Source organism: Trachypithecus francoisi, unplaced genomic scaffold (assembly GCF_009764315.1).
Source record: "Trachypithecus francoisi isolate TF-2019V2 unplaced genomic scaffold, Tfra_2.0 Lachesis_group4, whole genome shotgun sequence".
Taxonomy (NCBI): domain Eukaryota; kingdom Metazoa; phylum Chordata; class Mammalia; order Primates; family Cercopithecidae; genus Trachypithecus; species Trachypithecus francoisi.
Window position 1 is genome coordinate 99,333,794 of NW_022681469.1, and position 288,358 is coordinate 99,622,151.

The 288,358-nt window shown below is 40.0% G+C and overlaps 2 protein-coding genes, 1 long non-coding RNA gene and 2 pseudogenes across 3 annotated transcripts in view; 1 reads left to right on the forward strand and 4 right to left on the reverse strand.

Annotated features, from left to right (window-relative positions):
* Positions 1-25,068: 25,068 nt before the first annotated feature.
* LOC117073015 (2-iminobutanoate/2-iminopropanoate deaminase-like) lies at positions 25,069-42,181 on the reverse strand. The gene is made up of 3 exons (XM_033193503.1): positions 42,168-42,181; positions 38,937-38,942; positions 25,069-26,033 (listed from the first exon to the last, which is right to left on the reverse strand). The coding sequence occupies exon 3, from the start codon at positions 25,989-25,991 to the stop codon at positions 25,578-25,580; it is 414 nt and encodes a 137-aa protein (XP_033049394.1). The 5' UTR covers positions 25,992-26,033; positions 38,937-38,942; positions 42,168-42,181; the 3' UTR covers positions 25,069-25,577.
* Positions 37,095-38,367, forward strand: LOC117073014 (annotated as a pseudogene).
* Positions 42,182-67,006: 24,825 nt separating the features above from the next.
* Positions 67,007-87,200, reverse strand: LOC117072178 (annotated as a pseudogene).
* A 7,834-nt stretch (positions 87,201-95,034) lies between these two features.
* HIBADH (3-hydroxyisobutyrate dehydrogenase) lies at positions 95,035-237,951 on the reverse strand. The gene is made up of 8 exons (XM_033192743.1): positions 237,648-237,951; positions 224,196-224,356; positions 205,230-205,339; positions 202,305-202,426; positions 113,179-113,312; positions 107,931-108,007; positions 101,008-101,164; positions 95,035-95,974 (listed from the first exon to the last, which is right to left on the reverse strand). Exons 1-8 carry the CDS (start codon positions 237,736-237,738, stop codon positions 95,816-95,818), a joined length of 1,011 nt encoding a protein of 336 aa, XP_033048634.1. The 5' UTR covers positions 237,739-237,951; the 3' UTR covers positions 95,035-95,815.
* A 47,467-nt stretch (positions 237,952-285,418) lies between these two features.
* Positions 285,419-288,358, reverse strand: part of LOC117072625 — an 8,104-nt gene continuing 5,164 nt past the window's right edge. Inside the window, exon 2 of the long non-coding RNA XR_004432886.1 lies at positions 285,419-285,503. This is a non-coding gene — a long non-coding RNA (uncharacterized LOC117072625). The remainder of the gene's footprint in view (positions 285,504-288,358) is intronic.

Genomic DNA, 288,358 nt, shown 5'->3' on the forward strand with positions numbered 1-288,358 from the left:
TCTTCCACATCAGAGCCTCGTGGGGGAGCCTCCTACAGTGAGGGACACAGGCTCGGAGCTCCTAGAAAAGCAAGAGACTAGAAAAGTAAGTTCTGATGGCATCTCGGAGAGATGAATTTCACACATTGTGAAATTCCCCAAACATAGGAAGGCTGTGCCAAAGATTGCTGGGCAGCCAGAAATGTCCACTAGAGTAATTATTAATAGTCCTGTTTTTTTTCAGGGCAAAACCAAGGTTGAGGTGAGAGCCGTAAGGGAAGGAAGAAGCCATCATTTAAACTCAATTATTGATGCTGGATCCACTTCTGAACCAATGCGTGGAGCCCAGAAATTCTTTAAGCTCCAAGACAGCTTCACTGCAGTTCATCCCGCAGGGGTCTCAGAGATTCCAGGGCTCAGGGAGAAGGACGATGTATTTTTTTAGACATATTTTTTATTTTCCTTATGATAACAAAAGTGAACATGTAATCCTGATAAATAACCCTCATTACCCCATCATGCAGTGATAAACACTCATAACATTTTGATGTATTTCCCTCCAGATATTTTACATTTGTTATTTTAAACAAAAATGAGTTCATGCTGTACATGTTATTTTTAACCCCTGAGGCTTATATATCAGGATTATCTTTGTATGTTATTAAATATTAATATTTAATATTCTTAATTTAGTGACTATATAGTAGTCTACTGAATGGAGGAACACAGTTTATTAAATGGTGATATATTGCTCTAAAATATATCCCATAATACTTCTATTGCAGTGGCTTTCCGCTTTTTTTGTTTTGTTTTGTCTTTTGAGGCAGAGTCTCGCTTTGTCACCGAGGCTGTTGTGCGATGGTGTGATCTTGGCTCACTGCAACCTCCGCTTCCCGGGTTCAAGCAATTCAGTTATCCTGCCTCAGCCTCCCAAATAGCTGGGATTACAGGTGCCCACAACCACGCCAAGCTAATTTTTGTATTTTTAGTAGAAACGGGGTTTCACCATGTTGGCCAGGCTGGTCTCAAACTTCTGACCTCGGGTGATCCACCCGCCTCGGCCTCCCAAAGTGCTGGGATTACAGGCCTGAGCCACTGTGCCCGGCCGGCTCTCTGCTTCTAAGACTAAAGACATCAAAGTCAATTTTTACTGCATTCCTAATTTATAAAGCTAATCCTTTTCTTATATCCACAGTGCCTAGCATATAGTAGACAATCCAAAAATACTTGATAAGTGATGAAAAGAGTGACACACATTCAACATGAAAAATATAGTGGATCAATTCAAGCCTCATGTTTCAGAGTTTCAAGATTTGTAATTTAATGTGGAAAAAAGGAAAGGACATTTGGAAGTAAATTTTTCCTGTCTTGTGGTTGTCAGACACCCAACTGTTACAGAAGGAATACCCTGAGATAGCACAACTGAGAGTGGTCTATATTCTGTAGGAAACACAACTGTCACAGGCAGTGAGTCTTAAAGCCATGAAGCTGGGAAGCATTAAAAGCACGAAAGAGCCATTCTAATCTCCTGACTTAGACTTTTAATACAACTGAGATGTGGCATTGCTGCCAATAAGAATAATGACTGAAAATCATGCCTCTGTCCATTCTTACAGGTAGAGAGTGAGAGAGAGAGAGAAACAACTGAGGAAGAATGGATGAACAGAAAAATAATGGAGATATCTTAATTTTTAGCCAAAAGCAGTTAAGTTTCCAGCAACCAATAACCAAAAGATCCTATTCACCTTTGGTTCGAAGAGCAGTTCTTAGGCTAGTTTATTGCATACCCAGGCAGATAAGTTGCATGAGGACAGACACTGGGGCGCCTTGGTTGTCACTGTGCCCCTAGTGCCTACAACAATACTAGGCATGCCCACAAAAATTAAAAATTAAAAAAAAAATTTTAAAGAAATAAAAATACACACAAAAATTACTGGGCACATCACAGGCACTCAGGAAACACCAGTCAAAGGATTGAATGAAAGAGACTTCCTTGCTTTCTTGTATACTCCAGCCACTCTACATTCTTCCATAGCCCCAACACTTTCATAGGTGTGTGCCTTTGCATATAAACCACTCATTTTAATACAACAAATAACAACTGAGCTCCCACTAACTGTTCTGAGCGTGGGAGATACATGGACAAATGGACACAGAACCTGCTCTTGAGGAACTCTTGACTGATCAGTGTGTTTGCCAGTGCTTCCTAGACTTTAATGTGCATAGGCGTGCCCTGGGGATCTTGTTAAAATGTGTATTCTGCTTCAGTAGGCCTGGGGCAGGGCTTGAGACCCTGCATTTTGAAGAAGCTTCCAGGTGAGGCTGATGTGCTAGGAGGCACATTGAGGACAAAGTATTCCAGCACTTCTGATTGTAGTATGACAACTGGGAGGATGGTTCTATCAACAGATACTCATAGCCTGATTCCCTTACCACATATAGACTTAACTCTGGTCTTTTTAACCCAAGAGTTGTTTGAGGCCCAGAGTATGTATACCTCCCAGCACAGCTGGCCAGAGGGCAGGCAGGATTATCTTACAGTTCTTCCGAGGTGTGAAAGAGACATGGTGGATATGGCCTGGATGCTGACAGCAGGTGAGGAACTCACATGTCTTGCATCAGTCATAGAATCAGGGTTTCTTTCTTTTTACCACTGGAGACAGTTGAGCACATTCTCATTGTCACATCTCGTTGAAATATTTCATAAATCTGCAGGGTAGTCATTTAAAATTTAAGTTATTTCCTTCTAAAAAGTGTTCAGAGAGGATGTGAAACTTAGCAAAATGCAAAGACTTTTTTTTCCACATCATAAATGTGCTTCCTCAGCAACTAATAACTTTCAAATGATCTGTCACACTTTGCATAATTAAATCACAGTCTCAGTAGCAGCAAATCACTGCAGGGACAGTAAGAAAACACTAAGGGAAGATAGAATATGAAGGGGAGAAACTTTCTTGGTTAGTACATTTTTCTTACATCAGGCTAAATACTCTACACCAGTCAGTGAAGGTGGAGGAAAATTAACTCAATTATTTATTTATTTGTTTATTTGTTGAGACAGGGTCTTGCTCTGTCACTCAGCTGGAGGGCGGTGGTGTGATCATGGCTCACTGCAGCCGCCACCTGTCAGGTGCAAGCAGTCCTCCCACTGAGCCCACGCCTGGCTAATTTTTGTGTGTTTTGTAGAGATGAGGTTTCACCATGTTACCCAGGCTAGTCTTGAACTCCTGGCCTCAAGCAACTGCCCACCTCGGCCTTCCAAAGTGCTGGGATTGCAGGCGTGAGCTACCATGCCTGGCCTAAACTCTCCACTTAGATCCACCCACAGAACATTTATAGGGCACCAACTGGGGTGGTTCCTGCCCGCAGGAGCTTGTAGTCTTACGAACACCAAAAAGTCAAACAGCAAAACAGAGTTAATCAATAGTGTTTCAGCAGAACTGTTCAGATAGTGATATAATTGCAGGTCAGTTATAAAAAGGATCATTTCATGGAGTCATGTGGATTCAAACTTCTCATGTCCTCTTTCTTACTACCTCAGCCACCCAACAGCACAGGTCTTCATCCCTTAGACCTGCTCTCGCTCCAAGACTTTGAATTCAGAGATAGTTCCCACCATATCCCCGTTACTCCCTGATTTTCCTGTACCCCACCCTCTAAGCTTCACCAGGACTTTGTATATTTTGAGACAAGTATAGTGATTCAGAAGACAGGAACACAGATGCTGGAGCTTGACTGGGTTTGTGTGACCTTGGGCAAGTCACTTAACAACTCAGTTTCCTCATCTGAAGAATGGGGATCATAATACTAGTTCATAAGGTTGTGGGGGTGATACATGTAAGCACTGTGTAGGGGTTTGCTGTCCTTACAAGTACTCTCCTTATTCTCAGTCATCTCTGACCGTGCGACTTCCCTCCCCTCCTGACTGATGATGGTCAGTTGGCCATGCCTGCCTTCACAATGTACAGTCCTGGAGATCCAGAAGTTGGTTTTGTCCATTCCCACAACTAGGATCCCAAGTGTTATTAGTGGGCAATGAACCCTTCTTGGTGTGTTGGTCAGACTCACTGTGATCCCTGTTCTTTGAAACTGTCACCAGTACACAGAGATGGGCTGCCAGTGAGCCCTTGTGCCCTTGCTGTAGCTGATTGTCTAGGAGTGAACACGTAGCCTAGGCTGGGCCCATCATTCCATCTCCCAGGAACTTGACATCTGGAATGGAGGCCTTGACTCGGTCCTGATCAATGGCAGAACTTGGGAGAAAGAATCTCTGACTTCTTGATGCCAAGTCCTCAAGCACTGCCCTGCCTCCCTCGCTTCTCCTGGCTTCTGCTGAAATACCCCCATGTCTTTCCAATAAATTCCTCTCTCCTCATATGCTGGCCAGAGTGCACCTCTACCTTTCACAAACCACAGGAACCTCAGCTGAGGCTGCCAAGAAACAGTGACAGTGAGGTGTTGCGCAGAGCCACACTGTGTGATCTCAGATGACTTGTCCGTCACTACAGCCCAGCACTTACTGAGCATCTCTTTTTGACTCCCTGGGACTTTCGCCACAGCAGCAGTGGTTTAACATTTTCTCCACTCAGGTCTCACCCGACCCTCCTCTACCTCTTCACCTACTCTTTAGGGCAGTGGTTCTCAACCCTGGCTGCACATTGGAATCACCCCCAGGGTGCCTGAAAAATCCAGGTGCCTGGGTCTCAGTGGGTCCTAATGGGGTGGAGATTGGCCTGGGTTATTCTCATGTGTACCCTGGATACAGTCCTCTCCCAGTCAGACCAAGACTATTCTACACAAGCCCCTTCAGCCTTCCCTGCTCCCTCCAACAGTTTTTACTTTGTAAACCCGTTTTTCCTTCCATCCAGGGTTAGAGGATGGCATGCACCTGCACTTTGCCAAGACAAGGCCTAAACTGATGAAGGTGGCCAATCCTATCTCTGTCTTCAATCCCCACCACCACATTCCCTGGGAATCACTGGCCTCTCCTCCGTCCATTTCTTTCCTCAGGCTCCTCAGAGGAGCATTCTGCAGCCTGAAGATTCTATTATGTGCTAAACCAGGTTGGGAAGCACTAAAGAATATATTTATACTCCTGGGCATCACTTGATTTAATCACTGTAATTAAGAGTTTTTAATGAGCAGAAAATGTAAATAATAAGAATAAGAATAGAAAACAGGTAATAGAGCACTTACTATCTGTCAGGCACTGTCCTATGCACTTTTCATATATATCTTACCTAATTCTCGAAGCACCCTGTGAGACAGGAGCTGTTATTGCCACCTTACAGGTAAAGAAACTGAGTTATTGCAAGGCTAAGGAGCTTGCCCAAGGACATACAGCTGGAACGTGATGAAGCTGGGATGCAAGAAGATTATAATAAACATTTAGAAATAGGGCATTGCATTTTATTTAAGAAACATATACATAAATGTTTTGTTTTCAACTTAAATGGTTTTTACATATGGTTAACTCCAAGTTTGATTTTTTAAATGGCAGTATGGCCAGGATTTTAAAATTAGAGCAGAAATTAAACAGCTGCTGTCCCTTAGACTACAATCACTTATTTCTGTAGTAATAGCCTTTTTCTGAAAAACAAAATGAGAGAGAATGTAGGAGGGTAATTGACAGCATTTTATAGTCAGTGTGGAGGCCAAAAATTATCCAACCTAGCCATGTCATATGCTAATGTTGATTAAATTTAATACTGAGATTTTTCAGTAAGTGAAAAAAATTTCAAGCTATTTGTTTCAACCTAAGAGAGATCATTTATGGAATTCTTGCTGTTTGTAATTGACCACTGTTAGAGCAGGTACTGTGTCACGCAGCTGCCCTCTGTGATGATTTTCTGCTTTCCTTAATAAATTACAAGTTACAGTAGCACTCACTAGGAGCACTGTTTGCCACCCCAGTCTGCATGGGCAGACGGCAGAATCACCAAATGAGCACCAGCAAGGTTGAGATGAGGCCACCTCGTGCCCACCATCATAACCAAGTGACAACAAGCCGAAGCTACCACCTTGGCTACAAAAAGAAATTGGCTGCTGCTCAATTAAGCAGAAATGAGACTGTCACTCACGGGGGTGGAGACTGAGAATTGCCTTATCTTGTGCTCAATAGCAATTTGGGTTTTTGGAAGTTATTTTACAGTTGTAATTACAAAGGGAAATGAAGTCCGCTTTTGCAGTGTTACCAGGTGCTCTTCCTTCCATTATAACCTTGATGAATAGCCCCCCAGAGCAAACACACTGGCTGCTCTGCTAACTGGTTTTATTATGCAAGTACGGGATTAAAAGGAATGCCATTCAGCTGAGGCAGCATCTTAAGACCTGGGGTTGTCTGTCCCCATGTAAACCTTTTGGTGAATGATATAAACTATCTCTAATAGGCCAACAACATCCTTTTAAGCTAAGAAAACCACATTCTAATCCAGACATTTTATATAAAAATTAGATTTCATGAAATAGAATAAATGTATTGTCATTAGCTCTTCTCTGCCTTGGAATCACTGGAGACAAGTGTGATCATGTGACAAGTTCCAGGTCCTGAGCTGGTGCAAGAGTGGTACAGGCTCCACTTCTAACTTTCTATAGTCAGACCTCAGGGCACACCCTTTGCTTTTCTGTGCTCCACTTTTCCCTCCTATTAAATGGGGCTTTCTAAACAGAGTACTTGTAAGGAGGGCTTTTGAGAGAGATGCTGTGGAAGCGACCACAGCAGAGTCACAGACTCCTAGAATGTTGGCGGGGACTTGAGCAGCCATCCTGTCCAGTCCCCTCTTTGACGGTGGAGGGAACTGAGGCCGGAAGGAGGAGTGATTGCCCAAGGCCACACAACCGCTTTCGTGTAGGGCCAGAGAGGGAAGCAGATCTCGGACTCACAGGCCAAGAGCCTCTCCAGGAAAACTTGGATGCTGAGTGGAATCCAATGCAAAAGTCCCACCTTCCACCTTAAATCTGACACACAGTGGGTTGCACAGTAATCACAGCCTCAATCTCAGCAAGAACACTAGCTGATGGCCAAATGATCAGGATATTCCCTCTTGAAATGGGCGTGATTGCTGTGCCTATGTTAAAGAGGGAACCAATGACAGGTCGTAATTATTAAGCATGTGCCATCTGTCAAGTGCTGCCCTGATCAGTAAGCTTGCAGATGGGATTCCCATCTCCCCCAAACAAATGAGGAGAATGAGATCCTGCCATTCCCTTCTGCCTAAAAAGTTTCCTCTAAAGCTCAGACACAACAATGGAACTAACCAATGAATCTGTGTCTTCCAAGTATTTCAGAAACTCTACACCTCTGGTGGCCTGAGTGGAAACCACTTGCAAGAGTTGGGTTGGTGAGCTAAGAGCTAACCTTCTGACCCTGGCAATAAACAAATAGTAAAGTTGTCTTTTGCTAGTCAGTACAAAACTCCCTCTCACTGCTCTAAAAACCATTTGGAATTGGTCCAACTTGCATATCTGTTGGATGTTTAAGAAATAGATTAAGAGGTCAACAGAGAAAACAAGACATCTCCAGATGGTTGCTAAATGGACAATGGTAAGAAGAAAGAAGTGGAGGGGCTAGGGAGTTCATTGTGGTGGAACAGAAAGGGGCTAATTAAGACCACAGAAGCAGAGAGAAGCCTAGAGTCACCAGTGGAGGGAGCCTGCGATTTTTAGGATTTGTTAAATCGAGAGTCATGGAAAATTCAAGTCAACAGGATTAAACTGTATTGGGGCAGTGCTGCTTGAACTTTAAAGTGCACATTAATTAACTGGGGATCTTGTTAAAATGCAAATTCTGACTCAGGAAGTCTAGGATGGGACCTGAGATTCTGCATTTCCACAAAACTCCCAGGTAATGCTGATGCTACTGGTCCTCAGACCACACTTATTGGAGTATTTAAGTCCATGTGACTGACAAGACAGCTGTAGGGGTGGGCTCCAGGTTACTGAGTCCAGAGGCTCGCCTCATCCTCGAGGACTCCGTTTCTTTCCATTTCTCTGCACTACTGGCTACAGCTTTGGCTACAGCCAAACAATGTTTCATCTAGTGCTCATGTAACAGCTTCCAATTGTAATCTGAGCTACTGGCCTCTTCATTCTCATCCGGTGAGGGAATGCCAAGCAGAGCTCTGGGAATTCACCCTAACTGGACCAGCTTAGGTCATATGCCCACCCATGAGCCAGTCACTGTCAGAGGAATGGGCTATGCGAAGTTTGCTTATGCTCATCAGGCCCCATTCCTTGAGTTGGGCAAGGGAGGAGATTACCCCCAAGCACAAGGGCTTCGTGGGCAAGAGGTGGCTGCCAGATGAAAACATTAGGTGCTGTAGGAAGTAGTATGGAAGAATGAACACTGGGTATTTTCCGTTCATGATCCTTTGGTTATAGTGGTTGGTAAAAAATGTGAGCATTAGCGACATCCTTTGCCAGTCTTGGGTCTTTGGATGCCCCGAAGCTTCACTTTGTGTCTGCAAGATCATATTAAGGACTTAATACCCACGAAGGTGTCTGCTAGTGTCACCCGCCTACATCCACCCACACATACACACTTGTAGACCCCTGGTTAAAATGGATGAAAAGAGCTAAGGTCATCTGTGTTTCATGAATGAAGTCTGTTTGCCAGCATCCTCTGTACTGTGGATCTCCTTCCATGCCTCTACCATTTCCATTGTCCTGGTACAAGATCCAAATGTGTTCTTGGGACCCCAGTAAAATGTACTTACCCTGTGTTTCATTTTCCAGGGTGACAACTAGCTGATCTGATAACCTGCTTGATATCATGTGTGCCCAATGGTAAAATGTGTTACTTCTCCCAAAGAGACCATGCTTAGGTTTTTTAACTGGTGTCCTCTGCAGCCTCAGCATCTTGAATCAAAGGATTGAGCCCAATAATGGGAATTCAGGCATCATGACAGACTCTAGATGGGAAGACATTTGGGAGCAAAGGAGCTTTTGGAGCCCCTTAGGCCACAGCATGTTGGCAGCCGTTTGTCCTTACCCAGAGAGAAGGGTAGCCCAAGACTGGAGATTAAAGCACTTCCAGTTTAAAGGCTGTTTTTCACAGGGGCGTGTTCTCTAATAGAAACACACACACACTGTGACATAAAAAAGCATGTTGCTCACGCCTCTATTTATTACTCTCTGTTACTTTCAGTGGCAAAAACTGTAAATGCTTTTGCACCAACCCAGTAGTATTTATTTTGTTCCATCTTGCTGATGTTTTTGTTTCTATTCACCATATTGCAAGTTCCTTGCAGGTAGAACCTTCATGATGTCAAGCGTGGCACAATGCAAAATTAAATAAATGTATAAGCAAGAGGAACTGACGTAGTCAGGACAGTCACAAGCCCCTACCAAGATTCCTGCAAAAAATCTTAGTAGGGATATCCTGCAGCCCTACAATTACCCTACTCTAATAATAATTCACCAACAATTCACTTAAATTGTTTTTGAAACTGTAAGATAGCTTTAGAAAGAGTGACCATGTCCAGCCATCAGAACATATTAATATACTCTAAAAAGGGAGAATAATAGTAGAATCATGGGTTGAGCACTTGGTATATACTACATGGCCATCAAATAATCTTATGTTTAGATTTAATTAGTTTTCAATCTATGATTCTATTATTATAAATCATTAATATGATTCATATTATTGTCAATCTAAGCATAGATTTAATTAGTTTTCCCCAAATTTATAACATCTTTCTCAAAAAAGGAAGGAAGGGAGAGAACAGGGAGGAAGGAGGGAGGAAAGGGGGAAGAAATTGCTGGGCAGGGTGAACACTTTGGTTACTGAGCAATGGGGCTGAGTATTATTTTCTATTTCTGATAGAACCTCATAAGATAAAATCAAAATTGGCCAGGCATGGTGGCTCATGCCTATAATCCCAGCACTTTGGGAGGCTGAGGCGGGTGGATCACCTGAGGTCGGGAGTTTGAGACCAACCTGACCAACATGGAGAAACCCCATCACTACTAAAAATACAAAAATTAGCCAGGGGTGGTGGTGCGTGCCTGCAATCCCAGCTACTCAGAAGGCGGAGACAGAAGAATTGCTTGAACCCAGGAGGCAGAGGTTACAGTGAACCGAGATCACGCCATTGCATTCCAGCCTGGGCAACAAAAGCGAAACTCTGTATCAAAAAAAAAAAAAAGATAAAGTCAAAATTAAAAATTCAAAGAGTCCTTTGAGATGACACCATTTTGTTTGTACATTCTGTCAGGTATCCATTGAAGTAGGCAAGGTAACCAGCTGCATTAGGGCTGGGACCCTGCCAGGTCTCCCTAGAGAGGCCAGGAACAAGGATACTGAGGGTCTCCTGTGGAGTTACCTCATCAGCTCTGACATGGGATCCAGAAGGACCCCGTGCCAAGCAGGAGTTAGAATGATCTTTGTACCCCAAGTCATCTTGCATGTTTCATTGTCTCCCTAAGCTGGTGAGAAAACTATTTAGATTTCTGTTTTAAAATGTGCTAAGTTTTGCTTCACACTGGTTTGAATTATTGCATGTTAGACCAATAAGAGAAGAGTTTCAGATATAAGCTGAGATCCTAAAACGTTCCCAGAATCTGCTTCCATAGTAAGCTGTCAAAGGTGTTATTTTGTTCAGAAAACTACTGGAGGTAATTTTCAGTTCTTAGATCTGGCTGAGGGCGTATTATAAAAAGTTAAGAGTGGAAGGGGGAGACAGTTTTTGTTTTCTTTTCTCAAAACGGACAGTATTCTATTGAGAAGACACAGGAGCTCATGTGATTCCCAAAACTCCAGTGAGTGTTAGTTTGGGGTCTTTCGGCCTCTGCCCTGGAGAACAGAAGGGAGGCCTGGAGCAGTGGGCCATAGGGAAGTTTCCTTTCTCATTCTAAGAAGTGCAGTCAGCTGCGCCTGCCAGGAAGCTGTAAGGATGGGGACTTTATCTTCAGGGAGTGCTTATACCTTCTAGCTGTGGATACAACTGTACGTAACTCCCTATGAAAGAAAAAAATTTAAACATAAGAACTAAGAGATGGATACTGAATTGTTCCTAGATACATATTTTAAACTCTTGCTTTCATAAAACCAGATTCTAAAATGACATTTAATAAGGGAAGAGAGCTGCCTTAGAGGGCCAGAGGCTTGGGCTTTGGTGCCATTTCTGCGATTTACTGCTGTGTGCCTTTAGAAAGGCCACTTGACCCAGTAGAGTGACCAGCTCATCCTGATTTTTGTGTTGAAAGTCCCATGTGCCTGGAAACCCCTCAGTCCCGGGCAAATCAAGGTGGGCCTTGCTGGATCTCCCTTTACTCATTGATAAAATATGCAAGTTGGATTAAATTGTTTCTTTTTTTTTTTTTCTTTTGAGACCAAGTCTTGCTCTGTCACCCAGGCTGGAGTGTAATGACGTGATCTCGGCTCACTCTGTAATCTCTACCTCCCAGGCTCAAGCGATTCTACTGCCTCAGCCTCCCGAGTGGCTGGGATTGCAGGCACCTGCCACTAAAACCGGGCTAATTTTTGTAGTTTTAGTAGAGACAGGGTTTCACCATGTTGGCCTGGCTGGTCTTGAACTCCTGACCTCAAATGATCCACCCGCCTCAGCCTCCCAAAGTGCTGGGATTACAAGTGTGAGCCACCACAGCCAGCCAGATTAGATTGTTTCTTAAGTCTCTGTTAGCTGCAGAAAAAACTGATTACCTTAAATTGTTCTATTATTTTGTTTATTTACATATAATGGATTATTTTTACTAAAGGATTTGAGGCAGCTTATAAAGAATGGGCAGTATAAAATAGAAAATAGATTTAAAAAACAGGGCCAGTAAAAAATTTAGAATAGAAGAACAAGGCCAAGGTTCAAGTAGAAGCAGAGAGATGCTGGACATTTGATCCAATAGCTATTACAATTGAGTGGCAAATCTGGCTGTGAGTTTCCTGGCAGTCAAAGCAAAAAAAAAGAAAGCCTAATCTATAATATGATTCATTGTCCATGAGGAAAAGTATTAATTTTTCAGGGGAATAAAGGATTTCCCTGGGATTTGGTCTGAAAGAAATTTTACACATGCATCTTTACATAGGGGACATTGAATATTTGTTCAGAAACACTGACTTAACAACATCTTAACAGTAAATGCAATAATGACCTCACATGGCTGTTTATTGGGAGTCCTTCAATATAAACAGAGGAGAGTACACCAGAACAAACTCAGTGGAAATAATCCTAGAGTCTGCCAAAATAATATTGTACAGGATGATATTTTTAAAATCTACGTAACTTAGAACACTTGGTATGCTGCGTGGCCATCAAATAATCCTCTACAGATTAATATCTTTCAACCAGACATTTGCTTGGGATTATAAAAGGGTTACAAAGCAGGGAAGAAAAGGGTAAAACTGTACCTCAGGTAGAACCACACTAGGAGTTCACTGGCAGTGGCCCTTGCTGGAGGTGGCCCCTGGATCTCTTTCCTCACACCCCGGCCCCTCCCACTCCAGCCTCCATGTGGCAGGTCCTTTCTTCTCCCAGATGGAGTCCCTTCCACTTTCCCACAGATCAAATAAAATATCAATGCATAAGGTGTAGATACTTCTTCATATTACTGTCCAAAACTATTTAACATGAAACCTCCAATTTAGAATTTGATTTGGGTTTTATCTTTAAATAACAAATGTCTGTTGAAGTGTTTCATCCTAATTAAGAGCTCAAACTTTCAAGAAGGAACTCAAATCTCCACCTTGAACTACAAAGGAATTTTAAGGCCTTGGTTAGTGCTGCAGAGTCCAGGTCAAAGCCTTTGAAAATGAAAACATTTTCCCCCAAGTGCTTATGGCACCCACCATTCCCTGGGGAATGTGGCTGGGGTTTTTGGAAGAGATCTTTATTTTCCATGGCAAATGCCAACAACTCTGAACTTTTCTTTGTTATACTCATAACACAGATGTAAAGACAGAGGGAAATTAAGAAATTAGATCCAGGTGAAGGTAAATGAACATCTTGCAGAAGCAGGGTCCTTTTTACAAATTAATTTTTGGAGGGGTTTATTTTGTTTTTATTGTTATAAAGTCAATACGTGCTTACAATAAAAACTCAAATAAAAAAGAGTAAAAAGGAATACTTCTTTCCCTCCAGACCTACTACTCAGAGGACATAGGCAAGATGCACAGCTTGTGTATTTTTCTAGATATGTTCTTTTGAGCCGTCTTTCCTGATCAAAGATGATCTGTCAAGGATCTGGAAGCTGACTTAACAAATAACTGGCTATTTTCTTTTTTAAAAGTACAAGATACTGATTGACTATAAAAGTCGTGGTTCTTAATTGAATCTCAAATCAGAGCAAGTACCTTATCATTTGTTCAGTGTTTTTCATAACCGAGATCCTTAATCACCTAACATAGGCTACCTACCATAGGTAGCCTAGTATGACAACAGGCAGAAGGTTGCAGAAGAAACACATGTGTCTGGAACAGTTAGCGAACACAAAGTTTCATTAAGGATCCTGTGAAACTCAAAAGCATATTTTATCATCTATAGAAATTTAGATATCCTAAGATGTAACTTGAGACACTGTGGCATGAGATGGTAGATCTGTTAGATTCAGGTTTTTTAAGATGGTGGGATTCTGCAGGTGGTCATATAGTTCTTTTTTTTTTTTTTTTTTGAGACGGAGTCTCGCTCTGCCGCCCAGGCTGGAGTGCAGTGGCCGGATCTCAGCTCACTGCAAGCTCCGCCTCCCGGGTTCACGCCATTCTCCTGCCTCAGCCTCCCGAGTAGCTGGGACTACAGGCGCCCGCCACGTCGCCCGGCTAGTTTTTTTTTTTTTTTGTATTTTTAGTAGAGACGGGGTTTCACCATGTTAGCCAGGATGGTCTTGATCTTCTGACCTCGTGATCCGCCCGTCTCGGCCTCCCAAAGTGCTGGGATTACAGGCTTGAGCCACCGCGCCCGGCCGGTCATATAGTTCTAAAACTGATTCACCATTAAGGTTATTGAGTATTGGACACTAGAGCATAAGTGGTACCAAATTCAGGAAGAAGAAGGAACAATTTAAAAAAAAAATTTTTTTTTATTATACTTTAAGTTCTAGGGTACATGTGCATAACGTGCAGGTTTGTTACATATGTATACTTGTGCCATGTTGGTGTGCTGTACCCATCAACTCGTCAGCACCCATCAATTCGTCATTTATATCAGGTATAACTCCCAATGCAATCCCTCCCCCCTCCCCCCTCCCCATGATAGGCCCCGATGTGTGATGTTCCCCTTCCCGAGTCCAAGTGATCTCATTGTTCAGTTCCCACCTATGAGTGAGAACATGTGGTGTTTGGTTTTCTGTTCTTGTGATAGTTTGCTAAGAATGATGGTTTCCAGCTGCATCCATGTCCCTACAAAGGATGCAAACTCATCCTTTTTTATGGCTGCATAATATTCCATGGTGTATATGTGCCACATTTTCTTAATCCAGTCTGTCACAGATGGACATTTGGGTTGGTTCCAAGTCTTTGCTATTGTGAATAGTGCCGCAATAAACGTACATGTGCATGTGTCTTTATAGCAGCATGATTTATAATCCTTTGGGTATATACCCAGTAGTGGGATGGCTGGGTCATATGGTACATCTAGTTCTAGATCCTTGAGGAATCGCCATACTGTTTTCCATAATGGTTGAACTAGTTTACAATCCCACCAACAGTGTAAAAGTGTTCCTATTTCTCCACATCCTCTCCAGCACCTGTTGTTTCCTGACTTTTTAATGATTGCCATTCTAACTGGTGTGAGATGGTATCTCATTGTGGTTTTGATTTGCATTTCTCTGATGGCCAGTGATGATGAGCATTTTTTCATGTGTCTGTTGGCTGTATGAATGTCTTCTTTTGAGAAATGTCTGTTCATATCCTTTGCCCACTTTTTGATGGGGTTGTTTGTTTTTTTCTTGTAAATTTGTTTGAGTTCTTTGTAGATTCTGGATATTAGCCCTTTGTCAGATGAGTAGACTGCAAAAATTTTCTCCCATTCTGTAGGTTGCCTGTTCACTCTGATGGTAGTTTCTTTTGCTATGCAGAAGCTCTTTAGTTTAATGAGATCCCATTTGTCAATTTTGGCTTTTACTGCTGTTGCTTTTGGTGTTTTAGACATGAAGTCCTTGCCCATGCCTATGTCTTGAATGGTACTACCTAGGTTTTCTTCTAGGGTTTTTATGGTATTAGGTCTAACATTTAAGTCTCTAATCCATCTTGAATTAATTTTCGTATAAGGAGTAAGGAAAGGATCCAGTTTCAGCTTTCTACTTATGGCTAGCCAATTTTCCCAGCACCATTTATTAAATAGGGAATCCTTTCCCCATTTCTTGTTCCTCTCAGGTTTGTCAAAGATCAGATGGCTGTAGATGTGTGGTATTATTTCTGAGGACTCTGTTCTGTTCCATTGGTCTATATCTCTGTTGTGGTACCAGTACCATGCTGTTTTGGTTACTGTAGCCTTGTAGTATAGTTTGAAGTCAGGTAGCATGATGCCTCCAGCTTTGTTCTTTTGACTTAGGATTGTCTTGGCAATGCGGGCTCTTTTTTGGTTCCATATGAACTTTAAAGCCGTTTTTTCCAGTTCTGTGAAGAAAGTCATTGGTAGCTTGATGGGGATGGCATTGAATCTATAAATAACCTTGGGCAGTATGGCCATTTTCACGATATTGATTCTTCCTATCCATGAGCATGGTATGTTCTTCCATTTGTTAGTGTCCTCTTCGATTTCACTGAGCAGTGGTTTGTAGTTCTCCTTGAAGAGGTCCTTGACATCCCTTGTAAGTTGGATTCCTAGGTATTTTATTCTCTTTGAAGCAATTGTGAATGGAAGTTCTGAATTCATGATTTGGCTCTCTGTTTGTCTGTTACTGGTATATAAGAATGCTTGTGATTTTTGCACATTGATTTTGTATCCTGAGACTTTGCTGAAGTTGCTTATCAGCTTAAGGAGATTTTGGGCTGAGACAATGGGGTTTTCTAAATATACAATCATATCATCTGCAAACAGGGACAATTTGACTTCTTCTTTTCCTAACTGGATACCCTTGATTTCTTTCTCTTGCCTGATTGCCCTAGCCAGAACTTCCAACACTATGTTGAATAGGAGTGGTGAGAGAGGGCATCCCTGTCTTGTGCCGGTTTTCAAAGGGAATTTTTCCAGTTTTTGCCCATTCAGTATGATATTGGCTGTGGATTTGTCATAAATAGCTCTTATTATTTTGAGGTACGTTCCATCAATACCAAATTTATTGAGCGTTTTTAGCATGAAGGGCTGTTGAATTTTGTCAAAAGCCTTTTCTGCATCTATTGAGATAATCATGTGGTTCTTGTCTTTAGTTCTGTTTATATGCTGGATTATGTTTATTGATTTGCGAATGTTGAACCAGCCTTGCATCCCAGGGATGAAACCCACTTGATCATGGTGGATAAGCTTTTTGATGTGCTGCTAAATCTGGTTTGCCAGTATTTTATTGAGGATTTTTGCATCGATGTTCATCAGGGATATTAGTCTAAAATTTTCTTTTTTTGTTGTGTCTCTGCCAGGCTTTGGTATCAGGATGATGTTGGCCTCATAAAATGAGTTAGGGAGGATTCCCTCTTTTTCAATTGATTGGAATAGTTTCAGAAGGAATGGTACCAGCTCCTCTTTGTACCTCTGGTAGAATTCAGCTGTGAATCCATCTGGTCCTGGACTTTTTTTGGTTGGTAGGCTATTAATTATTGCCTCAATTTCAGAGCCTGCTATTGGTCTGTTCAGGGAGTCAACTTCTTCCTGGTTTAGTCTTGGAAGAGTGTAAGTGTCCAGGAAATTATCCATTTCTTCTAGATTTTCTAGTTGATTTGCGTAGAGGTGTTTATAGTATTCTCTGATGGTAGTTTGTATTTCTGTGGGGTCCGTGGTGATATCCCCTTTATCATTTTTTATTGCGTCTATTTGATTCTTCTCTCTTTTCTTCTTTATTAGTCTTGCTAGCGGTCTGTCAATGTTGTTGATCTTTTCAAAAAACCAACTCCTGGATTCATTGATTTTTTGGAGGGTTTTTTGTGTCTCTATCTCCTTCAGTTCTGCTCTGATCTTAGTTATTTCTTGCCTTCTGCTAGCTTTTGAATGTGTTTGCTCTTGCTTCTCCAGTTCTTTTAATTGTGATGTTAGAGTGTCAATTTTAGATCTTTCCAGCTTTCTCTTGTGGGCATTTAGTGCTATAAATTTCCCTCTACACACTGCTTTAAATGTGTCCCAGAGATTCTGGTATGTTGTATCTTTGTTCTCATTGGTTTCAAAGAACATCTTTATTTCTGCCTTCATTTCGTTATGTACCCAGTAGTCATTCAGGAGCAGGTCGTTCAGTTTCCATGTAGTTGAGCGGTTTGGATTCAGTTTCTTAGTCCTGAGTTCTAGTTTGATTGCACTGTGGTCTGAGAGACAGTTTGTTATAATTTCTGTTCTTTTACATTTGCTGAGGAGTGCTTTACTTCCAATTATGTGGTCAATTTTGGAATGAGTGCGATGTGGTGCTGAGAAGAATGTATATTCTGTTGATTTGGGGTGGAGAGTTCTATAGATGTCTATTAGGTCCGCTTGGTGCAGAGATGAGTTCAATTCCTGGATATCCTTGTTAACTTTCTGTCTCGTTGATCTGTCTAATGTTGACAGTGGAGTGTTGAAGTCTCCCATTATTATTGTATGGGAGTCTAAGTCTCTTTGTAAGTCTCTAAGGACTTGCTTTATGAATCTGGGTGCTCCTGTATTGGGTGCATATATATTTAGGATAGTTAGCTCTTCCTGTTGAATTGATGATGCCTTTACCATTATGTAATGGCCTTCTTTGTCTCTTTTGATCTTTGATGGTTTAAAGTCTATTTTATCAGAGACTAGGATTGCAACCCCTGCTTTTTTTCGTTCTCCATTTGCTTGGTAGATCTTCCTCCATCCCTTTATTTTGAGCCTATGTATGTCTCTGCATGTGAGATGGGTCTCCTGAATACAGCAGACTGATGGGTCTTGACTCTTTATCCAGTTTGCCAGTCTGTGTCTTTTAATTGGAGCATTTAGTCCATTAACATTTAAGGTTAATATTGTTATGTGTGAACTTGATCCTGCCATTATGATATTAACTGGTTATTTTGCTCGTTAGTTGATGCAGTTTCTTCCTAGCCTCGATGGTCTTTACATTTTGGCATGTTTTTGCAATGGCTGGTACCGGTTGTTCCTTTCCATGTTTAGGGCTTCAGAAGGAACAATTTATCTGACTTCCTTGACTCTTGCCTTATTTTTTATCTTTATGAATCCTTTCAAGGGAATCAAAATTTCCCTTTCTAATAAAATATAATTATGATAAGTAATCTCAAGTTAACAGTAATGAGAAAAATAAATAATGTAGTTTAAAACTTTTAGCATATGTACACATGCAATAAAAAACACCAGAGACATGTCTCTGCCTTTCAATTTCTTTATCTATAAAATGGAAAGAACTTTCCTGATTGTGCTTGCATGAACTAACATATTACTGTGAAAAACTTTTGAAACTGTCAACACTATTTGTATTAGTTATCTATTGCTGTGTAACAAAATTACCATATATGTGGTGACTTAAACTAGACAATTGTTTATTATTTTCTGCAGCTTTTGTGGGTCAAGAATTCGGACAGGCCCAGCAGGGATGTCTTGTCTCTGCTTCTCACTGTGGATGGTTTTGACTGGAAAACTCAAAGCTTCAGAACGGAAGTGTGTGAAGGCTCTTCACTCACATGTCTGGCAGTTGATGCTGACTGTTGACTGAAGGTCTAACTGGGACTGTGGGTCAGAACACCCATATGTGGCTTCTCCATGTGGCCTGGGCTTCCCTAAAACTTGGTATCTGGGTTCCAAAGGCAAGTGTCCTGAAAGAGAGAGCCAGGTGGAAGCTATATCCTTTTTAATGATCTAGCCTGAGAGGTCACATAGCATTGCTTCCACCATATTCCATTGGTTAGGGTAGTCCCACCAAGATTTGAGGAGAGGGGACATAGACTCCCATCTCTTGGTGAAGAAGTGTCAGGCATCTTGCAAAAAGAGCGCATGGGATAGAAGAACCTTATAGATACTGCGATTTCTGGAAAATACAATGTGGTACACTATTCAGTGGAGAAAGGGTTATTGTTAGTGGTAATACTAATGCTAGGAAGGTTTTTTAGACATGATTATTAACACTCCTCTTTTGTCAGATCTTGGATTATCCCTATGCGCAAAACAGTGAAATAGGTAAGGCTTGTTTTCAAAGATGTGCCCCTGCCCCTAGACTTCTACTTCACTCTTATATTTATTCTTCCTCTCTCCCAGGGGTTCATCTTTCCGTAACACTTCCCAGATGCCCAGGTTCCAGATATTCTATTTTCTACCTCCCATGCAAACTCAACTTTTGCTGTCCCCATCCACCAAGGCCTCAAGAGATCTCACTTGCTAAAGTAAAAATGGTTTATGAGCCATCTCAGAGACAGAACCAATTTCTACAGTATCAGGGCTTTGTGAAAGCAATGTCATATGCCAACACATATCTTGGGGGACTAGTAAAGCCAGTAACATTCTTGATGATTTGCACTGTAAAGGAATTTGCTCCTTGCTTCAGAAGAGCCAAAGCATGTCCTTGATAGACACCAGAATGTTCCCTCTTGTTATCTGTGGAATTATGGGTGACTTTTACTTTATCCATTTGTATTTTCAATCTTTTATAAGTTTTCCACAAAGAATGTGTATTGATTTTGTCATTTGGAAACAAAGCTATTTTTTAACAGCTTTATTGAGATATAATTCACAGACCATACAATTCACACACTTAAAGTGTACAATTCAATGGCTTTTAGTGTATTTACAGAGGCGTGCATCCATCACCACAGTCAACTTTAGAAACATGTTTATTACCTCCCAAAGAAACCTCACACCCCTTAGCTGTCCCCCTCAACTCCTCATCCCCCATTTTTTGTCTCTATGAATTTGCCTGTTCTGCACCTTTCATGTAAATGAAATCATATAATATGTGGTCTTTTGTGACTGGTTTCTTTCATGTAGCATAAGGCTTTTTCAAGATTTATATGGATTATAGAATGTATCAGTATTTCTTTTCCTTTTGTTGCTGAATAGCATCTCATCATATGGATATATCACATTTCATTTATCCATTCACCAGTTGAGAGATGTGCCAAATCTTTACCCCTGGAAGTGAGTCATAAGAACCAGAATTTCTCTTCCCCAAAGTGAGTCATAGAACCTAGAACTCCTCTCCCCAAAGCAAGCCATAAAACCTAGGAAGATCACTCTCGCTCTTCCCTTCTGCCTTGAAGACTCTCATTCCAGAGGGATCTTGCCCAATCCTCAAGGAAGGAATGCTACACAGAGAGGCCAAGAAGAATTTGAACAGGCAGGTCTTGCTGGGTTCCTCCTCTCCATCTATTACTATTAGATCATACCCTTTTAATCCAATCACATTTCTGCATGGCTGTCCATTCTTCATTAAACCTAAGCATAAAAATAAACAATTTCCCTGGTTTTTGGATCTTTATTTCTGAAGGCTCCTATATCACATAAAACTTTGATTAAACAAACTATTATGCTTTGTCTTGTTAACTCATCTTTTGCTATAAGAATGTTGGTTGTGATTCTTATGATCGACGAGGAAAGGTACCACACCTTCCCACCCCTACAGGGACATCTGAGTTGTTTCTATTTTTTGCGTATTATACATACTACTGCTGCTGTGGACATTCATTTATAATTATGTGAGTGGACACACATTTTCATTTCTCTTATATGTACACATGTGAGTGGAATTGTTAGGTGATGTGGTAGCTCTGTTTAACCATCTGAGGAACTATGAGGCTGTTCTTCAAAGTTGGTGTACCATTTTACATTCCTACCAGCAGTGTCTGAGTGTTCTAATTTCTCTACATCCTCCCCAACACTAATCATTATCTGTCTTTGAGTCTAGCCATCCTACTGGGGTGTATCGCATTGTGGTTTTGATTCATATTTCTCTAACGGCTAGTGATGTTGAGCATCTTTTCATGGGCTTATTTGGCCATTTGTATATCTTCTTAGAAGAAATGTCGATTCAAATTCATTGCCAATCTTTCAGTTGGATTGTCTTTTTATTACAGTAGTCCCGTCTTATCCACAGGGGATATGTTCCAAGACCCCCAGTGGATGCCTGAAACTGAAAAGAGTACCAAACCCTATATATACTATGCTTTTTCCTATGCATACATACCTGTGTTGAAGTTTAATTTATAAATTAGGCACGGTAAGAGATTCACAATAACTAATAATAAATGGAACAATTATAAAAATATGCCAGCATCACTACAATTGCACTTTGGAGCCACTATTTAGTAAAACAAAGGTTAGTTGAACACAAGCACTGCAATATTTTGACAGTTGATCTGATAATTAGGAAGGTTCCTAAGTGACTAATGGGTGGGTAGAGGACACAGCATGGATATGCTGGACAAAGGGATGCTTCACTTACCTGGTGAGGTGAAGCGGGGTGGCATGAGATTTCATCACACTGCTCAGAATGGCTTGCAATTTAAAACTTATTAATTGCCTATTTCTGGAATTTTCTATTTAATATTTTCAGCCCATGGTTGACTGTGGGTAACTAAAACTGCAGAAAGCAAAACCATGGACAAGGAGGAACTACTGTATAGAATTGTAATTGATCTTTATATATTCTAGATACAAATCCCTTACCAGATGTGGGATTTAGGAAATTTTCTGTAGGTTGTCTTTTTGCTTTTTTGATGGTGTCTTTTGGAGCATAAAAGTTGTAATTCTGATGAAGTCCAGTTCATCTGTTTTTTCTTGTCCTTGTGCTTCAATGTCATATATATGTAAAAACCCATTGCTTAATCCAAGGTCACAAAGATTTAACCTTATATTTCTTCTCAGATTTTTATACTTTCAGCTCTTACATTTACGTTTTTGATCAATTTTGAGTTAATTTTTGTATATGCTGTGAGGTAGGGGTTCAACTTCATTCTTTTGCATGTCAATATCAAGTTTTCCAACATTATTTGTTGAAAAGACTATTTTTTCCCCATGGAATTGTTTTGATACCTTTGTCAAGAAAATCAATTGACTGGAAATTCAGGGGATTATTTCTGGTCTCTCAATTTTTTTTTAAAACTGATCTATATATCTATCCTTGGAGAATAACTCACTGTCTTGATTATTGTAGCTTTGTGTAGTGAGTTTTGAATTTGGGATATGTGATACTCCAAGTTTTTCTTTATTTTCAAGGCTGTTTTTACAGAAGACATACAAATGGCCAACAGACATATGAAAAAATGCTCAACATCACTAATCATCAGAGAAATGCAGATCAAAACCACAATGGATATCACCTCACCCCAGTTGGAATGGTTGTTATCAAAAAAGACAAAAAATAATAATGAGCTACTGTAGAGAAAATGGAATTGCTAGACACCGTTGGTGGGAATGTATTATGGAAAGTCATTATGGAAAAATAGTACGGAAGTTACTCAAAATATTAAAAATAGAACTACTATATGATCCAGCAATCCCATTACTGGGTATATATCCAAAGGAAAGGAAGTCAGTATATCAAAGAGATAGCACTCCAATATTTCTACAGCACTATTCACAATATCTAAGATATGAAATAACCTAAGTGTCCATCTACAGATGAATGGATAAAGAAAATTTTATACACACACACACTCTGAAATACTATTCAGCCATAAAACAGAATGAAATACTGTCATTGGCTAGGTGCAGTGGCTCGTACCTACAATCCCAGCACTTTGGGAGGCTGAGGCAGGAGGATCACTTAAGCCTGGGAGCTGGAGAACAGCCTGGGCAATATAGTGAAACCTCGTCTCTACTAAAATTAAAAATTAAAAAAAAATTAGCCAAGTGTTGTGGCATGTACCTGTAGTCTCCAGCTACTTGGAAAGCTGAGGTAGGAGGATCGCTTGAGCCCAGGAGTTTCAGGCTGCAGTGAGCCATGATTGCACCACTGCATTCCAGCCTGGGCAACAGAGTGAGACGCTGTCTCAAAATACAAAAATAAAAGGAAGAAGGGAGGGAGGGAGGATCGGAGGGAAGGAGGGAGGGAGGAAAAGAAAGACATTCTGTCATTTGCAGCAACATGAGTGAACCTGGAAGACATTAGGTTAAGTGAAATAAGCCTGGCACAGAAGGATAAAGATAAACACATGCTCATTCTTATGTGGAATCTAAAAACATTGGTCTCATAGAAATAGAGAGTAAAACAGCGGTTACCAGAGAGTGAGGAAGGGGAGAAGAGGGATGGGCAGATGTTAGCTAACATCTAGCCAGTTACAGTTAGACAGAAAGAATTAAGTTCTGGTGTTCTGTTACACAGTAGAGTGATTGTAGCTAATAACAATATATTGTATATTTCAAGATAGCTAGAAGAGAGGGCTTTGAGTGCTATCACCACAAAGAAATAATAAATGTTTAAAATGATGGATGTATGCTAATTATCCTGATTTTATCATTATGCAATGTCCACATGCATTGAAACATCACATTGTACCCCATTAATATGCACAATTTTATGTCAATTATAAATTTTAAAAGATAAAATAGAGATCATTTTGTCTATTCTGTGTCCCTTACATTTTTTATGAATTTCAGGATCAGCTTATCAATTTCTACAAAGATGTCAGCAGGGATTTTGAAAAGGATGATGTTGAATCTGCAGATCAATTTGGGGAATATTGCCTTTCGATAGTAGCACATCTTCTAATCCATGAACATGTGATGCTTTCTGTTTATTTAGGTCTTCCTTAATTCCTTTCAGCATTATTTTGTAGTTTTCAGAGTATGAGTTTTGTGCTTCTTTTATTAATTTACTGCTGTTTTATTCTTTTTTTTTTTTTTTTTTTTGAGACAGAGTCTTGCTCTGTAACCAGGCTGGAGTGCAATGGCGTGATCTCGGCTCACTGCAACCTCTGCCTCCCAGGTTCAGCTGATTCTCCTGCCTCAGCCTTCTGAGTAGCTGGGACTATAGGCATGTGCCACCACACCCGGCTAATTTTTGTATTTTTAGTATAGACGGGGTTTCACCATGTTGGCCAGGCTGGTCTTGAACTTCTGACCTCGTGATCTGCCCACCTTGGCCTCCCAAAGTGCTGAGATTACAGGCATGAGCCACCATGCCTGGCCATTTTGTTCTTTTAGGTACTATTATAAATGGAATTGTTTTCCTTTTTGTTTTTTTTTATTTTTAGTTTTGGGGGATGGAGTCTTACTCTGTCACCCAGGCTGGAGTGCAGTTTTTTAAATATAATTTTTGCTTGCTCAGTGCTACTGCACAGAAATACAATTGATTTTACTGAACTCATTTATTATTTCCAGTAGTTTTTAAATGGATTTCCTGGGATTTTCTATATATGAGATCATGTCACTTGCAAATAGAGATAGTTTTACTTCTTCATCTCCAATCTGCATATACTTTATTTCATTTTCTTGCCAAATTACCTTGGCTAGACCCTTCAGTACAATGGTGAATAGAAGAGGCAAGAATGGACATCCTTGTTTTGTTCCTAATCTTTGGGAGAAAACATTGTCTTCCATCGTTAAGTATGACACTCACTATGGGTTTTTCATAGTTATCTTTTATCAGGTTGAAGAAGTTCCCTTCTAACCTAGTTTGTTGAGTGTTTTCATCATTAAAGGGTATTAGATTTTGTCAAATACTTTTTCTGTATTTATTGAGCTGATGATGTGGTTTTTGTCCTTATTCTATTGATGTAGTATCAATAGAATCAACCCCAGTTTATTTTTGGATGTTAAACCAACTTTGCTTTATGAATCTGGGTGCTCCTGTATTGGGTGCATGTATATTTAGGATAGTTAGCTCTTCTTGTTGAATTGATTCCTTGATTCCTTTACCATTATGCCTTCTTTGTCTCTTTTGATCTTTGTTGATTTAAAGTCTGTTTTATCAGAGACTAGGATTCAACCCCTGCTTTTTTTTGCTTTCAATTTGCTTGGTAGATGTTCCTCCATCCCTTTATTTTGAGCCTATGTGGGTCTCTGCACGTGAGATGGGTCTCCTGAATGCAGCACACTGATGGGTTTTGACTTTTTTTTTTTTTTGAAATCTGCATGTCTATTGTATTTCCATTAGAAAAATATTATCTGTGTTAAATTTTGGTCCACTTTCTTCTCCTTGACCTCAAATTTAAACACTTAAATTTTACTCAAGTAAGAGCAGAATCACATACCTGACATGAAAACTAAATCGTTCACATCATTAGTTTCAATTAGATATGTTCTTGATTATTTCTCAGGAATAATTACTCTTCTTTCCTACCTGTTATTTCTCTTTTATTTATTGAGTAACTATGTAATGGGTATCTCTTTCCTATATTCAGTAATACAGTTGTAATTTAAAACAGTAACTGGATACCTTCTCTAATCTTCAGTTCATGTTCAATTCTCCCTATTATATGGTATTTCCATAATAACTTCAGATATTTTCATCAAGCTCACACTGTCATCAATTGTGAAAATTAAAAGGTTAATTAAGATGTTACATCAATTGTAAAAATTAAAATGTTAACAATTCCAGACTACAAAGCACTGGCCCACTTATAGTGATGCTGTTGTCAGCGGTCCTTGTACAGCTACTGCTTCAATTTCAATTCGGCTACCTTTGGGCAAAGCAGCAACCTGGTAAGCAGCTCTAGCAGGAAAATTACTCTTGAAATACTGTTTGTAGATTTCACTGACAGTATTGAAGTCATTTATGTCAGCCAGAAGAACAGTTGTTTTCACCGCATTAGTGAAGTCACAGCCTGCAGCTTTCAGAATTTCACCCATGTTTTTAAGAGCTTGTTTAGCTTCTTCTGCTACCCCTCCTGACACAAGCTGTCCACTTGAAGGGTCCATGCCTATCTTTCCTGAAATGTAAATGGTCCTGTCGACTAACACAGCTTGACTGTAGGGTCCAATGGCCCCTGGGGCTTTTGTGGTGCTGATCACCCTTTTGATCAAGGACGACATGGCTAAGTCTTCCCTCTTGCAGCCCCTTCAGGAGAAGAAGCCCTGGGTCTTCTTTTATCCAATTTGCCAGTCCATGTCTTTTAATTGGGGCATTTAACCCATTTACATTTAAGGTTAATATTGTTATGTGTGAATTTGATCCCGTCATTATGATGTTGGCTGGTTATTTTACCCGTTAATTGATGCAGTTTCTTCATAGCATCGATGGTCTTTACAATTTGGCATGTTTTTGCAGTGGCTGGTACCAGTTGTTCCTTCCCATGTTTAGTGCTTCCTTCAGGAGCTCTTGTAAGGCAGGCCTGGTGCTGACAAACTCTCTCAGCATTTGCTTGTTTGTAAAAGATTTTATTTCCCCTTCACTTATGAAGCTTAGTTTGGCTGGATATGAAATTCTGGGTTGAAAATTCTTTTCTTTAAGAATGTTGAATATTGGCCCCCACTCTCTTCTGGCTTGTAGGGTTTCTTCCAAGGGATCTGCTGTTAGTCTGATGGGCTTCTTTTTGTGGGTAACCCAACCTTTCTCTCTGGGTGCCCTTAACATTTTTCCCTTCATTTCAACCTTGGTGAATTGGACAATTATGTGTCTTGGGGTTGCTCTTCTCAAGGAGTATCTTCATGGTGGTCTCTGTATTTCCTGTATTTGAATGTTGGCCTGCCTTGCTAGGCTGGGGAAGTTCTCCTGGATAATATCCTGAAGAGTGTTTTCCAACTTGATTCCATTCTCCCCATCACTTTCAGGTACACCAATCAAACCAATTTGGTCTTTTCACGTAGTCCCATATTTATTGGAGGCTTTGTTCATTTCTTTTTACTCTTTTTTCTTTAATCTTGTCTTCTCACTTTATTTCATTAATTTGATCTTCAATCACTGATATCCTTTCTTCCACTTGATTGGATCAGCTACTGAAGCTTGTGCATGCATCACAAAGTTCTTGTGCCATGGTTTTCAGCTCCATCAGTTATTTGAGGTCTTCTCTACACTGTTTATTCTAATCAGCCATTTGTCTAACCTTTTTTCAAGGTTTTCAGCTTCCTCACAGTGGATTAGAACATGCTCCTTTAGCTTGGAGAAGTTTGTTATTAACGACCTTCTGAAGCCTACTTTTGTCTACTTGTCAAAGTCATTCTCTATCCAGCTTTGTTTCGTTGCTGGCAAGGAGCTGTGATCCTTTGGAGGAGAAGAGGTGCTCTGGTTTTTAGAATTTTCAGCTTTTCTGCTCTAGTTTCTCCCCATCTTTGTGGTTTTATCTACCTTTGGTCTTTGATGTTGGTGACCTACAGATGGGATTTTGGTGTGGTTGTCCTTTTTGTTGATGTTGCTGCTATTCATTTCTGTTTGTTAGTTTTCTTTCTAACAGTCAGGTCCCTCAGCTGCAGGTCTGTTGGAGTTTGCTGGAGGTCCACTCCAGACGTGGTTTGCCAGTGGAAGCTGCAGAACAGCAAATATTGCTGATTGATCCTTCCTCTGGAAGCTTTGTCCCAGAGGGACACCCGCCTGTATGAGGTGTCAGTTGGCCCCTACTGGGAGGTGTCTCCCAGTTAGGCTATATTGGGGGTCAGGGACCCACCCAAGGAGGCAGTCTGTCCATTCTCAGAACTCTAACCCCATTCTCAGAACCCTAACGCCATTCTCAGAACCCTAACGCCATTCTCAGAACCATTGCTGTCTTCAGAGCTGTCAGACAGGGACGTTTAAGTCTGCAGAAGTTTCTGCTGCCTTTTTTTGAGGTGGAGTTTATAGAGGCAGTAGGCCTTGCTGAGCTGCGGTGGGCTCCGCCCAGTTCGAGCTTCCAGGCCATTTTGTTTGCCTACTCAAGCCTCAGCAATGGTGGATGCCCCTCCACCCACCAGGCTGCAGCCTTGGAGGTTGATCTCAGATTGCTGTGCTAGCCGTGAGCAAGGCTCCATGGGCATGGGACCCACCGAGCCAGGCACGGGAGAGAATCTCCTGGTCTGCTGGTTGCTAAGACTGTGGGAAAAGCACAGTATTTGGGCAGGAGTGTCCCGTTTTTCCAGGTACAGTCTGTCATGGCTTCCCTTGGCTAGGAAACGGAAATGCCCCAACCCCTTGTGCTTCCCAGGTGAGGCGATGCCCCACCCTGCTTCAGCTTGCCCTCCGTGGGCTGCACTCACTGTCCAACCAGTCCCAATGCGATGAACCAGGTACCTCAGTTGGAAATGCAGAAATCACCGTCTTCTGCGTCAGTCATGCTGGGAGCTGCAGACCAAAGCTATTCCTATTCAGCCATCTTGGACCATCCAATGTTAAACCAACTTTGCATCCCTGGGACAGTCCCACTTGAGTGTAGTGTATAATTATTTTTCTATATTACCTATCCCAATATTTTGTCAAAGACTTTTGTGCCTGTATTCCAAGTGATACTGATACGTAATTTTTCTTTTCTTGCCATGTCTTTGTCTGATTTTGCCTTCAGAGTAATACTGGCCTCACGAGCGAGTTGGGAAGTCTCCCCTTCTCTTCTATTTTTTGGAAAAATGTGTGAAGAATTGGTGTCAATTCTTTTTAAAATGTTTGGTAGAATTCATCAATGAAGTCAACTGATCCTGGGCTTTTCTTTGTAGGAAGTTTTTTGATTACTAATTTAATTTCTACTTATTTTAGGTTTGTTCACGTTTTCTATTTCTTCTCAGGTAAGTTTGGTTGTGTCTGTCTTTCCAGGAATATGTCCATTTGATACAGGAATTTGTCCATTTGATCTCAGTTATCTAGTTTGTTGGCATCCAATTTTTTATAGTATTCCCTTATAATTTTTATTTCTGGAACATCAGCAGTAATGTCCCTCTTTCGTTTTTGAGATTTATCTCTTTTTTTTCCTGTTTAGTCTGGCTAAAAGTTTGTCAATTTTGTTGATCTTTTCAAAGAACTAACCTTCAGTTTTATTGATTTTTCTCTATTGTTTTTCTGTTCTCTATTTTACTAACTTCTGCACTAATCTTTGTTGCTGCCTTTTTTTTGCTTGCTAACAAAGCTTTTTTGTCATATTAAAAAGAAGAAAAAATTACTTATCCAATATACTTTTGATGGTCATTCTGGTTATTTCCTGATTGAAGCTAGAGGCTATATGTATAAAGTTGTATGAACATTCGTGCACATATATTTATACGAATATGTTTTTTTATTTCTCTTAAGTACCTAGGAGTGGAACAGGAATAGGGTAGATGTTTCAGTTTGTAGAAAACTCAGTTTTCCAAAGTAGTTGTGCTATGTTATATTTCAACTAGCACTCTGTGAAAAATCACCACATCCTCCCAACATCTGGTATTGTCAGTCTTTTTCCTTTTAGCATTATGGTGGGAGTATAATGGTATCTGGTGTTTTAGTTTGCATTTCCCTGATAACTAATGAGACTGATCATCTTTTCACTTCTCTCAAAGTAACTAATCAAACTTTTGTCCCTTTTTCTGTTGACTTGTCTCCTTTTGTCTTACTGATTTGAGTTCTTAATATATTTTATATATATGTCCTTTGTTGAATAAATTACAGGACCTTCATACAATGAATTACTCTAGAGTAATCAAAGTCAATTAACTATTGCTAAATACACTTATGTGTATAAACTCACAGACATAATATTGAGAAAAAGAAGCTTTCAAAAAAGAGTACATACTGTGCAGCTCCTTTTGCATAAAGCTCAAAACTGGGCAAAACCAGTCTACTATATTGAAAGTCTAGTGAGTGGTCCCTATAATTGGGTAATAACTAGGAAGAGGGCATATGGGGATCCCTGGGTATCCTGGTAACATTGTGTTTCTTCAACTGTACACAGGTTACACAGGTGAGTTCACTTGTGAAAATCTATTGCTATGCCACATTGCAATTTGTGCACTTTTCTGAATGTTACATCTGAGCAAAATATTTTAAAAAAAGGAAAATTGAATGAGTTCTTGAAAAAAATCTGTTAATTATCACATGATATTTGTTACCAGATTCTCTGTATATGATGTATTTCTAACACTGTATTAAGGTGGGGGTTTTTGTATTAAATGCTTTCCTTGTTCATTCTTTATATTGTAAGCCTAAAAATTTCATTCATAGGTCAATAACAACTTAACTTTTCCTTTGCTCTGGACTGCAGACATCTTGGCAAATAACACAATCTGAGTTCCCAAGGGCTATACCAATTTTAAAATCTGCTCCTTCCCCATCAATCCCATAATGCTGAATACAGTGCTCATACAATGAAATGCCACAGCTAACACTGCTCTAGCTGTCCCCTTAGGAATTCATTGTAAAAGGGTTTCACTGTACTTTGTAAAGCAATTTGGAATCCTTCATGATGAAAGGTTCTATATAAAGAAGGTAATATAATGGACTTGGCTTTCAACTTATTTCATTTAAGCCTTAACAGAAACATGAATCTACTATATTAGTATCATAAACCAATAGGTGCTATATAAATGCTGAATAGAAATATTCTAGGTGAATTAAATTGCGAATATAACCATGTATTAGCTAAGTGCTTTACCAAGTATTATGCAAATACTGATTAATAAGGCAATTATACTCAATTAAAATAATAATAATGCTACATTCTTCTATATTCTCCCAATTCTCTGAGCACCCACTGACTTAGTTATTTTGCGTGTGTCTGCCACCCAAATCTCAAGCCTAAATGCAAACTCACATGAGATGTCCCTTTGGAAGGAAACGGCCTTCCCCATGGGTTGGCACCAAACACAAACTTCGGCGAGTGTATGTCAAGGGGGTGGGTAAAGGAAGTCTCTAATACATGTGATTGACATGCTTTTAAAAAGTCCATAATATTAAAAAAAAAATACTGCCAGGTATTTTATACAGGTATTCTGTGTAATATTGCCCAGAGTTACTTTTTTGCTTCTTAGCATTTCTTTGGAGACCAGATTCTCCAATGCTTCCAACATTATAATCACCAGGCATTAGCCATGTCATGGAACAGTTGCTATGCTTCACCCCAAAGACAGTGATGACCAGAAATACCTGATGCAACCCCTACATGAAGTTTAAAATGTTACTGGAATGCTTTTGATGAAAGGTGTGTTAACATGAATCATTATCATCATCATCATTGTTCTTTTAAAAATTTCATCTTTCAGGACTGAGAGATGATTCTTACATCTATAGGAGCTGCACTTTAATTTTTTTTTTGTATTTGTGAGTCTAGATTGACAGAGAAATGTATTTATGGAAAAATGTGTTAAATCTGCAGCCATTGGTTTTGCAGGTATGTCAGATGAAGTACTCAACTTGATGGGTAAAAAATGGCATTTCTATCTCAACCTCTCATTTACTGTGCCTTACTGTGATGGGACAGGGCACAGCAGGGTCTGGTTAGAAATCAATTTTCTTGCAGTTCTAGCCTTCTGTACAAAATAATATAAATCCAATCCTATTGCAGAAATTTTCCAATTTCACTTTGAATGGTCACAAATTTGTAAACGAAGAGAAGAGGGACCGCTAGACTGGAGAGGCTGCTAAAGAGAGGATAGTGACCAACTGTTGACAGTGTCACTGAAGATGGGGCCTGGCTTAACTGAATCAGGAGGTTGTGACGGTTTATATCCCTGAAAGGAGTTGCAATGAAACATGCAAGTCCCTCATCTCAAAAAAAGCATAGAATGAACCCTATTCTTGTCTCTATTCCTTTGGGTTGCAACATCTCAGATGTTCTGTGCACAAAGATTCTTAAGAGTAGTCTAGCCGGGTGCAGTGGCTCACACCTGTAATCCCAGCACTTTGGGAGGCCGAGGTGGGTGGATCACCCGAGGTCAGGAGTTCAAGACCAGCCTGGCCAATGTGGTGAAACTCCGTCTCTACTAAAAATACAAAAATTAGCCAGGTGTGGTGGCACATGCCTGTAATCCCAGCTACTCGGGGGGGTTGAGGCAGGAGAATCACTTGAACCCAGGAGGCTGAGGTTGCGGTGAGCTGAGATCATGTCATTGCACTCCAGCCTGGGCGACAGAGTGAGACTGTATGTCAAAAAAAGAAGAGGGTTTCAAAGCTCCTGTAGCTGCGGAACACTTTGTTCAAGGAACCTTTAACATGAAACCTCAGAGAGAAAACAAAAGCCCTGGGATCCTCTCAGGCCTCCTTTCCTTTTCCTCCAGCCCTGCACAGGGGCCCTCCCAGCTTGTTGTCACTGCTCTATTCTTGTGGAATCAAGATCCACAAGGTGAGGCCATTATTAGACTCCCAAAATCTTCAGTGAGCTTCATGAATCAGATGGGATCTGAAGCAGGGCTCTATCCTGGGGGATGAGATGGGACAACTTCAGGCACATCAAAAAGAAAGGAATGAAACACAGGGAATGAGGTTCCTACAAGTCACTGGAGGGGCTGGAGGAATGAGTCATGGTGTCGCTAGGCTAGATGATTGGCTTCAAGGTCACATCACAGCAGCTATGATGAAGAGGTCAGGAAACTGCCAGAAACTGAACTGCCTCTGCTCTGGCTGCTGCCACAGTCATCCTACACCCAAGAAACTGTTAGAGACCAGCTGCTGCCAACAGTGCTTACTTGTCAGGCAGCACTGCTGCAGGAAGATGGCCTCTGCTTCTCTCTTTCTAATCTTTATGCAAGGGCATCTCACTGCAGAATCTAAATCACATCCAGAACCATAGTCTAGGAGTCTGAGAGTGTAGCTATCAGCCTTCCAGCTCCATGAGAGGAGACAGAACTAGGCGGATCTCAGTGGATCTGGCACAGAACAGTTGGGGAAGAGGCAATGCTTGTAAAGAGCCTGAGCGAAAGTGGTGCCAAAGCAAACTGGAGGTGAATTCTGGAAGTGGAGAGCTTTAGTCCTGCTGTGAAAACAACAAGAAACCCCAGCGGCCTTCAGTGAATAAATGGAAGGCATAGAATCTCCTTCCATAGCAAGTAAAAATGAGGCCAGGCACGGTGGCTCACACCTGTAATCCTAGCACTTTGGGAGGCCAAGATGGGAGGATCACTTGAGGCCATGAGTTCGAGACCAGCCTGGGAAACATAGCAAAACCTTCTGAAAAAAAATATTAGCCAGGCATAGTGGCAGGCACCTGTAATCTCAGCTATTTGAGAGGTTGAGGCAGGAAGATCCCTTGATCCCAGGAGTTTGAGGCTGCAGTGAGCTATGATCATGCCACTGCACTCCAGCCTGGGCAATTGAGCAAGACCGTGTCCAAAAAAAAAAAAAAAAAAAAAAAAAGAAAAGAAAAAGTAAAGAATAGCTCAGGCCATCATTTTAGAATCATTTGAGATGAAGTCTTTGATTTCTTTCCTATTTTTGTAACATAAGAAACTTATATTCATTGTAAAAAAAATCCTAGAAAATGCATTCACTCGAAAAGAAATATAAAAACCACCCGTAATCCCACCATTCATGGATAATCACCATATTGGTGACTCTCCTTCCTTCCAGATATTCCAGGGTTAATTTATTATCATATCATTGTTTTAAAATTTTTAAAAATTATGAACAATGCCATCCAGTGGCATTGTCAATGTTAACAGCCACACTGTTGACAGCATTCTGTTATAGAGATATCTCATACTTTAATAAAACATTTGAAGTCCCCATTTTGTTGGGTATGCCACTATGTTAGATTAACAGTGATGGGATGGATAGAAAAGGCAATATTGCAGAGGAGATTTGAATTGGGAGGTGCTTAAAGCTAAAGTATTAATGAGATGGGAGGATGCAGGAAAACTCACAATCTTTGAAGCTAGAAGGAACTTAGAGGTCATTCTCGCCCACCTTCCTCATTTAAGGGATGAGGGCAACTGCAGCCACATCACACTCTTTATCCCACACTCTCCATCCCACACTCTCCAGTCCTCATTCTTCATATTTCTTTATTCTGTCCTCAGCCATGTGTATGATTCTTGTTAAAACTCCAATCTAAACAGCAACTCACAGAAAATATGACTTAAAGAATAAGAACAACAAAAAGTCTAAGTCATAATAATTCCATTCCATTCATTCCTTTCACCTAGCATTTATTGAGAGACTGCTCTGTGGCTGATATAGCGCTATGAGGGAGAGGTTTAAAAATCCAACACAGACCCAACTCTCCACACACTCACTATTTTAAAAAGAAGATGAGAAGAAATCTTTCAGTCACATGGAGGCGCCTGCTTTTCCTGTATGTGGGAATGGCCCTGGGACCCAGATAATTTCTTCCACGATTTTTTCCTTCTTGGGCTTTGGTTGTAAAGAAGCAGGAAAGTGAGAAAAGAGGGTGTATGGTTTCATATCTTCCAGTACAAGAACATTTAAGACATGATCTCTAATATATTTCTTGTCTAGACATCCCCATCTTTTTATTTTTTAATAAAGCAAAAGGCAGTTGTCCCTTGTAGTTTGTAGCAAGAGTTCATTATCAGAGGGATGCTTGCTTTTAAATGGTGTTAACACTGAAATCCCCTTCTCTTGTCTTTTCCTAGTTAGGATTTCCTCATCTTGATCCTCTCTTCTCACATATTGATCACACATTGCATGCTTCAAAGTGTTCACTGAATCATTCCACTTTTTCCAAGAGAATAGCTAACTCTTAACATGCTGCAGGTTTCCTGTTACACTTCCTTTGCCTTAAAACATGTCTTGCAAGAGTAAATCTGCCCATAAAGAAACCACTCGGACCAAAAAGCCTTTGTACACATTCTCCCAAATGGAGCTGGACTGTAGGCAGGGACGATGTAGCAATAGCATCCACACACTGTCTGGGGTTCCTGGACCTATCTATCGTCCCATTTGAATGGAAACAAAGCCTCTGCCCGTCACTCCCTCACACTTGACTTGCACCTTCTAAGGTCTCAGCCACACGCATCCGAAGCTGTCTGGGGATTATTCATTCTACAAATGGTTTAAGATGTAGTCGTTTTAGTCTGTTCTTGTATTCCTTCTGTTTGGCAATTTGTAGCTTTTAATTTGGGGGACACAGTAATAACTCTTAAGCAGATGGTTGTAATTGGTCCCCAGGGGTGTACTTGGGGAGGGAAGTTGGATGGGACTCTCACCAAGGTCCAGGACTCTGTGACTCACTCGGCTTAATTCCAGGCCAGGAGTGAGGTTGCTGATTGCTTCTAACCTGTTCTTCGGCAAGTAGTAAATGTCAATTGATCTTTCTTCATATGGTAGGGATGATATCCATATAAGAGAACATGAAAAACAGTATGTGTTAAAATGCATTCTCAGCAGCCAAACCCATGCGTGCTTAGAATTAAGTTGTTGCATCCAGTCCATTTGTCATTCCTTTTATGTCCAAGTTTTGGTAACAGAATGTTTTCAAATAGTTTACATTTCTCTTGGGACATCTTCCCTAACCAAATGTCATACTAGTGTTAAGCTGGAATTATTTAGATTGCTCAATTCTTATTGTTTCCAACAAGATTAGGCCATTTCTGTGAGCAGAATTCTGCATTGAAGATAATGGGCTTTTCATGCCTGTCCATAAGGAGAAAAATTTTTAGATCAGTGGGAATTTTACAGAGTACATTATTGAATTCTTGGACATTAAAAACTTCAGCTACTTGGAACACACACATGGCAGAAACAAACTGCAACTGACATTCAAAAACACACCTGATGGAAATGTTAAGGTTGATGTTTTTCTTAATATTATCCTATGTAACGTCTAGTGTTCTCTAAGGAAATTATATTTATTAGGCCTTTCTTTTTTCTTCTAAACTCTTTTATTATACTGTAAGATATCTTTATTTTCTGGTTATCAAGTAGTAGATCTTCACTGTAGAAAATTTGAAACATACGGAAAATATAAAGAAAATTTTTAAAGTATCTATGATTCTTCAATCTTGGGGTCTTATTTATTTATTTAGAGACATAGTCTTGCCCTGTTGCCCAGGCTGGAGTGCAATGGCGCGATCTCAGCTCACTGCAACCTCTGCCTCCCAGGTTCAAGCAATTCTCCTCGCTCAGCCTCCCACATAGCTGGGATTACAGACGTGTGCCACAACGCCCAGCTAATTTTTGTGTTTTTAGTAGAGACGGGGTTTCACCATGTTGGCCAGGCTGGTCTTGAACTCCTGAGCTCATGATCCGCCCACCTCGGCCTCCCAAAGTGCTGGGATTACAGGTGTGAGCCACTGGGCCTGGCCGGGGTGTTTATTTTTAAAAAGCCAACAGTGAACATTATTTGAAATCTTATTATATGTTAAACACTTTTTTCTGAATTAAAGATGTCCTCATTTAAACCCTGATTCATTCTTCTGCTAAGGATCTTGCTCTAGTGTCAAAGCTCCCTAATGCTACACTTCAAATGAGGCTTAGTTCTAGAATGACTCCTTTTCAGATAAGTGGACAATAAGTTGTGGGCAAAGGTGTAGCCTGGGTCATCTCACTGGGGTCTTGGTGAAATCACTATTTCCTTTTTAATGGAATATTCTGTGAATAAAATCAAGATTAGAACAATGCTTGCAATTAAAGGGATTACTCAGTAGTAATAAGATAATTAGAAAATGAAGTATCAGCCCCAGCTGCAAGGAAGTGTGGGGATGTGAGTATTTTGAGTAGGACACATTGCTGCTCTAGATAAAATGTTTCTGAAATGGAAGGTGAAAAGAGAGTAATAACTAGTAGGCTGCTAGCTGTGCCTGCCACAGAGATTCTCACAGAGCCACTTAGAACAATTCGGGACACTAACCTAAGACTTCTAGCCACACATCCCATGAGTTGTGAGCTACAGAGGAGTTTTTATGCCCACTTTTCCATATAAACCTGAAACCAAGTAAACAAAATAGTTATGTTTTAGAATTGTTCAACACAGGTAGTGAGAGATAAAGTAATAGCTTCACAGAGCACATGGAATTTTACTGAACCAAATCATGTAGATGTATTTATGGCTGAATTCACCTTCTATCTTCAGTAGGCTTTTAAAAGCCAAGTCTCTGGAAGCAAATTCTTTCCAGATACAACTATCTTAGGATAGTTGTATCCATGTCAAGAAATGTTTGTTCTATAACGGGTGCGATGGCTCACATCTGTGATCCCAGCACTTTGGCAAAAGGATCGCTTCAGCCCAGGAGTTCAAAACTAGCCCAGGCAACATAGCAAGACCTCATCTGTACAAAAAATTTTAAAAACTAGGCAGCTTGAGTGGCCAGGGCAAGATGGGTCAAAGTCAGAGTAGTAGTCATGGTCTTGGAGCTGGCAAGAAGGATGACAAGGACAAGAAAAAGAAATGTGAACCTCCTATACCAGCTAGAGTGAGGAAGAAGAAGAAAATCAAGGGACCAGATGCTGCCAGCAAACTGCCACTGATGACACCTCACACTCAGTGCAGGTTAAAATGATTGAAAGTTGGAATTAAAGACTGTCTTCTCATGAAGGAAGAATTCATTAGAAATCAGGAACAAATGAAACTATTAGAAGGAAAGCAAGAGGAGGAAAGATCAAAAGTGGATGATCTGAGGGGAGCCTGATGTCAGTAGCAACCTTGGAAGAGAGTATTGAAGACAATCACGCCATCATGTCTACATCTGTGGGCTCAGAGCACTACGTCAGCATTCTTTGATTTGTAGACAAGGATCTGCTGGAACCTGGCTGCTCGGTTCCTGCTCAACCACAAGGTGCATGCCGTGATATGGGTTGCTGATGGATGACACGGATCCCCTAGTCACAATGATGAAGGTGGAAAAGACCCCCCAGGAGACCTATGCTGATATTGGGGGGTTGGACAGCCAAATTCAGGAAATTAAGGAATCCATTCTGAATATTATGAAGAGATGGGTATAAAGCCCCCTAAGGGGGTCATTCACTATGGTCCACCTGACACAGGTGAAACCTTGTTAACCAAAGCAGCAGCAAACCACACCTTAGTCACTCTCTTGCAAGTGATCAGCTCTGAATTTATTAAGAAATACCTATGTAATGGGCCCAAACTCACATGGGAATTCTTTCTAGTTGCTGAAAAACATGCACCTTCCATCATGTTTATTGATGAAATCGATGCTATTGGGACAAAAGATATGACTCAAATTCTGGTAATGAGAAAGAAATTCAGCAAATAATGTTGGAAATGTTGAACCAGTTGGATGGATTTGATTCAAGGGGAGATGTGAAAGTTATCATATCCACAAGCCGAATAGAAACTTTGGATCTAGCACTTGTCAGACCAGGCTACATTGACAGGAAGCTCGAGTTCCCCCTGCCTGATGAAAAGACTAAGAAGTACATCTTTCAGATGCGCACAAGCAGCATGACACTGGCCAATGATGTAACCCTGGAACAACTTGACACTTGACATGAAGGCAATTTGCACAGAGCTAGTCTGATGGCCTTAAGAGAACATGGAATGAAAGTAATAATGAAACCTTCAAAAAATCTCAAGAAAATGTTCTTTATAAAGAACAGGAAGACACCCCCAAGGGGCTCTGTCTCTAGTGAACCACAGTTGCCATCAGGAAAATGGCTGGGAGATTTCCCAAGCCCTCAAAGGGATGAGGTTGGGGGACTTGCCCAGAGGAATTCGTGTTCCAGTTTATTTTTATGAACAACACATCCTGTGAGTCTTTTGGAGCATGATGTGTAAGACATCCACTGGGCTGCCTTTGTCTGTGGGTCACTCTGCAACACTCTGCTTCCCAATAAACTGTGCTTTTTCTTTCTCTCTCTCTACACACAGACACGAACTAAAAACCAGAAATGTTTGTTCTAGAACCAGTAGTTTTTCATGTAAGCAATTGCTAAGCAGAAAAATATGCCCTGGCTAACAAACATCAGGTGAACCTATTATTTAACAGATTTTTGTTTTGGTGTGACTTAGTTCCATAGGTTTGTGTATAGCAATGACTTTAATCTTCTAAGACATCATTGATGTAATGCACTTCAAATATATGTTGATACCAAAATTATCTATAAATCTAAATTTCTATGACTTTTTCTTAGGCTTTTATCTTCCCATTCCAATTTGAAAGTAAAGGCATTCTGCAGCTTATGTTCACAACCTTAACCCAACTCTAGGTTGAAGAACTTGTAATTCTTCATAACTTTCCCATTCTTCACCTTCTGTCTCCATTTATCACATGCATCCACTCACACTAGCCTATGGATTGGGTGAAGTTTAGAAGCATAAAGGAGATATTTGGAACAAGGTGTTGTTTTTATTGCAGTCTTACCCTTTCCTACTCGTCAAGTGAGTGACTAATTCCTCGGAATTTCTAAGATTTGGGTTTAAAACTGCACTGTCTCTAGGCTGTACCTATTATTGAATGAGATAACTACCCTTGCAGAGGTGCATAGAGTTGTTTTGATGGTAAAGCACATTCATTTGCAACCACTGCTGCACACAATGAAGGAAATGCAACTGCTGTCCTCCTGGGAGAAGCCACTTAGGCAAGAAAATAAATAAGAGGATTTTGATTATATTTGGAACTCTTAAGCTTGTGCTCAGGGAGGCTCCATCTTTAAACTCTTGTCATTTCATGTTTACACAAAAATTATAATGGAAAAAATAGGCTCATCATTCTCTGTACAAGCATTGCACGTTTTAAAAATGTATCCATGTTTTATTGGGGTAATGCCAGCCACAATTCGCACGTGTTTGTTATTGCATCTCATTGTATGAGACAACAAATGAAAAGGGCTCAGCACGGTCTCTGCACAGTGTGGACCAGGAGAAATGTCCTTTTTCTTCCATTCTCTCTCTTTTGTATGTATCTTATTGCCCCTACTTCTTGTTAGAAGTTATTCTGAAGAGAATGCAGAATTCCAGGTATCTGAGCCAGATACAGCTGTCAGAGCCAACAAACATAGCGCTCTGCTATTGAACAAATTCTTCTAGTTCCCACTATTTTCTGTGTACATCATGTCTCTTCATTGGTGAGTGCAAAGAATCCATGTTCAAACTGCCTGTTCTTCCCCTACCTGCCAAAATTAATTCAGCAAACGGAGTACCAGTCTAGCTGGGGGAGAGATGTGTACCTGGATAATAACAATATTATTATTACTAAATAACACTATTTAATAATAATACTGTGTGCCAGGCACCAGGTGCAAATACTACAATAACTGTTTCTACTATATTTATTGAGTACTTATCATATGCTAAATATTGTGCTAAATGTTTTTACATGTAGCAGAGAATTATTCACTAAACGGACTCAAAGAAGTAGGCTTTAATCTGGAAGCTTCCTAATTTATCTCCTTCAAACACAGTCTATCAGAAATTGGACAATATTAGATGCCTGCCTCTCCCGGTCACTTTCAGCTATTAAAACAGTCCTGGCCAGGCTTTGTGGCTCATGCCTGTAATCCCAGCACTTTGGGAGGCTGAGGCATGAGGATTACTTGAGCCCAGGAGTTTGAGGCTGCAGCGAGCTAAGATCATGCCACTGCACTCTAGCCTGGATGACAGAATGATACCCAGCCTCTACAAATAGAAATAAAACAGTCCTAATTGCAGACATGATAAGGTCCAAGTCATCCTAAAACAAAACTTCAGACTCGTATCCAGTTTAGATCTGCCTGAGTCCCTGACAGCTTCCCAGTTGCCGTCTGTAATCCCCATGAAGACCAGCTGCTCCTGACTTCCATGAGCCACTCCTATACCTTTTTAATAGTCTGCTGTCTTTATTTGAGCAAGCTGGCAACCTTACAACCAACTAGTCAATCTCTGACTAGAAGAAGATGGACAGTACATTCTCAGCAGAGATTTTGAAAAAAAAGACACTTTGGCTACTGCCACCTCAACCCTGGCCACTGCCCTGTCATTCTGTCAGGAATCAGCTGCCTTTGTCTGCCTTTCCACCTTGAAACTTTCATGTGTTGTGGTTTCATGATTTTTAACTAACATCTTTATTTGTGTAAAGACACCAGGCACAGTGGTGCATGACTGGCGTACCAGCTACTCACAAGGCTGAGGCAGGAGGATCGCTTGAGCCCGGGAGTTTGAGGCTGCAGTGAGCTATGATCTCACCACTGCAATCCAGCCTAAGTGACAGAGCAAGAGCTTGTCTCTAATAAATTAAATAAATAAATAAATAAATATATTTATAAATAAATAAATATATGGGGGGCGGGTTGCAGGAAGGTATTTTAGAAAAGGCTTTGCCATATATCATGAGGGAGGTTTCTGCCTTCTCCCCTCCAGTGAAGTAGGGCCTCCATGGGGCTACCTGGTAAACTTAATATGTAAGCCGTATGAAGTGCAGTGAAGCTCTAGCCTCCTCTTGCAAAGTCTACTAGGGTCATGCTTGCTGAATCCCTTTGTGAATCCAGAGGGAAGTTTCTTGTTCCACTCTTTCAAATACAGAGTTCCTTTCCCCCTATGTCTCCATTTGGAAATTCAGTCAAAACCTAAGACAACAGGATATGTCCCCCTGTACATTGTGTTATGTAAACATCGGATATAATCCTCACAACAGCCTTCTGAGGGAGAGAATAAGATCCTTGCTTTACAAATGAGGAAGTGTAGGGAGATGAAATACCTTGTTTTAGATCACATGTTTAGTGATGCTAATACAGGATTAAAACCCAGGCCGGTCTGATTCTGAAGCCTATCCTTTCCACCACATCCTGGCAGAGAAGAAGGCAAAAAAAAAAAAAGATTGGAAAAGGTTGGTGCAAAAGTGATTTGGTTTCTGCAATTACTTTTTTAAAAAAATGACCAAAACTGTCATGACTTTTGCACCAACTTAATAGCTAAGTGTGAGCAGTGTCCTCGGAGGGAACCGGCAATGTCTGTCCTCTGTGGACAGGGTGCTCCTGGCCAGCTGGCATGGGGGGAGTCCAAGGGGGATGGTAGGTGACGGGTCTGCAGAGGTAAGATCTGGCCAGACCATGAAGGACCTTAGATGTAGGAGGTGCATGTAAAAAATGGTAGGGAAGTCGGACTCTGCCACAGGTAACTGGGGGTCATTCAAGTTTGGAGCCAGTAAAGGACTCCTTCATCTCTGCTTCAGAGATCACCCAGGTGGCCAGGTGCAAGCAAGTAGGAGGGGAGCAAGGTTGCAAGTGGAAGCGGATTGCAGATCTTGATTGGATGAAGTAAGAGTCCAAGTAGGCAGTGAGTGCCACAGGGATAGGGAAGGAGGGACTGGGCTAGGAAAAAACCCAGTGGCCTGCAGTGCCCACTAGTTCTTCCTAGACACTGACAAAATTGAGGCAGGAACAGGAAACGAGTGTGGGTGCTAATAGTGTGGGTGTCCCCAGATAAAACAGCCCTAAGGGCGTCTCCAGCGAACCCAGCCCAGCTGGCACACAAGACACAGAGAGGTGCTGAGTTCTGCAAAGGCGAGTTAAGTGCTCAGCCAAATGCATTCCTGCAGCATTAGATGACCACAGCCCCCGACATGTGTTTTTAATGGATTCCCAGGCTGCTAACAGTTAACATTGTTAATGACCTGCGGAGAGTTCAGATCCCTGGATAAGGGCTACCTGCAAATCTTGGTTATTACTTTTAAAGTATGCAAAGTGAACCTGAGCTGGTTCTTTTCTTCTTTTTTTTCCCTTAAATATAGATTCCAGAGTCTTAAGGGTGTGGGGTGGTGTGTGTGTACATATGTGTGTGTGTGTGTGTGTGTGTGTGTAGTCATGTCTATATCATCTCTTGCATTGACAGACCACTTTCTCTGCCTGAGTCAGGTCACCTTGCTTAGGCTGAGAAACTTCATGTCAAGCATGAAGCTTTTCACTCTAAATCAGTTTTTACTTCTAAATTAGTTCCACAAAACAATATCCATTAATCAATACCCTGTTCAGTCATGAAGCCTTTTAAGCTGGAAGAGGTTGAGTGCAAGTGTCTGGCGTGGGCTTCCAGATCGGCATCCCTAATCCCTCGGGGCCCTTCATCCTCTGCCCTTTCTTGCCCTTCTAGCCTCATCTCTTCCCTCTCAAGGGCTCCCTGTTTCTCAGCCTTTCACCCAGCATGCTTCTTCACACTCTAGGGCTTCTTCACACTCATGGCACGTTTTGTTCTTTCTGCCTGTGCCCTTCAAGTGCAGCACCATGTACACCATCCTTTCCTCACCCAGCCCCAGCTCACCTTGAATGCTTGGTGCAGGTGACACCTCGTCCAGGAAGCTCTCCCTCACCTGCTGCTCTGCGTTTTCATCTTCTGTGTTCACACAGTTTTGTCACAACACTTTCACCCTATATTAAAAAGTATATTTCGCTTGATTATAAAAGTCACTCATACTTGTAGAAAATATGGGAAATAAAAAAAAAACTTAAAGGGAAAAAATACATGTAAATTGACAACTTGGGGGTTATAAGCACTGTTAACATTCTGATGAATTTCTTTCCAGTAATTTTTCCATGTATATATTTGTAAAACTTTCATACTCAGAAAAGAAAAAAATGCTGTAAGAAGACCGGGGGAAGGCACTTTGATAAAAAGTTCAGTGCATTTATTGTTTCTAGGTGACTGGCAACTTAAAAAATTGCTTACTTTAAAAATCAAATTACAAGGGATTTTTTGGCACCAGTATAACAAAAGTGTGTGCTGGAAAATGAGTGCTTACACAGTCAGTGTCCTCTTTTTTTTTATTTAGCATTTTGTCATGTCCTAAGACTTCTTTGAAAATGTGTTTTTACTCCATAACCCTCTGTTTTCTGATTCTCATTATGTTGTCCTGTTTGCTTACCTTTTGGTAGCCCCTGTCGGACTATAAGCTTCTTTCTTTCAGGCAGGGCCTGTGATCGTACCATTTTTTAATTCAATCCCTAACCCATTCTGATGGAGTGGGAATAGGTATGTAATAAACAGAATGCATTACCTGAGATTACCAAAAGATTACCTGAGTCTTCCTGAATTGCTTACTTACTCAACCCTTATTTGTTCTCTATGCTGAGGTGTCAAGACTATACCAGCATCCACAGGTCTGGTGGGTGCCACAGGCCTGCATCACCCACATGCCCCTTAAGGGATGAAGGGCCACTCTACAGCTGCAGGGACTGCTGCTGGCAAGAAGCCCTCAGAGATTGCCTCGCCCAATGGGGAGGTCACCGCCTTTCCCGGGGTGGCCTGCTGCATCCAATGACTGGTCCTTGGAGGTATAACATCCTGGCCCCTATTCCCCAACTGGGACAACTCTGAAAAGTTCTGCTTTAGAACTCTCCTTAGCATCTACCAAGGTTGCCATTGAGACCACACCGCAGCTAGACTCCTCCGCCTGACCGGTCGACCTTGCTTCCCTCCCCTCCCTTACCTCAGGTGTCATCCCAAGAGCACCCCCTACAAAACTCCTGCAAATTCATCTATGCCTCAGAGCCTGCTTCCTGGGTAGCCCAACCTGCAACAATAGGCATCTAAACAATGCCCAGACACACCCCTAACTTGAGGTGACTTACAAGCTAGCCGTGTCCTGTGCTTCCAGGTTGTAGATCGTGAGTTCCTTGAACAGTGACCATGTCTTATACCTTTCACAGTGCTGGGCCTCAATACAGTCCCTGGAGCACAGAACATGACCAAGCATGTCCCACGTCGAGAGGGTAACAGCGAATGGGGAGGGAATAGGAGAACAGTTCCCAGGGAGCATCAGCTGGGTGCTAATGGCTGGATTGGGACAAGGTGAGAATGTGAACATGTGGTTTCTGAGTCTCAACCTGAGAGACTGCGAGAAGAGTGACTGCTGGAGCGAGAAGTTCATATTGTGGGAAATTGGTTTGATATTAGATTGGTGTGAAAGTGTTACATTTGAAGCACCAAAATCTTCAAGGGGAACTGTCCTGTAGGTGGTAGTTGAGGCAGAACCAGGTCTTGTGTACAGAACGATTTAGAAATCACGTTGAGGCACTATGGATTCCCACAGGGGTGATATTAGAAGCTGTGAGAATAAGGACAGTTTCAGAGAGTTCCTGTTTGTTTTTCTTTTCTTTTTAAGTTCAGACCTAGAAGAGAAGAAAATCCACCAAATGATAGCTGGACTTAAAGTGCGACATCAGCTTTTCTCTGGGTCTCTAGCGTGCTGGTTTACTCTGCAGGTTTGGGACTTGCCAGCCTTCATTAGCCAGTTCCTTATAATCTCTCTCACTCTCTCCATGTGCGTATACATAACAAGAATGACAAATAGGTGGTTTCCAAGTTTCATATATACATGGAGAGAGAGAACCAATAGTGTGTGTGTGTGTGTGTGTGTTTCTCCGCAGAGTCCTGACCAATACCAATTTTGATTAAAATCTGATTAAGACACTTGATTAAGGAAAAAGCAACAGCACTGAAAGGAAGGAGAAGTCAAATGTTTTAGAAAGAGATTCACTATGGAGCAATGTCTTCAGGGGCAAAAAGAAGCAGGTTTCAATCGTGATTTCCTTCTGTTTCTTTGGCTCAAGCTGCACATTGAGTTAGCTATCCCATGATGCAGGCTTTGTAGAGGACACAGAAACAATGCAAGGAGCAGGGGGAAGCTTCCAGAATAGTGATTGATATCCTCAGAGAGTAAGCAAAATCAGATACTAGAAAGAAGGAAGATCCAGCAAACAAGACAAAGCTCTTGGAAATTAAACCCATGATGACAGAAATTTTAAATGTAATAAATGAATTAGAAGGTAATTGAGTAACTCTCACAGTAAATAGAATAAATAGTCAAAGAAATTGAGAAGAGAAAATTGGAGAATCAATTCAGAAGGTCTAATTTCTGAAAGACAGGACAGATAAAATGGACGAAGGAATTATCAAAAAATTACACAAAAAATTTCCCTGAAGGATGTAGTATTTCAGATTGAATGGGCTGAAAAGCCCAGCATACTTAATGAAAATGACTCATAACAAAGCATTTCATAATGATATTTCAGAGTTCTGAGGATAAAGAAAAGATCCTGAGAGCTCTGACAGGGAGAGAGAGAACAGGTCACAGGTAAAATAAATATGGGATCAGACTTCTCAATAGCAATACCAGAAATTAGAAGACAGACTAGGCATGGTGGCTCATGCCTGCAATCCAAACACTTTTGCAGGCCAAGGCGGGAAGATCACTTCAGCCCAGGAGTTTCAGACCAACCTAGACAGCATAATAGGACCCCATCTCTACAAAAGTAAAAATAAAAAAAATTAGCTGGGTGTAGTAGCACATGCCTGTCATCCCAGCTACTTGGGAGCCTGAGGTGGGAAGATTGCTTGAGCCCAGGAGATATAGGCTGCAATGAGCTGTGATCATGCCACTGCACTCTAGCCTGAATGACAGGGTGAGACCCTGCCTCAAAATAATAATAATAATAATAATAATGTTAGCAGATAATGGAAAAATGCCTTTGAGATCCTAAGGGAAAATAATTTCCACACCAGGATCTTATACTCAGCTAAGCTTTCAATCGAGGATGAGGGGGTTAAGACAAAGTCTCAAAATGTACCTTCCATATATCACTTTTTGAGAAGTCACTAGAAGACGCACTCCACCAAACCAAGACTGTTGTCAAGAAAGAGAAAGACATGAGATTAACAACAACCACAATAAAAATAAACAAAAGCCAGAGGATTTTCCACAGAAGAGCGGGAAAAATGTTTCAAGGATGACGGGGCAGAGGAATATAAGAAAGCTCAATTCTGATCTTTCATAGCAGGATGTCAGTGGGTGATATCTGTAAGTGAAAAAGAGAAAACAGTATAATATTGTTATTTAGAAATATGAAGGTACATAGCAGGAGGAACGGCTAAAGAGATGAAAGGAATTTCCTTTGGGAAACAGGAATTGGAGGAGGGGGTTGAGTCGGGAAAGGATTGCTGTTTTTCTTCATAAGTCCTGTAGTATTATTTGACTTTTAAACTAAGCACATTTATTGCCTTCATACAAATTAAATTTAAATAGGCAAAAGTCTATTAATGTGCCAAAAATAATTTGTAAATTGTGAGTAAAAATAGCCCCCTTGCCCACACTACTAGAAGTGGTCTTTCAGGAGAGAAAGCACGACCCTCTGATTTGTCTCTCTTCCTCTGCAAATGGTTTTTAAGCAAATTCTTGGGAACCCATCAATCTGCCAATTAGAAGAAAATGCTAGAGTAACAGCAGGAATCATGACTGCAAGGAAACAGTTACCATCCCATAAAATTATTGCCTTTACCAAATTAGAATAAACCTGTCAAGACAATGTTTAACTATCTTTATGTAAAAATCAAAACGGTCTGACTTCAACTGTCAAACAGAGTCTTCGAACTTGTCTGTAACAAAGTGCTCCCTTAGTAAGTCGTATAGTTCAAGTTGCATTTGCAGTTTGGGGAAGTGGAGCTGCCTGGCCCATGAATCCAGCAAGCTCGACTTTTCCATGGCTGACGTTCCTGTAGAATGACTGGCTCATTTAGTTGGCCAGGCAGTTGCAGCAGGCTGGGTGGGTGTTGCTACTGCAGGAAAACTATGAAATAAAATATCATTGCACCTACCTCACTGATCAATAACAAAAGAAAAAAATCTAGCTCCTGTATTTGGACAAAAGGCAATTTTCTGTGGCTTCTCACATTTGCTAGAACTTTACAAATATGTATCACAGACTACCAGATGAGACAAATCGGCACAATACTAGTTATTTTTATGTGCTGCCTCATCCTTTATACAAAATATCTCAGATCACTTTAAAATGAGAGGTCAGAATGGAAAGTGTGATTTATAGAGCCTAAGGGACCAAGGCGAAGGCTGCAGAATAGGCAAACGGCCCACTAAGGATTCTGGGAACGGAAGGCAGGCTTAGAGTCAGATGCAAACCTCACTTGCAGCCCCTTCCAGAGTCCAGGGAGACAAGTGTAGTGGGTGTCACAGCTTCAGTTTTGCAGTTGTGGAGCTCATTATGAAAGGATGATCAAACTAGAAGATAAATGAACATTAACAAAAGTTGAGCTGCTTCTAAAATTATCTGCTTGATCATCTTTTTAAAAAACAACTGCTTTTTAAAAACCTCCTGGATTCAAGCAATCCTCTTACCTTACCCGCCCCCCACCATCCCCCAGGGAGTAGCTGGGACCACAGACACACACCCCAACACCTGGCTAAATGTTTTATTTTTAGTAAAGACGAAGTCTTGCTATGTTGCCCAGGCTGGTCTTGAACTCCTGAACTCAAGGGCTCTCCCACCTTGGCCTCTGAAAATGCTGGGATTACAGGTGTGAGCCACTGCACCTGGCTTGATATTTTTTAGTGTATTTACAGAGTTGTGCAATCACCGCAATTTTAGAACATTTTTGTCCTCCAACCCCATACCCCTTAGTAGTCACCCTCCTTTCTCTTTCTATATGCCCATTCCCCCTACACACACACACACACACACACAAGCACGCACGCACACACACGTACATGCCCTTGCAGTTCCAGGAAACCACTATTTCTGTCTCTGAACATTTAATATCAACAAAATCATACCATATATATTCTTCTGTGACTTGTTTCTTTCACACCACGCTGTGTTTTCAAGGTCCATCATGCTGCAGCATTATCAGCATCTACTCTTCTTTCTGATGGAATAACCTTCCATTGTATGTACGTACCACATTTTATTTACCCATTTCTCCATCCATGGACATTTGGGTTGTTCCCACCTTTGAGCTGTATCAATAATGATGCCACAAACATTTATGTACAAGTTTCTGTACACTTGCTTTCAATTCTCTCTGTTATAGATCTAGAAGAGGAATTGCTGGGTCATATGATAAATCTATTCTTAACATTTTGAGGAACTGCCAAACTATTTTCCAAAGTGACTGCACTGCTTTACATTTTCATCACTAGTGTATGTGGGTTCTGATTTTTCCACATCTCCATGTGGAAATTGTTATTATCCATCTTTTTATTATAGCCACCCTGACTGGTGTCAGGTATCTCATTGTTCCAATAATTTCTCATCTTTAATGATGCTCCTATGCTCTCATGTTATGTGGATTTTAATATACAACAACCGTTTTGTTAAAATCCCAAAATGGAAAGAAAAGATCAATAAAGAACTCTGGAACTTTGGTGCACCATTCAAAGTTGTCCATGGGTCCCAATGCTTGGGAAAAAATGTTTATTTGAAGGTATAAGCGTGGATATTGCATAAACCACATATTATTACTATTCAGCTGCAGCTATTGAGAACATATTGGCCACCAAATGGCTATTCTAAGTGTCTTAGAGGAAATTAAAAACACACAGGCTCCTTACCGCCAAGCACTTGCAGAATTCTGGTACTCATAATGATGGCAATAATACTGTTTACATGCACCTTTACAGATTATATAGGGCTTTGAAATTTTAATTCTGATTTCTGTTTCTGGGGCCGAGAGTTTCAGCAGCCATGTCATTCAGGCCCTAACATTGTATCGTAGGGGACTGGGAGGGTTTGGCAGGCTGAAAAACGGTGACCCACCCAGGTCCTTGGCTCTGACTGCCCTGGTCTGCCCACAGAATCTGGTCTTCAGCTTTGTTAGTTTTCAAAGAGGTGCCAGGATTCAGGGGGCCCCCATCCTTGTTAAACTCCCCAGAGACTGACTAGTAAGCCAGGCTGGCTATATACGAACACACTCTGCCCAGAGAATCAGGAGAGTCGGCTGACATTCTGTGCATTCTATCTTCAGAGGGAAAGTCTCCTGGGAGGCCCCAGGAATTAAAGAAAAGTAGGTTGGATGGTTGGCAGGGCCAAGTGACTGAGCTAAGAGCCCCTGATAGACACAGGTCCACTCCAAGGCTATAACCACCAAACAGACATGAGGATGAATGTTAACAGCTGGGAACCCCCCTCCCCACATAACAGTGCTGAAATTCTCTCACAAACTTGTCTTTACACTCTTCCAAAATGCTGAATCAGTCACCAGAGCTTCCACTATTACTGCACCTAATGACCAGCATAGAAGCCCAACACCTGGTAGGTACTCAACAAGTAAATGGATGAGTTGGTGAATTAAGTTTCAAAATTATCTTCATTTGCTACACATTTAGATAAGATTCTGGAGCCGTTCTCCTCTTAGGAGTCAGTCGCACATTATTTCTCGGGATGAGTTATCTCCTGGGAAGATTTCCAAAGAATCATTCAGTAGATCACTTTTCACTCATTTACTCACTATTCATCTAACAAACATTTCCTGGGGGCCTACTACATACAAGGCTCAACAGCACATGTAATGGGGCTTTTAAAAATGACATATATAAATATATAAAGAAAAAAAGGCATATCAAAATAAAGGACAAAAGACATACCAAAATGTTAACAGTGGTAGCATCATTGATCATTTTTCTTTCCTTCTTTTTGCTTATTTGCATTCACTACAGTGCCCATGTCCTGTTTATTTGAAGTGTTTTAAAAGCATTCAAGATGCATCTTGCCCTCAAAAAACATGGATAGAGTGAGTGGGCAGGAAATGGGACAAGACAAGCTGAAAAATGACAACTCTGACACAAGTGCAGACCGTGATCGTTTCCTTAAAAGGCTTAAATGCTGTCAGGGTTAAGAGGAAATTGCAACGACCCCGACAGATCAGGGACCAGGTCACAGAGGTGCCATCCTTGAAGGACTGGAGGGTTTCTCCAGGGAGCAGGACCTCAGAGAGTGGGAAGCATAAAGGTGGGGCGATAACAAGAAGTCTTCACATTTTCTGTTTTCTTTGAGACCATTTCAGTGACCTTGCTTGCGCAGGCTCTGGCTCTCTAACCTCCTACCCCAACAAGGCAAAGGATCAGGGCTTACCAGGAGATGGGGATGCTGGGGGAGGGCAGAGTGGCAGAGGGAGCATCTCTGATGGGACACGCTGGGGGAGCCCCACGACGCAGGAGCACAATGATGAGAGCCAAGAGGGATGGGAAGCCTGAGAAGGAAGTCCAATCACATCATGATTCCATGGGCAGGAGAAGCAGCTGGGTACAAAGAGGTAAACTGGAGGGCCTAGTGTCCAGATAGGCCCTAACAGAGTGGGACCAACCTGGAAGCATTTATTAAAAGTCTTTGCCAGCTGGGTGCAGTGGCTCATGCCTGTAAACCCGTACTTTGGGAGGTCAAGGCGGGACAATCCCGTGAGAGCAGGAGTTTGAGACCAGTCTAGACAACATAGTGAGACCCCCATCTCTATTAAAAAAATTGAAAAAACTTGCCAGGCATGGTGGCACATACCTGTGGTCCCAGCTACTTGGGAAGCTGAGGTGGGAGGATCACTTGAGTCCAGCAGTTTGAGGCTGCAGTGAACTGTGATGACACCACTGCACTACATACAGCCTGGGTGACAGAACGAGACCTTGTCTCAAAAAACAAAAACAAAAACAAAACCCACCAAAAGCCTTTGCCCTCTCATCACCACTTATAAGAAGTTGGCCAAAGTGTGGCAATCAATGCTTTTCTCAATGTAGCCTCACCCTGTGCTGCCCAGTCCTCTGCTGCCCTTCTGCTGGCATGGGTCACTCTCCCATATGCTCTGCAAAGCCTTCCCTGATGCTCCTGGGCAGAATTGACTCCCTTTTTCCTGTGTTTCCTCACCCCTTGCTTTATACCGTCATTGCCCTCATCATTATCTAGCATGCTGTATATAAAGTTGTACACATTTTAGTTCCTCAGATTGTGAGGTCATTGAAGGCACGGTCTCTGTTTCATTCATCTTTCTATCAACAGTGCCAAAGTGGGCGATGCAAGTCAAAGCATTCAAAAGGAAGGGAGGGAGGGAGGGAGGACAGGAAGGAAAGGAAGGAAAGGAAAAGGAAGGAAGGAAGGAAGGAAGGAAGGAGTAAATGAATTTAAAGGAAATACCAGGTTTGTTTAGAAAAATATTGTCTTGGATAAATGTCATGACTAAGAGTTCATCTCAACATGAGATCAGAATAATTAGCAAATTGTGCTTATGTTTACACTTTTGTTCTCAAGAGAGACTATTTACACATGCTCTCCTGCGTTGATTAGAGCTCTTTTTGATTAGTTCATACAGGATATAGAGGTATTATTTCAACCAAGAATGCAATAAAGACAAAAGAGAAATTAAAAAATGAAATGCTTTTATTTACTAATGGTCATCAATAGCAGTGAGCTAGAAGTGCAAAGAAATGCACAGTTCCTGAACCTAATTACTTTCCATAATAGTAAGATACATTAAAAGTGGGAGAAGGGCCGGGCCTTTAGGTGATTTTCTAAGAAATGTAATGCACTAGTACATTTGCAGAACAATCGGGCAATGTCAAGAGATACCCTTTGTGGTACATTATGTCCTCAGAAGGGAATTGATCTGCCTGTAATGAATTAAAGATGGCTGCAAATTCTCTGCCACTACTCTCATGGAGAGGCAGAGTCTGTACTCTTTCACTTTGAATCTGGGCTGGCCCTGTGACTTGTTTCATCCAATGAAAAGTAGCAGAAGTCACACTGCATAACTTCTGAGGCTAAGCCTTGAGAGATCTGCAGTCTCTGCTTTTATGTGCTGGAAGTGTTCCCTCTTAGAATCCAGACACCGTGCTATGAGAGGCTGCATGGAGGGGTCCTCCTAAGGTGGTCTGGTCAACAGCACCGAGCTTACAGCCGATAGCCAGTGACCACTGCCAGCCATGTCAGTGATCCGGCTTCGACATTCCAGCCCAGTGAAGCCTCCAAAACTATAGACCCAGCCAACACCAACATGAAGCAGAAGAAGCACCTAGTTGAGCACAGTCAACCCACAGAATTGTGAAATACAGCAAATGCCTGCTGTTATTTTAGACTACTGTGTTTTCAGGTTGTTTGTTATGCAGCAATAGATAACTGAAACAACCCCTGATTTGTATTTACTGGAAAGTAAGAGCAATTTGAAATTCTACTCATCTATAGGAATAGCAAAGTAGGACAGAAATAAGACTTTCTGTCTCCCAGGCAATTCCCAGGAGAAATAGCTTAGTTGGCTGTAGAAGAATTAATAAGAACAATGCAGTAAAGTAAGTGAGACAAACTGTTAAGTCAGCAGTGTCACTAGCAAAGTGTGCAAAAACTTACCACGCCATTAAGGCACGCAATCCAATTACTACAATATGTACAAAGTGAAATGATAAACTTAAAGTTGATGGGAAGAGTATATAAAATCAGTGGCTGTAAAGAGCATGGTAGAATCAATAAAGTTTATGAAAACGGAATTAGTTGTGCATGAATGTGGGTAACAAATGCACAACATGTTCTATATTTAGGAAATAAGGAGAGAGCCCTCTGTGGTCTGAGGCTACATTCAGAATAAAGGGTTAACAAACACTCATCTACTCCCTGATTTATTTTGGTCACGTCTAAGACTATTGGGTTTATTCTAATTTTTTAGGCTTTCTTTTTGCCTGTGTAGCTTCTGCCTCCAACCCAGTGAACTCCTACTTTTCAAGGTCCAGTGAATACTACCTCTGTGAAGCCTTCTTTACTTCTCCTGCCAGTAATTAGTCATGTCCCTCACTGTGTTCCAATGATACTTTTTACGAGTTGTTGTAATAGCACTTACCAGCTCTGTTTCAATTTCTGCTTACATGAGCTCACTGGGGATGGAACCAAGGCTTATTGAGTTTGGTGTCCCCTCTCGTGGGTAAGACATGGTTCCAGGCACGTTGAAAAGGCTACACTGTGAGTGCTCAGCATTCAAATAGATAGATGAATGGATACATGGATAGATGAATACAAAAAAGATTAAATGGATGAGTGTGTGAATCCCCACTAAACTGTGACTTATGAAGTATCCTAAGAGCTGGAAAGACAGGAAAGGAAGAGTTACATGGTATCTTGAGTATTCTCTATAGGATTAGAACCATTCATTGTTCTAATAGCTTAAATTCCAATCCAGATACAATGGCAAGGACCACACTGTGTACAGGACACTCTGGCAACAGAAAAAAAACATTGTCTGCAGATGAAGAGAGCCACATTATATATACATTAATTCAGATTACATTTATTGAGTGTCTACGATGTGCCAGGTCTGTCCCAGGGGCTGGAATACAGGGATATGCAGCTCTTGTAAAGTTTATGTAAGTCTAGTTAAGAGTATTAGACATTAAATAATAAACACACTCATAATTAAGTTCTGTGGAAGAAAGGACAAGATGATATGATATAGAAAAATCCAGCGTAGATGGGGTGGAGACAGAAGCGGAAGGCAGGAAGCAAGTACCAGTTAGATTGAGAGCTAAGAGTATAATTCAATGAGATTTATATAATTTGTATATGTATATATATGTGTGTGTATATATATGTGTATGTGTATGTGTGTGTGTGTATATATATATGGAGTTGGAAGTTACTATTAGGTTGAACCACATACAATTACTGATACTTAACCATTTATGACCTACAAAATGGCAATTTCATGTGGTTCAAGCTAACGTGTGTATTCCAAGCAGGGTCAAGGACAAAAGGGTATTCTATAATACTTTCATCAGGCCAGGGACAGATGGCTGCAAGATTAGAGGGAACTGTAGCAATGGAAAGAAAACTTGCAACCCCACATTATAAAAGTAGCACCAGAATTTTAGCATTATGAATTGAGGTTTATATTATTCTTTTGATTTTAAATACTCATGCTTGTTCTCAAAACACTGAATGGATGATTGGAGAAAAATCTGAACTTCTTTGATCTCACCTCCTTCCGAAATAAAGGTGGAGAGGAGGATGTTGTTTAAGTTTGGGCCTTGGACAGCAAAATAAACTATCATCAGAGTGAACAGGCAGCCTATAGAATGGGAGAAAAATTTTGCAATCTACCCATCTGACAGAGGTCTAATATCCAGAATCTACAAGGAACTTAAACAAATTTACAAGAAAAAATAAGTCATTCAAAAGTGGGCAAAGGATATGAACAGATACTTCTCAAAAGAAGACATTTCTGCAGCCAACAAACATATGAGAAAAGCTCAACATCACTGATCATTAGAGAAATGCAAATCAAAACCACAATGAGATACCATCTCACACCAGTCAGACTGGTGATTATTAAAAAGTCAGGAAACAATAGATGCTGGTGAGGCTATGGAGAAATAGGAACACTTTTACACTGTTGGAGGGAATGTAAATAGTTCAACCACTGTGGAAGACAGTGTGGCGATTCCTCAAGGATCTAGAACCAGAAATACCATTTGACCCAGCCATCCCATTACTCTGTATAATACCCAAAGGAATATAAATCATTTTACTCTAAAGACACATTCACACGTATGTTTACTGCAGCACTATTTACAATAGCAAAGACTTGGAACCAACCCAAATGTCCATCAATGATAGACTGGATAAAGAAAATGTGTCACATATACACCGTGGAATACTATGCAGCCATAAAAGGAATGAGATCTGTTTTTGCAGGACATGGATGAAGCTGGAAGCCATCATCCACAGCAAACTAACACAGGAATGGAAAACCAAACACTGCATGTTCTCACTTATAAGAGGGAGTTGAGCAATGAGAACACATGGACACAGGAAGGGGAACAACACACACCAGGGCCTGCTAGGCGGTGGGGAGCGAGGGGAGAGAGCATTAGGACAAATAGCCAATGCATGTGGGACTTAAAACCTAGATGATGGGTTGATAGGTGCAGCAGACCACCATGGCACATGTATACCTATGTAACAAACCTATACGTTCTGCACTTGTATCCTGGAACTTAAAATAAAAATAAAAATAAAAACAGTTTGGGCCTTGGGAATTATGTGTTTCTAAATGAATCAGCCAGCTGCTGATTAGAATCAGTTTCTAAATGAATCAGTCACCATGTACTGTTATACAGTCACAGTGACAGGAACATGAGCACCCAGCATTAGGTATAAAGTGTGCTCATGTCCCTATTACTGTGACCACATAACAAGCTACCCCAAACTTAGTGGTATAAAACTACAGCCATGTATTATGCTCACATGTTCCAAGGGCCAAGTACTAGGAATGGCACAGTAAGGATGGTTCTTCTCTGTTCTGTGATGCCTAGGGCCTCAGCTGGGAAGATATGAACCGTGAGAGGCTGGAATACAGACACTTGTTGACTTACAATGGAATTTCATCCCCAGAAACCTATCATAAGTTTAAAATATTGCTAAGTAGAAAATGCACTTAATTCTCCTAACCTGCCAAACACCATAGCTTAGCCTAGCCTGCGTTAAGCATGTTCAGAACACTTACGTTAGCCTAGACACAGATGGGTGTTCCGCAGACATGATGGGATGTGAAAAAACAAAACACAGTATCTAAGAAATACTGGCAACGCAGTACATGGTCGGGTATGGGTTGTTTACCCTTGTGATTGCGTGGCTGGCTGGGAGCATGAGAGAGGATCACAGGGCATGTCGCTAGGCTGGGAAAAGATCAAAATTCAAAGTACAGTTTCTGTTGAATGCATATGGCTTTCATACCATCTTAAAGTTGAAAACTCCTAAGTTGAGCCATCATAAGCTGGGGGCCGTATGTAGTATGGTATGTAGTGGAACTGGAGGATCCACTTCCCGCATGGGTTCTTCACTCATTTTCTGGTGCCTGAGCTGATATGTAGGCAGCTGGCTCCACTGGAACTGTGGTACACAGCATCCCACACAGTGTGGGCATCTGGCAGCCTGGAGGCTCAGTTTTGAAAGGAAGGGTCCTGATAGGGGGCCTTTGGAAAGGCAGAATTTTGAAAGACTAGGCCAAAGCTCCATGGCCCTTTCTTCACAGTCCATTCCTTCTAGTGTACTTTACTGGTAGAAACAATCACAAGCTCACTCAGACCCAAGGTGGCGGGGGTAGGGGCAGGGAGAGCCTGCAAAAAACCCACCTCTCAGTGGGAGGAGCGTCAAGGTCACAGTGTAGAAGAGCACCTGGGATAGGAGATATTGCTGCATCTATCGTTGAAAATGTAATCTGCGGGACAGGTGCCATGGCTCATGCCTATAATCCCAGCACTTTGGGAGGCCAAGGCAGTCAGATTGCTTGAGTTCGTGACCGGCTTGGGCAACATGATGAGACTCTGTCTCTACAAAAAATGCAAAAATTAGCCTGGTATGGTGGTGCATGCCTGTGGTCCCAGCTACTTGGGAGGCTGAGGTGGGAGGATTGCTTGAGCCTAGCAGGAGTCAAGGCTGCAGCGAGCCTTCATCACACCACTGCACTCCAGCCTTGGCAACAGAGTGAGACCCTGTCTCAAGAAAAAAGAAAAGAAAAGAAATATAATCTGTGATTAAAGTGATTAAAGAGAGTAACACCCAAAAAAACTTTTATTAGAGGGCCAGGTAATAGCTTTGCACAGGATCATTGCGTATCTGCACAAAGTGAAGGCAAAGGTGGGAGTATCCCCTATCTCAAGAAGGGAGTGGCCCCACCAAAAACAGTCCTTCTCTTGTCATAGCATGCAGAAAACTATTGGCTGTTTCTGAGAATATGGAAGCACACACACTCCGTCTGGAGAGATAGGTGACTTCTGCCGGCAGAGTTAGAATTTTGGAGAGTGTAGTAGGGGAAACAGAGTCCCCCAAAGCAATCAGAGGTTCAGGTTGGAAAGGCTGCTCTTTGAGCAAATCACATAAGCAGTATCTGAGAGTTAGTGGTCTGAAGCAAGAATCAGATGTAAAGACTTAGCTATTGTAGACTTCAGCCCAGAAGAGGGGGAAACAGTAAAATAAATACCCTGACCTTTCTCAACTCCTGCCATTCCATCTCCTTCCACTTCCTACCATTGGCCAAACCAAACCAGAGCCAGTGACACTGTCCTTAGATGCCAGCCCCCAGAGACACAGGGCAGGGTGCAGATGGGTGGAGGATGAACCTGGAGCACAGCCCTAAATGAAAGAACCCAAAATCTAGAAAAGATAGGCTCAACCTATTTATTACATTCAAGATCCAGTGGCACAGAATAAGCAGCGATAATTTTGTGTTATTGAGGCTTATTTCTGGCTTTATGCTAATGGTACAGTAGTTTTCTGAAAAAAAAAAAAAAAAACTTAATGTGAATACATCTAGAAATCAGGATTTCTGTGTTCCTCCTGAATTACTGTAAGGCAGGCAGCATGGTGGTTGAGCTTGAGGCTCTGGAATCACATAGTCTGGGTTCAAGTCTTGGCCCTGCCGCATATTAGCTATGTGGCCTTAGGTGAGTTACTTAACATCTCTGTGCTTTTATTTCCCTCACTCAGAAGTTAGGGATGATGACTGCACCTCATGGAGTGTTCTAACAATAAGATGAGATTGTATGTATCAAGCAGAGTGCTACTCTGGGTAGTAGGGGATTGATAAATGCTACTATTGTTTTTGTGCACTAGAAGTTTTCAGAGAATAGTTTATATGTGAACAGCTCTGTACTTTTTCAATACAGCATAAAGTTGCTTAAAACATACTTTTTAGTGCAATTTTAATAACATGCCTCTTAGTTATTCTTTAACCTTCATCCGCCTGACACTTTTCAGGTAGACAAAAACATTACCAGTCAAAATTTAAAATCCACATGCCCTTCGACCCAGCAATGCTAATACTAGGATTTATTTAAAACAGACTATTGCCAGGCGCAGTGGCTCACGCCTGTAATCCCAGCACTTTGGGAGGCCGAGGCAGCTGGATCACGAGGTCAGGAGATCAAGACCATCCTGGCCAACATGGTGAAACCCCATCTCTACTAAAACTACAAAAATTAGCTGGGCATGGCGGCATGTGCCTGTAGTCCCAGCTACTTAGGAGGCTGAGGCAGGAGAATTGCTGAACCCGGGAGGCGGAGGCTGCAGTGAGCCGAGATGCACCACTGCATTCCAGCCTGGGTGACAGAGCGAGACTCCATCTCAAAAATAAATAAGTAAATAAACTTTATTTACTTATTTATGTCTTTATTTTTATTTTTTTATTTTTTTTCAGACGGAGTCTCGCCCAGCCGCCCAGGCTGGAGTGCAGTGGCGCAATCTCGGCTCACTGCAAGCTCTGCCTCCCGGGTTCACGCCATTCTCCTGCCTCAGCCTCTGGAGTAGCTGGGACTACAGGTGCCCGCCACTACGCCTGGCTAATTTTTTTGTATTTTTAGCAGAGACGGGGTTTCACTGTGTTAGCCAGAATGGTCTCGATCTCCTGACCTCGTGATCCTCCCGCCTTGGCCTCCCAAAGTGCTGGGATTACAGGAGTGAGCCACCGCGCCCAGCCTAAACTTTATTTTTTAGAGTTGTTTTAGATTTATAGTAAAATTGAGCAGAGTCATGAAGAGTTCCCATATAGCCTCTGCCCCCACACAGGCATGGTTTCGCCCATTATCAACCACCTCTACCACAGTGCTACATTTATTACAATTGATGAGCCTTCTCTGACACATTGTTTTCACCCAAAGTCTGTAGTTTACATTAGGGATCACTCTTGGTGGTGTATATTCTATGGGTTTTAACAAATATATAATGACCTGTCTCTAGCATTATAGCCCCATACAGCATCATTTCATTGACCTTAAAATCCTCTGTGCTCTGCCATTTTACCCTTCCCTTTCTTACCCACCCCCAATCCCTGGCAACCACTGATCTTTTACTTTCTGCACAGTTTTGCCTTTTCTAGCATGTCATATGCTTGGGATTCTACACTAGGTAGCCTTTTCAGATTGGTTTCTTTCACTTAGTAATATACATTTAAGGTTCCTCCATTCTCCCATGTCTTTTCATGGCTTGATAACTCATTTCTTTTTAGTGTGGAGTCATATTCCATTGTCTGGATGTACTATGGTTTATTTATCAAGTCACCTTCTGAAGGACACCTTAGCTGCTTCCAAGTTTTGGCCATTATGAATGAAGCTGCTGTAAACATCCATGTGCTGTCTTTTTTTTGAGATGGAGTCTCGCTCTGTCACCAGGTTGGAGTGCAGTGGTGCGATCTTGGCTCACTGCAACCTCCGCCTCCCAGGTTCAAGTGATTCTCCTGCGTCAGCCTCCCATGTAGCTGGGACTACAGGCGCGCACCACCACACCCAGCTAATTTTTGTATTTTTATATTTAAAGCCCAGGCTGGAGTGTAGTGGTCTGATGTTGGCTCACTGCAGCCTCCGCCTGCCAGGTTCAAGCAATTCTCCTGCCTCAGCCTCCCAAGTAGCTGGGACTATAGGCACATGTTGCCATGCCCGGCTAATTTTTGTATTTTTAGTAGAGACAGGGTTTCACCATGTTGGCCAGAATGGTCTTGATCTCCTGACCTCATTATCTGTCTACCTTGGCCTCCCAAAGTGCTGGGATTACAGGCGTGAGCCACTGTGCCTGGCCCCATGTGCTGTTTTTTGTGTGAACCTAAGTTTTCAACTCCACTGGGTAAAAACAAGGAGCACAATTGCTAGATTGTATAGTAAAATTATGTTTAGTTTTGTAAGAAGCTGACAAACTGTCTTCCAAAGTACTATCCTTTTGCATTCCCGCCAATAATGAATGAGAGTTCCCCTTGCTCCACATCCCCACCAGCCTTTGGTGTTATGAGTGTTCTGGATTTTGGCTACTCTCATGGGTACATAGTGGTATTTCATTGTTTTAATTTGCATTTCCCTAATGACATATGATGTGGAGCATCTTTTCATGTGCTTATTTGCCATTTGTATATCTTCTTTTGTGAAGTATCTGTTAAGGTCTTCGGTCCATTTTAAAATTAGATTGTTTCCTTATGTTGAATTTTAAGAATTCTTTGTGTATTTTGGATAAAAGTGCTTTATAAGGTATGCCTTTTGTAAATGTAATATTTCCTCCAGATCAGTAGCTTGTTATTTCATTCTTTTGATAATGTCTTGGCCAGGCACAGTGGCTCACACCTGTAATCCCAGCACTTTGAGAGGCCAAGGCGGACAGATCACGAGGTCAGGAATTCGAGACCAGCCTGACCAACGTAGTGAAATCTCATCTCTACTAAAGATACAAAAAATTAGGCAAGTGTGGTAGCATGTGCCTGTAATCCCAGTTACGCAGGAGGCTGAGGCAAGAAAATTGCTTGAACCCTGATAGTGGAGGTTGCAGTGAGCTGAGATCGCACCATTGCACTCCAGCCTGGGCGACAGGGTGATACTCCATCAAAAAAAAAAAAAAGACAGACAGACAGACAGAAAGAAAGGAGGGAGGGAGGGAGGGAGGAAGGAAGGAAAGAAAGAAAATGTCTTTTGCAGAGTTGAAATTTTTAATTTAATTTAATTTAATTTAATTTAATTTAATTTAATTTTTGAGATAGAGTCTCTCTCTGTTGCCCAGGCTAGAGTGCAGTGGCGCCATCTCGGCTCACTGCAACCTCTGCCTCCCAGGTTCAAGCGATTCAAGTGCCTCCGTCTCCTGAGTGGCAAGGATTACAGGTGTGTACCACAATGCCGCCTAACTCTTGTATTTTCAGTAGAGATGGGGTTTTGCCATGTTAGCCAGGTTGGTTTCAAACTCCTTATATCAGGTGATCCACCCACCTCAGCCTCACAAAGTGCTGGGATTACAGGCACGAGCCACCGCTCCCAGCCTAGTTTTTTAATTTTAATGAAGTGCATTAAAATTTTTTTGCATTGATTGTGCCTTTGGTATTGTACCTAAAAAGTCATTGTCATACCAAAGGTCATCTAGGTCTTGTCCTCTGTTACCTTCTAGGAGTTTTATAGTTTTGCATTTTATAATACTAGAATTTAACCCACAGATATGTGTGTTGCATACAAATAAGTATGCTTGAGGATGTTCTCTGCGGTTTGTTTATAGTTTCAAAAAATTAGGAACAACACAATTGTCCATCAGTAGGGGACTGGTTCAATTATGGCACAATCTATATGTGGTGATGTTGAACAAGCTTCAAGATATACTGTTGAATGGAAAAAAAATCAATATGCAAAGCAGTGTTAACAATGTGCCACCTCTTGTACTTTGAAAAGGATACAGTGTCTACACACACATACAAACATACAGACACACATACATACATGCTGGTGTACATGTAGACTATCTCTGGAACAACAGAAAAAACTAAAAACAATGGTTGCTTCATGTGCAGGGGAAGCAAAGGCCTGGGGAGTGGGGCAGGGATGGGAGGAAAGGGACCTCATCTTCATTGTATACTCTTTTGGACATTTTTAGCTTTTGACGATGTGCACATATTATTCAGTAAAATTAATGAACTAAAAATCCAAATACAATAAATGCATAGTAATGGACACCTGTTCTGTACAATTCAAGGACACATTTTAGGGTTGAAGAAATAATGCTAATACATTATTAGAATTTAATATTTAGGTATCATACTTTTGATGATTGTAAAGCTAAGATTTCTGGGGATGTGGAGGAAATGGAGAGGGATAATCCACATACAGATGGGCTTGCAGCATGGACATTACCTCGGGCTTTCCTCTGCTGGGAGATGCAGCTCCATGGGGAGGTCTCTGAGGGCGAGGAGGGGTCTCTCACTGGGTGTCTCTGCCAACCATCCACATCAAAGGTCATTCTCACTCCTGCCATCTAGCAAAAAGGGTGTGAATTTTAGGAGACAAATTATTAGACTATGGCATTCTCCATTTCTTCTTTACCAGGGTGTCATTTACTAGCATATTTTAGCAAAATAGGATGGCATTAAGAGTGCAGAGGTGAGGAGGCCTGGGAAATGCTTGGGAAGCGAAGGCCTTGACTGGAGAGCAGCAGAAGTCTTTGAGGTATCCTCAGAAAGCATGTCTTGCCCTTTCCCCGGTTCTAAACGGAAAGGCTACACAGCAGGGAGCTCTGTGTGCCCCACCACCTGATTGCCACCCAGTGCCATTGAAGCTTAGCCTGTGCCCCAGGAGCTAAGCAGAGATGGCCAGCCTCCAGCCTTCCAGGAGCCTCCATGGCCTCCAAGACCATGCTTCATCTTTGTTGGTGGCCCATGTGCAAATGGGCCAGGGATCTTAGAGATCCCCTTGAAGTCATAGCCCTGGACCTCCTCCCACAACCACCTGCTGTGATGAACTGAGTCTGGCCTCCTTGGCACAGTGACCGTTCTCTTGTTGGAGGCTGGCCACCTAGAGTACAGTGATTAGACCCTGAACCAGGCCAAGTTAAAGCACAGGTCTCTAAGTCCTGTTGTGTAGAGTGTGGTGGAGTGCAGGGTTTCCCTGACTGAAACTGCAGATAAATAAAGAAATTCCATCTCATTGCCTATCATTTGTTCTTGGTCTTCCCCCACAAGCCAAAATACCAGAAAAGTACACACAGGTGAGCCAGAGAAAACCAGGGAAGTAAAGACCTGGGCCAGAGCAGCAGGGCACTAAATCTAAACAGGTGCTAGGATCCAGCTCCCTAGATTTCTTTGGGGCCTGGTTTCATCTGGTAGACACTCACCTGGCTCGAGAGTCCTACAGATGACTGCATGGGCTATCCTGTCTCTGAATCTCACTTAATACTTGGATTCAGAGATGGCTTGTCTGGAAGGAACACTCTGCCTCACGTGAAGACTTTTTCTAAAGCAAGACTTTTGTCTTTTAATGAGAAGTATCTTATCATTTTTACTTGACCCCTGGACTGCAGTGGAAGCCGTGTCCCAGCTTGAACGTCCTCTCACTCTGGAGTGCAAATGAGCTCCCACTTGCACCACGTGTTCCCTGTGTGCTGGGCCCCGCTGGGCGGTCAAGGGCATTGTCTCACTTACTTCTCACAGCATCCTCTGAGGTGTGCACTATTTCTAGCCTTGTTTTACAGAGAGGAGATGGGTTTGGAAAGGAAAAGCAAGTTACCCAAACTCAACTGGGCAGCCTGACTCCATCCCTCTACCCCTCATTGCTCTTTTAGTAGTTTAAACAACACATCCAAAAGTTAAAGATCTAAAATCCCATTTATTGACCCCCTAAAGTCTGATGCTTGATTTCAGTGATGTGGTCCTGTAGTTCAAGCAATGCAGGGTAAAGGAGATGGAGTCAAAATCTTCTGACAGCACCCAGTGCCTTTGCATGCAGGAGAGGGTACGGCTGCCCACTGCTGTCCCATGGATGGTACCTTCTCCTTGTCCTTCCTCCAGAGAAGAGTTGTGGTCACAGCTGACCTGCCACAGTGAGAAGCAGCTTGTCTCGGCAGACTGGCAGTGTGTGTGGATCATCTCAGGGTTCATTGGACCTGCTCTTGGAGGTGAGGGTCTGCCCCACCAACCATCACTTTATGTCCACTCTGGCTCAGGACATCTGCTTCTGGGCACACATGCAAAACATCTCCTCTCCAGGCAGGGCCTTTGAGGGGATATCCTTGAGCACAGCCTGGCTCGTTCAGGCTTCTCCCAACTGGGAGATCACCTGCTTTCATCGATCTCTAATTTAGAGTTCCCTACCTGATTTAACAAGACACTAGTGCTGTCCTCAGGATTCCTGGAGTCTACAAGTCTTTGCTTGGAAATCCCTGGGGAGAAAGAAAGGCGCCCTAAACTTCTTTCTTCCTCACCTTTAAAGGGGTTCCCATTCAAAATCCTCCCTGGTCCCCTCCTTTCCTAAACAAAAGGCATTCTTTACAGTCCCAACTCACAGTTTGTTCTGTTTTTCAATATTTGGTGGTTGCTTTAGGGTAAGGTCCTTGGGGTATTTAAACCACATGGATTAAAGAAGAGCAGCTGGAAGGTGGAGAACGTTTCAGCAGAGTATCTTTTCTCTCTCTAATTGGTAGCAGCACAATCTGTAACAAGGTGAGTCTAATTCCATTCTGCTGAGAGAGGAAGAGTTTTGTTTTTATTATCCTTCCAAGACTGGCAAATTGGCAAGGTTTTTTTTTTTTTCTAATATAATAAAAAGTAGAAAAGCCCCAGTTTCTTCCCGTTTCTGAGGAATCATCAAATGTCGGGGTCAAATGAGGACACAGACATGTCCCTTTCATCACACCATTGCCTTGCTCCAGAGCCCCCTTGTCTGCCAGGACCCATCTTATCTAGTCCAGCCTGGTTCAGCATTACTTGGAGACATGTGCCACCTTCTCCCGTCCCACCACTCTGTGCCCACACCTGCCAGGGCTGGTCTGGAGGGCACCTGCTTCATATCAGCGGCTTTCTCCACCTCTGGACCAGTCCATTACCCACCTTCAAGACCTTCCTCAAGCCTCATCTCTCCACAAAACTTCTCCAGACTCAACCAGACCCATAAGACTGCTCCCTTTCTGTGAATTCCTTTAGCCCTTATGCTCACTACTGCAACCATGCACTGCATGGCATAGTTCTCTAGGTGTGACCACAGCAGCATGGAGGGAACCTTCAACTGTCATAGACATAGACCCTGTGCACACTTTCAAAACAATTACTATAACCCCCTTCAAACTTTCATATTGGCCAATTAAAAAGCACCTAAATACAGCCCTAACAGAGGGTAATTTGGTAATATGAATTTAAAAACTTAATATTTTGTAGACCCTTTGACCCAGCAATTACACTTCTAGAAGTATCTCCTCAGGAAAAAATCATGTATGCAGGAATGTCCATTAGGAATATTTATTCTAAAAATTAGAAATAATTCAAATGTCCAACAATAGGAAAATGGCTAAATTATAGAGGAGCTGTGCAAAGGGCTATTCTACAGTCATTCAGATATTATAGAATAGTATTTAATGACAGGCAAAGATATTAAGGTTATATTATTTAGTAAAACAAAATAAAACCAAACCAGACTTCAAATTAATGACAAATTTTACTTTAAATCATCTATCTACAGCTCAGAAGAGCTAAAAAAGAAGTAGACAAGTCATAGAATTAGAAGGTAGAACTCTTTCGATGGGGTAATGATTCATTTTCTATATGCTAGGAAAAAATTAAAAATACAAATAAAGGAAGAGAAAAATTGACCAGCTGCCGCCACCCACATACAACCACAGTTAACATTTTGGTGGAGGCTTTCCATGATTTTTCTATGTGTGCATGCAGATGCATGTGTGCTTGGGTATGAGTGCATGTATCATGAGTGGTACTCTTTTAGTAGTCCTTGGGTCATTAACACAGAGATGCAGTATACATCCTGATGTATAAAAGCCTGATGTTATTTTGTACTTCTACCCTCTTCTGATAATGCCTTAAAATACTAATTTATTAATTTACCCTTTCCATCCCACTCTGACCTTACATATTATTGTTGCCATGCATTTTAATTCCATAGATATTATAAATTCCATGAAGCATTGATAATCAATATGTATTTATATTTCTTACATACACTTTCCGTTGTTCTTCATTCCTTTCTACACCTCCAATTTCTGTCTTTAATCATTTTCCTTCTGTGTGAAGAATAACCGTTAGTATTCCTTTAGAATAGGTCTTGTGCTGACAGATTTATCCATTTTTGGTTGAAAATGTTTTTATTTCATCTTCATTCTTGAAGGATATTTTTACTGAGTGTAGGATCCTCAGTTGGTTGATTTTCTGTCAAGTCTTTGAAGATGTTTTGAACAGTTTTGCTGTGATGTGCCTAGGTCTGCTTTTGCATTTATTTGTCCTGCTAGGAGTTGGTAGTACTTCCTGAACCTGTGGCTCAATGTCTTTCATCATTTTTCGAAAATTCTCAGCTACTGTCTCTTCAAATATTGCATCCACCCAATCTCTCTGCTCTAGTTTTGGGGCGCCAATTACACATTATGTTAGATTCTTCACAGTATTTCCATGTCTCTTATTCTTTCCTCTGTCATCATTCATCATTCCAAATATTTTTTCATAGCCTATCTTGCAGATCATTAATTTTCTATTCAGCTGCATCTATTCTTCTATTAAATGCACTCAATTAATTAGTTTCAGTTACTGAATTTTTCAGTTCTACAGATTCCATTTGATTTTTCTCTGTGAAAAATCACAATGTTATTTACTTATTTATTTTTGCATTTTGCTTATTATGTTTTCTCTCCATCAGAATGAAAGCTCGTCGAGGGCAGGGACTTTGGTCTACTGTCCGTATTGGCTGGTGCCTAGGGTTGTGCCTGTATGCAACAGGCACACAGTGAATATAATAAATATTTTTGCTGTACACTGGACGGATGTGAGTGATTCTCTGGGGCTTCTGCAGAGTCTGGTTTGGGAAAGGGGGTGCTAGGGAAAAACCCTGCTCCGTGCAGCCTCCCGTTTTAATCTTTCAGTGTTGAAAAGTGGGGAGGAGCCAGATTCAGTTTGCTGGGGAGAGAGCCAGTGGGGCGCCAAGGTGCCCAGAGCAGCCTTTGGGAAGGTGTGGGGGAGGCTGGATTCCCAACTGCCAGCCTCCAGGCCTTGGATGGACCTAGGACGCTGAGACAGAACATACAACACTAGGTGAGTCACCCGCCAGTCACCAGCTTACTGAGGAACCAGAATAATGTACTGTTCTTGGTTTGAAGGCACTTGGAGAAGGAGAAGAAGGAGAGATGGGGGGCTGAATCTCTTCCCACCCCATCTCTGCCAGGTCCCAGCTGCCTCTCTGGGCCTCTGTCCCACAGATACCTGCCTGCAAGCCTTCAAAGGCCTAGGAACCCCAGTCGGGGCTCCCTGTTCTGGAGCCATGGGGTTGGAGTGCCAGCTCCAGCAGAGTTGTCTGAGCCGCGGCCTGAGGTGCTGGGTCTGACATGATTGTTGGCCATGGAAGGCCTCGGGCCATCCTGAGCTCACATCTTGGCTGCCGGCTGGCTGCTTCTGCAGCAGGGCCAGGGTGTCCCGCTTCTTAATGCAGCGCAGCTGCTCCTCCTTTGCCCGCTTGAGCTTGGTGGGGTTTCAGATCACTTGGACGATTTCCACCTTTGGCTCATTCCAGGCATTTTAGGTTCTCGGCCCGGTGCTGTTTCTTCTCCTGGCGGCGCCTCTCCTACTCCTCCTCCAGGTGAGGGGCAAAGTCCTTGGCCAGCTTCCTCTCCTGCTTCATCTTCCGCTGCCACGATGGGCACAGGGGCTTGTCCTGAAGCATCACAGAGAATCTTTTCTTGGAGTGGTTCTTCCACATTCAACCCGGTTTGGGCTTCCCCTTCGGGATTACAGGAAGCTGCTCTTCCTTCAGCTTCTTGGACGCTGGGGCCTGGGGTGAAGAACCCTTTCGCTTCTTTGCTGTGAAGCCGTCTGTCACTGTCTCCCCAGCTGGAGGTGGTTTGCTCTGCTCCTGCTGACCCTGACCCCGGGGGAAGCCAGGTGCCTCGAGTGTCGGCTCCGGACCCGGAGCTTGCTGAATGGGGTTAAGGCTCTGGTGATCCTGGGCCTGGCAGCAGCTGATGCTGGGGGTCCCTGGGGTCAGCTCCTCCTTACTTTGGGCCAACACCGAGGCCAGTACTCCCTGGCCCTGAGAACACTTGGGTGCCTCCTCACTTGGCTTCGGCTGACATCGTGGAGATTCAGGACTGACTCCAGCTGTCTTTGAGGCGACTCCAGGTGTAGGTCTTGCTGACGCTGTGGGGACCCTGGGCCCGATTCTGGCCGCCCTTGGAGGGCACTCCAAGCCTGCACCCTGCTGCAAAGACTGGGTGATCCTGGGTTGTCTCCAGCGACCTTTTGGTGGGGGGCCCCAGGCCAGCTTCTTGCACACTCGGAGCAGACCCGGGCTCCCTCGTTTCTTCTGGGTTTGACTCGAACTCCACAAGGACCCGTCTCGCCCGCAAAACTGAGATGACGTTCTCGGGGGATTCAGGCCTCGGCCTTCCAGCCCTTGGCTGTGCCTTAGTGGTGTATCCGTGGTTCAGCCGGTAAGTTTCCAAACCCCTACACACATCCACAATGTTATCTTTAAACATCAGGCATGGTTATTTTAAAGTCTATGTGAATACCTTCCTTGTCTGGATCCCCGTGGGTCTGTTCTTTCTCTCGATTTTCATCTGTACTTTTCTTATATGCCTGGTTATTTTTGCATAAATGCCTGAAATTGGTTATGAAAAAATAGTAGAAAAAGTTAAAAGTTAGAAGAATGGTACCATGTCTTCAGAAAGGATTTATCTGTGCATCTGGATGACAGCTGGGCATTAGCAACCTAGGATCCCATTAATCCACATTCAGGAATGAGAGGATTGGAAGCTGAGTTTCAGTCTCTTTGAAAGTTAGTGTACTTCTGGTTCATCTTTTCTTCCAGAGTATACAGAATTACGAGTATCACCTCAAATTATTCAATTCAATTTCGGTTCCCCTGCATTCTGCAAAGCAATCAAAGCCCTGTTTATGTTTTTAACCTCTCAACCATAAATCTCTTCTGAGACTGGCAGAGATAGTCCTAAATGCCACTGGGTTTCCATTGCTCTGTGTTTCTGCCTTTCCCCAAATCTTAACCTGGTAACTCTTTTCTGCCTTGTTTGTTCTCTAATGACTTCAAGCAGATTTTTACTACTTTGTTCAGCTTTTCTAATGGTCTTCCACTGATAGGTAGGTTGGTCCAAATATCCTATTCTGCCACTGCTGAAAGCAGAAATCTGATATCTATTATGAAATTCATTTTAAAGGGCTTCTATAACTATTTTTGTACCCCTATTACTGAATAATTTGCCACTTTGTTTCTTATTACTGTTGAATTGGTTGTCCTTTGTTGCTTTGAATCTGAAAAGAATTGCCAACCAAAAGTGTAGAAAATTACTGCTGCCTGGGACTGCTCAAGGATTCTTTCTCCTGTGGTTCATCTACTTATATCCCACTTTACTGCTCAGAAACTCACCCATGATACTGCCTGGCCAATTGGGACCCAAGACAAGAGTGCCTCTTGATGTCTCCCTGAGTGTAGACTACCCTGCCTCTTCCTCTCTGGGGTCTAATTCTTGCCAATGGATAAAAGCCTGTCGTGGCCCAGATCTACTGTCCTAATTCTAATGCTTTGGGGCTCTGTAGAAGAAGAAAAATGCAGTCTACAATTCCACAGACCAAAGGCCTGGGAAGCAAAGCCAAAGCATCAACAAGATCATATTTTAATCTGCCTTTTGCCTGCCTCTCATTTGTATTGGTGAGAGCTACAGCTACTGGCCGCTTTTCTGTCAGTGATTCACACAATTTTGTTGCTAGTGCTGAATTTCCCAGCTACCAGAAAGAGGATCTAATGTTTCTTTTTCAAAGGTCAAGTCTATCACAGTTATTTTTTTGTTTGAGTTGATTTTAAGAGCAGTCTTTGGAAGGATAGTGGGTGGGGTGGCATTCTATAACACTGCTTCCCTCTCCAGGGCTCCTAATGAACAGAGGTAGGACCCGGGAGGAGGTAATTGCAGCAGTATCCAAGACTTCAGTGTTGGGTTCCTTTTGTAACTCATCCATCCACCCACTCACTCCCCCACTCTTTGGCTTGGTTTGGAGTGCTATAACAACGTGTCACAGACTGGGTGGCTTTGAAACAACAGGAATTTATTTCTCATGGTTGTGGAGACTGGAAGTCCGAGACAGAGTGGTAGGGTTCTGGTGAGGACCTTCTTCTGGGTTGCAGATTGTCATCTTTTCGTTGTATCTTCACATGGATAAAAGAGTATGAGAGAGCTCTCTGGGGTCCCTTTTATAAGGACACCAATCCCATTCATAATGCTTCCACGTTCATGACCTAATTACCCTTCAAAGACCCTCACCTCCTAACACCATCACATTAGAAATTAGTTAACGTACAAATCTGAGAGGGACACAAGCATTTAGTCCATAAAACTCATTCACCTCCTCATTGAATATATACTCATTAGACCTTACCACTTGCAGGACCTTATGCTAAGTATAGTACTTCAGGGGATTAAAAAGGTTAGGCAAGGCACAGTGGCTTGCGCCTGTAATCCCTGCACTTTGAGAGGCTGAAAGAGATGGATCACTTGAGCCCAGGAGTTCGAGACCAGCCTGGCCAACATGGCAAAGCTCTTGTCTCTACAAAAAAAAAAAAAAAAAGAATTAGCTGGGTGTGGTGGTGCAGGCCTGTAGTCCCAGCTATATGTGCAGCTGAGGTGGGAGGATCACTTGAGGCCGGGAGATGGAGGTTGCAGTGAGCTGAGATTGTACCACTGCACTCCAGCCTGGGCGACAGAGTAAGACCCTGTCTCAAAAAAAGAGAGAGATTAGAAAAATCATTATAGAAGGATGATGATCTAACAGAGGCCACTATCGTGGCCCTAAAATGTTTGCACCATGTGATGAACGCTGAGATGCTCCTCTGAGATTTTCCCTTCAATGAAAGACCAGTTGTCCCAGCTACTGAGAGGGGTGGGCAGACAGCCTTTAGTTGTCAGACCCTTTAGGGATTGCCTCAGCTCCCGAGAGCCGCCTGGCCTGGTCTTCACAGGTGGTCTCCATCCAATGAGTGTCTGAGGCATAAGTATAAAGGCCTGGGCATCTCAGCCCAACTTGGGAACAGTCTGAGAGGCTATTCCAGGTTCAGAGCTCCCTGTGTGACTGGCTGATCACAGGGAGCAACACAGACTCCCTGTGTTGCTGGGGCTGCATCACAGCCCAGCTTCTCTGTCCAGTCCAACTTCCTTGCCCTATGTTCCACAGGTGTCAATACCAGAGGTGCTCCTTCATAAATATCTGCACATTAAACTCCATCTCAGAGTCTGCCTGCTAAGAAATTCAATCTGCCATACACCTGTCCCAGAGTATCTAATGATTACAGAAACTGCTAGAATAAGTCAGGTTCATTTAGACTCTTGGCATAAGTCTAGCCAGGGCTACAGAAGCAGTACTGCGTGGGGCAAGGGTTGGCAATTTTTTTTTTCCTTAAAGGGCCAGTAGTAAATATTTTAGGCTTTGCAGGCCACGTAAGATTCTTGTTGTATATTCTCTCTCTCTCTCTCTCTCTCTCTCTCTCTCTCTCTGTGTGTGTGTGGTGTGTGTGTGTGTGTGTGATAGTCTATTAATGTAAAAAACATTCTTAGCTCATTGGCAGTAGGAAACCAGGCTGAAGGCTGGTGGGCTGTAGTTACTAACTCCAGTGTAAGGTATTAAGAGCCTAGACTTGTTGGGAGGCAATTATCCATGGGTCTTTCATGTTTCTACACATCTAGCAATGCAAAGATACCAAATAACATTGTTCTAAATTATCTTTTTGTGTTAGACCACTCTTTCACATTGCTATAAAGAAATACCTGAGGCTGGGTAATTTATAAAGAAAGGAAGCTTAAGTGGCTCAGGTTCTGCAGAGGCCTCAGCGAGCTTTTACTCATGGCAGAAGGCAAAACAAGAATAGGAGCATCACAAGGCCTACTCCCACTTTGGGAGCAAGAGAGAGAGTTGGGGAGAGATGCCACACACTTTTAAACAACCAGACATCACAAGAACTCAGTCACTACCCTGAGGACAGCACCAAACCATGAGCGATCCATGACTCAAACACCTCCCACCAGGCCCCACCTCTAACACTGGGGACTGCATCTCAACATGAGATTTGGAGGGGACATCCAAAGTATTTCACTTTTGAAAAATGTTGTAGAGTGGTCAGCCTTCAAAGATACAGTGTCTCTTACCAGAGAAGAGATGAGGCATACTCTGTCCATTATAAAAGACTCAGGTTCCCTCATCTTAGTGTTCCTGTCCTATAACTCAGCCTACCACATGGAAAGGAATCAACTGGCCCTCTTTGTGTTGCCCTGTGGCAATAAGGCTCATGAAACCAGCACAAGAAAATGCTGATGCTCTGCCCTGTGGCAATAAGGCTCATGAAACCAGCACAAGAAAATGCTGATGCTATGAGCAATAAACTGCTCTTTGTCTCTGATCCAGGAGTTTTGTGTCTGTGGCCAATCCATGAAACTGTAGCAGGCTAATTTGTTAGATTACAAGTAGAGTAAAACCTCAGACCCTTCATAGCTCTTAATTTCCTAGCTTCAAATTCCTTCACCATTGATAGGTTGGTTAGATGGCCTAATTCCCAGGAACGCCCAGAGACAGGGACAGGTAGGACCCATACCCAGGGACTGCCCACAGACCTCACCAGCTGACTGCATGTTGGGCTTGCTCCATCCCTGGAGTACAGGGCCCTGCAACTGCTCCCAGCTGACCTTGCCCAGGCTCTGTATTTCCTTCCCTCTTTAGGTTAGAGCAGCGGTTCTCAACGTGTGGCCACCAGGTCTGTAGTACGAGTGCCCCGTGAGAATTAGGTAGACATGCCCATTTTCAGACGACCAAGCTCTCAACTCAGATGCACTGAATTGGAAATTCTAGGGGCAGAACCCAGCATTCTGTTTTATCAAGCCCTCCAGTGATTCCCATGAACGTCTTGCTCTGGCTTTTCATCTCAAGAAGCAAAATGCTCTGTTTCACAGCCCGAATTCATTCTCACCTGTCAGAACCCCAAAGGTGCCAGGGTTTCCGGTGAGCAACTACACCTTTTAAGTAAATTAAATTATTTCTATGGAACTTTGACCCCCATCCAAGCATGTGTTCTAAGCACAAAATTAAAGGATCAAGAAACATGCCTCAAAGTCAAGGCTCCTGTGAGAAGACAACAAATTCAAGCTTGAGAGTTTTGCAAACCTCTCTAGGTACACATTTTTTCCCCACCTGAAAGCCCACTGCAGAACTTTCCCTACTTGTTGTCATGAGAAATAGCCCATGCCCCTTTGGTAAATATTAAAATCTCAAAATTCTTCTTTAAACATTTGAATTATCAATATCCTGACTTAAATCAATCTAATAGTACTTTTACAAGAAAAAGTATTTTGGTATTAAAAAACATTTTGGGCCGGGAGTGCTGGCTCACGCCTGTAATCCCAGTATTTTGGGAGGCTGAGGCAGGCAGATCACTTGAGATCAGGAGTTGGAGACCAGCCCAGCCAACATGGCAAAACCTACTAAAAATACAAAATCTAGAATACATAAATTAACCAGGTGTGGTGGTGGGCACCTGTAATCTCAGCTACTCGGGAGGCTGAGGCAAGAGAATCACTTGAACCTGGGAGGCAGAGGTTGCAGTGAGCCAAGATTGTGCTATTGCCTGGATGTCAGAGCAAGACTCCAGCTCAAAAAAATACACAAAAAATGTTTTGATCATGGGCTATCAGTGTGTCACACACTTTCTATCCTAGGTAAAACATAGAGGCTGGATCCAATCTAAATCTGTTAGCATCAAGCCCAGTTCATGATGTGTGCAAAGTGTACTGTGCCCGCTTCTTCTACCCCCTTTCTTTGTTAAGAATGCTTCCTTTCCTCTCAATTGAGAATCTCTGATTTAATATCAGTAGAATGACAACAGGGTGAAAAAGTATAGACCAAGCACCCTAGAGTGTCACCTCAAATTGTGTCTGGTTTTTATTAGACTGTATTCATTTTATATACTGTTATTTGTAAGATATAGAGCCACAAATACAGAAAAAAGGAATGAAGTAAGTCCTCACTTAATGTTGCCAATAGGTTCTTGGAAACTGCAACTTTAGGTGAAATGCCATAAAACAAAATCTATTTTCCCACAAGCTAATTGCTATAAACAGGAGCTAAGTTCCTGGAATATTTCTAATCAGAAAAACATCACCAAACTTCTAAATAAAGACCAAAATGCTCCTAACGGTAAACACTGAAATAAATATGAGCAGTACATACACTTAAGACAAATTCATAAGAACAAGATAATTATTTTCCTACTTATTCTAGTTCAGGGTGCAGGACGGAACCTGCCCCAGCCTGGACACCATCAGATCTCAGGGCACACTCACACGCACCCATGCTCACTCTGGGGCCAGATAGACATGCCGTGTGCACACCTTTGGGATATGGGAGGAAACCAGAGGACTTAGAGAAAACCCATGCAGATGTGAGGAGCATGGACCAACTCCACGTAGACAGTGGCCCCAGCTGGAATTCATTTTTCTTTTCTCGTCAACGTTGTAAGAAAATAACGTTGAACTAAATGTTATTTGGCCAGGCATGGTGGCTCATGCCTGTAATCCCAGCATTTGAGAGGCCAAGGCGGGTAGATCACCTGAAGTCGGGAGTTTGAGACCAGCCTGGCCAACATGGTGAAACCCTGTCTCTACTAAAAATACAAAAATTAGCTGGGCATGGTGGTGTGCGCTTGTAGTTCCAGATATGTGGGAGGCTGAGGCAGGAGAAACACTTGAACCCAGGAGATGGAGGTTGCAGTGAGCTGAGATGATGCTACTACAATCCAGCCTGGGTGACAAGAGCGATACTCCGTCTCAAAAAAAAGAAGAAAAACGTTATTTGAGGACCTGCAGTATTTACTAAGTGCCAAGTATTGAATACGCATTACCTCAATTCAGTACACAGCAGCCTTCCAAGGTCAACAGCAGCATCGCCGCCCCAGGTGGTTCTCATGTGCAGCCAGACTTGAGAGCCACTGATGGGTGAAGTTTGTTAGCAAATGTCATGGTTAGTGAATGCTGGGGCTCACCAACCTGCTTCTTCACGGCCTTAGGTTCACCCTGGAACCCTGAAGTTGACACCACAGATGGTAAGGGAAGACTCACAGGAGGCCACGTCTATTCATGGATGTCTGGGAAGCTGCCAGTCCCATGCCTGCCCCTCCTGGACCTGCCTGCTCTGGCCGTGGGTCTGGAATGGAATACTTGAGACCTTCCAGTGCTGATGGCACTCTTAGGTTGCCACTCGCCAGGAACATTCTGTGGCTCAATATTTGTCAAGAAGGTGGTCAGTTAAAATGGAACCTGCTTAAGAGAAAGAGCAATTATTAAAGCACCAGTGTGCCGATTGTGGAGGCTGGAGACTGCAAGTTTATATGGCCAGAGAGAGAGGGGCCTGATTTGGGTTTTTTCCCAAAGCTTCACCGGAACCAAAGCCACATCTTTGGCTCTTGCATGGTTATTCTCCCCTTGGTGCCAAGAGGGGCCTTGTGCTGGGCTCTGGGATGCCTGTTAGGCCTAGCTTCAAGCGCTGGGAGCTAGCAGAGGGCTGTCCAAGCTCCTAGGCTGTTTCCTTCTCTGCCTCCCTTACTGCCCACATTTTGGTCATTTTGCTGCTCATTAGCACCTCCTCCAGAAGGTGACCTGGTTAAGGGGAGGAGGTGAAACTCAAATCCAGCAATTTTCCTGCCTGTTAGCAGCTCTTATAAAAGTCTTGATGGACAAGCAGGTTAATGCTGTTGGCTAACCCTGGAGCCTCCAGCATCCCCGTCCAGGGGCTGCACAGGGGCTTGCATTTACTGAGCACCTACTGGCATCACTAGAGCAGCAAGTGATGTTCTGTGAGGTACTGATGAGTTCACGGAGCACTTTGGAACATATGGTTCAGGTGATCCTCACAGCAAGCCTGTGGGGTCAGTATAACTCTTATCTTATTTTACAGATATGGAAGCTGAGACTGGGAGAGGCAAGTGACTTGTTCAACATCCCACAAACCACAGCAAATAAGTCCACCAGGAATGTGAATTCTGATAGGAAGTTGGAGTCCAGATCCTACTCACATTACTATACCACTCTGTTTTTCTACCATGTTACATTCGGTGTGAGGATTTCAAGTTCCCATTCTTGATATACTTCTGACCTGATGGGGGAGAAATGGCACCTTTGAGGTGAAAACCTAAAAAACAAAAGGGAAAGGGGCATGTGAGATCACAGCTGCTATGAGGAAGAGGAGACATCAACAAACCAGTGATAAGGAGGAGGGGGATCTCGGAAGCGGTATCAGAAATGCACTTGAGGCTGAGCGCAGTGGCTCACGCCTGTAATCCCAGCACTTTGGGAGGCTGAGGCAGATGGATCACCATAGGTCAGGAGTTCGAGGCCAGCCTGGTCAACATGGTGAAACCGCATCTCAAGTCTGGCTGCACATGAGAACCACCTGGGGCGGCGATGCTGCTGTCGACCTTGGAAGGCTGCTGTGAACTGAATTGAGGTAATGCCTGTAATCCCAGCACTTTGGGAGGCCGAGGTGGGTGGATCACGAGGTCAGGAATTCAAGACCAGCCTGGCCAAGGTGGTGAAACGCTGTCTCTACTGAAAATACAAAAATTAGCCAGTGTGGTGGCAGGCATCTGTTATCCCAGCTACTTGGGAGGCTGAGGCAGGAGAATTGCTTGAACCCAGGAGGTGGAGGTTGTAGGGAAAGGAGATCATGCCACTGTACTCCAGCCTGGGTGACAAGAGTGAAACTCTGTCTCAAAAAAAAAAAAAAAAAAAGCACTTGGAAAGTGGGGGACATTGTGAAAGACAGAGCCCAGAGGAGGTTCTAGGCAGGGATAGGAAAGCTGGGGGCAGTGAGCAGGGGCAGGGGGCTGGGTCAGCACTCCTAAGGAAGGAGACCTTGCAGGATGACAGAGTGTATGGTGCAGATGAGAGTGTCGTGGGAGGCGTGGCCACTGTGTAGTGTTAAGGCAAGTGCCAGGCTGGGGAGGCTGCTTCCTTCACAACTTCTACAGGTGTCTGAGCAGATCAGGTCTGGTTGGAGCTGTGCTCCAGGAAAGCCAAGTGGCAACTGTGCGTGGATTAGGCCAGAGGGGACAGAGTGGAGGCAGGGGAATGAGTCTCACTGGCCAAGAGGGAGAAACAAAGAAAAGGAGGGGCCTGACCAGCAGAAAGACATTGTGCAAACCAAATTCTCTCTATGACTGCAATGAGCTCTCTCGGCAGTGCCTGTTAAACTAGGCTGCAGGGCTTCCATAATGTTACCTTGTAGCATCAAAGGGCTTAGTTTCTGATCCCCAGGTGGCTGACATATCTGTCCTGGGATTGATAATTTTTGTAGAAAAACTAAGATTCCTGATAAAAGATTCAAATCTTTCAGTAATAGTTTTAAAACTCTCAAACTTTCTCTAACAACTTCTTCCAGGCTTCATAAATGCAGCTGTTATTAGGGTCTTTGAAGAGAGGTAAGTGGGGGTACCTGTCTTCTACATAATACTCCAGAAAATTTCAATTTGTTACACTTCCTCTCACTGGCCTCTCAGGTATGTAGTTTTATATCTTAGTATGAGTCCCTAAAATAAAATAAAGATAAGTCCCTAAAATAAAATAAAACTGGCCCACAAAATATCTTTAAAACCAATGTTCAGTTCCTCATACTCACCTTTCCTTCTTTCTCTCCCTAGAATAGGTCTGGCAATAAATAAATTTAGAAACTTTTTTTATTTCCTGACTTAAACTGACATTTGCATTGGGGAGCAGGTAAGAGTTTTGTTTTGGGGGGGTATGTGTGTGTGTGTTTGTTTTTTTGTTTTGTTTTGTTTTTGATGGAGTCTCGCTCTGTCGCCAAGCTGGAGTGCAGTGGTGTGATCTCAGCTCACTGCAACCTCCGCCTCTGGGGTTCAAGTGATTCTCCTGCCTCAGCCTCCCGAGTAGCTGGGACTACAGGCGCATGCCATCACGCCCAGCTAATTTTTGTATTTTTAGTAGAGACGGGGTTTTACCATGTTGGCCAGGATGGTCTCGATCTCCTGACTTTGTAATCGGCCCACCTTGGCCTCCCAAAGTGCTGGGATTACAGGCGTGAGCCACCGCACCCAGCTAAGAGTTTTTTCCCATGTTGCACTGAGATTTTTTATTCTGTAGTTCCTACAGGCTGTGATAAATTTAAGAGTGGCCAGCGGCCCACCTCTCAGGCCTCTCAAACTGCCTGCTGGTCCTCAGAGGGTCAGCCTTCTGAGGTTGGCCTCCCCTGCTGAGGGTCAGCCTTCATGCAGATCATTTGTACCCCCAGCCCCTCGAGCTGATCCAGAGTCCAATTCTAGGCCAGCCAGTGACCTGTGGAAGGTTGGGAGCAAAACATTTTATTGGACTGATCAGATTCTAGCTCTTGAGAATTGAGATGGAGGAAGTCAGGCATCAGTATGAGCTGAAGCTAAAAGGAGATGCTGATGCAGAAAGGGGTTGGAGGGGCCATGATGGACCACGTCAAAGCCTAAGTTGTGCAGCAGCAGAAGCCATGAGGAAGCGCTGAAATGTGGTCCGTGAAGTGGGGAGAGTGGAGCAGACACAGGAGCTAGGGGCAGAGAGCAGCCTGTCCTGGAGCTGCCTCCAGATCTTGCTTTCAGACTCCAGTTCAGGTCCATGTGTATCCCATGAGTAAGCCCTCTGCTTCTTGGAGTGCTCTGGGTTTAGGATTCTTTCCTCGCAAAGGACATCCCTTCAAGCTAAAAACCTGCCAACAACCCTAAACACCAGCATCTCCTGACACAGTGCGAGCTAGGGATACTCAGCAGCTCTTCTCAGACAGGTCTGGCAACCCAGGCTCTGCATGTCTATCATGGCCCCAGGTGCTGCCACTCTCACGGGCTCCCAGTTCACAAGAGCAAGAGAAAGGGTGGCTTGTATGAGCAACCCTGTTACTCAACTAGAAAGAAAGAAATCCTGATCTAAAACAAATAAAACCAACAAAAACTTGATTTCCCATTGATCTAAAAGGCAGTAAAGAGGCGGAATAAGTGATATTTCCTCACTTTTTTTCCCTCTCTGTGGCATTTGGGAAAAGAGTAGAGGAAGATGCTCAAATCTGGCACATGACCAAGCGCCTCTGAGGCCTCAGGGTCCTTAGTATCTTGAGGAAAGCTTTTTTCTTTAATTTTTTTTTTAGAGAAGAATTCTTGGGTTTTTAAAAAAAATCTGTTCTCTGGTATCAGTAAATTCACCCAGAGAGGATTTTTTTTTTTTTTTTTTTTTTTTTTGGCTAAATGGATTGGTCTTGAATAGTTTCTAAGACTCTAACAAGAAAGTGTTAGATTTCACTAGAAGGTAGTATGATGGGATATGGTAATCATTCTGAACTCAGCAGTAGGCCTCCTGATGTGCGGTTTCCAAACATGCTGCTTTCCATTGCCGCTGAAGTCTGTTGAAGTTTTTGATGCATATTTTGCTTTTAAAATGAGAGAGCTGACTCTTGACCGAGTGACTGAGTGCAGATGGTAACATCAATTTCCTCACACATATTTTCGCATTCTAACTTCAGGCTAGATCAATGTTTGCCCTCTTCAAACACTGGAAAGGCTCCACTGGGATAGAGGTAACAGTGAGATGGGAAATAAAGGGAAAACAAAGAGTACATTACAGCAAATACCAAAGTCAAACTTGGATCTGGTTCAAAAAAACCAAAAGGTATAATATAAAAATGTAAGCTTGAAAAATATCCAGTAGACTAAACATTCACTCATCCTGATAAAAAAATAAAAATAAAGGCCTTGCCTTGGTGTCTTCTGGGCTAAACTCTTGGGCAATGGCTTTTAGTACAGTATAATTTGTTAGCATTTACTGCCGGTGATAAATTACGAGGCCCCACCATGAGATTTTACTGCTTCAGGTAGGGTGATCACAGCTTTCCAAATTGTAAATTACTTTAGCAACTACTTGGGACAGAAGGAAGTGAAACAGAACACTTTAGCTTAGAAGACCATTTCTTCTTCTTCCTCTACCCTGGTGCTTATCTGCATGGAATGCCTGGGTAAAAGCAGGCTTTAAAACATCCCGCCATCCCTTGCCTGATCAGCCTCTTTAATTGTCTTTTGAGTAAACTTCAAAGCCATCTGTTAGTTATGCAAAAGATACCAATACAACTCACCTGATGTTAAACACAGTGCTTACTGGAAGCACCACATTTTAGGTAATCATATTTTTCAAATGCTGCTCTTGGACTTACTAATCCATACTTCGTTATTTAACCAACTTCTTAACAGAGTCTTTAATCAAAAAGGTCACTACAAGGGTAAATTCCTTAAAACCCCACTAAGATAGTGGAAGCTACGTATATGATATAAATCAGACTATTCATATCTGGGACATAACAGAGTTTTAGATATGTCACACTGATTGTGTCTTTTGAATCTGAAATCTACACACCTTATATAATAAACATTTCTTAAGGAGACAACAAGACAAAGTATTTGAAAATGAAACTCACTTTTACTGAGTACCTTCCCTGGGTCAGATGCTTTGTATATGCTCTTTCATCTCACTTAATTCTGCCAATAGCTCCACAAATTGCTTTTCCTATTTTGTTTTAATTATTATTATTTTTTTTAGAGACAGGGTCTTGCTCTGTTGCCCAGGCTGGAGTACAGTGGTGTGATCATAGCTCACTATAGCCTCAAACACCTGGGTTCAAGTGATCCTCCTGCCTCAGCCTCTGAGTAACTGGGACTACAGGCATGTGCCACCACACCCAGCTAGTTTTTATTTTTATTTAGTAGAGGTAGGGTCTCTCTATGTTGCCCAGGCTGATCTCCAACTCCTGGGCTCAAGTGATCCTCCTGCTTCAGATTCCCAAAGTGCCTGCCTGCTTCTCCATTTTATAGATGAGGAAACCAAGCTTCAGAAGTGTTAAGTAGTTTGCTATTTATTGGGAATTCAGGTACTCAAATATAAGTCTGCTATATTCCAAAGCCCCTATTCTATTCTCTATGTCCTAAGATAACTATCCTAAACAATGGCAGCTCTCTCTCTAATCCTCTTTCCTTCCCAACACCATCTTCCTGTCTTCCCCTGGCTGCACACAGTAGCTCTATTTTACTATGATTTCTGTTTACATTCTATGGCTCTATTATGCTGGAAGCATGTTTGGCTGGCTATATGCAGTTATTTGTATTCCCTGCCTAGGGCATTTATTAAGCATCTACTACAGGTCAGTAACCAGGAGAGCTGTGGATGGCTGCAAGTGAGGATGGATAGATAATTTTCACCAGCCATTTCATTTCTTATTGACAATTTGACAGTGATAGGGAACATTCCAGGGTTCCTATGGTTCTTTTTTTCCTCCCCTGAGACGGAGTCTTGCTCTGTCACCCAGGCTGGAGTGCTGTGGTGTAATCTCGGCTCACTCAACCTCTGCCTCCTGGGTGCAAGGAACTCTCCTGCCTCAGCCTCCTGAGTAGCTGGGATTACAGGTGCCCACCACCACACCTGGCTAATCTTTGTATTTTTAGTAGAGACAGGGTTTCAACATGTTGGCCAGGCTGGTCTTGAACTCCTGACCTCGTGATCTGCCAGCCTTGGCCTCCCAAAGTGCTGGGATTACAGGCGTGAGCCACCGTGCCTGGTGGTTCCTATAGTTTTGTGGTGGCTCTTCCCACTTCACTGCCACCTCCAAAGCCAAATCTCTTCACCAGCCGCACTGGGCCTGGCAAAGCGTAGCTAGAAAGAGCCCAATAAGGAGACCAGGGCATGGAAAAGGATCTGAATCACTTGTCAATACTATTATATAGAAGAAGCTAAGATGAATGAATACATTTGTAAATATTTCTGTGTTTAATTATAAATGAGTGTTTTTAAAATCTGTTGGCAAATGATCCTCCAGCAAGACTTTTATCAGTCTACATTCCCATCAGCTATGCACCAGCTGAGTCCCTGGGTTTGCAGACATTTAGCTAGCAATCTCCAGTTTGGTTTAGAGTGATGTCTGCTTGTCTGGCAGCTTCAGAATTTCTAAATGGGAAAGTCTCAGGGACAGGGATCTCATTGGGTGGAGGTGGGAAAGTGCTTTGAAACCGCATCTGCATAGCACTTTACATGAGATTGACAAAGTGTCCATTTTCCACATCAAAGAATGGGGTAGGGGGGGATTGCACAAAAGACAAGACTTAAAGCCACCATTTGCCCCACTGGGCTGAGCACTCACAGCCTTGGGCTGCGCCAAAGCCCCAGCTCTGAGTGGAATTCATTCAGCAAGATTTGTCTCCCAGAATATGACCTTGCAGACCACTGCTTTTGTCTTAGCAGATATAGCCCATGAGTCCAGCACATTTCTGACTTATCTTCTGCCAAGTTTGAGAGAGCCAGGCTTTTCGTATTCACTATCTCTACTGGGTCCTATGACATTAGAGAAAAAAAATCTCCCACAAGCAGATTCAAATACCCTCTTGCTAACTAACCAGAAACCATTTGAAGTAGAAGATGGCTGATAGCAGTCTTGTATTTATCAAGTTTGCTCTTCACCAACTGGCTTCTTGGTTACCAGTAGCTCATAATAAGAGCTTGTAAGTTTTAGTGAGCATTTAGTATGTGGCAGACACCATGCCATGCCCTGTACCTACACTGTGTTATTTAAGCCTTTCAATTATCCCCTGGGACAGTTACTATTATCCCTATGTCATGATGAGAAAACTGGCACTGAGAGGCTGGGCACAGTGGCTCACGCCTATAATCCTAGCACTTTGGGAGGCCGAGGCAGGTGGATCATGAGGTCAGGAGATTGAGACCAGCCTGGCCAACATGGTGAAAGCCCGTCTCTACTAAAAACACTAAAAATTAGCCGGGTGTGGTGACACGTGCCTGCAGTCCCAGCTACTCAGGAGGCTGAGGCAGAAGAATTGCTTAAACCCAGGAGGTGGAGGTTGCAGTGAGCCGAGATTGCACCACTGCATTCCAGCCTGGGCAACAGAGCAAGACTCTGTCTCAAAAAGAAAAAGAAAAAAGAAAAAAAGAAAACTGACACTGAGAGAGGCTAAGTCACCTGCTCAAGTCCACACTAGAAAAGGGTATTGCCGGGTTTAGAACTCAGGCCTGACCTCTCCGGGGCCCACCTTTTAATACATACAGTGTTGAAGGATGTGGGAGGTGAGTAGGGCAGCAAAGGATGGCTTTCATCATTGTTTTCAAAAGTTGATTATAAGTTTGTAAAATAAAGCAGAATGTTTAGATATATCTCACTTAGATATATTAAGTGAAATGAGATTAAGCCGTTTCTGGTGGTGGGCTTCTGTGTTCTCTAAGCTTGATTAGCATAGCATTTCAGTGTTAACAGGCTCATGACTCCAATCAAAGATCCTACCTGCTAGTAGTATTCAGATGCAGTCACTCTGAGAGCAAGGGCATTTATTAAGCATCTACTACAGGTTAGAAACTGCTAGTGCTTTATGTGTGTAAAGGGATGTTTAGAGGGCCTCTTCCTGATGCCTTGGAATTGGTCCCGGGCCCATAATAACAGAGGCTATGTGTTCATGTTTCTAACTCAGGGAAAGCTTCCAAATATTGGCGCCAGGCTTCCTAAGACTTGGCAAACCCGCCTCACTACAGTCAGTCCCTCATTTCCTCCAATCCTTCCTGCTTTAGAGCCCAAGGAATCAGGACCCTGGGAGCTTTGGCTTTGCCTGTGTTCCTGGACAGCTAAAGGAAAGGGAATTACTAGTTCCTTAGTAATTTTATTAGTAATTCAAGAGAATTACTAATAAAAACTGGGGTCATCTCATTCATTTGTTCCTTCACTCATGCACCAAACAAACGCCGTGTGTGGAATGCATCCAGTGTGCCAGGTGCTTGTGATACCTCAGTCACAAAACCATGCTCCGTGCCCTCATGGAGCTCATGTTTGAACATCTTCTCAGGCAGTGGACGTGCTCATTTGCCTCATGCCAGCCTGTGGTAGAAATGCAGGTGCTGCCACACATCAAGAGGCCTCCTCAGTAGGTAGGTGGGTTAGAGCCTTCTTGTCAGTGCCCATCTAAAGGGCTCCTTCCAAGCAGGAGGTCCCTGCCTGTAAAAAGCAAGTCTGTGCCCATATGGAAGTTGAGAGAGATGTAGACAAAGGCAAGCTGGAAGAAATTTCTCCATCAGAAAATAGTGGGGTTGAGGAAAGGTGCCAGCAAGAGGGACTGCAAGGCTCTCTGAGGCCTCACACATGGTCCCTTGTGAGATATAGAATACCCCCCATTTTCCTAGGGAGGGATGCAGGTGTCTTACCTGGTCTCAAGTAGATTTTACTAGAATGCTCTCCCTAGCCATATTCACGAGCAGACAAACTAACAAGGCCTCCTCTTCCTCCTTAGCCTAATTAAATCCACCTGGAGAGACAGAGGGCATGGCCTCCCTTTACACCCGCTATCCATCTGAATTACCTGGACAGGACCTGGAGTCTTGATCACGCCGGTATGAAATTGTCCCCAGGCTCTCTTCTAACACTTCCCAGAGCTGCACTGTGTCTTCCTGAGTGCAGTGGATCCAAGGTGACATTTACAGGAGAGTGCTGATTTGATCTCGCTTCTAGGAAGCAGGGGTAAGGCTGAGGTCCTTGGCCTTGACAAGGCAGGACCCAAAGGCCAAAGGTTGCTATTTAAACCCAAGTTTCCAGCTGAGAAAGTTAATGTTGCAACGTTGACAATATTTAAAAAACATTTCCCATAAGCAGGATGCTGCTGCAAGCCAGACAAAGAAGCAGCCACTGTCCCCCGGCGGTTCACGGCATGCTTGGAAGCCAGGGTCGAAAACTTCAGAGATCACTTTGTTTTACTTAGAAACCGCTTATTTTTCAAAGTTAAAAATAAGCGGTTTCTAATTTTTTGTTTCTACTGAGCTGCTCTGTTTGTTATCTATTAAGTGATCAAAATAGGCAAAGGCTTGCTTTCGACATTTTTTCTTTTTTTTTCTTTTTTTTTAAAGATGGATTCTCGCTTTGTCGCCCAGAATGGAGTGCAGTGGCGCAATCCCAGCTCACTGCAACCTCTGCCAGTAGGGTTCAAGTGATTCCCACGCCTCAGCCTCCTTAGTAGCTGGGATTACAGGTACGCACCACCATGCCTGGCTAATTTTTGTATTTTTAGTAGAGATGGGGTTTTGCCATGCTGGCTAGGCTGGTCTCGAACTCCTGACCTCAAGTGATCTGCCCACCTCAGTCTCCCAAAGTGCTGGGATTACAGGCATGAGCCACCACGCCCCTCCTCTTTGAACATTTTTCTCCAACATTTAAGGAAAAGAGAGGTTCTTAATTACTGACAGGAGGGTGATTGCCCATTATTCTGAAACTCAAAAATAAAAGTGCAGTAAGATTGATCAGAGGATTTGCTCTCTCTGGAAATACTGTTCTTGCCATCTTTCAAGCAAATGGCGGCTCACTGGTAGAAATTTCAAAACCTGTGCTTAAACTGCCAAATTCCTTTCCTCTGCTGTTCCCATTTCTCTGTAATGATGGCCCCAGAAGGGAGGCTCGGTGCAGGCAGAGGCTCACTCTGCCTTGGGCAGCATGGAGTGTCTCACCCTTGACACACACACACAGCCAGGTTCCAAGGAGGTCCTCCATAAACATTTGTGGATACATATTTGTGGTCTGTGTCTGCAGTGCATTTTCCTTCTCTATTATAATTCACATTAGTCCTCCTTTGTCTCTCTAACAATAGAGAAGGGTAGGGAAACCTTTTTTGTAACCTAATTTCAAACTCATCACCTATTTCTTTCATTACAACCTTCACCATTTAGAGCAAGCAAAGCCAGTCTTAGGTCATCATTTTCCCATTAGTGGAGGACAGCAAGGGTTCACTTTATATGAATATTCTTTCCCTTTCCCACAAAGTAATGATCTAAGACTTATAGCTAGGGGGGAAAAATGGTGTTCTTCCCAACCTGGAAATGGCATTGCTCATTAAGTGACTGAGGCTTGCTAAATCCTATGCAAATCAGTCCTGATGAGCCTTTAACTAATCTGTTTACAAACCAGACCTGCTAGACAGGCCTCAGTGATTTTCTATCAAAGCAAAAAGCACTGCTCTTTATGGGGATCTGGCTGTCCCTGAATGGGTAGTTTAAACATAGACTCTTTCCTTCAAAGTAAGATCAAAGGCTTTATGACTCCTAAATGAGTGCATTATTTCCACTTACTACCTTCTTGTTTGCAATTTGTGTTTATTAACAGCACTGTCTCAGGTTTACTTGGTGACTTACTAGTTTCTGAAAACAGTATGGCAGTTTTATGGACCCCAGTATACATTTGTGGAGATTATGTAGCATATAATACATAGAATGGCCCATCAGACAGGACATTAGGCAGAGACAGTTCTCTGCAGAGATGACAATGCCTGACCATGCAGAATACGTTCATGGTTTTGTTTTTTTTTTTTAAAGAAACCATCTGGCATAACAGGGCTAACACAAGAAAAGATTCCCCAACTCTCCAGATTTGATAACTCTTTGACCACCTTAGAAGAATTTTCTTTGAAATTTTATTTCTTTTGAAGAGAGTAAGTTCCTAAAGCTGTATTGTTGGTGAGGGAATGCCACTGGTACTTTTCAAGGAGAAGCACAAACAGGTTCTTTTAGAGAACAAGCAGATTGTTTTAAAAACAACAAAGATTCCAGCATGTAACTAACCACTTAAGAAAGCCTTCTTTTAGTCCTTCAGCCAGCAGCTTCCCAGTGCGAAGACAGAGGTCTCTATCGTCCCTGGTCCTAACACAGAGATTAGAACCCTGTCCTTGACTCCCACCCTCCAATTCATCTTAGGAGGATAAAGCTGCCAAGAAAATTGCATCTTTTAAGATTTGTGGTGACTCAGGTATACAGGCTTCAAGGTGTCACTGACCTATAAAAGGGACTAGACTAAACTGCAATGGGTACAGTGCAATGCAGGGAACATCCAGCTTTGGAAGGGGCAGCTTTTAATGTCACTAGATGGTCCAGCCAGAAATTAACTGGGATGGCCAGGAAAGGCCATAATCAGGGACCAAGCCACTGTTCAAAGTCATATCAGTTTTTAATAGATTTTTTTTTTTTTTTGGACACTGAAGTGAGCATAAATTCACAAGGATAAAAACACATTTGTCAGAACGCCATGGACAGACCCCTACCAATCCAAAATGAATTGGGCTGAAAGTGGCAAGCTGGACAACAGGGAAACTAAACCCATCGTAAATCTTCTCCGTAAAAGTCTCTTCCAGCTTATCACCTTCTAAGCGTCCTTGATGGCCCACTTCTGCCATCGCAACTTTGAAAAAAAAAAAAAAACAGACACTATGTATTAAACTCAAGTCAGAAAAGCACGCCTGCACACACAAGCAGAATCAGAAATTATGTTATAGAGGCTGGAGAAATAAGACATTCGAATCACAAAGTGACAAACACAAAAATTTTTAACTTGGAGATACGATGACTCCTAGAACTCACAAGAGGAAAGTAGTCTGAACCAGAGCGCATTAGGCTGTAACTGTATAATAAAACATGTTAATGAACATTTATACTGGACTATAATATGGCAGTTGAGGTACAGGATATAAAGATACTCTCCCTCTCCAGCAGTTTGTTTTATGTTTCACTCTAGGGTAGTAGTCTGTATCCTGACTCTTGTTTATGTTAACTGTTTGCATCTCTTTGTCTAAGACATAGATGTTGCATCTCTGAGACAGAGGGTCAATTCTAGGCAAAGTAAAAGCCAAATAAATGAGTTAGGAGTTAACTAGTAGAGCATACTTACATTAGTGCAAATAAGCTATCGGGTCTCCCTGGTCATCTTGGCTCATTAAAGGAACAAAACTAAACCAAGCAAAGAGAATGAATCATGTTTGGCACTTGTAGAGAGTGGTCCTCAGGTCAGGGTTAAGGTCATTAAGAGGAGGGATGGAGAGACGAGATGAAAGCTGCATTTGCTCTGGAGTCTCTGGGATTGGAACTCTAAGGTGAAATTTCTGGAAAAGGTCTCAAATAGTCTAAAATTACCACAGACTACTTCAATTCTATCCATAAATGGTATACAAACGAAGTTCAAGAGGCACAAAACAAATGTAAAAGACTGGTGAACTCGATATCATCTGAACTCCTCACAGGGGCTGAAAAGCTCCATCTGGAAGTGAATTAACTCTTTCAGGGCACGAGGCTATCTCTTAATGGTGCTGGGAGGAGTCATTCACTTCCAAAAGGCCCAGACCATCATTTTTACAAGGAGAACTGGCAACAATTATGCTCAATTCATATGATTAAAGGGAAAATAGTGAAAAGATTTTGAATTTTGATTTGACAATGTCCATGAGAAGTTTTCCACTCTAAAATCCTGTTTAGTATTGACACAGTATTTATTCGAACCTACAGTAATCCAAACTCTAAAGTATTTTAGGCATTTATCATTTTTAATGACTACAGCAAATGCCAGATTTTGTCCTTTTGAAGATAAAATGCTACACTCAAAAAGTCATGGGATTTGCATCTACAGCCAGGGCTGAGAAGCATACCCCAAACCTGCTTTTGATTTTATGAGTCTGGCTGTGAAGAAGGTTTCCATAGTTTCTTCCTCTGCCAATGTCATTATTTCACAGAGAGGCCTGCCAAAATGCAGCTTGAAGCTAAGCTTATGTGTCAGGTTTATTCAAGTGGCTCATTCTAGATGAGCTTTCTTGCTATCTCTTTACCAGGCATGACAGACCATCATTAATAAAAATGTATTGATCTTTGAATCTATTCCTGGCTATAAAAAAAACCTTAATAAATGAGATGGCTATATGAGCAATAAATAATACCTAACCAGAGAGAGTCCAAAAACTGTCAGAAGCACATGCCTCATGTTTTCTTAAATCCTTAACTACGGGGAATCAGAATTTTAGGGCTAAAACAAACCTTAAAGATCAATGGAATGCCCTCATTTTAAAGAGAAGGAAACAGATCTACAACACACATAGCTTAGTGCTGACCTAGGACTAGAACTCAGGTCTTCTGTCTCCCAGCCCAGGAACCATTCTTGTAACCAAGCCATTCGAAAGCACTCCCTGTAGGCTGGTTGCAAAGGGCTTCTGATTTACTGTGTTTTCCTATTAATGCTCTAATCTGAATAAGGAAGTCTTCATCCCCTTTAGATATTCTTGAATTATTAAGTGATGAATACAATTACATAGCAAAAGGTCATCTTCAGTCTGTCTGCCACCAATGAGAGACGATTTCACTTGCGCATTGGTATGATGGACACGCTAGTTTATGGGTCTGACACCTTGCATGGAATGTTACAAATCCCTATGATGTCCTTAAGCTCCCTCTTCAATTGAACTGAAAGATGGCTAAAAACCCCACTCAGGCAGACGCCTCCCCATTGGCTGGCCACTTGAGAATGCTCAAGGGTGCAGTTACCGCAGCTGAGGCTGGTAGTAACTCGTGCTGTTTTCCTGAGCAGCAGCAGGCTTCTGACAGTAGCCTGGGTAGAATTTATGCACATGGATAATTTTGCCCCATTCTCTGCTCGGATTTGCCTTTCTCCCCCCTACAATGTGGACATATTATACACATTTCTGATTACTTAGAAAACAAGATTGAACTTTGTGTAATGTGAAGAAGGGCTAAGGAGTGGGCCCAGTTCATTTGGTGTTCGCTTTCATGTGGACTCGGCTGTGGCTGAGCAGTGTGCTCCATTATAATGGTGTCAGATTAGCAGGATGGCAGTCTCTCAAACACCTATTTACAGATTCCCTTGAATAAATCAAACCTAGATTCTTCTGAGATTCACCTCATGTCTCAAGGTCTACATAGCATGTTATGTAAGATGACATTTGCAACGGCTGTGTTCCATAAGGGGAAATAGGTGCATGCTTTACTGTAGGCAAGTACATAAAAGTTTAGACTAAGCTTGCTGCCAAAAATGCATACTTTCTCTTTTCCAGAATTTCTCCAGTTTTAACAGCATAAGCTAAACTTTTGACTAATAAACTTGGTCTGCTAAGCAAGAATCTTAAACGTTTATGCAGTCAGTAATTCCCCTAACATAAATGTAATGCCCGAGCTTTCTTTTTTTTTTGAGACGGAGTCTTGCTTTGTCTCCCAGGCTGGAGTGCAGTGGCACGATCTCGGCTCACTGCAAGCTCCATCCCCCGGGTTCACACCATTCTCCTGCCTCAGCCTCCCGAGTAGCTGGGACTATAGGCGCCCGCTACCACGCCCGGCTAATGTTTTGTATTTTTAGTAGAGACAGCGTTTCACCGTGTTAGCCAGGATAGTCTCGATCTCCTGACCTTGTGATCCGCCCGCCTCGGCCTCCCAAAGAGCTGGGATTACAAGCGTGAGCCACTGTGCCCGGCCCCAAGCTTGCACTCATTCATTTATTCAAATGCTTATTGAGCTCTTACTTAATGCTAGGTGCTGAACCCAACGCAAACCTCAAAGCTGACAGGACACATTCTGTGCCGTCCAGGAGCTCACAGTCTGGTGAGGAAGACAAATGAGCAAACCTGCAAATATAATGTAACAGGGCAAGTCCTGTGATGAGAAAGATATCAACAAGGAGCTATGAAAACAGAGTGGCCACAACTGAGTCTGAAGTAGCCGAGGAAGGCTTTTTAGAAGATAACTGTGCTGAACCGGTCACAGGGCCAGAAGGGGCAGCAAAGGGCATTCCAGATGGAGGAAATGACATGTGCAAATGTAGTGAGGTGTGCAAAGCATGGCAGGTTTGGGAAAAGACAAGTACTGTGGGCAGTGGTGCCAGTGAAATAGAAGCCCCGACAGGAGGGTCTTGGAGACCAGACTGTATCCTAGACTCAAACATTCTAAACGGGGTTGGCTGGATTGGGTTTCAGTCTTAGAAAGACCTCTTCTGCAGCAGTGCTCAGCAACTGGGAAATAAAACCAGGCTGGTGGCCAAGAAGCAGCTTTAAATCTAGAGTCAGAAAGCTTAGTAGCCGCCAATGGCTGGGGGCAGGGAGAATGAGGAGTGACTACAAATGGATCCAAGAGATTTTGCAGGGGTGATGGAAATGTTCTAAAATTGAATTGTGGTGATGGTTGTAAAACTCTAAATTTACTAAAAGTCATTCATTGTATAAAAGGAGCAAATTTCATTGTATGTACACTGTACCTTTAAAAAGCTGTTAGGAAAAATAAAAGGTGTCACTGAAGATACTGAAGTACCCTAGATCAGGGGTCTCCAACCCCCCGGCCAAGGACTAGTACTGATCTGGTCTGTGGCCTGTTAGGAACTGGGTTGAAGGGCAGGTGAGCGGCCAGCCAGTGAACAAGCAATACTGCCTAACCTCTGCCTCCTGTCAGATCAGCGGCTGCATTAGATTCTCACAGGACCCTAAACCCTATTGCGAACTGCACATGTGACGGATCTAGGTTGTGCGCTCCTTACAAGAATCTAATACCTGATAATCTGAGGTGGAACAGCTTCATCCCAAAACCATTCCCCCAACCACTGCCCATGGAAAAACTGTCTTCCACAAAACCAGTCCCTGGTGCCAAAAAAGTTGGGGACTGCTGCCCTAAATAAGAACGGTGAGGGCCTATAATAGGCACTAGAGATTTAGGATTAGCTATGGAGATTGGGTGGAGGAGTGGAGGAGTCAGGGATGGGTCCTGAAAGCCTGGGAGAAGTCATGGGGTAGGACCAGAAGGAGAAGCAGGGCTTTGGGGGAAAATGAGGAGCTCAGGTTTTGATATGCTGAGTTCAGGTCCTGTGGAACGTACACCTAGAGCAGCATTTCTTAAACTTTGCCTGACTCGCATTTTGGGCAGGATAACTATTGTTGTGGGTGCTGTCCCATGCATTGTAAGAGGTTTAGCAACGTTCTTGGCCTCTACCCACTAAATACCAGTAAAATGGACAACCAAAAATGTCTCCAGCCATTGCCATGTGTCCCCCTGGCAAGCAAAACTGCCCCAGTTGAGAACCACTTATCAAAAGATCTTAACTCATGATATTTTCCTGAGGCTTTTTAAAAATTGAGATGTAATTCACTATTTACAAATATACAACTCAGTGATTTTAATATACATCCACAAAGTTGTAAACCATCACTATTAATTCCAGAACATTTTCATTACTGCCCTCAAAAAACTCCATATCCATTAGCAGTCATTCCCCATTTCCCCCTCTCCAGTCCCTGGATACCACTTATCTACTGTCACTGTGGATTTGCCTATTATCCGATACTTCAGATAAGTAGAATCATACAATATGTGGCCCTTTGCGTCTGCCGCCTTTCACCTGATATGTTTTTAAGTTCATGCATGTGGTAGCATGGATCAGTACTTTATTCCTTTGTATGGTCAAGCAATCTTCCATTGTGTGGATATAATAGTTTGTTCATCCAGTCATCAGCTGGGGGATATCTGGATTGTTTCCACTTTTTAGCTATTATGAATAATGCTGCTATGAACATTAGTGTACAAGTTTTGTGTGGAGATATTTTTTTCCTTTCTTGGTTATGCATCTAGGAGTGAAATTGCTGGATCATGTGCCAACACTGTTTAACCTTTTGAGGAACTACCAAGCTATTTTCCAAAGTGGCTGCACCATTTTATATTCCCAGCAGCAATGTATAAGGGTTCCAGTTTTTCCATATGCTTGCTATCATGCGTGATTGTCCTTAACTTACATCTTTTGTTTTCATTTCCAGAAAGCATTTAATATTAAGCTAGATTGTTTATGACAACTTCATAGATGAGAAAATGGTCAGTAGAGGGTGGCTTGCACAGGGTCACACTCAGAGGTAATTCCTTTCCAGCACAAATATTTTGTTCATGTTAAAAACTGTGTAATTAATTACAATTCTATTCTTCATGTAAGATGCTGACAGGCTGAAATGTGATCTGATCTGTTTTTGCTGATTCCTTTAATTTGCAGAGATTTGGCCACAGTTAAACCCCTTCCCTCTCAACTACTCAAAACATATCATTTAGCAAGTATCTTCTCTGTTGTGTCATTACTTTCCCCCTCGTTACTGGATCATTCCACTTCCATCCGTATAATCCCATAATATTTTCTATTTTAAAAATATAATAAAACTCTTCCTGACCCCTTATTTGCTGCCAATGTCTATCCCATTTGTCTGTTTTCCTCTGCAGCAAAGCTCTTCAAGAATTCTCTAGTTTCCAATTCCTCTCCCATTCTCAATCCAGCTCTCATTTCCAAGACTCCACCAAAACTCTTGAAAAAGTCACCAGTGATAGCTCTTTTGCCAAATCCAAATGATCCTCAGCCCTATTACTCATCAGATCACTCCCTCCTTAAAATACTGTTTTCATTTGGCTCCTGGGACACTGCTCCCATGTTTTTTCCCTACTTTGCTGATCTCTCCTCTTCAGTCTCATTTGCTTATCCCCCCTCATTTTCCTAACCACTGAAGTTATAAGTAACACAGGGCTCAGTCCTTGGACTTCTGTTCTTTACTTAGATGTCTATTAGGCATCTCATATAAATCCCTGACTTTTTTCTCCTAAACTTCCTACAGTCCTCCCCAAATCTTCCTCCCACGATCTTCCCCATATAGGAAATGGCAACTTCTTTCTTCTACTTTCTCAGGCCACTGACATGGGGTTATCCCTGACTCCCCACTTTCTCACGCCATCCATCAGTTAGTAGCTCTGTTTTCTAGGTTCAGAATCTAACCACCTCTTGCCTCCTTCATCATTTTAACATTCTGGTCCCAGCTACCACCTCTCAACTGGATTATTACTGTTGCCTCCGAATTGGTCTCCTTGTTTCCAGCTTTGCTCCTACAGACTCTTTTCCACATAGCATCCAGAGTGATCCCTTTAAAAAAGTAGGTCAGCTCACATCAATCTGGTGAAAAACTTTCACAGGCTGCTTGTGATAGGTTGTTTGCAAAAAGACAACCACAATGCCCCTCTTTGTGTCCACACTCTCATGCAGACCCCTCCTATGCTGATTCTGGGCTTGGCTATGAAATTTGCTGTGGCCAAGAGGAAAGTACAAACATGAAGCAAGCGCAGGCTTAGAAAGTCAAGGCTTGTCCTCTGCTGCTGCTGGGATGCTTCCAGCACTATGTGAACAAATTCATACTAGCCTCCTGGAAGATGCATGACCACATGGAGAGAAGCCCCAACCATTCCAGCAGTCCCAGCTGAGCAAAGCCAAACTAGAGACTTTAGCTGCAGATGAGCTGGTCTAGGCCAGAATAATAATATGGCCAACCCACAGAATCTTGAAAAACAATACGTTTGTTTTAAGCCACTAAATTTTGGGGTGATTTGTTACCTGGCAAAAGCTGACTGATACCATTGCCCATTTTGCTCAGAATAAAAGCCAGTGTTCTAACATATGCTGCAAGGCCCTGTATGATCTGGCTACCCTCATTCTGAGCCACTTCACTTATAGCCTGCCTGTTATTCCTCATACTCAGCACTGTCCTACCTCAGGGCCTTTGTACTTTCTGTTCCCTTTGCCTGGAATGTTTGTTCCTCGGGTACCTGCATTGCTTACTCCCTTACTTACCTCTGCTCAATTGCCACCTTACTGGGGAGAACTTTCCTATCACCCTAAGAAAATACCTCAGCACTCCCTATCCATCCCCCTTATCCTGCTTTTTCTTTTTAGTTCTTATCTTTTCAATACATATTTCTTATCTGTCACAAACACATGAGACACCACAACTTATGCTCTGCAAGGGCAGAAATCTTGTGTCTTGTTCATCACTGTATCCCCAGCACTTATAATAGTGCCTGGAATTTTTTATCACCAGGAAAATGATGAAAGCAATAATGCTTCTGCCAAATTTGGTGTCAAGGTCTATTACCTGGAATGTTGCTAGAGGCTGAGGTGGGAAAAGTGGAGACTGTGCTCCATATTGGGGCATGTTACACTTAACACAGGCTGAATTCCTAGAGAACTGATGACCTAAAAAACATTCAAACAAATACTCAATAAGGATTCAGGTAAAGCAGCAAAACGCTGGCTTGCCACTGGCCAACTCAGAGCTTTGTTCCTTTTGACCTCCCCTCCTTTCTCTTTATTCCCATCCTTTCCCCATTAATGTGAACATCAGTTTGTCAGATCATTAGTTCACTGAATGATGGGGAAGAAACAAAAACACCAAGAAAGTATTACCAGTATAGAAATTTATTTGAATTCAAAATAATATGGCTATATTTATAATAATATAATAATTATCTAAAGCAAATATCATCATTGGCTCTGAAATGGGTCTAAAGATGTCATTCTTTTCAAGTCAAAAAAATACGTAGTAAGAATGTACAAGAAAGAAAAAAATATAAAAACAAGTCTGCTGAGTGTTGGGAGTTGGTGAGGGATATCCCACCATACTGTGACTGAGTCCAAACAGAAAACATGCTGCAACAGTTCCCCTGCTTATCAGCTCCCTGGAAAATAAACCAGTAACCCTGGTAGTGCAGTAACCATTTGGTTAACAGGACAAACTTCCTGATGGACACAGATAGTAATTCACTGCATATCCCTTCTCTAATTTCTCTCTTCACACCAATTCCTTTTCTTTAAGATGGGTTTCATCCTGTTGACAAAAGATTTGCTTTTATTTGTAAAGCAAAGCAGATAATATCCTGATTGGAGGATTCAACGATTTGGTTGAGGATGCTCAGGGATCAAACTTTGTAAAAGGTCAATTCAGCTAGTTAGCAGAGACTATCAGTGGCTTGCAGAAAAAAAATTCAGATAATATGTTTGTTAAAAAGACAAAAAGAATAAGTGGTTAAAAATGGGTGGAAAAATCCTAGGGATTACTGTGACCTAGACAATCAAAAGCAGATAGGCGACCTTTGATTAAATCCATTTACTTGTGGAGTGAGCTAGAAAGAGGCTCCAAGACAGAGTTTGGTTCCCAACAGTGTCCATGGCCAAAGGGCACACTCAGAAGGTCTCCTCCTCTCGTAGGAACTGGAACACAGATGAGAAGTCTTTCTTCGAGTAGCCCTTTGCACACATCATCCTGTAGATCTGATGGGCCAGACTGCCAAGAAGGATTGGGCTCTTTGTGCTGGTAGCAGAGTCTTGTGCCAATCCCAGATCCTAAATCAGACAAGAGGAGGAGAGAACACATTGAGACTGGTGGTAAAGGCTCTTTGGAACTGTGGTTCCTAATGTTTTGGTTTCAAAGAAGGAAAAATGTAATCTGAAAAAATAAGATAAATACTATGGTAAGTTAACATTTTTTAATAAGTGCTTTCATATAACTGCAAAACTGCTCCAGACAGAAACCTTCATTTCTGAGTGTCTCTTACATTTTTCCACCTTCCACAATACCTGTTTGTTTTGTTCCACAGATTTGAAGAAAAAATAAATTTCCCTGTGTAATCTTACCTGTGGAAATTTGTAAGACATAAAATTTTTTTTTAATTCTTAAATGAAAACAAAGAGAAATAAAACTGCAAAACAGGAAATAGTTACAAATATTACTTCATCCAATAAATATTTGAAGTGTGCTGACAATCTGCCAGAAGCTAGGATAAAATCATGAGCAAAACAGCCACAGCCCACCCAAACTCACATTGTGTTAAGGAGAAAGACAATGAAATAAGCCTGGTATAATTGGATAGGAGGAGTACTATCATGGGATCCAAGGAAGCAGGGTCTGGGGTGCTGGGAAAAGTGAAGAGAAAGAGACAGTGAAGCACAGACCTGGAGCCAGGTGAAAACATCGGGGTGGCGGGGAGGTGGTGGGCAGGGAAGAATGATCCTGGCAGACAGAACAGCAAATGTGAAGGTTTGCAAGAGAGAGAACAAGAGGGAGAAGTGAGTTCAGCATGATGAAAGCAAGGAGTGGGGGATGGGAAAGAAAATCAGTCTGGTTGAGGCAAGCAAAAGCCAAGGCATCTAGGGGCTTGTCAGACAAGTTACAGGGATGGACTTTAAGTAACTGAAACTACTACAAAAACTTCAAAGGAGAAGTGACACAATCAGGATTTTACATTTTAGAAGCGGACTCTTGCTTTGTTGTGGAAAATAAACTGGAGAAGATCAGGCTGAAACACAAGATCAGTTAAGATGTATTTGTGGTACAACACACACGAGGCTCCGCCAAGGTACTGCTAGCGGGGGAGGAGGGATGGATTCAAAGCATATTCAAGAAGCAGAATGAACAAACATCATGGGGAATGAGGGAGAGTAAGCTAAGTCTGGGCACATCTTGTCTGTCTTACTATGCTTCACTTTATCATGCTTCACAAATAATGCATGCATGTTTTTGTATTTTAATAATCAAAGGTTTGTGGCAATCCTGCATTGAGCAAGTCTATCAGCACTGTTTTCCCAACAGCATGTGCCCAGTTCATGCAGCTGTCACATTTTGGTAATTCTCACAATATTTCAAACTTTTTTCATTACTATTATTTCTGTTATGGTGACTGTGATCAGTGACTTTTTTTTTTTTTTTTGAGATGGAGTTTCTCTCTTGTTGCCCAGGCTGGAGTGTAGTGGTGCACTCTTGGCTTACTGCAACTTCTGCCGCCCAGGTTCAAGCGATTTTCCTCCCACAGCCTCCTGAGCAGCTGGGATTACAGGCATGTGCCACCACACCCGGCTTTTTTATTTTTAGTAGAGTTATTTTAGTAGGGTTTCGCCATGTTGGCCAGGCTGGTGTTGAACTCCTAACCTCAGGTGATACACCCGCCTCGGCCTCCCGAAGTGCTGGGATTACAGGCATGAGCCACTGCGCCCAGTGATCTTTGATGTTATTATTGAAACTGTTTTGGGGTGTCACAAAGCGCATATAAGATGGCAAACATAATCGATAAATGTGGTACACATGTGTTCTGACTGCCCTGCCGCTGTCTCTCTTTCAACCCTCAGGCCTCCCTATTCCCTGAGACACAAAATATTGAAATTAGGTCAATTAATAACCCTACAATGATCTCTGAGTGTTCAAATGAAAGGAGTCAGCTGTCTCACACTTTAAATCAAAAGCTAGAAATGATTAAGCTTAGGAAGGCGTGCAGAAAATCAAGACAGGCTGAAAGGCAGGGCCACTAAAACAAAGAGCAAAATGCAAAGAAAAAATTCTTGAAGAAAATTACAAATGCTATTCCAGTGAACACATAAATGATAAGTGAAACGGCCTTACTGCTGATAGGGAGAAAGTTTGAGTGGTCTGCATAGATCAAACCAGCCACAACATTCCCTTAAACCAAAGCTTAACCCAGAATAAGGCCCTAACTTTCTTCAATTCTATGAAGGCTGAGAGAGGTTAGGAAGCTGCAGAAGATGTGTGAAGCTAGCAGTGATTAGTTCATGAGGTTTAAGCAAAGAAGCCATCTCCATAACATAAAAGTGGAAGGTGAAGCAGCAAGTGCTGATGGAGAAACTGCAGGAAGTTATCCAGAAGATCCAGCTATCACTGATGAGGGCGGCCACACTAAACAACAGATTTTCAGTGTAGATGAAACAGCCTGCTGTTGGAAGATATCATCTAGGACTTTCACAGCTAAAGAGAAGTCAATGTCTGGTTCCAAAGCTTCAAAGGACAGGCTAACCCTCTTGTTAAGGGCCAGTGCAGCTGGTGACTTGAAGTTGAAGCCAATGCTCATTTACCATTCCAAAAATCCTAGGGCCCTTAAGAATCACACTGAGGCCGGGCGCGGTGGCTCAAGCCTGTAATCCCAGCACTTTGGGAGGCCGAGACGGGCGGATCACGAGGTCAGGAGATCGAGACCATCCTGGCTAACATGGTGAAACCCCGTCTCTACTAAAAATACAAAACACTAGCTGGGCGAGGTGGCGGTGCCTGTAGTCCCAGCTACTCGGGAGGCTGAGGCAGGAGAATGGCGTGAACCCGGGAGGCGAAGCTTGCAGTGAGCTGAGATCCGGCCACTGCACTCCAGCCTGGGTGACAGAGCGAGACTCCGTCTCAAAAAAAAAAAAAAAAAAAAAAAGAATCACACTGAATCTGCTCTGCCTGTGCTCTACAAATGGAACAACAAAGTCTAGAAGAAAGTGCATCTGTTTATGGTATGGTTTACTGAATATTTTAAGCCCACTGTTGAGACCTACTGGTCAGAAGAAAAGATTCCTTTCAAAACATGACTGCTCACTGACAGTACATGTAGTCACCCAAGGGTGCTGATGGAGATGTACAAGATTAATGTTGTTTTCATGTCTATGAACACAACATCCATTCTGTAGCCCATGGATCAAAGAGTCATTTTTCAACTCTTATGTGAGAAATATTTCATAAGGCAATAGCTACCATATATAGTGATTCCTCTGACAGATCTGGACGGAGTAAACTGAAAACCTTATGAAAATAATTTGCCATTCTAGATGCCATTAAGAACATTTGTGATTCATGGGAGGAAGTCAAAATATCAACATTAACAGGAGTTTGGAAGAAGCTGATTCCAATGCTCATGTATAACTTTGAGGCCTTTAAGACTTCAATGGAGAAAGTCACTGCAGATGTGGTGGAAATAGAACTAGAATTAGAAGTGGAGCCTGCAGATGTGACTGAATTACTACCATCTTGTGCTAAACTTGAAGGGATGAGGAGTTGCTTCTTATGGATGAGCAAAGAAAGTGGTTTCTTGAGATAGATCTACTCCTGGTGAAATGACAACAAAGGATTTAGAATATTACACAAATTTAGTTGATAAAGTAGCATCAGGGTCTGAGAGGATTGCCTCCAATTTTGAAAGAAGTTCTACTGTGGGTAAAATGCTATCAAACAGCAGCACATAAATCTTCTATGAAAGGATGACTCAATCAATGCAGTAAACTTAAAACTTCATTACTGTCTTATTTTAAGAAATTGTCACAGCCACCCAACCTTCAGCAACCACCACCCTGGTCAATCAGCAGTCATCAACCTCAAGGCAAGACTTTCCACCAGCAAAAAAGACTTATGACTCACTGAAGACTCAAATAATTGTTAGCATTTTTTAGCAGTAGAGCGTTTTAAAATTAAGATACGTATATTGTTTAGACATATGCTACTGCACACTTTAAACAGACTACGGCATAGTATAAATGTAATTTTTATATGTACTGGGAAACCAAAAAATTTGTGTGACTTGCTTTGTTGTGGTTGTCTGGAACTGAACCCACAATATCTCCAAGGTAGGCTTGTGTGGTATCTAGGTATATGTATTCTTACTTTTTCTTTTTTCTTGAGATGAAGTCTTGCTCTGTTACCCAGGCTGGAGTGTAATGGCATGATCTCAGCGGACTGCAGTCTCCACCTCCCCGGTTCAAGCGATTCTCCTGCCTCAGCCTCCTGAGTAGCTGGGCTTACAGACGCGTGCCACCATGCCTGATTAATTTTTTGTATTTGTAGTAGAAACGGGGTTTCACCATGTTAGCCGGACTGGTCTCGAACTCCTGACCTCAGGTGATCTGCCCACTGTGGCCTCCCAAAATGCTGGGATTATAGGCATGAGCCACCGCGCCTGGCCGTATTCTTACTTTTGAATCAGAAACAAACAAAAAAACCCACCCTCAACTGGGAGAAAATAGCACTGCAGAAATCTGAAAGTTCGCTGGTCTAAAAATTATTTTCTACAGTTGACAGCACAGACTTTCTAAAGTTGAGATCTCAAATTTAAGAGAAGGATGACAGTCTGCTTTTCAAATGACTTAACTAATTTTTACATATAAATCCATATATTAAAATCTTAAAGCAGGAAGATGTATTTAGAGATCTATTATCAATGGGAAAATCCTCTCTTGTGATGCATATATGCACTGCCAGTGTATTATCAACAATGAGAAAATTCTCACTGCTCTCATTTAAGAAGTTGGTAAATTAACATAAGTTTATGATGAACCAAATTTTACCAGCTCATATAAAGAAACTCAAGCGCGCGTGTGCGCGCGCGCACACACACACACACACAGCCTGGCCCATTCTTCTCATCCAAAAGGCCAGGAATAAAAATGAACAAGATACGGATTTTCATTAAGCTAGGTTTTTACTCTTTCAGTGAGAGTGAATATTCTAGTAATTTTGCCTCTTCTATGAGACATATGCTTTATTAAGAGAAAGAGAAGGAAAGTGTTATTAGACCATGAAACATTTTTCCTTCTCTCTTGGTTAGTGTCTACATTTACCATACCTTAGCCATGAGTGTTGTTCCAAATCCACCCTGATAGTTATTAGCCGAGGGAACACCGTCCATCACTCCAGGCACAGGATTGTAAGTGTCACTTGACCAACACCGTCCTGAGCTCATGTTTAGGATTTTAGCCAATAGTTTTGGGTCAAGCCCTAACCTGTCAAAGGTCAGAGAAAAGAAGTGTTAAGTGTCAAAATGTACAAGTCGTGCGTGACTTATTTATGTATGGGGATGCTCCATCTTCTCTCTCCATTTATTATATGTCTTCTAAAATCTAAGCAGATTGATATGAGAGTGAAGAACCCAATTTTGAATTATAGGGTACTAAACACTACTGGTTAAATAAAATTTTTGAGCCAGGACCATTTTGCATTTAGAGAAAACCTTCTATGTTATCCTATTATTAAGAAAAACTAATATATAAATTGCATAAAAGTACTATTGGTTTATCACACTCATGGGTTTTCTAATCTTTGGACATTACTACATTTATGTATCACATAAGAACCTTAAACCAATATGATAATTTAAATTCTACATTCTTTACCCACAAATGATATATTTCAGAAAGAAATATTGACAGATAAACGATGCATCATGGGAGTCTGTGTGAATGCATTTATATGTATGTTTATTCCTTTAGTTTTTATAAGAATAAATGCAAGAGATGAGCCAGGAGCTGTAAATGAGCTTAAGAAAAGTTATTATAAAAGATGACTTTTTTGCTGCAAACTTTTCCTTACTTATTAAATCTTTATTAGACAATCTTGCTTATGAAGCAAGTCTGCACAGAGTTGTGACATATGCTATCTATTCAGAGACATGCATTATAGTTCTGGGTCAACTGCTGATAAGGTTACTGATCCTGATAAAACAAAGCTTGCCCAAGCGGAAACATCATTTGTTCTATCACTGGGCTGATGGCATAAACGGCTGTTCAATATGGACCCTAGAAAAAACAGAATCAAAATGCTCCATTACTTGGATTCTAAAGATATAATGCAGTTTGGAAGCACAATTTTGCTAAGTATCATTGAATCAAGTTTCAAATAAAACTTTATACCTAGCAATTTATTTGGTTTCTTTCATACACAGAGCCATTATGAAACAATTGTCATAAAAGCTTCCCGCTTTTTCTTAAAACCAACCTCTTCCAGAAAATAAAAACATTGAAAAGAGACACTTATGTAAATGTTAAACAAACTGTGCATCTTGGCATGCTTAGATTGTTTGTGTGTCTAAAACACATGTCTCTGTATTTCAAAATCTGAATATCATGGCCAATAAAACATTTTTTTCAGATGCTAGAGCAGGGGGCTGAGGCTAACAGCCAAAAATATGTATGGAATTACCACATAATACAACTGTTATGTAATCAGGCTTTAAGGGGTAGCTATGGTTCCCAGACTGCTATGTGGCATATCAAGTATCTGAATTCATATGGTGGCCCATGTTATAGTGATGAGTTTTACTAAGGATTATAACAGATACAGAAACTCAGTCTAAATCAGCTATCATTCATTCTGTTCAACTGTAGATTCCCAGAGAGAAACCCAACAGTTTCATTCATTCTTTTATAGAGACCCAAGTTCACTGCATGTCTAGTTTGCTACTGATGCTTGCTTTCTCCTTTTAATAAGATGAGGCTATCAGTATGCTATTGTAGTATATCACTTAGGAAAAGATAAAGCCAGTGTGCTTAGAGAATAATTGTGAAAAGTAAAACCACAAATTAACAATTAGTTAATTTGCTATAACTGGAACGTACAAATGTTCAAGAATGTATACATCTAATATGCTCCATAAGGAGAAAATACTTTTAAAGACTCCAAAACGTCGCTTTCTCCCTCCATTTGAAATACAATTTCAGGGCTTCCTAATTTAGATTTTTTAAGATGGTTCATCACATTTAAAGCAGCAGAATTCCTCCCTTCTTTCTAATCTACCAGGTTACACTCAGTAGTAGCTCACAAGAGCTTTTACGGCTAAGGAAATTCTTTTCTATAATATTCAACAAAATGGTGAGCAAAGCTAATTATCCTAACTTTGTAAAACCCTACATTTTTCTTGAATGTTCAAGGAAGAGTACTGGTACTGATTGATGGAAGCCCTTTTTGGTGAACACATTACTATTTAGAAGCATCCTGAGGGGCACACACAAAAAATCAGGCGGCAGTTTTTCATTCTCACTTTTCAAATCTGATGCTTCCCCACCGTGCTGATTCCCTTCAGGAGCTAGTTACTCCCTCTCCACTTCCCTCCCCCTGCCCCCACCCGCAGCAAAGTGTATCATTAAAAAGAGCAAGTTAGAAGTGTTTTGCATTTCATCTTTCTGAGGATTCTTTCTCTGGCACATACATAACTGACAGTTAAAATTAGACATGATATTAAAATCAGTTACTGAAGTCCTCTGTTTTCCACTGTGCCCAAGGCTTGTAATGGTCTGAAACTAGCTAGAATACACAGTAATTGTCATTCAGAGTCTATCCTAGAACGTCATGCTTCACTGGAGAAGACTGAGTTTCCATTCGAAATCAACAAATTAATCCAAGACAGGTATCTGAAAGGGCAAGTTTAATAGGAAGCAGCTACTGGGCTCTCAACCATGATAAAATGTTATTGCTGTTTCCCTGTAAATTGGCTGGGAACATATGATACTTTCTGCATAAGAGCCCCATTGCTGTTCAGAAGATATACAGCTCAAGCCATCAAAAGAATGACAGTCTGTCAGTCCCCATAATAACTTGCCACTGGATGTGGTTCGAGAGTGCATGCGTGCATGCATGTGGCTTTACAATTGCTGGAATGTTCTCTGATATAAACAGAATGAATTCATTGCTCTGACTGCATATATAATGCATCTCAAATAAACGTCACTGTGTCAAATCTACTCACCTCTAAAACATAAGAATTTTAAATGAGGTTTTGGAAGAAGTAAAAATAATGCATAAACTATAAAAAATTTTTAAAAATTAAACATTTGCCTTCATTGTAACCAAGACTTTAAGGGCCAAAAAAGTTTGTTTATATTATCTGTGAGTAATCTATACTGTCTGGTTTTACGAAAGAACGAAACAAATTATGTCACTAAACTGGGATGTTTGTATCACAGGAACATATCTGGAAATGAAACATCTAAGACCATGTCAATTTTAATTAATCACTTATCCATCAATGTTTACTGAGATCTACTATACCCAAGTGCTACACGTGCAGCCAAGGAGACAGTAAGAAGGAAGCTAAGAGGGGGCTGTGCCTGTCTGCCAGGAGGGCTGAGTTAATAATATTTGTGGTTGTGGTGAGGTGGTTATTATTTGAAATTAAATTGTACTTTAATCTTTTTCTTCCTAACATGTCTCACTAGCTGGCATTACATATTTATTTGTCTGTTTATTACCTGTCTTCCCATCTAGAAGCTCCATGAAGGGGAATGGTTTGTTTACTCTTTGCCATATCTTAAGAATATACCTGGCAGGTATTAGGCACCCAGTGAAGATCTGTCAGATAAATAAGGAGAGGAGGGAGGAGGTAGGGGAGTGAGTGAGTGAGGGGGTAAGATATGGCACTTCTCTTGCCAAAGGTAAAAGTTATCCAGGTGGGTCTTAACCACAAATATCATTACCACATATCGACACCTATACTATGTGCCAGAAATTGTTTTACGTGAGTTAACTCACTTAATCTTCACAACAACCCAGTGGATAGATGTAATTATTTTTGTCATTTTATAAACGAGAAAAGCTTAATTATGTGGCATAGCTTGGATGCAGACCTACATGCACGCCCAAACACATGCTATTGTATTGGCTAGTAGTTGACTATTAAGTAGGTGGTGAACTTAATATGTATACATAGGTGGTAAACCAATACGTATTGGCTAGTTGTTGATAAAATATGATGGCATTTTATCAGTTTATTAAGAAGTTTGATAAGTGAATGATTTGGGTTGACATAGTCTTAGAGATGTTTCATTTCCCGATCTGTTCCTGTGATACAAACATCCCAGTTTAGTGACATAATTTGTTTTGTTCTTACGTAAAACCAGACAGTATAGAGACATACAAAGAACAAACTTTTTGGCCATTTACAAATTACAAACCTTTGCCATCTGTTATATTTATTAGGGTATACAACTAAGGCTCCAGTCATCACATAAATGCAAAAGCAACATCTTCTAAGGGCAGTAGGCAAGAAACTATTAATAAAACTACACTGGAGGGAAAGTTCTCATCTTGAACAGCTTTCCAGAAGTTCAGCTGCTTCAAGCTTCTTTTGGTGGAAGACAATACAGTGGGTGCTGGAGGAGCCTGGGCCTGGTTGGTAATGCAAATAACTTGTTATACTACCAATATATATATATTTTTAAATCAATTTCCAGTGGAGCTGGTAATTTAAAACAACAAAACATTATCAATGTTGTCTCTATGTGATACACAGGAACAAAACCTCTCTAATACAAGTAGGGTACTTTCAGGGCCATAAAACTATGATTCTAATACCTATGTAGGAATCCAATTAGAAAGCAGAAAGGTCTAATAAAAAAGGAATCTCAAAATATATTGTATACCATATTTTGTACTCTTTACTTTTTTTTTTTTACAACATTTAAAAATTTTGCTAACATCCATAAAGACTCATTGTAAAAGAGCATAGGGTCAATAAGAATTTTAAACTTGTAAGATTTTATTCTTCATTTTTTTAAAAAAAGGTGAACAGTGTTCCAGAAAAACCACTGACTTATGAGAATAAAATTAATCAGAGATGATCACTTCACAGGAATGGGTGACTCAATTTGTAAATGTTGACATTAATGCTCTGAAAAATTTCACTTCAGAGTGGACAGAATATAAATGTGGCTAAACCATTTTGATGCTATACTACTTTGTGGGAATTTACTACTTGGGAATTTATGCTTGCTGATGCCAATTTTCTCTTTCACCTTGCAGAGCTCAATAAATCGTGGCCACTCTCTATACTCTATTAGAGAACAATCCTGTCACTTTAAACCATGTCTGTAAACCATGGAGAAAAGACAATAGCAGAAGCATTCATTTCTAGGGCCTTTAAACCACTGAGAATCTTTGTAAGATAAAGTGGTAAAATCCTCATGTTATGAAAATAAGCAGTTCATTGGTATAATCTGAAACACTAGAAACTTATACATTATTTTTAACAGTTAAGTACAACTAGTGAGTTTCTGCCTTGTGTTCAGACTTTTAAAATATATTTTATGTTATATGTATCAGTATATATGTAGAGTTTTAGAAAAATGAAACATTTAAAAGTTTCATATTTCTAAATAATAATTTTGTCATAGTTGATCAGAGCCAAAAATAAGGGAATCTTTGTTAATTGCTTCTGCTCTCTTACATGTCTTTTTTTTTTTTTTTTTTTAATCACTTTTCATTTTCTCCTTGAAAATGAACCCACTACAAGTGAGTGGGCAAAGAGGGAAAGTTGTACTACAGTATAGCCTAGGTTCATCCAGCCTTTTACTTTATATAATCATTTATATCCAGAAAATAAAAATAAAATTCTAAACATACATATGCAACACCAATCCTGCTGTCAACACCAATTGTATATGCAATTTATGTTCCAGAAATGTACATTTTCCTCTTCCATGAAATCAGTCTAGAGAATGAACATGAAAACAAGTTGCTAGTAACCAGTTTTTCAATTATAAGTGACCCATATCCTAAAACTGGCCACAATACAAACAAAACACTCTGAAAAGGTGCCTATATACTACCACTTTTATTAAGGCTCTGTACAGACATGCTTTACCGTCTTATGGACATTCAATTTTAAAATGTAAATGGTACACGATATTGATAAACCAATTAGTGCTGATGCAAAGCAAATTCCTCTTTTATCTCAATTACAACATGACAACTTAATAGGTCAAGATAGTTAAACATCTGAGACAAGGGCAATTCAATAAAATAACAGCATCTTGATATGGTAATTAAGAGGAAATGTGAATCCGTTACTGTGTTTTCAAAAATATCTCAAGTATGTTGGCTCTTTTTATTACTTTTATTAAAAGCTGTGCTAGGAAACACTATTCTGTTTTGTGATATATTTGGTAAGCAGTTTTGGGGAATGTGATGAAAGCAACTGAGTAAAGCATCCTGCTCATTAAGCATTTTCTAAAATAAGCAATGTATATTTATTATTTTCATGAAATATAAAACATTCAAAAAATTAATTAGGTGATTAATCATATGTAGCATTACTAACCCAAAAGATTAAAGGCTAAAATTAAGACATTAACCTTAAGCATTTAAAAGATGATCATCCATAGGAAAAACAGAATTCCTGAATCACTTTAAGCAAAGTATGCCATTTTAATAGAAAGATACATACTAATGCAAAGTAACTAAACAACAGGCAAAATAAAATGAAACAGTTATACATATGAACCGCAGCTTTATGAATGCTATCCAGTTTTTAGCCTGAGAATGAACCACCAAGAACACTTTTAGGGCAGATTTGGGGGACCATATTTTTAAAAGGTACATAAACTAGTCACATGGTAGCATACCACTTGAATTCACTACACACTAAAACCATGTCTTACACAAATTTGTCCCGACATTGCCAAAGTATGTTTAAATTTTATAGTAAAAATGTTTCTTGCATTTCAACATAATAGAAGAAATGGGGCTCCCATATAAAAAGGATAATATAATTTCAGATGCACAGGCAATACATTTTATGGCTATGGCAAAAAGTATTCATGCTCTCCTGGGTCCTATTGCTTGTCCAATAAGCAAAGTCTATTCAAGTTCAATAATGAAGTACTTTCAAAATGTTCTTGGATCAACTCATTTATCTCTCATGAACATCATTTTTTTAACATCAGAAAATCAAATAGGAAAGCCTATAAAAATGTTAGTATAAAAATGTACTATTCAAACCTGATTCCAAGATTCATAGTTTCAGCAGTTCCGATCATACTAATAGCTAACAGCATGTTGTTGCAGATCTTTGCCGCCTGAAAATAAATTGAGTACATATTAAATATCTGTATTTTCAAGCTAAAACTCACAGGATGTTTTTCCTTGCCCAATTCCAGGGGCTACTTTCTAAAAGAAATAACATTCAACTGTTGATTTTCTCGAGTGGGGAAGAGAACGTGATGCAGCCTGGCTCCCTCTGAACCTCATGCTATCCCAGAGCAGACTTGCAGGTCTCCTCCACTAGGTAATAAATTTGCCTATGTGAAAATTTATTTTCCACATAGCTACTACGGGCTCAGCACTGTAGGGTACAACTGCTCTTTACAGGATGGAACTTACAGTCTGATTGGGAAATGGGAGTAATATGCTATATGAAAAGGCAACAAAACAAGTGGTGAATTGTAAGGTAGAGGCTATAAGAGATAGGAGGAGGAGTTCAGAGCAACACGATCACTGAAGGCAGGAAGAGAGAGGAAGTGGAACCTGAAATCATCCTTTAGGAGGCCAAGGCAGGATTTAAACAGGCAAGAAAGGGAAAGGAGGAGATCAGGGAGAAGGGTAAATATATAAGGATTAAATATTTTACATGGGATGTTGCTGGGGAACAGTAAGAAAACTGATTAATATGCCTATGTTTTAAGGAATGGTGAGAAATCTGGTAATTAAGAGTGGGGCAAGAACATGTCAGCTATGAAAGCTAGGGTGGAGAGTTAAAATTTGACACGGTAGGAAATTGGGATCTATTCAAAGTTTCAGAATGGGGAAGCACTATGATGATACAAGCATCTTGATGGAGTTGGTCTGGGTTATGGTGTTGGACTGAGGGGTAAATTTGGCATTCAGAGACCTATTAGGCCACCTGAGCAGTAAACTAGGTGTGAGACACTGAAAGAAAGGGTTGGACCAGGTCCTGTGTTGAATGGAAATGAAGGTCAACAATGAGAGTAATTTGAATTAATAGAGCTTGAAGACTGTGTAAGACTATGGAGACAATAAATATATCTAAGATAATACCAAGTCTAGAGTGAGATAGAGTCCTAGTGACTAGGATAAAAGCATTAAGAGGAAGAGTGAGAGAGAGAGAGAGAGTGTGTGTGTGTGTGTGTGTTGGGAGGGGGAGGGAAACAACTAGCTTGATTTCAGTGTTCAGTATTGTTTAATCATCTCTGTCAATCACCTCATATTTCTAAATGAAAGTTACTTTTCAAGAAAAAGTTTGAAGTCCAGGGGTTATTGCTGCCTGATTATACTGCAAATAGAGCTATGGCAAGTACAGTTGACCCTTGAATGATGAGGGGGTTAGGGGTGCCAACCCCCGGTTGCAGTCAAAAACCTATGTATAACTTTTGACTCTCCAAAAACTTAACTACTAATAGCCCACTGTTGACTGGAAGCCTCGTCAATAACATAAACAGTTGATTAACACATATTTTTACATGTATTATATATTGTATTCTTACGGTAAAGTAAGCTACAGAAAAAATGTTACTGAATCATGAGGAAGATAAAATATATTTATTATTCATTAAGTGGAAGTGGATCATCATAAAGGTCTTCAATTCCATCATCTTAATAATGAGTAGGCTTAGGAGGAAGAGGAGGTGTTGGCTCTTTGCTGTCTCAGGGGTGATTGCTCTTTGCTGTCTCAGGGGTGACAGAGGCAGAAGAGGTGGAGGTGGTAGAAGGGGAGGCAGGAGGGGCGGGCACACTCCGGATAACTTTATGGAAATTGTAATTTCTATCAGACTTTTCTGCTGTTTCATTTCTCTAAAAACGTTTTTGTATGGTACCAATCTGTCTTCCACTGTTTGCTTTATTTTCAGTGTCTGTATCATAGAAAGGTCCATGTTGTAAAAGAAGTTGAAAGGAGTCTTGAATAATCAGAACCGTTCTGCCTTACTGTCTAATGTCAATTTATTTCCTGGCACTGCTTTCAGTACATCATCTTCCTCCTCATCTGGCACTGTTCAGAAGCACTCATCTCCATCAAATCTCTTCTGTTAATTACTCTGGTGTGGTGTCTACTAGCTTTTGAATTTCTCCAAGATCCATATCTTGAAAGCTTTCATACACTCCCCACCTTTTCTGCCATATGCACCGTCTCTTTAGTGATTTCCTTGATTGGCCCTGCCATAAATCCTGTGAAGTCCTGTACAACATCTGGACACTTTTTTCCAGCAGGAATTTACTGTTAGGGACTTGATGGCTTTCAAGGTGTTTTCTACAGTAACAATGGCATCTTCAGTGGTGTAATCGTTCCAGATTTTCATGATGTTCTATCAGGGTTTTCTTCCACAGTGACAATCCTTCCCACAGAGTACCATGTGTAATGAGCCTTAAAGGTCCTTATGATCCCCTAATCTAGAGGCTGAATTAGGGGTGTTGTGTTTAGGGGCAAGTTGGCCCCTTGGATGCCTTCAGTGTTGAACTCATATTATTCTGGGTGGCCAGGGGTACTGTCCAATATCAAAATAACTTTAAAAGTCAGTCCCTTACTGGTAAGGTGTTTCCTGACTCCAGAGACAAAGCCATTGATGGAAACAATTCAGAAACAGGGTTCTCATTGTCCAGGCTTTCTTGGTGTACAACCAAAAGACAGGCAGCTGGTATTTATCTTTTTACTCAAAGCCTCAGGAGTTAGCAACTTTATAGATAAGAGCAGTCCTGATTACCAACCCAAATGCATTTGTACAAAACAGGAGAGTTACCCTATCCTTTCCTGCCTTAAATCCTGGTGCTTGCTTCTCTTCCCAATAAATGTCCTTTGAGCATCCTTTTTATTTCCCCCCATAATAGGGCACTTCTGTCTGGATTAAAAACTCATTCAGGCAGATATCCTTTCTCTTCAACTATTTTTCTTAATGGCATCTGGGAACTGTCTGCTGTCTCTTGGTTGGCAGAAGCTACGTCGCTTATTATCTTGACATTTTTTAAGCAAACCTCTTCCTAAAATTATCAAACCATCCTTTGCTGGCATTAAATTCTCCAGCTTTAGATCCTTCATTTTCTTTTTGCTTTAAGTTGTCATATAATAACTTCACTTTTTCTTGAATCGTATTAGATGTAAGTATGCCTTTCTTTTTTTTTTTTTTTTTTTTTTTTTTTTTTTTTTGAGACAGAGTCTCACTCTATCACCTGGGCTGGAGTGCAGTGGCCAGATCTCAGCTCACTGCAAGCTCCGCCTCCCGGGTTTACGCCATTCTCCTGCCTCAGCCTCCCGAGTAGCTGGGACTACAGGCGCCCGCCACCTCGCCCGGCTAGTTTTTTGTATTTTTTAGTAGAGACGGGGTTTCACTGTGTTAGCCAGGATGGTCTCGATCTCCTGACCTCATGATCCGCCCGTCTCGGCCTCCCAAAGTGCTGGGATTACAGGCTTGAGCCACCGCGCCCGGCCAAGTATGCCTTTCTATAGCAATCCTGCATCTACATAAAAGCTGCATTTTCAATGTGAGATAAAAAGATGTTTTGCAAAAAGTGCAAGCCTGCTGGAGTCGCTGCAGTGATGGGTTCATGACTATTCTTTTCTTTTTTTACAATGGTCCTTACATTGGATTTGTTTATCTTGAAATGGAGAGCAAATGCAACCGCAGACCTCAATCCATGGTACATATCAGGCAATGACTTTTCTCAGCTTCTTGGGAGCACTTCCAGCATCACTAGTGGCACTTTGTATGGGTCCTATGGTGTCATTTAAGGTTTATGGTATTGCACTAAACATGATAAAAAAAATACAAGAGAATTCGAAGAGATCAGTGTTGACTATGATATACAATTTACTGAAGAGATGAACCACTCACACAAAGATGATTAGTGTCACATGACATTTTATGCCCAATACTTGTAACACGTGAGTTCACTGCAATAGCAACAGGAGGTGGCCACAAAATTATTACAGCAGTACAATATTACTACAGTTAATTTTATGCCGTTATGATTTAATACTTCTTTTCCCAACTGTGAATGGTGCCATGTATGGTCTATAAGTGTTTGTAAATTTTGATAAATTTTAACTCTTTGTAACAGATTTGTGCATATTTATAAACTAGTATCTATCTACATATATTTTATGCATTCATGACATATCTTTTTCTTAATTTTTTGGGGTTTTTTTTTTTTTTTTTTGAGACAGAGTCTCGCTCAGTCGCCCAGGCTGGAGTGCAGTGGCGCGATCTCGGCTCACTGCAAGCTCCACCTCCCGGGTTCATGCCATTCTCCTGCCTCAGCCTCCCAAATAGCTGGGACTACAGGCGCCCGCCACCACACCCAGCTAATTTTTTGCATTTTTAGTAGAGACGGGGTTTCACCGTGTTAGCCAGGATGGTCTCGATCTCCCGACCTCATGATCCGCCCGCCTCAGCCTCCCAAAGTGCTGGGATTACAGGCGTGAGCCACCGTGCCCGGCCAATTTTTTTGGTATTTATAGGCCATGTGGTTCATCTGTTTTTTCAAACTGTCACAGATCTTCAAAAAGTTTTCAATATATCTATGGGAAAAAAATACATGTATAAGTGCGCCCACGGAGTTCAAATCTGTGTTGTCCAAGGGTCAACTGTAATTACAAAATTAGGTGGAGGAAAATAGCAACTCAGAAACAAGCACTTCAAAATAAGAGCAGTTTTAAGGATGATTTCAGTCGTTGCTGGGATGACATGTCAAGATCCTAATAATGAAATTTTTTTCCCTTTTTTCTTTTTTTTTGAGATAGGTTCTTGCTCTGTCACCCAGGCTGACTGCAGTGGCTCTATCATGGCTCACTGCAACCTCGATCCCCCACCCCTGGGCTCAGGTGATCCCCCCATCTCAGCCTCCTAAGTAGCTGGGACTATATAAGTGTGTGTCACCACACTCCACTAATTTTTTTGTTTATTGTAGAGATGCGGTCTTACTATGTTGCTCTGGCTGGTGTCTAACTCCTGGGCCCAAGTGATCTTCCTGCTTCAGCCTCCCAAAGTGTTGGGATTACAGGCATGAGTCATCACATCTGGCCAATAATGGAAGTTTTTTAAATAAGTTAATTGACTGATGTCTGCTTAAGCCCACCAGGAATGATGCAAAACTAATTTATTCCAAATAAATTTTTAAAAATCTGAGCAAAGAAAGAATCCAAAGGTTGAAGAAAGAAGAATAAAAATATGGTCAGGAAAGAGAAAGGAACATTAGTCAATTTTACATCATCAAGTCAAGGTCATTAATGTAAAAATCTTACCTGCCCAGTCCCAACAGCTCCACAGTATACCACGTTGGAGCCCATGCACCCCAGCAACTCTTGGGCAGCAGCAAATTCATCTTCAACTCCTCCCACCATAAACGTGAGGTTCCCAGATCGTGCAGCTCCTACACCTGAATCATTTGGGGGTAAAGGGATAGAAGCAAAAGAATACATTTCTTAAAATTTTTAAGCATATAATAAAATTAAGAGAAACCAACTAAAAACATCCTGCCTCCAAACTGTATTTATGCCAGGCATGTATAAGATACTCTTAAATCTCTACAGAAATATTCAACAAGCAAGTATCACCCAGATTAATCACAAACCAAAAGAGACATACAGATTCAGTCGTACTCTCAATCTCAGCTCACCTTAATCATTTCGGCACAATCATGGCCTAAAAGATAAGGGAACTTAAAATGTAAATGTTATTATTCCCATGCATCTATTATTCTCCTAAGAAACCTATTAAGTTACAGAAAGTATACAAAAAAGAAGTTTTACCTGGGCCCTGATCAGCAAAGGAGCAACCAGAGAGAGGTCTGCTGCCCGCGTTTCGATTTGGGGTTCTTGCTCACTCACCCACTCTCCAAATACTATCTATAGGTGAGATCTATAAAGAGGGAGACCTGGCTCTTTGTTCCTTAAGCAAGTAGGCATTTCAGATGGTAGATTCTTTTTTTAAGGCAAGGAAAACTGTTGCTTCTTTTGACTGATTATTCTCATGTGTACTTTTCAATATTATTTGATTTTTCTTTTCCTTCCTGCTATACATCTTTTGGGCAATTTATTTTTAGTGACATGAGCAAGAAGAAGAAATAAACTTTAACACTGACTTCACTACTCCTTAGCAGCTTTTAACAAAGAGTTAATGCATGTTCATTCATTCGAGTGACTGGAGAAACAACTTTTTATTTAGCACAGAAAATATGATCTAGACTTGTCCTAAATGGAAGAGGAAGAAGCTTCATTCATCTACTTTTATTAACTATAAAATCAAGAGTATTATTACTGTTTTTAATATTCAAAGAAATCTTGGTTCATAATTTTCAAGCTAGGCTTTATTTTTCAAAACTTCCCAGGCAAGTATGTGGAAGAACTTATTTTACAGTATGGTAAGAACAAAGAAACTGTAATTGTCTGTAGTATGTATCAAATCTGGCCATTAGAATAGACAGCTGCAAGTAATGGCGTGCTTTTGAATTTAATGTATTCAATGAAATACAGTATTTATATGTTTTTTAAAAGCCCAAGTGAAGAGATACCTATTTCATTCAAATTGTGAATATTTTGCTTTCTATTTTATAGTTTATACTATTCATAACTAATTATTAAAAGTCAAAAGTCAGCATTATGCTAGCCAAACAATCTTGGAATAGTGAGTGCCCACATGTTCTAAAAACCTGAGCTGCTCACGCATATGGTTAAATTACATTATTTTGCAATATCTTCACTTTGAAATGGATTATATACAAAAACCCACTTTATAAAAAATGCTTTCAGTTAGCCAATCTATGTCATTCAAACATTCTTATTAACATTTAAGTGACCGCTGTTTTGTTAGTTTCTAGTTTACTTTATCAAAATGGTAAACCATTAATGTTTTACAATTATTTTGCTCAATTTCTATAGCCATTTTTATTTAAACCATATAACCACCATTCCTCCTAATCCTGTTGATCTCACCTAGAGAAATTAAGTAGACGATTTAAGTCAAAGCTTACAAACAAATCCAGCACTATCCATCATGGATCAATAGCTTTGCTTTGTATTTAGATTATAGACTGCTAAATATCTTCAGAGTCATTTATTTAAAAAAAATTAATGTTGACAGTGATTCTCAGCTGGTTAGTTTTTTGACAGGTGTACTTTCTCACTTGTTCAAACACATATTTTAAAAAGCAGAAATAAGTTGCTTAAGCAAGAGAAGACCACAAAAGAAAGAATAGTTTATCTTTTAATTCAGAGGTCTGTGGTAGTTCGACTCTTTCCTCATATTGATGTGGTATCATAATTATTTCCGACTTCATCATAACCTACATCCCAAAGTAAGGGTCTAACTAAAATGGGTAATTCTAAAGTTTTGACATTCCTTGGAACCAAATCTTATCTTCTCATACATATTCCTTTAATCATACAACACTATCAAGCCTAGTCCCACTGCAAAGGCAGATTTAAGACCTAAATTAGCTAGGCATGGTGGTTCACATCTGTAATCCCAGCACTTTGGGAGGCTGAGACTAGTGGACTGCTTGAGCCCAGAAGTTTGAGACCAGCCTGGGCAACAGGGAGAAACCCCATCTCTACAAAAAATACAAAAATTAGCTGGGCATGGTGGCATGTGCCTGTAGTCCCAGCTACTCAGGAGGCTGAGATAGAGAATTGCTTGAACCCAGAAGGTGGAAGCTGCAGTGAGCTGAGATCATGCCACCGCACTCCAGCCTGGACAACAGAGCAAGACCCTGTCTCAAAATCAAAACAAAGAGACCAAAATTATCCTGAAATAAACGTAACCATTATGAACTTAGGAAAGAATACCTAGAAAGCTGCGACTCTAAAGCTGTGTAAGACAGCTTATGGATTTCAGAAGACATTGTATAGATTTTTATGTCTATCAAAAATGAAGAAATTTATTACAATGACATGCCATTTTGATTCAAGTTCATTTTCTAAAATATAAAAACACAGAATGCATACTCAGGTAGCTGCTAGAATACTGGAAGAAATATTTATTTTACTATATATTTTAGTAATTGTATGTACAAAACCAACATCTACCCTGTGCTTAATTCTATTACAGCATTTGTCATACTTTATTAAAATCTTGGATTTTCTTGTCTGATTCCTCCATTATAAACTTCCCACAAAGTCAGCACTGGGGGCATGGCTTGCCAGCATCCCCATTATCTATTATAGTGTATGATATACTCAACAAATGGTTGGTTGATAAATAAATTAATAAGCATGGTAGAAAGGGTAAAATATCTGGAGATGTTATATTTTGTTTTGGGGATGTGCCACTTGCTGGCAAATTGTGTGACAAATTATTTAACTTCTGAGTCTCAGTGTATAAAACAGGAAAAGTATTAATAACCTCTTCATAGACTGGCTGTGAATATGTAAATGTATGCTGTAAAATAAAAATGCTATTTATTTATTTTTTGAGACAGGGTCTTGCTCTGTCACCCTGGCTGGAGTGTAATGATCATAGCTCACTGCAGCCTCAACCTCCCAGGCTCAAGCAATCCTCCCACCTCAGCCTTTTCAGTAGCTCAGACTACAGGCATGTCATTGTGCCTGGCTATTTGTTTTTTGTTGTTGTTGCTGTTGTTGTTGTTTTTGGTAGATGGGGTTTCACTTAGGTTGGTCTCAAACTTCTGGGCTCAAGCAATTCTCCTGCCTTGGCCTCCCAAAGTGCTGGGATTACAAGCATGAGCACCCTGCCCAGCTAAAAATGCTATTTAAATGTAAGGGCTTACTACTTTTTAACTTGAATTTGTGAAGTGGACATTTTCCTATTTAGTTACTTAAGCCATTGTCTTCTCTGGGATAATTTTAGCCTCTCTTTTTAAGTATTAGTGGGTTTGAGCTGCACCTGTAAATAACAGAAGCAGGGTGGCTCAGGTTAAGAAAAACTTTAGTGGTCTACAGCGACTATGTTAAGATGACATCACCGTGAAGACTTCTTGCAAAATCTTTCACTGGCAGCATAGTGAATGGGGAAGACACAAGAAATCTGCATTTGTTTTATCTATTCAACACAATTAACTGGGCACCTACTAAGAATCAGGCCCTGTGCTAAGCCCTTGGGTGAAGGATGAATCACAAATGTCCCTGCTCCTAACAAGTTAGGCACTGGTGATTCAGCCACTTCTCTCACTGTCTGTCCCTACTAACCTGGTCTGAGCCACAGGTAACTCCTGCCTGGATTACTGCAATAGTCTCCTACTTTATTTCCTTTCTCCTCTTGTCTCTGTAGTCTGTTCTCCATATAGCAGTTAGAGGAATCCTCTTAAAATATACATCTAGTTCACCCAGCTCACGTTTGTTCCCTATTCCCAACCCTCCAAAGACTTCCTATCACTCTTGGTATAAAATCCCAAGTCCTACAAAGCCCTACATGACATGGCTCTGGGCTACCTCTCCTATTTCATTTCATATCATTCTTCCCATCACTTGCTGCTTTCCAGCCACCTTGCCCTCCTTGCTGTTCTTGAAACAGGTGAAGTATGCTCCCATCTCAAAGCCTTGAACTGGCTATTCCTTTTGCCTGAAATGTTCTTCCCCCACATATTCATGACTGGTATAGTTTAGTTCATTCAGGCCTCTGTTCAAAATTCACCTCTTGAGAGAGGCCTTCCCTGACCACTCAACCTAACAATCTAAAATAGCATCTCATCGCTGTCTCCTTTTCCTGCTTCAATTTTATTCATAGCATTTATCACCTCTTTAACACTTTCATTTGTTTCTGGTCTGTATTCCCTAGAATAACACTAGCTCCATGAGGGCAGTAATTGTTGGCTCATTCACTCACATCCACCAGCTCTAGTACATAAGAGATTCTCAGGAGGCAAGAGAGAAGGAAAGCCCAGGAAACAGACCACGACTGTAATACTATGTGATAACTGCTCTCACAAGATATGCATGAGATACCAGGGATTACAGACAAAGCATTTCTATCATTCCAGCAAGTCATTAAATGCTGCTCACCCTGTTTCTTCATCTAGGACGTGAAGTGGTTAGAGAAAATTACCACTGAATTCCTTTTAAGGTTTTGAAATTCTATAATTTTGGGTTTTCAAGTTCATAATCATCCACTTTCCCACATTTGTTATATTAACACACAAAACTATGGCATGTTTTATTTTGTACAAAAAAAAATAGTTCCAAATGAGAAAAAAAATTTTCTCATGTAACTACATTAACCCTAAAAAGCCTAATATTTGTGGCTGCCTTTAGTGCTTTTTCTAACACTTTCCTGTGATGATGTCTCTAGTGTTTCTCTCCCATAATACTAGAATTGGAAACACTGAACTCATTTGTACAAATAAATGTTTTCGGCAAATGCCCAGACTGCGCAAAATGGGTAGCTGACTACCCTGATTTTAAAGTGATAGACATCTGTCACTTCTCTTGGTAATCTGTTTTGATTTTAGTAAGCCTTATAGGGGAGAAGCACTTTTAAATCTAAGCACAAATCCTCTAAATCAGCCTCTCTCTCTTAAAAAAAAAAAAAAAAAAGGTATCATAGATGACTCCATTTGCTAAACTACCTTCCTTCTTCCCTTCCACACCTACTTATAGTTGACATCAAAAATGTGATCACTGGAGATCCATTCTTCAGTGGTCCTCAACCCTGAGAATGAGGAAGAAACAATCCTTGTTCTCAACGAGTTTGAAATCTTTTGCTTGTGATGCTGGGGGGAGGGAGACGTTGGAGAATGGAGGTAGCGGAAGGGATAAGGAAAATACATATAGCTAATACAAGAGTCAGATTCATGCTATTAGAGGGTATACAGTTGTACAGAGGTCCAAAGAGGAAAAATATCATCAGCAAATATTTATTCAGTGCCTTTAACAACTTGCTAGATCTTTGTGCTATGTGTAAAGATTCAACAAGTAAATATATTTGCTGAATCAAAAGTAAGGACTTGTTTTCTGTTAAATTCAGAAACGACTTGAAATACGACTATCACAGAAAGTCCAAAATGTAAGGTCATGGTAGTTATAAAACCTAGTATTTGCACTCAAAAAGTACAAAATATAATTAGGGAAAGAGATGTATAACCAGAAGAAAATGCCAAAAGGTAGCATCACATACCAAGTATCAGATGAATGAGGGCAATCACCACCAAATCCTGATTCCCCCTTTCCTTTCATTTTTCAACCTTCGTCATTGAAAGAATAATTCTCAGAAAGAGAAGGGGTGAAAAAACAACAAATTGTTCTTGAAGAGTAATATTCTTGCTGTCAACTGTAGGTAGGCATATAAAAACTCTGATAAGAATGTAGGTATTCTGAATCCATTTGCAAATCTAGTTCAGAGCAGTTTAACTAACATGAACTGAGCAGGTAATCTGGTATGCTTTTTATTAGATGCTGAGTTCTGCCTGTTCTCTAAATGCACATAACACTCTACCTCTCTTCACAACCAATGTGGGTATGCTTATCAGAGCAAAAAATTAGAGAGCTTTTAGAAAATCAGAAATAACGAGAAATAAGTTCAAGAGACTTGGACAACATAGTGATTATAGTTAATAACAATGTACTGTATTCTTGAAAATTGCTAAAAGAGTAGATTTTAAGTGCTTTTATCACACAAATAGTATGTGAGGTAATGCATATGTTAATTATTTCGGTTTAGCCATTCCGCAATATGTACATATTTCAAAATATGTTGTACATGCTAAATATATACAATTTTTATTTGTCAATTAAAAAACGAAATCAAATTTTCAAAAGAAAACAAAATCAGCATTAAGAACAATAAAAAAAGAAACCATAGTATCTCACAACAAATCTCAAATATGGATCTGAGTATCTTAGAAGTCTTGGGAAACCCTATTTGGGAGCAAGCATCTTTTCCTTGAATTGAGTTCCATATTTTTAAAAATTCTCATTTGGAACTTCATGCAGGAACAGTAAATGAAGTAATGAACAATGTTTCCACATTTTTGCATCAAAAATAGTGATCTTTTTTCCCCAGGATAAACTGAATTGAAGCTTGGTTCTTGCTTTATATCCTTTTCAGGCTAATCTTAGCCTTATACCTATAAAATAAGTAAAAACTTAAATCACCTCATTCTAACATTTATGCTTATCTGTCTTCTAATCTTTGGGCAGTTTTATTTGATATGAGAATGAAAACAGGCTGGGCGCGGTAGCTCAAGCCTGTAATCCCAGCACTTTGGGAGGCCGAGACGGGCGGATCACGAGGTCAGGAGATCGAGACCATCCTGGCTAACACGGTGAAACCCCGTCTCTACTAAAAAATGCAAAAAACTAGCCGGGCGAGGTGGCGGACGCCTGTAGTCCCAGCTACTCCGGAGGCTGAGGCAGGAGAATGGCGGGAACCCAGGAGGCGGAGCTTGCAGTGAGCTGAGTTCTGGCCACTGCACTCCAGCCTGGGTGACAGAGCAAGACAGGCTCAAGTCTTAAGTTATACATTAACATGAAAATAACCAGCAACTGAAAACAATATTCACTATTACTTAACATTTCCTTTTTTTAATCTGAGACGGAGTCTCAATCTGTTGTCCAGGCTGGAGTGCCGTGGCGCAATCTCAGCTCATTGCAACCTCTGCCTCCCAGGTTCAAGCAATTCTCCTGCCTCAGCCTCCCGAGTAGCTGGGACTACAGGAGCGTGCCACTACACACAGCTAATATTTTTGTATTTTTAGTAGAGACAGGGTTTCACCATGTTGGCCAGGATGGTCTCAATCTCTTCACCTCATGATCCTCCTGCCTCGGCCCCCCAAAGTGCTGGGATTACAGGTGTGAGTTACCACGCCCTGCCAACATTTCTTGTATAGTCTCAAAGTTCCTCCCATTTTTTCTCCATTAAGTTATTCTTTCTGAAGTACCTGTATATTTATGCTTCGGCAAAAAGGTGAACTACATAACTCACTGTACCCTCTCTTCTGTCTTGAGTTGTAGGAAGCAATCAATTTTCTCCTCTCTCCTTAAATGACCTCTGATTTTTAAATCTTTATTTTCCTTGTCAGTGAATCCTAATTACTTCTTTGGTCTCCTCATCTAACCCTTGCAACAAAAACTACCACTCAATGCACACTGAAAACTATTTGCAATGGCCAGAATGTGCAATGATTTTTCATCTACCCATGCCTATCTTGGGCTGTTCCCTCACATGAAATACCCTTCTCTGCCTTCTCTGCCTGGCTAACTCCTGCTTATTTTTCAAGACTCAACTCATGTCAACTCTGAGAAGTATTTCATGACCCCCTCTTTCTCTATCCTTAAAACATTCCTGGTGATATCTATAATAAAGCACTTACACTATTCTAATCAATGATTTTTCTGGTGTGTCTTATTAAGATCCTTATGGGCATGAGCTGTTTGAATCGTTGCACCCAGCACATGGCATGTATCTGATAAATGTTAATATTCTTCTTAGTAGGCAGGCAGATATCAATGGCTAATAAAATGACCAATAATCCTCACTAAGACTCATTAAGACAATATTTTCTAGTTTATCAAAAAACTTTTTAGTATCAATGTATTTATTGTAATCTTGAAAATTACTGAGAGTAGATTTTTTTTTTTTTTTTTTTTTTTTTTGAGACGGAGTCTTGCTCTGCCGCCCAGGCTGGAGTGCAGTGGCCGGGTCTCAGCTCACTGCAAGCTCCGCCTCCTGGGTTTACGCCATTCTCCTGCCTCAGCCTCCCAAGCAGCTGGGACTACAGGCGCCCGCCATGTCGCCCGGCTAGTTTTTTTTGTATTTTTAGTAGAGACGGGGTTTCACCATGTTAGCCAGGATGGTCTCGATCTCCTGACCTCGTGATCCGCCCGTCTCGGCCTCCCAAAGTGCTGGGATTACAGGCTTGAGCCACCGCGCCCGGCGAGAGTAGATTTTTAAGTAACTTGACCACACACCACACACACACACACACACACACACACACACACGGTTATTAACTGGCTCAGTTAATTAACCGTGTGTGTAATTAAGTAGCTCAGTTTGGCCAATCTACAATGTATATATATTTTATAACATGCACACAATATATACAATTTTTATTTGTCAATTACTTTTTTTAAAAGCTCGACTTTGGGGCAGCATGATTCTTCACATGTGGTAATGGCATTTTCATTTACTGCTACATAAGCATGCATAAGCATAAGTGTACATGTATGGGGACATTATTATGAAGAGTTAAAAGTGAAAAACGTGATTGAGTTAAACTTGGAAAGAAATCACAGGGCAGGGTCCCACCTCTTGGACACGTTATAACACCTCTCAATCTTGGTTTCTTCATCTGAAAACAGCGATAAAAACACTGGCCATACTAACTTTGACACTCAAATCAAGCAATACATTGGAAAGGTATACAGCTATTACACAAATGTTATAAAAAATTTAAACATAACAAGTGAATTTATTCAGCTTAAACATGTCAAAGTCTTTGACCTAACAGTAGCAAAGAGCTGAAATTTGGAATTTAGCCTTACTGAAAAGCTGACCCAAAGAATTATGATAGATAAACAATGATGCGGGTGCTGATAACTTAACCACTCCCAAGTTACTAATAAGGAGATCATTTTCAATTCTATGGCTATTGGAAAGAAGGCTTCAAGTCCAAAGAGGGAAGAGACAGAAAACTAAAAAGTACAATTCAAATTATATTTGTCTTTAATACTGTAAAAATATTGCCGCCAAAGCACTTTCATTGATATATAGCCAAACATAGTAAATCACTTAATTTACTCAAAAGAACTTAAATGTTTTAACCAGTGTGCCATCAAAAGACATCAAGAAGAGCACCAATGGGACTTGGGCTGCAATGTGAGCCATCTTTAAAATGCAATTGTTCTAATCATTTTCTACAGATGCAGCCTCACAAGGGGCTGCTGTCACAGGGACCATTTACGACTTGTTATGGTGTCTCTATTGTTTACCAGCGACATTCGCAGAAAAAGGCGACAGCTGGGACAGAAAGCTGCTACTCAACGAACAATATAATCCCGTGAAAGTAATCAACAAATTTAAGGGTGTTAATTAACTTTACACTTTATCATGTTCAATTAGTTGTCCTTTCTAGAAAAGATTGCCGTGCACAATCAGTTTAGAGTGTGCCATGTTTGATTTGTAAGTGATCACTGTTTCTGTTTCAGAGTCCATGTCAGATGTTCTCTTGGGTTTTGGTGACACAGATGAATGGCTTTGCACATGTTAGGGGTGATCTGGTTTAACATAAGCCAGCATAACATAACCCCTTGTTAACACTATTTCTGGCATTATCCAAGCTGGAAACAGAAAAGCAAAAACACTCACAGCACTCTTCTGGAGTCAGATAAACAAAGTTTAGTTAGCTTTTCCTGAAATAAACACAGACACAAATACATGAATAAATAAGCAATTTTTCATCATTATTTTTTAGAGTAAGACTTGTCTTTCAGGAGCATGTTTGGGATCATTTCCTCCCAGCAAGGTCTCAAAGCTCTGCTGCATTATGCACAAAGCACCACTGTATCCTCAGACTTTACATAATGCACACAGTCTTTTCTATGGCAGTTGAATAAATGTTAGGGATGTGTTGTTAAGTGCTGGCTTGTGTTAAATTCTAGAATATGACTTTTAAATCCAGAAACTGTATTTCACAAGTATGAAAAATCTGCAGGAAGAATATTAATCTATGAATGCAATTTGCCTTCTCTCTTACCTTAATGCACCTGTTCCTACTTGCTAATAGGACAAGGAAAAGCTCAAGATGGAGTGACAATATATTCAGTATTGCATTTTAATGAAAGTCACTGCAGCAGTTCCTCTGAATTGATAAATAGAGTTCTGCATCAAAATATTTCATAAGCCATTGACAAAGTGAACAAAACTCAAAACTGAGATTTGGTAGGTGTTTATCTTTAAGAAAAGAAAAGCAAGGGACATGCATCTATCTCTTTTTTTAGAAGAGGCATCTACATAGGATTGTGAAACATCTTAATAAAGCTATACCTTGCTCTTAGAGACTAGCCATTTCCTGCACAATACACAAATTAAATGCATATAAATAAACTATAGCTGATCAGCTAAAGCGTACACAAGGACAAAGCTGAACTTCTTCAAAATAGAAAAGTTGTTAACTCTGAAAGCTAATAATGTCCTAAGTTAAATATTAAAGAAGGAAATTATAGGCTATATCTGAAACAGCTGAAACCACAATACAGCGCAGCAGAAAACATTAGTTTTCTGCAGAAGATCTGCAGGGAGAAGAGAAGCGGTCGATAGATCCTTAAATTGGAAGCAATAGCCGTTCTTCTAGCCCAAGTTGGCAGCTGCTACATTTGCAGACCTGGTTCATTATTTACCCATAATGACCATCAAGCTGCAGTCAAAGTCAGATCACAACAACTGTCAGCAGCTCTTTTAATTAGCCTTGCTTGAATTCAGATAAATATCACAATAGACCTTCTTATGCTGAAAGAGCAACAGAATGTTCCGCATGGAGCTGGCCGGCTTGAGGAGGACCGATGCAGTACAGAAGCCATAAGACAGAAATGCAGAGTGGGGTTTTTTAAGGGAGGGCAAATCAGAGAATGAAATGGTTTTCTTTCATTCTAAAAATCACTTTAAAAAGCAATTCCCTGGCATTCACCTCAGATCAAGACGGTGCACAATGTTGGTTTACAATAAAACGCTAAGCTCCTGAAAGCTAAATAGCTGGAGCACAAAGAGAGTTAACTTAATGCCCCTGAAGAATATGATTTTTAAAACTCCGTCTTACAAATAATGTAACTTTCAGCTTTAAAAGTCATTTTTATTTTTACTATTTATTTATTTATTTGAGATGGAGTTTCGCTCTTGTCGCCCAAGCTGGAGTACAATGGTGTGATCTTGGCTCACTGCAACCTTTGCCTCCCCGGTTCAAGCGATTCTCCTGCCTCAGCCTCTCGAGTAGCTGGGTTTGTTTGTTTATTTATAGAGTTTCACTCTTTTCGCCTAGGATGGAGTACAATGGTGCGAACCCAGCTCACTGCAACCTCTGCCTCCCGGGTTCAATGATTCTTCTGCCTCAGCCTCCCGGGTAGCTGGGATTACAAGTGCCCACTATCACAGTCGGCTAATTTTTGTATTTTTTAGTAGAGACAGGGTTTCACCTTGCTGGCCAGGCTTGTCTTGAACTCCTGACCTCAGGTGATCCACCTGCCTCAGCCTCCCAAAGTGCTGAGATTATAGGCATGAGCCACCGTGCCCAGACAAAAGTCATTTTTAAAAGCCAAATAAGAGAAAGAGAAAAAAAAGCCAAATAGCTTGCAATCGTTATGTCCTTCTATTTTACTTTCTTTAAGCAACACATAGTTTGTAACATTTCTGTGACAGGAGTTGGCTATTTTCCTATAAGTTTCACATGCATCCTTTCATTCAGCATTAACAACCACAAAGTAAAACAAGGCCAATAACCAAATTCTCAGTAATCCAATTACCACCAATACCACACCCTTCCGGGTATCCTCCCATCCCTAATCCTTGTCTAGTTTGCTAGAGAAGAAAAACAGGCATAATAATCATGTGCCCTCTATTTTAAAGAGAACTGATTATTCACATGAGTTCTGTTATAACTCTGAAGGTAGGTATAAAGAAGTGATGGCTGTCAGAGAAAGGAGGGAAGAGAGTAAGAAGAAATAAATAAGCAAAAGGCAAGATGATAACCTGGCAGCAAATAGTAGAAAACTGGGGACAGCAAAAACTAAAGATTAAGAGAAGGCTGTGCTATGAAGCTACACTTGGCTAACCAGGAATATCATCTCTTTCATGTGAAAATCCCTTGAAAATGTGGACTCTCATATTTTGGGGTTGGGGTACAGTTGAAGACGGTGCCAACTCCTACATATGAGTTGAGTATGGTCCACTCTGCCATTCTTGCTAGCTCCTCAGCCAATGCGTAGCCTTTTGCAACCATTTCTGATGGTGCATTAACATAACATTAAGGAAGGGTAACCAGATTTGCGTGAGGACAAAGGACATAGTACTGCTTGTATAGAGTTTGGATGCCACGTGACTATTTCCTTATTGAGCAGAAAAACACTCCACTGGGAAGTAGTTTAAAAAATTACTATGTTTTTGGGCTACTTCAAGTACTAAAACCTTGGAATAACATTTTTATAGAATTCTGTATATGCGATAAAGGCAACCACTGCTTAATGGTAATAATTTAAGTGGGGAGAACTGTTCTGGTTTCATGAGAATTAATCATAGCCAAAGGAACATTTCTTGCTCTACTTTTTTTTTTTTAATAAAGACTAAGCCAAATACATAAACCTATCATGGATAATGGCTTTCTCCCTCCTCAGCCCTTTACACAACCCACCTCCTGACTACATACAACTTGTTTCAGTAGAACACTGAGTACAAAGACAAGACTCAACTTGTCAGTTCCAAGTCTAGAGTCAAAATTTCAACTATCAGCTAATTCTTACTATTGGCCTTCAGAAGCACAGTGAATTTAACATGTCCAAACAGCTTTTGTCCTCCTACCCTCTCCTCAAATAGACCTCAAATTGGTCTCCTGCATGTCCATTCAGTTATGATATTACCATTACCCACTTATGGCAGCATTTCCAAATTTACAGTGATATAAATGTATAGATATGTATTATTTATTTGGATCACTTGAAAGACAATTCAATACTATGCCAAGAAGTTCAGGCATATAAAAAAAGTACCCAACCAGTCAAAATCTAGAGACATGATTCATGCAGTATTTGCCAAAGTAAAATAGAAACAAATCCTCGTAAAAATCTTGTCTATCTACTCAAGTCAAATATATATGCATGCAAGTATGTCCTGAAAGCTTAACCTGTTAGGGTCACATGATCAAGGGTAGCCAACTGCATTTCTTTCCTTGCCCTTTCTCTTCAAGGGGCGATACTAAATAAACACCTTCAAGTGTATTCTGAAAACAAAATTTATATTCAAGATAATTGTGAATCAGAGAATAAAGGATTTTAACTTAATGCAAAAAATATTCCACTTTGATAAATTACAGTATTTGAAAAAATGTCCACCATAAGTTACTAATTCTAAGATTCTGTTTTCTCACTTGTTAAATGAACTGAATAACACCTGCCTTGACAGGACTGTGAAAGACTACATAAGCAATGCTTGATATATGATAGTCATTCTGTGTCCTCTAGAAAAGTCGAGTATCTTTTTACACAGTTCACTGGGTTTTCTCTTCAGTAAATTGCCTATTATATGTTTCTCGACTTTTCTCCTGCTTCTTGGTCTTTTTCTTGTTAATTATAGTAGATTTCATGTCTACTCTGTTATATATTTTGCAACTAGTTTCCTTCAGTCTGTTGCTGCCTTTTAACTTTTTGTCACAAAGATGTGTGTGTTTTCAATTCTTGGATCTGTTAATTTTTTTTAATGGTTTTTTTTATTGTCTTGCTTCGGAAGGTTTTCCTCATTCTAAGATTTTGAAAATATTCCCTTAGACTTTTATTTGGCTTTCTTACACTTTTGTTTTAAACAGTTATTTAATCCATCTGCTATTTATTTTCAGTGTATGGGATGAAGTAGGGATCTGCCCCCCACAATGAATTGTCCTAACAACATTTATTAAATAATTCATTTCCCCACTGATCTGATTGCCTGATTCAGATTCTAAGTACCTATACATACAAGGGTCTCTTTGGGGACCTAACTCTGTCTCCCAGTCTGTCTGTTCTTGAACAAATATCATGCTGTTTTAATCACTGTAACTTTATACTGTGTTCTGATATTTATGGAGTCCTAACTGCCTTATTAAAATTTTTTTTTGGGCAGGTGCCTATAATATTTGGGAGGCCAAGGCAGAGGATAGAGAATAAAGGAGGATAGAGGAGGATAGAGCCTGAGCCCAGGAAACCTGCCTAGGCAACATGGTGAGACCCTGTTTCAACAAAAATTTTTAATATTAGCTGAACATGGTAACACACGCCTGTGGTCCCAGCTACTCAGGAGGCTGAGGCAAGAGGATCACTTGAGCCTACGAGGTTGAGGCTATAGTGAGGCATGTTCACACCACTGCACTCCAGCCTGAACAACAGAGTGAGACCCTGTCTAAAAAGGAAAAAAAAAAAAAAAACTGGCATTTTTTATTTACTTAATTCTCCCAGATGAGCTTAAGGGTTTTTGTTTGTTTTTTGTTTTTTAAGAAATAACATGGTTTTGCATTAAAATTTATATATTAAGAGAATGGACATGTTTACATGCTTTCCCAAGCAGATAAGTGGTGTCTCCATTTATTCAGATCTTATTTTGCCTTTATAGTTTTGTCATCTTCCTCATATAAGTCTTACACATTTCTTGTTAAATTTGTTAAGTACTATTCTAGACCTTAGAACCTAGAATAGTATTAAACTATATTATATAGTTACATATTGTCTTAGTCTGTTTTGTGCTCCCATCACAGAATATCACAGACTGGGAAATTTATAAAGAGCAGAAATGTATTTTTTCAGTTTCGGAGGCTGGGAAGTCCAAGATCAAGGCACCAACAGGTTCAGTTGTCTGGTGAGGGCTGCTCTGTTTCCAAGATGGCACCTTGTTGCTGTATCCCCTCCAGAAGGGAGGAACATTGTGTCTTCACATGGCAGAAGACAGAAGGGCAAGCAGAACAAACTCCCTCCATGAAGCCTTCTTATAAGGGGGCCTAATCCCATTCAGGAAAGGAGGAACCCTCATGACCTAATCACCTCTTAAAGACCCCACCTCTTAATATCTTTACATTGGCCGGTAAGTATTAACACCTGAATTTTGGAGAGGACACATTCAAACCGTAGCACAATATACAAGAACTAAGTATTACTATTGAAGACTACATAAGACTTGTCTTTTAAAACCATCTTTACTTTGTTCCTCCTTAGTAATGGTTGTTTGAATACATTTGGTCACTGGAAGTTTACTTATGTGTTTACCTCTTCTTGAATCAATTTTGGTAATTTATTTTTTCCTAGAAAATCACCTATTTCCTCTGGACTTTCCACTTTTCTGCCCCCAAACTTATAATTCCTTATTTCATCCATATCTGTGTGAAATCTCTTATCTTATTCTTGATGTTCATGGTTTCTCTATTTTTCTTGGTGAAACTTCTTAAAGATGTGTCTTCTGAAAGACCAGTTCTTGGTTTTATTCAACGATTCTATTTTTTTTGTTGCTAACTAATTTCCTAATTAATTCCACTTACCACATTTGTCACATTTATCTTATTTAAATAGATTTATATTTGTTTTCTTCTAGTTTATTGAGTTTTAGAGGCTCTGCTTATTTTCAGTTTTTTTTGAGAGAAGGTCTCGCTCTGTCACCCTGGCTGGAGTGCGGTGGCACAATCTCGACTCACTGCAAACTCCAACTCCCAGGCTCAAGCAATCCTCCCACCTCAGCCTCCCAAATAGCTGGGACCACAAGCACGCATGACTTCACACAGCTACTTTTTTGTATTTTTAGTAGAGATGGTGTCTTGCCATTTGCCAGCTGGTCTCAAACTCCTAAACTCAAGCAATCCACCTGTGGTCCCAGCTACATGGGAGGCTGAGGCAAGAGGACTGCTTGAGCCCAGGAGGTTGAGGCTGTAGTGAGCCATATTCACTCCAGCACTCCAGCCTGGACCACAGAGCAAGACCAGGTCTCAAAAACAAAAAACAAAAACAAAACAAAACACCAGCACTTAAAGTCTATAAAATCTCTTCTACAGTTTTAACTTTATAAGGGGGCCAAATCCCATTCAGGAAAGGAGGAGCCCTCACATTTTTAATGTAAAATGTTCTCATTTTCATTTACTTTAGCTTAAAACTTCTCTGATCTTAAAACTATCCAGCAGAATATTTTCAAGTTTGAAATGGTAGCTGTATTAGTTTGCTAGGGCTGTCATAACAAAGTACCACAAACTAGGTGGCTTAAACAACAGAAATTTACTGTCTTACAGTCCTGGAGGCTAGAAGTCTCAGATTAAGGTGTTGGCAGGATTGGTTCCTTTGGATGGCTGTGAGGGAAGAATCAGTTTCAGGACTTTCTCCTTGGTTTGTAGATGACTGTTTCCTCCCTGTGTCTTCCCATCATCTTCCTTTTATGTGTGTCTGTGTCCAAATTTCCCCTTTTTATAAGGAGAACAATCATATTAAATTAGGGCCCACCTTAATGACCTCACTTTAACTTGATTACCTTTGCAAGGACCGTATCTCCAAGGCGGTCATATTCTGAGATACGTGGGTTAAGGATTTCAACAGAGGAATTTTGGGAGCCCACAAATCAACCCAAAACCACAGCTTAAAACTCTATTTAGGCTGGGCGCAGTGGCTCATGCCATAATCTCAGCATTTTATGAGACCAAGGAGGGGGAATTGCTTGAGCCCAGGAGTTTGAGACCTAGCTTAAGCAAAACAGCAAGATGTCATCTCTAGAAAAAATTTTAAAAAATAAAAAAATTAGCCAGGAGTGGTGGCCCAAACCTATAGTCCCAGCTTCTTAGGAGGCTGAAGCAGAAGCATCACTTGAGCCCAAGAGGTTGAGGCTGCAGTGAGGTATGATCACTCCACTGTACAGCAGCCCAACCTAGGTGACAGAGCAAGATTCTGTCTCAAAAAACAATAACAACAACAACAAAAAAAGCTATACTTGTCCTTATGAGTAGGGAATCACAAAAACTATACATATCCTTGTGATTAGGGAATATGACAGGATTTTCTATTTCTGAATCTTTAAAGGTTTTATCTGTGGCCAGTTCTCCCCACAGAAATGTGATAAGAAAGTATATTCTCGCCGGGCGCGGTGGCTCAAGCCTGTAATCCCAGCACTTTGGGAGGCCGAGACGGGTGGATCACAAGGTCAGGAGATCGAGACCATCCTGGCTAACACAGTGAAACCCCGTCTCTACTAAAAAATACAAAAAACTAGCCGGGCGAGGTGGCGGGCGCCTGTAGTCCCAGCTACCCAGGAGGCTGAGGCAGGAGAATGGCGTGAACCCGGGAGGCGGAGCTTGCAGTGAGCTGAGATCCGGCCATTGCACTCCAGCCTGGGCAACAGAGCGAGACTCCGTCTCAAAAAAAAAAAAAAAAAAAGAAAGAAAGTATATTCTCTATTTTTGTAGTATTCTATTAAACTAAGCATCACTGTTAATTACTTTTATATGCGTTGTCATTTTGATCTGTCAAATGCTGAGAGAACTATTATAAATTTCCAATATAATTGTAGTTTTAAATCAAACTTGTAAATTTCTAAAGATTTTGCCTTTATGTATTCACGGATATATAATAATGCCATATGCATAAAAGTGCATAATTTTGTTTCCTCTTCACAAGTTGCGCAGTTTTGTTCCATTGTAAGACATCCCTGTTCATCACAAATTTTGCCCTAAGTTTTAGTTTCTGTAATATGATGTTGCCATCAAATCTTGTTTATATTTCTATTATTATTTTGATACAGAGTCTTGCTCTGTTGCCCAGGCTGGAGTGCAGTGGTGCGATGTTGGCTCACTGGAACCTTCACCACCCACGTTCAAGCAATTCTCCTGTCTCAACTTCCCAAGTAGCAGGGATTACAGGTGCACGCCACCATGCCTGGCTAATTTTTTGTATTTTTAGTACAGACGGGGTTTCACCATGTTGGCCAGACTGGTCTTGAACTCCTGGCCTCAAGTGATCCACCTGTCTCTGCTTCCCACAGTGCTGGGATTACAGGTGTGAGCCACTGCACCCAGCCTTTTATTCATTTATTTTAAATATTTTTTATTTCATTAACTTTTGGGGTACAAATGGTTTTTGGTTACATGGATGAACTGTATAGTGGCAAAGTCTGAGATTTTAGAGCACCTGTCACCTGAGTAGTGTATATTATACCCAAAATAAATATGTCTTTCTTTTTTCTTTTATTGTTAGCCTTTAATATAATTTTGTTTCAGATATTTCTTTTTTTTTTTTTTTTTTTTTTGAGACGGAGTCTCGCTCTGTCTCCCGGGCTGGAGTGCAGTGGCCGGATCTCAGCTCACTGCAAGCTCCGCCTCCCGGGTTTACGCCATTCTCCTGCCTCAGCCTCCGAGTGGCTGGGACTACAGGCGCCCGCCACCTCGCCCGGCTAGTTTTTTTTTTTCTATTTTTTAGTAGAGACGGGGTTTCACCGTGTTAGCCAGGATGGTCTCGATCTCCTGACCTCGTGATCCGCCCGTCTCGGCCTCCCAAAGTGCTGGGATTACAGGCTTGAGCCACCGCGCCCGGCCCAGATATTTCTTAAAAAGAGCAAAGAGCTGCATTTTGTTCTTTAATCCTGAGAATCTTGTCTCATAGTAAAATTCAAGTCAGTCATGATTGTTAATCATTTAAGTTTCGTTCCTGGATTTTTACTTAGTGATTTTTTTTATGGTAAAATGTACATAAAATTTACCATTTTAACAATTTTTAAGTGTACAGTTCAGTGGCATTAAGTACATTCACACTGTTATGCAACCATCACCACCATCATCTCCAGAACTTTTTCATTAACCCAAACTGAAACTCTGTACCCATTAAACAATATTTCCCTATTCTACCTGCCACCATGCCTGTGTTAACAACTGTTCTATTTTCTATCTCTATTAATTTGACTATTCTAGGAATCTCATGTACGGAAAAGCATACAATATTTGTCCTTTTGTGTCTGGCTTATTTCACTTAGCATAATGTCTTTAAGGTTCATCCACACTGTAGAACATACCCAAATTTCATTCCATGTTAACGCTAAACAACACACCATTACATGCATATACCACATTTTGTTTGTCCATTTATCCACTGACGGACATTTGGGTTGTTTCCACCTTTTGGTTACTATGAATACTGCAGCTGTGAACATATGTGCTTTCAATTCTTTGGGCATATACCCAGAAGTAAAATTGCGGGATCATATGGTAATTACATGTTTAATGTTTTGAGGAACCACCAATATCATTTTCCACAGTGGCTGCACTATTTTACATTCCTACCAACGGTGCAAAAGGGTTCTAATTTCTCCACATCCTCAACACCACTTGTTTTCTCTTTGTTGTTTTAGTAATAGCCATTCTCATGAATGTTAAGTATAATCTCTTTGTGGTTTTGATTTGCCCTTCCCTAATGGTTAGTGATGTAGAGCATATTTTCATGTGCTTATTAGTCATCTGTATATCTTCTTTGGAGAAATGTCTGTTCAAATCCTTTGTCTATTTTTAAACTGGGTTATTCACTTCTTGTTGAGTTTATTTTAGTTTTCACTATGTACTTTAGAATGGAAAAAATTCAAGTTTTCTTATACTCACCTTGCCCCCTTATATTTTCAAATTCCACTCAAAACTTCCATTCTCAGTTTCTTAAAAGTCCTGCTGCAGCTGCATCCCAGTTTACTATACAGTATTTTCATTATTGTTGAGTTCTAACATTTTTTTCCTATATGACTTCTTCCACTAAAAAAAAAAAATTCTTTAGAAATGTGATTCTAGAAGATGGCCGAATAGGAACAGCTCCAGGCTACAGCTCCCAGCGTGAGCGACACAGAAGACAGGTGATTTCTGCATTTCCAACTGAGGTACCAGGCTCATCTCACTGGGGCATGTCGGAGAGTAGATGGAGGACAGTGGGTGCAGCCCACCAAGCGAGAACTGAAGCAAGGCAAGGCATCACCTTACCTGGGAAATGCAAGGGGTAAGGGAATTCCCTTTCCTAGCCAAGGGAAACCGTGACACACGGCACCTGGAAAATCGGGTCACTCCCACCCTTAATACTATGATTTTCCAAGGGTCTTAGCAAATGCCACACCAGGAGATTATATCCTGCACCTGGCTCGGAGGGTCCCAAGCCCACGGGGCCTCTGTCATAGCACAGCAGTCTGAGATCTAACTGCAAGGTGGCAGTGAGGCTGGGGGAGGGGCGCCCACCATTGCTGAGACTTGAGTAGGTAAACAAAGCAACCAGGAAGCTCGAACGGGGGGAGCCCACTGCAGCTCAAGGAGGCCTGACTGCCTCTGTAGACTTCACCTCTGGGGACAGGGCAGAGCCAAACAAAAGGCAGCAGAACCTCTGCAGATTTAAATGTCCCTGTGTGACAGCTTTGAAGAGAGTAGTGGTTCTCCCAGTATGGAGTTTGAGATCTGACAACGGACAGACTGCCTCCTCAAGTGGGTCCCTGATCCCCGAGTAGCCTAACTGGGAGGCACCCCCAAGTAGGGGCAGACTGACACCTCACACGGCCGGGTACCCCTCTGAGACAAAGGTTCCAGAGAAACAATCAGGCATCAACATTTGCTATTCAGCAATATTCAATCTTCTGCAGCCTCTGCTGCTGATACCCAGGCAAACAGGGTCTGGAGTGGGCCTCGAGCAAACTCCAACAGACCTTGCAGCTGAGGGTCCTGACTGTTAGAGGGAAAACTAACAGACAGACAGGACATCCACACCAAAACCCCATCTGTACATCACCATCATCAAAGACCAAAGGTAGATAAAACCACAAAGATAGGGAAAAAAACAGAGCAGAAAAGCTGAAAATTCTAAAAATCAGAGCACCTCTCCCCCTCCAATGGAAGACCGCTCCTTGCCAGCAACAGAACAAAGCTGGACGGAGAATGACTTTGAACAGTTGAGAGAAGAAGGCTTCAGACGATCAAACTTCTCTGAGCTAAAGGAGGAAGTTCGAACCCATCACAAAGAAGCTAAAAACCTTGAAAAAAGACAAATGGCAAACAAGAATAACCAATGTAGAGAAGTCCTTAAATGACCTGATGAAGCTGAAAACATGACATGAGAACTATGTGACAAATACACAAGCTTCAGTAACCGATTCGATCAACTGGAAGAAAGGGTATCAGTGATTAAAGATCAAATGAATGAAATGAAGCAAGAAGAGAAGTTTAGAGAAAAAAGAGTAGAAAGAAACAAACAAAACCTACAGGAAGTATGGGACTATGTGAAAAGACCAAATCTACGTCTGACTGGTATACCTGAAAGTGATGGGGAGAATAGAACCAAGCTGGAAAACACTCTGCAGGATATTGTCCAGGAGAACTTCCCCAACCTAGCAAGGCAGACCAATAATCAACTTCAGGAAATACAGAGAACGTCACAAAGATACTCCTTGAGAAGAGCAACTTCAAGACACATAATTGTCAGATTCACTAAAGTTGATATGAAGGAAAAAATGTTAAGGGCAGCCAGAGAGAAAGGTTGGGTTACCCACAAAGGGAAGCCGATCAGACTAACAGCGGATCTCTTGGCAGAAACTCTATAAGCCAGAAGAGAGTGGGGGGCCAACATTCAACATTCTTAAAGAAAAGAATTTCCAACCCAGAATTTCATATCCAGCCAAACTAAGTTTCATAAGTGAAGGAGAAATAAAATCCTTTGCAGACAAACAAATGCTGAGAGATTCTGCCACCACCAGGCCTGCCCTACAAGAGCTCCTGAAGCAAGCACTAAACATGGAAAGGAACAACCAGTATCAGCCACTGCAAAAACATGCCAAAATGTAAAGACCATCAATGCCAGGAATAAACTGCATCAACTAATGAGTAAAATAGCTAGCTGTAATCATAATGACAGTATCAAATTCAAACATAACAATACTAACCTTAAATGTAAATAGGCTAAATGCTCCAATTAAAAGACACAGACTGGCAAATGGATAAAGAGTCAAGACCATCAGGCCGGGCGCGGTGGCTCAAGCCTGTAATCCAGCACTTTGGGAGGCCGAGGCGGGCGGATCACAAGGTCAGGAGATCGAGACCATGGTGAAACCCCGTCTCTACCAAAAATACAAAAAATTAGCCGGGCGCGGTGGCGGGCGCCTGTAGTCCCAGCTACTCAGGAGGCTGAGGCAGGAGAATGGCGTGAACCCGGGAGGCGGAGCTTGCAGTGAGCCGAGATCGCGCCACTGCACTCCAGCCTGGGCGACAGAGCGAGACTCTGCCTCAAAAAAAAAAAAAAAAAAAAAGACCCATCAGTTTGCTGTATTCAGGAGACCCATCTCACGTGCAGAGATACACACAGGCTCAAAATAAAGAGATGGAGGAAGATCTACCAAGCAAATGGAAAACAAAAAAAGGCAGGGGTTGCTATCCTAGTCTCTGATAAAACAGACTTTAAATCAACAAATATCAAAAGAGACAAAGAAGGCCATTACATAATGGTGAAGGGATCTGTTCAACAAGAAGAGCTCACTATCCTAAATATATAGGCACCCAATACAGGAGCACCCAGATTCATAAAGCAAGTCCTTAGAGACTTACAAAGAGACTTAGACTCCCACACAATAATAATGGGAGACTTTAACACCCCACTGTCAACATCAGACAGATCAACAAGACAGAAAGTTAACAAGGATATCCAGGAATTGAACTCAGCTCTGCACTAAGTGGACCCTAATAGACATCTACAGAACTCTCCACAAATCAACAGAATATACATTCTTCTCAGCACCACATCACACTTATTCCAAAATTGACCACATTGTTGGTCCTCAGCAAATGTCAAAGAACAGAAATTATAACAAACTGTCTCTCAGACCACAGTGCAATCAAACTAGAACTCAGGACTAAGAAACTCAATCAAAACCGCTCAACTACATGGAAACTGAACAACCTGCTCCTGAATGACTACTGGGTACATAATGAAATGAAGGCAGAAATAAAGATGTTCTTTGAAACAAATGAGAACAAAGACACAACATACCAGAATCTCTGGGACACATTTAAAGCAGTGTGTAGAGGGAAATTTATAGCACGAAATGCCCAGAAGAGAAAGCAGGAAAGCTCTAAAGCTCTAAAATTGACACCCTAACATCACAATTAAAAGAACTAGAGAAGCAACATTCACAAGCTAGCAGAAGGCTAGAAATAACTAAGATCAGCAGAACTGAAGGAGACAGAGACACAGAAAACCCTTCAAAAAAATCAATGAATCCAGGAGCTGGTTTTTTGAAAAGATCAACAAAATTGATAGACGGCTAGCAAAACTTATAAAGAAGAAAAGAGAGAAGAATCAAATAGATGCAATAAAAAATGACAAAGGGGTATCACCACCAACCCTACAGAAATACAAACTACCCTCAGAGAATACTATAAACACCTCTACACAAATAAACTAGAAAACCTAGAAGAAATGGATCAATTCCTGGACACATACACTCTCCCAAGACTAAACCAGGAAGAAGTTGAATCCCTGAATAGACCAATAACAGGCTCTGAAACTGAGGCAATAATTAACGGTCTACCAACCAAAAAAAGTCCAGGACCAGATGGATTCACAGCCAAATTCTACCAGAGGTACAAGGAGGGGCTGGTACCATTCCTTCTGAAACTATTCCAATCAATAGAAACAGAGAGAATCCTCCCTAACTCATTTTATGAGGCCAGCATCATCCTGATACCAAAGCCTGGCAGAGACACACACAAAAAAAGAGAATTTTAGACCAATATTCCTGATGAACATCGATGCAAAAATCCTCAATAAAATACTGGCAAGCCGAATCCAGCAGCACATCAAAAAGCTTATCCATCATGATCAATTGGGCTTCATCCCTGGGATGCAAGGCTGGTTCAACATATGCAAATCAACAAATGTAATCCAGCACATAAACAGAACCAAAGACAAAAACCACATGATTATCTCAATAGATGCAGAAAAGGCCTCTGACAAAATTCAACAGCCCTTCATGCTAAAAACTCTCAATAAATTCGGTATTGAAGGAACGTACCTCAAAATAATAAGAGCTATTTATGACAAACCCACAGTCAATATCATACTGAATGGGCAAAAACTGGAAGCATTCCCTTTGAAAACTCGCACAAGACAGGGATGCCCTCTCTCACCACTCCTATTCAACATAGTGTTAGAAGTTCTGGCCACGGCAATCAGGCAGGAGAAAGAAATAAAGGGTATTCAATTAGGGAAAGAGGAAGTCAAATTGTCCCTGTTTGCAGATGACATGATTGTATATTTAGAAAACCCCATCGTCTCAGCCCAAAATCTTCTTAAGCTGGTAAGCAACTTCAGCAAAGTCTCAGGATACAAAAATCACTGTGCAAAAATCACAAGCATTCTTATACACCAATAAAAGACAAACAGAGAGCCAAATCATGAATGAACTCCCATTCACAATTGCTTCAAAGAGAATAAAATACCCAGGAATCCAACTTACAAGGGATGTGAAGGACCTCTTCAAGGAGAACTACAAACCACCGCTCAATGAAATAGAAGAGGACACAAACAAATGGAAGAACATTCCATGCTCATGGGATAAGAAGAATCAATATCGTGAAAATGGCCATAATGCCCAAGGTAATTTATAGATTCAATGCCATCCCCGTCAAGCTACCAATGACTTTCTTCACAGAATTGGAAAAAACTACTTTAAAGTTCATATGGAACCAAAAAAGAGCCCGCATTGCCAAGACAATCTTAAGCCAAAAGAACAAAGCTGGAGGCATCACGCTACCTGACTTCAAACTATACTACAAGGCTACAGTAACCAAAACAGCATGGTACTGGTAACAAAACAGAGATATAGACAAATGGAACATAACAGAGCCCTCAGAAATAACACCACACATCTACAACCATCTGATCTTTGACAAACTTGACAAAAACAAGAAATGGGGAAAGGATTCCCTATTTTATAAATAGTGCTGGGAAAACTGGCTAGCCATATGTAGGAAGCTGAAACTGGATCCCTTCCTTACACCTTATACAAAAATTAATTCAAGATGGATTAAAGACTTAAATGTTAGACCTAAAACCATAAAAACCCTAGAAGAAAACCTAGGCAATACCATTCAGGGCATAGGCATGGACAAGGACTTCATGTCTAAAACACCAAAAGCAGTGGCAACAAAAGCCAAAACTGACAAATGGGATCCAATTAAACTAAAGAGCTTCTGCACAGCAAAAGAAACTACCATCAGAGTGAACAGGTAACCTACAGAATGGGAGAAAATTTCTGCAATCTACTCATCTGACAAAGGGCTAATATCCAGAACCTACAAAGAACTCAAACAAATTTACAAGAAAAAAATAACCCCATTTTAAGTGGGTGAAGGATATGAACAGACACTTCTCAAAAGAAGACATTTATACAGCCAACAGACACATGAAAAAATGCTCATCATCACTGGCCATCAGAGAAATGCAAATCAAAACCACAATGAGATACCATCTCACACCAGTTAGAATGGCAATCATTACAAAGTCAGGAAACAACAGGTGCTGGAGAGGATGTGGAGAAACAGGAACACTTTTACACTGTTGGTGGGACTGTAAACTAGTTCAACCATGGTGGAAGACAGTATGGCGATTCCTCAAGGATCTAGAACTAGAAATACCATTTGACCCAGCCATCCCATTACTGGATATATACCCAAAGGATTATAAATCATGCTGCTATAAAGACACATGCACACGTATGTTTACTGCGGCACTATTCACAATAGCAAAGACTTGGAACCAACCCACATGTCCATCCATGACAGACTGGATTAGGAAAATGTGGCACATATATACCATGGAATACTATGCAGCCATAAAAAAGGATGAGTTTGGCCGGGCGCGGTGGCTCAAGCCTGTAATCCCAGCACTTTGGGAGGCCGAGACGGGCGGATCACGAGGTCAGGAGATCGAGACCATCCTGGCTAACACGGCGAAACCCCGTCTCTACTAAAAAATACAAAAAACTAGCCGGGCGTGGTGGTGGGCGCCTGTAGTCCCAGCTGCTCGGGAGGCTGAGGCAGGAGAATGGCGTGAACCCGGGAGGCGGAGCTTGCAGTGAGCTGAGATCCGGCCACTGCACTCCAGCCTGGGCGACAGAGCGAGACTCCGTCTCAAAAAAAAAAAAGGATGAGTTCATGTCCTGTGTAGGGACATGGATGCAGCTGGAAACCATCATTCTCAGCAAACTATCTCAAGAATAGAAAACCAAACACCGCATGTTCTCACTCATAGGTGGGAACTGAACAATGAGATCACTTGGACACAGGAAGGGGAATATCACACACCAGGGCCTATTGTGGGGTTAGGGGAGGGACAGGGATAGCATTAGGAGATATACCTAATGTAAATGATGAGTTAATGGGTACAGCACACCAACATGGCACATGTATACACATGTAACAAACCTACACATTGTGCACATGTACCCTAGAACTTAAAGTATAATAAAAAAAATTTTTAAATGTGATTCTAAGTTTTAAATGTATAAGTTTTAATTGTATTTTTACTACTGATTAATTACAATGCTTTGTAGTGAAAGAATGCAGTCTATAAGATACATATTCATTGATGCTGGAGACTTGCTTCATGGCCCATTGTGTGGTCAATTTTTAATAATTTTTTTGATGTGTCTTGAGAAATACATTTCTTCAATTGCTAGGTATGAGGTTCTACATATGTCCACTGATCAAATGTATTCGAGTCGATATATTTACCAATATTTTTGTTGTTTGATCATCAAATGAGAGAAGTATACTGAAAGGTCCCGCTGTGATAGTAGACATTTATAAATTTCTTCTTGTGGTTCTACAGTTTTTTTCTTTATACATTTCTGAGGCTATTAGGTACAGTACATATAGGTTTACATTGTCATATCTTTTTGTTTAAGCCTTTTAATCATTAGTAATTATCTTCTTTATCCCTAACAGTGCTTTTTAATCTTAAGAACCGTGACATTTAATTAATTAACCCATTTATTAGATAGTAGTAAATCCGTATTTCTTTTGATTGGAATTTGCATGTTATGTAAAAAAAGATACTTACATTTTCTGAGCCTTTATGTTTTAGGTGTGTGTGTCTTATAAACAAGATTCAGCAGGAGGTTTTAAAAATCCAATATGATAAAAATCTGTCTTTAATTGGGTACATTTAATACATTTTTTCCTACTATTTTACTTTGTGCTTTTCTTCTATGTGATTTTTATTTCCTCTCCTTTCTTATTTTTTAAATTGATTCAGGAGTTATTTCTGTTTTCTTTTTTCCTTTACTGATTTGGAAATAATATACTTCATTTTTATAGTTTTCAAAATTTTACCATGCATACTTGAAGTTAAACTCCAAAGTTAATCAACATCTTGATCTTTCATAGAACACAAGACCTTTAGACATTCCTTGCTTACACATTATTGCTGTTCAGTATTTTAGTTCTTTAATTCCACAATTTATATTTTATTGTTTGTCTAGATATTTTCACATTTATCCAAATAATTTAAATTACCCAATCTTATAGACCATTTAAATTCAAATTCTGTGTTTACATTTCTTGTTTACCATTTCTCTTTCTAAAAACTGAGACAGGATCTTGCTCTGTTGCCCACACTGATGTGCAGTGGTGCAATCATGGCTTACTCAGTCTCAACCTCCCTGCTTCAAGTGATTCTTCTGCCTCAGCCTCCTGAGTAGCTGGGACCACAGGCACAAGCCACCAATGCCTAGCTATGTTGCCCAGGGTGGTCTCAAACTTGCGGACTCAAGTGATCTTCCTGTCATGGCCTGCCAAAGTGCTGAGATTATGGGTATGAGCCACCACACTCAGCCTTTGCCATATCTTTTCACATCTCAAAACTTTCCTTTAGGATCAAAGGATAACCTTTACATATTCTCTTAATGTACATCTCTTGGTGTTAAATTTTATCAGTTTTTGTGTACTGAAAATGTCTGTATTTAATCATCATTCCTTTATTTTGAAATTAACATGCTGTAAAATTAAATTTTATGTGTGTGTAAAGTTCTACAAGTTTTAGCAAGTATACATTCATTCAACCACCATCATCAGTGAGGATACATAATAATTCTCTCACCCCCCAGAAATTCTCTCATGCTACCCCTTTGTGGTCAAACCCTCTTGCCTTCCCCAACTCCTGATCCTACTAATCTGTTGTTCATTCTCATAGTTTTGCATTTCCAGGATGTTATATGAACATAATCATATAGAATATAACCTTTTCACACTGACTTCTTTCACTCATGTAATGCCTTTGAGTTACCTGTTATTGTGGGTTTCAGCAGCACATCCCTTTATATTGCTGAGTAATATTCACTGTATGGAGGTTGCACGGTTTGTTTATCCATTTACCCATTGAAGGATTTTTAAGTCGTTTTCAGTTTTAGTGGATCATGAATTCAGGTACAGGTTTTTGTGTGTACACAAGTTTTCATTTATCCAGGCTAGGATAAAGGTTTACCTAGAGGTAGGATTGCTGGAAACTTAGATAAATGTATGTTTAACTTTATGAAAAGCTTACAAATTGTTTTCCAAAGTGGCTGTACTATTTTGCATTTCCACTAGGAATATGAGCATTCCAGTTGCTCCATATTCTCATCAGCACTTAAACTGTTGTATTTTAAAAGTTGTTGTAGCCATTCTATAAATGATGTATACTGGTATTTCATTGTGGTTTTAGTTTGAATTTTGTTAATGGTAATTATGTCGAGCATCTTTTCATGTGCTTATTTGCCAACCAGGTATTTTCTTTGGTGACATGTCTGTTGAAATCTTTTGCCCATCTTCTAACTGAGTTGGTTGTTTTATTGTCGACTTTTGAGAAATGTTTTTGTATTCTGGCTACACGGCCTTGGTTGAATATGCAGTTTGCAACATTTTCTCTTAGGTTGCAGCTTGTCTTTTCAGCCTCTTAACAGTGTTTTAGCAGAGTAGAAGTTTGTTAATTTTCATAAAGTACAATTTATCAATTTTTTTAATGAATTATGCTTTGGGTGCCACATCATCACAGAATTTTTTCCAAACCCAAGGCTAGAAGGATTTTCTCATATATTTTCTTCTGAAAGTTTTACATTTAGCTCATTTTAATTTTTATATAAGATGTGAGCTATAGATCAACAATCTTTTTTCTTAATATATGCAGAATTGTTTCAATATCATTTATTGAAAAGACCATCCCTTCTCCCTGAATTGCCTTTGCACCTTTGTCAAAAAACAAAAAAATTCACGAGTCTTACTTTAAACTCTCTATTTCACTGATCTCTATATATCTATTCTTTCACTAATACCACAGTGTATTAATTAATATAGCTTTGAAGTGTGAAAATTGAGTAATGTGACTTCTCCAACTTTATTCATCACATTCAAAATTGCTTTGGCTACTTTAGTTCTTTTGTTTTTCCATATAAAATTAATGTCAATTTCTCTATAGATGCAATAAAAAGTAATAGTGCTAAATGGGGGGAAATTGACATCTTTACTACACAGGGTCTTCAAATCCATCAATCCATGAACACAGTACACTTCATTTATTTAGGTCTTCTTTGACTTCTTTCATCAACTTTTGTAGTTTTCACGTGTTCTGCGCATTTAGATTTATAGCAAGTAATTTTGTTTTCGAAACGAATGTAAATAATGTTTTAAATGTTAGTTACCAATTGCATTAATTATGCCTTTTATTTCTGATGCTTTGAAATCTGGGCCCTTGCTGATCCTGGAGAGACTGCCCCTCCCAGGGCTAATCAATTCCTAGAGAGAGTAAAAGACTAACCTTTAAGCGTGTCTTTCATATGCAAACCAACCAATCTAAAGCTCATATCCCCAACGACCTCCATTATACAGCTCTTATGCTCCAGGCCACTATTCCTCTGCCCTAATCACCCCAGGGCCAAGTACCAGACCCTTAAGAGATAGCCCCTATACCCCAAAACTGCTGAAATTATTCAAACTAGCCAAGCCTAAGCCTGCTTACCCTGCCTCACACATTCTTTCATGTGGAAACCACAACAAAGTCTCTTGACCCCGTTTTCCTCCTGTTCCTTCTTCCTCCTCATCGACCTTGATGCATCCCCATATGGTCTTGTGTGGTGCGACATGGCCCCTCCTCTTGGGAACTGTGAGTAATAAACTATCTTCTCAATGGTAGTGGTGTCCTGATCTGTTGGCCTCACTATACCTGCTTAATAATAAACTCTGTATCTTAAAACACCAATGTTGATTGCTAGTATAGAGAAATATGATGAATTTCTGCATGTTGACCTTGTGTTCTATAACCTTAGGAAACTCATTTACTGTTTATAAGCATTTACTTGTAGACTCCTTGAACTTTTCGACATAGACAATCATGTCATTTGTGAATATGAATAGTTCTATTTCATTTTTTCTTACTTTATTGTACTGGCTACGATTTCTAGTGAGAGACTGAGTGGTGAGAGTAGATATCCTGTGTTGTCTGATCTCAGGGGGAAAGCATTTAGTCTTTCACTATAAAGTATAACATTAGCTATAGGTTGTTTTTGTTTTAGTATATGCCTTTATCAGTTTTAGGAAGTTCCTTTCTATTCCTAGTTTGCTGAGAGCTTTTATCATGAATGGATGTTGAATTCTGACATATAGATATATGTCATATATGTCATACATATATATTCTGTATACATATATACACACACATATTAGCATGAAGTCTTCTTTAGCTATTACAAAGATTGATTTCAGTTGAACAAGATTTGCATTTTAAGATAAATCCTACATAGTTGTATTGTTCTTTTTATGTATTGCTGATTCAATTTATTAATATGTTGATCAGAATTCTTATGTGTACAGTATAAAGAATACTAATCTGTACTATTCTTATAGTTTATCTGGTTTTAGTATCAATGTAACACTGGTCTCAAAAAATGAGTTGGGAAATACTGCATACTCTTCCAGTTTTCTAGAAGAAATTGTGTAGAACTGCTGGTATTTCTTTAAATAAGAAAATATGTGGTAGAATTCGCCAAAGAAAACATCTAGGCTTGTGTTTTTCTTTTTCAGAAAGTTTTTAACTACAATTCATGCTTTAATTTCTTTTTAAGTAATTTTTAGTAGTTTGTGGCTGTGGAAAAAAAAAAAAAAAGGTCTCTTTCATTTACACTGCAAAATTTATGTCAATAAAGTTCCTTACAGTGCTCCATTCCTTACATTGGTAATTTGTGTCTTCTTTTATTTTTTGGTTAGGCTGGTTTTTCAAAAGTATCAGCCTTGGGTTTTATTGATTTTCTTTAATGTTTTTCTGTTTCCAATTTCATTAATTTCTGTTCTTTATTATTTCCTTTATTCTGTTTGCTTTGGTTTTATTTTACTCTGCTTTTTCTAGTTTCTTACAATAGAACTTAAATTACTGATATGAGACTCCTTTTCTAATACAAGCATTTAATTTTATAAATGTCCTTCTAAGCACTGCTTTAGGGGCATCCCATAAATATGTTGTATTTATATTTTTGTTCAGTTCAAAATATTTTCTAATATCCCTTAACATTTCTTCTTTGACCCACAGATTACTTAGGAATGTGTTATTCAGTTTCCAAATATTTGAGGGGTAAATTTCCATATATATTTGTTACTGATTTCTAGTTTAAATCCTTATGGTTAAAGAATACATTTTGTTCAATTCTAGTTCTTTTCAAATTGTTAAGGGTGGTTTTGACCCAGGATAACATCCATCTTGGTAAATGTGCACTTAAGTAACATGTGCTTTCTGCTGTTGCTGCAGAGTGTTCTATACATGTCAATTAGGTTCATTTGATTGACGATGTTGCTCAATTCTTTCATATTGTTGTTGATTGTTCTGTCTACTTGTCATATCCATTACTGAGAGAGAAGTGTTGAAGTCTCCAATAATAATTCTGGATTTGTTCATTTCTCCTTTTCATTCTGTTAGTTTTTATTTTATGTATTTTGAAGCTCTATTATTAGGTACCTACAAATTTAGGACTGTTAGTGTCTTCTTGGTGCATTGACTCTTATCATTATGTAATGTCCTTCTTTACCTTTGGTAATTTTCCTTGCTCTTTGTTTCAACTGGTATTTACATGGTATATCTTTTTCTATACTTTTAATCTGCCTACATCATTATATTTAAAGTGGATTGCTTGTAAACACACTTTGGTCTCTCTTTAATTTTTTTTATTTTTTTCTTTCAAGATGGAGTCTCGCTCTGTCGCCCAGGCTGGAGTGCAGTGGCACCATCTCAGCTCACTGCAAGCTCCACCTCCCGGGTTCATACCATTCTCCTGCCTCAGCCTCCCAAGTAGATGGGACTACAGGCAGCCGCCACCACGCCCAGCTAATTTTTTGTATTTTTAGTAGAGACGGGGTTTCATCGTGTTAGCCAGGATGGTCTCAATCTCTTGACCTCGTGATCTGCCTGTCTCGGCCTCCCAAAGTCCTGGGATTACAGGCGTGAGCCACCATGCCTGGCCTGGTCTCTTTTTTAAATCCAATCTGATAATATTGTGCTTTTTAGTTGGTGTATTTAGGTCATTTACATTTAATGTTAGTATTGATAGGCTTGGATTTAAGTCTACTAGTTTATTTTCTGCTTGTCCACTATGTTTTTAGTTCCTCTCTTTCTCCTTTCCCACCTTCTTCTGCATGACAGTATTTGAATATTTCTTTGATATTCCATTTTATCTATTGCATCTCTGTATATAGTGTGTGTGGGCACGCATGTGTGACTGACCTAGGGATTACAATATACATACTAAACTTTTCATGTCCATTGAAAATTAATATTTTACATCAAGCGAAATGTAGAAAAATTGCCCTTACTACCTTTAATATTATTGTCATCTGTATTACATTTACATACATACAAAATTCCACCAATGTTTCACAGATGGCCTTCGACTTAGTTTGCCTTACAATTTTTTTCACTTTACAGTGGTACAAAAGCCATATGCATTCAGTACACTCCTTGACTTTCCATGGGGCCACATCTAGATAAACCCATCCTAAGTTGAAAATGCACATTCAATTTACAATATTTTCAACGTATGCAGGAGTTACCGGGATGTAATCCCACTGTAAGTCAAGGGGCATTGGCAATTTTTAATCACGACCATCACACATATTTTAAAGAACTTAAAAGTAGAAAAAATACTGTATTTATCCAAATGCTTACAATTTCTGTTTCTTTTTCTTCTTTCTTGAGGTTCTATAGTTCTATTATCAGTTTCCTTTTACCTGAAGAAATTCCTTTATCTTTTTTTTTTTTTGGAAAACAATCAACTGGAGATGAATTTTCTTAGTTTTCTTTTACCTGTGAATATCTCTATTTCACCTTCATTCCTGAAGGATATTTTTGTCACATATAAAATTCTGGTTTCAAAAATGTTATTCCACTGGTCTTTTGACCCATATTTTTTTTCTGAAGTTGTTGCAATCATTGTTCCCCTGTAATGCATCATTTTTTTTCTAGCTGATCTCAAAAAATTTTATTTCTTTAAATAGACTTTTTTTTTTTTTTTTTTTGAGACAGAGTCTCTATCACCCTGGTTGGAGTACAGTGGTGTTATCTCAGCTCACTGCAACCTTCGCCTCCAGGGCTCAGCCAATTCTCATGCCTTAGCCTCCGAGTAGGTGGGATTACAGGTGACTGCCCACCAGGCCCGGCTAACTTTTTTTTATTTTTAATTTTTTTTGTATTTTTAATAGTGACAGGGTTTCACCATGTTGGCCAGGCTGGTCTCAAACTCCTGACCTCAGGTGATCCACTCACTTTAGTCTCCCAAAGTGCTGGGATTACAGGTGTGAGCCAGCACCCGGCCGGCATTTTTTTCTAGGTGTCTGGTTTTCAGTAGTTTATGATAATCTGGGCATAGACTTCTTTATTCTATTTGGGGCTCACTGAGCTTCTTAAATCTCTAAGTTTGTCTTTCACTAAACTTAGGAGGCTTTCAGCCACCTTTTTTTTCTTCCAAGTTTTTTTTTCTGTACCACACTCATCTCTGCATGAAACTCCACTAGCACAAATGTTGATATTTCTTGGTATTATCTCAGAGGATCCCAAGGCTCTGTCCATTTTCTTAGGGTTTTTTCTCTCTTTTGGTCCAATTAGATAATTTCCATTCATGTAATTTCTATCTCCAAACTCACTGACTCTTTCCTTTGTCACAAGCACTCCGCTTTTGAACATATCCAGTGATTTTCTTCAAATTTCTAATTATTCTATTTTCCAGTTATAAAATTTCCATTTGGTTCTTTTTTACAGCTTCTATTTCTTAACTGAGACTATTATTTCTTAAAGCATGGTTATAACAGCTGTTTTAAAATCACTGCCTAATACAAAACATCTGGGTAATCTCAGGGTTGGTAGCTTGTCTTTTCCCTTGAGACTTAATCAGACTTCCCTGGTTCTTTTTGTGTCAAGTAATTTTGTATCATATCATGAACATCTGGGATATAAGATGCTATGAGACTCTAGATCTTGCTCAAATTCTATGACGAACAGGATGTATTTGAATCTGTCCTAGATATGCATCAGTCAGGAGTCAGTCTGCTGTCTATTCCATAGCTACTTGGTATGCTGTTTAGGGTCAGATCCATGTTGTATGGCTCAAGGGTGGGCCCTGAAGTTCATACATAACATCATGCGGTCCCTTTTATGAGCTCCCTCTTATCTGTGAAGGGCCCCACTCTCTGACACTCTACTACCCCACCTCCATCCCCCACTGCCACCCAGTCCTCTGACTAGAAAGTCTTGTACTTCCTACAACTATATCTGTCTCTGGGGCCAAACAGCAAGAGAATTAAAAAAAGAAAAAAGCAATAGGAATCATTCTGCACTGTTTGGACCATAGTTCCTCTGATCAGAGAGTATTCACCTCCCTTGGATTTTTAAGTGTCTGGTTGGCTGCTGCTGCTACCACAAAACTGCAGGTTCAGAAGTGAGGATCATGTGGCAGCGCTGGGAGGGAAGAAAAACAAGAGATAGCATTTCTTCCACTTTGTCTCATAGAGCCTCTCTTCCTGCTCCTTGGATCAGAAATTTCCCTTGGAATTCTCGTTTGCACCTGTGCACAGTCCTAGGATTCATGCTGTCTTTGAATTCAGACTCGGAGATACAAAAAGTGGGGAAAGGATGCAGGAAACTCACCGCCAGAGCTTTTGTACTTAAAGTTCTATTTTCCTTCTCCAAGCTACTTGCTATCATTTACCTTTCAGAGTCCTCAGACAGCTTCCCCAGGCATTCTGCCCAAGGTTTTTAGACATATTCAGTAGGAGAGAAAGGACAGTGTATTCACTTCATTTTAACCACACTGGAACTTACTATCATTCTTGATTCTGTTGGATGCAAATTCTAAGGTGACAGTTACTTGTATTTTGATGATACTGTTCTACTGTTTTCTGGCTTCAGTTGTTCTTAGGAAGTCTGCTATTGACATAGAAGGCTACCTATTGTATGAATTCTACATGCATATGTACATGATATTTACATGATATTTTTACATGATATTCTAGAAGAGGCAAAACTATAGTATCAGAAAGCAAATTAGTGTTTACCTAGGGCTGAGGAAGGAACTGACTTCAAAAAAAGCATGCGGGGAGTTTCTGGAGTGACAGAAACTCCCCTCTGCCTTAAATGTGATGACGGTTACACAACTACATATAGTTGTCCAAATTCATCGATCTCTACACTTCAAACAGGTAAATTTTACTGTATACAAATTATACCTCAATAATGCTGGGTGCGGTGGGGGGAGTAAAAAGAAAGTATGGTATCAGTCTGTATTGTTCTTTTATAGTTAATGTGTCTTTTTTTCCTAGCTGCTTTAAACATTTGTATTTGGTACTTAGTAGTTTTACTATCATGTACTTAGTAAGATTTCTTTTTTAAAAAAATTTAAACTCATATTTGATATACATTGTGCTTCCTGTTTGTGGGTTTCTGTCAATTCTGAAAAATTCTGATTTCATCATGTTGACCACTTTTTCTTTCTAGCTTTCTATTCATGTCTCAACCTTTCTTTCATATTTTCCATTTCCAGCTCTTTCTGTAGTATCTTTGAGTTATTTCTTTAGATCTCTCTCCTTATTTACTAATTCTGTCTCTTCAGCTCCCATATACCATTTAACTTATCTATTAATTTTTAAATTTCAATGATTTTTCTAAATTCAGTCATTTCTGACATTTTCTGGATCCTTATTCATTTTGTCTTTTTATTTTTATTAATTTTTTTTGAGATGGAGTTTTGCTCTTGTTGCCCAGGCTAGAGTGCAATGGTGTGATCTTGGCTTACTCTCTGCCTCTCGGGTTCAAGCGATTCTCCTGCCTCAGCCTTCCGAGTTGCTGGGATCACAGGCATGTGCTACCAGGCCTGGCTAATTTTTTTGTATTTTTAGTAGAGACAGGGTTTCTCCAGGTTGGTCAGGCTGGTCTCAAACTCCTGACCTCCGGTGATCCACTTGCCTCAGCCTCCCAAAGTGCTGGGATTACAGGCGTGAGCCACTGCTCCCAGCTATCTTTTATTTCTTTAAATGTTTTATGTATAGTCATTTCACATTCTGTTTTGGAAACGTCAGTGTCTACAGTTTGTAGAGACTGAATATTTTTGTTCCTGTTGGCTTGTCTGGTGACCTGTCTCCCCATGTGTCTGGTAATTTTTTTTTAACTGTGAGCTTATATTTATTGTACTTGATATTTATGAGTTCTAAGATTTCTGGATTAAGGATGATTTTCTCCAGAAAGAATTTTTATTCTTTCTATGGATGACAAGTGCTAGCCCTACCAAATTAAGGTCTTAAATTTAATTATTCGTTAGGTATCTTCCCAACTGGATGAGTAATTTAAATTTGAACTTTATGCCCATAAATTCAGAGCTACTGTTATAAAGATTCAGGAGAAACTAATATATTTTATTTCTTAACCTATAACCAGCATAGACAGACAGACTTCCCAGATTCTTTAACTAGCAGGCTTATTATCCACAGACCACCTTTTCTCCCAGAAGTTATAGTCTCTTTGGGCATCTGGCTTTGTTGGGGCATAAGGGTTGGCTTCCTCACTTTGTGTGAGCATAGGGCCTAGGTTTCCATTACCCCATGATTGTTTTACTCACGAATGTTAACATCCAGAGCCCCTGTTTTCTGGAATCAGCATTTGCTTCCAGGTCAGCCAGAGCTTTCGGCTATATTTATTATTCTTATTTCATATTACTACTCAATTATTTGGTCATTGAAGATCTCCCTTCTCTATTGAGAAATGTAAAGTACATTTAAAAGTACATTTATTATAATTTATCCAGCACAGGTATTTTATTGCAGCAGGGTATTTTTATATACCCTAGTCCACCGTATTGCCAGAAGCAGTAGACAGCTATGTAAAGAAACAAAACAGGCCCTTAAATGTCAAACGAAAAATTGATTTCCATTGTATTTTTATGCCAAGATACTTTTAACTGTTTTCTCATAATAAAACAGGTTTCATCTTTACCATTAGCACCTTCATTATTCATTATTACAGCAGACTGTTGCTTTTATGGCATCTACTTTTACAAATGAAATCAAGAAATCATCCAACTACATACAGCAGTCAATCATGTTAATGAAGACTTTCCATGAAAGTAATCTGCAAGAAACATTAGGTACTTGATATCTCTAGATCACTTCAATTTTGTGCTTTTGTTTTAAATATTTCATAAAAATATTTATTATCCACAAATCAAGTATTTACTGAATATCTTCTGTATACAAGGAACCCACTCTCAGCTCCTCAGGGTATACAAAAATAATTAATATGTAATTCTTGCTAAAATTAAGAATTTGATTTGGTGATCCAGACTATTACTACATTATAAAATTAACTTTAATACAAAAAATATTGTCATACAAAAGTTAAAATGTTCAAAATTCCAAGAAGAGAAATATCACATTCATTTGGGGCATAAAACTACAACAGAAGAGTAAAAGAAGCTTCACTAAAAAGATCAGATCAATACGGGCCATGAAAGATGATTAAGATTACATATACTGGTAAGAAATGACGGGACAGAGAGAGAAATTCTATGTAAAGTGATTTGCAAAAGCAAATGCTTAAAGGTGAAAAAAGTAGGGGATTTGTGCAGAAAATCCTACGTAGCTGAAGTTAGAACAAACAAAACTCCAGAAACAATGACTCTCATTTAATCTTCAAACACGCCATGCCCTTTTCGAATTCTCAACTTTGAATACTATCTCTTCTTGGAATGTCCTCATCCAACCCCATAATATATGGTAAACATGGATTACTTCTTCAGGAAAGCAACTGTCTAGCAATCAGATCTGGTAAATGTGGATGACCCTAACTACATCATCGTCTTATCATGGAACTTGTTTCTATCTCTGTTATGGCAATTACCAATCTGCACTGTAACAGAGTATCTTTTTCCATGCCCATCTCACGGACTAGACATCTTCTAGACTAGAGTATGAGCACCTTGAGAGCAAAGGCTATGACTTATTCTAACAAAGTGGCTGATACACATATTATTCTAAAAACAGGAATGTAGGAAGTATGGGGAAAAAGGAACAAGAAAAATTCTGTAAATTTCCTTGCATGTATTTAACAAACGTTGAAAGGCAGTGAAGAACCAGAATATGTCACTGGCTAAGAGAAAAATGTAGCGGCAGACTCTAAGGCTGTGTCCTGTCCAACAGAGTAGCCACTAGCAACATGTGGCTGTTGAGAACTTAAAATATAGCTAGTTCACATTCAGATGTGCTTTAAGTGTAAAATACACACATTTCAAAGACTTAGTATGAAAAAATGTGAAATATCTTAATTTTCATATTGACTGCATGTTGAAATTATGATATTTTTGATATAGTGGGTTAAAAAAATGTATTCCTGAAAGTATCCTCACCTATGTTTCTTACTACTTTTTTAATGTGACTACTAAAAAATTTTAAATTACACATGTGGCTTATATTACATTTCTATTGAACCTAAAAGATCAGAAAAATTGAAATTGTAATATACTATAGAGGACCAAGAGGAAAAGCTGGTTTTACTGAAACGGAAAAGCTTGACTCCAAAAATGAGCTTGATTGAAGGGGTCCAATAAATAAAAATGCAGATCCAGAAATCAGACAAGTCTGTGATGGAAATACAGAGTTAGAAAATCTCTTTAGAAACGAGATAGTTGAAATTTTGGAAAAGCAGGTGAATCCCCAGAGAAAATTGTAGATCCCACAGCTTAGAAAAAGGGAGGAAGAGACAGTAGGTGATTTTTTTTCCTCAAAGGATAGGATAGGAGGGACTGGTATCCCATGAAGGATCTCTGAAATCATTTCCCACAGAAATATGATGCTAATTGTGTTATAATTTAGGGATATTCTGAATATATGTGAGGTTGAAAATAGGGACCTAAATATATTAGGAAATATTTTTCCAAGGAAAAGTACATTCCAAACTTCTAACAGGTAACTCTTTACCTTTTTTGTTTGTAAACAAAAAACACTGCAAGTTAGCTTCTATCATAACTAAGGACATAAATAGGTTCAGACATGCAGAACTTTATTATTGCTGCTCTGATAGAGAAAAAAAGGGGTTATGTACATCTCCCCCTCTAATAATAATGAAAATTTATATACTGTACTCAGCCACTGGAAATAACACTTGAAAAGAGCCCCCAAAATATAGGTCAAGTTCAAAATTCATGTATCTTCCACATCTCTTATTTTTACCAAAACACAAACCATCTGGAGCTGTTATAAGCAAAAGATTGTTTTAACAAAACTCAATTTCTTCAAAATAGAGCCATGTACATATAAAATGTACATACCATTTTAAATTATAAAATGCATTTTCCTTTCATTTAGGAGATTTAATATAGGACTGTTTGTATTCCCAGTGATATTACAAAGCAGGTAATCGAGAAGGGCAAGCTGACTACTATACTCATGTGTTCAGACAGAGGTCAACTTATTGGACAAAGGCCTATCTTTTGTAGATGAGAGTTCTAGCAAAGGATATCCCACAGTCTTCCCTAATATTACAAACCTTAGCATTATAAAATTATTTTACTTTTCCCAGAATAAATTAGAAAGCCAGATACTCTGCCAAATAGGTTTTTTAATTGGAAATTTTAGCACTCTTGATTTATTTGTCAAGAATCTCTGGACTTGGCCGGGCGCGGTGGCTCAAGCCTGTAATCCCAGCACTTTGGGAGGCCGAGAGGGGCGGATCACGAGGTCAGGAGATCAAGACCATCCTGGCTAACATGGTGAAACCCCATCTCTACTAAAAAATACAAAAAAACTAGCCGGGCGAGGTGGCAGGCGCCTGTAGTCCCAGCTACTCGGGAGGCTGAGGCAGGAGAATGGCGTAAACTCAGGAGGCGGAGCTTGCAGTGGGTCAAGATCCGGACACTGCACTCCAGCCTGGGCGACAGAGCGAGACTCCGTCTCAAAAAAAAAAAAAAATCTCTGGACTTACAATGTAGCTGAGAACATAGGTACACAGTAACTACAATGTGAGGTGAGACCCTACCTGTCATGGTGCTTCACAGGGAGGGTGACCTCTACCTAAGGACGGATCACAGGAGGTGGTATCTACATTGGGCTTAGAATTTGACAGATAAAAAATGAAGAAAAGGTTAAAATCCTAGTAGAAGAAAAGTGTAAATAAGCACCAGGGACTTGAGTAAATAAGAATTAGTGAATAGCCGGGCGCGGTGGCTCAAGCCTGTAATCCCAGCACTTTGGGAGGCCGAGACGGGCGGATCACGAGGTCAGGAGATCGAGAGCATCCTGGCTAACATGGTGAAACCCCGTCTCTACTAAAAAATACAAAAAACTAGCCGGGCGAGGTGGCGGGCGCCTGTAGTCCCAGCTACTCGGGAGGCTGAGGCAGGAGAATGGCGTAAACCTGGCAGGCGGAGCTTGCAGTGAGCTGAGATCCGGCCACTGCACTCCAGCCTGGGCTACAGAGCGAGACTCCGTCTCAAAAAAAAAAAAAAAAAAAAGAATTAGTGAATAGTCCAGTTTGGTTAGAATTTAAGGCATGTGGAAAGAAGTAGCAGGAAATAAGAATGGAAAAGTAAGTTGGATCCAGACTGTGGAGAGCCTTGAACGGCAGGCTGAGAAGGAAGACTGGGCTGGACTGGGTGAGCATCAGGAACCAGAGAAGGTTTCTGAACAATTTATCAGAAGTATATCTTGGGCAGACTGAAACAAATCTCAGAACAGTGAGGTGGATATAACTGTATAGCAGTTGGCATAGCAGCAGGGATGGTAAAAGCAACAAGAAGTAGAGGAAGTCTGAGGAATGGTGTGATATGCCTGCTTTCTAAGAAAGAATGCACAGGGCTGTTTTCAAAAAAAGGAAACACATGTGCACATGTTGTTTTTTCCCTATGATCATGAGGCCTCCTCTTGGGCAACTAGCCTAGCCTGTAAGGAGGAAAACAGTTTTTATCACATAAGTACGGAAATCTGCCTTTTCCTGAATGGATTCTGGGCTGGACAGCCTGAAGACAGCCATCTGCTCGCAGCAACAACAGCAGCAGCATGCTTGCTTATATGCATACAATCTTCCTTTGCACTGCTGGTTGGCTCAGCTCAAGTCACCCACCCTAGGATTACTTTAACATATGCAATAAAAGTCACATTCTTCTACTCATTGAATCAAGGCTGGAAAGCTTGAGAAGAAACACTCAATCACTGACAAAATAAAGTGGAAAAGGAATCCAAAGGAGGGAAGGAAAGGAATGAGAGAGCAGAGAACAGGGATGGGAGCAACAGAAACCAAAAATGAAGCAGGAAGACAAGACATGAGAGAGAAGAAGGAACTGATCATAACCATTACACCTATGTTCACTTAAAAGTAATTGTTATTTAGAGTAAAACTTATTTCCAAAAACCGTGTGGCCCACAAAAGATGTGGAGGCAGTAATGTTAATTATGTCTCATAATTAGTAATTAAGATTATATAACAAAGCCTTTGGCAATGTTCTATTCTAATGATGGAGGACCAACATCAGAGAAATATAATAGTGTATTAGCATAACCACGTATGCAAAGTACATAGAACCATTTCCAAAGTTAACCTGTCATTGAATGATTAAACATGAATCCATAATTAGAAAAACCAACACTGTAATTTATTGGCTCTCCTGATCGTTCTGGTTCATTAAAAGTTGATTACTAAACAGTGACCTCTAGTGGCCCATAATTTTCCAATGCTATATTGTTTCTCTTAGAGTCAGCATAGATTTGAAGAACCTATTTACCCTAAATAAGGCAATTACTTTGAAGATGTTAATATTCCTTTTCATTATAAAGGGAAATATTCCTTTTTCCTGCACTTAGCTCCTTAAAGTATATTCTGGCAAATACAAAATGCCAAAAAGCTCTCCTGCTTCTACCCGAAGTGTCACACATTCATTAACAAATTATGATCGAGCACCTATTTGTGAAACCCTGGGGCTGGGTGTTTGAGATATTTTATTAATAATTAGAAACTGACTTCACTAATTCTTTACTATCCAATGAGAAATGAAATCAACATTAATACAATTGTCATGCTACTATCTATTCACTGCCTATACACACGGGACATACTGAAAACATACCTGATTTTAAAATTCAAAGACATCAATAATTTCTGATTCAATGCATACCAAACTACTGAGGTTTATCTTAAAAGGCAATAGATTAACAACTGTAAAAAACAAATCCAGTTCATCTCTTAAATTTTTCGTAAAGAGATTTCTATAACAATGACCTTTCGGAAGAAATTACTTCTACAGCACATTTGTGAACTTTCCAAGCATCATTTCTCCCTTAAAATGAATACAAATCTTTTTAAAAGACCCATATCCTTATAATAATAATTTATGTTAAATTTAAACCCAATTTAAAAATCCATAAATATATTTGTTTTTATTACTTGCAACCCAGGTACACTCATTATGAAAACAAGGTTTCAGAAAGGCTCACGATATAAAGAGAAGACTTTGGGTGTGTTATTAAAAGGATTATATATCCCTTCATCCCCCCAAATCAGTCAAGATAATCATCCTGGTTCCCTAAAGTAGTGGCAATGCTGTAGCATCCTTTGAGAATGTAAGTAAGCCTCCAAAAAATTTAAGATGTAAATAACAGAAACAAATATACTTCCCTGATGTACCATTGCTGCAGAACACATGGGTGTGGAGTGCCAGTTGTTTCTGCAATGATTTAATATAGTAGCTGGATAATGAGTTGTACCTTCTGCAACAACTGAATCACCATTTAATGCTATTATCAACAGTTCATGACCCACCAGCAAGAAATGTCAACCTGATTAATCTAAACACTGCTGACCTCAAAAAAAACCTTACTCCTCACAGAGTACTGTTATTAGCATCCATTGTTCATTAGTATGAAAATATATAAATCAAATCATTAAATAAAAGAAATAGTTTAGAGTTCAGTATGCTAATTTTGCTAAGTGAGAGTCAATAGGGTTCTGAAAATGTGAAACTGAAGACATTACTTAAACATGAATATTTGTTAAAACCAAGAGAAACTTTTTTTTGAAGATACATTATTTTATAAGTTCAATATATCAATGAAAATATTTGTTTTCTTAGTACTGTACATTAGGGTTACAGTAAGATTTCATTTTGGTTCTAAAGTTCAATGTTTAGATTTTTTTTTTTTTTTTTTTTGAGAGACAGAGTTTCGCTTTGTTGCCCAAGCTGGAGTACAGTGGTACAATCTCAGCTCACCACAACCTCCGCTTCCCAGGTTCAAGCAATTCTCATGCCTCAGACTCCTGATAGCTGAGATTACAGGCGCCCACCACCACACTTGGCTGATTTTTTGTATTTCAGTAGAGACAGGGTTTCACCATGTTGCCCAGGCTGGTCTTGAACTCGAGAACTCAGGCAATCCTCCAGTCTTGGCCTCCCAAAGTACCAAGATTACAGATGTGAGCCACCTCGCCCAGCCAAATGCTTACTTCTTAACATAAATTTCAAAAATAACTAGATTATATTTAGAGCACATACTGGACACTGATTTTTACTAAAAACAAAATGAAATTTTTTGTTGTTACAAAAAAAAAGCTAGGTCTTTAGTACCCATAAAAAGTAGTCAAACTCTGCTTCCTTGCACCTGAGTTGAGAGGTTAGGACTCTAAGAAAAGCAGGTGCAAGCAGGCAGAACAAGTCAAGATTCTCTATAACTGAATGCTAAATATTCTCTATAACTGAATGCTAAAATTCTTAAAAAATAATCAGACTCTATATGGTAACCAAAAAGATTTAACCTAAAATTAACAGTAAGAAAATAATCAGACAAACCCAGAATGAGGAACATTTCATACAATAACTGGTCTAGACTCCAGAAATGTAAAGAAAGATTTTTTTAATTTTTAAAGAGAGGGCATGGGAGCTGTTCTAGATTAAAGAAAGATGAAGAAACAGAACAACTAAATGTAATCTATGAGCTTTTATTAGATGCTGGCTCAAAGAAAATTAGAAAGTCCAGTTATTTGCGGGACAACTGAGAAAATTTGAATATGGGTTATACAAATAAGATGGCACTGAATCAAAGTCAAATTTCTTGGGTGTGATAGTAGTCTTGGAGTTATATAGAGGAATGTGCCTATTCTCAGAAGATACATACTAAAAGTATTTAAGGCTGAATGGTTCCACCAAAAAGAAAAATTACGTGGCAGGGGGCTTAAGGGGGCAAAAGAGAACACATAAATTGAAATGTAAAATATAACAAATAATTAGATAGCAGAGCACTGATACCACACATAAAGAGAATCTCTATACACTCATTATTTAGAAATGTATCATAAATTCTACTTTTACTGTGTCTCCCAAAAGGGCAGAAAGTGAAGGAGAAAAACTTTGGTCCCAAATACCAATGGAGGTAAATAGTTATCTTTTGATTTATAAAACGGATATTTTATTGAAACATCTGAGTCAAATTTCTGTAAACTGAATACTTAACCATTAATTTATATTACTCCATTGCTGTGTTATTCTATTATTACATTGCTGAGTTACTCTTTATCTCCACTGTAACAAGCAGGTTTACCTATGTGCTTTCTGTCTCTAGTAGCTCTGAGTCTGCCCTGGCAATAGCTTTCCAAGTAAATGACTAACCACATTAATCGTGTTTGTTCTAGGGTATCAACTACAACATTATGTTTAGAAATGACCTAGCTGAGTTCCATTTTAGGGTTGTCTTACAAAACACAGCCACCAAAAAAGAAGCGAGGCATCTTTATCATAATACCATTTGACTCACATTAGTAAGAACTGCAGGATTCATGGACTGGTTCTATAACATACTGCCACGTTACTAAGTTATAGCCCAAGAAAATCCATAATACTTGCTCCCATACTAAAACTGCACTGCATGTATTTCAAAATACATGAGAGTCTGTTTGAACAGCCACACTTCTACAAAGTAGGATTCAGGGAAAAGAGATACAGAACCAAATCAAAATACATGTGGCTGTTTTCCTATGATTTTTCATGAAGCACAGGTATCAAGGAAACAAACATGCTTCCCCTGATTTTAATGAAAGAAATGCAATCAATTATATTGAGACTACACTAGGCATTTCTTAATACAAGAATCATGCCCAGATTCACTTCAGTGAGACAAAGTGATGGAGCAGGCAGTTGAACTCAGGTCTTCCAAGTAGCAGTAATGAGTAAAATGAACAGTTCTGGATTTATACAGATCTATTCACTTGTGAAACTGCCAGCAGAAAAATTTGTTTGAAAAGCAAAGCTTAACCACTTAGAAATCAGAAAAATCTCAGTTCCCAGTAACAACAACAACAAAAATCCAGATAACTAGGACTGTCTGCATAAAAATTCTAGGAAAAGTTTTCAGGTGAGGACAGTTACAGTAAATCAGCAGAAAACTCTTTAAATGAACATTGTAAGATGAACAGTTTAGCTCCAATTTGATCATACAACACAAGGAAAGATTATTTATTAAGTATGTTTTGTGCTCTTCAGAGCTTGTACTGTAATATATATCTTTTTTACCAGAAAGATTCATTTGTTCATTTATCCATTCACTCATCTATCCATTCAACACAAGACTGAGTGCCTACTGTTGGGTTATGTATTGTTACAGACACTGAGAATACAGCAGTGAGCAAGAGAACAAATCTTTGGTCTGTGGAGTTTATATTCTAGCAGAGTGGTTCTCAATCCCAACTACGTATTAAGGAACAACTCCTAGAAATTGATTTAATGGGGGTGAAGGTAAGAGAGGTGGAGATCAAAGCAGAAGTAGAAAGGCTGACTTCAGAGAGACCACTAATGCTTGGCCAATTGTGACAGGAGGATAGGCAGAGTATGTGCATACAAATGCATGCAGGTTAAGGGGTGGTGGATCATGTGGAAGTTCTTTCTCGACTGTGTCTTTTCTCAGTGAAAGTAAAAAGGAAGGTCATCAGCTGGCACTGGGAGAGAATACCAGAGGCACAGAGATAAGAGAAGGTGTGAAATAATTGTTTAGGTGATGGAAAAGAGTGAATGGACTACGGAAATGAAGGGGAACTGTCAAGCAGCCCTAAAGGCCAACTTGGGATTAGTGATCATTAATTTAAAATTCAAGCCAGACCCACATGGTCATCCATTTACTCCAACCATGTTCAGCTACTCAAGGGCCAATGCAGGGCAAATGAACAGTTGGATTTGACCAGGGATGGGGTCAAATTCAATAAAGGGAAGGAAGAATGAGGGAGCTGAGGATGTGTAATCATGTACAGTGGAATATAAACCAGTAGGGAAGGAAGTTAGGACATGAAGAGGGCATAGATAAAGAATAAGGCATTTAATTATCCTGCTTCAGTTTTATCTACAACAGGTACTGCCATCAACTATAACTGCTTATCTTCCTAAAATTTGAAATTCCCTTCCTTTAGAATTATTCAATTCATTTTACGGAAGGATGGAAGATAGATTTTTCTCCTCCAACTTTATTAAGGTTTAATTGATAAAAATTTTATAGATTTATGATATATAACATATTTCGATAAATGTATACATTGTGCAATGATTAAATCAAACTAATTAACATATCCATCACCTTACATACTTACCGCTTTTTCTAGATTACTTTTGCTCAGGAGTGGCCAAATTTAGTTTCTTTCAAAGTTCAGAAGAATCTAGTATTTGTGGATCCTTTAGCATTTAAAGACTACCATACAGAATATCATTTTTCCATTCTCATTTAAAAGAAATGAGATTCTATTATGAAAAGGAATCTACAAAGAAAGACCAATTCAAATGGATTTAGCTTCTTGTGTTTTCTTTAATAAACACAGATCCTCTAGAAAAAAATATGGTACTTGATATTAGTCCCCAACTTCATTTAAAGTGACACATACTTATTTGAAAGAAGATAAAATAAGAGATGCTTGTTTTCTCTCTTTGGATGTAATTATTAGCATTTGAAATCAGGAGCCAAAAAGACTTAATGCTTTGACTTAGGATTAAGAGTCTTTTGAACACAGATTTCACTTGTCTATTCAACTTAGTAATTGATGCCTCTTTATTCTTGAAATGTTGTTGTATGCTTTACAAGTATGCAATCCCTTCCCTTCAACTCTTATACAATAAGCTCTGAAATGCAAAAGAGTTTTTCTTCACTCATTTGGCAGCAAAACTTTACCTGAACTGATTCAAGGCTACAGTCTTCATTTCTTCTGCTTAGTGTGAATATGCATATATTTCATCACAGAAATTAATGTGTTTTGATTACAGGGGGCTGCCCTGGTCTCTGCTAGGGATGTTACACAGTATATGGTAAATGTACATATTATCTTTCTATAATTCTAAAACAAAGCTTACATGATTCTAAGAGTTTCAAGTAAGGGATTGTGGGCTTATGGGAAGTTTTTCTTTTCCTATTTTATGAACAGGAACCTAAACTTCTGGCTTAGTCTTAGAATGATTGTAATAGTTCACTCCCACTTACTGAATAATTACGATATACAAGGCACTGGGTTTTACACATTTACATTATTCTAAGTGAACGTTGTGGAATGAATCTTTACGACAATGTTACAAAACTAGTAAAGAGCAAATACCTTCATCAAAAGCCAGAAGGAAACAGTATCTCACGAATCAGTCTAATATTCTTATGATAACTTCAAAAAAACTTTTTCTACCTTCCTTTTCAAGAAAAAGCTGCCTAATACCTAAGTATTATAGAATACAATATTAAGTATATTATATATTAATAGTTTTTTGTGACATTAAATCATGTATTGTTTCATAACCTGCTTTTACTACTAACAAAATACTGTAAAATATTTTCATGTCAAATGTTTATCTACATCACTGATTCATAATATGTAATTTAATCATTTCTCCCTTATTGGACATTTGGGTTATTTCCAAGTCCTTATCATTTTAAACCAGTGATTCTTAAACTTTTTGGTCTTAGGATCTCTTTATACTCTTTAAATACTTTGGGGGACACAAAAGCTTTTGTTTATGTGAATTGTATCTATTGGTATTTACTGTATTAGAAATCAAAACAAATTTTTAAAACATTTCTTAATTGACTTAAAAACAACAATCATAAACCTACTACATATTAACATATTTTGGGAAAAATAAGCAAAAAACTTTAGTGAGAAGAGTAGCATTGTTTTACAATTTTTCAAATCTCTTTAGTTCTAGCTTAATAGAAGACAGCTGGGATCTTCATAGTAGATTAAATGCAGAAGCAGATATATGTTGTTTTGGTTGAAATACATAAAGAAAAGCTGACCTCATATAGATAATGCAGTTTAAAAAAGTAGGAGAGAATTTTAATAACTTTTTCAGATAATTGTGGATATCCTTCTTTTATATTAAACCCAAACTTGACAAATGGTAGTTTCTTAAAGGCTTGTTGCAATGTGGAAAGAACTTTTTATACTACAGTACATTAAAATCTATCCCTCTATTTTGTACTTTGTCTGCATCCTTTATCTAGGCATAATTTTGTAACATCATACAATGGTCACTTGGAAAATACTGGTTCAGTTAGTTATGTAGATATTCCAAATTCCCAGTATACAATAGCAGAAACACATTCTTCAACTGCACCAACAATCTTTTCACAAAAGTCTTTAAGGATTAGAAAGTTGTTAAGTTCATATGGTCAGATACAAGTTTTCCAACATTCTAATTTTTACTTGAAAGATCCAGTTTTATCATTAGCTACAAATGCCCTCAGATGCTTTCCTTGAAGTAAGACTCACTTTTTTTTTTTGCTATAAAATGTCTTGTTCTTCTTTGAAATAAAAATGGTGTTCCACAAAAATGCAGACAGTTTAGCTGGCAACTCAAACAATCACCTAAATACTTCTCAAGACAACCCCAATACCAACTGTAGCAGGATCATTTGGGGCATATTTTCCATTATGTCAAATAAAATACACAAAAGACATGTACTCAACATCAAGATTTAATAAAATTAATAATTTTTAATCCTTCATCAAGGAACATTAAGTGGAACTGCATTATGTGTAGCTGTTAAGAATACAATACCACTGTCTTGACTCTTGCTAAGGGCAGCAGTTTTACTCACCATTCCTTTTGCACCATGAGTATTACTCTATTATTAGAAAAATAATTTTCACTTTATGGCCTCCTGGGGATCCATGGAGGGCACATTGGGAACCAATGTTCTTAACAATGCTAAAAGTACATTCTTATACTTTAGTTAAACCTTTAACTAAAGTTACAGAAATATTCTTAACTTGGGGGGATAAATTCTTAGAAGTGGAATTACTAGATAAATTATATATATTTGTAAAAATATACATATATAAATTACTAGGTAAATTTATAGATCTATAAATATACAGCTTTTATACATACATACAGATGTTTTTTATATATTATATATGTATATGTGTGTATATACACATACGTATAAAACGTGTGTATGTGTGCATGTACGTATATGCATGTGCACATACGTGCATATATACACACTATGTATACGCACACACGTGTGTGTATGCATAAAAGTTAAGTTTTTGATGCATACTACCAAACTGTTCTCTGAGTTGGTTCAAATAACTTACATCACCAAAGCAGTCTATGAGGCTACACACCTTCCCTATCTATGCTAAGACTAGACTTTTGTATCTCTGCCAATCTGAAAGTAAACATAGTAACTTTTCAGAACCATCCTGACTGCCAGAAAGACTGGGTGGCCCCAGATTAGCCAGGAGACACTACATATATTTGCCTTCTTTGTGGCTCACATTTCATCCCATCAAAATGAAGATATTATTTACCCTAATTCACTGGGATGGTATGAGAAATAATTAGGAAAAGAATGAAAAAGTAAAAAGCATTTGTAAGACAATTCAAAGAGAAACAGATCAAATGTTAATGACACACACTCAAAGTAAGTATATAAGTTGTTTGCTTTCACTAGATTTTGGTTGTCCTAAAAGTGAGTGAGTTTCGGGCTTTTCAGGCTTGTAACATTTAAGTTTTCTGTTTTAGTGAAAAATGAATCTAGAGTTTTCCTGCCCTTAAAAATGGTTGTATTTTCTAGGTACATGTTTTATTATTATTTTTATTTTTTTGGAGAAAATGTTATAAGATGACAAAATTCTCAATTTAATAACACAGATGTAAACTTTATTAATAGCAGGTAGAGAGCTGGCCTTCTTTCATGCTATTCTATTCTAATCTAAGAAGATATGGGGTTATGTAATTCCTCCACATAAATTCAGTCCACCTGGACGTAAAGGGGGAGGTGACTTAAACTGACTTCACATCAGTTCACTCATTTTCTCTGCAATTTATTCTTTAAACATGTTTTTTTCCCTATGAACAATACATTTAATATAAATTAGATTATCACCAATTTCTAAAAAAACAAATATACCCTTGTTGCAAATATGCAAAAACAGAAGGAAAACACAAAAAGAAACGTTCTTTTTCCATTCCAAGTGATCGTCTGTATGAGCTCTCAGGAAGTTTGGCAACTGGGTTTCAAGGTTTTAAGAATATTGCAGTAATCCAGAGTGACTGCAGTATGAAGGAAGAAAGGGGGGGGGGAGAAGGGGGGGGAGAGAGAGAGAGAGAGAGAGAGAGAGAGAAGGAAGAAAGGAAAGAATAAAGAAAGAAAAAGAAAGAAAGAAAAGAAAGAAAGGAAAGAAAGAAAGAGAAAGAGAAGAAAGAAAGAAAGAAAGAAAGAAAGAAAGAGAAAGAGAAGAAAGAAAGAAAGAAAAAAAGAAAGAAAGAGGAAGAAAGAAAGAAGAGGAAGAAGGAGGAGGAGGAGAAAGGGAGGGAAGGAAGGGGAAGGGAAGGGGAAGGGATGGGGAAGGGGAAAGGGAAGGGGAAGGGAAAGAAAGAGAGGGGAAGGGGAAGGGAAGGAAACTGAAGGAAAGGGAGGGGAAGGGGAAGGGAAGGAAACGGAAGGAAAGGGAAGGGGAGGGGAGGAAAGGAGAGGGAAGAGAGAGGAGGAGGAAACAAAAAGAAAAGAGCCCTGCACTCTTAGAAAAGGAGGAAAATCACTCTATGAGGCGTTAGCTTTGTGGTTGCAACAGTGACCATCTCTACTTTCCTGGGACAGATTTATTCAGCTTAACAACCCTCACTGGTGACTTGTGACATTCTCCTGCCAGTCCCTGCAGTTACAGTACCCTGACAGGCCATTATAAAAAGGCTCTCTAACAGGGCCACTGGCTGTCAGAAGCCACCAGCTGGCCTGCCACAGCCCTGCAGTCGCCAGGGTCCAGCTGCCAGTCTGGGAGGTGCTGTCCATGCTGAGCAACGTGCCACCCAGCTGCTGCATGGTCACGTCCATCTGGAGCGCTCTAGCTAGACAAATCTCTATGCCTGTCAGATCTCTTCAGCAAGCCTTGTTATGCAAATTCAATTACTCAAGTGTGCCCTATTACTGCTGGCTAACTGCTCCTAGAACCGATCTCACACTGACAGTTCACATTTTTTGTTCACCAAAAAGTACCTCATTTATTCTTGCTTTGCTACCTCCTTGTATCATTAAAGCTGAACAGCCAAAGTCCACGGTATTCTAACCTCTCTGCAGTGGGCTACTGTTCTCCACAAAGAGCTGAGAGGAAAATTAATTGCAAAAGAAAACCTTCTAATCAGACATGAAGTGGTGTTAAAGCTGCAGATTCCCTACACTTGACAGAGATGATTTTACTACCAGAAATATGAAATTTAAATCTTAATGACCGAAAGGAAAATCTGGTATAACAAGTTATATTAGACAAAAAAAAAAAAAAATTATTAGGAGAAAATGCTGTAGTAGCATTTACTAATACCTACTTTTAAATAAAAAGGAAAGAAGTGACAAGAAATTTCATCAGGTAAAGTTCATGTTGATGGCTCACTGCCTTGTCTACCTTCTCCCCTCCCCTGCACCCTCTAGCCCTAGCCATGCCACTCCCAAACACGTGCACTCCCTCTCCCCACTGCCTATACCCTCTCCCCTTACAGCTACAATTAGGTTTTGTTCTTTTTCAATAATTCATTTTAACCCAGCAGTGATTTCAAGGTTGAGATGAGTATTGGAAGGCATTTAACCATTTCTAATCCATTCAAGACAACTGAGAAAAGATTCCAAGGTACAGCTGTAATTCCAAGAGTCTCACCCAAGCAACCTCATCACAAAATGAGACATTTTAAACAACTGAGGAGGTTAAGAGAAAAAGAGTCCATCAGTAGTTACACTTTCAAAATAGCAGTTTCCAAACATGAGTACAGCAGTTTAGAAGAGACAGGGAATAAGTAATGTCTGTTTATGAATCATGCAATGATACGAAATACCAACAGAAATTTAGCTAAAATAGATATTACAGAGAGAGTGCTATTTGGACATCAGTCCCAAAGGAATGTTTCTAATGCACAAATCTTTAGGATCTTTACTCTGAAAATAACAATTAACTGTTGATTACAAAACTAAAAAAATGAAAAGGCTGCTGGCCAGGCACAAGTCAAATGCAACAAGTGTTTCAGGTTTAAAGCTTATGGACAATGGAGGGTTGTTGGTTTTTTTGGTTTGCTTCATTTTCTTTTTTTTTTTTTTTTGAGACGGAGTCTTGCTCTGCCACCCAGACTGGAGTGCAGTGGCCGGATCTCAGCTCACTGCAAGCTCCGCCTCCCGGGTTTACGCCATTCTCCTGCCTCAGCCTCCCGAGTAGCTGGGACTACAGGCGCCCGCCACCTCGCCCGGCTAGTTTTTTGTAGTTTTTTAAGTAGAGACGGGGTTTCACCGTATTAGCCAGGATGGTCTTGATCTCCTGACCTCGTGATTCGCCCGTCTCGGCCTCCCAAAGTGCTGGGATTACAGGCTTGAGCCACCGCGCCCGGCCTGCTTCATTTTCTAAGTGAACTTGGAAAACGTGTAAGGAAAGGAGGTCCAGGATAAATACAAGCAAGAAGTTTTGGTAAACAGTTTTTATTTTTTATTTTCTTTTGTTTAAGAGATAGGGTCCCACTCTGTCACCCAGGATGGAATGCAGTGGTATGATCATAGCTCACTGTAGCCTCTAACTCTGGGCTCAAGTGATCCTCCTGCCTCAGCTTCCCGAGTAGCTAGACTACAAGTGCATGCCACCACACCCAGCTAAGTTTTAAAAATTTTTTTGTAGAGGCAAGGTCTTGCTATGTTGCCCATGCTGGTCTCGTAACACCTGGCCTCAAGTGATCCTCCTGCCTCGGCCTCCCAAAGTGCTAGGATTACAGGAATAAGCCACCACGCCTGGCCCAGTATAAGAGTATTTTAAAATATATAATGAAACCATCTTATTTTCTGCTAAGATGATTTTAGTAACTCTATAATTTTGCTTCTAGAAATTATTAAAATTTTCTCAATTCCATCTGAACAATCAGTACTCTAAAAGCATAAAGTGTTATATTCTCTAATTATTTTTACTTTTGAACTCTGTTCTTGATCAGAAATGAAAAAGAGTGCCTATATGCTTGGCCTTAAACCCCTAAAATCCAATTGTTTAGGAACTGCTTTTCAAATGCCTCATTTGTAATCATTTTTTAAAATCAGTATCTCTTACGTTTTGAGAGACCCGACCAAAGTTATTTTAAATTATACTAGTTAAAACTGAAAGCAAACTATTTCACTCAATTATGTGAATAATAGGTATGAAAATTAGGAACTATCTGCATTTGCAGGGACATATAGCTATCCCACAGGAATGACTTTTTTTTTTTTTTTTTTTTTTGAGGCAGAATCTCGCTCTGTCCCCCAGGCTGGAGTGCAGTGGCCGGATCTCAGCTCACTGCAAGCTCCGCCTCCCGGGTTCACGCCATTCTCCTGCCTCAGCCTCCTGGAGTAGCTGGGACTACAGGCGCCCCGCTACCTCACCCGGCTACTTTTTGTATTTTTTAGTAGAGACGGGGTTTCACCGTGTTAGCCAGGATGGTCTCGATCTCCTGACCTCGTGATCCACCCGTCTCGGCCTCCCAAAGTGCTGGGATTACAGGCTTGAGCCACCGCGCCCGGCCAGGAATGACTTTTAAAATGTGGGAATGGCATTATTAGGTAATACAAGTATATTGAAAAATGTGTATTTTTATGTAACAAAATGGTTTTATCAACATATTATATTTCCACTTATAAATTCAGATTAACAAAAAAGGGTAAGTATGCTTCTATTACATTTTTAAAAATCACTAAAATGCTTATATTTGAATTAGGAAAAACCTAATTTTTTTGTTTTAATTTTTATAGTGAATAATATATTTTCCTTCAAATCTTTATACACAAGTAGAAAAGCAGTAACTAGAATTTATCCTTAAACTATGCTGCTAGCTCTCAAATTCTTATTGACTAAATGAGAAATTCGTGTTTTCCCCTTAATAATTCCAACAGTGATTTTAATAACAATGGGAGTAATTAACACTATTCAGCACATACTGTGGATCAGGTACTTTTCTAGACCCTTGAGAAATCAACCCTTGAGGTATGTATTACATAATAATGTCTATTTTACAGATGTAGAAAGTAAGGCACAGAGATATTAAATAACTAGGACATTTGCCTAGTATGCATCAGAGAAAGTGATTCTAACTCCATTGTCTTCAAATGTATGGTAGAAACTAAAAGGAAAACTGAAATCAAACACTTGATTGTAAGACAATCAGTAAAAAGGCAATCTGGGGAAATACTTCTCTGTGTATAAAATGAAGACAGTTATGTTCTCTGAGCAACCTTTTCTGTGCCAAAGACTCTGTGGTTCACTTTTGGGTATGTGTGAATATACCCAAGTTGTACAACTAGTAAGTGACCTACATTGGAGTCCTGAATTCAAATCCCGTGATCGTTCCATCACACCAAACTGCCTCTTCTCAAAGTTCTAGAAGTCCTATTTTGTGAACCAGAGTAAGAGTTCTGATTTGGGTTATCACATTCTCAAGTAAGTACTAATCTGTATCTTTCCACAATGATTACATTAGAACATTCTGATAAAGTCATCCCTGAGGTTAGGATTTTGGTGAGAAAAAAAGAAAACATCAAAATCTCATTTGATGTTCACAAAAAGCACAGGCCCTAAAAATGGCATTAGAGAAAGGAATATGCCCACTCCAAGAGATTCAATGGTACATCATTTTATTTAAGTCTCAAAATAAGCAATGCATTTAGACTCAGCACCAACAGTCCCATCACTTTTATTTACACCCAGAAAAGCTGAGGCTCAGAAAAGTTAATTTGCCCAAAGTCCCACAGCTGATAGAGGAAGTAACAGAACTCAGATCTGTCTTCAGATTTCTCATGTAAGTGCTCTTTTGACTATATCTAATGCACTTCTATACTGTAATTAATTGTTCTGCTGCCCATCAGTCAGAATTCCCTGCTTATCCAAAACTATCCATTTTACAAAGCAAAAAGAGTAGGCCCCAAATTTCCAAATCATCTGAATAGTTTCTTCTTGATACTTTCAGAAGCACTTACAAACATCAAGGTTTCTCATGGAACCAAGTCAGCAAAAAATAAGCACTGTACTTAATAGACCTCTGGTTTGCAGATTTTAAAAGGGACATCTGCTATTACTTAACCACCACCCATCTAATCCCTTTAGAGCTCTACAGTGATCTACATACACCTCAGGTGTAAAGCATTCTGAAGGCATCTGTTAATCCCTTCATAGTCCCAGATAAGGATCTCACTTAATTCTATAAAATACAACTATCACTTTCTTCAAAGTTTGGTCATAATATTAGCAATTATTATTATTTGAATCATTTGAATAAGAAAAGCACTTTCTTATACCATTTAAGAAGATGCTACCAGGTATGGTTAAGTGAAATTATATTTCCAGCCTTTCAGTGAGGGACTCTGTTAGCTTCAATCCTTGAGTATCTCCCTCAAATAACAGAAAAATGCTTAAAGGGAGGAGACAGGAGCTCAGGAAAAATACTAACACTGCAAGAGAAAAGTCAATTTTTCTTTTTATACGGAATTTAACTGATACCATCATATTTTGGTATCAACTGGTCTCATCTAAGTTTTTTTAATTTGAAGTTTAGCTTTCAGTTTTTCTAAATCGAGGCACTATATAAACTCAGTTAGTTAAATGGGTATGATCAAAACATCATTTAAAAAATTCTCTACGAATCTCAGAGACTATCCAAGTCTCTCCTTAGAAGTAAATTTTAAGTTTGGTGAGGACCTGAGCCCTTTCAGCTCACTTAAGATTATCACCTAACCCAGCACAAGTTCTGACTGCCTTCAGTGAAGAGCATGGGAATTTCATGATTTTGTTCAACTTTCATTATTTCGTTTTATCTGCAAGCATTTACATATACATACAATGTAAGGCATTTATTAAGACAGTATTTTCTAAAAAGTACAACTAAATCGTCCCCTTGAAACTTAGTTTAACAATTTACTTGTTAACCTAGGTAAAAAGGGCATTTTTTAAATGGAGTTGTGGGCTTCTAAAATCTAAATACATTGCTATGTTAATTTTTCATGCTAGCCTTTTATATCCCCCAATGTAAATGCTTTTCTGAATACAGTGATTCTAGAAGAACCTTCATGTGAGTATCTTGTCAATCAAGCCAATCTCATCTCTTCCCACTTCCCTCTCCATTTACAACCAGAAATGCCAAAATCCAGAAATATCAAACTTCCAAATTTCAACAAAAACATTGTATTATTTCACACTTCTGTGTCTTTGTAAATGCTATATTCCCTTTGCCTGAAAACAGCCTTCCCCTTCCTCACTTGGAAAATCTCTATTAATCTTTTAAAACATAATTTGAACCTCACCTATTCTAGAAAGGCTTCTAAATGATGCCCTCAAATGTATCAACAGCTTCATTTTGTGGGTTACATTTAGTGCAATGTGTTTTTTATGAATATGCATCTGTCTCACCTAATACATTATGATGATCTTGAGGTCCCTGAGGGTCCATTTATCTTTTTCCTCAGCACTCAGCAGAATGCATGATACAAGAGGTACTCAAATGTTTGCTGGATGAAAGGATGTTTAAGGTAACGAAGAGACTATCTGAAGAAAAGAGACTGAATTTTTAGGTCAGAAACCAAAATAGGAAAGATGAGAAAAAAGAGCAGGATGAGAATAAAAACAATAAAACAAAAAGTACTCAGACCAACTTGGTTATTTTTTATCCCAAAAGCCACACCTTCACCCGGCCCCATTCATCCTGAGTTATTCTTGGTGAATATCATAGGCTGACTTCTTGTAAAGCCTAAACTTAAGGTACTTTTAAGAAAACAAACAAACAAAAAAAACTGACAACTTTTCTCTAGTGCCTGGACTACTACAACTGACTCCCAATTGTCTCCCAGCTTTTACTCACACCCTGTCTCTAAAATGTTTTCCACACTATAGCTACCATAATCTTTTAGAAATCCTAATCTGATTATGCTGTCTCCGTACTTAAAACTTTCAATGGCTTCCCACTGTTCTTAGCATATGAACAAAATTAGTAACGTGGTGAAAAAGGTCTTGATAGTCCAGCCCAACCTCTCTCTTCAGCCTCATCCAACACCATACTTCCCTATTTAAAATGTGCCACCAGGTATGCTCTTCCTCTGTGTCTAGTTAACTCATACTCTTCCTCTGTGTCTAGTTAACTCATACTCTCCTTTAAGGTCACAATCAATGGTTACTTTTTCCAGCAAGACTTTCCTGACCTCCAAGAAAATCCACCTTAGGTAAATACTCCTATGGTTCGATGTAACCCTGCTGTAGCACAGGGCAAAATATGGTACAGTTTTTATGATTATATGATTAATACAGGTTGAGAGGATCCCAGTCCAAAAATCTGAAATCTGAAATGCTCCAATGAGCACTTCCTCTGAGTATCATGTCAGCCCTCAAAAAGCTTTAGATTTTAAGGCATTTTGGATTTTCAAATTAGGGATGCTCATCCAGGTATGTATTCTGCAAATATTTCAAAATCCAAAACACTTCAGGTCCCAAGCATTTTGGCAAATCTATAATCAACCGGTATCAGTTCCCCCAAACAGACTGTAAGTTCCAAGGGCAGGGATTGTGCCTATTCTGACTGCTCACTTTCCAGGGCCAATGCAGTGACTGACTCATACTAGAAACATTATATATTGGTTGAAAAAATTAATAATGCAAACATACATTTATAAAAAGATATTTCTTCAACATAATTTTTCAAAAATCTCCTTCAAACCAAAACTACCACTGTGTTCAAAATTAACTCAATGAAAGCATTTTCATTAATGTCAGGAACATGACAAGAACACCTGTTATCACTACTATTATTCAGTATTATTCTGGAAGTATTAACCAAATGTTTAATAACCAGTTAAGAAAGAAAGAAAAAACAAAAAGAGGCAATATGATTTAGGAAAAAAAGGCAAAAAATGATCATTTTTAGACCTAGAAAATCAGAGAACCAACTGAAAAACTAGCAGAATAAGAGAATTCAAAAAGGAAGTAGGGTTCAAATTAATATATAGAAATCAATACCTCTCATATGTATAAACATCAATGGAAATTTTTTTTTTTTTAAAAAAAGAGGAGTCAGTTTGTAATACCACTAACAGAGGCAGGAGAACGGCGTGAACCCAGGAGGTAGAGCTTTCAGTGAGCCGAGATCGTGCCACTGCACTCCAGCCTGGGCGACAGAGCGAGACTCCATCTCAAAAAAATAAATAAATAAATAAAATAATACCAGTAACAACAAAGGTAAAAAGACTTGGGAATAAGCTGTTGAAGAAATGTTTAGGTTGTTACATAAAGATGTTTTTTGTTTTTTGTTTCTGAAACGGATTTTCGCTCGTTGCCCCAGCTGAAGGGCAATGGCACGATCTTGGCTTACTGTAACCTCCAACTCCCGAATTCAACTGATTCTCCTGCCTCAGCCTCCCAAATAGCTGGGATTACAGACATGAGCCACCACGACTGGCTAATTTTGTATTTTTAGTAGAGACAAGGTTTCACCATGTTGGTCAGGCTGGTCTCGAACTTCTGACCTCAGGTGATCCACCCGCCTTGGCCTCCCAAAGTGCTGGGATTATAGGCGTGAGCCACTGCGCCCAGCCTAAAGAAGACTTAAAAGTCCTAGTAAGAGACACACAAAAAGAAATCAATGAGTATATCTTATTCTTAAATAGAAAGATTTGGCTGTGTAAATTTTCCATAAATTAATCCATAAATTCAGTGCAATCCCAACGAAAATATTAACAGTATGTTTTGGGAGGAACATGATAAAATGATTTTCATGTCTCTTCGGAACAATAAACAAGCAGAAGTAGTCTGAAAAATTCTGAGCGGGGGAAAAAGAGCAATGAAAGACGACTACCCTTCCAGACAGTAAAATAAAGCAACGGAAAGTTGTCCTACTCAGGAAACACTCAACAAACAATGAGATATCAACAGAGAGCTCAGAAAAAGACCCAAATACATATTGGGACTGAGTGTATGAAATTAATGGGGCATTTGAAATTAAGGGGAAAAAGACAGATTTTCATTCAATAAATTTTTAAAAGAAAAAGTAATCTAGATTTCTACCCTCACCTCTTCAACTAAAATAAACTACAAAGGAATCAAAAATTTAAGTTTCTAAAAATGAAATCATAAAATAACTAAAAGAAGATATACATAAATTTCTTTTTAATTTTACAAATTTAGAGACAATAAACCTTTTCTGGATAGGACATCAAACTCAGAAGCCATAAAGGAGAAGACTGATACACTCAACTGTACAGTAATTCCAAGCTTCCGTATTTTAAAAATTACCATAAACTGAATAAAGAAAGGACAAACTGGCAGAAAATATTTGCAACATTTTTATCTTCCCACACATATTCATACTTATTAAAACGTAATTTCCAGCCAGGCGCAGTGGCTTATACCTATAATCCCAGCACTTTGAGAGGCTGAGGTGAGCGGATTGCTGGAGGTCAGGAGGCCGAGACCAGCCTGGCCAACATGAAAAAGCCCCATCTCTCTGAAAAACACAAAAATTAGCCAGGCGTTGTGGTACGTGCCTGTAATCCCAGCTACTCGGGAGGCTGAGGCATGAGAATCACTTGAACCTGGGAGGCGGAGGTTGCAGTTAGCCTAGATCGCAACACTGTACTCCAGCCTAGGTGAAAGAGACTCTGTCTCAAAAAAAAATTTTTTTTTTAATTAAAAAAAAAAATGTAATTTCCATAAGGGCAGGAGTGTGTGTGTGTGTGTGTGTGTGTGTGTATGTGTGTGTGTGAACAGCTATATTCCCAGGCCTAGACTAGTACTTGGTATATGACAGATACTAAATATTTATTGAATAAATGAATGAGCATTTGATACTCATACATACTGATTAGAAAAGATCAATGCCTAGCACAGTGCCTGGCACACCGTAATCAAGAAATAGCTGTTGAATGAATAAATCTAATAAAATCATGCATAAAGGACACGAATTCGCAATCGCTTTTTAAAAAGGCAAATAAATGGCCAATAAGTGTTCTTAAAATGCTCAAACAAGATCATAATTTGGAGGAAAAAAAGAAAAGAAAATCAAAACCACACTATACTATTTTTTACTTCTTATTAGACTAGAAGAAAAGAAATGTAAAGATAATATATCAGTTCCCCCAACCAGACTGTTGCAAACGTATGAATAAATACTCTTTTTCCTTTTGTGATCCTACAATAAAATACCTGACACTGGGTAATTTATAAAGAACAGAAAAGTATTTCTCACATTTCTGAGACTAAGAAGTCCAAGTCAAGATGCCAGCAGGTCTGTTGTCTGATGAGGGTTCCAGCTCTGCTTCCAAGAAGTTACCTTGAATGCTGTGTCCTCTGGAGGGGAGGAATGCTGTGTCCTCACAGGGCAGAAGGCAGAAAAGCAAAAAAGGACCAAAGGACCAAACTCCCTCCACCATGCCCTTTTCTAACATTATTAATCCATTCACAAGGGTGGAGCCCGCATGATCTGAACAGTTCCCAAAAGTTCCCAACACTGTTGCATTGGGAATTAAGTTTCTAACACACAAATTCTGGGGGATACATTCAGACCACAACATTCTCCTGCATTGTTGGTGGAAGTAAAAACTTTGATGAAAAGACTGGCAATATCTACCAAAATTTAAAATGCACATAGTCTTTGACCTAGAAATACCATTTCTTAAAATTTCTCCTACTGATAAATTTGCATTTACATGAAAATATCTCTGCTCAAGAATATTCAGAGTAGCCTCTGTAATAGCAGAAGGCTGTCTACAAAATAAAATATTTTGTAGTAATTTGAAAGTATAAAGTAAATTTATTACAGGCTGAATGTCCCTTATCTAAAATGCCTGGGACCAGAAGTGTTTTGGATTCCAGATTTTTTCAGATGTTGGAGTATCTGCATTGTACTTACTGGCTGAGCATCCCAAATCCAAAAATCCAAAATCTGAAATGCTCCAGTGAGCATTTCCTTTGAGCATCATGTCAGTGCTCAAAAAGTTTCATATTTGGAGCATTTCAAATTTCAGATTTCAGATGCTCAAGCTGTATATATGAAAAGATATATGAAAATTTTAAAAAGTAATTTGCAAAAAAAATCCCATTTTTGTTTTTTAAAAAAGTGTGTATATGCATATATATGCAATAAAAACTTTTTTAAAATATTAAGGCAAGAGTTAAGAGAAAAGTAGAGGTAGGGAGTCTTTATTTAAAAATTAGAAAAAATAAGCAAAGAAAATAAAAATTAAGGCAGGAATAAAAGTACATAGAGAAAGATTTTAAAAAGAGGCCGGGCGCGGTGGCTCAAGCCTGTAATCCCAGCACTTTGGGAGGCCGAGACGGGTGGATCACGAGGTCAGGAGATCGAGACCATCCTGGCTAACACAGCGAAACCCCGTCTCTACTAAAAAATACAAAAAACTAGCCGGGCGTGGTGGTGGGCGCCTGTAGTCCCAGCTGCTCGGGAGGCTGAGGCAGGAGAATGGCGTGAACCCGGGAGGCGGAGCTTGCAGTGAGCTGAGATCCGGCCACTGCACTCCAGCCTGGGCGACAGAGCGAGACTCCGTCTCAAAAATAAATAAATAAATAAATAAATAAATAAATAAATAAAAAATAAAAAAAATAAAAAGAGACAGAGTAGCACAAAAACCTGATGGCCCTATAATTCATATATTTACTTCCAAAAAGGATTTTGAGATAATTTGTAAGATGACACAAACATATGGACTATAAGCACTAAGAGGAAGGAAAGCAGGTCTCTCATGTATACCATTGTATTCTCAGTGCCTAGCAGATAGCAGGGACTAAATAAATATTTTTTAAGCTAAAGACACAAGTGAAAATAGAAACCACACAAAAAAAAGGAAGGCCAGGGAAAAACGATGATTATTATGGGGTACCAAAATGTAGCTCCGAGCTTCCCACAGCCTCAGTTAAAACAAACAAAAAAAAAACCATGATGCTCCCAGTCAATAATCCTGTATTCTCAGGCTTAGAATAGTATGCTGGGTACAGAGGCAGCACCACTGTAAGAGGCACTACCAGAATCCCCCTAACCAGACTCCTTTGCATCCTGTATCTCAGTCAAAGACATGAGTGGACTCCAGATACCACTGAGACCACTTACTGTTTTGATCATAGTTCACCACTTTCCCCCAACACCAATAAAAAGAGGGGCTTAAGACTGCGGATGCTGCTGCTATCTTATTTTGCTCCTAACTATTGAAGGAAAGAATACATACAAGATAGAAAATAAAATACAAAGGAATTCAAAGAGGGAGTTTCAGATCCAACATCAATTTCTAATTACCTATATTAGTGTAAGAAAATATTAATGGCAAATAGCTGAGATGGAGGATAATAAAAGTTTGCAAATCACCCCACATACTCAGTTCAGGCTATAAATTGACTCCCAATTGTGTCAGAGCATATCTGCAGTGGGAATCACCCAAGAAAGAAGAAAGAAACTCTGTCTTTAAATGCCAAGCAATTTGATTAGAACCTCCTACTTGTTTTTAGTAACAAGTTTATTTGTTGGGAGAATTTAATCAAAAATTTATTTCCATCCAATAGATAAGTGGTGGCTAACAGCTTTCAACACAAGTGTAGATAAATTACAGATTGCATAACAGCTATTAGAAGTACACAATTATCTAAAAATACTACTAGTCAAACTAATCAGAATAAAACTAAAGACTGCTATGCTACATGAATGGGAGAATTGAACGTTTTATTTCTGGAATATGAAAGAACCATGTAACCTCTTTGCTTTTATTTTTCTTTTATAAAATAAGGACAATCCTTCATTATCTAGATATTTCTTCTAGAAGCTCTGAAGAAAAAGGTTTGACTATTTCTACCATTTGTTTTATTTCAGACAAAACTAACAATCATTCCTGGTTTTTATTCCTAAACCTTTTGTTTTAAAGAAAGAAAACAAATCACAAGCATCAATTAGAAGTACACATTATTACTGCTGGTCTGCTCATGGACTTGTTTGCTTAATGGTTTGAATACTATGATTCCATTTTCTTCAGGAAACTGAAAGGAACAGTAATCTTTCCAGATCAAACTTCCACCAAGCAGTTTTAGTACAACATTTATCATACCTAGCAAAAACACCATAGGACAACTCCATCTGCTACAACAAAACAGAGAAAGATAAAGGTCTCCAAACACTTAATAGCACTTTCCCAAAAAAAGGCCATATACCTAACACCACTGCAAGAGAAATGCAATCTGCACTTTGCAGACCTAGACAGGAATTGCTTCAATACTATCTTTTCCCCTCTTCCTCACCATAAAAACTACCCAACCCTAGTCGTGATGTACGGATCTACATCCCAAGACTCTTGGAAGATTAGGAACCTACAAATACCAACAAAGACAGGAAACAAGGACTTCTTTCCCACACAAGTTTTATGTACTGAGTGCGCACTGAAAAGAAAAGTATGACCACCAAGAGGCATAAAGTCAGTACAATTCAAACTCGACATACAGTAACATAATCATCTATATCAAATGCAGAACACCTTACAATGATATGTGATTGATCCCATTCAACAATTTTAGTTCATTACGGGGAGGGAATAATTAAGCAGCCCTTCAGAAAGCAAACATCGTATCAAAGATGTGTTCACATATGAGGTATGTACCAATTAGTCCATCAGAGTCGCTATCTTGGATCCAAATAAAAAAGTTTATCAAATGCATTCCTTAGGTTGAACTTAAAGAAGGATTAAAATGAAAGAACATTTTTTAAAGGAATTTCTATAGAAAACGCAGAAAAACAGCAGTCAATTAGATCAATTTCCCTTCCCAAACTCTGTTTTAAATCCTTTGTATTTCAATTTTTAATTAGTTTTAAAAATTGATTAAAACTGAACAAGAGAAAGTAAAATAATACAAATAAAACCAAATACCAATTGTTTAAAAGATTCAGTTTTTTTTTTTTTTAAGGAAAGTTTTTTTCTTCAAAAAAGGTTTGCATGGAAAATTATAAGTAAATGTTTGTTGGTCCTTTATAATTGTATATACTGTCTTATAATCAAATAAAAAATTCAAAACTCAGACATAAATAAAAGGAAGCTATATCACATTTTTGTCGCCAATGGGAAAAAAAATCAAAGTTTAAGTTACTAAAGGATATGGAAGAAATAACAGAGATAAGTAACTTCTTATTTCTTAGATGCTAAAATGTTTTGACAGAGTCAGGGAGCTCTCCCTTAAACAACAAAAACAGAAAGGGTCTTCTTTCACGTTCCTTATTTTTCTTCACCTTCATTGCTATGTTTTTCCCATATCATCTCTCCTTTATGAAAACACTGTCATGTTCACTTAGCATACTTCACCAATTGTTATATTGTAGAATATAACAATCCACCCTTTTAAACTTGCCTCTATCTTCAAAAAACACATCACTTAAAACATGCATAAAGATAAAGAATTGTTCATTTTTTTTTCCAATGAAGAATCTCATCATAAGGCATTTTGGTTTGAAAAGATAACACTGAAGTCAGGCAAAGCTAAACTTGACCTTGGTCCTGCCATAATCAAACAACCCACTAAACGTCTTTGCCAACCCAACCAACTACAGGAAAAGAGTGAGTAAAATCACACAAAAATAAGAGTTGGCTAAACTCCAGTTTTCATCACTATCTAGTTGGGCAATTTTCTGGCTAGCAATAATCTTTATTCCCTTGGAACTTTATCCCACTGAAGGTCAGGGTCAGAATATATCTTCAAAAGTAATTTTCTCTATTCACCCTTTTCTAAACCTTTCCTTTCATAGCAACCTATCTAGTAAGCATTTCTAGAAACAATTTAGTATATAACGAGCCAGGAATCTTTAGAATAAGAACAAGTGGAAATGAAAAGGTCTTCATACACTACTTCTAAAACAATCTGGAAACTGGTAGACGGCTCTTCTTTAGTGCTCCAAGCTATAGTAACAAGAATACTGGTTTATATTTTACTTTTGAACACACCAATGTAAGAAGAAGAGCCTCTTCTTTACTTTTTTCTAAACTGCTGACAATCTTATTTGGCGCAAGAAATCTATGAGTTATGAAGCCAGACTTATCAGACTATTGAATTCTCATTCTTAGAATATGTAAAATATATTGGGCAAGTGGATTTTGGTTTGTTTTCCGAAAATACATTAGCATTTCGTACTTTAGATACTTGATCTTTGCAAAATTCAGACAAATACTGGCAAAGGAAAATGTTTTATATAAACATCAGATTTTCTTACAGCCTTCAATGAAACCTATGTATAAAACTGCAAAAGTTAAGTCATGATGAGTATGGGCTGGTTGGTTGGGTCTTTCTAACATACTCTAGAAAGTATCTTTCACTGAGTTCTCTTCAAGATAAAACTATTAAAACACACACATCTCACACTCTTTAAGGGTCCTCTGTTTAAAGTTGTTGGAACAGATTTCTTTTGATGAAACTACTGAAAGATTATATATGTTGAGAGGGATTAAAAATACTAACAAGATGAAAATCATCAGTTACCAATATAATTCTTTCAGTACAACACCAAATGATAATTGCAATGTCTAATTAGCACTGAATGGTGTATTTTATTATGATCGTGCAATAAGCTTGATACACTGTTAATCATGTATTAACGTTATATATCTATACTATAAACATACTTAAAAAAAGCTTATCAGTGATTAATGTTGAATACTGAAATTCTCATTGATATTTTGTAAAGGTCAATTTTGGGTATTTAAAAAGTTACAAAAGTGCATTTAACTGGGTAATGTTACAAAATAAAAATTTAAAAATATAAGGTAAAGGGGAAAATATGTAAAGCTGTCCTGTGTACTCATATTACAATTAATGACTAAATAAGATATTCTGGCTCTTTTTACTAATCCAATTGCTAAAAGACCTATGAAGGAAATTATGTTAGAAGGTTAAAAGTTCTGGTTTTCACTTGTTTATACATGCTTGCCCTTCCTGTTCCTTTGGTTAACTACATTAAAGCACTTAAAACCAAAAATAAAATTACTTTAGATTACCTATGTGAACTTTTTTTGGCTGGCTAACAATTCTTTCTGTACTTTGATTGTGGGTGTGTGTGTGGGAGTGGGGTCATTGAATGGTGTGATATCGATAGAGCAAGAAAAAGTATTTTTCTCTATTTTGTTTTTAAATGAAACAAACCAAAGCCTTTTAGTTATTCTAGCAACCCAAAGAAACTCCAAACTTGAATGTATTAGTCCTGCCATAATATTGAAAATCCTCTACCTAAATTGTCTTCTTTTTGCTAAATCAGGCTAATTCTTAAAATTACATATTGTCCTATCGTGCCTTCCTGAGACTCAACTTCCTCACTGGAAAAAAAAAAAAAAGTGAGGATAATCTGCATTTCATGGGGATGCTATAAGGATGAAATGTTTTAAAATACAGAAACAACCCAGGGAGGTAATCTGACACACAAAAAGTACTTAATAAATGAGCTGACTTCTAGAAAATTCTGCACTATAAAACTTTAAGGTGATTAGAGATGTTTTGAATCTACTTATTGATAAGGCTGTGTGCATTTTCACACTTTCCACTCCGTTAAGACTATCAGATTTTACTCCAAGAAGGTGCGGGGAAGAAAAAGCAGCAGGCAAAAACTGAAACAGAAAAGCAACATGGATGTTGTAGCTCTTACTTTCATTCTCTTATTTTTAAAAATAAACTTGACTTTTCATCCCTTGTTACCTATTTTTCCAAGAAATACACGTTTCCTTAGTCTTTTAGTTTTTAGAAGCCATGTTTAGAGCTAAGCCGACTATGCGAAAAGTATACTTAAAACTGGGTATCTTCATTGCTGAACGTTTTACATTATAAGGATCAGTCTTTTAAAAATAATTTTTTTAACCTGAAGATTACTGACAACTAAGCATTCTCTAACAATTATGAATTATTTCACATCATTTTAAGGTTTCACTTGATCCATTTTAGGTGCAAACATACTTTCTCATTCTTTACTCTCTTTCCTACTATGTTTTGCATGCCAAAAAAATCCACTAATAGATTATAAAACTCTGCTTGCCAGTTCCCTTCTCAACAACCCCCATCCATCCCAGCACCCACCCACTCCCAAAGAGATACCCAGCATTGTTTATGTGGAGTTGGAAACAATACACTCCCCACTGCTGGTTAATTTACATCAGATACAGCCAGGCCCGGGAAGCAAAGTGCCTGTCGTTTTCACCTCTCTTTCTTCTCCCTTGCTTGCTCATGCCCCCTCACCTCTTTTAATTTAAATTACTCATTTTAACTTAAAAACTTCTGGATATTTTATTACCTTGGCAGCTTTTTCTCTGGATTGACTAAAAAGGTAAGTTTAAACAGTTTCTGTCAGGTTAATATCTCTTCTTTTTTTTATACTTGTATCTGACAACCAGAATCCATAGTGTTAAAACTGCCATGATGATGATGCTGCATTTTACCAGGCTAACTCAGGTTAGGCACAATTTCATTGTTTTTTTGTAACCTAAGCATACAAAAAACAAAAATGTTACTTTGCATGCAGTTAAATTGGTTGTTCTCTAATCATCTCTATCTCTATAATCTTTATGTGCTCCTAAGGGATATAAAAAGATTTTATGTTAGGTTTTGTTGTCTTCATTCTTTATTTTTTTAAACCATAAAATATTATACATGTAGATACAGTAAGTCATTGTTTCCTTGCCTATATATTTATAGAAAATTACTAAAAATCTAATATTAAAAATACTATAAAGCCAAAATGCCAGCTTTTCTTTGAAAGTCACATTAACTGTGTCCTAGTTGGTTTAGTTTTTTTAAATTTCAGATATTTAAAAAGAATTAAATATAACCATCTTTAACAACATGTATAATTAAAGCCATTTCAAAGACTGAAATCCTAACTCTCAAATTTCACTAAATTAAATTTTATCTAAAACCACGTAAGTTAAACATACTCCAATGTAGGTTAAAAATAAGGTATGCAAAGACTCCCTAGTATGTGCAAATGATACCAATAATTAAGAATCACATTTCAAGCTTTAAAACACTTCCATCTAAAAGAATCCAAAAGTGTGAGTAAATTGCTTTGACTGCTAACGTTTACTTTCTGTAGTACTTTCTCTCCCCTTTTCATCCTAGCTCTCACCCCCACACCAACACATACATAAAATAGATCATTTAGGCCACTGGTATTTCAGTACATCGCCCCTCCTCCTCCACTTAGACAGTATTGCCTTTTATATCTATGTGGAGGTTCCCATGGCAACACTCACTCACACCAATACTATTTCCAACTGAAATTACGGAATCCAAAATCCAAATGCTTCATTACTAAATAACATATACCCTAACAAGTAAGAATTGTTTTTCTCATGATCAGTATTTTTCAATGTTTTTAGATTTCTGGAATTTCAGCAAAAAAATCATTTTAATATTACAGAAATAACTAGAAAAATACAGTCATTGTGGGCAACTATATGTATGCATATCATTACATGAGATTTGCATGTGCTTACTCTTACTGCATAAAATTGATATGCTTAGCCAAGAAACCTCAATTATGAATAGTAAGTATAATTTTTACTAATCCAGTTTGCTCTATCAAATTTGATTTTTTTTTTTTTTTTTTAAAAGTTGGCTACATAGCTCACAAAAGACCCTGGTGAGAAATTCTAACACAACAAGCCAAGAAGCAATTCATGGACCACGGGAGGCAATTCCAGAACACAGGCCTAATCTATAAAGAGAAACCTCTACATCTTTTTGATGTTAAATAAGTAGAAATATTAGCATACAACAAAGCTAAGAAGCAGACTGTTGTATCAAGTTTAAAAGTAAAAATTTCAGGGTCAAATGTCATGAGTACCTTTGTCTAGATTACTTTCAAATGTGAAATTTCCTAATTTTTAAAACCAAAAGGTCTCTTTTGGTAATACTGAAGGGTACATATATTTAGTTTTAGTACAACACACATTCTCATCAAGTTATTCAAAATATAAGGGAGTGAAGGGTTTTGCTTTTAAGTGGGAACACCAAGGTGGGAGGTCAAACATTTACTTTGAAAACATATACATTTCTTAAACAGGTTGTGCACATTAAGAAGCCTCAGAGAAGAGGCAAGAGTATAAAATGAGTAGCACTAAGCTTTTTGATAAATGATCAAAGCTAAGCATTAAATATCTCTCTGCATGGTGAATACATTTTTTAAAAGAATAAAAATCAATAGAATATACACTGAGCTTTATTTATTCTGACAACATATCCTAGCACCTGGATAGCTGTATTAAGTAATTTAATTGTTTCTGCTACAGTTTATTAACTAATATTTATGGCTTCATAAAAATGGAACATGAATACGTATTTTAATGAAAAAAATCACACTTTTATAAAATTTATAATGAGCCTTTTTTTATTGTGCTTTTTACATTATCACTGTTTTAAAATGAGCTGATTCAAAAGACTATAAAGACTCCCTGAAAACCAGTACAGGAAACTCAAGAATTTACTTTCCCAAAAACAACTTTTAAGACATGAACATGAACTGCCTAATGAATCTCATGGTGAGGCTTGTGAAAAGGACCAACTTGCACCTTTCAGAGGTCTCCCTCTTTTTAAAAATTCCCATACAGTAAAACCTGCTGACACTTTTTTTTTTTTTTTTTTACAAGACCCAGGGAGGGGGGTGGAATCTTGCCACATGGTAGGGGGCGGGGATTTGAAATATTTGTGAGAACCTTTATAGGCTGGATTCCCCTCTCCAGTGTTTAGACGAGCAAAAAAAAAAAAAAAAAAAAAAAAGCCAAATGTTAAATGCTTATTTTACTAAATGAAAAATAGCAATCCCCTCCAAATGTTTAATTTTCATTTACTTTCATTTTAATATCAACAATCTAAAAACAAATATTTACAGAGTTTAGAAATCTTTTCAATTCTTTGGAGATATACTTAACCTTGGTATCAGATGTAGTTTTAAATCAACTTGAAAAGCGAAATCTTTATATCTTTAACAAAAAAAAATATATTTTATAATCCTTCTTTTATCATTAGCAGGTTTGGATGCAATGCCACCTGGTGGCACAGATAAATTCTTAGCTGGACTTAGGTTTTTAGAAACTGAGCTGTTCTATGAAATACTAACCAACCCTTCTGACTACTATAACCTCCCAAACAAGTTATTCATCCCATAGTTTAACAATAAATGATCATTTTTATTTAAAAACTTTAAAGATTTTTAAGCAATTAAACTGTACATATGCACATGACAACTTCCTCAGCGTTTAAACTCAAAAAACAAAAAAATTTTTTTTCATAAACCAAAATTATACCGAAGATTTACTTTTTAAAAGTTGAAATGTTTAAATATGGGGGAGGGGGTAAGATGGAGTAACCAAGTTGCTTTGTAAAATTACACTGTATAATTAATTCCATGGTAAGAATGTTTTTATGGTGTGTTTTGGTGACCTTTTATTACCATCAAGTTCACAATGCTGGTGGGCTGCCTTTTAATCCCTCCGCAGACAAAGGCCCTAAATAAACACAGATCCCTTCCTGGGAAAAAGTCCACTCTGGTTAAATGGTAAGGAAATGAGTAAATCATTAGTAATCTTTAAAGCCAAAGCTATAAACTCAAGTTACCTTAAGTTGAAATGAAAGTGTCCTGCAAGAGTTTCAAAGTTCTGTCACAGATAGAAATCTCCAGCTCTTGACTCCAGACTAGGCGCCAGCTGATAAACAAACAATTTAAGTCAAGAGCTGGAGAATTCCCAGCTTTTTCATTTAATGGCTTTGGCCAAGAGTATTTATTGCCTCCAGTTTTATTCTCACTTAGCTCTAAGAGGAAATTTAAACTCATCATTATCTTAAAGCCCCATATGGGTAGCAGTCAGCTCACCTGATAATAGCTCCTCTTACTCTGCACTGATTGTGAGTCTCTATTAAAAGTGATGTAATAATATAAACTAATTAACTATAGTTTTAGGTTGACTTTTTAACAGGCTAAATAAATTTTGTTCAATATAGTTTACATTCCCACTTGGGATAGTTACAATTCCAAAAAGTTTAACTTTACAGTTTTCGGTACAAACTACCAACTAAAATGGAAGAGGACAATGTAATCGCTCTCTCATTCTTGCATGCTCTGCTCTCTGGCACCCCCACCCCCCAACCCTTGTTCACTTGCTCTTGAATATTGCGTAAGGTAACTTTTACGTAACAAATGTAGACTTTTCCTATTACCTTCAAAATATCCAGTGTTGCTCTATTTCCTAACAGAGCAGAGTGCAAGATTTAAGATGTAAATGCCGAATCATGAAAAGCTGTTGATTTTATACGTGTACTAATAAGAATATAAAAGTTCAGTCCAATTAAAGACCACATGATATCATCAAACCTTTCTAAATGCTGTTTTTAAAAGTTTGCGGCTGGGCACCGTGGCTCACGCCTATAATCCCAACACTTTGGGAGGCTGAGGTAGGCAGATCACCTGAGGTCAGGAGTTCGAGGTCAGCCTTGTCAACACAGTGAAACCATGTCTCTAGTAAAAATACAAAAAATTAGCCAGGTGTGGTAGCTCATGCCTATAATGGCAGCTACATGGGAGGAAGAGGCAGGAGAATCGTTTGAACCCAGGAGACGGAGGTTGCCATGAGCTGAGATCACGCCACTGAACTCCAGTGTGGGCGACAGAGCAAGACTCTGTCTCAAAAAAAAAAAAAGTTTGCTATTAAAGATCACAGGTCTCAAAGTCAGAATTATGTCACTGCTCTTATTCCTTTCTCAAAATTATCATTTATTTTTTTGAAAAACCTCATCTCTACCCAGGATTTTATATGAAAATAATTATTTTAACTATCTGAATGTTTGCAGATATTTAACACTTACAGTAAACTAACTAGCCTCCTTCCTCCAGCTGCTTATCTAATGAAAGAATGCTGCAAAAAAAAAAATGTTATAGCCTAAGGTAAAGGGTTAATAAAATATGCCATTAGTGCATAGAAACATACTTTTCCTCCCATTTCTTAATTTTCACAAAGTTTTACAAACCTATCTTGGCTTGAAAAGCCAATTAACTATTCCAGCGTCTGCCAAGACTGGTTTCTATTCTTTTAATATATGGACATAGTACATTAAAAATGTTGATCACTTAAGAACAAGTATTACTCTCACACATAAGAAGAATTAGGGGAAATTAAATGTAATTAATGATAAAATTATTTGTATTCTGGCCTCATACTAAGTTTGGTTTTTAAAATCTCCCTAGAAACAATGTCCTCCTAGGGGCTGCAGTAGATAAACAATGATGGTAACCAAAACTGAGTCAATAATAACTCAGTGTAAAAAGATGTCAGATGCTAATGTTAAAATTCTTAGTACTCTTTTAAAAGGAATCCACATCTTTCCTATGCCTGTAGGTAACCTAAGCTAAATGCAAAACAACAACAATCTTCTAATCTTCAGGTCAGGTCAAAATCCTTCCAAGGCAGAAGACAGAAGGCATACCTGCTGCCGTACTTTCCTTGGACCTGAAGGAAAGATGACTACTATGAAATTTGCATGTAAATTTAAAATGTTCACAACTACATCACCCAAGCAATGCAAAACAAAACAGAATGTTATGGCAAATATATAGAAAGACAGACTTAAAACTTCATATACTGCCGGGCGCGGTGGCTCAAGCCTGTAATCCCAGCACTTTGGGAGGCCAAGACGGGCGGACCACGAGGTCAGGAGATCGAGACTATCCTGGCTAACCCGGTGAAACCCCGTCTCTACTAAAAAATACAAAAAAAACTAGCCAGGCGAGGTGGCAGGCGCCTGTAGTCCCAGCTACTGGGGAGGCTGAGGCAGGAGAATGGCGTTAACCCGGGAGACGGAGCTTGCAGTGAGCCAAGATCCGGCCACTGTACTCCAGCCTAGGCGACAGAGCGAGACTCCGTCTCAAAAAAAAAAAAACTTCATATACTTTTCATCTGTTAACATTATCAAACTTTAAGAAAATTGGACTTCTTGAAAACTTCAAATAAGTCTGATAAGGTTTCAGTTTGATTATGGTAGCAAGGCCCTTGTCAAATTCTGAATTACATCTCCTCCTCCCACTTCACTGCCAATGCTATCCAGGGGTCACAAACAAAGCAAAATAAAGACATATAATACATAGAGTATTCTGGAACTAGTTTCACATTGCTTAGAAATCAATAGATGTTAAAGAAAAATAAATTGTACATAAGTAATAGCTCCAGATTTATTTCCTAAATTCACCTTTATATAAACAGGGCTCAGTAGTCCTAAACTGTGACCAGACCCAATTGTGTCTGGTCTGACTTACATCCTGAATGGCAATTAAAGGACATTAAAAATACACTGGGATTACTTCAGGCAGGACCCCTGCCTTACCCATACACTTTCCAGCATAACCATGTGAAGAGAACACAGGTTCCCCCTCCACCACAGAATAGAGCCTGGCAAGAGCAGCTGGTGTCATGGTTACTTGATTGGAAATTACAATGCAATTAATATTTGGCCTTCAGGTTTGGTCAAACTGTGAAAGTAAATTTTTAGAAATAAAGTAACTTGTTGGCAATAATAGTAATTATCACTAACAATAAATAATGAAAACAATAATTAAAAAATACTGTAAAAGCGATCACCTTGCCTTCTCTAACACATTCTTCTGTAATTTTCTTAGGAGACAAACTGCTGGAGCTGCCTCAACCATGTTATCTTGGGCAGTGAGTCAGCAGTCTTCTTTGAATGTGTTAAGAACTTAACACTTTATATAACGAATTCTTGTCTATGACAACTGTTGTAAGGCAGTCTTAGGCATGCCAAAGAATGTAAAAAGAAATTTTTATGGGCACCTCTTCTTCAGGACTAATTTCAAAGAAACCCTTGGAATTTATTTACCAAACATTTCTGAACTACTTGTGCAAACTGTAGAAAATCCCAGGCTAAAGATATTCTCCAGAGACAGAAAGGATACTTTATGGATACAGAGTGATAAGTAAAATTATGGGAAAATGTAAATGGCTAACATAATTGACCCAGTTCTGTGTACTAGTACTGATGAATCTTAACTCATTTCTAAGGAAATGGATTTGTCCCTCAAACAACGTAAGGGATACTTTAATTATGAGAGTCACCAAAGTTTTAAATAATAGCGAGTTGGACCAAGGAAAGTCTTATTTTACTTAATTTTTTTTTAAGATAGTGTAATTCAAGCCTTTCATATAATAGTCAATGCACAAAGTACTTTAATTTTTATAATAAATAACAGCAGTTGCTAATTAAAAAGTTAAGTTTTTAAAAAATTTATTTATTTATTGAGACAGTCTCGCTCTGTTGCCCAGGCTGGAGTGCAGTGTGCGATCTTGGCTCACTGCAACCTCAGCCTCCTGGGTTCAAGCGATTCTCCTGCCTCAGCCTCCTGAGTAGCTGGGATTATAGGCAAGCGCCACCACGTCCAGCTAATTTTTATATCTTTTTAGTAGAGATGGGGTTTCACCATGTTGGCCAGGCTGGTCTCGAACTCCTGATCTCAGGTGATCTGCCCACCTCGGCCTCCCAAAGTGCTGGGATTACAGACGTGAGCCACCACGCCTGGCCAAAAGTAACTTTAAAATACGTAATAGTACTATAACTCTTTAAAGAGAGGAACCCATGGAGATGAATTATTTTACCAAAATAGTTCAAATCATTCTTTAAAATTCTTTCTTAAACAGCCTTATTGAGGAATAATTGATATACTATACATATTTAATGTATACAATTTGGTGAGTTTGGACATATGCAAATACCCATAAAACCACCACCACATTCAAGGTAATAAACATTTCCATCACCTCCAAAAGTTTCCTCATGCCCCACATGTTGTGGTAGTGGTGGTTGCTTTGTGGTAAGAACACCTATCCTGATATCTACCTTCTTAACAAATTTTTAATACTCAATACAGTATTGTTAACTATAGGCACTATATTTTACAACAGCTCTCTAGAACTTACTCATCTTGCATAACAAAAATAAATTCTTACTGAGGTAAGAATAAAACGTAAGAATAAATATCACACACAAGACTACTGTATAATCGAAGCACTTGTGAGAGTATCAAAAAAAGACCTATTCTGATAGCCCTTCCCCCTCTACACATTATAATTTCAGTTATATGAAATTTGATAGAAGAATTTGCTTTTTGGACAAAAATAGCAATGTTTCAGCCCAAAGCCAAGTAAAACTGCCAAGTTATAAACTTCTCTAAGAAAACGTTTTAATGGAAATGCCAAAAGACCCTTAACTGTAACAGTGTTAGGTGCCAAAATAGAAATAATTTTTTGTGGTCCTTGTACCATAAATTAGATACAGATCTAGTGGAAAAACAGTAGGTATCCAGTTCAGTGAGCAGTAAAGGCCAAACCTGAATGGTTGATTTTAAAAACAATAATGAAGTCTATAGGAAACTCACTGAGATTTACCAAGCAAGCCTAGCACTCTAAGAGAAATTTCTTAATAGGTTTTGTGCTTATTCTAAGAATGCCTCAAACAAATTAGTAAAACTTAACTCAGCCAAGTAGAGTATAAAATGTGGTTTTCTGGCATGGAACTGTTATACAAACATGTACACATAAGTTCAATTATTTAATTTTGACATTAACTCCTACCTGGAACAATACAGTTTAGCAAATCAATGAGGCTTGCCAGCATGCAGTGCCTGGGGCTAACTACAAGCGCCACTTCAGAATCACTTCAACTTAAGGTCTCTGGGCAAATCTACAGATGTACTGGGCAATCAGTGAGTTTATTCTTCAATTATTCAAGCATAGCTATAATGATGCCCTGGGAGCAGAGTGAACAGTATTTGGTCATCAGTCACTAGCAATAGTTTTTAATTTAGTTTTAATTTGCTCTATGTCTAGCATTCATTATAGATGAGAGCTGATCAAGCTGGAACCAACACTGTGGTAGCAGACCCACTGCGTGCACACACACACACACACATACATACACACACGTGCATGTATCCAAAATGGCATGACTAAACAACATTAGACATTAAATAAGGATTACAACTTTCATAAAAATGTGATTTGCACAAGTTAATAGGGCATCATACTTATGAGACCTGTGTCATGGGCTAATTTATATAAAGCCCAGTTCGCTTTACTTTGGAAACAACAAACTGATAAACAAAGGCATGGTATTAGACATATGGTGAGTCAGGTACAGGTTATTCAGTTTAACAAACTCTGAGTGAAACAACTGCTAAGTCTGTTGATACAAAGATAAATGTTCCATGAACACACCAAGCTAGTTCAATGCCTCAGGGCTCTTAACAGAGCAACTCCTTTCAGTGAAACACTCTTCCCTAAACCTTTTCATTCAAACCTCTGCTTAAATATCACTTCCCCAGAAAGGGCATCCCATCCACTCTGCCCAAAAGAGCACTCTCAATACTTTCTATCTCCCAAACTGTCACTCTTCCTTTTTTTTTTCCTTCATAGCAATTATCACTGAAATTATTTTTATGTTAACTCTCTCTATTCCTCTGTCAGTTTCAAGAGGCAAAGGACTTTGAGTATCTTTAAAGCCTTATCCCTTCGTCTTGTTCTGAGTATTTCTCTACCTTCTTTGTATGAACTGGAAAATGAGGCAAGTCCCTTGTGAAGATGCTGTCAGCATAATACAGAAGATGAGATTAAAGTGTATAATCAGAAACAAGTAGATAATCTTATAAGGACCATATAAATAATTTCAAGTACAAGATATTTTGTTGAAGAAAGAAATGCAGACCTTGATTTTTTTTTTTTTTTTTTTTGAGACGGAGTCTCGCTCTATCGCCCAGGCTGGAGTGCAGTGGCCGGATCTCAGCTCACTGCAAGCTCCGCCTCCTGGGTTTATGCCATTCTCCTGCCTCAGCCTCCCGAGTAGTTGGGAGTACAGGCGCCCGCCACCTCGCCAGGCTAGTTTTTTGTATTTTTTAGTAGAGACGGGGTTTCACCATGTTAGCCAGGATGGTCTCGATCTCCTGACCTCGTGATCCGCCCGTCTCGGCCTCCCAAAGTGCTGGGATTACAGGCTTGAGCCACCGCGCCCGGCCCAGACCTTGATTTTTAAAGTTACATTCTCTTTCTTTTCATTTTCTTTCTTTCTTTCTTTTTTTTTTAAGAGAAGTCATGCTCTTGTCCCTCAGGCTTGAGTGCAATGGCTCAATCTCGGCTCACTGCAGCCTCCGCCTCTCAGGTTCAAACGATTCTCCTGCCGCTGCCTCCCAAGTAGCTGGGATCAAGCTGCCTGCCACCAAGCCCGACTAATTTTTGTATCTTTTAGTAGAGACGGGGTTTCACCATGTTGGACAGGCTGGTCTCCAACTCTTGACTTTAGGTGTTCCACCCGCCTCAGCCTCCCAAAGTGCTGGGATTACAGGCATGAGCCACCGCACCCAGCCAGTTACATTCTCTTTCTAAAAGCAGCAGGCTCAGCCAGACACAGGGGTTCACACCTGTAATCCCAGCACTTTGGGAGGCCAAGGCAGGAGGATCACTTGAGCCCAAGAGTTGGAGATCAGCCTGGGCAACACAGCCAGACCCCATCACTACAAAAAAATTTAAAAAGTAGCCGGGCATGGTGGTGCATGCTTCTAGTCACATGCATGCTCTGAGTATGTTCAGTTCTTTTTTTTTTTTTTGAGATAGAGTCTTGCTCTGTCACCCAGGCTGGAGTGCAGTGGCCTGATCTCAGCTCACTGCAAGCTCCTCCTCCCGGGTTTACGCCTTTCTCCTGCCTCAGCCTCCCGAGTAGCTGGGACTACAGGCGCCCGCCACCTCGCACGGCTAGTTTTTTGTATTTTTAAGTAGAGACGGGGTTTCACCGGGTTAGCCAGGATGGTCTTGATCTCCTGACCTTGTGATCCACCCGTCTCGGCCTCCCAAAGTGCTAGGATTACAGGCTTGAGCCAGCACGCCCGGCCCTCAAAATTTTTTAATTAGCTGGGCATGATGTATACCTGTTGTTCTAGCTACTCAGGAGGCTGGGGTTGGGGGGAATCACTTGAACCCAGGGCAGTGAACTTTGATCACAGCACTGCACTCCAGCTGGGGCAACTGACTGAGACCTTGTTTCTAATAAATACATAAATAAATAAAGTCTTGTTTGTTTGTTTGTTTTTGAGACGGAGTCTCGCTCTGTTGCTCAGGCTGGAGTGCAGTGGCGCAATCTCGGCTCACTGCAAGCTCCACCTCCCAGGTTCACGCCATTCTCCTGCCTCAGCCTCCCAAGTAGCTGGGACTACAGGCGCCCGCCACCACGCCCGGCTAATTTTTTGTATTTTTAGTAGAGATGGGGTTTCACCATGTTAGCCAAGATGGTCTCGATCTCCTGACCTCATGATCTGCCTACCTCAGCCTCCCAAAGTGCTGGGATTACAGGCGTGAGCCACCGCGCCCGGCCGTAAAATAAATAAAGTCTAAGCTAAACAGCAAGACAAAAGCACCTGGTCACCTATAAAGGGAACCCCATCAGACTAACAGAAGATTTATCGGCAGAAACTTTATAGGCCGGAAGAGAATAGGATAATATATTCAAAGTGCTGACAGGAAGAAAAAAAAAAAACAAAAACCTGGCAGCCAAGAATACTGTATCCAACAAAATTACTGTTCACGATGAAGAAGAAATAAAGTCTTTTCCAGAGAAGCAAATGCTCAAGGAATTCATTCCACTAGCCCAGCCCTACAAGAAATAATCAAGGGAGTCCTAAACCTGGAAGCAAAAAGACATTTACTATCATGAAAACACACAAAAGTATAAAACTCACTGGCAAAGCAATCACACAAAGAAAAAAGGACTCAAATGGTACCAATACAGAAATCCACCATGCCATAATGACTAACAAGGAGAGAAAAAGAAAGAAACAAAATATATAACACCATTGTAAAATAATTAACAATATGACAGGGACAAAGCCTCTCATATCAGTAATAACCTTCATAGTAACTAAACAGATTAAATTCTCCAGTTAAAAGATACACAATGGTTGAATGGATTAAAAAAATAAAACAATCCAACTGCTTACAAGAAACTCACCTCACTAATAAGGACACATACACAGTTAAAGAAAAAGAATGGAAAAAGATATTCCATGCAAACAGAAACCAATAGCAAGCAAGAATAGTTATACTTACATCAGAAAAAAACAGACTTAAATAAAGAACAATAAAAAAAGACAATCATTAATTGTAGGGCATTAAATAATGAAAAAGGAATCAATCCAGCAAGATGATATAACAATTCCAAATTTATATGCACCCAACACTGGAGTACCCAGATTCATAAAGCAAATATTACTAGATCTAAAAGAGACATCCAATAATAGTTGGGGGCTTCAACACCCAATTCGCAATGTTAAACAGCTCACCTAGACAGGAAGTCAAGAAATAAACATTGAATTTAAACTGGAGTTCAGACAAAATGGACCTAAAAGACATTTACAGCACATTTTATCCAACAGTTGCAGAATGAACATTTTTTTCATCAGTATATGGAACATTCTCCAGAAAAGACCTTTTGTTAGGCCACAAAATAAGTATGAATAACTTTTAAAAAACTGAAAACAGCCAGGCGTGGTGGCTAACACCTGTAATCCCAGCAGCTTGGGAGGCCAAGGCAGGCAGATCACTTGAGGTCAGTGGTTTGAGACCAGCCTGACCAACATGGTGAAACCCTGTCTTTACTAAAAATACAAAAATGAGCCAGGTATGGTGGCACAACTCTGTAATCCCAGCTACTCAGCAGGCTGAGGCAGAAGAATTGCTTGAACCTGGGAGGTGGAGGTTGCAGTGGGCCGAGATGGCGCCACTGCATTCCAGCCTGGGCAACAAAGTGAGACTCAGTCTCAAAACAAACAAAAAAACTGAAAACCTGTTAAATATCTCTTCACACCACAATAAAATATAACTAAAATCAATACCAAGAAGAATTCTACAAATACATGGGTGGGGTCGGGGGGGAACATGCTTCTGAATGACCATTGGGTTGACTAAGAAATTAAGATGAAAATAAAGGCTGGGCACCATGACTCATGGCTGTAATCCCAGCACTTTGGGAGGCCAAGATGGGAGGATCACTTGAGCCCAGGAGTTCAAGACCAGACTGGGCAACACAGTGAGAATCCGTCTCTACAAAAATTAGACAGGTGTGGTGGTGCACACCTGTAGTCCCAGCTACTTGAGAAGCTGAGGCTGGAGGATCCCTTGAGTCCAGGAGGTCAAGGCTGCAGTGAGCTGTGATCGCACCACTGCACTCCAGCCTGGATGACAGGGCAAGAGTTATTTAAAAGAAAAAAGAAAATATGGAAATTAAAAAATTTATTGAAACAAATGAAAACAGAAACACAACATACCAAAACCTGTGCGATACAGCAAAAGCAGTACTAAGAGGGAAGTTTATAGCAATAAATGCCCAAAGATTATAACATAACATAAAATGAACAGAAGAAAATAAATAATAAAGATCAGAGCAGAGCTAGATGAAATAGAGACTTAAAAATACAAAGGATCAACAAAACAAAAATTTGGCTCTTCAAAAAGATAAATAAAATTGATAAACCACAGGTTTTAACCAGGAAGAGAAGAGAGAAGCCTCAAATAAAATCAAATGAAAAATGACACATTACAACTGATACCACAGAAATACAAAAGAACATCAGAGACTATTATGAACTATCATATGCTTAAAAAGCTGGAAAACCTAGAGGAAATGAAAAATTTCTAGAAACATACAACCTATCAGGATTGAATCAGAAAGAAATAGAAAACCTGAACCGACATGATGACTAGCAAGATGGAATGAATAATAAAACATCTTTCAACATGGAAAAGTCCAGGCCCAGACAAACTGATGGTTGAGTTCTACCAAACACACAGAGGAACTAATACTAATCTTTCTGAAACTATTCCCAAAAACAGGAAGAATTCTCCCTAACTCATTCTGTGAAGCTGGAATCACCCTGATCCCAAAATCAGACAAGGACACAACAAAAAAAGAAAACTACAGGCCTATATCCCTGATGAACACAGGTGCAAAAATTCTCAACAAAACACTAGCAAACAGAATCCAGTAGCACATCAAAAAGATAATACACCACGATCAAGTGAGATTTGTACTAGGGATGTAAGGATGGTTCTATGCAAATCAATAAATGTGATACATCACAACAACAGAATGAAGAAAAAAACCGTATGATCAATAGACACAGAAAATGCATTTGATAAAATTCCACATCCCTTCATGATAATAACATGCAACAAACTAGGCATAGAAGGAACATACCTCAAAATAATAAAGGCCATATAAAACAAACCCACAGCTAACAACGTACTGAATGGGGGAAAGTTGAAAGACTTTTCTCTAAGAATTGGAACAAGACAAAGATACCCACTTTCACCACTCCTATTTAACATAGTACTGAAAGGCCTAGCCAGAGCAGTCAGGAAAGAGAAAGAAATGAAAGCCATCTAAATCGGAATAAAGGAAGTTAAATTGTCCCTTTCTGCTGATGATAAGATCTTACACCTAGAAAGACCTAAAACTCAACCCAGAAGTCTTAGATTTGATAAGTAAATTCAGTAAAGTTATAGGATACAAAATCAACACACGAAAATCAGTAGCATTTCTATAAACCAAGAGTGATCTAGCCGAGAAGAAAATCAAGAAGGCAATCCCACTTATAATAGCTATGAAAAATAAAGTATCTAAGAATAAATTTAACTAACAAGGTAAAAGATCTCTACAAGAAAAACTGCAAAACACCGATGAAAGAAATTGAAGACGACACAACCAAATGGACAAACATGACATGCTCATAGATCACAAGAATTAATACTGTTTTTTGTTTTTTGAGACAAGGTCTCACTCTGTCACCCAGGTTGGAGTGCAATGGCACAATCTCAGCTCACTGCAACCTCTGCCTCCCAGGCTCAATTGATTCTCCTGCCTCAGCCTCCCAAGTAGTTAGGACCACAGGCACACACCACCGCGGCCAGTCAAATTTTTGTATTTTTAATAGAGACAGGGTTTCACCATGTTGCCCAGGCTGGTCTCAAATGCCTGAGCTCAGGTGATCCACCTGCCTAGGCCTCCCAGTGCTGGGATTACAAGCATAAGCCACCGCGTGCCCGGCCAAATTAATATTGTTAAAATGACCATATTGCCCACAGCAATATAAACATTCAATGCAATCTCTACCAAATTACCAAGTTATTTTTCACAATATTAGGAAAAAAATCCTAAAATTCATATGGAACCAGAAAAGAGCCCGAATATTCAAATCAATCCTCAGCAACAAGAACAAAGCCAGAGATGCCACATTACCTGACTTCAAAACATTCCAAGGCTATAGTAATGTCAAGCTGGCCTTCGTATCAAAACCACATTACAATTACTCTCCTTCAGAAAGAGTTTATAACACTTGTACTAAATAAGCACAGGTAGCACACTGATAATACAAGCAACATTACTACATAATTATGGAAATATCAACTTTATTGGCTGCATCCATTATTTACTGCTACATAACACCCACCCCCAAATGTAGTGGCCTTACTTGTTCACAATTCTGTTGGTAAGCACTTTAGATTGAGTCTAGCTGGAATGTTCATCTGCTGCTCAGCCCTAAGGGCACTAATTCTTCCATTTAGCAATCTTTATTTCCCTCTTGAAATACATGAGAACTCTTTAGAAAATATTATTTCCTAATACAGTAGAATATGCATTAAAGAACTATCATGCAGTGACCAAGGAGGAATTTCAGGGTGAATGGACTGCTCCAGCTCCTGAGTTCACTGCTACTCAGCCTGAGGTTGCAGACTGTCTGAAGGTGTGCAGGTGCCCTCTGTGGCTATTCAGCAGGTCCCTACTGAAGACTGGAGTGCTCAGCCTGCCACGGAAGACTGGTCTGCAGCTCCCACTGCTCAGGCCACTGAATGGGTAGGAGGAACCACTGAATGGTCTTAAGCTGTTCTTGCACCGGCTCTTAAGCAACATGGAAAAATGGTTGATGGAAAATAAACATCAGTCTCTAAAAGTTGGAAAAAAAACAAAAGAACTATCATATCAGTCCTTCAATTCTGCCAGTAATTAATAGTATGGTCTTGAGGTAAGTTATCCAGTATCTCTTGGTGTTACTTCCATCCTTGGTAAAATGGGAGTATCACTGCTTATCCTGTCTATTTTCACATGGTTGTTTTTCCAGTTGAAGTCAACCCAAGTTTTTAAACATTTACTGAAGACCAACCATGTTCTAAGCATTACACTGGAAAAACAAAGACTAAAGAGACACGTTTCATAGTGCGTAAGAATGTGAGTTTTTTTAAAACTTGGAAATAATCCAAATGTATATCACAATAGAAAGAAGAAATAGTAATGTATTTATATAGAATACTACAGAGCGGCTAAAATTAATGAACTACATGTAACAACCATGTAATGGAGATACATTTTATGTACTGCACATGGGCATCTAGCCAAACAGGTGAGCAGGGGCTGACATTTAATCTACATTCAGTGTGTCAAACCGCAAAGCCTGACGTAAGGCCACATGTGTCCACAGAAAGGCATACCTTTTTCTTTACACAAAGGTTCATTCTGCTTGTCCGAAGGGCTATTTTGGTACAGACAGGTGCCCTTTCTAATGCTCACACAGGCACCAAGTAAGCCAGTGGCTCCAGTAACACCAGGGATGAAATTCAGAAATACAATGTAAAGGGAAAAAGCAAGTCACAGAATATGCTCATTATGATTCCATTTCTACAATGTTCCAAAGATGCAAAATAAACTACTGTTTAGAAATAAAAACATATGGAGCTAAACTATTAAAAAAAAAAAAAAAGCATAGGAATGAGACATGAAATTCAGGAAGCTGGTTACCTCTCATCAGAGAGAAAAGAAAATAGGATCAGGGAAGCAAGAACTTCAAAGGAAATAAATAGTAAGGTTCTAGTTCTTAAACTGAGTAGGGGGTACGTATTAGTTCAATGTATACTTATACTTTATACTGCACATATATTTTATAAATATCTTGTACATATATTCAATATTTAATTTTAAAAACTGGGGAAAAAAACTTACTCCCTGCACTTAAAAAGCTTAAACTCAAGAGGAAGAGAATCATAGCCTATAAACACAGTGTGATGTGGGCTCTGATAAAGATATACACATTAAGGCCAGGCATGGTGCCTCACGCCTATATTCCCAGCACTTTGGGAGGCTGAAGAGGGCAGATCACCAAAGGTCTGGCCAACATGGCGAAACCCTGTCTCTACTAAAAATACAAAAATTAGCCGGGTGTGATGGCAGGCGCCTGTAATCTCAGCTACTCGGGAGGCTTAGGCAGGGAGAACTGCTTGACCCCGGGAGGCAGAGGTTGTAGTGAGCCAAGATTGCTTGACCCCGGGAGGCAGAGGTTGCAGTGAGCCAAGATCACACCACTGTACTCTAGCCTGGGTGACAGAGCAAGACTTTGTCTCAAAAAAAAAAAAAGATGTACAGTTTGACAGCTTCAAAAAGAAGCACCAACCCCATTTTACATGATGTGATTATTACGCAGTGCATGCCAGTATAAAAACATTTCATCTACCCTGTAAGTATATACACCTATTATATACCCACAAAAATTAACATTAGAACAAACAAATAGCAGCACCAAGTAGGCTGAGGCATGCCAAAGTGCTTTATAAACTACTATCTATACTATAAAGTGATAACTACACCAATATTAAAGTAGTTCTTCACACTGGTTTCAGGATAAATATAACAGTTTAAGCATTACTTACTTTTGATTTTTAGAAGAAGTCATACAGCACTTAAATATAATTATATTCTTTCTAATAAGGATAATGTATGCAGGAGCCATTACACAGTGGGTCTAATAAGTATCAAAATGAAACCTGAGGAAAACTTTCAATCTGTTACTCCATAGGCTAGAAAAATGATAAAGTAATAATTCTTACTTTACTCCCCAGAATAATACTTAGCAGGAAGTAGGAGGAAACGCTTGACTGAATAAACCAATTGCTTCTCAAAAATCAATACTATTTTAAATTCACCTGAGTTTTTTTAAAAAACTTCTCTTTAAAATACTAACCATAGAATAATAGAAGTATAGTATGTTCCCATTTACAGTTTTAGAATACTACTCTATTTGTATGTACCTATATATAAATCCATGATGCATTTTTAAAAGTCTGGAATAGGAAATAGATGAAGACTTGGGAGAAAGGGATGGGGAGAAATTCCTCAAGTTTTGTTCAAATGATCTCAAAGACTCCACGTTTCAAGATTGATGAACACAGGACTTCTATAAAACTGTGGGCCCATTTTGGGTATCTAAGCCATGCTTTTCCCACATCCCTTTTGAAACCACCCTCACAGAGTTGATGGAGAAGTACAAGCCAGGCTTTAGGCAGAATTATAGTCAGGCACTGACCAGGGTGCACTGAGGTACTTCAATCAATTTCCCTGTAGCTGGTAAGTAACCAAGGGTCATGTGGCATGTTGACCACCTGCTCCCCCATTGTTCCTACAGACAGAATCTCTGACACTGGACCTTTTTACCCAAGAATTACTTATGGTATTTTCAGGTCTTGAATTCCAGCAGAATGGCTGAAGCCTACCAGTCTAAAGACATCAACCAAGGAACCAAAGAACTCCGCAAAGGAACGCGGTTTCTTTATCTCCCTGTCCCAGGAATTCACCCCTTGCTTCCTGACCAATCAGCAGTCCCGACATTTTAGCCCTACCTGTTCAGACCCTTTACAAGCTCCATCCCCAAACCCTTGAGGGAGGAGGATTTGAAGGTTCCTCTGTCTCATTTGACTGCCCTACAATTATTAAATTATTCCTCTACTGCAACTCCCATTGTGTCTGCATACTGGTCTGTTACCATGCAACAAGCAATCAAACCCAGTAGTCCTATAACACTTTGGTTTAACTTTATTTAGTTAAAATACAATTAATTTTTAAACCAGCCCATTTAAGTGGGAAGGTGGAACAGTCTGTAACATACCATGTTAAAAAATATAAACATAATAACAATAAGACCAATATAAATAAGCTGTTATTATATACTGGTTAACCTCATAATGATCATGTGTCAACCAATAAATTGCCACAAATCATCCCTGCACAAAGCTTTTAATCTACTATATAGTGCAGATTCAGGTGTATTCAGTTATATTAGCATTTTTGTACACTAAAACAACAAACCAAAGTTTAAAAATTGCTTGACGAGAACAAAAGAGTAATTTCAAAGTTTTCTCACAAGATTGTATTTTAAAGGTTAAAATAATGTTTAAAACCCAAATTGGTATTTTTTATTATCAGATTATAATTTCAAGTTGTACTCCTGAGGCCAAAGAAAATCAATCAATGGCAAGAACATTTGTACCATACCAATTCTCAAATTCAACTGTAGAACCACTCTAAGAAAGACCTGTTCAGTTTATTAATTCCATCCAATAAAAACCACACAAACACCAACCTTAAAACCGCTTATTAGTATTTTGTAGGTACTTTTACTCAAAGTACCTATACCACATCATAAATCTTTATACCTAAATCCTGTTTAAGTAATTCAATATAACAATCAGAAGAGCTAGCAATTTTTTATTCCTCCATCTATATTCAAAAATCATTTGGGATATAAGGTACCTTCACAAGATCATTAAGTTCTTTATAAAAAAAATACAATATGATTTAAATTTCTATATTTTACTTTTTAATTCTAAAGCCCACAATCCAGTTTAATATAACTGGAATAAAATTCATCTGCTGCCTACTGCTATACTGCTACAAATACATAATATAAATGTGTACACAGTAATTCTGATTACACAGTAATTTTGGAAAATTTGGAAATTACAGAAAAGCCATACTATAATCCTGCCATTCCAAACTACCCAGATACCCACTATTAATATATGAGTTAATAGTAAGTTTTTAGAATTTCATTACTGGGTCTTTTCTTCTAATTGAGACAATCATATGACTTTTAACCATGTTAACATGGTAAATTATATGCACAGATTTTCTAAAATTAAGCCATCTTGGCATACATGGGCTAAAGGAAACTTGGTTATAGTGTTTAATCTCTTTCATACATGGTTGGATTTAGTTTGCTAATATAAAGGTTTTACATCTATATTCATAACTAAAATAAACCTACATTTATTTTTTCTTTTTTATAACATTTCTATCTGGTGTAAACATTAGAGTTATACAGGTGTTACAGAATGAATTGGGAAGTATTTCCTCTTTTCCTATTCTCTGGAAAAGTTTGTATAAAATTTAGATGATCTGCTCCTTGAAATTTTGGTAATATTCATCTGTAAAATGATCTGAGCCAATGTTTCCCTTGTGAAACAACTTTTTTTCTTTTTTTCCACTTGTTCAATTTCTTTAACAGTTACAGGATTATTTAAGCTGATTATTTTTTACATTAGTTCCAAAAAAAATTTTCTAAAAACTGATATATTCCTATCCACAGTAAATGGACCAAAAATTCACAACACTTCAAAGTTATGACACTTTTTTATCTGAATTTAAGACTAACAATGTTACTTAGACTTGAGAGTACTAAATAACATGTCGGTTTGTTTTTATTTTTAATGAGTGAGAATCCTGTAACAAGTCTAAAAATAACTACCACAAAACCATATGGTACCACAAAACCATAATTGCTACTTCTGATAAACATAAATAGGTTTGCATATATTTTAGCTACCACTTACCACCAGAAACAGGGGCATCCATGAAAACTGCTCCCATTTTCTCAACTTCTTTGGCCAATTCTTTTGAAACTGCAGGATCAATAGTGCTGGAATCTATTAATAATGAGCCCTTCTTCACTTTTCTAAATAAATAAATAAAAATATTTCTAGTTTACAATTCTGAGTAAAAATTTCATGCAACTACCTATAGAATTAGAATCTGCTAAAAAGCTGCCATATTATCAAGGAGGATTTTAGTTTAGCATTAAAAACATTATTTTAGAATAGGTTTAAAAATCTCATATTATTTTTGAGATCAATTATAGTTCAAAAGTAAAGTCAAACTCTTTCAAAAGATCCAAAAAACCTGATACATTACATGGTATAAATTCTGATTTCAGGTGAAGTACACACTAACCACAATAATAAACACGAAGCTAAGATGCAAGCAATTTAAAACACCTATTAACTTTAAAAGGGTATTAGACAGGACTTAAATTTTTGTTTGTGAAGTAGCTGGGTCTTTAAAAAGTAATTTACTTGTCTTTAACAAGCCATACTGCAAATTTCATATATCTGTGTTATTTCCACTATGAAGAATAAACATAAGCAATTAAAATCTGGCCATTTGTGTTGGGATGGCATATTACTTTATAACTGTAACTTTTTAATGACAAAATAAAATATCAAACAGGTAGAAAGGAAAATATATGAAAGAATCTGGAAATCTCACAGTCTTTTTGGCTTTTTAGGGTAGCTTACGTATATACACTATAAGGCACTGTCTATCTTCACTAGCTAGGAAACTCTAACCTAAATTATAATTTCTTTAAAGGGTATGGCTAACCTTTAATTCAAACTTTCCAAAGTTCTTTAAGACATGGTCTCCCACCTCAGCCTCCCAAGTAGCTGGGACCACAGGTGCATGCCACCATACCCGTCTAAGTTTTAAATTTTATATTTATAGAGATGGGGTCTCACCATGCTGTCCAGGCTGATCTTGAACTCCTGGGCTCAACCGATCATCCTGCCTCGGTCTCCCACAGTGATGGGATTACAGGTGTGAGCCACTGTGCCTAGCTAAACTTTCCAAAGTTCTTACTATAGATATACTAACCCAGAGGACATGGAATCATGATTAGAAAATTAAAACTGAATAAATTAAACACTGAAGAAGAAAACAGAAAAATCATTGATAAAAACTACTAAAAGGAAAAATCTTTCTATTAAAAAAATAGCACACAAAATGGTTTAAACATAACCAGGCATGGTGGCTTATGCCTGTAATTCCAGCACTCTATGAGGCCAAGGCAGAAGGATCACTTGAGGCCATGGGTTGGAGACCAGACTAGGCAACATAGCAAGACCTTGTCTAAAATAAAAAGAAAAATATATACATTAAAAATTGTTTAAACAATTTTAGACATATGAATTGTTACAATTCAAATGCAATGGTTGGGTATATTTCACAGAAGAGAAATAGCATACTCTAAGAGTATGTAGGTTTCTCTTTGGCCTAAAAAAATAAGAATTAAGTTTATCAATCTGTGATCTTAATATTTTAAGATCTTAAACCTTCAAACAAATGGAAAATCATCCAAAAAATTATACATGCACTGGGTGTATGGAAATGATCCTTACCCAGAAAAAAATAACCACCCGTAAGAAGCAAATTATAGCTCAAGGTAAAGTCAAACTTTTTAAAAACACATCCTGGACCAAACTGTTCTGATAGCTAGTCACCACATTCCTTAGCAAAGGATATTAACAAATGTAGGGCTATGTCTCCTCAGAAATTTTTAGTAACTTTTCCTTCAGAGGTAAAGCAGGACCATAACTGAAACAGGCTAGGTAACAGGACAGCTAGGATGCCTCCGGACCACACACATTGTGGCCCTGAGAGCTCCATCCAAAATGAGTGTCTTTTAACCTTCCCTGAAATCTAAACATTTATCTTATCAGTTTTCTGCCTAATATCCAAGTGTCTTTTGCTTCCTTCCAAGTTGGTTAGTTTTCCAACACAATTCAATTTCCAAAAACTTCAAATTTCACATTTTACAGTTTCCTGAAATTAAACCCTTTCTTTTAGCCCTTCTTGTGACTACAGCATCTAACAGTTTGCTCTAGCTCTTTGGTGAAATTCAACAACAAAATAAGTTAGGAATAGAAACAGTGAGATGAGAAAACTAAGTTGGGAATTCAAACATTATCATCGTAACATAACCACAAGGGTTTGGCAATAAGCAGCAATTAACCAAAAGGTTTCTCAGAGCCAGAGAAGACAGGCACTGATTAGGAAACTCTGACCTAAACTTTATTTTACTTAGCCCATTTATGCCTACTGTTCCATTTACACTAAGTTTGTGGGAGTTATTTACATCCTACTGCTCAAGGTCATTGCCAAGGTCTGATTTTTCACAAAAAAATTTGCAACCTCCGACATAAATGGGTTAAAGAGCTACTGCTAACCTTTAATTCCAACTTCCCAAAGTTCCTACTAAAAACATACTAACCCACAGGACATACGATAACTTTTTTTCATATAATAAAATGTTAGACAATGGTGTTCTTTCCAATGTTTGGCTATATTTTTCTTAAACTCTTTTCCTGAATTTCTATAAGCTGAAGAAAATTATATTATTAATAGTTGCAGCTTAAAATGTAAGCTTTAAACGTCTCCTAAACATGTTACCAATGAAAGGGTAAGTTTAATGCAAGAGTTAAAGGAAAAAAACGGAACCAAAAAAATTTATACACAATGTCACATACTTGACTTCAGCGAAAAAAATAAACCTTTTACAAAGAGAAAACCACACTATTCACTTTATGAAATAAGAACAGTATAGAAAGGTTTAACAAACACAATTGTAATTTCCTAATAGTTCTAACATGTGAAATTCATGAACTATCATAACAAGAAAATATCCACAGTTGAGAAATACGTACTTTAGAATCCCATTTGCTCCGGAATAAGCTTCTATTGCATTGATACTTGTGGGCAGCATTGTAATAATTCTGTCAGCTTTTTCAGCAACATCTGCTGGGGAAGATACTACCTTTAAAAAAAATTGCAAAGGCACATTATTTAAATTATAATGTAAGCAGTTTCTAGAGCACAAACAGGATCCACTTTTCATGCATGCCTGTAACAGTGACAGTGCATAAAAACTAATCCTTGTTTGCAAACGACCAAAAAAAAAAAGCTTACTGCCCAAAATAAAGGCACATCATTATACATATACAGATGCAGTTTCTGTGAAATCAAATCTATCGTTTATTTTTAAAAGTGTGAAGAGAGTTGAGGGTAAAAGGGCAAAACCCAGCAGTCCTGGGAACAGACACACTTCTCATGGGTTCTTCCAAGTTGGATTCCTAAACAGCATAATCTTTGGTATACACTTTGACTAATAAAAATATTATAGTATAACAACACTGGTAACTCAACTGTAGGACTCATTAGTGATTTGGTGGGCAGCAAAATCCCTTAACAAAATCTCAAGTCCCAATCCCCACCATCCTCCAGTCTCTATTTTCAAGCAAAAAAAGAAGAAAATGTAAGTCTGTTTCAGAAAAGATAAGGTCAAGACAAGGACATAAACACTTACTACAATGACTGCAAGTACCACCAGGAAGGCTAACAGTATGAGCTACCGAAACTTATGTGGAAACTACATACAGAATAAAGATATATGAATAGGCATCAGGGCACTCTCTCAACCCTCATTTCTGCTTTAATAATGACCACGAACATACTGCAAAGGAAAGCTGCACTGTCTATCCTGTTTGTATAGGTGCATGCATGAGCAGATGCACTGTTGCTCAAATCCCCCACCCCCAGCTCTCTCGCTCTTTTCCACATACTCAACTTGATAAACCTGGCCAGTCAACTGGCAACTAAAGAGGTCAGGAGAGACCAGGAGCTCCCTCCTTGACTCAAATTACCCTTTAATAGAAAGAATCAGCTGGGCACGATGACTCATGCCTGTAATCCCAGCACTTTGGGAGGCCGGAGCAGGACTGCCTGAACCCAGGAGGTCGAGACCAGCCTGGGTAACACAGCAAGACTCCATCTCTACAAAAAAATAGAAAAATTAGCTGGGTGCAGTGGTGCGCACCAGTAGTCCCAGCTACTTGGGAGGCTGAGATGGGAGGATAACTTAAAAAAGCCCAGGCGTTGGAGGTTACAGTGAGCTATGATCGCGCCACCGTACTCCAGCCTGCCTGGGCAACAGAGACCTGTCTCTTAAAAAAGAAATCCAGCATCCCAACTGTCACAACATCTTCTGTAAAGCCTTTTTTCTCTTCGTTGAAAAAAGACAAAAGACTATCAGGCAGATTATTGAAGATTTCTCTCCAGAATGAGTTACATATGGAAAAACAGACATATTTCTACATACATTATGCATGCAGAAACATGTATGCTTACATGTCACTAGAAAATGTGAAGTGACATGTAAGCATCTTACAAATAGGAATGCCTCTGCTTTTCATGTGGTAGAAGTTTACACATTTTCTTTTTATATTTTACGTGCATTTGATGAAAGTAAAAGAATAGGAAGCCAAAGAGAGTGTGTAATCTAAATATTAAGAGCTAGAAGTAATTACATTTCAATTTTCCACAAGAGACTATGAGTTTCTAAATCAAATTCAAGATAAATGTAGCTTTAACAAAAAGCTGTTTCATAAGTCACACTTTAAAATTTCAGTAAATCAAGTATCCTGGCATATGGTGTATTAACAAGGTAGGAAATGACATTATAAAACATCTCAGATCCTAAAACAAACAAAAATTCTCTTTTAATGTTTCACTCTAAAGACAATGCAGCATTTTAGAATATACAGAGATACATTCAACCTGTATATTTTGATACATAATGAGGATTTGCTACAAATAATTCTAAAAATTAAAAAATTTTCCATCAAATTACAAAGAAATGCTTAAGTTGCATGAAAACCTTTCCTACACCTTCATAAATATTGAGACTCTAGAAGAGGCAACTATTTCCTGGCAAACAGTTGAAGTTTACTCAAGAAAAACAGAGCTCAGTGAAATAAGAAAAATAAGTTGTAGTAGTCATACTTCTCTATTCCTATACTATACCAAAAATATGTTACTTAGACGGCCCCATTTATTCATCCTACTCTCATAAACACAATGCAAAACAATGGCATACTTTCCTTCTATTGCAGCTCCATCCTTCTAGATCTTTCAAGGACATCAGTAAGCCGTGAGGTCTGAGTTAATTCCAGACTTCCTCTTAGGAACTGAGCTCTCTCTCACTGAAGGAAATTAAATTCCATCTACATAATTTCTTTAGAGGGGCCCTGAAGGGCACCAACAATTAGCTCACAGGTCAAGGGTGTTTCACACCTCCAAGTTTCTTAATCCCATGAACTGGCAGTGCCAATTCAGGCACTTGCCAAGTGCATGGGGTGGCCAATCAGCCCCCTGCATCTCTAGCATCTGCTTCTTGAGATGGTTGCATTGCTAGAATACTGCTAACCCCTCAATTATACAGGAAAGTAGTGTCAAAGCTCACAGGCCCGGAAAAAACACACAACGGTAGTGATAGCTGGAATGTCACCACTGTACTGGCCACAACTGCTCTAAATCTAATAACACACACACTCTCTCTCTCTATATATATATATCTAAATATATAGACATACAGATATATATGTATATATGGTACATCCTAACAGTCTCTAATTTGTACTACAAAGGCATGTTTATTAGACAGATAAACAGACATTCAAATAATCTCACCATCCATGTGATGACTTCAAGACCTTGAAATAATTGACTGACAAATCTGGCCACAACTCAAAAGCTGGGAGAAAAAAAAAAAATCAACCTTGTTGCCAGTCTGACATCAACTACAAAAGCCTTTAGAAGCCAAACTAATTAGAGTCCCTTCAATTACATTTGCTAATTGAATAGATAAGCAAAGCCAGCATGGATCAGTGAAAGGAACACTAATTTGGGAAGCCAGAGACCCGGGTTTAGTTGCAGCTCAGCCAAGAAGTCACGGGTGATTTTGTGTAAACTATGTAACGTCTCCAGCTTCAGTTTCCAAATCTATAAAATAAAAACAGTGATTTGGATTATCTCTCAGCGTTCCCATCCCCAAAGTAAAAAGGAAACTTAGGCAGAGATATTTTTCATATTTAGTAATCTCAAGTTCTAAGAAGGTATAGTTCCCATGAAAAAGGGCTGAGGGGACTGGAAGCACGTGCAATGATTCAGCACAAATGCACAGCATTAGCAGGACTTTCACCGTGCAGGTTTTCAACACCTCCCTACCTGGGGATGGTCACTGGCCTGGCTGACTCTGGGACATAGCTCTGCTCTGATTGGCAAGGCTGCCCCAGACAGATCTGCTAATTCCAACTGCCTCACACTTATACTATTATGAATTAAAACAATTCTACTCTTCTATTATCTCAGTTTTGACTACAGGAAATTGGTTTCTGTGTATACCACAACACAGTCTTTAAGAATTCTTGCAGCCAACTTATCTGAATTTAACTTTGATTTATCTGTATGCCAGTATGCATCAACGGCGGGTGTGTAACATAAAGAGCAGAGGACTGAATAAATTAAAAATCTGCTAAAATAAATTTAAAATGTGTTTAATAAAAACAAAAATCTGCTTTGCTGCATGAGGAGGGGGGTGAAGAGCCAAGAGTAATCTGAAGGGACTACACCCTCTTTTTACATATCCATTGGGAGAAGACAACTGTTACCTAGTTGCTTTACATGAAGAGAAAAATCTTGCTGCCTCTTCTAGATAAAACAGTCACATAAGTCAAGTTCAGCACTGCTTCCAAGTAAACCAGATGGGTAACAGAAATTTACAAAGAAACAAGAAGAACTCGATCTTGTTAAACTTGCCACTCCTGTGTTTTTTAATCTTCAAAAGTACTCTTTAAAAGTACTTTTTAAATACTTTAAAAGTAGAAAAGCACAATTACTTCAAAATTACACTACACTTGAAAAACTGACAAAAGTGCTTCGTGCCTACATCTTGAAACATTTGGTCAACAATGATGGAGCCCACTCAGCAAGAGGCTTTTAAAGCTCTCATTTAACAAGACCTGAGTGGATGCCAGATTAGATCCCAAGAGATTTACTTAAGCAAACATGTTCAGCCTTACAACTCAGGAACAACAAAATGGTTTCCAAGTTTTTAAAGAGAAAATAAAAGAAAAGAGAAACTAATTAAGCCTAGTTCAATCAGAAAACTCACACAGAAGTGGTGCATACATCCCAGACTTTTGGCATAGATCAGGAGCATCTCCAAGGAAAATCCTAGACAATGAAAACGAAGCACAAGTCGCATGTCCTTGATGCTAAGGCTTAAGTTAAAAACAAAAACCAGTATCTTCCGCAAAATAAAGGTGGGTCAGAAGGGGCAGTACAGAACAGACTCTTACACAGGAATGCTGCCAAATCACTTTACCCCCTAGCTTGGTTTTAATTTGTATCTTCATTCTTTCATTTAGAAATATGTCTCCATATCACTTCTTGGCCTTTGGGCTATAATCAAGAATGAAAATATATCTATGACTCTCTTTCAACATATTCTGGACTCAATAATGCAGCCAAGACAGTGGTGTTTGAGGTGTGTTGGAGAATAAAGATTTTGGAGAAAAATGGTATAGCTACAATAACAACAGCAGCAGCAGTAATAGTAGTAGCAACAGCAGTAGTGGTACTTTCTATGTGCCAGGTTCTTTTGAGCTAAGAGAAAGATACTCTTATCCCCATTTTATATAAGAGTAAGAAATTTAAGCAGAGAAAGGTTAAGTCATCTGAAGTCACACAGCTATCAAATGGCAGAGCTGAGATTTGAGGCCAGACAGTTTGGTTCCAGGGTTTATGTTTTTAAATCACTACATTCACAATTTATTGATTCAACATTTCTAAAACATGAAGATCTGATCATTATTATCAGTTACATTTTTTAAAAAGATGCTAAAAGTTGAAATGATGCATCTGTTTCCAACAGAAACACGAATATAATAAAGGGATAAGCTATGACAAACCCACAGCCAACATCATAATGAATGGGCAAAAGCTAGAAGCACTCCCCTTAAAAACCGGAACCAGACAAGGATGCCCTATCTCATCACTCCTATTCAATATGGTACTTTAAGTCCTGGCCACAGCAATCAGGCAAGAAATAAAAGGCACTCAAATACAAAGAGAAGAAGTCAACCTATCCCTGTTTGCAGACATGACCCTACATCTAGAAAACCCCATAATCTCAGCCCAAATGCCCCTTAAGCTGATAAACAACTTCAGCAAAGTCCCAGGACACAAAATCAATGTGCAAAAATAAGTAACATTCCTATATACCAATAACACTCAAGCCAAGAGCCAAATCAAGAACACAATTCCACTCACAATAGACACAAAAAGAATGAAATACAGGAATACAGCTAACAAGAGAGGTGAAAGATCTCTATATCAAGAATTACAGAACACCACTCAAAGAAATCAGAGATGACACAAATGGAAAAACATTCCATGCTCATGGATAGGAATAATAAACTTTGCTAAAATGGCCATATTGCCAAAGCAATTTATAGATTCAATGCTATTCCTATCAAACTACCAATGACTTTCTTCACAGAATTAGAAAAAAAACTATTTTAAAATTTATATGGAACCAAAAAAGGAGCTCAAATAGTTAAGGTAATCCTAAGCAAAAAGAACAAAGCTGAAGGCATCATGTTACCTGACTTCAAACTCAAACTTTTCTACAGGGTTATAGTAACCAAAATAGCACGGTACTGGAACAAAACAGGCACACAGACCAATGGAACAGAATAGAGTCCAGAAACAATGCTGCACACCTACACCCATCTGATCTTTGGCAAAGTCAACAAAAACAAGCAATAAGGGCTCCCTATTCAATAAATGGTGCTGGAATAACTCGCTAGCCATACGCAAAAAATTGAAACTGGACCCCTCCTTACACCATACTCAAAATTCAACTCAAGATGGATTAAAGACTTAAATGTAAAGCCTAAAGCTATAAAAACCCTGGAAGATAACCTAGGAAATACTGTTTCTAGACATAGGACCTGGAAAAGATTTCAAGACAAAGTTACCAAAAGCAACTGCGACAAAAACAAAACTTGATAAATAGGACCTAATTAAACTGAAGAGCTTCTTCTTCACAGCAAAAGAAACTATCAACAAAAAATAGACAACCTACAGAATGGGAGAAAATGTTTGCAAACTATGCGTCCCACAAAGGTCTACTACTCAGAATCCATAAGGAACTTAAATCAACAAGCAAAAATCAAACAACTGCATTAAAGAGTAGGCAAAGGACATGAACAGACACTTCTCAAAAAAAGACATACACACGGTCAACAAGCATATGAAAAAATGTGACCATTACTAATCATTAGTGAAATGCAAATCAAAACCACAGTGAGATACAATATCACACCAGTCAGAATGGCTGTTATTAGAAAGTCAAAAAATAACAGATGCTGGCAAGGTTGCAGAGAAAAGGGAACATTTATACACCACTGGTGGGAATGTAAATTAGATGAGTTATTGTGGAAGCAGTGTGGTGATTTCTCAAAGAACTCAAAGCAGAATTACTATTCAACCCAGCAATCCCATTATTGGGTACATACCCAAAGGAATATAAACAGTTCACCATAAAGACACATGCACCCATATGTTCATCACAGCACTATTCACAATAGCAAAGACATGGAATCAACCTAAATGCCCATCAATGGTAGACTGAAAAAAGAAAATGTGGTACATATACACCATGAAATACTATGCAGCCATAAAAAAGAATGAGATTATGGCCTTTGCAGCAACATAGATAGAGCTGGAGGCCATTATCCTAAGCAAACTAATCCAGGGAGAGAAACCAAATACCACATGTTCTCACTTATAAGTGGGAGTTGGAACACTGAGTACATATGGACACAAAGGAAGGAACAACAAACACTTGGGACTACCTGAGGGTGGAGGGAGGGAGGAGGGTGAGGATCAAAAAACTACCTGCCAGGTACTATGCTTATTACCTGGGTGGCAAAATAATCTGTACACCAAACTCCTGTGACATGCAATTTACCTATACAACAAACCTGCACATTACCACTGAACCTAAAAGTTAAAAAACATCATCAACTGCAAGCTTCCTGCGGGCCTTGGAGGCTGCCCTACAAACACACTCATTTTCTGAGTCCATCATTCTGCCCAACTTATTTTAATAAATGCTTATATAATAAAAACTTCCCTCTGATGTTTTTAAATTTTAAAAAGGGATAAGGCCAGGCATGGTGGCTCACGCCTGTAATCCCAGCAATTTGGGAGGCTGAGGCAGGCGGATCACCTGAGGTCAGGAGTTTGAGACCAGCCTGGCCAACATGGCGAAACCCCGTCTCTACTAAAAATACAAAAATCAGCCAGGTGCAGTGGCAAGCGCCTATAATCCCAGCTACTCAGGAGGCTGAGGCGAGAGAATCGCTTGAACGTGGAAGGTGGTGGTTGCAGTAAGCCGAGATCGCGCCACTGCACTCCAGCCTGGGTGACAGAGTGAGACTCCGTCTCAAAAAAAAAAAGGGGGATAAAGAAATAGACATGTCCACATATTTTATGAAAATGACCACAACAAGTTCAACCAATTACAAATGCCCTATCAGAATAGGTTAACACTTCAAGGCATAAACAAGCTATTAAGTAGTCATGTAAAACATATTAAACATATCAAAGTTTTTATTTCCCTAATAATCCACGTACAGTCATGCAAAAGAGATACGTTCTGAGAAATGCGTTGTGAGAAAAGAAAAACAACTTGGAGCAATCTGAGCTATGTGAGGTTTGCAAAATTTATCAGGCCCAGAGAGACATGAGCATAGGACTTTGGTCACCGCCACCCTCCGTGCCCAGTGGCAATTGCTTAAAGGCATTTTTGTTCCTGACTAGCTGCCTCACTTATTATGGTCATGTTCCTGAAATTTGGAATACGAAGAACAGTGTACAGCCAATTAATAATTTATGTTAACATAAACTCTTGCTAAACAACTTAGGAAGTGCCTCTTTTTTCCTTAAAAACTCACCTGGGGCCAGGTGCAGTGGCTCACACCTGTAATCCCAACACTTTGGGAGGCCAAGACAGGCTGATCACTTGAGCCCAGCGGTTCAAGCCCAGCCTGAGCAACAAAGCAAAACCCTGTCTCTACAAAAAAAAAAAAAAAAATTGGCTGGGCATGGTGGTACACGCCTGTGGTCCCAACTACTTGGGAGACAGGGCAGGAGGATCACTTAAGTCTGGGAGGTTGAGGCTGCAGTGAGCTGTGATCCCACCACTGCATTCCAGCCTGGGTGACAGAGACCCTGTCTCAAAAGAAATGAACAAACAAAATCACTTGTAACATCTGGTAATCATATATATTCAAGGCAACTTGAATTTATGCTTCCAGGTGGACATTTTCCACCTTTTGGGCTTGAATAAACTCTATACCTAATCACAATTTCTGAATCGTTATTTAAGGTTGACAGTTGTTAGGCTATTTCATGGTGTCAAACATCAGAGAAAGCACTTACAGACCTTCATGGTATAGTGTATTGCTTCTAGGCTACAAACCTGTACAGCAACATTACTGTACTGAATACTGTAGGCAACTGTAACATAATGTAAGAATTTGTGGGCCGGGCGCGGTGGCTCAAGCCTGTAATCCCAGCACTTTGGGAGGCCGAGACGGGCGGATCACGAGGTCAGGAGATCGAGACCATCCTGGCTAACACGGTGAAACCCCGTCTCTACTAAAATATACAAAAAATTAGCCGGGCGAGATGGCGGGCGCCTGTAGTCCCAGCTACTCGGAGGCTGAGGCAGGAGAATGGCGTGAACCCGGGAGGCGGAGCTTGCAGTGAGCTGAGATCCGGCCACTGCACTCCAGCCTGGGCGACAGAGCGAGACTCCGTCTCAAAAAAAAAAAAAAAAAAAAAAAAAGAATTTGTGTATTTAACGTATCTATACATACAAAAGGTACGGTAAAAATACTCTATTATAATCCTATATGCAGTCCACGACCAAAACATCCTCGTGAGGTGCATGACTACAGTTTTACTAAAGCTTGAAGAAAAGCCTCCAGGGTCATAATATTCTAAAACACTTCTTCACCTGGAACTGCAGGTGGCCATCTTGCACCTTGAAGGGAGAGAGGAGCCTGAGGGAGAAAAGCAGACCCAAGAGGCAAAGAGAAAAGACAAGAATCTGGCTGTTATCTATGTCACTAAATTCAACTCTGCCAGAGGTCAGACCACTCCCCAACTCTTCAAATACATGAAACAATAAATTCTCAGTTTTTGCTTTCAAAAAAAGAAAAGCACTTCTTCAAAACGACATCTGATTTTCCTCCCTGCAAATCTCTCACTGAAAGAACAGTTGACATTAGAAATCAACTAGCCAAGCCGGGCGCGGTGGCTCAAGCCTGTAATCCCAGCACTTTGGGAGGCCGAGACGGGCGGATCACGAGGTCAGGAGATCGAGACCATCCTGGCTAACACGGTCTCTATTAAAAATACAAAAAACTAGCCGGGCGAGGTGGCGGCGCCTGTAGTCCCAGCTACTCGGGAGGCTGAGGCAGGAGAATGGCGTGAACCCGGGAGGCGGAGCTTGCAGTGAGCTGAGATCTGGCCACTGCACTCCAGCCTGGGTGACAGAGCAAGACTCCGTCTCAAAAAAAAAAAAAAAAAAAGAAAAGAAAAAAAAATCAACTAGCCAGCATTTCTGCAATCTTGGCGGGGTGTTGGGGGATGGGCTTGTTTTCTTTGGCTCTCACTTCATCAGCTTGACTTGATATAGTTAACACAGAAGGAGGAAATGGACACCCATCCTTAAAAATGTATGAGTCAACTCAAATATACCCTGAATTTTTTAACCTTTAAACCCTTCAGGGCACTATTGTGGCAAAAAGTTTCAAGGTTTCACACATACTTTTCCATCTCATCCCAAGTTGTATCTTGGCCTTATAGTAGTAGAATGAAATTCATTTTGTCTTTTATCCAACATTTTAAAAAACTAAACATAGCTATGAAATAAGAATGTTGACATTTTAATATATCAGAACTTATCCAAATTAATATTACTTTTTAAAGTAGTGCGCTTAAGAACACACTTGTTCTGATGATGTTGCCACTGTTCAAAACAGTCTCTAAGCTGCCAACATAAATCATTTATCAACAAATGCTTTCATTTTCTGTTGCCCTCAGGACCAAAGCTTTTTCACCCTTTACCTTTCTCACTTCTTCTGAATTTCACATTGTCCTACCTTCCACTGCTGTTAAAATCAATACTCAAAGGACCTCTTAGAGTCAAGATGCTTAAGAGAACGAGAGATGTGAGGAAGAGAGGCAAGAAGATTCTGTCTTCCAGGCTTCCTGCCTCAGTGTGAACCACACACAGAATTTTCCCCACTGTGTATTGGGGGAGGAGTGGCAACCGTACACAAGAAGCTAAGTCTTCGCTATTCACTAATCTGGGAGGAGCACTGACCCAGAATCCACCTTCTTTCCTTCTTCACAACCAGTGACATATTGCAAGGAAGAAGAAAAAGGAAAACCCAGTAACTGAGTCTGTGTCCTGGAACCCTCAAATTTTTATGCAGGAATCTTGGAGACCTTGTCCTTCATGACTTTCATTTCAGACTACAAAGATAATACAATCTTTGTTGGGTGAGTAAAGATTATATGCAATCATCCTGTAATTCCCTATCAGAAATGAAATGACCCTTAGGAGTTGCTTATTTCTTTCTACCTCAAAAATTGCCTTAGCACTTAATTATAGTCAAATTACAATTTTGGAAGGAAACTTCCTTGCAGTATTAGTTGGTCTTGCCACCTAAGACATATCCAACACCTTGTCACATCCAACTCAACCTGTTTTATTCCCCAACAGCATTAGGTAAACTACTAGACATATGGTAGTTACTCAAGCTATCTCTGATGACCTAAAGTAACAGTCTTCAGCAAAGACTGAGGCGCCACTTCTTGAGGAAATTGCTCCTTTGTCCTCATTCTTAATCTGGATAAATCCTATTTGTTCTTTTGCTGTCTGCCTAAATGTCTAGTCTTTAGAGAGAATTCCCCTAACCACTCTCTCACCTAATGTAACACATATTTTTATTAAAAATTAATGTGACCTTTTACTTTTTCTTTAGACTTATCACAGTTTGGAATCACATATTTGTGTGATTTGATAATCTAACACCCCCTATTGGTCCCTAAAGGCAAGGACTGTGACTATCTTGTTCTGAGCTGTATTCCCAGTGCCTGGCACACAGAAAGTTCTCGAGAAACATCTGTTAAATTAGTGACTTAATGAAGGTCCTATCCCCCATTTTGCTAAGGTAGTCTACAGTAGCCTTAACCCATAGTGATGAGAGCAATAAAAAGTAACTTTTCTTCACAGAAAAGAAGAGAATATCAGATACTACCATTTGAATGGAGCGCATAAGAAGAGGAAAAGCTGTGTACAGCAGAGGTGAAACTAAGGCATACAGAAACGAATTTATAGTTAACATTAACATACAGTGATTAATATGTGCCAAATGCTATTTTAAGCTCCATACATAATTAACTCACTTAATCCCTGTAACAACTCCATGAAAACAGAATGATTATCCTTCATACATGTGGAAACAAGGGTATAGAGACACTGAAAAACTTGCCCAAGATCGCACAGATACTAAGTGGTAAAGAAAGATTCAAAACCCACACATTTTGTAGGTTCCCAATGTTTGCTGCATTAGTTTTCCATAGCTGCTGCAACAAGTTACCACAAGCATAGTCGCTTAATTAAAACAGAAATTTACTCTCTCACAGCTCTGGAGGTCAAAAGTCTGAAATCAGGGTGTCAAGAGAGACACGCTCCCCACAAAGTCTCTAGGGGAGGATCTGTCTTTGCCTTTTCCAGCTTCTGATGGCTCCTGATATTCCTTGGTTGGCAGCGGCAAAACTCTAATGTCTGCCTCCATCTTCACATGGCCTTCCCCTCTGTGTCTCTGTGTCTTCTTTTCTGTCTCTGGTAAGGACACTTGTCATTAGCTTTAGGGTCCACCCTAAATCCAGGATGATCTGATCTTAACTTAGTTAGATCGTCAAAGACCCTGTTTCCAAAAACATTCACAGGTACTAGGAGTTAGAACTTGAATATATCTTTTTTAATAGCTTCACTGACATATCATTTGCATACAATTCACCCATTTAAAGTGTACCAAAGGCCCTGTTAACATATTCACAGACATATGCAACCATGATGACAATCAATTTTAGAAACTTTTCAAGAAGAAACCTGGCCGGGCCTGGTGGCTCACGCCTGTAATCCCAGCACTTTGGGAGGCCGAGGTGGGCAGATCACAAGGTCAAGAGATCGAGACCATCCTGGCCAAGAAGGTGAAACCCCGTCTCTACTAAAAATACAAAAAAATTGGCCGGGTGCGGTGGCTCACACCTATAATCTCAGCACTTTGGGAGGCCAAGGCGGGTGGATCACCTGAGGTCAAGAGTTCGAGACCAGCCTAGCCAGTATGGTGAAACCCCATCTCTACTAAAAATACAAAAATTAGACAGGTGAGGCCGGGCGCGGTGGCTCAAGCCTGTAATCCCAGCACTTTGGGAGGCCAAGACGGGCGGATCACGAGGTCAGGAGACCGAGACCATCCTGGCTAACACGGTGAAACCCCGTCTCTATTAAAAACTACAAAAAACTAGCCGGGCGACGTGGCGGCGCCTGTAGTCCCAGCTACCCGGGAGGCTGAGACAGGAGAATGGCGTGAACCCAGGAGGCAGAGCTTGCAGTGAGCTGAGATCTGGCCACAGCACTCCAGCCTGGGTGACAGAGTGAGACTCCGTCTCCAAAAAAAAAAAAAAAAAAAAAAAAAAAAATTAGATGGGTGTGGTGACATGTGCCTGTAATCCTAGCTACTCAGGAGTCTGAGACAGGAGAATTGCTTGAACCTGGGAGGCAGAGGTTGCAGTGAGCCAAGATTGTGCCACTGCACTCCAGCCTGGGCAACAGAGCAAGACTCCATCTCAAAAAAAAAAAAATTAGCTGGGTGTGGTGGCACGTGCCTGTAGTCACAGCTACTCGGGAGGCTGAGGCAGGAGAATCACTTAAACCCGGGAGGCGGAGGTTGCAGTAGGCTGAGATCGCACCACTGCACTCCAGTCTGGTGAGAGTGAGACTCCATTTCAAAAAAAAAAAAGAACAAGAAGCCTTATATGCATTAGCTATCATGCCTCTATGCCCAACTTTCCCTCTTCCCCAGTGCTAAACAACCACTAATCTACTTTGTGTCTCTATACAGACTTCCTTATTCTGGACCTTCCTGGAAAGTCTATAGTATGTGGTCTTTTATGACTGGCTTCCTTCACGCAACATGCTTTCAAGGTTCATCAATGTTGCAGCAAGTATTAGTACTTCATTTCTTTTTATTACTGAATAATCATCCATTGTATGGATATAACACATTTTGTTTGGACATTCCATCCGCTGATAGATTTTTGGGTTGTTTCCATTTTTTCGTGATTATGAATAATGGTGCTAAATACACGTTTCCATGTGGATACAAATTTTTCATTTCTCTTGAGTATATAGCTAGGTGTGAAATTGCTGGGTCATGGCATAATTCTAATGCTTAATTGTTTGAGGAACTCCCAAACTCTTTCCCAAAGTGGCTGTACCATTTTACATTTCCACTAGCAGTGTATGAGGGCTCTAATTTTTCTACAACCTCACAAACACATTTTGCTATCTAACTTTTTAATCTAGATTCTAGTGGGTGTGTCTCATGGTTTTCATTATTTTTTTTTTGAGACAGAATCTTACTCTGTCACCCAGGCTGGAGTACAGTGGTAGCAATGTCGGCTCACTGCAACGTCCACCTCCTGGGTTCAAGCAATTCTCCCACCTCAGCCTCCTGAGTAGGTAGGATTACAGATGTGCACCATCACACTTGGCTAATTTTTTTCGTATTTTTAGTAGAGACGAGGTTTCACCATGTTGGCCAGGCTGGTCTTGAACTCCTGACCTCAAGTAATCCACCTGCCTCGGCCTCCCAAAGTGTTGGGAGTACAGGCGTGAGCCACCTCACCCGGCTGTTCTGATTACGTTTCTGTGATGCCTAATGATGTTGAGCATCTTTTCACGTGTTCACTGGCCATTCATATATCTTCCTGGGAGAAATGTCTATTCAAATCCTTTGCCCATTTAATTATTTGTCTTATGTTTCCGTTGTAAGACTTCTTCATATATTCTAGATACAAATTCCTTATCAGATACATGATTTGCAAATATTTTATCACATTCTGTGAATTGTTTTTCACTTTCTTGATGGTGTTCTTTGGAGCACAAGTTTTTAATTTTGATCAAGTCCAATTTACCTATTTGTAATTTTGTTGCTCATGCTCTTGATGTCATATCTAAGAATCCTTCGCCAAATCCAAAGTCATAAAGATTTACCTCTGTGTTTTCTCCTAACAATTTTATAGGACATCTTTGGGGGTTGGGGAGGTGGGCCACTATTCAACCCACTAAACAACCCATACAATAGATAATTATTATTAAATTCTAATTCCATGGGTACAGAACCACACAAGAGAAAGGGTAAGGGAGACAAATGATCAGTGGCTTGACTGATCTAGGCACTTTATTTTCCAGCAATCTAGTTTATAAATAGGTTAACAGGTAGCTACATTTCAGAATCATCAACAGAGATGTCTCACACACACACACTCAAAAATATCTTTCACATTAATTTCACTAATTAGTGACTATACATCACGTAATTAAAAGAACCAAAACTCCAAAGTCAAAGACCTTTGTTTAGACACTGGCTCTTGCTATTCATTCACTGCACAGTGGTAACCCTTCCTCTGAGAGGTATCTATTCCAAGACTCGCAGTGGATGCCTGAAACCACAGACAGTACCAAATCCTATAACATAGTCTATATGTTTATAGAACATAGTCTATATGTTTCACTTCATGTTCTGTATGTTTATAGAACATAGTCTATATAAACATACAGACTATGTTTTCCTTTTTTTTTTTTTTCCTTTTTAAGGCAAGATCTCACTCCATCACCCAGGCTGCAGCGCACAGCTCACTGCAGCCTCAACCTCCTAGGCTCAAGTAATCCTCCCACCTCAGCCTCCCAAGTAGCTGGGACTACAGGCACACACAACCGTGCCCAGCTAATTTTTTTTTTTTTCTGAGACAGAGTCTCCCTCTGTCATCCAGGCTGGACCAGAGTGGTGCAATCTCGGCTCATTGCAACCTCCGCCTCCCGGGCTCAAGTGATTCTCATGTCTCAGTCTCCCAAGTAGCTGAAACCACAGACACATGCCACCACGCCTGGCTAAATTTTGTATTTTTAGTAGAGACAGGGTTTTGCCACGTTGACCAGGCTGGTCTTGAACTCCTGGCCTCAAGTGATCCACCTGTCTTGGCTTCCCAAAATGTTGGAATTATAGGCGCGAGACACAGCGCCCAGCCAGTTTTTCTTTAAATATACACTTCTATGATAAAGTTTAATTTACAAATTAGTCACAGTAAGAAATTAACAACAATAAAATAGAACAATTATAACGATATGCAAGCATCACTACTCCTGCACTTTGGACCATTATGAAATAAAGTCAGGGTTACCTGAAAATAAGCACTGCAATATCACAACAGCCAATCACCGAGGCGGCTAGTAAGCGGCTGATGGGCCAGAGAGTGTCTACAGCATGGAGACACTGGACAAAGGGATGATTCACATCCAGGGTGGGCAGAGCAGGACAGCACAAGATTTCATCCTGCTACTCAGAACGGCATGCAATTTAAAACTTATAAATTGTTTATTTCTTGAATTTTGTACTTAACATTTTCAGACCACATTTGACCATAGGTAACTGAAATTGTAGAAAGTGAAACTATAGATAGTAAGAACCACTGTATAACGTTAGGGATATTATTTAGCTTCTCCAAGCATCAATTTCTTGATAACACTTCTGTTGCAAAGACAAAATGAGATAATATACACAAAATATTTAGCAAAAGATCTGACACACAGTAGGTGCTCACTAAATACTATATTAGATTCTTTTCTCTCCCTTTCAAAATATAAATATTTCATTCACGCAGGGTGAATCACCATCTCTGAAGATGGTAAAAGGCCACCTTTCCCAGATTCTCTTATTCTTTTTTTTTTTTTTTTTTTTTTTTTGAGACGGAGTCTTGCTCTAATGCAGTAGCTCTCATGAATCACCTGTTCAGCCTCCCAGCTGGGACTACAAGTATTTTTTAGTAGAGACGGGGTTTCACCGTATTAGCCAGGATGGTCTCGATCTCCTGACCTCGTGATCCGCCCGTCTCGGCCTCCCAAAGTGCTGGGATTACAGGCTTGAGCCCCCGTCCCGCCCAGATTCTCTTATTCTTAAGGTAGGCTTCCTTCATACCTACCTAAAATTAGCAACACAAAAGAAATAATAAACTTGTTGGGAAATAGAGGTAGGCCTGGTAACTTCAGAGTATGAGGTAATTCAGGCAGAGCATCAGAAAGCTCTAGAATTCTGGGAAAACGCAGGAGAGATTCACAAAGCAGTGATGATCATTACAGTTGTTCCACAGACAAGCTGGAAGTGCTACAGGCATAGAGGGAAAAGTACCTGTGTCAGTAACAATTTAAAAGGTCACAAGCTTCTGCTTTGCCGGTCTAGGGTAATAGTCTCCATTCAATTCCTATTCCACTCTTTGGTCAAATTTTGTATTTAATTGAAGATATTTCCTCTGTTTAGAGATGAAGTAGGCCGGGTGCGGTGGCTCAAGCCTGTAATCCCAGCACTTTGGGAGGCCGAGACGGGCGGATCACGAGGTCAGGAGATCGAGACCATCCTGGCTAACACGGTGAAACCCCGTCTCTACTAAAAAATACAAAAAACTAGCCAGGTGAGGTGGCAGGCACCTGTAGTCCCAGCTACTCGGGAGGCTGAGGCAGGAGAACGGCCTAAACCCGGGAGGCGGAGCTTGCAGTGAGCTGAGATCCGGCCACTGCACTCCAGCCTGGGCGACAAAGCCAGACTCCGTGTCAAAAAAAAAAAAAAAGATGAAGTACCCTTGTTACTCTTACTAACAGATAAACCACTGTAAAACGGCAATACCAAATAGATGTGTTATCCCAGAAAATAATAACCATCTCCTCAAAATAACTACTAATTGGTTCATCTCAGACTGAATACCAACTTGAAATGCTCACCATCTCTGAAGATGGTAAAAGGCCACCTTTCTCAGATTCTCTACTATACAACTGATCAAATTTCTCCAACAAGGCTACTAAGTCCCTATATTAATTAAGCCCATAAGCCTGCTGTACTGGGAGTATAGTATCCGTATTCAGTGACTGAACAGGCAGAAGCAGCCACAACACTACCCTGAAAAGTTTCAAAGTCATACTTCCATCCTCACACTATACTGCTGCAATTTCCATATGGCACAAAAACCATGGAAAGGGAAAAGATTCAGACATCTAGTTCTGAAAATGGCCTCTAAGTTACCTAAAGCTGTTCTGTATCTAGGTATAGCATTTATCAGTATTTATTTTCAAGTCTATTATCTAGAAGTTGACTGTTTAATTTTTTTCTCTCACCTTTTTCTCAGGAATTTTTTAGTATTCTCTGTTTTGGGGTCACATACTATCCTCAGTTACCACTCTACAACTTGACCAAGAAGAACTTCCTCATATCTAGAAAAAACAAACTCTATATTCAGATACTGATACATGGTCTCCTATAATTTGAGTTATTAATAAAGTTTAACAAATCCAAACAATTCAAGCCTTAACCAGCAGATACTATCATCCAACATGATAAACTCTAGTACCAAAATTCTTTAACATGAATGATAGCCTAAAAACAAAACACGGCCGGGCGCGGTGGCTCAAGCCTGTAATCCCAGCACTTTGGGAGGCCGAGATGGGCGGATCACAAGGTCAGGAGATCGAGACCATCCTGGCTAATACGGTGAAACCCCGTCTCTACTAAAGAATACAAAAAACTAGCCGGGCGACGAGGCGGGCTCCTGTAGTCCCAGCTACTTGGGAGGCGGAGGCAGGAGAATGGCGTAAACCTGGGAGGCGGAGCTTGCAGTGAGCTGAGATCCGGCCACTGCACTCCAGCCTGGGCGACAGAGCCAGACTCCATCTCAAAAAAAAAAAAAAAAAAAAAACACTAGAGATTCAATATAACTCAACTCTTCATTATAGGACATAGTGTTTTTAGGTTGTCTCCTGGTTTATGGCCAATAACTAATAATTATGCACAAAGTGCTGCCATATGGTGTTTACAAAGTATGTTCACATACATTCTCTCATTTGAGCTTCACAACCTAACGGCGTAGGTTGTCATCATTCACCTTTTAAGAATGAGGAAATCAGCAGAAGTGATGTAACTTGCCCCCAGTAAGAAAGCATGTCTACCTGAACTAGAACTCAAACTAAACTTTATATCTCTCAGTCTACCCTTGTTTTAAAGACAATTGTGCTTTTAGTAACACATGAGATTATTTCCACCAAACTAAATAACAGCACAATCAGTAAAGTTACTATCTCAGAAAACTGATACAGAGCTAAAGCAAGGCCCTCTCACCAAATGTGCAGAATGTTCCAAGTCACCTGCCAAAGAATAGATACCCCTGAATGTCTGATGAGAACTCTCCTTTACTGCAAATCTGGATGTTGGATGAATGTTTACATATATATAAAATTAACACTGAATCAGGTTTACAATTCCATTGGGTATACTTCTAAGAAGCTGTCACTTATTTGAATGTATATTCATTTTTAATCCTCAAAATCTAAAACAAATCTAAAGAAAAGGTCTTACCTGTTCACCTGCATCTTGAAACTCTTTGCAGGCATCAGGGAACACATCATAAATAATAAGTGGATAGCCATGTTTCATGAGATTTTTTGCCATTGGATTCCCCATGTTGCCCAGTCCAATGAATCCAACTGGAGTCTTTGAAGCCACTGACCTAGAACACACTGATTTCAATACATTATTTTCAATAGGGGCAAATAATATTTTTTATTGTAAACATTCATTTAATATTAGCAAGTCAATTGTTAGTTTTTTTTTTTTTTTAAATAAAAGAAACTTTTAGGACCAGGTGCAGTAGTGCGCACCTATAATCCTAGCTACTTGGGAGGCTGAGGCAGGAGGACTGCTCAAGCCCAGGAGTTTTAGAACAGCCTAGGCAACACAATGAGATCCCATCTCAAAAATACACAAAATAATAATACATTTATATTTTTAAAAACCCACTAACTTTTAAAAGGCTAATTTTAAACTAATGGACCTAACCACATTTAAAGTTAACAATGTGCAGGCAGACTAAGTTCTAATTATTTAGTTTTCTGGGGCATAGTCACAAAATTTTAAGCATTTTTCCTGTACCTATATAACATTCCTTTACCATTTTTAACACTAAACTAAATAACGTTATCATTTACAAAACACCTAATATGTAATTCACTTATAATGTGAAGTATTCTATATTATCTCCCTTAATAATGTGTATAAAAGACAGAAGTATTCAATAAGACCTATGTCTCGGACCAGCTCCAAGAATGGAAAAGCTCTTTACCTTCCCACTCCCACAGTTACAGAAACCATCTCCTCCAATGATACAAAAAACAAAAAAAAAAAATCTCAAAAAGATGTTAAACCCAGGAGAATGGAATCATCAGTTTATAAAGGTGGTCCTGGGGGAGAAAGCGGAGATATTTCCATAGGCTTTAAATGGCAAGTATAACAGTATCAGGACCTTGGTCTAACAACTCTGAACTTTCAGAAAAGAGAAATTTCCCTATTTTATTTATTTATTTATTTAATGTTATTTTATTTTTTGAGATGGAGTCTCGCTCTGTCACCCAGGCTGGAGGGTAGTGATGCAACCTCGGCTCACTGAAGCCTCTGCCTACTGGGTTCAAGCAATTCTCAGGCCTTAGCCTCCAGAGTAGCAGGGATCACAGGCACGTACCACCATGCCTGGTTAATTTTTGTACTTTATTAATAGAGACGGGGTTTCACTATGTTGACCAAGCTGCCATTAAAAAAAAAAAAAAAAAAGCCTTAAAAACTATACAGATTTTATTTATTCTTTTCTTTTTCATATAAGACTTTTTCAAATTACTCTGTGGGCATATGAATCAAAGTAATGCATTACAGAGTGGGGAGGCTTTATATTACTGTGGAAATAACATTAGATGCAATTTTTCACTTTCTAAATTGAGAACTCCACTCAACAAATATTCATTGCATGAAGTACTATGACAGAGCTCAGAAACAGACACAAGCAATGTATGGTCCCTGTCCTTTAAAAGCTCACAGTCTAGTGAGGGAAGAAAGAGAAATAACTCTCCTTGCCTTTTCATTTCCCAGCATTCTTTTTCTTTTTTCTTTCAAGAACTCCAGCTTTAAAATTTGTAGTGCAACAACTAATCACAGTCCCTCTTTTAAGTTTCAGGTCCCCTCAACTGAACTTAATCTGCTCTTCCCTGAACTGAATCTGAATGGAATGAGACTTGTTAAAAGCAAACTATTTGAAGCCCTAATGCTTAAGAACTAGAGGTCTTCTTGGGTTAGAAGCATATTTAATTCCTTTAACTTAACGATTGACTAACACTTCCATTAAATGTGGGTGTCATTTCTGTGCAACATCATTTAATAGGTGCTAAGTTTAATACATTGATATAATAGTACATTGGTATAATTTGTCCTTCTGGCCCACGAGGAATTCAGTAACAGAAAAGTGACACCTAATTGAAATTTTATTTTTATATTAAAAAAAATGAGTACACTTCATTGAGAACCCTAACTAATGCTCATAAACAAACTATCAATAATAGCCAGAAAGAAAATGTGGCATTACTGTGCCTGACTACTGTGTTAAGGTTGAAAAGGTATAATTTAGCAATCTAAAAACATTAGAAACTAGGAAGATTATAATTTAAAGACAGTTAATTTAACAGGCAATTCACTCTAGGTCAAACACTTCGTAAGTACGGTCAGGTAGAACCACAATTCATTCACAAATTCAACAAACAGTAAGCAACTATCACATGTACCAAAAGAGATGCCAAGGAAGGTAAGAGATACAGTCCTTGCCTTCAACAAGTTTAAAACCCAAGAAGAAATAAACCATGCACATAAACACTGACATAAGACAGTTAAAAACACAATGCTGATGAAAAATGAGAATTCATGGTGTGGGAACTTGAGGAAGTTGGCATCTGACCTGGATATTAAGCAAGGGGTAAGATTTCAAATGGATAGGAGGGTAAGGAGAAAAAGTTCCATATAGAAAAAGGAACATGAATATATACAAGGAACTAGGAGAGCCATGAAGAAATCACAGTAATAGTTAATACTTACTGCAATTTTACTACATGCCAGACACTGTACTAAGCACTTTATAAACAGACCTATTACCATATGCTATATATGAAGCCCATCTTACAGCTGAGAACCCTGATGCTTAGTGAGCTGAAGTAAAATACCCAATACTTTACTAAGTTGTAATGCCAAGATTCAAATCCAGACATTCTAATTTCAGAGTCTCCACTTGTAAACACTGTATGATACTGCCCTCTATTCTTCCTAAAGAATGCACAAAGAAACAAAACAGCAAGAGATTAAGATTTTTTAAAAAATGCAACCATAATGTGGAAGGATGGAAGGATGCTAAACAACTTGTATTTTGTAGGCAAGAGGTAGTTACTGAAATGGTGGGCAAGAGAAATGACAGATGAGACTTACACTTTAGGAACAGAAAAGAGGCAGCAGTGTACAATGAATGAACTTAAAGAAAAGAGTCTGGAGGCAAGAAGACCAATATAAAAGCAACAGTAATCCTCTAGATGCCTTAGTTTGAGCTACTACAACAAATATACCATAATGGCTTAAATAACAAACACTTATTTCTCATAGTTCTGGAGGCCAGGAAGTCCAACATGAAGGTGGCAGCAGATCCAGTGTCTGGTAGGTCCATTTACTTGTTTCCTGATGGCCATTTTCTCACTGAATCCTCACACGGTAGAGAGCAGAAAGAGAAGCAGCTCTCAGGTCTCTCTGTATAAGGGCGCTAATCCTATTCACAGGAGCTCTACCTGCATGATCTAATTGCCTCCCAAAGGGCTGAGCTCCTAATATCATCATATTGAAGGTTAGGAATTTTGGCCAGGCGCAGTGGCTCAGGCCTATAATCCCAGCACTTTGGGAGGCCAAAGTGGGTGGATCACCTGACGTCAGGAGTTTGAGACCAACCTGGCCAACATGGTGAAACCCAGTGTTTACTAAAAATACAAAAATTAGCCAGGCATGGTGGCATGCGCCTGTAATCCAGCTACTCAGGAGGGTGAGGCAGGAGGATCGTTTGAACACAGGGGGTGGAAGCTGCAGCGAGCAAAGATTGTACGACTGCACTTCAGCCTGGGTGACAGAGCGAGACTCCATCTCAAAAAAGAAAAAAAAAGGAATTCAACATAAAAATTTTGTGGGGACATAAAACTTCAGTCCATAACAAAGTCAAAGTTAATAAAGTGTGGTAGCCACAGGAAAAGACAGGTATAAAAAATATTTCAAAGACAGAAGTAAAAGGATATAACAATGGATTGTATTAGAAGCTAAAATAAGGGTGAGGTCCAAAATGACAGCAAGAGAATAGTGTTATCAATACCTAAGTGAAAAAATCAAGGAGATCTGGCTCAGTTTTACACAGGGTAACTATGAACTGTCAATGAGCTGAAAGACATCCAACAGACTATTAGAAACATCATGACCAAGGTTTCAGTTATAGGATGAGAAAAAAAAGAGATATACGTGGTAGCCACCTGTCTCAAAGTAAGAGGTGAAATCTGTAAAAGTTAATAAAATCACCATATGAGTATAAAGAGGTTGAAGGTCAAAAGCTGAACCTCTCTGAAGCCCAAGGGAATGTGTATACTCAAAAGTCAAAACCAACCCTAAACTGAAACAGATGTTAGAATTAGGAAACAAGGACATTAAAAAGTATAACTGTAGTCCATATATTCCAAAGGTAGAATTATGAAAGATATTTTTAACAATCCAAATTAAATTTCTTGAGATGAAATCTACCAATAAAATGTGTGAGATGAAAATTATACCAGAAGATTAACCAAAGAATAGATACCAAAGGAAAGATTAATAACCTTGAAGATAAAGCAATAGAAACTACTCAAAACACAGAGAAAAAAATAATTTAAAAAATAAAGAGAGCATCAATATGCTATGAGACAGCTTCAACCACCCAAACACATATGTAACTCGAGTCCTCAAATGAGAGGAGAGAAGTGGGGCAGAAAATATATGTGAAGAATGAATGGCCAAAAATGTTCCAAGTTGATGAAAACTACAAACACCCCATGCATCCAAGGAACTGGATGAACCCCAATACAAAAAACATGAAGAAAACCATACCAAGAGGCATCACAATCAAACACATAAGAGCAGCCACAGGAAAAAAGACACACTATGTGGAAAGGGTAAAAGATAAGGATAAAGGCAGATTTCTCATCAGAAACAATGCAAGTGAGAAGACAGTGGTGCAACATTTTTCAAACACTAGAAGGAAAAAACAACTGTCAAGCTAGAAATCTATAACCAGGAAAAATATACAAATATTTGTATATTCCAGAGGTATGAATAAATCTCAGGGTATGGTGACGGATATGTTTACTTTTTTTTTTTTTTTTGACAGGGTCTCTGTTGCCCAGGCTAGAGTGCAGTGGCGTGATCACAGCTCGCTGCAGCCTCAACTTCCCAAGCTCAGATACCCCATTTCAGCTTCCCAAGTAGCTGGGACTACAGGCACATGCCACCACGCCCGTCTAATTTTTCTATTTTTTTGTCGAGATGAGGTTTCACCATGTTGGCCAGACTGGTCTCAAACTCCTGAGCTCAAACAATCAACAGGCCTCAGCCTCCTAAAGTGCTAGGAGTGTAGGCATGAACCACCGCACCAAGCCACACTATCTTGACTGTGATGATAGCTTCACTGGCTTATATACATAAAAACTTACCAAATTGTATACTTTATGTACAATTTATCATATGTCACTATATTGCTAATAAAGCTGTTTTTAAAAAGTCAGTATCATATTTATAGAAACAAACAAGAGAAGACAGTTTTCAATTAAAAAATACTAAAGTGATAGATTAATCAAATGCAAAGTAGGAAGTCTGAATAGATCCTGACATTTTAAAAAAAAGCTAGACTTTCTTAAGAAAATAATGAAATTTTGAGGCCGGGCGCGGTGGCTCAAGCCTGTAATCCCAGCACTTTGGGAGGCCGAGACGGGCGGATCACGAGGTCAGGAGTTTGAGACCACCCTGGCTAACACGGTGAAACCCCGTCTCTACTAAAAAAATACAAAAAGCTAGCCGGGCGAGGTGGCGGGCGCCTGTAGTCCCAGCTACTCAGGAGGCTGAGGCAGGAGAATGGCGTAAACCCGGGAGGCGGAGCTTGCAGTGAGCTGAGATCCGGCCACTGCACTCCAGCCCGGGCGACAGAGCAAGACTCCGTATCAAAAAAAAAAAAAAAAAAAGAAAATAATGAAATTTTGAATATAAATTGTACATTAGATGATACCATGGAATTGCTGCTAATTGGCTTAGGTAGGACAATGGTAGTTTGGTTACATAGAATATCCTCATTCTTAGATTCATGCTGAAGCATTAGGGTTAAAGTGTCATGTCAGCAATTTACATTCAAGTAGAATAGGTATATATGTGGAATAAAAAAAGACAATGTGGCAAAATATTAACAACTGTTGTTTCTAAGGAAAGAGTATATGGATGTCAGTTATATTATTCTTTCAATACTTGCTGCTTCATATTTTTCATAATAAAACAAGGGGGAAAGTTTAGCACATCTATATGGAAAAAATATCACAAACAGATAAAATACAAATAATAAGAAAAATACTCCAACACATGACAAAAATAGGGCTACTTTGTTTTATATGTAAAATAACCTTAAAATCTGGAAGAAAATGGAATTTTTTAAGTAGGCAAAAATCACGAAATGACAACAGAAAATTTGTAAATTACCCCCCAAAAAAACCTCTAAAAATATACCCAACTTGTCATAATTAGAGAAATGCAAAACAAAATGATGTAATACTATTTTTCACCTGTTGGATACGTTTTATTTCTTTGATAAAAACTACTCTTGGTAAGAAATAACTGATGAAAACATATGCTCTCATATACTGTCCAACTGTATAGTAGGTTAACCTTTTGGATGGTAATTTGGCAAAAAAAAAAAAAAAATTGAACTTTTATTTAAAATTTAAATTTAAAACATGCATACTCTCTGACCCAGCAATTCCATTTCTAAGAATATATAGTACACATGAGGGGCCAGCCAACTTCGTCTTAAAGGGTCAGGCAGTAAATTATTTTCAGCTTTGTGAGCCATAAGGCTCACAACTATTACAACTATTACATTCATCTATTTACAACTATTTCATTCTGTTACAACTATTTCATTCATCTACTCGTTTGAAAGCAGCCATAGACAACATACAAACAAATGGGTATGGCTGTGTTCCAATACAATTTTATTTACAAAAAAGGTGCCCAACTAAGGGCCACAGCAATCCCTACTATGTATTAAATTCTGAACAACACAAAGATACAGTTTATTACACCACTGCTTGTAACAGCCAAAAAACTGCAAATAACTATATATTAATAAGGCACTTCGTTCATAACTAATTATATATTAATAGGGCACTTAATTCATAACTAAATATACATTTGTAGGGCACTTGATAATTCACAGTAAATCAATACAATGAAATGTGCAAATGTTTAAAAAAAAGGTGATGTATTTATCTAAAATTATAGGAAAAAATCTCCAGGATAAGTTATTAAGTGGAAAAAAAAAACACAAAATGCTGAACATTATCTATAGGATACATATGCATTAATTTTTCTGATTTTCTGTATGGAGACACACGAAACAGTACTTACACCTGGAGAGTTGGACTACTGGATCAGAGTTGAAGAAAATACTACATTTTATAACCTTTCCCATTTTTTTACCATGACCATGTAACTTTTGTAATTACTTTTATAATAAAATTAAATACATGAAGTGGCACAGTGAAATTTAATATATGCTATGTGAATGAATAATAAACTAGGTAAGTTTCATCAAATGGGCATATGGGAATAAAAGCCAGTTCTAAAGCAATTACAAAGTAATGATGCTGATAAAAGTGGATTGTGTAAAGGTAAACAGTGTCACAGCAACCATTACACATTGCAGGTTGACTCTCCAATATTCTTTCCCCTAGATCCGAGGTCAAGTTCCAAACTGCCTAAACTAATACATGGTAATGTCATCCTTCTGCCAAATGACTAGTTCAGGAGCTGCCAGCCCTAAGTTAAAGTTCTGGAAATGCTGTGGAAAGTCTGCAAATGTAATGGGGAATGAATAAGAAATTAATGAAAGCATTGTATCTAATCAGCAAACTTCTGTGACTCTCAATACCACTAAGTTAAGTGACAGGTGAGGAAAGGCACAAACAGACAACAACGGATTTGTCCAGAAATACAACAAGAGGCTGAAAAAAATAGTATTAGGCATCAGTGAAATTCCTAATTATAAATAAGTCTGAGACTGGATACAGACAAACCTAGAGAGAGACCTGACGAAATGAGGAAACAAGAAAGTATGTCTATGTACTTGGAGGAAAAGGAGGGAGTCAAAGGACCAGGTGATGAGCATTATGTAACATTATGTTTGTTAGAACAAGAATCACAGAGGGGGTTAAGTCAACCAGAAGACTAGTTCTGCTGGTGAAATCTCAGCAAGAGAATCACTCCTACTACTAAGATCCTAGAAAAGCTGAAGTAGAGTGCTGATGTTTGTTACTGAAGCTGAAGAAGTGAAGAACGAGGCCATGTTGGATGGGCCAACGTGACTGTGAATGAAGATAAAGTTTTCAAAGGGCTCAGCTCTCTTTATTTCATCTTTGCCTGTGGCAAAGTTAAAGAAAGGGCAGTATAATTAGATGACCTGATGTCAAAAGAGAAGTTATTTATTGATGGTGATAATGTTTAAAATTTTCTCTGAGTTGGGAAGGCCTAGGTTCCCATCCAGATAATTTCACTTCTCAGATGTATACAAGTTACTTAACTTCTCGAGACATTGTTTGATCAATAAAAGTACCTACTTCAGAAGGTTATTGTAAAGATTACTTGAGATAATGCAGATAAAGCGTTAAACAGTGCCTGACACATGACAGATAATACATATTACTTACTCTTACTAAAAATGGTTATGAAGTAGCCGTACAGGTGAACTCCTATGCGAACTGCCCCATTTAGCCTAGTGGGTTAGAAGTAAGAGTCAAAGAGATAGAAAAAGGAATAGATGCCTGCAGGAGAAGCCCTGTATCTGGGGAAAGAAAGCTTTTAGTTAAGGTGAAGCACCTGAATAAGCACCTGGCAAATACAAAAGAATTTGCAACCAAAGGGGCAGAAATCCATGAGCATAATGGAATGATTATTGCCCTAAAAACTTTCAAACCTAAATAATGCATCTCTCTTTAAATAACTTCTGACAGTAGAGTGTGGAAAAAGTAGAGTTAAAACATAAATAAAACCAAACTGGGAGAAAATCAATCAACAAAATACAAAGGTGATACTGGTTGACCGGTTAAGAAACTAACATTAGTGTCTATTACTGAGGACCAACGTAAAGAAACTAGCTAGAAAACTTGGCAAAGTTTGTTTCTAAATTTATAGATGCAAATTTACCAATCATGACCTCTTTCTCCAATGTAACAAAGGGAGTCATCCGTATCTTGACAACCTTAAGTGCCACCAAAAACCAGGTTTCACTAAGTGTCAAAATGCAAAAATTGTTAACAAGTTAATTACGTTTCTGAGGCTTCTTTTCTATTCAAAGTAATGCATTTTCATTGTAGAAAACTAGAACAAAAAAGTATACAGTCATAAGGGGAAACAATCTCATTACACAAAAATAAAAACATTTTGCACGGACTTTCAGTCTTTTGACTGCATTTTTCATTATATCATTTGGTTTTCTATACAATGTATGTCTATTTTATCACATAATACCACGTCATAAGCACTGTATCTGCTTTACTATTAAGAGTTACTAAACTAAGGATGAGGACTTTCTCTGTAAAGGCCTTTACGGTCTCAGTTAACTTATTTTAGTAATAAATATGCTCCTTATGTAATTTCACAAGTTTAGGGTCAACTTTTAGTCCCAGGACCACGAGAAGCTTTTCAGAACTTCATGTGCAGCCCTAGAAGCTACCGTAAAGGGAAAAACTGCCATTATATATTTGATTTATCCAATGAGTTATGCTACTTTGAAAGTAAATTTCATGTATACAGAAGGACCAATAATATTAAAAATTGTATTCCTGTTTCTACACATGATGCTAATTTTTCCATTCTACCTTTGGTCAGGTGGTCACTTCAAGATGATCTGATGTGATTTATTTTTCCATGTACAAGCTGGAGAGTCACAATGAGACATTTTGTAGAGGGCCTACATCCATAGATTTTTTTCTCTGTACAAACAAGTCTGAAACTAAATTACCTTGTAAAATAATACACACAATTTTATCAAACAGGTGATGAAATAGTAATATACATACAATTTAATATTTCTCATTCTTCTATTTCCTTTTCAATGCTTTAAGTATTTTAAAATTAGGTTCAGGTACAGTGGCTCATGCCTGTAATCCCAGTACTTTGGGAGGCTGAGGCAGGAGGATCAGTTGACCCGTGGAGTTCAAGACCAGCCTGGGCAACATGGTGAGACTCCATCTCCACAAAAAAAAAAAAAAAAAAAAAAAATAGCCAGACGTGATGGTGTGCCCCTGTGGTCCCAGCTACTTGGGAGGCTGAGGCAGGAGGATTGCTTGAGCCCAGGAGGTTGAGGTGACAATGAGCCATGATTGCACCACTGCACTCCAGCCTGGGCAAGAAAGAGAGAAACCCCATCTCAAATAAATAAATAAATAAACAAACAAACAAACATTTAAAAATTAAGATGTGGCAGGCTGGGTACAGTGACTAACGCCTGCAAGCCCAACACTTAAGGAGGTCAAGGCAAGAGGATGGCTTCAGGCCAGTAGTTCCAAACCAGCGTAGCAGGCAACTAGTCTTGTCTCAAAAAACATTTTTTTTAATTAGCTAGGTATGGTGGTGCACCCCTGCAATCCTAACTACTCGGGAAGCTGAGGCAGAAGATCACTTGAGTACAGGAATTCAAGGTTGCAATAAGCTAAGTAGGTGCCACTATACTCCTGCCTGGACAACACTGGGAGACCTGTCTCTAAAACGTATTTATAAAAAAATTAAAAAGATGTGCTACTAACCGGCAACTTTCAGGTTTCATTTTTTTAAACAGTACATAAATTATATAGATCCTTATATTATCATTTGTACAATATAAACATCTTAAACATACTACAAATATCCAAGAGAATTCAGAACATCACACATTATTATTTGAACATAGTTCTTTTTTTGTTCTTTTTTTTTTTGGAGTGGACGGACTCTCGCTTTGTCACCCAGACTGGAGTGCAGTGGCCCCATCTCAGCCCACCGCAAGCTCCGCCTCCCGGGTTCAGGTCATTCTCCTGCCTCAGCCTCCCCAGTAGCTGGGACTACAGGCACCCACCACCACACCCGGCTAATTTTTTTAGTAGAGACGGGGTTTCACCGTGTTAGCCAGGATGGTCTCTATCTCCTGACCTCGTGATCCGCCCGCCTCGGCCTCCCAAAGTGCTGGGATTACAGGCGTGAGCCACCCACTGCACCCGGCCTGAACATGGTTCTTTTCCTTAATGTCATTTGACTCCAAACTTGCAGGTAGATTTTTTTCTACTCTTTAAGAATCTAATGTCAAAAAAGTTAACACTTTTGCAGTAAACTCAAATTAACAGAAATTTAAATGTTTAAAACAATTCCAGAGAAAGGCTGGGGTGCGGTGGCTCACGCCTGTAATCCTAGCACTTTGGGAGGCCGAGGTGGGCGGATCACGAGGTCAGGAGATGGAGACCATCCTGGCTAACACAGTGAAACCCCGTCTCTACTAAAAAATACCAAAAAATTAGCTGGGCGTGGTGGCGGGCACCTGTAGTCCCAGCTACTCCTGAGGCTGAAGCAGAAGAAAGGCGTGAACCTGGGAGGCGGAGCTTGCAGTGAGCCAAGATCAGGCCACTGCACTCCAGCCTGGGTAACAGAGCGAGACTCCATCTCAAAAAAAAAAAAAAAAAAGAATTCCTGAGAAAAAAACAATTGGTGAAGTGATCTAACCACTTCGTCACAAAATAACTATTTAAAATTTATCAGAAATCTACATTCTTACAATATCTTTGGGCCAAAGAACCCAAAGTACAAGACCATATGCCAAAGTAGTCTAATCAGCACTCTGAGGTAGGCCCTCCCAGTTTACAGAGGCACCTATTACAGTCTTAGGCCTCAGGCTCTTTCACCATGAACTGGTAAGAACTTTCATAACTGTAAAAGGTACATCAAGGGTTCATTAAAATACCATTAGAACACCTTGTAAAACCACTAAACAGCAAATACGTCTTCCTTGGCTAATTAGAACTGAAAGAATTGTGAATTCATGTGAAAAGTGCTGCTACTGTGGAAAAGTGTCTTTTTTTAAGGTTATCTCAAAAGTCGGAAGCATTTTTGTAGCTCAATATATAAAGCTCAAATAGTGATTACATTCAGGTTTGGCATATTCTGAGTTTTTATCTTGGTACTGAGGTTCTGTATCAGACACTGCTCTCTTGCATCTCACCAAACCTCTGTCCTTCTCCAACCAGAAACGAAATTCAGAGGTTTCACTGAGCGGGAGAATGGCAAGCTGTTAAGAATTTTAAGAGAAAGTTCTTACAATTCCCAGCCAGGCACGATGGCTCATGCCTATATTCCCAACACTCTGGGAGGCTCACTTGAGCCCAGGAGTTCAAGACCAGCCTGGGCAACACGGCGAAACCCCGCCCCTAGTGAAAATACAAAAATTGAACGGGCATGGTGGCACATGCCTGTAATCCCAGCGACTTGGGAGGCTGAGGTGGGAGGATCACCTGAGCTCAGGAGGTCGAGGCTGCAGTGAACAGTGTGATTGGGCCACCGCACTCCAGTCTGGGCGACAGAGACCCTGTCTCAAAAAAAAAAAAAAGGGGGGGGGCAGGATGAGGGAGGCTCAAATCCTAACCTACTACATTTTTGTAACCAAAGATTAGAAAAAATTAATGCCAAGGTATTTTTGCGATTAATCCTCAGTATGATCTTGCTAAAAGGTGCACTGTTACAACTCTCAAACTTTCACAGGAAGACAACGGCAGTGTCCCCACAAATCAACCAATTTTTCAATTAAAGAGGAGTCTTGGTGTGATAGAAAGTGAAGGAATTAGGAAGAATCGAGAACTACTTCCTAGATCTTGCTGGGAATATCCTGATTCACTTATCCAAGTCCCTCGTGTGGAATATGAAAGACTGTGGATCTTCATCCTGGCTCTAAAAACTGCCTCTTCGTAAGTTCATGGCTAGCTTCCACAATTTACAATGGTATGAGGAGGGAGGCAGGATCAATTCTGCCCACAATCTTGAGGACGCTGAACATGCTTTGGTTCATAATTTGACAGAAATGACATTTGTTAGATAGCACAGTTACAGTAGAGGGGGAAGCCCGTCTTGCTGGTCAAGGGTGACTCAAACTTTGCTGGAAGACTTACTGCCTGGCTTGTACAGACACCGCTTGTGTAATAACGCCATTCCCTCGTACTCAGGTGGTTAAACATCAGGCCCTGCTGCCCAAGTGTGTCCCCAACCCAAGGTGCACCCTGGGGGCGCTGAAAGGCCAGGGGTCGCTGGGGTGAGTGCGGGGTTGCCCCTGGAGTCGGGCCCTCCAAAAGTCCTCGGAGTCCTAACTCCAAAGCTGCGTGCCGCGATCCCAAACACTCTTCCCTTCAGCTCAAGCTCTTCCCCACCTCTTCCTAAATACCAAAAAGGGCGCTGAACCCGTTCATCAGGAGCCGGGGAGAAAGGGAAGGCAGACGGGGGTACTCGCGGAGTGGCGGCTGCAGAAGAGGACAGGCCTTTAGGAACAGCCAAAATATTGGTTTTTAAGCCCCAGCCCAAGCGCAGCGCCTCCCGAGAAAAGACTTCTTCGGCCGTCTGGACAGAAGAAGCGAGGGGCCGAAAGAAGACAAGGGGGAGGAGGCGTGAGGTCCTTACCCGCTGCAAAGCTGCCGGCTGCCGGCCGCAGCCGCCGGCTCCAGTACCGGAGACCGGAGGCAGCTCCGAGGAGCCGTAAGGAGGCTGCCATGCTGCCCCCGCCCCTCCTCCCCGCGGTGACCGCCGCCGCCTCCCGGAGGCCCCACAGACGGCAAGCGTGTGCAGCGGGACTGGCTTGCTCGGCTACGGAGAAAGGCGCGCGCGCACGCGCTCTCACCGCTCGGGGGCGGGTGCCCACGCGCGAGAGAAGGAGCGCGGAGCAGAGAGGAGAGGCCTGACGCGGCAGGGCCTGTCAATCCCCTTATGGACAGGGAAACAGACCAATCAGAATTCCCAGATCCGCCGCTGCGCGAAGGACCAATAAGAGGTCTTTTTGAACAGTGGCGTCAGGCGCCCTGGCTCTGCCCCCAAGCTCGTGTCTCATTTACAGCCTGCGGGCGGGAGTCTCCTTGTTTACCAAAGCAGAGGGCGTGTGGGAGGAGGTGGCCGTCTCTCGCTCCCGCCTCTTTAGAAAACCTGGCCCCAGAAGCGCCCTACGGAGAGCTGTATTGCGTGTTTAAAAGGACAAAACTGACTCGCAGCTCGAAAAACACTGAGCAAGCTACCATGTGTGTAATAACTTTTAAATTCATTTGATTTTGTTTAACACAACAGTTTCTCAATAAATTCTAAAAAGAGTAGGAAAAGAAGTTGGTAACATTATCTTTGAAGGGAAGAATTACTAGAAACTTGCACTTTCTATTTCAAGGCATATTTCTCTAATACTTGAAAATTCTAAACCTAAATCCATTTTGTAAGCAAAACTAAATATAAAATCCAGAAAGTAGTAGTATATGTATGTGTATTAGAAAGACAGACCTTTTTTTTTTTTCCTTGGAGACAGTCTGTCACCCAGGCTGGAGTGCAGTGGTGCGATCTCGGCTCACTGCAACCTCCGCCTCCCGGGTTCAAGTGATTCTCCTGCTTCAACCTCCGGAGTAGGTGAGGTGGGACTGCAGGCCTGCGTGCGCCACCACACCCGGCTAATTTTTTGTCACTTTTAGTAGAGGCGGGGTGTCGCCATTTTGCCCAGGCTGGTCTCAAACTCCTGGCCTCAAGTGATCCTCCCGCCTCGGCCTCCCAAAGTGCTGGGGATTACAGGCGTGAGCCACTGAACCGTGCGGAGAGACAATCATTCTTCTGTCAGTTCTTGGTGTACCTATTCGAGTCTGTAAACCCCTTGAGGGTAATTGCAGGCCTTCTCATCTCCACTGACTCCACCAAAGGGTTGGAAGCCATGACCGCACCAAAGCAAGACTATATAGCCTTTGGAGAATGGCAATAAAGCAGGAAAGAGAGTGTGTATGGAGTAGGTAGGGAAATGCGAACCCCAACCTAAGTAGCACAATCAACAAATTTGACTTTGACCTTTTTTTTTCCACTCTACCCAGTAACCCATGGAGTTGAAAGCAAAGAAATTGGATCATTTCCACCTGGGCTCTTTCATGTTTCTGGGCATGCTGGCAACGTTTCCAAAAACCTGTACAGAGTGTAAGGTCCCTATCTGTAACTGGGAGGAAAATAATTCCCTTCTTTGACCATCTCTCCACCCCAACCTTCTACCCAACACTAAATGAAAAGAAGGAAGGAAAGAGAGAAAGGGAGTGAGGGAGAAAATACTCATTTCAGCAATTAGACCTTCTCCTAGATTTGGGTCCCCACCCCTGCTAGGGGTTAATTAGTTTCTGGAGCATTCCCCACCTGTACCTCTCTTCCTGGTTTCATCAGGTTTTAGCTGGAATAGATCTCCTGCAACCAATAAATGTGGGCCTACAGGTTTCTTTTCTTCCTCCAGCCCTACAGATTTCTATAATTAACTCCTGAAGTGCAATTGGCCTTTCAACTCTGTCTCCTCCAAGAAGCCCTACATAAGTCTCCTCCAAGAAGCCCTACATTGATTCATAAACTAAGGAATTTTCTTAGGTTTCTATGATTTTAAAAAGGCGTTATGAATTTTTAAGTAATTCTTACTGTTTGAAGGTGCTTGCAAATATTATTGTACTGGCAAATGCAGTTACTGCCTATGGCTGGCGAGCTTTCTTCATTTGATTGCCCTCCTGATGCCCTTGTTTGAAAGGCACTGCAACTCCTTCCTGAGTCTTTGCCATGCGTTTTTGTTTGAAATCGTTTCAATGCCTTATAGTGGCCCCTGACTTCTGCTTCCAGGAAGATGGAGTAGATAGGTTTCTCCCTATTCTTGTAAGTACAGCTAAAAACTCGACATTATATATAAGATAAACATAGGGAGACTTTGAAAGGTGGAGAGAAGTCACATTGGCTAGGGTCCAGAGAGGAACACAGTGGGAAGTTCCTTGGGTTTTCATGTAGCCTTATGTATCCCAAACTGGGTGCTGGAGAAGCCAAAAACCAGAAACCCTAAAATGCCAAGAGGCATAGATAGACAAAAAGTGTCCCAATAAAAGGCCACTCTTTCTAGCCAAGCGATGAAAAAGGAGCAGCCTAGCAAGAAAGAAAACATTTAGAAGATAATCACTCTACTGTAGACAAACAATACACACACACACACACACACTGACCCCACCCCATAAAGCAAAGGCTGAGTGGGGAGCCTAGACTTCCACACTCTCCAGGTTGTGATGAGACATGCCAGCATCCTAACACCCCAATCACTCTACTCCTTAACCCATCTAAGGTAATGTCAGAGAAAACCGAAGAGAGGGATGAGACTTTCATCTTCAACTGGTCAGTAACGAATGATCCTCCACACACATCCTTCCCTACCATCGGTGTCACTGGAAACCACAGGGATGAGCCTGGATTTCCACTCCTACCTTACAGTGATGAGGTACCCCTCCCTTTCCCTGCTTAGATGGTGTAATTGGAGGCGTATTGGAGAGTCAGAGCTTTCATCACTGCCCAGTGGTAAAGATGTCACCCATTCCCCTCCATGGTGTCAGTGGAGGCTACGTGGGGGCAGTAAGGAGCCATTCCAAGCCCTCTAAACTAGGGAAGTATCAGTGGACAACTAGTGAGGAGCTGAAACTCCCACCATTGCCCGGCAGTAACAAGGAACCACCCACCCTTGGTGTCAACAGAGGTGGAATAGGGAACCTAGACGTCTACCACCAGTTGCCATTTACAAGTTGATGCCCCCTGCCAGAGCAGTGTCAAGAAAAAGATAGTTAAAATAAAAGCTTAAGTAATATCCAAAATATCATAATACCCAAATGTCCAGATTTCAATAAAAAATCACTCATGATACCAGATTTCAATTAAAAAATGACTCATGATACCAAAACCCAGGAAGATCTCAAGCTGAATAAAAAGACAATAGGTACCAACACTGAGATGACAAGTTAAAATTATCTAACAAAGATTTGAAAGCATCCATCAGAAAATATTTCAAGAAGCAATTAAAACATGCTTGAGGCCAGGTGCAGTGACTCATGCCTGTAATCCTAGCACTTTGGGAGGCCGAGGCTGGCAGATCATTTGAGGTGAGGAGTTCAAGATAAGCCTGGCCAACATGGTAAAACCCCATCTCTTCCAAAAAATTACAAAAATTAGCCAGGTGTGGTGGTAGGCACCTGTAATCCCAGCAACTCGGGAGGCTGAGGCAGGAGAATCACTTGAACCCAGGAGGTGGAGGTTGCAGTGAGCCACTGTACTACAGCCTAGATGACAGAGTGAGACTCTTTCTCAAAAAATAAAATAATAAATAAAACATGCTTGAATTAAATAAAAAGAAATCTCAGCAAAGAAACAACATGTAAAGAAGAAATGGAAATTTTAAAACTAAAAAAATGCAAGAAATACAATTTTTAACTCAACAGCAGAATAAAGAAAAGAATCACTGAACTAGAAGATAGAACAGTAGAAACCATCTAATCTAAACAGAGAGAAAATAGACTGGGATTTAAAAAGCAACAAAGCTCAGGGGTGTGTGTTGTGACTCTAACAAAAGATCAAACATTTGGCTGAGTGTGGTGGCCCACGCCTATAATCCCACTTTGGGAGGCCCAAGCATCCCTAATCTCAGGATCACCTGAGGTCAGGAGTTCAAGACCAGCCTGGTCAACATGGTGAAACCTCATCTCTACTGAAAATACAAAAATTATCTGGGCATGGTGGCAGGCACCTGTAATCCCAGCTACTCAGGAGGCTGAGGCAGGAGAATCCCTTGAACCTGGGAGGCGGAGGTTGCAATGAGCTGAGATCTCGTTATTGCACTCCAGCCTGGGTAACAAGAGTGAAACTCCGTCTCAAAAAAAAAAAAAAAAACTAACATTCCTGTCATCAGAATCTCAGAATCTGGGAAGAAGAGGAAAAAGACTTTCCCAACAATGCCCACACTATCTTATCATTTTTACACCTATTCCTAAAATATCATTCTCTCTGTACTCACCTCCCTGATAATGCAGTACTCTCTCCCTTTCGCAGAGCACTCTGAGTTCCTCAGGTTCTCTGTTTTTCTTCTTTCGTTCCTTTTTTCTTTTCCACACATTCTAATGTCGCTTCTACACTCCCCACTTTTTAGGACTCAATATGACTTTCCTCAAGAAGTTTTTTTCTGAATAATATATAAGCAGTCATAAAAACAATCCAGTTTGATTAAGAAACTATATGTAAAATCACTTTCTTTTTTTTTTTTTTTTTTTTGAGACGGAGTCTGGCTCTGTCGCCCAGGCTGGAGTGCAGTGGCCGGATCTCGGCTCACTGCAAGCTCCGCCTCCCGGGTTTACGCCATTCTCCTGCCTCAGCCTTCCGGGTAGCTGGGACTACAGGCGCCCTCCGCCACGCCCGGCTAGTTTTTTGTATTTTTTAGTAGAGACGGGGTTTCCCCATGTTAGCCAGGATGGTCTACGATCTCCTGACCTCGTGATCCGCCCGTCTCGGCCTCCCAAAGTGCTGGGATTACAGGCTTGAGCCACCGCGCCCGGCGTAAAATCACTTTCAAAAACTACCAGCATCAGGTTTGGTTGGATAAAACAAAGTCCAAATGATAGCAATTTGGTTTTTCCTCTCATAAAAGCAGTGTGGAGGTAGGCAGAAACAGGGCCAGTTTGACAGCTCTGAGTTGTCAAAAATCCAAGCTTCTCATTTTGTTTTACTATCTAAAATGATTTTCTAACCTCATAATTACTTTGTGATCAAAGATAGCTGCTAGTGGTCCAACCATCTTGTCTGAGTTCCAGGCAAGAGGAAAGAAAAGGAGGGAAAAGTAAAGGAAAGAGGTGTGTCAGCAGACTGTTCTCATTTTCAGAAGCCTTCCTGTAAGTCCCACCCTACAACTGTCCTTCCCACTGGCCAGAACTTAGTCACTTAGCCATAAGATTTGGATGGCATGACAAGTCTTTGTTCTAGGCAGTTTCAAAAATTTTGGAACACAAAACCCTGGTAAGATAATTGAGTTGTGTCCTAAGATGAGAGCAAATCTAAGTACATATTATTGCATTAATTTAAATGGATTAAAGTTGGAGACATCAGTATGAAATAACATAGATATGGATGATTACATATAGAAATGTTTTTTTCAATGTGTATATATAGACACAGGTTAGTATACACAGTCTCTTTGCTCTGTCATCTGAGGGGACCTAGAAGCATTTATACTCCAGTAGCAACAATTGTGTGTTTTCCAGTTCTATATGTCTTTGACTGTGGTGGTCAACAATTATCTTGTAATTAGATTACAAGATCTCTTGTAAATATGGATTACAAAATTGCATTATTGAATACAATTACGTTATTGAATAACTTTAATTACCATTCAATAAATATCTGTTGATTCTGCCAATTATTATTATCATACAATCTAATTTATATTAGGTTATTTTACTTACTATGTGGTCCTCAACATGCAAATTCAATATGAACATTTAATCAAATGAATTAAGTATATTCTTCTGTTTCTGTTTTGTAAAACATATCCAAACATGTTAATGTTCATAACTACTATTGAGCAATGCACTACATCTTTCGTTATCTTTTTTTCTTTTATTTTCTTTTCTTTTTCTGAGACGGAGTTTCACTCTTGTTGCCCAGGCTGGAGTGCAATGGCGTGATCCTGGCTCACTGCAACCTCTACCTCCCGGGTTCAAGCAATTCTCCTGCCTCAGCCTCCCAAGTAGCTGGGATTACAGGTGTGCGCCACCACACCTGCCTAATTTTGTATTTTTTTTAGTAGAGATGGGGTTTCACCATGTTTGTGAGACTGGTCTCCAACTCCTGACCTCAAGTGATCCACCTACCTTGGTCTCCCAAAGTGCTGGGATTACAGGCATGAGCCACTGTGCCTGGCGTATTTTCTAATATGGCATGATAGTAAGGAGCCTGAGACGTAATTACCTCTTTTGATGACGTCTATGGGGTAAAGGTGTTACAAATTCCCATAAATCCCCGTTCCATCTTGATAATTTTGTTTCTCAATCACGGACCTGAATTTTTATGACCTCTGAGTATGGGAAGATTCAAAATCATCCTTACTTTTTTGCTGGTTATATAACTAGCAAAAAAAAAAAAAATAACTAGCATACGAATTAATAGTATTAGAAAGGGATGTATACAAGTGATAAAACTTCTTTTTTTTTTTTTTCTTGAGACGGAGTTTCACTTTTGTTGCCCAGGCTGGAGTGCAATAACATGATCTTGGCTCATTGCAACCTCTGCCTCCCAGGTTCAAGCGATTCTCCTGCCTCAGCCTCCTGAGTGGCTGGAATTACAGGCACCCGCCACCACGTCCAGCTAATTTTTTATATTTTTAGTAGAGACGAGGTTTCACCATATTGGCCAGGCTGGTTTTGAACTCCTGACCTCTAGTGATCCACCCACCTCCACCTCCCAAAGTGTTAGGATTACAGGTGTGAGCCACCATACCTGGCCAAAACTATTTTAATTCTAATAAAGACCACATATTAAATCAGTCTTTATGTCACAAGTTGTCTTAGTTCATTTTGTGCTGCTATAACAGAATATCACAAACTGGGTAATTTGTTAAAAACAGAAATTTATTTCTCAGAGTTCTGGGGTCTGGGAAGTCCAAGATTAAGGTGGCATCTTCTGTGGGCCTGCTGGCTGTGTCCTCACATGGCAGAAGAGTGAAAGAGTGCAAATCTACTCCCTCAAGTCCTTTTTATAGTGGCAGAGCCCTCATGACCTAAACACCTCCCAGAAGGCCCTACCTCCCAACACTGTTGCGTGGAGGATTCAGTTTCCAACTATCAATTTTGGGGAACACATTCAGACCATAGCACAAATTATTTTAAAATTTTAATTTGCTTAAAGAAATAAAAAGAGGGTGTTCTGCATTACTGAAAAGTCTGTAGTAGAGAGACTTGCTCCACTCTACCTGCTGTGGTCTTGGCTTCATCTTCAAGCATCATGCACTGTCCTAGTTGCTCCCCTGGCAGTGGCCAGTGGCTATGGCTGCTTTACATCCTCATGCTGAACTATCCTGGGGTGGATATGAACTTTCTTATGGAAGACAGAAACTTTTTGTCCTCACAGAACTGATTAGATTCTTGCTTATCTCTGAATCAATTACTATTGCCACAACAATGGAATAATACAAAGCTCTGGTATCTGGGCTCACAGTGGAGCTAAGTTGAGGTCATTCTCACTCAAACTAAATGGCTTGAGCATGGGAGATGAGGGAAAAATGTGTTCCGGGTTTTTTAACCCACAAGAGGATGAAGGGCTACAGGATAACAACAATGGATGTTGACCTCAGACAGCAACTGAGCAAATTAATACTTAGATGTTACTTTAAACAGGGTTTTAGACTGGCAGCTCCAGGTAAAAGCTCATCTTCAAAATGTGCCGCAGTGCACATTAAAAATTGGAATCATAGGCCAGGCGCGGTGGCTCAAGCCTGTAATCCCAGCACTTTGGGAGGCCGAGACGGGTGGATCACGAGGTCAGGAGATCGAGACCATCCTGGTCTACACGGTGAAACCCCGTCTCTACTGAAAAAATACAAAAAAACTAGCCGGGCGAGATGGCGGGCGCCTATGGTCCCAGCTACTCCGGAGGCTGAGGCAGGAGAATGGCGTAAACCCGGGAGGCGGAGCTTGCAGTGAGCCGAGATCGCGCCACTGCACTCCAGCCTGGGCGACAGAGCTAGACTCCGTCTCAAAAAAAAAAAAAAATTGGAATCATAATCTGTCATGGGATTAGAGTGAAATAATAAAAGAAAAAGAAAAAATTGGAATCAGATGCCTTTGGAGAAGTCAGGCAGTCTCCCATGTTGACATCGTATATTTATGTGAGCTACTGGCCCCTTTGTGATTGAGGAAGCAGTGGATAAACTTTGTTCAATATCCCATGAACCAATTATAACAAAAATAGCTGAAGTATGTGGTTTTGCTGTTGTTTATTTGGTTTTGTTCAAGAATATAATTACCAGAGACTTACAACATAATTCTGGTAGCCTTGGATCACTCTGATATTTCCTAGTCAGATTACTTCTACATCTGGCCCAAGATGGTTCAGTTTATCTTCCAATCCACTTCCAATTAATCTTCACAGATCATAAAGCAATGGCTTGCCATCCTAAGTGCACATTAGAACTTTTTCAAAATGTGAAAGTCCAGTCCCCATTCAAAAGTAATTTCTGAGGTGAGTCATCAAATATTTGATTTTTTTTTTTCAGATGGAGCTTTGCTCTTGTTGCCCAGGTTGGAGTGCAATGGCACGATCTCAGCTCACTGCAACCTCCACCTCTTGGGTTTAAGCAATTCTCCTGCCTCAGCTTCCTGAGTGGCTGGGATTACAGGCATGTGCCACCATACCTGGCTAATTTTGTATTTTTAGTAGAGATGGGGTTTCACCATGTTTGTCAGGCTGGTCTCGAACTCTGACCTCAGGTGATCCACCCACCTCAGCCTCCCAAAGTACTGGGATTACAGGCATGAGCCACTACACCTGGCCGAATTTATTTTTAATTTCCTCAAGTTCTGCTCTGCAGTGATCATTGAGAGCCACTGCCATAAAAGGTAAAACTATCTAAAACATAAGAGATGCTCAGGAGCCGGACGTGGTGGCTCACGCCTGTAATCCCAGCACTTTGGGAGGCCGAGGCGGGTGGATCACGAGGTCAGGAGATCGAGGCTAACACCATCCTGGCTAACATGGTGAAACCCTGTCTCTACTAAAACTACTAAAAATTGGCCGGGTGTTGTGGCAGGTGCCTGTAGTCCCAGCTACTCAGGAGGCTGAGGCAGGAGAATGGTGTAAACCCGGGAGGCAGAGCTTGCAGTAAGCCGAGATCACGCCACTGCACTCCAGCCTGGGCAACAGAGCGAGACTCTGTCTAAAAAAAAAAAAAAAAAAAAAAAGGGATGCTCAGGAAAAATCATGCTGGTAGTGATAGCAAGCATAGAAAGAAAGAGGCAGGTATGAGAGATATCTGGGGTGCAAAGTTGATGCTATCAGTTACTTGCAGGGGTTGAAGGAGACTTGAAGGAGGATGGGTAATCTAGGTAGATTCCCAGGCTGTTGGGTGAGTGGATAGATGAAAGTACCATCTCCCAAGACAGGGAACTGGGTAACACTGAGTTGGAAGTGGACACGTTCAAGGGCAGTTGGCCATATGGAAAGTGTGAGTTAGAGATATATATTTGGGAGTAGTGGGCTAATAGATGATACTTAAATCATCAATGTAGATGGGGTCATCCAAACATTTATAAAATGAGAAGGGAACATGGTTGTTGATAAAACCCCTGGGAACACCCCTAAGGAGGTGGGAAGGGGTGTAGAAAAGTTAGTTTATGAAGATGAAGAAGGAGGGACCATTGAGGAGAAAAACTAGAATGATGTCATAGAAGTTGAAGCAGCAGCAAAGCTCAAGGAAGGAATATTTCACAGTACTGGTTATTATAATCAGTTGGCAAGGTAAGTACAGAAAAGTCTGTATCGGCTTTCACAGCTAAGAGTTATTGTTGACTTGAATAAGGGAGAGCAGGTTCGGTGAAATGGTGGGGCCAGTCACAATAGGTCAAGGGAAGAATGAGAAATGGGGAAATAAAGACAACGAATCTTGCCCACTTTTTCAAGAAACATGACCTGTGAAGGAAAGGAGAAATCAGAAGACAGCAAATTTAATGAAGGTTTTTATTTGTTTGTTTTCATTTTAAAGAGGAAAGAGATTTGAGTACGTTTAAATGCTAAGGGGAAAAAACGAGTAGAGGGCTGGGCAGGGTGGCTCTCACCTGTAATCCCAGCATTTTGGGAGGATAAGGTGAGAGGACTCCTTGAGCCCGGGAATTCAAGACTTGCCTGGGCAACACAGTAAGACACTGCCTTTACAAAAAAATAAAAGAAATTAGCCAGGTGTGGTGGTGCATGCCTGTAGTCCCGGCTACTCTGGAGGCTGAGGTGGGAGGACTGCTTGAGCCCAGGAGGTTGAGGCTGCAGTGAGCCATGATCATGCCACTTCACTCCACCCTGGGTGACAGAATGAATCCCTGTCTCAAAAACAAAAACAAACTTCCCCATTTAGTTTATACATGTGGCAAAGTAGTTGGCTGAATTGTGTTTATGTTCTAGTGTTTTATGGGAGGTAGAACTCACAAGTGATGAAATTGGAGGTTTCTAAGCAGTGTTAAAGGAGGGGTTCGGTTCCTTCCATTTACAGTAAAATGCAACAGGAGAGAAAATAGTTGAAGATGAAATTGTCAAGCAAAAAGGAACCAGAGGTCAAAGCAATGTTTAGCAAGTCGCAAAAGAATAAGTGCATTTATATGGTACTCAAACCAGGCAGAACAAAAAGTATTTCATTTTTTGAATACACATACAGATAGTAAAACTATGATGATGATTTATTATTTATTTATTTATTTTTTTTTTGGATGGAGTTTTGCTCTTTTTGCTCAGGCTGGAGTGCAGTGGTGCCGTCTCGGTTCACTGCAATCTCTGCCTCCCGGGTTCCAGTGATTCCCTTGCCTCAGCCTCCCAAGTAGCTGGGATTACAGGCACCCAGCACTACACCCAGCTAATTTTTGTATTTTTAGTAGAGACGGGATTTCTCCATGTTGGTCAGGCTGATCTCGAACTCCTGACCTCACGTGATTCACCCGCCTCAGCCTCCCCAAGTGCTGGGATTACAGGGATGAGACACTACATCCAGCCTAAAACTATTATTTTAAGCAAGAGAATAATTACCACAAGTTTCAGTTAGAGGTTATCTCTGACTGGGAGGAAGGGGAGGCAGGTTTATTATTATTCTTTACATAATAGTAAGGTCAGGAAAATTTCGCAAGGATTATTCCATGAGTCTGGATCAATGATTTAGAGAAATCAACATGTTTTATATATTCTTAGTCACAGGGCATGACACTGAGCAGAACATTTCCAGCCTGCCTTGCAGCTAGCTGTGGTTATATAACTAAATTTGGGCCAATAAGATATGAGCAGAAGTGATGTGTGTGACTTCCACATCTTTCCTTAAAGCCAGAGTCCCTTGCCCTCAACATTTTTTTTTCCATTCCCACAGACTAAAATATAAACATGGAGAGAGCCAGTTTCTATCATATGGATGAAGACAATACCTAGAGAGGTGGTAAAGCAAGGAGACAGAAGAAACTTGGGTATCCGAATGAAACCCAGGCCTCTGCTCTAATGAAGTAAGACCCTCAGGCCAGCCCTGGACCTCTTACTCTAGACTTATAAGAGAGAAAGAAACTTCATTTTATTTAAGTCAATATATTTTGGAGTCTCTTTATTATAGCAGCTTAGCTTGCACCTTGACTAATAAAGCCACTGCCATGTATTTTTTTTGTAAATGTCAATAGATAGGCATGACTTTAAAAATGGAATACTGTGCACAATAGCAAACACTTGGAACCAACTCACATGTCCATCAATGATAGACTGGATTAAGAAAATGTGGCACATATAGGCCGGGCACAGTGGCTCACACCTGTAATCCCAGCACTTTGGGAGGCCGAGGCAGGTGGATCACGAGGTCAGGAGATGGAGACCATCCTGGATAACATGGTGAAACCCCATCTCTACTAAAAATACAAAAAATTAGCCAGGCGTGGTGGCGGGTGCCTGTAGTCCCAGCTACTCGGGAGGCTGAGGCAGGAGAATGGCTTGAACCTGGGAGGCAGAGCTTGCAGTGAACTGAGATCGCACCACTGCACTCCAGTCTGGGCAACAGAGCGAGACTCCATCTCAAGAAAAAAAAAAAGAAAAAGAAAGAAAAAGAAATAATTTTTTTTTTTTTTTGAGACGGAGTCTCGCTCTGTCGCCCAGGCTGGAGTGCAGTGGCCGGATCTCAGCTCACTGCAAGCTCCGCCTCCCGGGTTCACGCCATTCTCCTGCCTCAGCCTTCCGGGTAGCTGGGACTACAGGCGCCCTCCGCCACGCCCGGCTAGTTTTTTGTATTTTTTAGTAGAGACGGGGTTTCACTGTGTTAGCCAGGATGGTCTCGATCTCCTGACCTCGTGATCTGCCCGTCTCGGCCTCCCAAAGTGCTGGGATTACAGGCTTGAGCCACCACGCCCGGCCGAAAAATAAATAAAATTTAAAATGTGGCACATATACACCATGGAATACTATGCAGCCATTAAAAAGGATGAGTTTATGTCCTTTGCAGGGACATGGATGAAGCTGGAAACCACCATTCTGAGCAAACTATCACAAGCACAGAAAACCAAACACCGCATGTTCTCACTCATAGGTGGGAATTGAACAATGAGATCACTTGGACACAGGGTGGGAAACATCACACACCGGAGCCTGTCAGAGGGTGGGGGGTTGGGGGAGGGATAGCATTAGGAGAAATACCTAATGTAAATGATGAGTTGATGGGTGCAGCAAACATGGCACATGTATACCTATGTATCAAACCTGCACGTTGTGCACATGTACCCTAGAACTTAAAGTATAATTAAAAAATAATAATAATAAAGTAGCAAAAAAAAGATGGAATAGTGTGCATGTGCCATGGTATACAAGAAGACCAGCTGCTCCCACATCCTGGAAATGTCATTTTCTCAGTGCCTGGGAGTAATCAGGCCCTGAGAGACTGGGACAAGTTGTCTGAAAAGCACAAGAGACCAAAATAGATACCAGAATGCAAATATATTAATTTACTAGGAGAAATAAAACAGCAATACCCCTGTGGACATAATAAGCATATTCCCACTCCTGTAATGAAGCTACATAGGAAGCTAAGCCATATTCACAAGTCATTTCCATGATTTGCTAGAAATGTTTGAAGTTCAGGTGGTCAACCCAGGCTCTCCCTGGTTGACCTACGTTGGAATTAGATGGTTGCTTCATGAGTATAAGAGAAACAGATAAATCAAATGTTTAGTGAATATCCTGTTACTTTTGTGACCTATATTAACAGGAAGTACTCAAAGCCAGTGCCTAAATCTCCTATACTTATCTTCACATTGGAAATAGTGTTGCAAGGCCAGGCGCAGTTGGCTCAGGTTTGTAATTCCAGCATTTTGGGAGGCTGAGGTGGGTGAATCACTTGAGGCCTGGAGTTCAAGACCTGCCTGAGCAAAATAGTGAGACCCTGATTCTACAAAAGAAAGAAAGAAAAAATAAATGGTGTTGCAAATGGAACCAGGAATAGGTCAAATTTAGGTGGCATAGTTTCCTTTTGCTTGGACAGTGGACACTAGTGGTGTTTGCTTTTGTGACTTTTCTTTTTTTGAAACAGGATCTTGCTCTGTGGTCCAGGCTGGAGTACAGTGGCATGTTCTCAGCTCACTGCAGCCTCAACCTCCTAGACTCAAGCAACCCTCCCATCTCAGCCTCCTGAGTAACTGGGACTATAGACATGTGCCACTACACCTGGCTAATTAAAAAAAAAAAAAAAAAATTTGTACAGACTGTGCAGGCAGAGCAGGGGGCCTCACTACTCAGATTCATCACTCAAACTCAAGCAATCCCCCCACCTCAGCCTCCTGAAGCACTGGGATTACAAGCACAAGTCACTGTGCCCAGCCCCAACTGTGACTTTTCTTATCCCAAGGACTGATCCAAAGAGTGTTGCTTGCCTTCAAGGAGATTTTCACCTGTTGGGGGGAAAAATCTCCCTAGATTAGTAGACTTTCTGGGAAGTACTATCTTTGTTCTAAAGATATGCTATTTGTTATTTTTTGGAGATAAAACATCTTTTCTTTTAGGACATGACAGTGGTAGTAGACTATTAGATCTTTTTCATGCCAGTCTTGGGTAAATTGAAAAGTTGGCAGCACTTCATCACATTCTACAATTTTTTTTCTAACTCAGTCATAAAACTTGAAGTCCTGGAACTACTGTTCTGTCCTGCCAGAGTTGAACAACTACTTGTTTTGATTGATACATCCTTAAGATGCGATAATAACTTCAAATTGGTTTCGTTAAAATTTTCTGGGCCTTCTGCCGGGCACAGTGGCTCACGCCCGTAATCCCAGCACTTTGGGAAGCCGAGGCGGGCAGATCTTGAAATCAGGAGATCGAGACCATCGTGGCTAACACGGTGAAATCCCGTCTCTACTAAAAATACAAAAAATTAGCCAGGCGTTGTGGCGGGCACCTGTAGTCCCAGCTACACAGGAGGCTGAGGTAGGAGAATGGCGTGAACGTGGGAGGCGGAGCTTGTAGTGAGCCGAGATGGCACCACTGCACTCCAGCCTGGGCGACGGAGTGAGACTCCGTCTCAAAAAAAAAAAAAAAAAATTCTGGGCCTTCCAGCTATCCTTCATGTGATTCCCTTTAGTTAGTTCTATAACTAAAAATTTAGGGGCATTTTGTTTTATCACATTTGTAAGTTATCAATGCATATCACTATAGCTCTCAATTATTTACAACATCCTATGAATTCACTTTCTAAGAGCACAGGAATCATGTCATAATAATAATAACGATCTCTACCATTTATTGAGCATACTCTATATGCTAGGCACTATGTAAGTCATTTATGTGAATTAATTCAGGTCATCCTTTCAGCAACCTTTGAAGCAATTATAATTATTATTTGCATTTGAAGATAAGACAATTAGGAAATGAAGAGATTGTTAACTTATCCAAGATTACACAGCTATAAATAGGACTAGAACTCAAAAAAAGGCATCTGATTCCAAAGTCCATGCTCATAACCACTATATACTCTGTCTTTCAAAAAATCAGGGGCTGCACCCCCGTTGGGAATTTGAACTGTGGTTTTCCGTGAGAAAACAAAACTAATGAGGCCTCGCAAGGCTTTGTTTTCTTTTTCTTTTTTTTTTTTTTGAGTATTTAATACATTAAAAATATTCAGTGCTAAACCTAATCTATACCATCCATATACAAAAAACTTTCATTTTATAGGGTAGACTAATGAAAATGCTTCTCAATAAATTTTTTTTTTTTACTATTTCTATTTGTAAACTTTTTTCCCTAAAAATATTCCTGACTGAAGCTTTATCAAGAACAGTATACTTTAAAAAAGAAGTGACCAGATGCGATGGCTGACATCTGTAATCCCAATACTTTGGGAGGCTGGGGTGGGCAGATCGCTTGAGCACAGGAGTTTGAGACCAGCCTGGGCAACAAGGTGAAACCCCATCTCCACTAAAAGTACTCAGGAGGCTGAGCTGGGAGGATCGCTTGAGCCCAGGAGGCAGAAATTGCAGTGCGCTGAGATTGCACCACTGCACTCCATCCTGGGCAACAGAGACACTGTCTCTCCCCCCAGAAAAAATGAAGTTTATTCTTTCTTGCAGGTCCTTGTTTTGTTTTGTTTTGTTTTGTTTTGTTTTGTTTTGCTTTGCTTTGCTTTGCTTTGTTTTGCTTTGTTTTTCCAACACGCTTTCTGATTTTAACCTACTCAGCCAATGTGACAGAGATAATACCAGCCCTTGTCTGTCTATCCCCTTTTCTGGGATGTAGTCTTGGGTTCTGTTTAAGGAGGGTCCTGTCTCTGATTTGCATGTCTCTCTGCCATACTGAATCCTTCAAACCTTCCTTGGTCTTCCTGCACTGATCTCTCCTGAGTGTACCCTATGTAACTTGTCCTAACAGGGATCTTTTGGGAAGTCAACAACATATGCCAATTTTCCACATGTTATTAGCCTCGGCTTTAGTGCTTTGAATCTCCCAACCATATTAGGTAATGCTTGCTGTATTCAGGGATTCCCATTCTGAACTCTAAGAAAAATAATCAAACCAAAAATTACATTCAAGACTTCCTCCAGTAGTTTCCGTATATTAACTGATATGTCAAGGGCCCCCAAGACCATCCCCAGATTTGGTTATTTGCTAGAAGGACTCAGGAGTCAGCATATAGTCACACTCATGGCTATGATTTATTACAGCAAAAGGATACAGAGAAAAATCAGCAAAGGCAAAAGCACATGGAGCAAAGTCTAGAGGAAACCAAGCTCAAACTTTTGATAATTCTTTCACAGTGAAGTCATACAAGACATGCCTAACTCCTTAGTAATGAATTGTGATGACACATGGGAAATGTTTTATACCACAGAAGCTCATTATACACTCTGCACCCAGGGTTTTCACTGGTGGTTAAATCACATAGGCATCCTCTGCCTACCACCAAATTCCAGATTCCCAGAAAGAAAGCAGATATTCAGCATAAACTCACATTGTTTGTACAGTTTAGGTATAGTGAGCCGCTTTTATCAGTTAGCATGGTAGAAACCATTCCCAAATTCAAGTTCGCAGATGTCAGCCAAGGGTGAACCTGGTAAGGAGCCAGGCCTGCTATGTTAACTGTTTTTTTGTTTTTTTAAATATCTGAGGAAATACAAATAGAGATCTGATAGAACAGATCTAAGGCAAATCCCTTGAGGGGGAGCCAAGGGTCTGAGGCTGGAGTCACCAGACATAATTGTCAAGTCCAAAGGTCTGCAGCTGGACAGTGAATGGGAAAGAAAGCCAAAATGGGAAACCAAGCAGGAAGCTGATTGAAGTACAACCCACTGAATGTTTTGGTCAGAACTGATTGGTCCCAAATGCTGCTGGGTGCCCAAAGTTACCCCTCCAGGTGCATAGGTGAATCAAGCAACTTAAAGGTATAGAGTCAAGATTGGCAAACACTCTCCAGATGCCCCCCATGACATGGCAAAGATTCCTCAGGGAAGAAAGGTCACTGAGGTGAGGGTTTGTATTAGAAAGCCAGTGCTCTGAGTTTTTCATTGGTTTTTCCATTTACTTTTTCCATTTGTTTCCAGCCAAAGTCTAATAACTCTGCAGTGTCTGACATGACCCAATCTTTCAATGATGTATTTGTGGCAGGTGCTGAATTATATGTGTAATATCCTACAACATACAGCCAACTATTCTTGAAGAAAAGCCCCTGCCTCACTTCAAACCGGGCTGCAGCATCCCATGCTCCTTGGGAAGAATGAGACCCTATGTCAGGAATACTGTGGCCTGCCCACAGTGACCTTAGGGTGTCATTATCCACTCACTTCCTCTGTAGCAAGTACTAATAGGCCCTGAGAGGCTCATCAGGGAGTTAGACCTCTGAGGAGGCTAAAGCCTTGGGCATATCTCTCAAGAAATAAAACAATTTTTCCAAGCCCAGTTCAGATGTTTGAATACTGGCTATAAATATTAATTTCCTAGCAATTGATTAACAACATTTTTTTATGACTCTCTGAACTAATAGACTTATTTGGTCCCTGGATCTTGCCTCTCACACACCTCTGGTGCTGAAAGTCCTGGACTGAAATGGATGTGGTATGCTGATCTCCAGGCAAACTGAAGAAATTAAATTCTGAATGCCTTGCTTATAGAGAGCACCTTCTCAGATCCAATATCCATTCATAGATTTTGGATTTCACAGCCTCTGGCCACACATTCACTAGCCTAACTCTCCCACTGACTATTCTCTGGAGCAGCACTGTGCAAAATAAACATAATTTGAGCCATTTAAATGTTATAGTAGCCACATTTCAAAAGAGTATAGAGAAATAACTGAAATTATTTTTAATAATATATTTTATTTAACCTGATACTAAAAATATTGTTTCTTCATATAATCAATATTTTAAAATGATTAACAATATATTTTACACTTTTTTTTTTTTTTTTTTTTTTTTGAGACGGAGTCTCGCTCTATTACCCAGGCTGGAGTGCAGTGGCCGGATCTCAGCTCACTGCAAGCTCCGCCTTCCGGGTTTACGCCATTCTCCTGCCTCAGCCTCCCAAGTAGCTGGGACTACAGGCGCCCGCCACCTCGCCCGGCTAGTTTTTTGTATTTTTTAGTAGAGACGGGGTTTCACAGTGTTAGCCAGGATGGTCTCGATCTCCTGACCTCGTGATCCACCCATCTCGGCCTCCCAAAGTGCTGGGATTACAGGCTTGAGCCACCGCGCCCGGCCTATTTTACACTTTTTTAGACTAAACCTTTTAATTCTGGGTTCTATTTCATGCCTGGAGTACATCTCAATTCGTACCAGCTACCTTTCAAGTGCTCAGTAGCTACCTGTGGCCAGTGGCTACTCTACGGGACTTTGAAGTTCTAGAGAAAGGCCAGGGGGTCACTCAGAATCCAGCAGTCAGGAAGTCAGCAACCCTGTAATGCACCCTACACATTAGCATTCAATGCCATTGTCCTAAGAAAACACCTGCGGAGGTGCCCTGCTACATGCTCAGTAGTTTCACACAGACTGATGCCAGATGAGCTTAATTACTAGGGTAGAAGAGCAGCTCCTCACCATAAAGTTCACCTTCCACGCCTAAAGACCCCACCCCAAAAAGATCTATTACCAGGCACAGTGGCTCATGCCTGTAATCCTGGCACTTAGGGAGGCCGAGGGAAGTGAATCGCCTGAGGCCAGGAGTTCAAGACCAGCTTGATCAACATGGTGAGACCCCTTTTCTACTTAAAAAAAAAATACAAAAATTAGCTAGATGTGGTGGCACAGGCCTGTAATCCCAGCTACTGGGGGTGGGGGTGGGGGATGCTGAGGTGGGAGGATCGCTTGAACCCAGGAGGTCAAGGCTACAGTGAGCCATGATTTCACCACTGTACTCCAGCCTGGGTGACAGAGCAAGACCCTGTCTCAAAAATAGAAAAAAGACTTAGCGCTCCTAGTAAGTTCAGAATGAAGCCCTCAGCAGATATGTGCCCCTAGAAATAAAGGCCAGAGGCTTAATTCTTCCATTGGTTAATTTTAGGTTTTAAGATGGCTTTGAGACCAAGAAGTCAGAAAATTACCCCCTTTCCAGATCTTTCACTCAAAAACCTCTACTATATACTCCTACAACCTCAAAAGGACTGGCAAAACTCACCAGCGCCACCAAACAAAATTTCTGTATCCGTCCAAGCTTACAGGGCTCTGAACATACCCTGAGAGTCAGCCATGTGAACTAAGAGTAAGGAAGGCCTCCCATGCAAGTACAGCCAGTTACATGTCCCAGCAGACAAGGACTGGGTCCAGGTCTTCCTGCCGTGCCAGGATGCAAACTGAGAGGGCCCCTGGGGCCCTTTCAAGGAAACTAATTTGACTCATTAGGGACTCTAATGGTCCCGTGTGTAACATAACTTCTTTCATTAGTCAGGCAAGTGCAAATGGTACTCCTGGCCAAAAATAAATGGGTGATTCCCAAAATGCTATTGTTCCTTTTTCTGCCCCCTGAGCCTCCTAGGGGACAATGTCATTCAATTTAATCATAAACTTTCCTGTTTATCTGGGTTCATCTCAGGGACGATGGAGCTGTTAATGAAGATAGTTTTATTTATCACTTGTGCCTGACTACACTTAACACTGGACACTCAACCATGCACCTACAAAATGTGATAGAACAGTATAGACCACTGAGTAGGTTCCTGTCACACAGAACCCTTCAGAGAACCTACACTTGTGACTCGCCTTGTAAGACATCAATTCCAGGTCCGAATGTACTTCCCATTACCCCTAAACTCACGGCTAAGAATTCATCAACCACGTGCTAGAATACTTCAAATTTAGGGCATCTTCTTAATAGGGTAATTGCCCTTAATAAGCCAAACTTCACACTATGAAATTTTTAAAAATAACTCCATTCAGCCAATATTTAAAATACTTACTACAATTATGGATTTCACTCTGTCTTAGATTATTTGGGCTACTGTAACAAAACATCACCTGACAACAGAAGAATGAATAAAGACATCGTGGAGGCTGGGCACAGTGGCTCATGCCTGTAATCCCAGCACTTTGGGAGGCCAAGGCGGACAGATCACCTGAGGTCAGGAGTTCGAGACCAACCTGGCCAATATGGTAAAACCCCGTCTCTACTAAAATTACAAAAATTAGCCAGGCGTGGTGGTAGGCACCTGTAATCTCAGCTCCTTGGGAGACTGAGGCAGGAGAGTTGCTTGACCCCGGGAGGCAGAGGTTGCAGTGAGCCAAGACTACATCACTGCACTCTGGCCTGAGCGACAGAGAGAGACTCTGTCTCAAAAAAAAAAAAAAAGAAAAGAAAAAAGAAAGTGTGCTATATTTGTGTATATACATAAATATTTACATATATGTGTAAAAATACAAATGCATTTACATATATATGTACCACAGTGTGTGTGTAAAATGGATATTTATTCCGCCTGAAAAATGGAGACCTTGGTCAGGCACAGTGGCTAACACCTGTGATCCCAGTGCTTTGGGAGGCCAAGACAAGAGAATCATTTGAGGCCAGGAATTCAAGATAACAGTGAGCCATGATCATGCCACTGCACTCCAGCCTAGGTAATAGAACAAGACCCTGTCTCTTTAAAAAAAAAAAAAAAAAAAAAAAGGCCAGCGCGGTGGTTCACGCCTGTAATTCTAGCACTTTGGAAGGCCCAGGCAGGCAGATCACCTGAGGTCAGGAGTTTGAGACCAGCCTGGCCAACATGGTGAAACACCATCTCTACCAAAAATAAAAAATAAAAAAAAAGGCCGGGTGTGGTGGCTCATGCCTGTAATCCCAGCACTTTGGGAGGCTGAGACAGGAGGATCACCTGAGGGCAGGAAATCGAAACCATCCTGGCTAATGTGGTGAAACCCCATTTCTACTAAAAATACAAACATTAGCGGAGCGTGGTGGTGGGCATCTGTAATCCCAGCTACTTGGGAGGCTGAGGTTAGAGAATTGCTTGAACCCGGGAAGTGGAGGTTGCAGTGAGCCAAGATTGCAGCACTACACTCCAGCCAGGGCAACAGAGCAAGACTCCATCCCAGGGCAGGGAAAAAAAATACAAAAATGTAGCCAGGCATGGTGGCAGGAGCCTGTAGTACCAGCTACTCGGGAGGCTGAGGCAGGAGAATCACTTGAACCTGGGAACTGAAGGATGTAGTGAGCCGCGATCACACCACTGCACTCCAACGTGGGTGAGAGAGCAAGAGTCTGTCTCCAAAAACAAAGGGCTCCTGTGATTTCCCATAACATGGATGAATCTGGAGAACATTGTGCTAAGTGAAATCAGCCAGACACAGACAGAAAAGTATTACATTATCTTACTTATAAGTTGAATCTAGAAAAAAAGAGTCAAATATGCAGAGATAGAGAATAAAGCAGTGGTTATCAGGGTGAGGGGGGTGGAGGGAAGTGTTACGGGAAGTCAGGGACCCCAAACGGAGGGACCGACTGAAGCCGCGGCAGAAGAACATAAATTTTGAAGATTTCGTGGATATTTATTAGTTCCCCAAATTAATACTTTTATAATTTCTTACACCTGTCTTTACTGTAATCTCTGAACATAAATTGTGAAGATTTCATGGACACTTATCACTTCCCCGATGAATATCCTCGTGATTTCCTATGCCTGTCTTTACTGTAATCTCTTAATCCTATCATCTTTTTTGTAAACTGAGGAGGATGAATGTCGCCTCAGGACCCTGTGATTGTATCAACTGCACAAATTGTAGAGCATGTGTGTTTGAACAATATGAAATCTGGGCATCTTTAAAAAAGAACAGGATAATAGCGATGTTCAGGGAACAAGAGAGGTAACTTTGAACTGGCCGCCGGTGAGCCGGATGGAACAGGGCTATATTTCTCCTCTTTCAAAAGCAAATAGGAGAAATACAGCTGAATTCTTTTTCCCAGCAAGGAACATCTGTAGAAAGAGAATGCGCCCTGAGGGTAGGCCTACCAACGGCCCTCTGGCCCTCTCAAAGTGTGCCGTCTTTTATGGTCGAAGCCGAAGGGATAAAATAAGCCCCGGTCTCCTGTAGTGCTCCCAGGCTTATTAGGATGAGAAAATTCCCACCTAATTAATTTTAGTCAGACAGGTTATCTGCTCTCAAACCCTGTTTCCTGATAAGATGTTATCAATGACAATGCGTGCCCAAAACTTCATTAGCAATTTTAATTTCGCCCCATCCTGTGGTCCTGTGATCTCACCCTGCCTCCATTTGCTTTGTGATATTTTATTACCTTGTGAAGTATGTGATCTCTGTGACCCACACCCTATTCGTGCACTCCCTCCCCTTTTGAAAATCGCTAATAAAAATTTGCTGGTTTTACGGCTCAGGAAACATCACGGATCCTGCCGACAAGTGATGTCTCTCCCGGACACCCAGCTTTAAATTTCTCTCTCTTGTGCTCTTTCCCTTTATTTCTCAATCCAGCTGAGACACGTAGGAAATAGAAAAGAACCCACGTTAAACCTTGGGAGCGGGTTCTCCCGATAGGGAAGAAAGGTAGGTTAGAAGTCACAAAGTAGCAGGTATGTAGGATGAACAAGTCTAAGGAGCTGATGTACAACACCATAGCTATAGTACGGCTAGAGTTAATAAAACTGTGCTGTATTTGGAATTCCTGCTAAATGAGTAGATTTTACCTGCTCCTACCCCCTCTACACACAAAATGAGTTACCATGTGAGATGATGCATATGTTTATTTGCTCCACTCTAAAAATTATTTTGCTATCTATATGTATCCTGTAACATGATGTTGTGTACCTTAAATATACACAATAACGTTTATTGTTTTTTAAAAAAATCATAAACGGGGTGTCTTATAAACAACAGAAGTTTATTTGTTTATTTATTTTTTTGAGACGGAGTCTCACTCTGTCGCCCAGGCTGGAGTGCAGTGGCCGGATCTCAGCTCACTGCAAGCTCCGCCTCCCGGGTTCACGCCATTCTCCTGCCTCAGCCTCCCGAGTAGCTGGGACTACAGGAGCCCGCCATCTCGCCCGGCTAGTTTTTTGTATTTTTTTTAGTAGAGACGGGGTTTCACCGTGTTAGCCAGGATGGTCTCGATCTCCTGACCTCGTGATCCGCCCGTCTCGGCCTCCCAAAGTGCTGGGATTACAGGCTTGAGCCACCGCGCCCGACCCAGAAGTTTATTTTTTTATAGTTCTAGAGGCTGGGAAATCCAAGATCAAGGCACCAAGAGATTCAGTATCTGGTGAGGGCCCACTTCCAGGTTCACAGATGCTGTCTTCTTGCTGTGTCCTCACATGTTGAAGGGGTGAGGGATCTCTCTGAGGCCTCTTTTACAAGGGCACTAGTCCCATTCATGAGCACTCCACCCTCATGACCTCATCACCTCCCAAAGACTCCATCTTCAAATTTTACCACTGAATGTATGTTAGGAGTTAACATATGAATTTGGGGGTGACACAGACATAGAGTCCATTACACACCCCAAATAATTCTCCATTATTCACTTCAATCACCACTACCACAACTCATCTAGAGAATCCCATGCAGCCCAGAAGAACTATCAAGCCTCTGAGACCTAAAAGACTAGACTCTGAAGTCTGAAATACAGCCAACAATAATTGTTTTGTAGATGGTGTCCATGAAACATTCAGCTTTGCTTCCATTATGAGGTTCTTTGGGAATATCTCCTTTTGCTGGGCATACAATGAAAAACAAATAAGCTGGAATGTTCACAGTTGCCATTGTTTCTCTTGATAGCGTCAATATTTACTCTATATTGGGCTAAATCTGGGAAAGACAGAATGTTCATGGTAATTTTAACATAAATTTAACATAACTTTAAATTTTTAACATCATTTTTATTAGCGAGGAAAGATTCTGTAACTTATTTGTTAGGGTTTTTGTGGGCTTCTCTCTGTAACCTTTACACTGTTTCTTTGTAGACAATCATTAGTGAGGGAAAGTTAGACCTAATGAATCCCACTTTGGAGTTTAAAATTATACATTCATCATCATGATAATTATTCTATATCCTCTCCAAGCCTGACATCCTTGAAGATATAGTTCTATTTCTATTCCCCCAATGGTTGTATTCTAATTCATAGGATAGTCTAACAACTGATCTGTATCAAATGAGAGAACTTCCTATAAATTACATCTTTTTATAAGATATATTATGATCATTATTGCCAGGCATTACTCTGTTGCTGTAGAATAGAAATTAATTCCTTCTCTTTGACAATAATTTGAGAACTTTTTGGAGGCAATAGTGGAAAGCCTTTTATAATAGTATTGAGGAAGATTAGAGAGGGAGTCATGGTCTTTGTTGGTTGCCTGCAAGGCACCAATTTCCCTCTCTTCCCTTTTCTAACAGTTTCCTAATTTCAGGTTCCAGTATAATTCTTCTCTTGTACTTCAGGAAACACTGTTACACCTAGCTTCAGAGGAAGACTATTTTGAATGAAGGGTAATGCCATCTTCCTTGCCACAGTGACTGGTACAGGAACCCAGGCCTAAGCTTATGTGCATATGGCATTCCTTTGACCACAAGTAGTAGTTCAGGAATGACATAAGAACCAGTTTAAGCCAATGAGACATAAGAGGACACATGGAGAACCTTCTGAGAGTTTTCCTCTCTGTCTTTGGGCATTAAGGAGAGCAGATGTGAAGGTAGCATTTGGTCATGAGAAAAGCCAATGTGAAAGTGATTCCAGCCAGGCACAGTGGTTCATGCCTATAATCCCAGCACTTTGGGAGGCCAAGGCGGGTGGGTCACTTGAGGTCAGAAGTTTGAGACCACCCTGGCCAATATGGTGAAACCCTGTCTCTACTAAAAATACAAAAATTAGCCAGGCATGGTGGCTTGCACCTGTAGTCCCAGATACTTGGGAGGCTGAGGCAGGAGAATCGCTTGAACCAGGGAGGTGGAGGTTGCAGTGAGCTGAGATTGCACCACTACACTCCAGCCTGGGTGACAGAGCAAGACTGTCTCAACAAACAAACAAACATTAGCTAGGCTTGGTGGTGCACACTTGTAGTTTCAGCTACTCAGAGGCTGAGGTGGGAGGATCACCTAAGCCCAGGAGGTTGAGGCTGCAGTGAGCCGTGATTACACCGCTGCACTCCAGTCTGGGTGACAAAGTGAGGCCCTGTCTCAAAAAGAAAAAAGAGAAAGAAAATAGATCCAACAAACAGGAATAAATAACAGTCCTGGCAGCCCGAATCAGGCAAAACCTGAAGCCTGCCCTACTCTGGACTTCCGTTATGTAAATTCCCAGTTACATAAGCCAATGAAAACTAAGCAGAGTCTGGTTTTCTGTTACTTTCAAAAAACATTCTAAATGAAATAGTGAGTTAGTTTTAATTTTATTTCACTTTTGAAGTATTTTAGAGCCTTAATTCACAACTGTAATTCCAGCACTTTGGGAAGCTGTGGTGGGCAAATCACCTGAGATCAGGAGTTCAAGACCAGCCTGGCCAACATGGTGAAACTTTGTCTCTAGTAAAAGCACAAAAATTAGCCAGGCATGGTGGCGAGTGCCTGTAATCCCAGCTACTCAGGAGGCTGAGGCAGGAGAATCACTTGTCCCCGGGAGGTGGAGGTTGCAGTGAGTCAAGATCACGCCGCTACACTGTAGCCTGGGCAGTAAGAGCGAGACTCCGTCTCAAAAAAAAAAAAAAAAATTATAAGCATATGGTAAAATTCAAGCAGTGTAAAAGAGCAATCAAAGTAAATGTCCCTCTCATTTCAGGCATCATTCATCTTTCCAGAGTCAACCTCAGAACAAGTTTCGTGTGTGTGTATGTGTGTGTGTGTGTGTGTGTGTGTGTGTATGTGTGTGTGTATATGTGTGTGTGTATATGTGTGTGTGTATATGTGTGTGTGTGTGTATATGTGTGTATATGTGTGTGTGTATATGTGTGTGTATATGTGTGTGTGTGTGTGTTTCATTTCTGCTCAAATACAAGACAATCTACACATTGTTTTACATCTTGTTTGTTGTACTTTGTATGTCTTTCAATCAATACATATAGATCTATCTCCCTTTTTAAATACTGCCTGATACTATATTGTATGGATATATCACAATTCATTTAACCAATTCTAATTTTTTACCATTATAAATAGTGATGAAATGGACATCTTTAAATTTACATCTTTAGACAAAGTTGTGAATAGAAATCTGAGAATATATTCCTAGAAATGGAATAACTGATTCAAAAAAATGCATTTTACATTTTAACAGCAATCTCCAAAATTTCTTCTAAGGAGGTTCTATACATTTACATTCAAGAATAAGATAGGTTTAGATAATAGAAAAAGTTTTATCCACCCTCATAGATTTCCAAAAGCCTTAGCTGTTGTCTGTTTCAAAATTAGCAGACAATATGGTCATCTCCTATATGCTAGGCACTTTGCTAAGCACTTAATATACACTGGCTTATTTAATAATCAGAACAGTCCTGTAAGGCACAAAAGGATGAAGTAATATGCCCAAGGTCACACAAATAGTAAGGAACAAAAGAATTAAGTAACATACCAAGGTCACATAGCCAGGAAATGGTGAGGCTGAGACTAAACACTCATAAACTGACTTCAGAGCTCATGTGTCAGATACTATCCTGTCTCACTACTTTACTTTGAGTTTTATATTTATCAAAGTAATATGTATATATGGTTAAAATTTTTTCATCTTATAAAAGCAACTATAATGAGAGACAATAGTCTTCTGCTCCCCAGAAACCACAGTTTTTAATCACTGTGATTTTACTTCTAGTAGAGACTTCCATACATCTAAATAATATGTTCATATTTTCATTGCTTGATTTATTTGTTGATCTCCCACTTTAAAAGATGAGGATTTAACTCACTCATCTCTTTCCATTTTTCCTCTTCTAGATATTTGATTGTTGTGTCATTTTTAAAGTTTGTAATATTTAAGCTTTTATTTCTTGTTCTCTTACTCAAAGACAGTATTTCTTAATTCCCCATTATGTTTTTTTTTTAAAAAAAGGTTATTAGTGTCCCTATGCTTCCATTTACTTCTCTTCTTCAACTTTTACCTACCAATTTCTATCAGCTTTATCTTTCTTTTATATTGTCAAGAATGGTTTATATTCTGTTCTGTGGCCATAACATAGTAACATTTTCTGTATCTTGTCTATAAATTGATTCTAAAAGTTGAATCATAATTAATAACACATTTATTATTTACACTATAAAGGTATTGTTCAATAGACAGCCAGGAAGTTTGCTTTTTTCAAACTGTAGATTTCATTTAGGATTGCATATACATGAAGGAGAATACTTCTGACATCATGGTCAACTAGATTGTTTTTGTTTTGATTTTTGTTTTTTGAGATGGAGTTTTGCTCGTCTCCCAGGCTGGAGTGCAATGGCATGATCTCGGCTCACTGCAACCTCTGCCTCCCGGGTTCAAGTGATTCTCCTGCCTCAGCCTCCCAAATAGTTGGGACTACAGGTGTGCACCACCACACATGGCCAGATTGTTTTTTATACTCTGCCTTCCACTGTATTGTATTTCCTTATACTGTATTGTATTTCCTTTATACTCTGCCTTATACTGTATTGTATTTTCCTTTTACTCTAAATACAATATAATCCTTGTACTATAAATACAATATACAATTAAATTATACTGTATTTTAGATTGATTAATATTAGTAATACAACTTTATTTCAGCATTTTTGTTTTCCTGGAGTTTCTAATTGCCTTTTTTTTCTTGAAAAAAAGAATATGCTTACTTTGTCATATCCAAATATCTTCCAACATTTTATTCATTCTACCTATGACATGGGATTCTTTCCTTTCTTGCTGAAGATGTTCTTTTTAGTCCCCACTGAATTCTTGTTCCAATTTGGAAAGACTTATTTCTAGGCCTGCAGTACCCAAAATAAGTTCTTTTTATTGAACTCCTGAGTAGTTCCACATTTTCTGTATTCTAAGTCATTTTCTTTCTGATTTCCCTCCCTCTTACTTTTTTCTTGGGTACATCAAGTAACTTCCAAAGAAAAGGAGTTTCTGAGACCTAAAGTATCTTTATCTTCTTTTCATGCTTACTTGATGGTTTGACTCCAAGTTCTCCAGTCTCAGAGTTTCTCTGAAGTGCCGCTGGTTAAATTCATTCCTACTGCCACTGTAGCCCCTCTTGATTGTATCTGGGTTATGGCTTCCTTCCTTCTGTTTAATCCGTTACATGATTCCATCTCTTTTCTGACTTCCATAAATTTAAAACAAATCTCATCTGTTGGTGATTCTCATTCCATTCTCTTCATTCTTGCGATTTTATTTCCTTTCCAATTTTTGTTCCTTTATTGTCATTTTAATGGCGTCCAGATCAAATACATGTGTATAGTCTGCCATTGAAAATGGAAGCTTCTCTCTTGTCCTTTTTATTTTTTAGAGTCGCAAAGATTGTGTTGTTGGTTGTCATCAAGCATAAGAATCCACCTTTCTACTTTTTCCATGAACTAGGCACTATAATGTGTGCCTGTAATTGCAGCTACGTGGGAGGCTGAGGTGGGAAGATCACTTGAACCCAAGGGTTTGTGACCAGCCTGGGAAACACAGCAAGACTCCATCTCAAAAAAGAAAAAAAAAAAGTGGCTCATGGTAAGATCTAACCTCTTATATAATTATATAAAATTGAACTATATAGGTGGGAATAAAATGTTACTTTCCAAAAATATTATGCAGTTAGCACTTCAACATGGTTTTAAAGTCTCACCATAGATCTCATAGGAGTTCAATTGTCTATTTGTCACCAAAGTATTTAAGGAAATAACTGAATGGGAATTCCTATTAAGCACTGGTAACAGCCTGAACTTTTTGTAGCATTGATGGAGTATGATTTAGGATGGAGTCATACTAGTCTGGAACTGAGTGCGAGTGGAATGAAATGATGCATTATTCATATTTTGTTACTATTAGCAATTAATTACAAACGTATTACCAAGAAGTAGTGGTGTGCTAGTAAATGTTTGAAAACTGACTCTTCAGGGAATAAAAGTGTGCATACATATTTATGTGTGTGTATATATAAGTTTATTATAAATTTTGTGACATAAAAGATATACAACATATAATTTACAAATAATAATAAAATATACAATACTTTTATTGTAACTTCCATGTAGCCAATGGATTTGTGAAGAATGTGTTTGTAAGAATTTTTGCCAAACTTTTGTTTCTGTAGCCAACATATGGTTACAATTGAGCAATGATTTGACAAATGGAGTTGCATCTCAATCTGCTAATTCTTTCCCCAGTAAATCTTTTGTCATTAAATCTGACATGTGTACTTTTTTTTCATGATGGCTTCATTTAACAACCAGCTTGCAAAATTCCTGAAAATTTAATACTCAGCTCTCACAATCTGGTACAAGCCAACTCCAGCACACCATCACTTACAAACTCTACTTCTCTGACTTGAAGGACAAAATGAGGAACCATCTATTTTTGTTATCCAAATCATACTTCTCCAACATGAAAATATCTTTCTTCTCTGTAACCCCATCTCTCTGACCATTCCCACATTCCACCATAGGAAATCTGTACACCTCAGGGACTAGATAGTCAGACCTGCCTCTAGAAGAGAAAACCAGAAATTTGGCTCAAAGTGGCACATTGGGCCAGATCTAGGCTGTTGCTGGTGTCATAGCCACATGATGGCACTATTGAAACACAGGTGTTGCAGCTGCCTCAGTACCCCCCTCCGCACCCAGCCCCCAGCTTGTCCTCAGTCATGCAAAGGCTACATCTCTTCTAAAAACCTCACATCCCTGTCTCCTTTCACACGCAGTTCCTTTCAAGTGCAGGAAGTTCCCTAACTGCCAAAAGCCCGTGGGCATTCTGCTTGCCTAAAAGTCCTATCATAGGACTTTTGTTGCATAGGACTTCATTCCTGTTGCATCTGTCCTGGCAACTTCTACCTTTTGACATCTGATTTTTAGACTCTGTCATCCATAAGTCACCAGGGCCCTCTATGTCTCTCATTGATGCAGGCAATGCTTTGTCCGAATACCATTCCAGGGCCTGGGTTCAAGTTCTTATAATTTGTGTGTCCTTATGTATTTGTGTCTTTCTGTCTTCCATTGTTTACTTTATCTGCATGGCTTGCTCCATATGAGATCCTAATGGGAAAACTTGATTGTTTATCATTTTCCATAAGAAATCTAACACAACTCAGCATTTCTGTGCTTCAGTAGCCTCATTGAAGTGCTCCCAGTTTCATATAAATATCCCAGAGAAAGACTCTAATTGGCCCAGCTTGGGTCATATGCCTACTACTGGGCCAGTGTGTGGCCAGGAGGATGGAATACTATGAATGATTAGACCTGCATCACACGATAACTTCTATGATCGTAAGAATATAAATGAAAACCCGGAATTGCATGGAGTGAAGGAGGAGCAGTATCCTCAAAGAAGTGGGAAAGTATTACCTGAAGATGGGAGACAGAAATACTGAGAGAATAAATGCAACAAACATTCCCTACTGGTAGAGATTTGACCCTTCCTTATGGCTAGTTCTCACTTTTGGGATGTTTTACAATTCATGGAGAAAATAGGGAATGATATGCTTTGGGAAAGAATGGTAAAATGAAAACATATTTACCATAAAGTGATGCTAAAGAATGTCCTTTGAAGCATTCCTTTGAAATATTAGCTTGTCTATTATGAAGCTTGGATTTTCACCCATATCATTGGCATTATCAAAGCGGGGGCATGATTTTGGCATCCTTTCAAACTCTCTGACATGTGGAGTTACTTTAAATTCTCCCTTAATATGCTATCATTATAATTTAGGAGCTTCAGTGGAAAATAAATCAGAAGCTGCCTTATACTACTTCAGTAGAGTCCAAAAATGGAAAATAATCCCACTGCTTTTTATTCTGCTATTCTAGTTTTATATTTTCGTCTTACAGACTTTTTCATCTCTAAAAATTCAAAACATATAGATTAAAATAAAGAAAAGAATTCAACTTTGGAATTGAGTTCTGCCAATAGCAGGGCGTGTTCATGAAGGAGTTCCTTTTGCCCTACTGATTTTCTGGAAGGTCTGATGCTGTTTGCACGCCTCACCACCGGAAGCCTATCTTTTATCTTGCATCTTCATAGCACATGCACTTTAAAAAAGAGTTCAGGGGAGTAGGCTTCAAACTGGATACTCATATTCCTAGGGTACATGAAGACTTTACAAAAGCATATGGTGATGGATAATGCAATCAGTTTCCAGATTCCCAACTTCTACAACTTGGTTTCCTGAGAGCCCTCCTCTTAAGGCCTGCCAATATCTGCCTTTACATGTTCACCCTTCTTCCATCTCAGAGAAGACATAGACTTGTCTCTCTCCCAACCTGAATCTTACCTTGGTGCATTGCTCTGGGGTATACAAATCTTGAGGATAACTCATAAGGGGATAATTTAAAATGTACTGCTTCTGAGGGAGCTTCTTCTCATTCCTCCCCAACAGAAAAAGAAAGAAACAGCGAGAGAGAGAGAGGAAGGAAGGAAGGAAGGAAGGAAGGAAGGAGAGAGAGAAAGAAAACAAGAGTAAAGAAAGTATCAGTAAAAATTACTAAAACCTAACCGGGCACAGTGGCTCACGTCTGTAATCTCAGCACTTTGGGAGGCCGAGGCGGGCAGATCATGAGGTCAGGAGATCGAGACCATCCTGGCTAACATGGTGAAACCCCGTCTCTACTAAAAACACAAAAAAATTAGCCGGGCGTGGTGGTGGGCACCTGTAGTCCCAGCTGCTCGGGAGGCTGAGGCAGGAGAATGGCGTGAACCCGGGAGGCGGAGCTTGCAGTGAGCTGAGATCACGCCACTGCACTCCAGCCTGGGCGACAGAGCGAGACTCCGTCTCAAAAAAAAAAAAAAAAAAATTGCTAAAGCCTTATTTTATCCAGGCAACAAACTCTTGGCAAATCTCCATGCCTTCTCTCTCTACCTTGTCTCTGTCTCTCTCTTATAGAATTAAGATTCACAATAATATGCCATTCATTTAAATTTTGAAATGATAGGCAGTAAGTCTGATTTAGCTGATTGGTTCGACAGGGAAGACTGGCTTCTCCAGTAACGTATTTTTTTTTTTTTTTTTTTTTTGAGACGGAGTCTCGCTCTGTCGCCCAGGCTGGAGTGCAGTGGCCGGATCTCAGCTCACTGCAAGCTCCGCCTCCCGGGTTCACGCCATTCTCCTGCCTCAGCCTCCCGAGTAGCTGGGACTACAGGCGCCCGCCACCTCGCCCGGCTAGTTTTTTGTATTTTTTAGTAGAGACGGGGTTTCACCGTGTTAGCCAGGATGGTCTCGATCTCCTGACCTCGTGATCTGCCTGTCTCGGCCTCCCAAAGTGCTGGGATTACAGGCTTGAGCCACCGCGCCCGGCTCCAGTAATGTATTTGTGCGGTGGACTTATTCCATAAAGTGAATGAGCTAAACCTGCAGCTCCAAGGATTTGATAAAAATAAAATGAGGCCAGCCACTGTGCCTAAGGCCTGTAATCCCAGCACTTTGGGAGGCTGAGGGGGAGGATCACTTGAGGCCAGAAATCCAGATCAGCCTGGGCAACATAGTCAGACTGCCACCCCGCTCCCCTAACTCCATCTCTACAAAATAATGAAAAATAAGCTGGGCACAGTGCTGTGTGCCTGTAGTTTTACTACTTGGGAGGTTGAGGCAGGAGGATCTCTTGACCCCAAGAGTTTGAGTCATCAGTAAGCTATGATCAAGCCACTGCACTCCAGCCTGGGCCATAGACAGAAAGACCTTGTCCCAAAAAATAAAGTACATATTCAAATTACAGTACACCAGAAAATACATTATTTGCAGTGACTTAAACTTGATACAATGTTTTAGATATCCATGTAAAATGTTCAAGAGATCCATTGTTTTTCAAAATGCTTTTGAGACTAAATTTGCAAAGAATTTTGAAGGTCCTGGGTCTAAAGAACCAGAAAAATACTTTAAACAGTTTAAACTCTATTAAGAAAATATAACTATATACTTACAGCCATAATTATTAAAAATACCCCATTGAAAAGAGAAGGATGGAAAAGAACATAATGTGTTAGTAAAATTTCAGTTAACTAAGCAAACTTTTTTTTTTTTGAGACCAAGTCTCGCTCTGTCACCTGGGCTGGAGTGCAGTGGTACGATCTTGGCTCACTGCAACCTCTGCCTCCCAGGTTCAAGCGATTCTCCTGCCTCAGCCTCCCAAGTAGCTGGGATTACAGGAGCCCACCACCACACATGGCTAATTTTTTGTATTTTAATAGAGACGGGGTTTCACTATGTTGGCCAGGCTGGTCTTGAACACCTGACCTCATGATCCGCCTGCTTTGGCCTCCCAATGTGCTGGAATTACAGGCATGAGCCACCGTGCCCAGCCCTTTTTTTACTCTTGAGTCTAGTCAAATGTGGGGATTTTCCTGTTGAATATAGAATTTGGCCAGAGGACATACTAGCTTTCAGTCCTACCATCTTTTAGCCTGTTTGCTTATGCTGTAGGTGGGAAGTGCCTGGTGTCTAAATTCTATTTTCCCAATATTTAAGCCCATTATACTTATATTTTAACCCCTACAAGAGTGAAAGTTTGTGATTGCAGTTCTCTTGGTGGTGATTTTTCCCTTCTGCTAAATATTTCTTCAAAAAAGAAGAAAATAGCAATTTCCGCATAGTCTGGTAGATCCCATGACTATTTCTACTCTATGAAAAAGTAAATCGCGAAAGTACTACTAACTTTTACTTTCCCTCTTCCACCTCTGCTGCTTAGATACCTTAGGGTCACTTAACACAATTATAATGCAAAATTAATTACTAAGGTTTGATTATATTAAATTGCCGGATAGTTTCACTGACCCAGAGCCAAACTGGTTTTTCTACCAGAATTTTCCTCCCTGTTTCTAATAACTAAAAAAAAAAAAAAAAAAATTGAAACATATAAAGACTATAAATACTAAGCAGCACAATTTTCTCCACAGACGGTACCCTCTTACCCATTAATTTGCTGCCAGATGAAAGAAAAATTTAGCAGGGACAGGGAGACCCCTGAGAGCTAGAGGGAGGGAGAAGAAGTGACTGCAAAGAGAAAGGGAGCTATTTGGAGATGTGCATGTGCCAGAGACAAACTTCCTATTGCATAAGCTTGCTTCTGGCCAAGCCAGGCCTTGAGGACAAGGCCCTCTTTAATCACCACATTTAACCTGGGATGACCTTGGTTTGGGGAGACATAGTAATATATTGATATATATTTGGAACAGAGGGTTAATTTTAATTTAGCTTTTCTGCACTTAATTTTTATTTTCTATCTGCCGTGTAGGTAAAGCCCTTGCAATAATAAACTAGGTGCAGCTGCAGCTTTTGGGACAAAAATCGAGCTTTGAAAAAGATATTCTAGCTGTAGACTTGGAAGAGTTTTTCTTTTTTTCTCGTTTCCATAATATGTTTGATGTAGTGGCTGATTCATCTATATTTTGCACTTGCATCCTGTAAAGATTTTTCTGTTGACTCATTTGAGGAGTAAAAACTCCCCAATTTTTTTTCAAGAATATAATCCCAAAAGGGTAATTACCTGTTCCCTGTGGTGATGGGAACATTTTCTAGTCTCATAAGCAGAGACTGCAGAGCACAGCCAATGAACAATGAATAACTGTTAATAAGGATAAAACCATACATAAGCAAAATTAAAGTATGATTCATTATAAATTATAATGGTGCACATGTTACCAAGAAGAAACAAGTTAATTACTCATGTAATATATTTTAAAATGATAAGGAAATCATTCATTGGTCCAGAACTCTTCCTCAGCTCAGATTAAATGAAGATTTAAATGCAGTTAAGTGTATACACGTGCACTAGAGAGTAGACAGAATCTTCTTGCCAACTGCTTCATACTAATAAGGACACTGAGGTCACCGAGGAATTCACTGAGACTCTGTCTACGCAAGGGCTCAAAGTCATCAGTTTTGACACAGTTCCTTACAAATCTGTTTTCACTATCATGTAGGAATAATCATAATTTTATAAAATCAGTATAGTCTACCTTACAACTTTTGCAACCCAATAAGCATCCCCCCAATTCCCCCAGTTCCTCAGCAGATACTGTTAAAGTAAAGCTTCTGTTTGCCTGTTTGCCTAGCTTTCTTTTTTTTTTTTTTTTTTTGAGACGGAGTCTGGCTCTGTCGCCCAGGCTGGAGTGCAGTGGCCGGATCTCGGCTCACTGCAAGCTCCGCCTTCCAGGTTCACGCCATTCTCCTGCCTCAGCCTCCCGAGTGGCTGGGACTACAGGCATCCGCCACCTCGCCCGGCTATTTTTTTTAGTAGAGACGGGGTTTCACCGTGTTAGCCAGGATGGTCTCGATCTGCTGACCTCGTGATCCGCCCGTCTCGGCCTCCCAAAGTGCTGGGATTACAGGCTTGAGCCACCGCGCCCGGCCATGCCTAGCTTTCTAAGGTTAATTTAATCAACACTGAATTATGTATTGACTTACTTCTTCAAGGCACCAAACCTATTTTCCATCAAGACAATAGGAGAATGATGTACCAGAAAGCATACTGCAGACTAGAGGACTGACTCAACGTTTTAGCATGATATGGGATGAAATACAGCATAAGAAAGTGCAGGCAAGGAGGACACATATAGTTGTGAAATATATCTTGTCTGGAAACACAAATTTAAAGTATTCCCTTCCATAATCTCTGATCAAGACGGCAGAATGAGTTTACTTGGAAGCAACATCCCACTCGCAAGAAAACCACCCTCTGCCCTCCACAGCATCACAGACAGAATGTTTATTTTAATAAATGTATACTTAAAAGTGTTACAGAAAAAAGTATTCAAAGATGCTAGTTTTTTTTTTTTTTTTTTTTGTTGAGACGGAGTCTCGCTCTGTCGCCCAGGCTGGAGTGCGGTGGCCGGATCTCAGCTCACTGCAAGCTCCGCCTCCCGGGTTTACGCCATTCTCCTGCCTCAGCCTCCTGAGTAGCTGGGACTACAGGCGCCCACCACCTCATCCGGCTAGTTTTTTGTATTTTTAGTAGAGATGGGGTTTCACCGTGTTAGCCAGGATGGTCTCGATCTCCTGACCTCGTGATCCGTCCGTCTCGGCCTCCCAAAGTGCTGGGATTACAGGCTTGAGCCACCGCGCCCGGCCCAAAGATGCTAGTTAAAGCATGCTAAAGAAGACTTTATTCAGGAACACTGCAATAAGTGTAAGAACCATGGCAAGGGGATTTTGCAGTGGAGGAGAGAGATTGGGTTTGAAAGAGATCAAATGAAGAGACTAAGAGGCAGAAATGAAGTCCACAGGCAAACAGCCCGGGCGGTGCCTTGAGCCTAGTTAAAAGTTGACGCCGGACCTAACCGATAATGTTATCTATAGATTTCAGATGTTGTATAGACAAACAATGTGAAAGTCCCTGTCTTGTTCTTTTTCTGTTCTAATTACTAGTGCTTGCCATATATCTCTCAACTTCCTGAGCCCAGTATAAACATATCCCACCATATGTCTCCCCTCCATATATCCCTCAACTTCCTGGGCTCATCCCACCATATGTCTCCCCACCATATATCTTTCAATTCAAAGACTACCATATATCTCAACTTTAGAAGGACACCACCTGGAAAATCCCCGATAAGAACACAGCCGTTTGTGAGAGCACGGGAACCAATAAAAAAACTGCTAAATGTATAAACTTAAAATGTTAACCAATTGTAATGCTGTAACCTAGAGAATTCCCTCGTTCCTCTGCAACTTTACAAGTCCTGTTTACATTAGGCTATAAAAGGCAAGCGCACGCATTGTTCAGGGCCCTCCTGTATGTTGTGGAACGGAGGGACCAAGTTCGAACTTGCATTAAAGATCCTTGCCGCTTGGCTTTGACTCTGGACTCTGGTGGTCTTTTTCGGGGAACAAACGGTCTGGGCATAACAGGTTCAACTCTGAATACAACACAGGCAAGTGGGAATTTATAGCCAAGAAGCAAGGTAGGGCTCAATGGATAAAAAATTACTAAGAGGAAACATTAACGTTGAGGGGGATTCTGGTGAAATTGACCTAACAGGATTCTTGCTGAAGACAGGCCAGAACGATCAGACATCTCCTGCTGGATGGTGGAGTTTGAGGAACCTGATCAAGCTATTAAAGGTGATAGGATATGCAGGGTGGGGAGTTCTTGCTAAACTGACTTAGCAGGGCTCTTGCCAAAATTAGATTTTACAAGGAAGAGCATAGATGGGCCTAGGAGAAGGTTCAGGAGACTGACTAAAGTTTGGTCAAGCAAAGAATCTTTGTCAAAAGACACCTCCAAGCTCCAAAATGAGAAGTTTAAAATGGCATTTAAAATATGTCTGTATGTACACATGGAGAAATAAGAAACATGATAAATTTATATATTTTCTTGTAGAGAAGTTTGTGATACGTTAACTAAAAAATAGTAAATTGTAGATTCACTTTTATAATTCTTTTTCACAGAAAACAAACTCAAAAATCAATCTGTGTTTGTGTGTGTGATAAGCAAATTATATAGGCTAGATTATATTACATAATTTGTGAAATGATGCATGTTGGTCACTTAACATGTTAGCCTTAGATGGCAGAGACAGAATATAGAGATAAAATAGTTTTTTGACTTTTAAAAAGAGACAGGGTCTTGCTGTGTTGTCCAGGCTAACTGGAACCCCTAGACTCAAGTAATCCTCCTATCTTAGGCTCCTAAGTAGCTGGGACCACAGGCCATGTGCCAGGAAAAATTGTTTTTTTAAAATGTAACTTTGTATAATCTCAGTTATTACAACTAGCCTGTATCATTTTTATTGTTTGAAAATCCCCAAATTAAGGAAAGTATAAAAAACTACACGACTAAGTTTTATGTAGTTTCTAGATTCAGCAGTAAATTTCATACTGATTCAGGATTCATTTGTAAATTTTCCAAATTTCGTCTAATTATAAAAATATCAAATATTCATTTAAGAAATACTGAACAACACAGAAAATCACACAAACCCAAAGGAAATAGGTAACATCAATAATTCCAACTCTTGGAGATAAATACTATGAATATATTTTGGTGTAATTATTTCTGGTCTTTTTTTTTTTCCTGTGTGTGCTATGTGTATGTTTGTATATTTAAAACAAAAATTAAAAAAAATACTGTCTATACCCCACTGTTTTTGAAGCCCAACAAAGGTTTTCCAAAAAATCAAATATCCTTCTTTAGCAGCAGTATAGTGACTATACTGTACACTATAAGGGCAAGGATTATATTTGACTAAAATGAAACGGTGATTTAAACACAAAAGCAGGCAGTTCAGGGATGGTATGGTGGTTCCTTGATGTCAAGGCTGACTATGTAATTGTGGGACCCAGCGCAAAATGAAAACGTGGGGGCCCCTGTTCAAAAATTTTAAAAGTGTTTCATTAAGAGTACTGAAATATTTTTGGTGGCTCAAGCTTGTAATCTAGGCACTTTGGGAGGCCTACGCGGGCAGATCACCTGAGGTCAGGAGTTCAAGACCGGCCTGGTGAATATGGTGAAATCCCGTCTCTACAAAAATACAAAAATTAGCTGGGCATGACGGTGGGTGCCTGTAATCCCAGCTACTCAGGAGGCTGAGGCAGCAGAATCGCTTGAACCCGGGAGGCAGAGGTTGCAGTGAGCCGAGATTACACCACTGCACTCCAGCCTGGGTGACAGAGTGAGACTCTGTCTCAAAACAAACAACCAAAAAAAGAGTACTGAAATATAAAGATTTTTCTTTTCTACTGAGACCTCTCTCTTGACTTGCCCTGGTGTTTTTTAAAATTTCCTATTTTAATGTTGTTCTAAGTAACAAAAAATACATAAAAACTTAAATTGATAGCATGAATTTTACCCTTCATCTTTATATTAAGCAATGCTAGTTTTAAATGCAAATATAAGAACATTTAATGTATGTACTTGAGATCACTGAAATCACATAATTCATATTTTATAGGATGTGTGTGCATTTGTACTTTGTTCTTAACCAGAAGAATGAAAATGTTGCCCAAAATGAAATTAACTGTTTTTATTTCACTTCTTGATACGAGCACCTTCTACCAACACTCTCTACCTTTGGCTTACTGATGAGTAAGGAAGGACTGAAATTAAAAGGAACTATGGGCTGTCTATCTTCCCTTTTCCTTCTATGCTATTATTTTCAGGGTAAGTTGTTGACTACTACGGGGAAGTAACGTAAGTAAAAAATGACACAACAGGATTCCTTGATTGTTTATGTTTCTAGAAATGCCACTGCCTTCTTTCTGCATAGCAAGTTCTAGTTCAGATGGGAAGTGTGGCCTCTTGGGGCCATCAGTACTCCAATTAATTAGTCACAGATCTAACACATTCTCCTTGTACACTCTGAGTCTCACTGAACTCCCACTCAACTGTGGGGCCTCTGGAATTCAGAGCTCATGGGGCTACATGCAAATAGGGCAACAAGAAACAGCAGATGTGCTGATTGTGTGTAACTTCTCTTCTCACGTTCATGCTTCCTTGTTCTACTAGACTTTATGTAGAAAGCACAACCTCAGGCTGGGTGTGGTGACTCATGCCTTCAATCACAGCACTTTAGGAGGCCAAGGCAGGCGGATCACTTGAGCTCAGGTGTTTGAGAGCAGCCTGGGCAATGTGTCAAAACCCTGTGTCTACAAGAAATGAACAAAACAAAACAAAACAAAACAAAACAAAAATGGACGTGGAGGCGCATGCCTGTAGTCCCAGCTATTTTGGAGACTAAGGAGAGAGGATCACTTGAGCTCAGGAGGCAGAGGTTGCAGTGAGACTGCACTGCAGCCTGGGAAATAGAGGGAAATCCAGTCTCAAAAAACAAAACAAAACCAAAAAATACAATGTCAAAGATGACAGTTATTAAGAATTTCAAGGCAGCAATAATAGACCATTGAACCGGCCGGGCGCGGTGGCTCAAGCCTGTAATCCCAGCACTTTGGGAGGCCGAGACAGGTGGATTATGAGGTCAGGAGATCGAGACCATCCTGGCTAACACGGTGAAACCCCGTCTCTACAAAAAAAAAAATACAAAAAACTAGCCGGATGAGGTGGCGGGCGCCTGTAGTCCCAGCTACTCGGGAGGCTGAAGCAGGAGAATGGCGTGAACCCAGGAGGCAGAGCTTGCAGTGAGCTGAGATCCGGCCACTGCACTCCAGCCTGGGCGACAGAGCCAGACTCCGTCTCAAAAAAAAAAAAAAAAAGAAAAGAAATAGGTCATTGAACGACATGTGAGGCCCTTCTGAGCAGAGGTCCTTGTATGACTGCACACTCCAAATCTTCCAGGATTTGGTCTTCTTTTATCTTTTTCCTCCTTCATATGAGGGTCTCCAACCTCAAGGTCACTTCATGGTCCAAGCTGACTGTTGAAGTTCAACATCAGCAAAAGGGGTGCAAAGGAGTCTCCCCTTTAGGCTGAATCAGTTTCCTCAAGGGAGACTTCGAAGAAGCCTGGCTCTGCTTTCATCTCATTAGCCAGAACTTAGTCATGGGACTACACTTAACTTGAAGGACAGCTGGAAAATGTAGTCTTTTTGCTGCATACATGGCCACCTAGCAAGAAATAAGGCTGTTACTAAGAAATAAAGGTGAATGGATATGGGTAGGCAACCAACAGTCCCTGCCATACCAACTGAAAAAAATATGTAAACAAACCTTAATTTTTTTTTTTTTTTTTTTTTTTTTTGAGACGGAGTTTAGCTCTGTCGCCCAGGCTGGAGTGCAGTGGCCGGATCTCCGCTCACTGCAAGCTCCGCCTCCCGGGTTTACGCCATTCTCCTGCCTCAGCCTCCCGAGTAGCTGGGACTACAGGCGCCGCCACCTCGCCTAGCTAGTTTTTTGTATTTTTTAGTAGAGACGGGGTTTCACCGTGGTAGCCAGGATGATCTCGATCTCCTGACCTCGTGATCCGTCCGTCTCGGCCTCCCAAAGTGCTGGGATTACAGGCTTGAGCCACCGCGCCCGGCCACAAACCTTAATTTTTATTTACATGGGTTGTATCTGATTTTTCACCATTATCAACATTACTTCCAAACTTTTCAATTGTGTCTCGCTCTAAATTTTTAAAAAACACATCCTGAAATAACAAGTACACTTCTTTGGAATAATTTTCTGTTTATTAAATCAAATTAAATAATATGTATTTAATTAAAGTTGCAACAATAACAGTTGAGTTCTTTTTAAAAAGGAGGGCAATGGAATGTTTATATTGATATTTAGTCCTGACATAAACTTGACCTTGTGGGTAGAGGAATAGATGGCTAAGATAAAGATACATTAAATTATGATTTTCTTTCTTTCTCTCTCTCTCTTTCTTTTCTTTCTTTCTTTCTTTCTTTCTTTCTCTCTCTCTTTCTTTCTTTCTTTCTTCTTTCCTTTCTTCTTTTTTGAGACAGTCTCCCTCTGTCACCCAGCTGGAGTGCAGTGGCACAATCTTGGCTCACTGCAACCTCTGTTTCCTGGGTTCAAGTGATTCTCATGCCTCAGCCTCCCGAGTAGCTGGGACTACAGGTATGTGCCACCACACCCAGCTAATTGTTTTGTATTTTTAGTAGAGATGGAGTTTCGCCATATTGGTCAGGCTTGTCTCAAACTCCTTACCTCAAGTGATCTGCCTGCCTTGGCCTCCCAAAGTGCTGGAATTTCAGGCCTAAGCCACCATGCCTGGCCTAAATTATGATTTTCTGTTCCTGTACAGTGTTGCTAATTAATGTGTGACTACATTACATAAAGCAAAAGTGATGTAAGCAGCTTCTAAAGGTTGCTGATTTTTTAAAGATCATTTATGTCTACCTAAATCAATCTACTGCCAATATCTGGATGCATTGTATCATCTTGCATTAATGTTATCTACTTGAAGCATTCCAGATAACTAAGTTTAAATGAGAAATAGCTATTGTTCATTTCTGCATTAGCATTTTACATGGCATATAATCAAGCTGTTCTTTAATTGGTGAAAACTAGTCCTCTGGTGTTAGTAACTTAAGGCTGAAATAATTTGAATTTTCTTAGCTCATTTTTATGTTTCTCACATCTTTGCCAGGCTTATCAAATTATTTCCATGTGAAATGAAAAAAGACTTTACTAGCCTCCACAACATTTTTATTTCAAGTAAATAACTGTGGAAGAATTTACTTATTCTGACCAGTTTTTTAAATTTACAAGAACTTGTAGTTTATTAAACAGAACAATTTCTGCATATTTCGATTCCAATGTGAGATTTTTCTGAATGAATTTGGGCACAATTCGATTTAAAAAATGGAACCATTAAAATCTGAGTATTATGAGCAAACTGTTATTATAGAGTATAGTTCTACATATTCTGACATTTTGTCTTTCACATATAAATATCTGGGTACATGCACATCTGAGTGTACAAAATTAAACTACCTGAACACCTTTAAAAAATTAGAATAAAACGTGAAAATGTCTATAAAAAGAAATTCATTAGAGATTTCAAAATATCCGTAAGTGCTAAATAAGGTTTCCAGAAATCAGTGATTATGCTGAAACGTGTCACAAGGGGAACTGTTAACAAGTGTTACTTTGCCAGTGGTAGGAAGATTGCCAACCTTTAATTGGCTTTAAAGTTGGTGTTCTATCAATGGTGTATTGTAAAAGGTAATAATGCCCACATTTATTATTTAAGCCTGAAATGGGAACTCTAGATTTGACTAAAGGTGGCACTGTGCACTACTCCTTCTAATTAAAAATATTCAAACACCCACATTTTAAATTTGATTAAGATGCACATTATCATGTTTTTCATTAACAACAACAAAACAAAAGATGTTTGTCTACAGTTTACAATACACAGTGAGCAGCCAACCTTCCCTTTTGGTTTGCTATTCATTAACTGTTTTGTTCTAAGGAAAATGCTGAAAATAGCTGTTGGTAGGTTGATAGGAAAGTACAATTTTATTGAATGAAACCCAAATTTGGCATGCCATCTTTCTTTGTATTCTGTAAAAGTCGGGGGGGGGGCTCCTCATTAATAAATGCAAATGAGGGATTATCTTATCTTCCAGAATAAATAATGCTGTATCCATTGGTTTCTGGATTTCTAACCATGAATTACCATATAATGACCCAGAGCCTAGGACAGCACACGAGAGCTCTTGAATAACAATTATGAACAAATAAATATGAGGAAAAACTAGTCAAACCATTAAGAGGGAAAATTCTAACAGAAAGATCACTTTCAATATATGTGAGGCTTCAGACAGTAGGAAAAAGATCCACTGAAGGTTTTTGAGGGAAATCAGCTGAATGTTAAATACCAATATTCACCTGATTAACCTCGAAGTTTTGTTCTGCTGACATGAATAGCTTTGTGGATTAGGGATAGTTTACAGTTTTTCTGACTCTGGCACATTACATATTCATCAGACTACCATTCTATACCAGGAGTGTGTCTTTTTTTTTTTTTTTTCTTTCTGAGATGGAGTCTCAATCTGTCACCCAGGCTGGAGTGCAGTGGTGCAATCTCAGCTCACTGCAACCTCCGCCTCCCAGGTCCAAGCAATTCTCTGCCTCAGCCTCCCAAGTAGCCGGGATTATAGGCACCTGCCACTAGGCCCAGGTAATTTTTGTATTTTCAGTAGAGAAAGGGTTTCACCATGTTGGCCAGGCTGGTCTTGAACTCCTGACCTCGTGATCTGCCCGCCTCAGCACTCCCAAAGTGCTGGGATTACATGCATGAGCCACCGCACCCAGCCGCCATGTGTCTTTTAGCCCTCTCTTCTTCCTTCCACCCCATGTGACATTCACATCCTCCATATTTTAGCTCACTGGCCATAAGAAAGATGCAAGGCACATGGAGTGACGATAGCTACAAGACCCCTGTGGCAAACCTCATTGGCTGCCTTCCCAAAGTCTCCTTCCTTGTGGGCAGGGCCATCTACATTCTACAACAGAGACAGAAAATATCCAGTGCTTCCATTCCTAGCTTCCCTGTAACCCCAGTTCTGGTTTATTATGTGAGGTGAAGTCTGCTGAGAATTTCTGGAAAGAAGAAAAGAAAGAAAAGTTTCTCCCCACCACAAATCCCACGCTTTCTGTTTTTTTTTTTTTTTTTTTTTTGAGACAGAGTCCCACTCTGTTGCCCAGGCTGGAGTGCAGTGGCAGGATCTCAGCTCACTGCAAGCTCCGCCTCCCAGGTTTACGCCATTCTCCTGCCTCAGCCTCCTGAACAGCTGGGACCACAGGCGCCCGCCACCTCGCCCGGCTAGTTTTTTGTACTTTTTAGTAGAGACGGGGTTTCACCGTGTTAGCCAGGATGGTCTCGATCTCCTGACCTCGCAATCCACCCGTCTCGGCCTCCCAAAGTGCTGGGATTACAGGCTTGAGCCACCGCGCCCGGCCTAGGCTTTCTGTTTTTAATGTGATCATGTAAAAGATGTGATGTTTGGAGCCCAGAAGACCGTTTTGTGACAAAGAGGATCAAGCTTAAGACAACGGATAAAAGGCAACTTACGGTCTGTTACCCAGGCTGTCACCTGGGTGGAGTACAGTGGCTTAATCATAGCTCACTGCAACCTCAAACTCCTGGGCTCAAGTGATCCTCCTGCCTCAGCCTCCTAAGTAGCTAGGACTAAAGGCATGCACCAAAAAATAAGTTATCTTTTAATGCCACTTGTTAATTGATTTTTTTACTTGCATCCAAAAGCATCTTAACTAATACCACTAAATCAATATAGTTTTCTAATACAAACAGACTGACTTGTGATGACTTAAGTTGCCTTTCAGACAGTGCATAGTATCTACTTGGTCATTTCTGAATCCAATTTCTATGCTGCTGTAGAAAAGTAGTTATCAATCAAAGGTATGCATCTAATAAGTTGAGATTTAGATATAATCTACATAGAGGGCCAGGTGTGGGTGTGGTCGCTCATGCCTGTAATCCTAACACTTTGGGGGACCAAGGTGGGAGGATCACTTGAGGCTAGGAGTTCAAGACCAGCCTGGGCAACATAGTGAGACTCTGTTTCTATAAAAAACAAAAAAATTTAGCCAGGTATAGTGGTGCACACTTGTAGTCCCAGCTACTTGGCAGGCTGAGGTGGGAGCATCACTTGAGCCCAGGAATTCAAGGTTACAGTAAACTATGATTATACCACTGTACTCCAGCCTGGGCAACAGAGTAAGACCCCATCTCTTGAGAAGGAGAAAGCCTAGATAGAACGAGGGTCTGTGAAAATTGCTTATCCTTCGTGACAAAATTCACTCATCCTCAACATTAACGCATTTTTTCTCCCTAGATGCTTCTATAAACATAAGGCAGAATGCCTGTGAACATAAAAATGTCTTTTCCAGAAAAGGTAGATTTAAAGAAGTCTTTGTTAATACAATGTCTTGTGGAATGTAAAATATGAAAAGATGAAAATCATAGCCACTAAGAGCTAAAAGTAATGATAATTTTAAAAGAAAAACAAAATTGACTTTAATATTTTGTTCATGCAACTCATTCTCATATAATCACAAACTATGAAATAAAAATCTAAGTATTTAAACCTGAGGTTTTGAGGTCATCTCAGGAACATTAGCAAACGCTAAAGGAATCTTTTGCATTTATTCTCAGCTAGAAAAAATTGTCAAAAATTTTTCTATAATCTGTAAGCATCACAATTATTCATTAGTCAGAAGAATAGACATGTGGAAAGGATATTAAATATGTTTGAGAATTGGCAAATCTCTATGCTGGGATTATCACTGAATTAATGGGAGCTCAAATATAAAATATCGACTAAATCACCTCATATTGTAGTCTCTCCCTTCATAGCCTATTCTATGATATGGAAACAATATTATTGACAGTTCCTGAATGTCCCTTGTGAGCCTGGAAAGTTTCCCATCATGGCTGCATGTGGTGGGTCACACCTGGAATCCCAGCACTTTGGGAGGGCAAGGCGGGTCGATCACTTGAAGTCAGGAGGCCAGCCTGACCAATATGGTGAAATCCAGTCTCTACTAAAAATACAAAAATTAGCCAGGTGTGGTGGTGGGTGCCTGTAATCCCAGCTTACTCGGGAGGCAAAGGCAGGAGAATTGCTTAAACCTTGGATTCAAATGGGTTCAGTTATGCCACTGCACTCCAGCCTCGGCTACAAAGGGAGACTCCATCTAAAAGAAAGAAAGAAAGAAAGAAAATTTCATGCACGCTGAAGGTTAACCCCAAGCAATTTATAACCTGATATCATTTAGGATTTGGCTAGTTGTTGGCAACACAGACTGAAGTTATAGTAGCTTAAACATATTGTTTATTATCGCTCATAAAATACGTCCAGACATGGCAGTTTAGGGCTGATGTAAAGACTTCACAAAGTCACCAGGGACCCAAGCACTGCTATCCTTGTTGCATGGCTTCTGTCCTTATTCCAGCCATCATATCTACATTCTAGCAGGAAGCAGAATGAAGGGAGTGGCAGGAAAAGGGCATAAATAGGGTAATTGCAATGAAGACACCTTTTCAGAAAAGAGGAGAATGTGAAATGTACAGTGAAGAAATCCTTAGTTACCAGTGTCGTTCCATCGTTGATTTCTTGGTTTTGACAAATGTACCATGCCGAGGTAAGATGTTAATATTAGGGGTAGCTTGTTGAAAGGTAGAAGGGAACTTTTTTATATAGTGGCAAAACTCACCATTTTTAAGTGTGCAATTCAGTAATTCAGTGGAATCAGTGCCTTCACAGTGTTATGTACAGTGTTATGTACAATCACCACTGTCCAACTCCAGAACATTTTTGTAACCCCAAAAGGGAGCCCCGTACTCATTAAGTACTCTCCACTCTCTCTTCTCCCCAGTCCCTGGCAAACTACTAATCCATTTTCTGTCTCTGTGGATTTGCCTGTCCTAGATATTTCGTGTAAATGAATTATACAATATGTGGGCTTTAGAGAGAGTAGTCAGAAGACTGGCTTCTTTCACTTAGCATAATGTTTTCAAGGTACGGGAATTCTTTGTACTATGTCTTTTCAACTTTTCTGTAAATCTAAAATTATTTCAAAATAAAAAGTTTATTTAAAAAAACTTATGGTCTGTTTTCTTCTAATATGTTCCCTTTGCTCATGACTATAGTCAAAGATCAGGCTACATTTGTATATGCTGAAGCCATCATGTTCATATTCCAGACAGGAAGAAGCAGGAGTGGGAGTTGCAGGACACATGGGATCATTCAGCAACTTCTGCTTACATCATGGCTGGGGAGTTGTAGTCTTTTAGTTGGGCACACTGCTGCCTGAATAAAACAGTGATCCTATCACTCACTAAAGAAGAAGGTCAGAATGGATATTGGGTAGGCAACTAGCAGTTTGCCACAGACCTCCAACACAACTCCTCATGGCAATGAAAATTTGAAGCAAGTTTGGTTGCTTGAAGCTGTTTGCTCTAGGGAGCAACAGCATGAAACTTGAAGTGTGTGTGAAACCTGGCTTTGATACTACCTTTGTTATTTACCAGCTATGTGGCCTCAGGCAAGCTGATATCCAAACCCTAATTTTCTCTTGCATAAATACAGAGAATAAAATATGCTTAGTACTTGTTAGAGTGCCTGGCCATCATCATCATCATCATCATCATCATCATCAATGCCTTATCTACCAGTCCAGGACATTTTCTATTACAATATTTTGCCCCTTTTTTCTTTTTTCTTTTTTTGGCAGGGTCTCACTCTGTCGCCTAGGCTGGAGTGCATAGGCACAATCTCGGCGCACTGTAACCTTTGCTTCCTGGGTTCAAGCGATTCTCCCACCTCAGCCTCTCGAGTAGCTGGGACTATAGGCGTGTGCCACCACACCCGGTTAATTTTTGGTAGAGACACGGTTCCACCATGTTGGCCAGGCTGGTTTCAAACTCCTGACCTTAAGTGATCCGCCCACCTCAGCCTCCCAAAATGCTAAGATTACAGGCATGAGTCACCATGCCTGGCCAATATTCTGCCTCTTTTAAGATTCTTTTTTGGTTTTGTTTTTTAATACATTTTTTAAAAAATTAAAAAGTAAATAAATTTTTAAAAAATAAAAATAAAATAAAATATGCTTAGCAAGAAGATTAACTGTAATAATAAGTGGGAGCTATTTCATATTTATCTGATGAGAAGTGATTTTAAAAGATAAGATCCAGGGCTGGAGCAGGACTGGGAGGGATTTCTTAGGAACAGCAGCATTGATGTTGAAAACAGGAGCTAATTGGTTCTCATGGATTTCAAAATTTTCTCCAATAGGCTGCTGACTAGCAGTGCCAGCAGGTATTCTTGTTTCCTTATGGGAGATCTCAAAGGCTCTTCTGCCATAGTTCTCCATGGTGGTTACTTTTATGTGTTATTTTGGCTGGGCCACAGTTCCCAAATAGGTGGATTATTCAGTACGTTTCTATGAGAGTATTTTTGGATGAGATTAACTTTAAATCGGTGGACTTTGAGTAAAGCAGATTACTTTCCCTAATGTGGATGGGCCTCATCCAATCAATTGAAGAAGACCTGACTACAACAAAAGGCTGACTTCTACCACCCGCAGAGGGAGTTCTAGTGGCATATGGCCTTCACACTTGAACTGCAGATTTGGGGTTTAACAGTCTCCGTAATTGCTTGAGCCGATTCCTTAAAATAAATCTCTCTTTCTTTATATATGTACACACACACACACACACACCATCCCCTATTGGTTCTATTTATCTGGATAACCCTGACTAATATATTATCTGACAGAAAACCTAGAGGTTAATTTCACTGTAGTCTCTTTTAGCCTAGATCCCTTAGTAAAACTGACCCTTTTAAGTGACCTCTTAAAACGTCACTGTATCTGAGGAAAGCACAGGATAATGACCCAATACCAACAAGATTGGTTACAATGAGGCTCTGTTTGGATGATTAAGTGGGGAGAGAATTAACTCTTAGCTGGGTATAAATGTGCATTGCCTATTCCAACCATGTTTATGATAGAAAAGGCCTTTACACATAAAGTAGGGGCTATATAAACACAGTGTTGTAGTGACTATGTGTTTTACTCATATTACTTTTCCATGTTGAGCTGGTGATTTTCTGGAATGCTTATTAATGTGCATATTAATTGCATTTCTAAAAGCCTTTTGCAGCTTTTAAAACACAATTTATTAGCAAATATAGTTCACAACCACAAACTCTTACTACTTTCCAACTGTGAATGCATCAATTCATCATTCCTTGATACTTTTTCATCATACATTTCAAAAGTGCATTCTCAATGTTTGGTTGGAAAAACTTCAAGTTGGCACTGAAAACAAATTATTGAGCATGAATGTGATTTTCCTATTCCAAAGTACAAAATTATACATGTAATGATGACCCATTTACACAGGTAAACTAGAGTTTTATGTAAGTAACTGAGAAAAAAGCGATATTTATGTTATGATTTTTCTAGTGTTGAATAAGAATTTTATGACTAGGCATGAGCCTTTTCAATATAAAGTAATAATTATTTTTCCACTAAAGATAATATGTGGCTTGTGCATTCAGATATTTTTGATCACATAAAGCATACTGCTTTATTTTTAGCTTTTGCATTCTAAAGAACTGAAATAGTTTTAGGAACGCTGTCATTAATCTTCACAACATTCCCTTTGAGCTATAATGGGAATCAGTCATTATCTTTGGGTAACATAAGGATAATGTAAAATAGATGTATATTCATTAATATAAGTATTAATATGCTATATGCAGAATACACACATGCTCTGAGTATGTTCAGTTCTTTTTTTTTTGAGACGGAGTCTCGCTCTGTCGCCCAGGCTGGAGTGCAGTGGCCGGATCTCGGCTCACTGCAAGCTCCGCCTTCCAGGTTTACGCCATTCTCCTGCCTCAGCCTCCCAAGTAGCTGGGACTACAGGCGCCTGCCACCTTGCCCGGCTAGTTTTTTTGTTATTTTTAGTAGAGACGGGGTTTCACCGTGTTAGCCAGGATGGTCTCGATCTCCTGACCTCGTGATCCGCCCACCTCGGCCTCCCAAAGTGCTGGAATTACAGGCTTGAGCCACTGCGCCTGGCCGAGTATGTTCAGTTCTTAACATTTTTACTTAGACACAGGTTAAGTAACAGAGCCAAGTAAATGAACATCTTTCATGAAATCTTTACCATCCATATCTCACATGCGTATGAAGGTCTAAAGACATTTAGTCTTGGCGGGGCACAGTGGCTCACGCCAGTAATTCCAGCTACTTGGGAGGCTGAGGCAGGAGGATCGCTTGAACCTGAAAGGCGGAGGTTATAGTGAGCTGAGATCATGCCACTGCACTCCAGTCTGGGTAAAAGAGCAAGACTTCATCTCAAAAATAAATAAACAGAGACATTTAGTCTTGATTACATTTGTATTAAACACACACACAAAACAGTACTATATTTTTCCTGTGTATATAATGCATGGAAATAATCTGGAAGGATGCATATTGAACTAATAACAGCAAATACCTTTGGAAAAGTAGTGCTTGCATCAGGATGGAAGTGGTGTTCTAAGAGACTTTAGTTTTCTCTATTACATATATAAACTCCTGGCCTCAAGTGATCCCTCTGCCTCAGCCTCTTGAGTGACTGGGACTACAGGTGT

Bases quoted from the DNA above. Each gene is read 5' to 3' on its own strand.
- LOC117073015 (XM_033193503.1), bottom strand. From the start codon at position 25,991: ATGTCGTCCTTGATCAAAAGGGTGATCAGCACCACAAAAGCCCCAGGG.
- HIBADH (XM_033192743.1), bottom strand. From the start codon at position 237,738: ATGGCAGCCTCCTTACGGCTCCTCGGAGCTGCCTCCGGTCTCCGGTAC. The intron at 108,008-113,178 runs GTAAGATTTTTA...ATTTATTTTCAG, and splicing joins GAGCTGTTGGGACTGGGCAG to GCGGCAAAGATCTGCAACAA. The intron at 101,165-107,930 runs GTTTGAATAGTA...GACCTTTGACAG, and splicing joins ACTATGAATCTTGGAATCAG to GTTAGGGCTTGACCCAAAAC.